Source organism: Bos taurus, chromosome 10 (genome assembly GCF_002263795.3).
Source record: "Bos taurus isolate L1 Dominette 01449 registration number 42190680 breed Hereford chromosome 10, ARS-UCD2.0, whole genome shotgun sequence".
Taxonomy (NCBI): domain Eukaryota; kingdom Metazoa; phylum Chordata; class Mammalia; order Artiodactyla; family Bovidae; genus Bos; species Bos taurus.
The window spans coordinates 76,797,616-77,075,766 of record NC_037337.1 but is presented as its reverse complement, the minus strand read 5'-3'; the positions used below and the strand labels follow the sequence as shown (position 1 = coordinate 77,075,766).

The window sequence follows — 278,151 nt, the reverse complement described above, 5'->3', positions numbered from 1 at the left end:
AAAGGCATGAGGCAGGATTAAGTAATCTTTCAGAAGTTCATCTTAGCCCTATGCTTGGATGGGCTTCCCTGATAGCTCAGTTGGTAAAGAATCCACCTGCAATGCAGGAGACCCTGGTTCAATTCCTGGGTGGGGAAGATGCCCTGGGAGAAGCAACAGGCTACCCACTCCAGTATTCTTGGGCTTCCCTTGTGGCTCAACTGGTAAAGAATCCACCTGCAATACAAGAGACCTGGGTCCAATCCCTGGGTTGGGAAAATCTCCTGGAGAAGGGAAAGGCTACCACTCCAGTATTCTGGGCTGGAGAATTCCATGGACTGTATAGTCCATGGGGTCGCAAAGAGTCAGACATGACTGAGCGACTTTCACTTCACTTCTTTACTATGCTTGGATACCCCCAGAGAACGAGACAGTCTTGAGTCTAGGGGTCTGGAGGCTGTTGAATACTATACTCTGGGGTCTGGAGTTGATGGAAGAGGCAGAGAATGTTTGGAGGTAAAGCTAAAATAAGAAGGAAGGAGTAAAACAAGGCAGGGCCAATAGCAACCTAAAATCATAAATCTGTATTTTCCAACTTGCAGATAACTCATAAACCTTTATCCCATCTATTGGAACAATCACTTCTCTGTGAGATAAGGAAGGTGATTATCCAGGTTCAAGGGAAAAGGGAACGGGTGCTTAAGGGCCCCAAGGAACAATGGTAGTCAAGCTGAAAAGGACCAGCCGGAACTGAAATCTCTGGAGGGGAAGCTTGGGATTTCTATTGAGAAAAATCTCTACTAGCAATTCTCATTTGCAGCCAGAGTTGGGAGCCGCTGACAGAGGCTTTCTGCCTATTAAGCCAGTGCCGTTTCCAGAACAACTGTCCTTGTAGAAAGCTGCGTTAGTGCACGTCCAAAATTACAAGCTTCTGAAAAATGGGACAGTTTGAGGGAAAGTTGGAAACAAAGAGCTACCTTAGCAGAGCTTCATCAATTTTATTCAATCATGTAAGGTGAGAGAGAGCCCGGGTGACTCAAAGTGTCCTGGAGAAAAGGGATGGCGTGTACCTAAGGAAGAGAGCACCCCTACCTCTCATCTCAAGATTTGCATGGTCTTCCTGGAGAAGGTCCCAGAAGGGCAGTCAGTAAGAGGCGTCTGGAAGCCTGAGAGTACTTGGGGAGTGCCAGGCGTGCAGGTGAATCTGGCAATTTCATGTTAAAGTTTAGCCCACTGTCAGGGCCAAGTTCTGACTCAGTGGCTTCGGGGGGATGTTTATTGGTTTTTCCCAGGAATTCCACCCAGCCTCAGCAGGGAACATACTTCCCTCTGTGTTTCCTGCCGCCTCTTCTAGTGGCAAAGGATTCCCTCCCCACTTAGGTAATGGAGACTTGTTTGTGGGGAGCAGCCCGTGGAGATATATGGGCTTCCTTGTTGCCAAGAACAGCCATGAATAGGCTACAAAACATAGAAAAGCCAGGCACTTCCTGGAGAGTTGCTCCATCCTCCCAGCAAATCAGATTCTCAAGACCAGCTGCTCCCCAGCCTGGTTTCTTCTTGTTCTTGGAGATGGTTCCCAAGGGACACATACCTGTGAACACACTCTCTAGTAAACAACTGCACTGTTATTGAAATTTCACTCTAAAATCCCCAAACCAGGTAAAGCCTAATTGCCAGCTTTACTGATGGAAAAATCCAGGCATTAAAAAATAAATAAGAAACAAAACAAACCCCTGATTTGTTGCATCCATGGGCGTTTGGAAGAATAAAGTATTAGGCCTTTATAGTTTCTGTGGGCTTCCGGAGCTCTGCTCCCCTGAGAGCCCTTAGGAGGTCCCCAGATGTGTTGAAAAACTGAGTGGCTTAGCTGGGTCTAGAACCACAGCAGCTTCGACTCCTTGCACACTTTCTTCTGTGGAGAATGACCAGCACAACTGCCTCTGGAAAGTCTTCAGGACCTGAGCCTTTGTCTGAAAAAAGGTAAACCCCCTCCCCGAGTTTACCCACCTGCTCTGTGACTCCTCTCTGTTATCCCAGCCACAATCGACTGCATCCTCCTGACCCTTTGGGAGCAGGGTGAGGGGTATTAGAGGAGATGGCTCAGAGCAGGGGCAAGGGCAGATGTACCCTCTGGGACAAGTACCATCATTCACTGAAAGACTTTTCAAGACAAACACAGCCTCACCTCTTCAGACTGGGTGCAAGCTGAAGCACCAAAAGCCATTATTTTAGAAAATCACACAGCATCCTCCCAAGGGTCCCTTTGATTTTATGCTTGTGGAAGGTAATGGCCAAAGAGAGAAATGGAAATGGTAACGTGTATTTCGATGGTAGTCTTAGTCAAGGGGACATGCACCCAATTCCCTTCCTTATCGTTCAGCCCGAGGCAGACCCTGGCCTCTCGACTGCACAGTTCACAGCTCAGCACTCAGCAGGCATGCAATAAACGTCTGTGCCAAGTGAAAACCACTTGCTGGGGCAAACAGGAGTCAGTCTTGCTTCCCTCCCTCCCTTTTTTCCTCCTCTCCGACCACTGGGGCTCTGGTTTCCCGCAAGCAGTGAATTATTGATGTCTACTCAGAGATAACACATTGGCCCTTCCCAGGTTGCCAATGGGGTGGGGCAGGGAGGTGGCTTTGTTCAGAGTCTGTAAATAGGAGGAGCAAGTTTCTTGTTCAAACAGCACTTACAGGTAGGTGACTATTTTTGCTAAGTCATCCTGGGGATGCTCAAAGCCCCATTGTGAGATCCTTCCTGGCTCCTCCTTCCTCCCCACCCCTTTAATCAACCCTTAAGTGGGCTCACAAGGCTCTGCCACTCACTCTGCACGTCCATCATGGCTTACATTGCCAAGTCCTTCTACGACCTCAGTGCTATCAGCCTGGATGGGGAGAAGGTAGATTTCAATACATTCCGAGGCAGGGCAGTGCTGATTGAGAACGTGGCCTCGCTTTGAGGCACAACCACCCGGGACTTCACCCAACTCAACGAGCTGCAATGCCGCTTCCCCAGGCGTCTGGTGGTTCTTGGCTTCCCTTGCAATCAATTTGGACATCAGGTGAGAGGTCCCTGGACTTGGACTGCTGAAGCTCTAGAGGACTAAGGAGAGGGGGAGAATGACTGTGTGCTGGAGTGTCTGGAATTATGGGGTATGTTTTGTTAAGCAAGGTCTATAGGTACAGGTGAGTACCAGGGGAAGTCAGTATGAGTCTGTCTGTGACAGCACACCAAAGATGTGGATTTCATGGTTTCTTGTCTTCCCACTACACTCACTCCATGAGGGTTGGTACCAGGTCTGGTTTTCTCTGCACTGTGTCCTTGGTGCCTAGGGTATAGAAGACATTCATTAAATATTTGTTGAATGAATGATGGAGGAAACAGAAGATAAAGAATCAAATTAGGATTGAACTGACTCAGGAGACCGTTGTTCTCACTAGACTTGATTCTGCTATTTAATGGGTCAGTGCCCACTCAATTTTTCTGTTTTGGTTTCCTCATCCATAAACTAGGGATAATACCACTTGTCTCATATAGGAGGGCTTCCCTGGTGGCTCGGCAGTAAAGAATCTGCCTGAGTGTAGGAGACAAGGATTTGATCCCTGCGTCGGGAAGACCCCCTGGAAAAGGAAATGGCAACTCGTTCCAGTATTCTTGCCTGGGAAATCCCACGGACAGAGAAGCCTGGTGGGCTACAGTCCATGGGGTCAGAAGAGCTGGGCACGAAGGATTATTGTGAGGTTGATAGTGTAAGAGCTACAAAAGTAACTTGGAAAATATAAATATGAAAAAGCAAGCAACTTTATTATTTAGATTGAAAGGTTTTGTTTGTTTGTTTGAAAGCAGCCAAGTGGACAGTGAATTTGGGGGAAGGCAAAGGGTTTATAAAGTGCGTGTGTTGCCTCTGGGTATCATATGCTCCTCAATGTCCCTGATTAGTGGGTCAAGTTGTTACACATCTTTAGCCCACACACCTCAAGTTATCTTTTAGGGATTCTTCTATTTTCACTTAGGATTTTAATAGCACAAGCAGGCAGAATGTCCCTAAGTGAACCCTCCAATTATAATCTCTTTGGTTCAATTCACAGAGGCCTGAAGGCAAGGAAGAGACTGGCAGAGATACAGGCAGGAAGGCTGAAATGTCACTGGTTGTGACAGACCTGAGCCCAAACCATGACTGCTCTACTGTACCGTCCCCGTCTCAACTCCGTTTCTAGACGTGGCCAGGACGAGAGAGATACAAGAGGCAAAACCTCCTCACAGGTGCCTCCAGCCACCACTTCAGGCCAGCCAGTTGCTGAGGGAATTCATAATGTACCAGTAGCCAGCCAGCCATGTGCATTAGGAGATAAGACTTTAATAGCCATCAACTCTGGGCTCAAGATGTCATGACGGCCTGGAACTGACTGTACTAATCGGTTCTAGTAGGTCAGAGGCGGGAACTTTTTCCCAGAGGGAGATACCGGACTCTTAGACTTGGGGGTGGGGGTGGAAAATAAGGGTTTCCATGGGCCTTTGAGGGTTGTCAGGGGTGGAGAATCCTAAGCAGGGATAAGACAGGGCTGGCAGCAGGGAGAGAAGACAGGTAATGGGTTGAGAGCTAAAGCATTCTAGCTGAGGGTGAGGTCTAAGAGGAAGGAACCATAATTACACATGCACAACTTTTGCCCTTCTTGCACTTATTTCCGTAACTTCCCCTTCCCCTGGCCTATTCCAGAAGCCTAAACCCTTTATCCTATTTAATTCATGCCTGGTGGCCATGAAGTAATTTCATATACAGTACATTCATTGTTGGTGCTAATCTATCTTATCTTTATATGGCACCTGAAAGCTAGTCTTCCTTGGATGGGGTTCTCCTTCATCAAAGTTTTCTCCTACTTGTACTTCAGATCTAGGACGAGGCAAGATGAAAGGAAGAAGCTATAAATCCCATTCTTCTAGACTTCAATTTCACCTTTAGTTTGAGGAGCTGAGTAGGGCAGAGGCCGAGGCTATATTCAACACTCACAGGTAATTAGAAGAGAGGCACAATCAGGGCAGAAGGAAAGGGAAGGTGGTGGCAGGCATGTGAGTGTGTGTGCATGCAGATGTGAGTGTGTGCAGGCTCTGTGTATGTGTGTGTGTGCCTGCAGCTACATAAGTGGAAGAAGGGTTCTAGGCAGTGTGACCTGAGCCCCCTTTCCTTTTCTACTTCCCTGAGCTGAAGGTTCCTTGAAGATTCAGACATACCCTAAGAACTGCTCAGGGTAGATCGAGAGAGAAGCAACAGCTCAAAAGCGCTAAATCTTCAGTACAAGAACAGCCAAACTAGGATCTTTGAGAACTTTCAGAAACAACAGCAAACCATCAGGACAATAGCTCTGAGAGGGAAAACTCTGAGTCAATAGTAGGGCAAAACGAACGAAGAAGAGACAGAATAGGAAGGGGGATAGACTGCAGCCTACCAGGCTCCTCCACCCATGGGATTTTCCAGGCATGAGTACTGAAGTGGGGTGCCACTGCCTTCTTCAGGAAGGGGGAAGATACCTAGAAAGAATGACCCTGTGGAGTACAGAAGAGTGAAAGGCTGTGTAGATTCTCCATCTTCCCCTTGCCTTTTCCAAGCTTTGTCTCTTTGCTCCCCCAGGAGAACTGTCAGAATGAAGAGATCTTGAACAGCCTCAAGTACGTCCGCCCCGGGGGTGGGTTCCAGCCCACCTTCACCCTTGTCCAGAAGTGTGATGTGAATGGTCAGAATGAGCATCCTGTCTTTGCCTACCTGAAGGATAAGCTCCCCTACCCTTATGATGACCCGTTTTCCCTCATGACCGATCCCAAGTTCATCATTTGGAGCCCCGTGCGCCGCTCAGATGTGTCCTGGAACTTTGAGAAGTTCCTCATTGGGCCGGAAGGGGAGCCCTTCCGCCGCTACAGCCGCACCTTCCAAACCATCAACATCGAGCCTGACATCAAGCGCCTCCTCAAAGTTGCCATATAGACACTAGCAGGTCTATCTCCTCCCGCCCTGAGAGTCTTTCCTGAGCATTCACTGTGCCCTCAGAAGACTGCTGGGCCCAGGCTTTCCCTTCAGAACATCCCCTTCACTGAAGAGCCTTGCCTTTCTGGTCTGCCTGTTTCCTTCCCCTACCCGCAACCTTCTGGTTGGTGATTCAACCTGAGGCTCCAAGACATGGGTGGGCTCTGTGTCTTCACAGAATGATGGCACCTTCCTAAATCTGTATGGGCGGTGTTTGAGAAGAGTGAAGGCCTGGAGCCAGCCTGTGGGCTGAGTCCAATAAAGGGTGGGTGTGGAAACGGCCAGGCTCTGTGTGTCTTTTTCCTTGACCAAGTGGGGAGGGGTGGCAGGGCTGCAGGCAGAACTGGGGGTGGGCAGCACGCAAAAGCTGAGGAGGGGGCCTCTGATCAAGGGGACGCCCCAATTCCTGTCCGGAAAGCAAGCTCTGGTAAAGGTCAACAGTGGCAGGTGGTTTCGGGAAATGTGAACTGTCTTATTCCTTTATGGCTCTTCTTCCGGACTGAGGAAAGAAGGTGATAATGAGAAGAAAGGGGAAGTGGCAGAAGCACTGGGAAGGTGGTCAGAGGATTCCAGTTAGGAAGATGTCAGTTCCTCTGTGGGTACTGGGCTGACCAAACGTTATCTGCATCTTGAGACAGTGAATTTGGTCCACTTACTGACAGAAAGGGTGTGGCAGGGACAGTTACAGGGAACACAAAGAGCTCTTTGCCCATCTCCTGAGCACCTAGTGGAGTAATGTTTGTTTTGGATGCATTGTTAGATGGACTCGCCCTTCTTTTTAAAGTTCGCATTACACCCCTATCGTTCTCACACGCCCACATTCACAAAAGGGATAAGTTTAGGCGTGGACGGTTGGTTTCACTTCCTGTGAGGGCAGGGAAGGGAGAGGGCCTCCCTTCAGACAGTCAGACTGTTTATAACCCGACATGATAGCTGTTCTCTGTGAGGACAGAGTTCTGCCGAATGGCTTGGAAGGATGGTGCCCTCGATTCCTCACCTAGTGCAGGTGCTCTCAAAAGCACCACCGAGGCCAGGCTCTGTCATACTCTAGAAAAGAAGAGTCACCGCCCCCCACTCTGTCCCACAAACCTCTTCCTGGAAACCTCATTTTGCCTCTCCTTCTTCGATCACTATATGGAATATTTTACTTCTCAGGGACAATTCTCCCAGCTGGACACATCAGTTTGAGAACCCCACGCGGAGGGGAAAATTCTTTTTCTAGGATGTTCCCCATAACTGTTTTCCAAGCACTCACATCATCTGAAAAGTAAATGTGGGATAGAGGTTAAGGATCCCCACTGTCTGACCTTCTACTAAAGCTGTCATCGATGGTGCTTTATTTCAAAACGGTAACCTGAGTGGTACAGTGGGAATCCCCTGGCATGTTTCTGAAGGCCTCCTGCTAAATTAAGGTCGCCCTTAACTTGACTCTTGAGAACTCAAGCCTTTTAAGATTTCTACTGTCAGAGCCAACAGCTAGGGTATGGGTTCTATTTTTTTCGTAGGGGGCAAGATTAAGCACTGATTCTAGAGTAAAAACTGCTTCCCTGCAGAAATAAAATGGGACTTCCTGTGGAATGCCGGCATGATTTGTTCATCATCTTCACAGTGCCATTGCCTGCTCTGACGTCCAACAGCAGAGCCAGCTTTCCTGGGCACGGACACTATGCCATAGGCAACTGGGGACCTCATATGCCAGAACAATGTCTTGGGTCTTCCCCAGGAGGCTCAAGTTTAGAGAATTATTTAGAGAGTCCCAAAGGAATGTGAATTACACTATAAGTGATTTTGCAGAGTCAGAATGGGCCATGGTGCTAGAAGAGGGCTCCTCATTTGGGCAGGGAAATGTTGTTTGCTTCAGAAATGAGGAATTATTTCCTTTATTCCTCATCTTGTTTGTCCCCTTTACATCCTCAGATGTATCAGTTTATGGTCATAAACAGCCATGGCAAACCTTAATGTAATCACCCACTTTTCTAGATCAACATGATGTTTTAATCAAATTTCCCCAGGGGCACTCAGGAAGCAAGAAGTCCTATAAATAGGCTTTCCCAGAAGTGCTGAAATAATGCTACTTTAGAGGAGGGACAGAGAGAATCATTCCTCTAGGGCTCTTACAAAAAATACAGTTTAGAATAAGTGATTTTAGGGGCCCAGATACATAGACTGAAACTGATGGTTATTTCCATAACTATGTTCCCATAACTAAATCTCCTCACTTTAAGATTAAGAAAGTCCAAGCCAAATGTTTACAGGTGATTTCAAATCTAGTGATTTCTTATAATCACCATCACAACCATCATCCAAATTACCATATACCATACCCCTACACTGCCCTAAGTACTTTCTATACTCTAGGTTATTTAATCCTCATACTGATCCTGAGTAATATTTATCTCTATTTAAAGAGTTGGTAATGGAGAAAGAAACTTTTCAAGGACAAAGGTCTAGTGAGGGGCAGGGTTGAAAGTTAAACCCAGCTCAGTCTGACTCCAAAGCTTCTACAATTAACCATGACACAACCGTGCTTTCTTCTATCTCAGAGTTCCTGCAGACCCCTGACAGCTGCCTGTACACAGACTGTATGACCTAATGATGCTTTCACTTAACATTATATCATGATTTTAAAACTCTGTGAAGGAGGCATGATTGTGTCTACTTTTCCACTATAGAAGTCAAGGTACAGAGAGAATGACTTGCCCAACATCCCACAATGAGCAGGTGGCAGAGCAAGTTTCAAACCCAGGTCTCTTGATTTCCCTTCTACCCAACCACAGCATATCTCACAATAGAGACTTGTACTATAGTCAAGAAACATACATTTTAAAACTGACAGCCTCAAATTCTGTCAAGTTTAACTTAGCTTTGCTTACAAAAAAGAATGAAACTGAAAAGGATTCTTGTTACATTGAAATAAACGACAGTGAATGTATACTTCTTAGTGATGACTTACAAGCTAACAAACCATATCTGCCTCTGTCTAGACTATATCACATGTCAATTAATTAGCATTTGGAGAACTCAAGACCATTTGAGTAAGATAGAGCAAATTAAAACTATAGCAAACATGCTGAGCTTTGAGTTTCAGGAGCCTGACTAGGTCGACCCCAGCCTGTACATCATGAAGCAGGGAGAGAAAGAATGAGATGCCAGCACAAGTTCATGTTTCCCACTACACTCCCACGAAGGTCCTTTCTTCTTCTTACATCTCAGAGAAAGACGTAAAGAAGACAAATGCTTTTGCCTGGTTCCCCTTTACTTAAACAGAGAAATACAGAAGTAGAACTGCATTTAAGAGGTCTTTGTTCTATTAGATCCACCAAAAAATGCTATAAGATATACAAGGAAGATCGCCAAACACAGTACAATGCTGGTTTAATAATAATGAAATATATAAGTAGGATCTTACGTTTAAATTTTTTGTAATATATTGTCCAAAAACAGATAATTATAGACATGAGGATATTGGGAAGGGCATATAAATTCATACTCTTGAACTCCAAAAGACTTAAGTTGGAAGTAATAGCAAACTCCAAGAAGGGACAATTCAGAAACTATAATGGGCTTAGTGCTGCTATTTAAAGTAATGAAACATTTTCTCTGCTTTCTGGATTCAATTCACTAAATGATTTCCTCAGCAGGTCAGATATAGATTTGCAGAAAGTGGAAAACATTTTCCAGGAATAAAACAACTGATCCCTAAGAACAGCTGCGTTACTTTTCTGAATAATAAATCTTAGTCTGACATGCCCAGATTCCTCAGAGTGCTGTCACTGATATTCTCGACCTCTTCCTAACCTTGCCAGACTCTCACACTTCATGTGTACTGAACACTATGACTGTGAGAGCATCACTGTACTACGTGACCTGGACTCAGTTGCTTAACTTCTTTTTGCCTTAGTTTATCTGGCTCTAAAACTGGGTAACAATAGTACCTACCCTCATGGAATGGTTAATGAGGACGAAACAAGTGCTTAAAATGGCCTTGGCACATAGTAAGTATTCAGTAAACCTCAGCTATTATCATTATTCCTGTTACATAACAAAGCTTTCTCCTGATATCAACAACTTGGCTCACTCCGTTCGGAGGGTCTGAGATAAGAACAAGAAACAATTCTGCTTTAATGCCTGACGCTTAAGTTTTGATTTCAGAATGAGAACTAACTAAAACAATCTCATCCTATCTAGTACTTTATATGCCTTCCAAAGCATTTTACATTTACATGATTTTTGAATCTTCTAACAATACCATGAAGTATAATATCAATTTATACTACAGCGATTCTATAGAGACAATAAAGTCTAGCATGACGCTTTGCTTAATGGTTATACTGCTACCAAATGGCAGAGGCCTAAATGCCAGGTTTTACAACACCCAAGCCAGTGTTCTTTCAACTATGCAAGGTAAGATCTCTTTAGAGCAACTGAAACCATTCTACTTTATTAACTAAAGTCTGTTCTTTATTCAGATTTCCTTAGTTTTACCAAATGTCCTTTTTCTGGTGCAGGATCTCATTCAGGATACCAGATTACATTTAATAGTCATGTGTCTTTAGGCTCTTTATGGCTATGAGAGCTCCTCAGATTTCCTTTCTTTGACGACCTTGACAGTTTTGAGGAGTACTGGTCAGGTATTTTCCTCAATTGGGATTTCTCTCTCAACGGATTTATCTGAAGTTTTTCTCATGATTAGACTGAAGTTTTGGGTTTGGGGGAGGAAGACCCCAAAGGTAACATGTCATTCTTATCACATATCAAGAGTAATGCTATCAACATGGCTTATCATCAGTGATGTTAATCTTGATCACCAGGCTAATGTCTGTCAGATCTCTCATTGAAATAAAAGTTAAAATTACTTTTCCCCCTTTCCATACTCTACTCTTTGGAAGGAAGTCATGTAAACCCATAGTTAAGGAGTTAGGAGTATCTACATACATTATTTGAAATTTTCCTATGTGGGGGACTTAACTATTCTCTCCAATATATGTATTTATTCAGTCATTCACATAGGGACTCATGAATATTTATTTTATAGTTTGGGTTATAATCCCATACTACTTTATTTTGTTGCTCAGATTGTTCCAGCCTTGGTCACTGGGAGGTTCTTTGGGGGGTTCTTCTGTCCCTTTGACATACTCCCAGTCACTGTGATTTCCCTTCAAGCACTTCCTTTTTTTATGGCTCAAGATACTCCAAGCTCACCTTGTACATTTACTGCCCCAGTCCTAGACTCAGTCACTTCTCCAGGGAGTCCTAGATTCCTGTTGTTGGAACCGAGATGTGGGCACTAGTTGTGCTTTCCATCCTAGTTCTTTTTCAGCCACTTACAGCTAACAAAGATGCCTCATCCTGGCTGCACTGATACACACTGGGAACTTTAGCAGAAGAGCTCAGCAATCTCCTAAATTATTTCTGTTGTGGGGGCAGTGGGGCCTGCACTACACAGCTTGTGGGGTCTTAGTTTCCCAGCCAGGGACTGAATGCTGGCCACAGCAGTGAAAGTGCCAAGTTCTAACAACTGGACTGCCAGGGAACTCTTTTTCTTTCAAAGAACAGGTGAGTCTAAGCAGCAAAAAATAATATGCAAATAATTTCCATTATAAACTAAGCAAATCATCAGGCTTGCTGTATTGTAAACCAACACAACAGTGTTATTACAGAACTGCAGAAGGATGCTTAGAATAACAGAGTCATTTGTCGGGGGTCGTCCGGGAGAATACTGATAGTATCTTCGGCTTTACCACATAACAGACACAGCATGGTATATTCCTGGAACAAGAGAAAATGCACAATTACCTTGAGGAACCAGCAGAAACAGCCTTCATAACTTTCTCTGGTGAACCTGTCCTCTGTAAACTGTCATGGATATACTATCTGTACAGTAGATCAATTTCTTCAACTTTCTTCCTATAAGTGAAGTCTTAGGTTTAGTCTGTGTAACCCACAACATTTTGTTTATATAAATTTAATACATGCTGATGCTCTATGCTGTATTTACTATGTTTACAAGAATGTCATCTTGGAAAGGCATGGCTACTTCCTGGATTTGGAAAACACATATACTGGGCTTACTCAGTGCTGCTATTTAAAGTAATGAAACAATTTGAGTGTGCGCCCCTGAGGACAAATTTCTGTTCTTAGAGCTGTTCCTTTCTAAGATATTCAACACTAATACGCAACAGAAACAATTTTTAAAATAAACAATTATGTTAAATCCACTAGTATCTCATGTCTCATATTTAGATAGCTAGTTTTCTAGAATTTGATCTTTTTAAGGAGTTTTATGTTTCCTGGGCTTAACAAATGTCCAGACTGGCGACAGAAGGTATTTTGTTTTAAGCAAAAATCCTCAGGGCAAAGTTCTGTTTTTATAGCTGTTCATTTCTAGAATTTGTAATATGGTCATAAACTATAGAAACATATTTCTTTCAAATCTTTTACTTAAAAACCTTTTATCTTCTTTAGGAAAACAAGCATCTATACTAAATCTATTAGTATTTCCACACCTGACATTGAGATTGCTGGCTGCTGGAAATTGATCAGTCAAGGCAGTTTGAGTTTCATGGGTCTGAACAGTCACTAGAGAGGGTCAGAGAGGTAAACAGTGACCACAGTACGAAGACTCAGAACCAGCAACTGCTACCATTTCTTGCTAGAGAGTTCAGCAGGAGGACTTAGTTATAGCAGTAGAAAGACTGTTTCCTGAAAGACCACATTTAATTTTAAAGTCTATTCCACTCACACAGTAGAAATAGAGGCTAGAGCTCAGCAAACAAATAAGAGTCTCATGAATCAAAAATAGTTAAAACCCACTCTCTCCAAGGTTTTACTGCTTTCAAATTCTGCTTTCACGCACTAGACATTACTAGTAGAATGTCAACCTCTCACTGGAAAAGAAGAAGAAAATAATAATAAACCCAATATGGGAAAATATGTGAAGCTAGACAACTATTTGAATTTTCAACCAACCTACCCAATGACAAGTTTTCATTAAGTGCCTAAAGGCTCTGTAATATGCCAGGCACACTGGCAGACATGGGAAAAGGTGAGGACAAGGTCTGACCTTGCAAAATTTACAGTGCAACTTGACAGAAAGAAAAAACCTAACATATGGTATAATCTGGAAAAACTGTTAAATCAGTAAGACTGATTATACCTATAATCTTTAATTTATAGGCAGTCTGGAATCCAAATTTCATTGCAGGTCAATTATTTGGAATGCAGAAGCAGTTTCCCACAGAAGTAACATTACACAATGCAGTTAGGTTCCCAGGGAAATCCAGGGAGTCTTTTAAATTTATACTGCACAACTCCTATAGAATCTAACCACACAGAGAAGTGTTTCTGTGGGAAAATATGTCTAGAATTCTCACTTGGGATGCCAGGAACATATCTTCTTGTGCTGCCAAGAATATGGTGGGATCAGGACACTTTTCACCCAAATTGACCAAGTTAGGAGAATCAGAATTCCTCCTAGTCATTCACGGAGATCTTCAAAGGCTCCACCTGGGCAAAGCCTGAGGGGAGTGATCTGGAAGAAATGGTGGGGTGGGTGGAATTCCCTTTGGGTAAGATCAGATCCTGTGTTTTACACTGAGGGTCCCACGGGGCTCTTCCCTCTATTACTACCTGCTAATTCTGACCCTCGGTCCTCTCCTTCCCTGGTCCACAGACAAAGAAAAAGCAGTCTCAGTTTCCCTCTTCTTTACTGAGGCAAATATATAGCCCTTTTAATGGATTTTAGGGTGATATAAAAAATACAGGATGCCTGTAATCACTTACAACTTATTTTCCATTTAAACTCTGTACTTATGTCTCTACTTTCCCCTCAACACTTGCCATAAGAAAATCTTATTTTAACAACATTGTTTGTTAAAAATGAATCTACTTAAAAACAGAATCTTTATCTTTTAGAGCTTCATATTGAAATATTTACAGAAGTAGTAAATGTTTGGGATTTGCTTCAAAGTAATCCTGAGAGGTACAAATAAAGCAAACTGAAGCTGGGAACTGAAGATTAACACACTATTCTGCCTTTTTCTCTTTTGACCACACCCCGTGGCATGCAGAACTTCGGGGTGTACCTGAGGGAGTATACCTGAGGCCCCTGCAGTGGAAGCATGGAGTCTTAACCACGGGACCTCTGGAAGTCCTAGTCTGCCTACTTCTGATTTAAATTTCTCGTAAGACATTTCAAACAAAGCAAAACATTACCAACAGTGGGAATCCCACCCTGAACCTGAACTACTGTTGGAATAAGATGGGGGCTGGAGTGGGAGGCTGAGGAAAGTAAGTCACAGCAGCTGAGAATGAGGACTCCTTGGGGTCATCAGGCTGAGATAGAAGTTACCAATTGACTAGTTACGAATCGGGGGCTGCAATAGATACAAGAAGAGTTCAAAAAAGGGCTAGATTACTAAGAAGCAGAAGGAGACACAATTTAAGTACAGCTTAAAAGAGGTAAGATTTAGTTAGCTTGAACACAGTGAAAGGGACAAGTTAAGTAAAGGAAACAGCACAGATAAAGACAGTGATATGGAACAGGGCAAGTACACCGCGTAAGGAGCAGCAGAGGAGTGTCAGGATGGGGTGTTTCCAGAAGATTAACTTGAGGGCAGTGTGCATGACTACAGTGTGGAGACTGCTGCAGTATTTTAGGTTTGAGCGGTATGGTCCTTCACATGAAGCGTGACAGTGGAGCCAAACAAAAGAAAGAGAAACAAAGGGAGAAAGGAGGGCAGAGGGAACATTAGGGTTAGAGGAGATCCAGGACATACCCTAGGTTTCATCAGAGACTGAGTCTATGTGTGCTCAGTATCTGAGAGAGTAAAGAGTAGGTTCCTAGACCAGAGGCCAAAGCTCAGGAGAAAAGATGTCAGGGAGAAATAGGAAAGGAAACCACAGAGAAAGCAAGGCAACTGTCAAAATGATTTAAAAAGAAAAAAGTCTAGCACTATGGACCCCAGAAGATAAAATGCTCCAAAAAGACAATGGTTAAAAAAACCAGATCCAGAAAGACATTAAGAGAGATAAGAAGGCAAGGTCATAGGATTTGGCTACATTATAGGGAATCTATGAGAGAATAATTTCAGTAAAGTGAAAATGAAATTTGAAAGTAAAGTGAAATTTGAAATTCGAAAGTAAAGGGAAAACCAATTTGTAGATTGTTAGGAGGAGCAAAGGGAAATAAGGAAAATAGGGTAAAGAGCTATTCAAGTAAAGAAGCAAAAGGAAGGAGAGAGATGATCAGAGGATGAATCAAAGAAGTAACTGAGTGAAACAAAAGAATTTTAATTTACTTTTAACAAATACAGAAGAACTAAATACATTTAATGTAAAAATGCTTTAAATCTCATTGAGAAAAAGCTAGGAGGAGAGAAGGTAACATGAAGTTCCTGAGGAAATGCATTGTGGGGATAACAGAGAGGAGGAAATAACACTTTTTACAACAGGAGGGAAAGAGGAGAGACTAAAGCTGGGACAATGCTATGAATGGTGTGCAAAAGGAGAGCAGTGAGAAATGAGAGAAAGGAAGGCTGCCAACCCAGTGAGAACCTTGGGATGGGAGGCTTGGGCAGTATACTGGAGCTAAAGATAGCTATTCTAGAAAAGCCAAAGAGGTAGTCTGAAAGCATCATTTTAAGACAAATATGCTGATAGCAAAATAAAGAACACGGGGGTGGCAGGGAGTGGATGTTGGGAAAGAGAGAACTGGAGGTAGAGTGCAGTTTAAAAACGAGTTTATTCCCAAGAGAATTCCACACTATCTAGGCATTGTGACTACAGCCATCTTCCTTTCCCTTCTTCCTACCCCAAAGAACTTCTGGGACAGCTTTGAAAGTGGCTGTGCTCAGTCATAAAGGAAAATCTGCTAGGCCTTGGTCTCGTGGTGGTGACACACTATGGCTCAATTAGGGCATAAACAGGCAATCTCAAGATTCACTTAGGGACTCTAAAAACCTCACAGGAGCTTCAGGAACCGCTGGAAAATAGCTATAAGCACACCTGTCCTCCCATGAATGGAGAGAGATGCTCCTTTAAGTCCTTGACATGTTCACTCCCCTATTTGGCCACTACTCATTCACTGAGATCTTGATTTTGCCCAAAGAGACACCTATTATATAAGAATCTTTGAGGCATAATTTTTGGATGCTGGGGAGATGCGGTCAGGATGTTATTTAGATGGACCACAAGATATTAGACCAGATTCTGACAGGTGACTAAGTGCCTTCTTCCACACTGAAGTAAAAATGAAAGTGGTTCTCTTGTACTATTTTATAAGATTCTACTGTAGAAGATTTTTTCCCTAATCATAGTAGTACCAAAAAAACAAAATTCCCTTGACAGTAAAAAGCTCTTACCTGACATTTATATCCTATGACATGTAGTTCACAGGAAATAAGTAACTCAATCTGAAGCCTTGAAAGTGGAGGCAGTGAGGGGCGGACACAGGGGAGTGTGTCCTTGGGTTCCCAGTTTGTCCGTGGCTCTCCCCACTGTCCAGCTCTTCTCCCTCACTGTTAGATCTGTGAATCTTCAGCAACTGCAGGCCTATACCAGCCTGTAGGATTTTGTAGAATTCTTCACATGCTCTCACAGTTGTATAAGGACTAATCTTTTAATAGATCCCTATTCTCTACCCTTACAGTGGTTCAGCTTCTCTCCTCCAACCATGATACACCTATCGTGTTATTTTACTTATCAAATAATATTCAAATATCCTATCAAAATTGAGACCACAGAGTTGCTGACTACAGTCCTACAACAGAAACAAAGATAATCTCATGGTCACGATTTCCATGCTCTACAAGAATGGTGGCAGTGGGCAGACCAACACTTAAAGCCAACAACTGTGCAATCAAATAACTGGGTAGAGAAAAAAGAGGCCCAATGGTAACCTTACAAGAAGCCATAAGGTGCTACTCTTTATAAGCAAAAATGACAGGGCAGCGATATCATCTGTAAGGCGTGCATTTTGCTTTGTGACTCTTGTGAAGACAGGTTTGAACAGATCCACCCACATCTAAAGTGTCTGTCTCACCTTACACAAGTGGAAGAGAGGGATGGTCTCCTCTAACATCTGGGAGCACTTCATTTACGAAGATTATACCCAGATTTGTCAAGTGTACTCTTCTTATCCCCCTTCCCCTCAATAACACACCCACATATATACATTTACCTGAAATTCATCCATGATACTGAACGTATACTCATGCCTGGCTATTACATGATGACAATTCTTACAAAGATCTGCTGAAACAGAGAGAGACTTAAATAATTAAATCTTAGATGGTGTCTGAAGACAGTAAAATTTCTATTCTTAGCATGGTATTGCTTTAAAAAAATCTTAACTCTGCCAAATTTAACACAAAGGAAACCCATTGTAATATCCCCCTTGATAAAAAAAATTCAGACTCTATTACACAGCAACACTATATAATTAAGGGCCTGAACTCAGAGACTTAATGTGCAATTCCCACTGGAAGCTAAGGTAATCAATTAACAGATTTGTGTATTTTTTAAACTAGCTGGACCTACCTAATTATATAGGAGCTTTTATTCTCAGGAATGATAGAAACTGTGCTACTACCCAAACATAAACAAAAAGCTAACACAAGACATTAAAGTGAATTTAGCAGTAATAAGACTCTAGTAAAAACAATATTATAATAGCTATGATGTATTGAGTGCTTATTGTGTGCCAGATACTACACACTTTTTATCTGTTTATTCACTTAATCTTCTCAAAACCCAACAAGGTAGATACTATTCTTATCACCTTTGTGAAATGAAGTGAAGTTAAAAGTTGCTCAGTCATGTCCAACTCTTTGCAATCCCATGGACTATACATGGAATTCTCCAGGCCAGAATACTGAAGTTCGTGGCCATTCCCTTTTCCAGGGGATCTTCCTAACCCAGGGATCAGGTCTCCCACATTGCAGGCAGATTCCCTACCAGCTGAGCCACCAGGGAAGCCGTTTGTAAGGATAAGGAAAAAAAGGCACACTGTGTGTAAGTAACTAGGAAGACCACGCTGAGTTAGGAAGTGTTGGAACCAGAATTCAAACCCAAGCTTTCTCACTCCAGAGCCCTTGCTTTTGACCACTATCCTCTATCTAGAAAAATAAAAATTAAATATGCTGAAAGAAAGAAGATTCTTCTAATGTAGAACATTTTTCTATTTTCTGACTCTATTCTAAAGGCTTAGTGTCTTTTTCATCCTTCTTTAAAAATATCATTATTTACACATTTATTTCATATAGTCAGAATACCAAAAAATCAGGAGACAATCAAAAAGGAAATGTGAATAGTTAAAATAGCTTCCACAATATCTGAGCACTAAAGTCTGCTGCTGCTAAGTCGCTTCAGTCGTGTCCAACTCTATGCGACCCCATAGATGGCAGCCCACCAGGCTCCCCGGTCCCTGGGATTTCTCCAGGCAAGAACACTGGAGTGGGTTGCCATTTCCTTCTCCAATGCATGAAAGTGAAAAGTGAAAGTGAAGTCGCTCAGTCGTGTCCGACTCTTCGCGACCCCATGGACTGCAGCCCACCAGGCTCCTCCGTCCATGGGATTTTCCAGGCAAGAGTACTGGAGTGGGGTGCCACTGCCTTCTCCGCACTAAAGTCTACGTGTATGTAAATTTACTCAGAGATTCTTAGTGCCAACCTCAGAACTGATTTTTTATTACACAGTTATTTATTTCATTTCCCAGTATCAAGGATGAGGAACAGCACATCAAGATGGCATCCATCCTTACAGCAGCAAAAGAAATGATAGACTGACAATAACAAAAAGAGACAAAAACTATAAAAGCAGAAATAAGACTTAAAAAAATTGTTTCTCAGAGCCATTTAGTGTAAGGACAAACAGCCCTAAACACTTAAGAGCTGCTGAAGCACATCATTGCATTATACTATAGTAGAAGGTGAAAATTCACATGGATGAGCCTAAGTTTAAAAAAAAGTCCCTATATCTTGTTTCAGAAGACATAGTCTTTAAAGATAAACAAAAGAAAACTGGTGCCTAAATCATAAACTTCAGCTATCTGCAAGTCATTTATGTGGAATATATGATGTTGCTAGATACATGAGATGTTACCTATATTCTCCTCTTAAAAACCTAGTGATTATGTGTTGCAATATGATAGTAATATAGACCTCATAATACTGTGCACAACCTAGTTCCCAAAAGATGACATCTACTAACAGACTTAGATGTTAAAAAGAGAGTCCACTTACGATCATAGGTAACTATTTCTTCTCCGTCTTCCTCTTTCAAAGATTTGTTTGTGATCAGCATAAAATCTCGCTTATTGCACACTGCACAGCCTGTAAAGTTCAGCAAGAAAGATCCACTTTCCAGGCAGATGTTACCCTAAAATAAGAAAAACAGGGATTTAATTTTCTTTTTGGGGGGAGATTTAATTTTCTTATATTTCAAAATCCTTGGAGAAAATGATTAATAGACTTAAAGTCTCTAAAGGCAAAAAACATGACCACAATTTACTTGCTTGAAGTTTATGCCAAGTAATTTTTGAAATTACTAGCTTTCCTCTAGAAGTATTATTCATAGTAAATAAACCTGAGGCAGTGTTAGGGCTATAAGTCTCTGAAGTCTGTAACTGTGTTTAAGAGAGAAGACTAAATGCAATTGGACATTTAGAAACAACTTAATGAAGTCTTTTTTTTTTTTTTTTAATGAAGTCTTAATATAACACATGAAAAGGAAAAGTTAGAAAATCTAATAGTCAACACCACTAAATGAGGTATCATAAAACTAGAATGAAAATTTAATCAAAATGGAAACTCTGAGCCAATAATAAAAATGATCTTATGCAATGTGATGTTCAGTTGACTGTCGAAAAAGCATTTTCTCAAGCCTTAAAAATATCAGAAAATAAATAAAGAGAAATAAACTTTCAGGTCTTATAGATATCAGTCCTTAGGATATGTGTGATTCAGGCAGAGAAGGTAATTTCTGTAATTCATCAGATTGACACCATGACATTTAAAAGAGAAAGAAACTGTAACTAAGAAACTGTAAATAACATGTTCCTGGCTCAAGTGAGGTCTTTGCTAAAGCCTTACTAGTAATTGTTCAGAACTTAATTTATTCATAAGCAACCTAATTAACCTTATTTATTTTATATTGAAGTATAGTTGATTTAACAATGTTGTGTTAGCTCCAGGTGTACAGCAAAGTGATTCAGTTTTATATATACATATATCTATTCTTTTTCAAGTTCTTTTCCTAGTTAGATGATTGTTGTTGCTGTTCAGTTGCTAAGTCATGTCCAATTCTTTGTGACCCCATGGACTGCAGCATGCCAGGCTTCCCCTTCCTTCACAATCTCCCGGAGTTTGCTCAAACTCATGACCATTAAGTCGGTGATGCTATCCAACCATCTCATCCTCTGTTGCCCGATTCTCCTCCTGCCCTCAATCTTTTCCAGCATCAGGGTCTTTTCCAATGAGTTGGCTCTTTGCATCAGGTGGCCAAAGAATTGGACCTTTAGCTTCAGTATCAGTCCTTCCAATGAATATTCAGGGTTGATTTCCTTTAGGATTGACTGGTTTGATCTCCTTGCTGTCCAAGGGACTCTCAAGGTTTTCTTCCAGCACAATTCAAAAGCATCAATTCTTCAGCGCTCAGCCTTCTTTTACAGTCCAACTCTCACATCCATACATGACTACTGGAAAAACCCAGTTTTAACTATACAGACCTTTGTTGGCAAAGTAAGGTCTCTGCTTTTTAATATGTTGTCTGGGTTTGTCATAGCTTTTCTTCCAAGGAGCAAGCATCTTTTAATATGGTGGCTGCAGTCACTGTCCACAGTAATTTTGGAGCCCAAGAAAATAAATCTGCCTCTGTTTCCACTTTTTCCCCAACTATTTGCCATGAAGTAATAGGACCAGATGCCATGATCTTAGGTTTTTTAAGGTTGAGTTTTAAGCCAGTTTTTTCACTCTCTTCTTTCACCTTCATCAAGAGGCTCTTTAGTTCCTCTTCACCTTCTACCAGCAGAGTGGTATCATGTGCATACCTGAGGTTGTTGATATTTCTCCTGGCGACACTGTTCCAGCTTTTGAGTCACCCAGCCTGACATTTCACATGATGTACTCTGCATAAAAATTAAATAAGCAGGGTGACAATATACAGCCTTGACGAACTAGTTTCCCAATTATGAACCAGTCCACTGCTCCATGTCCGATGCTAACTATTGCTTCTTGACCTTCATACAGGTTTCTCAGGAGGCAGGTAAAGTGGTCTGGTATTCCCATCTCTATGAATTTTCCACAGTTTGTTGTGATCTACACAGTCAAAGGCTTTAGTTTAGTCAATGAAATAGATGTTTTTCAATGAAACAGATGTTTAGTGTAGTCAATGAAATAGAAATTCCTTTGCTTTTTCTACAATCCAACAAAAGTTGGCAATTTGATCTCTGGTTCCTCTGCTTTTTCTAAATCCAACTTATATATCTGTAAGTTCTTGGTTTATGTACTGTTGAAGCCTAGCTTGAAGGATTTTGAGCATTACTTTGCTAGCATGGGAAATGAGGGCAACTCTATGGTAGTTTGAACATTCTTTGGCATTGCCTTTCTGCTGCTGCTTCTGTCACTTCAGTCGTGTCCGACTCTGTGCAACCCCATAAACGGCAGCCCATCAGGCTCCCCTGTCCCTGGGATTCTCCAGGCAAGAACACTGGAGTGGGTTGCCATTGCCTTTCTGAGACTGGAATAAAAACTGACCTTTTCCAGTCCTGTGGTCACTGTTGAGTTTTCCAAATTTTCTGGCATATTGAGTGCAGCACTTTAACAGCATTATCTTTTAGGATTTTAAATAGCTCAGCTAGAATTAATAAACTTTGACAAAAAGCCTGTTGCGGTCTGAACTGGTACTGCCTTGAATCCAGAAAAGTTGACTGTCAAAGACTTCAAGAAATTAAGGAATTTTTTAAAAACTCTTAAAAGAATAAACATCTAAATACCATGTTCAAATAAATTATTAACAGAACTCTGAGCACAAGTGCACACATAAACACAGGCACTTTATATAATATGGTCTAACCTCTGTAATCTGACCATATAAGCAGGCCAAATGTAAACTCTAAATACTGAAGGAAGAGAAAAGATACCTATGTACATGTTGTGAGGTAAGGAAATAAATTCTTGAAATGGGAAAATGCAAGTAAAGTACCCAAGAAACTGATGGGGCTTTCTCTAAGGGCCCTGGTCATTTGAAAGTGAGGGTAACCTTCATCAGTGAGGCATGATTATTTTATTAGATGAAGCAAGATTATTAATGTTCAAATTTGGGAAAGAAAATTAAAGAATACAGTATTCAGAGAAGTGTTTGAGGTTTTCACAGCAGGAGGAAAGAGAAGAATAAAATCTAAATCAACTCAGCAGTAATAATAGTAAGCTATAACAGTTTGAAGAAGACAGGAAAAAAAGTCAAAAGGTAACAATCTTTAGAAAATGTGATTCAGCCAAATCCTGGTTGAAGATCTATAAAGGTATACAAATACGTAGCAAGAAATGGTTAAACACTATGATGATAATTAGGATGAAAGTATATTATGATAAAATCTTACAAATTTGAGAAATCTGCAAATATATTGACAAGGATTGGGCCAGTTTGTTTCTTTCAAAAACACTATTATTTCAGATGGAATAAGTTATCAGTGTATATGTTTTGACAGGGAGTACTTAAAACTGGAAAATACAGTTTTTAAAGAACCAAATTTTAATTTTGCTGATTTTCTCCATTTTCTATTATCTCCTATTTCATTCATTGCCACTCTAATCTGTATCATTTCTAGTGCTTGCTTTGGGTTGTCTGCTCTTGCTTTTTCAGTGTCTTAGAGTGGAAAGTTAAGTTACTGATTCCAGATTGTTTTTAAAATATTTATTTGGTTGCTCCAGGTCTTCAGTTCAGTTCAGTCGCTCAGTCGTGTCCAACTCTTTGCGACCCCATGAATCGCAGCACGCCAGGCCTCCCTGTCCATCACCAACTCCCGGAGTTCACTCACACTCACGTCCTTCGAGTCGGTGATGCCATCCAGCCATCTCATCCTCTGTCATCCCCTTCTCCTCCTGCCCCCAATCCCTCTCAGCATCAGAGTCTTTTCCAATGAGTCAACTCTTTGCATGAGGTGGCCAAAGTATTGGAGTTTCAGCTTTAGCATCAGTCCTTCCAATGAACACCCAGACTGATTTACTTTAGAATGGACTGGTTGGATCTCCTTGCAGTCCAAGGGACCCTCAAGAGTCTTCTCCAACACCACAGTTCAAAAGCATCAATTCTTTGGCGCTCAGCTTTCTTCACAGTCCAACTCTCACATCCATACATGACTACTGGAAAAACCATAGCCTTGACTAGATGGACCTTTGTTGGCAAAGTAATGTCTCTGCTTTTGAATATGCTATCTAGGTTGGTCATAACTTTCCTTCCAAGGAGTAAGCGTCTTTTAATTTCATGGCTGCAATCACAATGTGGCATATAGAATTTAGTCCCCTGACCATGGTTCAAACCCGACACCCCTGCACTGGGAGCGAGGAGTCTTAGCTGCTGGACCACCAGAACAGTCCCCTGTGTGTTTGTTTTTTTTTAATATAGACATTTTAAAATGCAGCATCCATTTCCATACAACTGTTTTACAAATTATATATCAGACTCAGCATTTAATTAAATATGATTTGATGCTAAACAACAATTTGGGCTTCCTAGGTGGTGCAGTGGTACAGAATCTGCCTGCCAATACAGGAGATGACATGAGTTCGAGCCCTGGGTCAGGGAAAATTCCCTGGAGTAAGCTATGGCAACCCACTGCAGTATTCTTGCCTGGAGAGACCCATGGACAGAGGAGCCTAGTAGGCTATACTCCATAGGGTCACAAGGAGTCAGACATGACTGAGCAAACATGCACATGCAAACAACAATCTGAGTACAGGAACTTTCATAGTTTAATTTTAAAGTAAAGTATATAAAACATAATTTCTAATTTAAATATGTAACAAATTTACACTGATTACTTCCCTCTGATTAATCTAAATTTATGCTCTATTTCTGTATTGCTGGTACATTACTAAGAATGTTAAAGCCGAAACTTGAACTATATGAAGTATAGGTTTCATTTCTAATTTGATATAGAAATGTTTTATTACAATTTTGTGCCTAATCAGTTATTTTAGAAAATGCAGTAGAGTTCTAGTTCTAACTGGTTTGCTAAATGCTTTTCTAAATGAAAAAAAGTAATCTGGTTCATAGTTGAGTAAAAAAAGTTGAGTTCAAAAAATTAGTATGGTTCATTTCCAATTCGATTCAAGTCTGACTTCAAGTTCTTGGTGTAACATTACAAACAAGAGGGCCAGAGCTCTGTAAGAAATCTTCTAGGCTGTGAAAAACATTCACCACCGAAGTCCAGCCATTTTAGGAAACCAAGTGAAATGAAAGTCCCTCAGTTGTGTCCGACTCTTTTCGACCCCATGGACTATACGGTTCATGGAATTCTCCAGGCCAGAATACCATAGTGGGTAGCTTTTCCTTTCTCTAGGGGATCTTCCCAACCCAGGGATCGAACTCAGGTCTCCTGCATTGCAGGTGGATTCTTTACCAGCTGAGCCACAAGGGAAGCCTAAACAATTAACTATTTATTACCTGCTCATTCTGCATTTAGACCTACCCAACATGTTAACCCATCATTTTTCTCTGCCAAATTTTTTGAATAAGTGGACTATACTTGCTACTACCACCTTAGTACCTTTTTCTTTGCTAGGTTCAAGCAGAATGGCTTCTGCTGTTACTGTCCTTAAAAGTATCTCATGACTTCAAAAAAAATCCCAGAGTTGGAGGGATCCCTGAGACTTCGAGACATCATTTAGTCTCTACTGAATGAAAAGCAGAGTTCAATTTCTTTAAGGTTACCCATTCCATTAAAAAAAAAAAAAATCTGTTAGAAAGTTCTTTATTCTGATTTAAAGCCTATAGCCCCCTAACATCCATCCACTAATTATTTCTGAATCTGCCTTCTGGAATTTCAAATAAAAGTCCAATTCTTCCTCATGACAGTTTTTAATAACTTTAGAACAGAATAAAAATCAGAGAAAACTGCTTCAGGCACTTTCCTGGTTTTCCAATCACCTCAAAGCTTTACTTTTATTTTCTTCCTCTACTTTTATTTTCACTTTCTAAATTCATTTAATCCTTGAAGCTCAGTTCTTGACACTGGTTGATTCTCTACATTCTTTTCCTAAGTGAACAAATTCTTCCTGACTCCTTTATTTGGTTGACTCATCTGTTTGAATCTCTTACCCAAACGGTCTTCCTATATTTTTACTCTATTCCTGGAGTGTTACAGTTTCAACCTCACATGAAACATGATTTTAAAAAAAAAAGCAATCTGATCATTTGCTCCCCCAATTTTGGTTCTCCTTCCCATATGGCTCAAACTTCTGTAATACTTCCAAAGTTCCCAGCTGCCTAGATAGAAAACTCTTGAGATTATGAATGCTCTTCCCTTCTTCCCTCCTACATTAAATTGCTTTAGTCCTGTTAATTCTTTCTTTGATATGACGTCTTCATCATCTCATGCCTATAACTACAGCTGCCATTTGGTTTCCCCAAATGCTCTGTACGGCTGTCCTTTTACATTTTCCCCCATCCCATCATCTCAACATACAACCATACGATCCACTTTCCTATATAGCAGGTTTCAGAGTCGTTTCCTTATTCTTTTTTTTTTTGGATGGCTGTCCAAAGCCTAAAGTGTATAGTCTAAACTTCAATATAATTTTTGTCTTTTGATAAGCTCAACTCTTAAAAATCTAACTATATATATATATATACTTTTTTTTTTTCTCCTGGCCTCACCTCGGCATATGAGATCTTAGTTCCCGGACCAGGGATTGAACCTGTTTCCCCTGCAGTGGAAGCCGAGGCAGGGAATTCCCCAATTTAATATATTATCCACAGCAAACATCTTCCTCATGGTGCTTATAATGTGCAGTTTTCATTACTGGATTCACAAAAATCTCTCTTTAAACTTAAAAAAAAAAAAAAGTATGAAATAGACCATAATACAGAAAAGTATGTGAAATGTAAAGGCATAAGGCCTCTACCTATTAAGTGTCTGTAGGACCGCAGTCTTGATAACCAAAAATATCTCCCGCTATTGTCCAATTCCCTCAGGAGGCAGAACTGCTCCCAGTTGAGAGCCACTGCTCCATTCACTCACGGCTTTCTGTTCTATGACCACACCACATTTTTCCAGCCTGGCAACCCACTCCAGTGTTCTTGCCTGGAGAATCCCATAGACAGAGGGGCCTGGCAGGCTACAGTCCATGGGGTCTCAAGAGTTGGACACGACTTAGTGGCTAAACCACCACCACCACAAACAATGCCGTTATGAACATTCTCCAGGAACATGCATTTATTTCTCTAGAATCGGAATTGCCAGGTCATTCAGGATACATCTTTTTACTTTTTTTTATATAATGCTAGACCTTTACTTTCAAAGAGGTTATACGATATAAGTGTTCATGATGTACTATAAAAGCCTCCCAAAAGACTACTGCTGCTGCTGCTAAGTCGCTTTAGTCGTGTCCGACTCTGTGCGACCCCATAGATGGCAGCCCATCAGGCTCCACCATCCCTGGGATTCTCCAGGCAAGAACACTGGAGTGGGTTGCCATTTCCTTCTCCCCCAAAAGACTAAGTATTACTCAAATTATTAAAGAGACAGAAGCAGCCTATATGAGAATCCTTGTTATTTCTCCCAGCCTTCAGTTCTTCCTTTCCTTTTCCACCCAAGTCTCAAATGAACGCCACCTTTCTTTGGGGAGAACACCACTATTTCCTATTGCTCTCCCCCTTCTCTACACCTGAATAGTATTTAGGTACTAGTCATTTTTTGCTAGCCACGTGATCCTGTAAACGTACGCTCTTCGACGGCTCGCAAGTTAACACGCATACAAATGTTCAGTAACTATACGTTGAACGAAACGAGAGTAAACAAGCTTCGCGATTTCCTGAGCCTGAAAGGAACCGAGATTTAAAAGAAGGTTAACAGCAAGGAAACCAGAATTCCAGTCTTGCCTTTCATACTAACTAGAATGTGAACTTTCTAACATACTAACTAGAATGTGAAAGAGATTTGCCGCCTCCAGGCATTAATTTCATCAGCAAAATTGGGTTAGAACAGATGACTTCAGAGGTCCCTTCTAGCGCTCGAATTCGGGAGGAGCACTGAATGCCATCAAATCAAGCTTGAGGATAAGACCAGGGTAGGGGTAGGGGCGAACTCTGTTCTCGGCTGGGTTGGTGGTGGTGGTAGGATTTTTTTCCCCTCCCCTGGAGCTCAAGAGAAATGAAGCGACGGCTGCTCCCAGTCTCCAGGGTGGGGATCTGCAGGAAACGACGGCTGAAGGCTGTCCCCACTGTCAGGTACCTAGATACAGCTACCGGGTCACTGGATGGGGTGGAGCGGCTGAGTCCGCCCCACGCCAGACCTCCCAGGGGTACGAGAAGCCTCAGGGGCGGCCATGGCCCAAGGGAGCGGGCAGTTCTCGGCGCCCACTCGCTCACCCGGTTGGGATATTCCTTCTCCACACAGTCCACACACATCGCGACGCCGTTATCAGCGAAGATCCTTCGGTGCTTCCGGGAAGACGAAACCTCGCGAGAGTTCAAAGAAGGTCGCCGCATGCGCCCACAGTATTAGATCCTGGAGTATTTGGTCTCAGGAACCAATTCCAAGTCTCCGCCCCTTAGCAACGGTTGTTAGGGCAGGATCTGTTTTCTCAGACAACAAGAACTGAGAGCCAAGAGGACTTAGGAAACCTTCCTAATAGAGCGGAAGGGACCATGGACCTTGTGGCGGGAAGGGGAAAGGGCTCTTGGACCAAGCAAAATTCTAACAGGTGCCTTCCTGAGGCTAGGCTGACAGAAAGGCAAGCCACAATACTCACGAGAGGGAATTCTTTCTCACTTCCTCGACTTACTCCATATATATAAAGCTGAAATTATAATTTGGATACATTTTTATACCATTTCTTGGGCTTCCCTGGTGGCTCAGAGGTTGAAGCGTCTGCCTGGAATGCGGGAGACCTGGGTTCGATCCCTGGGTCAGGAAGATCCCCTGGAGAATGAAATGGCAACCCACTCCAATACTCTTGCCTGGAGAATCCCATGAAGGGAGGAGCCTGGTAGGCTACAGTCCATGGGGTCGCAAAGAGTCGGACACAACTGAGCGACTTCACTTTCACTTTATACCATTTCTTAGGGCAGTGAGAGTGATAGTTCAGATCTTGGCAGGTGAATAAGCAATAAATGAAGTGTTTGGGAAGAGCCACTTACGTATAGCTCTGCAGAGAATCTCTTAAAAAGAACACAAAGCGTTAATAAGAAATGACCATCCCAGAGCCCTCTGGAAGGAAACCAAGGAAATGAGTGGTTAAAGGTCTTATCTAGGATAACAAAGCTACTCAGCCAACCAAGATAGGACTTGGTTCCTACCCTGGGCTCTGCACCTTTTTAATATAATAGCCAGTAGCCACATGTGGCTATAAAAGCACTTTTAATGTGGCAAATTTGAACTGAAATGTGTTGTAAGTACATCCTACACACTAGCTTTGGAAGACTTAGTATGGAAAAAATGTGAAATATTTCATGAGTAATTTTTATATTGATTACCTGTTGAAATAATGGGGCTAAATAAAAAATTATTAAAATGAATTTAACCTGTTTTTTTAAATTTGGCTACTATAAAATTGAAAATTACACATGTAACTTGCATCATATTTCTACTACTTGGGGCTGGCCTATACAGTTCTCTCGATCCATGTTTAAATGTGGCGTCTGTTTTTAAAGCCTAATGCCAACAATTTTACTAACTACTGTATCTATTTTATTCAGTTCTATAGACATTTGTTGAATGCCTTCACTATGCAAAGAATTGTGGGGACAACAGGAAGTTGAAAAATACATTGTTCTTTCCTACTATCCAGATATTCACAAGAGAGTCTGAGAGATAAAATGAGCACAAATATGTATAATTAACCGGTAGCTGTGGTGTCAGTTCAGTTCAGTCGCTCAGTCGTGTCCGACTCTTTGCGACCCCATGAATTGCAGCACGCCAGGCCTCCCTGTCCATCACCAACTCCCGGAGTTCACCCAAACTCACGTGCATCAAGTCGGTGATGCCATCCAGCCATCTCATCCTGTGTCGTCCCCTTCTCCTCCTGCCCTCAATCCCTCCCGGCATCATGGTCTTTGCCAGTGAGTCAACTCTTCGCATGAGGTAGCCAAAGTATTGGAGTTTCAGCTTTAGCATCAATCTTTCCAATGAACACCCAGGACTGTTCTCCTTTAGGATGGACTGGTAGGATCTCCTTGCAGTCCAAGGGACTCTCAAGAGTCTTCTCCAGCACCATAGTTCAAAAGCATCAATTCTTCAGCACTCAGCTTTCTTCACAGTTCAACTCTCACATCCATACATGACCACTGGAAAAACCATAGACTTGACTAGACGGACCTTTGTTGGCAAAGTAATATCTCAGCTTTTCAATATGCTATCTAGGTTGGTCATAACTTTCCTTCCAAGGAGTAAGCATCTTTTAATTTCATGGCTCCAATCACCATCTGCAGTGATTTTGGAGCCCCCCAAAATAAAGTCTGACACTGTTTCCACTGTTTCCCCATCTATTTCCCATGAAGTGATGGGACCAGATGCCACGATCTTAGTTTTCTGAATGTTGAGCTTTAAGCCAACTTTTTCACTCTCCTCTTTCACTTTCATCAAGAGGCTTTTTAGTTCCTCTTCACTTTCTGCCATAAGGGTGGTGTCATCTGCATATCTGAGGTGATTGATATTTCTCCCAGCAATCTTGATCCCAGCTTGTGCTTCTTCCAGCCCAGCGTTTCTCATGATGTACTCTGCATATAAGTTAAATAAGCAGGGTGACAATATACAGCCTTGATGTACTCCTTTTCCTATTTGGAACCAATCTGTTGTTCCATGTCCAGTTCTAACTGTTGCTTCCTGACCTGCATAGAGGTTTCTCAAGAGATTGTGGTGTAGGCGCATAAAATAGAGAGACTACTTCCAGGTGGATTGGGAAAGAGGGATTTAGATCCTGAAGAATGTGTAAGATTTCAAAATGCAGAGAGTTTTAGTATATTAATTTCAGGTGGACCATGCCAAGGCGTTTGGATTTTATCCTGCAGGAAATAAGGAGCCACTGAAAGTTTGAGCATGAGAGGGATAACAGAATGTGATTTAGAAAGATTATTTTAGCAGCTTAAAATAATAGCAAAAAAAGATTATTTTGGGGTTGATTAGGACTGGAAGAAATTGTACATGGAAAGGCAGACACCAACAGGAACCACAAGGGGGAGGTATATAGCTTTCTGTCTCATCAATAATAGAAAACATGCATGATTAAAAAAAAAAACTTAACAAATAGAAAATTACACTGCAGTCAAAGATCTCAAAGATTCAGTTTTTAGCATGAACTGATTTAATTTTCTGAGGCATGAAAGACAATCTTCATATTTACCAGCATCTTTTTTACCTTCCCAGAGTGAGATAGTATCTTGTTACTAAAATGAGCAAGTGAGTAAAAGGCCATCTTATTCACAGGCATAAAAATTTGAGAGCTGATGGCTATCCACCTGACCTTGGGTGGCCTCAGCCTGCAGCGCTTGAAGCAGGCTTTCAGTTCCCCAACCAGAGACTGAAGTCAGACTGCGGCAGTGAAAGTATAACAAGACCCAGGTCTGAACAGCAGAAAATTAACTTCCACAAAGAAATGGAAAGTAGTGAAACAAGTAAAGTGTTTATCAGGAGAAAGAAGAGTAAATGTGAATAGACACACAGGCGAGCTCAGAGAGAGAGTCATGCCCTCACATGCTGTGCTTAGTTGCTCAGTCGTGTCTGACTTTTTCCGACCCCATGGACTGTAGCCCACCAGGCTCCTCTGTCCATGGGGATTCTCCAGACAAGAATACTGGAGTGGGTTGCCATGCCCTCCTCCAGGGCATCTTCCCAACCCAGGGATCAAACCCAGGTCTCCCACATTGCAGGTGGATTCTTTACTACCTGAGCCACCAGGGAAGCCCAGTTCTGCATCCACATGTGATTTATCTCAGGGCTTGCCTGTGTGTGCACGCATCTCTTAACCAAGATGGATTCTAACTTAGAGGACTGTGGATAGGTTGACATCACTCCTTTTTTGATCTCCCTGGAGCCTGTCTACACATGCATAGTTAGGAAGGTCTTCTTGACTTCAAGAATGAGAAATATGTTGTCTCTATTTGGGCAGGGCTTAGCTCCTCCTTTGCTTCATCTTGGAGTATCTGTCCACAGGGGCAGACTCCAGCTGCTCAGCCTGAGGCCCATCTATCTCCTGCTTTACACCCAGTGACATTTTCCATCCAAATCTGACTATGTCCACGGGAGAGAGGCAGCAAATGAGACTGGTGGGAGGAGGTGAGCAGACCAGAAACTGAAGTGTGATTATGGTAATAGAAACTTGAAACTTGAAAGTCTCTGAGATTGACAGGTGGAAGAAAAGAAAATAGAGACTGCAAAACAGAAGCAGATTAGCACCTGAAAGGAATGGACCAAGTAGTGGTATAAAATTAGCAAAAAAAAAAAGTGCAAAAAAATATATTTTCTTTTCTTTTATATTAACTATATAAAATAAAGTTTGCAATAACAATTTAAGGGGTACCTTCTAATAGCATTTTCACTGACACAATACCCACAGGAATCTTTAATAAATATGTGATGTCAATAATGTATATCATACATGCCCATGTGTTGCAGTTTATGCATGATATTATCTCTTGATAAAAGGAATCCATAGGAAACTAAATGTTAAAAATGGTTCAATTTCATATGCTAAACTACATTTCTGGGGCAAGATTTAAGTTTTCCCTTAAGACGGCAAATTGAATCTCTTTTTAACACCCTTCTTTTCTAGTACCTTTTTTCTTTTGCCTTTTATGATGCTAGAAGCCCAGAGGCTGCAAGGATGCAGTGCTGAGCATGCCTGTCCTCTTCATCCTTTGTTGAAAGGGATAAGGAAGCACCCCAGAGCCTTAATTTCACAGGTGGAGGGAAGCTCATCTTCAAGCAGAAGCTCATTTGCTGGGTGAAGTTATATGTCATTCTTTCCATTGTCTCTGAGGGAAGTCATGAAATAGGAGCAGTGTCTTTACCTGACTTCACCTTCCTGGGATGAATGAATTAGCAGCAATCCTGGGTTAACCCTGTAAGCCCAGGTGAACCTGGCTGAAGGCAGGTACAACAGAGCTTCTGAAAGTTCAGGGCTGGCCTCTGTTTTTTTAATCTCAGTAGCCAAGTTGGACTTTCTTCCTTTTATGGTTCTCATAGCTATTCAGGCTATAAACCCAGCTTTTAAATACATGGAATTAAAAAGCATGGGACTAGCTACTGTTTCTTTTTACACTGTTTTCCTCAGTTCTCCTCTCTTTTCATGAAGAGATGATCATTTCCATATGCAATTTTCATGTTTTATGTCAGAATCTAAGATGTAGTAGCCTTCGGGAAAATATTATCACTCAAATCTTACATGGATTTAATAATCAAAATGTATGTAACTGGGTTTTAGATCTGCTTTTACTTTATTTTAATCTATTTCTAATGTATGCCCCAAGGATATAGTAAGTCTCAGAGCAGACTTTTATTCACTACTACCTATATCAGATCTGAGATGCCAATGAGTTGGAATTTTCAGAAAAGTCAAGGAAAAGGAAAACATTTTTACTTTCAGAAAAGTAAGGAAAGGGAAGCCAAGAGGCTCCTGTTTTGCCCTGGACAATGGCCAGCAGAGGGAGGGTTTGCATCAAGGAAATGGAGACACAAAAGCCATAGGAATCAAGAAGCTTGGGTAAGTTTTTTTTTGGCCACCCTACTGAACAACTTTCACTTCACTTCACAAGGCTTGTGGGATCTTAGTTCCTCTATCAGGGATTAAACTCAGGTCCACAGCAGTGAAAGCCTGAGTCTTAACCACTAGACCACCAGAGAATTCCATGAAAAGGGTAGTTTTGACTTGGAATGGAGAAGGAGTACATAAACGCTATATGATATACTTGGGAAATAACTTAGTGATATAAAGTTAAAAGTTTAGATTCCAGTCCTAATCTTATCTTAATAAAAGTAGGGCCATAAGCAAGTCTCTTACTAGCTGGGCTTCAGTGTTTTTATCTGTAAAATAATGACAACAGTGAATATAACTACTGTGCAGGATTGCTTTATAAAATGATACACAAATGTTTTAGATATATGAGTAAATACACATGATTCAAGCATCCTAAGAAAAAGAACTCTGGCCATAAGCACAAGGTGGTAGAAGAGAGGATATTAAATTAGGAAAAGGGGATGGGTAATGACATAGCCTGTTCAACTTCTCTTGTGGCTCAGCTGGTAAAGAATCAGCCTACAATGCAGGAGACTTGGGTTCGATCCCTGGGTTGGGAAGATCCCCTGGAGAAGGGAAAGGCTACCCACTCCAGTGTTCTGGCCTGGAGAATTCCATGGACTGTACCCATGGGGTCACAAAGAGTCAGACATGGCGGAGCGACTTTCACTTTCAACAGCCTGCCCAATGTGTGAATCTATAGCTAGCTGAATTGTATGAGACTCTGTACTTTAATTTGTGCAAGGTGGTTTGCGTGCACTTGGAAAGACTGAGTGAGCATGTTGCTTTGAAGAGGACGCTGTGGGGGAAGAATTGTGCTGGGGAGGGAAACCACAGGAAATAGCAAAAATGCTACTCCAGAAAGCGGTCTTAGAAAGTTACCTAAAGGTCCAAGGAGACAGGCACTTCCCTGGTGACTCAGATGTCAAGGAATCTGCCTGCAATGCAGAAGACCCAGGTTCAATCTCTGGTTCAGCAAGACCCCCCTGGAGAAGAGAACGGCTAGTATTCTTGCCTGGAGAATACTGTGAACAGAGGAGCCTGGTGGGGTCGCAAAGAGTCGGACATGACTGAGTGACTGACATACACACGCAAAGAGGCAGGAGCTTTCTGTGTAAGTGCTACTTTGGGTTCACACCTAATCAATTCCCAGCCCTATTGCTGGTTCCTTGTACTTTTTTCTCTTGAAAAAATCATCTTTGAGAATTAATGAGGAAGTGTATATCAAGGTCTGAGAGAACTAAGGCATATTATTAAACAACTATGCAAGTCAGTGGGCTTCACTTGTGGCTCAGCTGGTAAAGAATCCACCTGCAACGTGGGAGACCTGGGTTCGATCCCTGGATTGGGAGGTTCCCCTGGAGAAGGGAAAGGCTGCCCACTCCAGTATTCTGGCCTGGAGAATTCCATGGACTGTATAGTCATGGGGTTGCAAAGAGTCGGACACGACTGAGTGATGATTTTCATGCAAGTCAATGCTGAAACTGTAATAGAATCAGTCTCATCATGTCACTTAAAAAGCTCCATGATTCCCTATTGCCTTCAGGATAAAGACCAAGTTGCTTACTTCAATATTCAAAGCCTTTTAAAAAATTTGGTCCCAGTCTGCTTTTCTCACTGCATGTCCTGCCACCTCTCCTTTTGTTGTCCTTTCTTCATCATACACATTTCCTATTTGTAGTCTCCTCAAACTCCTCATGGCCCTACCACACTAACTTCTTCCAGGTCTTCTTTCAAGCTTTTTGTGTTTTGCTCCCTCTGCCTAGAATGGCCCTTTCTCTGCCTGTTGGATTTATATTCGGTATCTCAGATGCAGTTCAAACATAACCTTTTCCAAGAAGACTGAATATTAGTTTCTTACTTAATTCATTCTTCAATATGGAAGCCACAGTCATCACTTGATTCTGAACTTCTTGAGAACGATGCCTGTTTCCCAACTTTTAGCATTATGCCTGACACATAGTGGGTGCTCAGTAATGTTTTTTGATTGGTTGTAAAACCTGAACACAGAGTTTCATCCCACCTACCAACTTATACCAAATTCCACGGCCAAAAGCAGTCACCATTCCACCTGTCTCATTTAGACTTCACTGTGTTCACTCCAGGTCATTTGCTTTAAATGATTTTAAAAAGTGAAAAGGAAAACATTTTTTAGGAGAATAAGTTTTGGTTTAAAACATTTTTTTTAAGTCCAATATCCTTTATTGCTAAATCATATCGTCATGCTGTGCCCACCAAAAGGAAGATTCTGCTTAAGGAACAGATGACTCAACAAGGAAAAGAAAAAAGTGCCCCAATATCATTCAATTTAACACCTCATTGCTACTCTCTAGGAAATGATCTGTAAACTTAGAGTTCAGTTTGTCACCTCATTCCTGGAAATTTAACAATGTCTTTCTGACTTAAATTGATTCTATACACTGCTTTTCCTTTTATAGTTAATTAGATCCATAATGGTTTGTTGATTTGGGTTGAAGGGAGTAGGTGACTTCTACCAGCATGATTCGTTAGTCCTCTCTCACCAATTCAGTTAATACTTAAGATGTTGACATCAAAGAACCTTTCATCACAAAATTTTAAATGGTGTTCAAAATGTAAATATATCTGGAAGAAGTAATGTTATAACATTAAAGCTCAGGGATTCAACTTGGTTCCATTCATATAATGTTTGGAGTACCTATTCAATGCCTGCCTTCATTGTGTGTTAGTCACTCAGTCGTGTCCGACTCTTGGCGACCCCATGCACTGTAGCCCACCAGGCTCTTCTGTCCATGGAGTTCTCCAGGCAAGAATACTGGAGTGGATTGCCATTTTCTTCTCCAGAGGATCTCCCCGGCCCAGGGATTGAACCTGGGTCTCCCCCATCGCAGGCAGATTCTTTACCGTCTGAACCACCAGCAGCTTGCGATCTGGGGGGAAATAAAACCCAATTATCACAATATAATGTAATAATTGCTCTTAGGGATATTACTGGGGCCCAGAGAAAGGGCAAGCATTTCAGCCTGGGAGAGGCTGGAGAGAGAAGGAACACAGTATCAGTAAAGATTATCCAGAAGGCTTGATATTTCATTATTGGGAGAGAATTTGTAGTTGTTGTGCTCAGTCATGTGTGAATCTTTGCAGCCCCATGGGCTGTAGCCCACCAGGCTCCTCTACTATGGAATTCTCCAGGCAAGAATACTGGAGAGGGGTGCCATTTCCTCCTCCAAGGGATCTTCCTGACCCGGGGATCAAACTGTGTCTCTTGTGTCTCCTGCACTGGCAGGCAGATTCTTTACCACTAGCACCACCTGGGAGAATGAATACATGTACATGGACAGCTGAGTCCCTTTGCTGTTTACCTGAAACTATGACAATGTTGTTAATCAGCTATATCCCAATACAGAATAAAAAGTTCAAAAAAAGAAAGAATTGGTGGACATTAGGGGTTTTTGGACAGGATGTTCTCTAGAGGGGGGAACAACATGTTCAAAGATACAGAGGCATGTGGAAACAAGTTTGTAAGGCTGGTGTATAAAGTAGGTAGCAATCAAGTGAAGGATTAAGTTTTGACCATAATGTCAGGGAAGACTAACTTCATAATTATGCATAATATAGCCCTGGTAGAAGTTAACATGTGATAAATTTTTTAATTGCTCACCTTTCTTCCTGGTATATATATCAGCATCACATTTTTCACCCAACTTGTTGTGTGGAGACGTACAGATATGGATTCATGTCCTGGCTGTGGCCCTTATTAGCTGTGACATAAATTTAAGGTATTTAACTTCTCTGTGCCTTTTCCCTCATTTGCAAACTGGGAAAACATCTACCTCAACAAGTTGTTGAAAGAATTAAAAGAGATAATCTACTTAGCATAAGGTCTGATATACATACTAAGTTGGCTATATTGATGAAAATGAGTCCAGAGAACCTAATAAGGATATAAGAACAAGTGGGCGGTAGTCAAGGTATTGTAGTTAACAGCAGCCCAGAGTACGCCAGAGGAAAAAGGACTGTCAAGAAGCTGTTTAACATAGAATTCTGCCTCTAAGAAGATCAATGCTCAAATCAACAGTATTTGACCCTGCTTGCTATCAAAGGCCCTAAGTATATCTGAGGAAAGATGAGGTAGGGAATAGAACAAAATAAAATCTCAAGCAGAAAAAAAGGAAATGAGAGAGAAAGGGAAAAGGAAGAAGAATGATCGGACAAAGGGGATAGGAGACACATTTCAGAGGCACATCTGCCATTAGTTGCCTATTTCTGGCTTAAACTTTCTGAACGAGATGGTGACTTTGAGATAATGAAATGAAAGGTTTGGGAACAACAAGAGGTTATGTATTCAGTAGTACTAGAGAGGGCTAGATATAAAAATATCCTAAGTAGAAGGAAGAGGGGCATCTCTGGGAATATTTGAGAGTCATCTTTTCCAAGGAGCTCTTCCTCAAACTTTAGAGAACACTTAGAGACTCGCTAGGTAGATTATTATGTTTTTAAGACCACTGATGTCAGGAAGGGCTGAGAGATTGCTACTCAGTAGAAGGGAAAATGTTAGGACAAAGGTTTACGGATGAAATCTCTCTGAGAACCAAATTTTAGAAAAGCAATCCAGAGTAAACTTGCTTGCGTTATTCCATTTGAAAATGGATGACTGCTGCCTGATGATAGTCCCCTAGTTGGCAAGGGGCATTTTAGTAAGATCCGAGCCATCAGTAGTTTGAATGAATTGGTTTTCCTTTCAGGAGCTTTCCAGTAGCCCCTAACACCATCACGTGCACCTTCATGTGATTTTAAAAAATATATATATATATATTTATTTATTTGGCTGCGCCGGGTCTTAGTCGCAGCATGCCGGATCCAGTTCCCTGACCAGGGATTGAATCTGGGCCCCCTGCACGGGCCACATGGAGTCTTAGTCACTGAACCACCAGGGAAATGCCTCCATGTGAATTTTGACTTGATGCTCTTTTGTAACATGAGTCTCTGTCCTGTGTTTACTCCTGAGAGATGATTCTGTCCTAATTATTTCTTTTCCACTTGTCTTTCAGTTTTCAGTTTGTATTCTGGTTTATTTTTGGAACCTAAGCTATCATGACTGCCTGCTGCCTTTTTCTGTTCTTAGGCCTTAGTCTTTTCCTCTTTTGATTATTGCTAGTTTAGCAGGAATGATGCTAAAAAAAGGGGGCAGATGTTAATTAAGCAAAACAAGTCAAGCAAGTCAAAACTTCCAAATATTTGGTTTCAGGTTAGTTAGAGACAGCAGCATTTTCTTAGATGTGGTTTTATTTTGATGTGAGTTACATAAGGCCTCTGGTTGAGACTGTCAGCTTTCTTCTGGGTGGCATCATGACAGAGCAATGGAAAGGAGATTCTGTCAAGATAGAGAGCAAGGACATTGCTAAGTAACAAGGCCACGAGGCAGAATCATGTGCCAGAGGCCATGACCCAGGCCTCAGCATAATCTTGAAGACATTTTTTGATGTTTGATCTCTTTCTAGGGACAAAGAGAATTTTGTCTCCCTGCCAGAATGATAATTGAGTGAATTTACAGCTTTTGTAAATTCACTTGTACCCCAAGTTTCACTGCTAAATAACAGTGAAAACATCATCATGATGAACAGACAATTCTTTGTATATTGTGTATAAGACACTGGCCAGGCAGCAGGTGAACAAAGAAGGAGAATAATGTGATTTGTACTCATAGGATTGTCTGTTTTGAAATAAAGCACATACGCTTAAATACATCCATTCATTTTAACAAACAAACAAAACCTGCCAGACAACACAGACTGAGTGCTAAATGAGTAACATGTAAGCAGGTGATCATACGCCTCAGTTCGCCCCAGCTTATGCCTGTTGTTGCAGAGTAATTGTACCCTCTGTAACTCTCAAACATCACAGTTTAGATAGTAAATTACATGGTCACCCTGTGTATAGACCAGTGGTCTAGGAATTAAGGGGAGGGAGTCCTTATCGGTGGGTAAGGCAGTTGGTGGGGAGTTCATGGAGCTGGCAAAACTTGAGTTGGGTCTTGACAGACGCAAGAGGAGAGCATTCTACAAGAGAATATCTAGAGCAAAGGCACCACCATGGATGTGGGAATAAAGATAGCCATGGCCCAGTTCCAGGGGACCCTGTTCACATTATGTCTCTGTGCCTGAAGCCCTCTGGATTGTGCAAGTGTTGGCTCTAAGGATGTGTCTTATTTGGGGAACAATTAGAAGATCCCTGTAGCTGGAGAAGAGAATTTGTGTAGAGGATGTGTGTGAGGTAAGAATAGAAGCAAGCAAAGAACAGAGAGTGGTGGATATTAAATGCCAGATTAAGAAATTTAAATTTTTATCCTGTGGTGGGTTGGAATTTAGCTGAAGAGTTTTGAGCAGGAAATGATACTTTCAACAAAAAGGTTTTGGAAGATTAGTATCCCCAACTAAAGTGTGTAGTGTACTGAAAGAAGAAGAACTTGCTTCAAAAGTGTTGGAGGGACTTCCCTGGTGATCCAGTGGTTAAGAATCAGCCTTCCTAGGCAGAGGATGGTGGTTCGATCACTGGTCCAGGAGGATCCCACTCGGCTCGGGGCAACTAAGCCCAAAAAGAGAAGCCCTCACACTGGAACTAAAGAAAGCCCATGCACTGCAATAAAGAGCCCACATGGCACAAAACAGTGTTGAAAATACCTATGAGAGAAGTGTTAAGTGTCTACAGTAATGGCAGTAGAGAGAAATATGAGGAGACAGACTTGAGAGAATTTGCAAAGACAGGATTGATAGTATGTTGGTAACTGGGCCAGTGATGTGAGGAGAGGAGACAATCGAGAAGGACTCAAAATTTAGATCCATAGAACTGAGAAAATGATAGGATCAGTGATAAATATGGCAGAGTTGAGAGAAGTTAGCTTTTAGGGGGCATAGAGGAGCTCTCTTCCAGACACGAGGAGTTTGAGAGGTCCATTTGGAAGTGTCCGACAGGAAGTACTGGAGCTGAGAGAGGTAGTGACCCCTAGAGATATGGATTTAGGAATTCTGTAGATCATTGAATAATTGAATGAAAAAGTTTTCTCCTGGACTTCCCTGGTAGTCCAATGGCTAAAACTCTGGGTTCCCAATGCAGGGGGCCCAGGTTTGATCCCTGGTCAGGGAACTAGATCCCACATGCCTCAACTAAGACTCAACCCAACCAAATAGATAAATATATTTTTTAAAAAAGAAAAGAAAAAGTTTTCTCCTTCAATATCAGAAGTAGTACGCAGCCCAAATTATCATTTGAATTACAATTATATTTTGTAGAGTAGGAAGGAATACAACTTGCCAAGATTGCAGAAGAGAGATCCCTGGGGTGGAAGGAAACAGAACAGCATGTAGTCAAGAGGAACAAAGGAAAAGAAAGTTTCAGGCTTGAGAGGATGATTGACAGAACCAAACGCTGGTCAAGGAGGACTAAGCTGAGAAAATTCATAGTTTTGGGTGGTGAGGATGACATGATTCTTTATTATAATTGTGGAAGTGGGCTCCATGTTATAAGGGTTAAAGGAAGAGAGATGAGGATTTAAGGGACGTAATAAATGAAGGCTGATCTTATGAGAAACTTGGCAGTAAAGGGAAGAAAAAAATATGATGAAAGTTCAAGGATTAGCCAGGATTAAGGAAGGACTTTTTTAAAGAATATGATAAGGAATTTATGTTCTATATTAGACTGTAGATAGCACTTTATTTGCTTGGAATAAATTCTGATTTTTAAAATTGCTCATAGTACCTTTCTTCTTTTGAATTCCAAGAAAGAAGCTTACTAGAGCAAGGAAGGAAAAAAATACAGATAGGAGAAGAACTGATAAGAATTCAACAGTTAGTCATCAACAGGTGATGAAAATAGACCCAATCTCTTCCACATAGTCAGGGCCCCTTTCTGTTCAAGTGGAAAGTGTATGTATCTGTAGCTGGGGCTACAGATTTAAGTTAGGAGAGGACCACTCTAAAATACCGAGAAGACCTTTTTTTTTTTTTTTTGAGGGTTCTCTAAACCCCGAAATCAACCCTCAGTTAAGAACCTTCAGTTTAGTTCAGTTCAGTTGCTCAGTCGTGTCTGACTCTTTGAGACCCCATGAACTGCAGCACACCAGGCCTCCCTGTCCATCACCAACTCCCAGAGTCCACCCAAACCCATGTCCATTGAGTCGGTGATGCCATCCAGCCATCACAGTGGCCTATCAATTTCACAGCCTGACATCCGTCCTGCTTGCCATTTCCTCGGCCACCACCCTAGTTCAGGCCCCCGGTGTTTCTCACTTTGACTGCTATAATAGCCTGTCTCCTATCTCCCACTCCAGCTCTCCTGAGCACTGCTGGCAGATTAACTTCCTAAAGCACAGCTCTGATCCTATCTATGCCTTACTTAAAAGCCTTCAACAAATTCCTATTGTCAAATGAAATATGTACAGGCCCCTCACCCTGGCTTTTAAAGCCAGCTACAGTAGGGCTTTGACTTAGCTTTTCTGTCTTAATCTCCACAATTTTCTTATATTCAAACTGATTTATAGCCATGAAAAAGAGAGAGTCAGTTGGTCTTTCTACCAGGATTGGTCATGTGAAATTTCTCCATGAAAAACAATAGGGGCTTCCCACAGAAAGGAAGGTAGAAAGTGTGGGGTCATTTTCCATGTCTTGTTAAATGTGATCTTGCTATCTGAACTCTTCTCCAAAATTTTTTGTTTGCAAGTTGTATAGGGCGTTTACCAGAGTCTGCATTATAGTAGAGTCATTTGTGTGCTTCTCCTCTCTCCATCTTATGGGAGTGAATGCAGTCTGAGGACAAAAACTATATCCTCATCTTTGATCGCCTCCATAGCTTAGTACTATGCCTTACACGAGGGGCATTCAATACATTAAAAAAAAAAAATTCCCTGACTATATTGAAAAGAGATTGTGGAGCCTTAAAAAACCTTGTCTTGGCCCAGTGCCTCTCAATATGTCCTTACTCGATCCTATGAAGATGCAAATGTTTTTATTTTTCATGTAGCAACTGTATGTCCTTTACATGGATATCATGATGTTGTATGTGTGCTGTGCTTAGATGCTCAGTTGTGTCCAACTCTTTGCAACCCCATGGACTGTTGCCCACCAGGCTCCTCTGTCCATGGAATTTTCCAGGGAAGAATACTGGAGTGGGTTGCCATTTCCTTCGCCAGGGGATCTTCCTGACCCAAGGATCTAACCCGTGTCTTTTGCATTTCCTGCATTGGCAGGCGGATTCTTTACCACTGAGCCACCTAGGAAGTAAATTATAAAGCTAGAAGACAGGAACTTTTTATTGTTTAACCTAGTGTGCCTATCATGTTCAACTTAATGATTTATGTACATAGCTCTCAATAAATGGTTTTATAATAATAATTTTAATGACAAATCCATTCACAGTGGGTTATTTAATAAATCAAAAAAAAATTTTTTTTTATATGGGACTTCCCTGGCAGTCTGGTGGCTAAAATTCCATGCTTCCACTACAGGGGGCATAGGTTCGATCCCTGGTCAGAGAATTAAGATCCAGGATGCTGCATGGCCAAAAATAAAAGCAAAACAAAGTTGCGGTATAATTGACTTATCTATTTCAGTTGTATAATGTAATGATTTGATATTTGCAATCACATACACATATATACAAATACCATATATACTGACATATATTTGTATAACAGTATTTGTATTGCTGTGAAACGATCTCCGCAATAAGCCTAGTTAACATCTATTACCACATATATTAATAGTTACAAAATTTTTTTCTTATGTTGAGAACTTTTACATCTACTCTCTTAGCAACTTTCAAAAATTCAATACAGTATTATTAACTATAGTCACTATGCTGTGCATTGAAACCTTACCCATGACTTACTTATTTTATAACTGTAAGTTTGTACCTTTTGATCTTCTTTGCCCATCTGGTCCACCCCCCCACCCCACCTCCACCTCTGGCAACCAATCTGTTATCTGTATCTATGAGTTTGTTTTTTCTTTCTTTTTTTGTTTTAAGATCCCACAAATGAGATCATATAGTATTTATCTTTTTTGTCTGACTTATTTCACTTAGCATAGAGATCCCCTGGAGGAAAGCATGGCAACCCAGTATTCTTGCCTGGAGAATCTCCATGGACAGAGGAGCCTGGCAGCCTATAGTCCATGGCATCACAAAGTGTCAGACACAATTGAGCAACTAAGCACAATATCCTCAAGGCGTTGTAGCCACATGTTCCAGGAAACAAACTCACTCAGAAGGACAATGCAAATAGTGGAGTGCAGTTTATTATACCGGCTAGCCCAAGGCAGAGTCTCCTCTTCGCCAAGGACCCCGACCAGCTTTTGTGAAAACCTTATATACCCTAAGTGTATGTGCCCAAACCCACCTCCCCAAATTCCCTGAAACTAGTCTGAACAAAGGAAAAGAAAGATACAGTCAAAGAAAACCCGTGATGCATATGCCTTAGGCCTAGGTAGTTAACAGTGGACAATTATCAATAGGCCTGTGGTCATACCCCAATAAGCATAATAGAATTTATGATTCTATTCGGTTACACAGATAATTAGGGTATTCTTTTAGGTGAGGAGAGTCTAGGTACGAGCCCTGGGGCTCTTCTATCCAGGGGGTCTGGTTTTCCTGTTGATATGCCGTTTGCATAGATACTGGGCATATAGATCAAAGTCCATAGTCCAGCCCAAGATGGAGTCCTGCTTTCTAGACGGAGCCTGTTCTGTCTGTTTCCTCCTTCAAAGGTCCATCCATATTGTCACCAGTGGCAAGATTTCATTATTCTTTATGGCTGAAAAATATTCCATGTGTGTGTATATAAGTACACACATTTCTTCTTCTATTCATCCACTGATGGACATTCTTACATTGGTTCCATATCTTGGCTATTGTGCATGGGAGTGCAAATACCTTTTTGAGTTAGTGTTTTCATTTTTTGGGTAAATATTCAGTGGTACTAAAAAGCAAAGTTGCTGGATCATATGGTAGTTCTATTTTTAACTTTTTGAGGAAACTTCTTACTGTTTTCCGTAGTGACTGCACCAATTTACATTCCCACCAACAGAGCACAGGTGTTCCTTTTCTCTATATCCTCACAACTCTTATTTCTTATCTTTTTGCTAATAACCATTTTAATGGATGTGAGTGATATCTCGTTGTTTTGATTTGCATTTTGCTAATATTTTATTATGTTGAGCATCTTTTCATGTACCTGTTGGCCATCTTTAAGTCTAGAGTCTTAAACTAGGATGGAAGAGTATGTAGAATTATGTATAAAAATCATCGATTTTCTCTGGGGAGAGGGTCCATAGCTTCCATCAGATACTCACAGGTGTCTATCAAAGAGAAAAGAGTGAGAGCTGTTTTTATGAATTACTATATCTATGGAAATGTTTTTACTTTGTCCCTATCGTTTCTTGCAAAAGAATTTTTTAAAGTATCAGCAGTTGTCCCACAGACAATAGAACTAGCACTGATAGAATCATTTAGAATTAATTCCTGATGCTTCTTCCAAACCTCTATGCTCTTCTCACTTTTGCTAAGTGTCTTGCTTTGACTAGACTGAAGTACTGAATAATGCAGTCCCAGACATGTTGTATAAGTGTCACGCGAGTGTACGTTCCTCGGTTCTTTGTCTCATCACAACAAAGATTTGGTGACGGACATTAAAGCCCCCTCGGCGGTCACAGCTCTCAGGTCTTGGATAGACCGTGTTATACCTCTTAGACAAATCAGTGTTACAGCTCAGTGTTACAGCTCTATTTTATTTAGAAGATAGCAGGAAAATCCATCTTCGAGGCGTGAGGGCACGTTGATCCAAAGACACGGGAAGAGCGCCCCAGCCCGCGGCGGGTGGTGGGGTGGGGGGGTGGGGGGGGTGGGGAGAGAGGGAGGGGGAGGGAGAGAGAGACAGAGAGAGAGAGAGAGAGAGAGAGAGAGAGAGAGAGAGAGAGTGTGAGAGAGAGAGAGAGCTAGCTTTGGCTCCTCTTTTTATATGTTTATCTCTCCGTGGGCCTGTCCTATGTAAATTGGGCCAGCCAGGAGTGTAGTTTGTTTTATCTGAGGTCCTCACTCCGGTCCTTGGACCTTCTTGTGTTCTATTTCGCCGGCTTTTCGCTTCCTTGTCTTTTAGCCACCGCCGTTTTGGACTCCTTTTCCCTATTGTACCTACCTAACCTAAGGATCTCACCATTTGTTACATGCGTCTTCCTTTTCTCTCCTTTTAATATTAAGAGGGTTTTGCTATTTTCACAAGAAATTTTTACTCTATGCTCACTATTGAAATCCCCAAGTAATCCCATCTTTTTCATGCCAACAATTTTGACTGGTCCCACAGTTTTGGTTAAAAGTTTAAGAGAAAAAAACTCTTCTAACAGGGCCAGTCTCAACATTAGATCATTAACTTTTCCTGATAAACTTTAGAAAAAGGAAGTGGAAAGTAAGCATTGATCTTATTATTAAAAACTTGGGTCTTGTTTAATTTTCTTTTTTACAAAAGTGATCTCTTCCCTCTGATTATTAATGATTTTTTTCTGTATCTTTCTTTCTCCCTCATTCCCTTTGTGATTCACTTCCCTCCAGTGGTTTAATTTAGTTAATGTTCTCATTAGTGCCACTTTTACTCCAGCAGATTTCCTGGGCTTTCACATCAGTGCATTTCCGTATGATAAACTCCATTAACAAGTCTGAACATTCAGGGAAAAGAAAGCAGGCATTCAAAGCAATGGGCTCTACCTCCTTTGCTCTCATCTTCTGATCCAACTCTCTTGGCTATTTTGGAGCTTCTTCAGCAGATAACTCCATCCGAAGAAAAGAAGCACTGAGCTGTGGCATCAAAGCTGATGGCTGAACAGACTTATTTCCTAATAGATACTGTCCATATATGTCATCACCATCAGTGAAAAATATATGTATATTTTTAGATTCAAGAAAGACACAATCCCTCAGAATGTTTTTTAAGCCATTTTTTCAAATAGTGATGTAGATTTGTCCTGATACACTCATCTTTTTCTTCCAATCTCCAAGGCTTCTGCAGACAAGGTTAGGAGAATTGTACCATCTGGGTTATGGAATCAAAAACCTAAATGAACCACAACAGACTATTTGATCTGACATTCTAAGTGATGTTTCTCAACCTATACTGTCAGATGGTAAAGAATCTGCCTGCAATGAGGGAGACTTGGGTTAGATCCCTGGGTTGATCCTCTGGAGAAGGGAATGGCTACCAACTCTTTATTCAGGCCTGGAGAATTCCATGGACAGAGGAGCCTGGTGGGCTACAATCCATGGAGTTTCAAAGAGTCAGACATGACTGAGTGACTACCATTTTCACTTTACTTTCACTGTGTGTTGGTAGTGACTGGAGAGTCTTAAAAAATGGATACTTGGGTCTCATCCCTAAAAGTTCTGATTTAACTGGTGAGGGGGGGTGTAGGAGTGGGGATCTTTAACAGCTATGTGTGTGTGCTCAGTCACGTCCAACTCTTCAACCCCATGGACTGTAGCCTGCCTGGGTCCTCTGTCCATGGGATTTTCCAGGCAAGAATACTGGAGCGGGTTGCCATTTCTTACTCCAGGGCATCTTCCCCACCCAAGGATTGAACCCGTGTTTCCTGAGTTGTCAGGTGGATTCTTTACCACTGCACCACCTGGTCCCCAAAAGTCCCCAAAAGCTAATACAGTGACAGGCAAAGATGAGGGCCAGCCCTCTAAAGTAAAACAGGACTAATACAATCAGCTTCAATCAATGAAGCCAAAATAATGCTATCCACATGATGTCATAATACTGTTGTAAGACAGTAGAGGGCAGAGTTGACAAATTTATATAAACTGTCTTAGGAAATAGCAATTAGTAATATAATCTTCAGGTAATCTAACATAATCTAATGTAAACATTATACTCTGTAGTCATCTTTTGTCACAAAGCTTTCATTTACTGCTAAAGACAAATTACTTTTTGTATGTTGGAATTTACTGGGAAGCCCCTTAGTGATGCCTGATCAATAGTGTTATTACATAATTTGTATATTTTTGAGAGAGCAAAGGGACCCTTGATTCTGCCGGGACAATAAGTGTAAGCCACGATTGTCTTAGGTAAGGGACATGTTACCTTATGGTCACTATGTCTTCTGTGGGGTCTAGTAAAAGAGCCAGAATTTGTAACATGGCTTAGGAAGTAAAGTAACCAGTGGTAACTATGTACTTATGCTGATTATTACAGTTTTCAGTATTACATTTATGTATGTTCATCTATTACTGTTTAAGCATCTCGGGCAATTGTAAAGAAAGTAAAGATGTGCTTTTTTAAATATCAAGTATTATATAGTCTGCTTGAGAAAAGAAAATTAATACATGAGGCTGCATGTTTTTCAAAGTTGAGTGATAATTGATAAGTATCAAGATTGATTAGGCAACCTTAGGAAAATCAAACAGTTAAGGCAGAAGTGGTAAAGAATACAAAGTTACGGAGATGATTAGCCTTGGATTGAATCCAATGGCTGATCTGAAGGCTTGACAAGTCTTCCCACTGTGCATAAGATGTGTGAGGGAGTGAGCATGTATCAGGCAAATCCAGCATGTGATGACTGAGAGGATGGTGAAAAACACATCAGCTGTGCACAATTTGTGTAACAACTGTTTTTTACCTTCAAGGCACATATTTATTTCATTATCTGAATTACTGATGAAACTATTGACTCATCGTTTTCCTTTACTTCACTGCTGTTTTGTCCTTACCCTAACCCTCTTCTCTATCAAAACTTGCTCACAGGAAAGGATATAATATTTGCTACTTATATTTAATGATGTTTTCCTCAAATTAAAAATAATTTTGTCATTTGTTATGAAAATGTTCTATATGCACAAATAACCAAATATTATAGAAGAATAGAGAAGGAAGTAAGAATTAGTGTTAATTCTATTAACTAAAAATAATTTAAGATTTTTTAGAGTATCCTTCCTGAGTCAACTTAGGATTATTTGATGGCTACTTAAACAGTATGTCATGATGTCTTTCCCTATAAATAAATATAAAACCACATCATCACTTAACTGGTTACATAGAATGTGTGTGTGTGTGTGTGTGTGTGTATACCCACTATACTTGGTTTAATCAATTATATTGTGATGAACACTGAATTCCCAATTTTTCCCTTTAAAAACATTATTATAATGAACATCTAGTATGTTTTTACTACAAGTGTAAAATATAGAAAGCCAGAGTTGAAAGAGTCCTTGGAGACTAGCTAGTTCAATGCCATCATTTTGTGGAAGAAAAACGAAGACAGAGAAAGGGTAACAGGGAGTAGAAGCCAGGTCTTTTGACTCTATCTACTGATCTTTTCAGACAAGCCTATTACTATCTTTTAAAAATTTGCTTGGCTATTAAAATGCCACTAAATGGCATTGACTTTTCCTTACTGCAGTAGCTGAAAGCCTGTACCTTAAAAGCTGACTCTTCCCAAGGTCATTTGCATTTTAATATTGGTTGTTAGTTATGAAATAAGTTAAAAGATTCATATGTAGGTGATATTAGATATTTGGAATGAGGGTAGGGAATGCCTTAAGCGCTTGAAATAGTATGGGGCAAGCTCCGACTTCAATTTCTGGCCATATTTGGTAGAAGGGAGGAGTGGGAGTTGAGAAATAGGTTTAAGCAGTAGTTGAGGTCAGTAATGGAACACTGATGTTCACTCACAGCTTTGAAACACTTCCAAAAGAAGGGTCAAAAGCTTTCACTTATTTTGGTTTCTGCTACGGAAGGTCCAGAGCTAGATGCTTAATTAAGTGAATTTTGATATTTAAGATGATGATGCAATAGAACAAGCAACACCGAGTTGTTACTTGCACATACTCAGCATAATTGGAGGCTAAATTGTTAATCTGATTATTGACTTAAAAAATTAGTCTATAATATAGATCATTTACATTAACTATCATGGGATCTGTTAATTAAAAAACCCATGAGATACTGCTTTCTAGATAAATAACTGTTTCGTTAGAAAGGGATTTAGAGTTCTGTGTGAGTTTTGGAGAATTACTTGAACTCTGAGTTTCTTGGTTTCTTTGGCAATAAGGATAATGATTGCAATTTACTTCATGAAATTGAATACAAATGATTGTATGGCATTTGGCAAAAAGAAAATGATAAATCTTTTAAAAATATAATTTGCCATACACAAAGGAAAATGAAGAAAAATGATGTTTTTGATAAGAACTAGTTATTTTACAAAATATATCATGTTTGAGTTTCTTGTAGACTTTAAAGCGTTCAAGAAATATTTAAGCAGAAGTTGAGCAGCTGCAGAAATATCCCAGTGAATAGAAAATGAGATGAATTTGCAGAGGTAATGAAATCTTTCATTGCAATATCTTTCCAAATTTTATTCAAAATTTCCCAAAGGTTTTGGTTAATATTATGAAAAAAAAATGTGTAAACTTGGAAACTGCTCACTTACAAATTAAAGCAATTAACAAGATCATTTATGCTGGCAATAATTATCACATAAGCACAAAATGGTTTAATGGTTGAATTGTTAGCACTCTAGCTGTCATTCTTTGTTAACAAACTCAAGTTTTAAATTATATTTTCTCCCCTTGATTTGAGTTCCTGGCCTGATAAATATTTATAAAAAGAAGAGAACAAAGGTTTCAGGTTTAGGTACTTCTGATTATCCACATACAGATTATTCTCTTTGTGGATACCCAAGATAGAGCGTTAATGTCAAAACAAGATCAACCCACTGCTTAGAATGCTTTTTGATCCATCTTCCTGTATTTTTAATCTTTTGGCATATTGGACCATGGGGATTGAAGAGGGGCCACTGCCCAAGGATGAAGTCTGAAAAGAGCACTGAGATGGTGGAATAAACAGAGACAAAGTTCACATATCTGAACCATCACTATGGTATTTGCTGTATCTCATTATTGGAGAAGCAAATGGCAACACACACCAGTACTCTTGCCTGGAGAATTCCATGGGCAGAGGAGCCAGGCAGGCTACAGTCCACGGGGTCGCAGAGTTGGACACAACTGAGCGACTCACACTTTATGAATGGAACATCAGAAGATGGCAGGTGAACTTGGTAGAGCATGTGAACGGAAAGCCTGCTTTATTGATTCCATTTCTCATCCACAGGCAGCAAGTCCAGGTGTGAATGTGTCAAGGTGACCGAGGAGTTGGTGAAATTCAGACATAGATACTACCAATTATGTTTTAGGGATGTGAATTTATTTAGATAACTACCTAAACATAAATAGGGAAATGATCCTCCTTAGAAAAATCACAAATATATATTCTTAGATCAAATAGAAATAACCTTGAATTACCTACTTCTTTGGTTGACCTCCAGAATTGCAACTCTCTTTCAGTTTCCATGATTTGTTTATTCATTAATTTATTCATTCATTCGTCAGGCCTTTATTAAGTATATCTTGTGCGTCAGGAACTGTGCTAAGTCCTAGGAAACTCAAAACGGTATTCCAAAAGCAACAGGGAGCCACTGGGTGATTTAAAATAGTGGGATGACATGATCAGATTTCCTTTTCTGAAAGTGTATTTTGGCTACTCTGTGGGGGAAGAATTGAAAGAAAGTGAAACTGGAGAACGGTACAACAATTGGGAGGCTTATAAGAAGCAATTCATGTGGGAAGAGATGAGGTCTGGGTTATGGACTAAAATTATGGCCCACCCCGCAAATTCATATGTTAAAATGCTAGCCCCCCCAGTACCTCAGAAAGTGACCAGATTTGGAGACAGAGCCTTTAAAGAGGTAGTTAAGGTAAAATAAGGTCAGGTGGCTAGCCCTAATCCCGTATGGCTAGTGTCCTCACAAGAGGAGATTAGGATACACACACAAAGGAAAGAGCATGTGAACACAGAGGGAAAAGAGGGCCACCATCTTTGACTTGTAAACCAAAAAGGGTCAGAAGAAACAATCCCGCCAGTATCTTGATCTCAGACCTCTAATCTCCAGCATTGTGAGAAAACAAATTTTGCTATTTAAGCCACCCAGTCTATGGTATTCATCATGGAAGCCTGAGCAAACTACTAACAGTACAGCCTGAAGAAGGCAATTGCAGAACAGAAGTGCCTTCAGACATCAGTTTATCAGCACACCCCAATATAAGCCTGGTATTACACGGGCACAAACTCACATCCTTTAGGTAACAGAAAATCTAATCCTGAAAAGGAAGGAAAGCTCAGGCTCAGCTATGGAAGGAAAGATGCTCAGCGCCTGGTTAGTTCTTCCATGCACTGGTGCATAACAGGATGTAAGCCTGGCTCTTCCACTTCTTTCCATTATTGGAGGGAAATTTGAATCAGTTTCACTTGCTGCTTTAAAGAATGGTCAGTTTGGTATTTAGCTTCAGGTTCCTTCCAGGGACTGATCTGTTTGAGGCATTGGAAGGGAACTTTGGTCCTTTGTCCTCGGGGCCCCTACAGTGTAAATGGTTTTCCAACCGGTCCTGCGGCTGCTTTATTTTTGGAATTTGTGGAGAGTGTGGTTCCCCTAGATGTTTCCAGAAATGGAATGGAAATTTCAGCCAAATTTTATGAAATGCATCTCTTGGTGACAAGGTAAATAAGGAGGGAACGTTAGTTTTTTAAGCCCTAAGCACTATTTTAAAGTTTTCTCTTCATTATCATGAGTTCTTGATTTTTCCACTATTAGCAAGAATTTGAATGAAGGGAATATTGGATAGGGTTGGGTTTATTTGGTTTGGTAGGTCTGTTTTTAAGTAGCTTTCTGATACATGTTCATTTCTAAGTCACAGTAGTTTTAAATTTCAAACAATTTAAAATTGGTTTTGTGATTCAGTAAAAAATAACTTTAGGATTAATTTCATTCAAGGCACAGGAAGTTCGTCTAGCCTATATTCTTGGTTTATGGTTTAATTTTTTTTCAAGTTCTTGGGTCTTAATTAAATCAAATTAAATCACAATTTTAAACTATACATAAAATTTGTAAACTGTTTAAAAATCTCCATCTTGCTTTAAGCTGCTTTTACTGAATCTGAAAATTCAGAGTTTTCCTCAACTCTGAGAAATTTTATTCTACTTTCTCCTTATAATCATCTCATCTATGGTCTCTTTTCTCTTCTTTTGTAACTTCTATTGAACAGATACTGGAGTTGAGGCTCTTGCCTCCATGGCTTTCAACCATTGTCCCAAACTTCCCATCACCCTGTTTTTCACCCTGTGCTTGACGAGAATTTGTTTCCACTAATCTGCTCTTTGACTTGATCAGTTCTTCTGATCAGCTAATGGATTTTAAATTTCAGGAACCACTTTTTAAATTTCTATGTTTTCTCACTGATTATCTTTCATGGATACAATATCCTTTCAAATCTTGCTGAATAAAATTTTAAATCATTTAAAATTTATCTTCTGTTTCCTTTTCTTAGTTTCCTCTGATAACACTTCTCTGTTAGTTGAGTTTGGTGCTTTTCTTTCATGGTATTGGCTCCCCTCCCCTGACAGAATCTTTGGTGATTTTGATTGTCTGATCATCTTTTATTTGAGAATCAGTTTGCTTGCCTGTTCGGTTAATCATAGCCTCTCTTCAGGAACTGTGAAGGAAGGGTACAACATGCTATCCAGAGAGAGTGAAAGTTCCCTCTCACTTCCAGGGGTCAGTGGATCCTTGGACTCTGCCCCTCTGGTCCCAATAGCCCCACTAACTTCATCCCACAGGCAAACATTTGATATCTAATGCCAGCAGGGGAGGAGGCTCTTCAGCGAATTATTCTATCCTAGGTTCCCCTCCACCTCTTGTATCCTTTGATTCCTGCTTGGAATCCCCCTAAATGATTCCTTCTCCTGAAGCTGTTTTGATTTCCTCTCATTTTGTTTTTCTCTAGATCAGATCCTGTCTCTTTTATATTTCAGTATTTCCTAAGAATTTCTGGAAAATTGATCACATTTTTTCTTATTTCCTTGTGCTGTTAGATTTCTATTCTCTTTAAGACATATATATATATATGGGAGAAGGCAATGGCAACCCACACCAGTACTCTTGCCTGGAAAATCCCATGGGAGGAGCTTCGTAGGCTGCAGTCCATGGGGTCGTTAAGAGTCGTACATGACTGAGCAGCTTCACTTTCACTTTTCACTTTCATGCATTGGAGAAGGAAATGGGAACCCACTCCAGTGTTCCTGCCTGGAGAATCCCAGAGATGGGGGAGCCTGGTGGGCCGCTGTCTGTGGGGTCGCACAGAGTCGGACACGACTGAAGGGACTTAGCAGCATATATATATATTTTTAATGAGATTTGGGATGGAAGAGAAGATAGATGTGTGGGCTCAATCCACCATCTTGATCCAATCTCTACGTATTATTTTCTTCATTATCTCCAACTGTTCATCAAATAATACAAGCTCAATGTAAAAAATTCAGAGAATACAGAAATAGAAGACTCCTTCTTGTGTCAGATTCCTCTAACATCTCAACTTATATCCTCTTTCCTCCTACTGATTTTAGCTGGAGCTGGGTGGACATTTCTGTGAGAGCTTACCCTCTCTTCCTGTATAAGTAGAAGTCCCAGTTCTTGGTTGACAACTTCTGTCTCAAATGCACACCTTCTCTCTGGAACCATAGATTGCCTGTTAGGAGTCTGCTTGGTAGCTCGGAAGTGTGGGGTGTCAATATGGAATAGGGGGTTAGGGTGGCAGCCCCTTGACCAACCAGGATGAGGGCCAATCTCCCACCTTTCCTTTTCTTTAAAAAAATTAATTAATTTATTGATTTTTGGCTCTTCTGGGTTTTCACTGCTGCACCAGGTGTTTCTCCAGTTGTGGTGAGCAGGGGCTATTATTGTCCAGCTGCAGTGCGTGGACTTCTCATTGCAGTGGCGTCCCTTGTTGCGGAGCATGCGCTCTAAGGGCATGAGAACTTCAGTAGTTGCAGCACCAGGGTTCAGAATTGCCGCTCGAGGGCTCTAGAGCACAGGCTCAATAGTTGTGACTCATGGGCTTACTTGGGGCTTACCAGGTGGTTCAGTGGTAGAGAATCCGCCTGCCAATGCAGGAAACTTGAGTTCGATCCCTGGGTCGGGAAGATCCCCTGGAGGAAGAAATGGCAACACACTCCAGTATGGACAGAGGAGCCTGCAGGGCTCCATGGGGTCACAAAGAGTCAAACACAACTGAGCACAGGTGCATGGGTTTAGTTGCTCTGTGGCATGTTGGATCTTTCCAGATTAGGGGCTGAACCCGTGTCTCTGGCACTGGCAGGCAGACTCTCTACTTCTGAGCCACAAAGGAAGCCCCCCATCTCCCTGATGGACGATTCCAGGAGGCTTTAGGTACTCTTCTCAGAAAGTCCCTACAAAATTAATCCCTGCTGCCCACAACAATGACTTCAGTTATGAACACTTATATGAGCTTGTCCTTCTTGCCTATTTCACTCTGCCCAATTTCTTATTCCCATTCCCTGGGATCTGCCATTTCCCTCCCTCATTTGACAATATCCTTTTCCTCTGTACTTCTAAACTTCTTCTCTCCCTCAGTCCTAATTTATCATTTCACTGTAACTCTATTAGCTGTAAAGCATTTGGAGATGCTGTCAGGATAACAGGCTCTGGAGCAAATGAGGTTGTATTGAATTATTTAGCTTTCAGCTGAAGTGGAGATAACTAAAGCAGCTGGGCTGGTTTGTAAAATCCTGGGGTAATCTGTCCACTGAATTGGTGCTTTTATTATATTAATTTTTTCCTCATGGTTGAAAATTATAAATTTTAGGGCTATAAAGAAATATATGTGGGCAACTTCAGTTTAGAGCCACAAACCTAAAGCTAAGGAATTATCTGTTTTTGTAGTATATAATTATGTAGCTGCAGAGCTGCAATTCTAGGGAATCATGAATTTATTTAATAAGTTTATTCACACAAGGCTTTTTAAAAACATAAATACATAATTTACTCCATTTTTTTTCTTTCAAAAATAGATCAAGGATTTCTACTTGAGATATATGATAGTCTCAGCCTTTGAAGCTGGCCTGTTTTTCTTGAGTGCTCCTTGCCAGAATTTGGTTTTTAATTTTTAAATGAAAGAGACCTTTTTGTTTCTAACTCAGTTAAAAAAAAAATGAACTCTTAAATGTTATCAGAAAGGGAAAACGGTGGATCATTGCTAATCTAATGCATGACCACAAATATTCTTCTATTATTTTCCCTATATTACTAGAGTGTCTTGGGAAATTGAGCTTAATAAGGGCCCAGAAAACAAGATGGGGGTGTGGAGAGTTGTGTGGCTTTGTGACATCTGTGGGGTTTGCCCCACTTAGCACAAACCAGGGTCTAAATACTCACTCTCAAGACGTGTGACTGCAGCAGGAAGTGAAGTATCTTTGCATACGTTCAGTATATAGACTAAGAACTCACATCTGGCACTTAAACACCGTTTTCCTGGTGAATCCTGGAAAACAGCATAATTATACTCCCAAGCAAATAACTCAGGAGCAAGACTGTTCCGTTGTGAAGAACACCAGGCATCATCAAAGTTAAAACTCTTTTCTACATCTTTGCACTTCACATCGCCACTGCCATCTCCAAAACACCTGAGATTCCCTGGGTTGTTGTCTGGGTAGAAACCGTCCCAGCACGGCTGATGGAGAAAAGAGATGAAAACTGCGGCAAGGTGTATCACCAAGGCTTACTGAACAATGACCTTGTATAGTAAGAAAGTCAAAAAAGTGGACAGCTTTTCAAGCTGCCACTTCTGTGTCTCTCCCGAGGTGAGCGGAGGTGCTGTTGTCTTTCCTCTTTGGCACCAGCGTTTCTAGTGTTTTCTCGGGCCTACAGCATCCCACCCCACCCAGGCTTGCGGCGAGGAAGCCTCGGCTCCCTGGAAACCAGGGCCGGCCAGGAGATGTCGGTGGGCTGGGGTGGCAGCTTGCCTGTTGATTACAGTCCCTGTAACATGCAAGCCGTGGGACTTCGCGCTGTGCCCCTCCGGCTTTGCGGGGTCCGCCCAGACCACACCAGGTTTGCAAACAGAGACACCGAGCTCTCGGGCTGAGGGCGAGGGTCTCCCGCCCAGTGCCCACGCCAGCCCTCCCAGCGTCTGCTCTTACTGCCAGCCCCGAGAAGCCTGCCCCACAGTGCGCTTTCTAACACACCAGCCCCCGGGAACAATCTGTCTCTCCCAAACACGCCGCAGCGAGGGCGCGCTGCCCGGGCGCCCGCCTCTCCTAACCTACGGCCTCAGCGGGTCTTTTAACATATTTGAAAAGCCTGACTGTATACAGTGGGGACGCGGGGTGGGAAAGGTTGGAGGGCTCATTTTCCTGGCCAGGCTTGCCGCTCTGGGTGCACGAATTAGGCCGGAGCTGCAGCCAAATCTTTTCCCCGCTGCAGGGGGCTCGGGGTAGCGCGCGGTGAGGGGAGGTGAGCGGCGATGGGGGCGCTGCGGACCGCTCCGGCTTCGGGTGGCTCGGACTCGGGCGGTCCTCCGGGAGGCGGAGGCTGGCCGGGGGAGCCGGGCGGAGGCCGGGCAGGTGGCCCGGGGCTCGGAGGCTGATTGGCAGGTGCGGGAGTGGGTGGGGAAGGCGGGGGCTGGGCCTGGCGCTGCGGGAGGCTGCGGCCCCGCCTCTCCGCCCCCGCCGCGGGACTATCTGGTCCCGGCAGCAGCGATGTCCCCCGGCAGGAATGTCCCTCCTCAGATAATGTTATTTATATCTCTGGGCGGGTCCGCGGCTCGGCAGCACCAGGCGCCCGGCGGCCGCTGTGCCAGGAGCCCCGCGCTGCCCTCCTCCCCCTGCGCCGCCGCCACTGCCGCCCCCGGGCTCGGGGTGGCCGCCGCTACAGCCCCAGCGCAGGTGAGTCCCGGGAGGGCCCCGCGGCCGGAGGAAGCTGGGTGCGGGTGCGGATGCGCGAGGCTGGGGCGCGCGGCGCGAGCGCTGAGGAGGCGCTGGGCCCAGGGGGCGCGTGACGCACGGCGCCCAGGGGACCGGGTGGGGGCCCAGCCCTGGGTGCCGGGCGTAGAGCCCGCGGGAGGCCCTGGCGGCTGCGGCAGAGATCGCCCCGGGGCGCGGGAATCCGCGTGGGTTTCGGAGGCGCTTAGCTAGCTGGGCGCTTGCTTTGGAGATCCAGATCCTGGAGCATCGCCCGGGGGCGCTGGGAGGGCGGTGAGCGGGATGCGTGTTCTGGTCCCGGGGCTGCCTCCCCCAGAACCTTGGCATGGGGACGAAGAGGGTTCTGCCTTTAGCCTGTCCGACCTCCCCACTCCCTTCTCTGCTGGGTGTCTCAGCCTGGGGCTGCTCAGATTCCCTTCTGGGGAACTTGTCTGCGCGCTGCTGGTAGCTCCGCGCTCAGGCTGGGAGAGAAGGGCAGCGGAAGGGCCCGGGAAACGAAGCGGAGTGGCCGGGTGCAGCCCCAAGGAGAGGAGCTCAGCGTGCCCCAAGCCATCCTCCAAGGACCCTTACCCTTCCACTCCTAAAGAGTTTCACTCCTCCAAGCTGCTACATACTACAGTCACTCGCCTCACCAGTTTCTCTTTCTCCAACAACTTGGCCCTGAGAAACAGCAGAAAGTGGGAGAAATTAACAGCGTTAAAACAATCCCCAACTTCCACCAACTCGCCCAGACTTCCAAGGGTGGGGAAGTAGCGACGGGCTTGAGTACCGTTTCCGTGACAACGAGCCCCAGGTAGGGTTCTTGATTTTCAGCCTATTAATATCCAAACCACTGTTTTCAGTGAGCAATTAGAGGCGCCAGGAGTTAATAATAACACGCTGAAGGAAAATGAAAAGAAGCCATAGTTTAGTTTCTTAGATGCTTCAGATGGGAGTGGTAGTGGTGGATGTCTAGTGACAGTATTTTTGCACCCAGAACTCCTGTGCCGAGAGTCTAGGCTGTCACTTCTAGGTAGGAGGCAGCCGTGCGAGACCCACAGCGGTGAGTTAGTCACGATCTATATACTTCAGTTCCTAAGGGAAGTGATTCAGGTGGCTCTTGAATGAGAGGAGTCTGCAAATCAGAAATTTTAGGCACCTGTATACTATCTGCTACCAGATTCTTAGTTTCACAGATGGTACCAAATTTTATTCTAGAATTCCCTCTTTAATCACCCTCTGATCCTATGACCTAGAGCAGGTCATTTCCTATTCCAGTGTCAGACTTTAACTCTTTTGCTAGGAGACCTGGATTCCAGAATGTCTTGGGCAACTCTTTTTTTTTTTTTTTTGTAAATGCAAAATATTTAAGAGTGCTGAATGCTCAGTACCCAGCACAGCTAGGCTTGTACTTGCCCAAAGGCTGTGGGCTGATTAGAAAAAGGAATATTAAGCTCACACTGAAGAAAAGCCCACCAGCCTTGAGACCACCACTTCTCAGCAGTGGGTCATTTACACAGAACTTTATCACACCCTGAAGTTAAGTATAGCTGAAAGACATCAGCCCTACACTAAAAAAAGGTGGCCTTTAGACACCCCCACCCCTTAGCTCTTGCCCTTGCTTTATAGGTGGTCCAGTCACAATGACTGGGGATGAGCCAGCCCTGTTAATCCCAATTCTCGGAAGACTCAGTCCGCTTGTGGAATTGAAAGCACCCCAGACCTTCCAGGCATCCAGGACGGGCCTGGGTGTACAGGCGTATCAAGTTTTCCTGAGTGGCTTGCTCTGCTGAGAGCTGGAATACCACCTTTTGCTCTGGTCATCGCTTCTTCCAAGTGAAGGCGTCTTTTAGCAGAACGCCTGCTAGATGGTTAGCTTCAGGGTAGGTAAAGGTTGGCCGGAGGCAGACTCCCACCTGGGATCCTATATGACAAACTAAAAATGACTGTTTTAGGCAAACTAGCTGTGAATGAAAGTGTTGAACTAAATTAAAAATCTGACGAATCTGCCACAGTTCTGGACATAGGCTGTTTTTAGTAAATAAAAGTAATGGACTTTTTTTTTTTCTTCTTCTATTTTTTTACATACCAAACCAATGCCTAACCCAGTACCTGGCTGTGGTGGACACTCAGTTAATCTTTGCTGAATGAATGAGAGAATGAGTAAATGAACGCTCAGACTTTTCTTTATATTATCCTACTCAGTTGTCACTCTGCGAGGTAGCTCTTATTATCAGCATTTTACAAGTGAGGAAATAGGTTCAAGGAGATTAAATAGTTTGCCTCACATCACACAGCTGATGGGTGGTGGGGCTGGGATTCAGACTCAGCTGGTCAACCTTCTTTTTGAGGTTTGGCAGTCAGCAGTGGATATAGAAGTACAAGGTGGAAAGAGCTGGTTGTAGGGTTGTCTCTTAGCTTCATAGTCTTTCACTCTCCCCTTGGGTGATAATTCTGCATATATCAGAGAAGCTTTAAAAATATTGCTGAAGGGCCGGGCCACCTCCCGGACTGTTCCCGCCAGTGCCCCCTTCCCGTGGCAAGCCACCACTGACTTGTCCTCCACAGGAGATCCTCCAACCCTAGCAGGATGAAGCTTGCTATTCTGAACCAAACCTGCAAAGCCCCCAAGGTTCACTTTCAAATCACATGGGTTATTTCTCTCACACGGTGGCCACTTTCCAGAAGATCTGTTTTGCAGGAACAAAATAATCATGAATGTCAGTCAATACTTTGAGGAAGAGCAGGTATCAATGTTAAAATAAGCTATTTACGTTTTGTTGTAAAAATATATATATTGCTGAAGGTATTGGAGACTCACTTGCTCAGAGGTATTTAGCCATGCCCATTATGTGCCCGTCATTGTTTCAAGGACAGAACTGTAAATTTTGGCAGTAGTCAAAGCATGGATTTTTTTTGAAAACAGATTTTCCTTTCAGTCGTGGACGTGGCCAGGAGGGCTTGATGATGCATGGGGACAGGGTGATAGGACAGAAGATAATTATAAAAAATTCATGAGGCAACGCTGTTGGACTGGGAAGGGACCTTGGAGGTCACTGAGTCTAGCCTTCTATTTGTGTAGCTGTTTGCTTAAAGGTGAGACCCAACGGTGATGTACCTGATGATTTATGTGCAGTGGTGGTACGGACCTTTCCTGCTTCTTATCATTTTAGCCTGTTTCTTTGCTTTCTCCCTCTCAAGGCCAGTATTGGGTTTATTTCCTGAAGTTCTGCCTAATATTAAACCACTGCCATTTTCTTTCCTTTGAGAGAGATTGTGAGAGGGTATATTTTCATGTCCAGTACTTCCATCCTAGTAAAATCTTTAAAAGGTATTGGAGATAGGATAGAAAACATGAAGGGGCATTCAACTCTAAACTGCTCCATAACCTTCCCATTGCCTGTTAGGTGTACAGATGTATGCGTTTTGGCACAATAGGTGTTAATATCTTGATACAGATTTTAAGACAAATAATTATGTAGCATTTCTAGAGCAGTGGAGAAGGAAAAGACTTTAGAGAGTTATTGGGACTGTCAAATACCTGTTTTAATCTAAACCCAGTCACTAAATTGCTCTTGAAGTATGTTGTTCCAAATTTCAAAATCAAACACAAAATTATACTCTCTGTCCAAGACCTGAAATGGTAGGAAATGTGACCAGCGGGAAGTTTAGAATGATATAAAGTACATTTCTTCATAATTTTTAAAATAACCTTGACCTGCAGATTAACATTTATCAATTGACTTGGGAGGATCAAGAATGAAAGTAACTCTGCTGTGTGGGCTGATGAGAAATTTAGTTTTAGAATGAGGACTGGCAGGGAAGTTCATGGATACTGGGTGCTGAAATCATATGGATATGACTAGTTAAAAATTACCATGGAAAGAAATATTTTATCTTAAAAGTAGTTTATATCGACTTAGTTTTTTTTTTTTTACAGACAGCTGTTCAGTTACTCCTCTGCTTTAGATAAGAAATCTGGAGAGAAAGAGTAAATGCGGTGATCTGTGTGCCAGAATCATCATGTAGCATTTGCTGGGTTTATCACAGAGAGGCAGTTTTCCCTCTAACACCCCCAGAGGTGAAGGTTACCTGGTTTTCAGAGATGGAGATGGTGATTGAGCGAAGGTGTAGGAGGCAGTCAGGAGAATTCACTGTCAGGTCTGGCTGCACTCACTGAATTGTCAACTCCCCTTGGTAAATATTTAGAAAATGTCATAGTGTGTTTCCCTTTGTTGCTGTGCTTATTTCTTAACTCACAAGCCAGGCACTCCACCTTCTTCCATTTTCATCCAGCCTTAGCTGACTATCAAACCACCAGGGGATTCCGAGCCTTCCAGCTCACAGTCTTAGAGAGGGTCATAGACAGAAATGCCTGCTCAGTGGATTGTTATCTAGCTAGCTTATGACATTCCCAGGCCTCCTTTTCATTTTTCTTTTGCCTTTTCCTGGTAACTAGAGATATTACGAAGCTGTCGTGTCTTCCTATCTCAGCGAGGCCTTTTCAGGCTTTGCCATAATGTTTAATTTCTACATTATACCTGTGCAGACCTGGCCAAGGGTATAATTACAAGGGCAATTAAAACCCAGGCACATATCATGTTAGCAGTGGGGGCAAAAGTGGGGCTTCCTTTCTTCTTTTCATTTGAATGCTATAAATTTAGCAACTGAAAAGGTACAGGGCTAAAAAAAAAAAAGACTTTGTGATGAACTAGGCTCAGATCATCCAGGATATTTATGAAAAGAATAACAGGGCATCTTGACAGCTAAAGAACAATAATTGCTTTGAATTATGTTCAGCTCAAGACTTTCCTCCATCAAGAAAAGGAGAAACTTGGATAATCCTGAAAATAGGTTGAAAATCATTTCCATTTATACCAGATGTAAATATGAGTATGGCTCACTTGAGAATTCAAGGCACCTCAAAATGAAGCATACCTTGAAGACATAACTTACGAGGACCAGAAAGAGACTTCTAGCCTCATTCTGTCCCTCTGCTCACTTCCGGCCTGTTTCCAGCAGCCCCTTTGTTGTTGTTGTTAAGTTGCTCAGTCATGTCCAACTCTTTTTCGACCCCATGGACTGCAGCACACCAGGCTTCCCTGTCCTTTACCATCTCCTGGAGCTTGCTCGAGCTCATGTCCATTGATTTGGTGACCCCATCCGACTGTATCATCCTCTGTCCTCCTCTTCTTTTCCAGCCATCAGTCTTTCCCAGCATCAGGGTCTTTTTTTTATTAATTGAAGGATAATTGCTTTACAGAATTTTGTGGTTTTCGGTCAGACATCAACATGAATCAGCCATAGGTACACCCATGTCCCCTCCCTCCCAAACCTCCCTCCCCTTCATCAGGGTCTTTTTTTAATGAGTTGGTGCTTCGCATCAGGTTGCCAAAGTTTTGGAGCTTCAGTTTCAGCATCAGTCCTTCTGATGAATATTCAGGACGGATTTCCTTTAGGACTGACTGATTTGATCTCCTTGCTGTCCATAGGACTCTCAAGAATCTTCTCCAACACCACAGTTCAAAAGCATCAATTCTGTGCTCAGTGTTCTTTATGGTCCAACTCTCACATCCATACATGACTACTGGAATATCATAACTTTGACTAGATGGACCTTTGTTGACAAAGTAATGTCTCTGCTTTTTAATATGCTGTCTAGGTTGGTCATAGCTTTTCTTCCAAGGAGCAAGTGTCTTTTAATTTCATGGCTGCAGTCACCATCTGCAGGGATTTTGGAGCCCAAGAAAATAAAGTCTCTCACTGTTTCCATTGTTTCCCCATCTATTTGCCATCAAGTGATGGAATTGGATGCCATGATCTTAGTTTTTTGAATGTTGAGTTTTAACCCAGCTTTTTCACTCTCCTCTTTCACTTTCATCAAGAGGCTCTTTAATTCCTCTTTGCTTTCTGCCATAAGGGTGGTATCATCTGCATATCTGAGGGTATTGATACTTCTCACAGCAATTTTGATTCCAGCTTGTGCTTCATCCAGTCCAGCATTTTTCATGATGTACTCTGCATATAAGTTAAATAAGCAGGGTGACAACATACAGGATTGACCTACTCCTTTCCCAATTTGGAACCAGTTCATTGTTCCATGTCCGATTCTAACTGTTGCTTCTTGACATACATACAGATTTCTCAGGAGGCAGGTAAGGTGGTCGGAGAAGGCAATGGCACCCCACTCCAGTACTCTTGCCTGGAAAATCCATGGACAGAGGAGCCTGGTAGACTGCAGTCCATGGGGTCGCTAAGTGTCGGGAACGACTGAGCGACTTCACTTTCACTTTTCACATTCATGCATTGGAGAAGGAAATGGCAACCCACTCCAGTGTTCTTGCCTGGAGAATCCCAGGGACGGGGAAGCCTGGTGGGCTGCCATCTCTGGGGTCGCACAGAGTCGGACATGACTGAAGCGACTTAGCAGCAGCAACAGCAGGTAAGGTGGTCTGGTATTCCCATCTCTTGAAAGTTTTCCACAGTTTGTTGTGATCCACACAGTCAAAGGCTTTAGTATAGTCAATGAAGCAGAAGTAGATGCTTTTCTGGAATTCTTCTGCCTTTTCTATGATCCAACAGGTGTTGGCAATTTGATCTCTGGTTCCTTTGCCTTTCTAAATCCAGCTTGAACATTTGGGAGTTCTTGGTTCTGTTGAAGCCCCTTAGAAGTGTTCAGTCAGTTTCACCTTCATGACTATTTCCTTCAGGGTGAAAGAGTTAGAAAAGGCCTTTCATAATACTGACTCCAAGCCTTAGAGCTGGAAAGGCCTGAGAGAGCCACCTGAGAAATATTTAGAAAGAGCAGATGTTGGATACCTACTGTATGCATTACCCTGTCATATCCTGAGGACATAAAAAGGTGTCCAGTGGAGACTCACTGGTCTGGTGGGGAAAGGACTTGCAAACAGTGATTCTACAGGATGCCTGAGAAATAGCCCCACTGGGGAAGAGTCTGATTCAGGCTGGAGAGTGTCTGGGGTTTTCCTGATGGAAGAAGGGAGAATGGGCACGGGTGGGACCCTAGCACATAGCCTATCAGAGACGTGTAATAGAGTGTGATTAGCTTAGAAGAGGAGTAGTTCTCTGTGTCTGGAGTAGAGACCACAGTCCACGAATGGGCTAGATATATGACCCTAAAGATGGTATAAGTTTAGTGTGTGAAGAAGTTGAACCATTGAAGGTTCAAGTTGAAATCAATAAACGTTTTGAGCAGAGGAGAGACCTGATCAGATCCTTGTTTAGACAGAGCTCACTGGCGGCAGCAAAGGGAATGTGAACTAAGATCAGCCAGTACAAGATGATGACCACACATAATATACAGTTCACTTAGTTTTCAGGAGACCTTTGTTAAGTGTGTTGCTTCATTTTATTCTACAATGACCATGTGACAAAACAGGGAACAAACAGTCAAGGAAACAGGATCAGAAACATACAAGGGCTTGTCCAAAATCCCTAAATTTGTGGTAGAACTTGACTTCAGTCAGTTTCCTTATTTCAAGGCTAGGACTTTGTCCAGATCTTCTCAGTGGAATAGTTGAATATTCTGGGCCTTCTGGTTGAGATAATAATTGCTTTCTTTCTCCTGCAGAACTTTTAGTCTAAGTTCTTTGTTCCTGGAGAAAAGGAGAAGAAAAGTTGTTACCGTATTTACTCTTTAGCCACAAAACCTTAAGAGTAGCCCTTTAGCTTCTACACAGATGATGTTACAAAGTAGTGTCAAGCATACATGTGGATTCCCAGCATGCTATAGCTAAGTGATGGATTTATATGTCTAATAATTGATGTTTTGGCTTCTTCAGTCTCTTACCCCAAATTTACTGGGTGTTATTATGCATATGTCTCATTTTGGGCTTCAGGAACCTCTTTTTGTCCAGTGATCCTGTGTGCCTTGATTTGTGCTTACTTCAGTCTTCAACAAATACTTAATGAGCTCTCATTTACTTGCCAGTGATATTTTAGGCCCAGGGGATACAGCAGTGAAGATGGTAAAAATAGTCTGACATCATGGAGCACCTTCTAGTTAGGTGAGACAGGTACTAAACAACAACAAACCACAGATGAACGTCTATCATAATTTAGGTGATAAAAAAGGAAAAATAGTGTGAAGAGAAAGAGAGGGAGGTGATTCTACTAGTTGATGTAGGATGGCTGGGAAGGGCCTCTCTGAATTTTCCATCAAGTTGAGACCCAAGTGGAACAAAGAAGAGGAATGAGGATGTTTGGGGGGGAAGAGATTCAGGTCGAGCGGGAAGGTCCAGAGATGGGTGTCACTGCGATGTCCATGGAGTGGCAGGAAGCCGGTATGACTGGAGTGGAGGGAGCCAGAGGGGAGCACAGGATGTAATGCTGGGGAGGAAATGGGTCTGGATCATGCAGGCTTTGTAGCCAGGTGACAACTTTGGGTTTCAGCCCTACAATTGGAAGTCACAGGAAGTTGTGGGCAGGGAGTGACTCGTTCATATTGGTGTTTTAGGAGAATTTTTCTGGCTGTCCTGTGGAAGATTGATTGTAGGGGAGTGAAATGAAGGCTACTGCAAGTGGTCCAGGGTAGAGATGTAGACCCAGTGTGATGGTGGAGGGGGTGGAGAGATGCAGCTGGCTTCTGGATGAATCAGTTAGGTAGAGTTGATGGAACTTGGATACAGAAGATGGGAGAAAAAGAATAAGTCAAGGATGATTCAACTGGTTTTGATCTGAGCTACTAGAAGAATGACACCACCCTTATGGCAGAAAGTGAAAGGAACTAAAAAGCCTCTTGATGAAAGTGAAACAGGAGAGTGAAAAAGTTGGCTTAAAGCTCAACATTCAGAAAATGAAGATCATGAGATCTGGTCCCATCACTTAATGGGAAATAGATGGGGAAACAGTGGAAACAGTGTCAGACTTTATTTTTGGGGGCTCCAAAATCACTGCAGATGGTGACTGCAGCCATGAAATTAAAAGATGCTTACTCCTTGGAAGGAAAGTTATGACCAACCTAGATAGCATATTCAAAAGCAGAGACATTACTTTGCCAACAAAGGTCCGTCTAGTCAAGTCTATGGTTTATCCAGTGGTCATGTATGGATGTGAGAGTTGGATTGTGAAGAAAGCTGAGCGCCGAAGAATTGATGCTTTTGAACTGTGGTGTTGGAGAAGATTCTTGAGAGTCCCTTGGACTGCAAGGAGATCCAACCAGTCCATTCTGAAGGAGATCAGCCCTGGGATTTCTTTGGAGGGAATGATGCTGAAGCTGAAACTCCAGTACTTTGGCCACCTCATGCAAAGAGTTGACTCATTGGAAAAGACTGTGATGCTGGGAGGGATTGGGGGCAGGAGGAGAAGGGGACGACAGAGGATGAGATGGCTGGATGGCATCACCAACTCAATGGACATGAGTTTGGGTGAACTCCAGGAGCTGGTGATGGACAGGGAGGCCTGGTGTGCTGCGATTCATGGGGTTGTAAAGAGTCAGACACAACTGAGGGACTGAACTGAACTGAACTGAACTAGAAGAATGAAAAAGCCATATAGTGAGATGGGGATATGTCTTATCAAAAGTACTGTGGGCTGCTGTTTTTAATTTTTGTTTTCATTGAGGAGTTGATTTGGAATAGACTCAGGTAGGTAATACCAGAAAGGCGTTTTATTATGAGTGACTCATCTGTTTGTTTTGAGGTAAAGCCTCAAATGTGCAGTTAGTTCTCTGTGCTTTGTACCTTTATTTTAGGTCATTCTCACAATATCTCCATTATGTGATAGAAATTAAGACACAATACAGACAAGATTGAGATACATTTCACTTTCTGTAATTAGAAATGTTTTCAATTTGCTGATTAAAGCATACTTTTTAACACTCTTTGGTTATCATTTTTAAAAAGAACTTTTAAAATTATGAAGTGAATGGTTGAAAAGTGTATCCACTCTGTACAAGGGAACGCAGTGAAAAGTAAAAGTCTTTCTTCCCCTCCCTTCAGTCCTACTCCTAAAAAGTTAACCAGTGTCAACCGTATCCTGTGTATCCTTTAAGAAAAATTCAGTGCACCTATAAGCATATGACTTGAGACATACTTCCTGAGTCCTGAACATTTCTCCCAGAGTCCTTTCCATCAGTCTTCCTGGAGCATTCCTGGCCCAAGTAATCTCTCCATTACCCAAGTTTGTTAAAGGGCTAGTTACATATACTACTTAATTTGAACATAATTATATACTTCTTCTATTGCTATTTAGCTGTTCTTGAAAAGTGTTAGTTGCTCATTTGTGTCCAACTCTTTGCGACCCCATGGACTGTCCATGGGATTCTCCAGGCAAGAATACTGGAGTGGGTTGCCATTTCCTTGTGTCCATCTATTATTCAACAAGACATATCTTAAGAGCAAGAACTGATTTGAATTGTATTTTATCAGATTTAATTTGATATGAATTATAGTCACAGGTCTTACATAAAGCTCTGCCTAATGATTTTACACATAGAAATTCAGTTAGTAATTTTTGGAATGTGCGCTTTGACAGTCGATCCCTAGTGGGGCGATGCTGGTACACTGGGATTATTTTAATTAAAACTTGTCAAATGATAGCTGCCAACAAAGCCACCTTCTTAGTGGGTCACAAAGGTGTCCATCCCCAGGGAATGGTAACTGGATACTGCTCCTTTGGATGAAGAGCTTTCTAATATGCTCGGGCTCAGTTTCTCATCCCCTTTTCAGATGGCATCGCATCTAAATGTCAGAAACAAGATATTTTTATTTGCCGTGAAATGATAAAGAACAGGTATTTAATGAGCATACATGTGTGTATGCTCAGTCGCTTCAGGCATGTCTGACTCTTTGTGACCCTATAGACAGTAGCCCGCCAGGGGATTACTGTGGGATCTGTGGGATTCTCCAGGCAAGAATACTGGAGTAGGTTGCCATGCTCTCCTCCAGGGAATCTTCCTGACCCAGGGATCAAACCTGCATCTACTGCATTGCAGGTAGATTCTCTACCTCTGAGCCACCAGGGAAGCCCTTAATGAGCATGACAGCCATTCAGTTTTTTAAATTACGAAAAGCATATATAACATAAAAGTTACCACTTTAACTATTTTAAGTGCTCAGTTCAGTGACATAGGGCTTCCCTTTTGCCTCAGCTGATAAAGAATCTGCCTGCAATGTGAGAGACCTGGGTTTGATCCCTGGGTTGGGAAGATCCCCTGGAGAAGAGAAAGGCTACCCATTCCAGTATTCTGGCCTGGAGAATCCCATGGACTGTACAGTCCATGGGGTTGCAAAGAGCCGGACACAACTGAGCGACTTCCACTTTCGCTTTCAGTGACATAAGCACATGCTCATCGTTGTGTAACCATCATCACCATACATGTCCAGAATGTTTCTCATTTTCCGAAACTCAAACTCTGTACCCACTGAACACTAACGCCCATGAATCACCTAGCAACCACCACTTTACTTTCTGTCTGTATGTATTTAAGCACTCTACATGCCGCATGTAAATATCAATAGAATCAAATAATGCTGTATTTGTTCTTTTGTGACTGGCTTATTTCACTTAGTATGTTTTCAAAGTTCACTCATGTTGTCATATGGGTCAGAATTCCCTTCCTGAGTATATTCCATTGTATGTATTTTTTTTACATCTTTATCTGTTCATCCATTGATGGGCACCTGAGTTGCTTCCATTCTTGGCTGTTGTGATTAATGCTGCTGTGAACATGGATATATGAACATCTCTTCCAGAGTCTGCTTTCCCTTCTTTTGGGTATATACTCAGAAGTTACCCTAGTATATTGCTGGATAGTCTGTTTTTAGCTTTTTAAGAACCAAACCATGCAGTTTTAATATTTCTCCCCGATATTTGTTGTTTTCAAAGGGAAGGACAAAATCTGTTAACATCCTCACCTTTGGGACTGAACTGATCTTGAAAATTGTTCCTTTGAGAACTCTACCTTAAGCAGGTAGTTTGTCCTCAAAGTTCTTCAATTTGTCCGTTTATTAGTTACCTATTTTTAAACTGTAGACTTTTAGAGGACAGGCAAGAGATGTTTAATTTGCTTTGTAGAACATGGAGCCCAAGCTCAAGGGGTAAGGGTGTAAATATTACATGATGATTGTTTCAGCCAAAATATATCCTTGAGCTGAATGACAAGAGTTTGGGTTGCTTCCAGCTCTTTTTCTCTTCCTGTTTGCCCTTGGGCAAAGAACCTTCTTTTCTGACATATTTTTTCAGTGGTGTGTGTGTGTATGTGTGTGTGATGGCACCTTAATATTTATTACTATCCTTTAAATTGCTTCAGATTTTCTTGTAGTGATTGAATGCTACCTCGTCTGACAGCCCCTTTTCTTCCCCAGGACCTGGGATAGCGCCGAGTGCTTCCTCCTGCATATTTTTGAGCACCTTTTTCATTCTTTTGTTACAGGAAGGATCATCTTGTTTTTTAATTGACCACTTGCCTTCTACAGGTTTAGGCCATGCTTCTTGTGACGGGGAACAGGATTGCACTCTTTTTTCTAAGTTAATATTCCCAGCACCTAGAGTCATGCTTGGTACATGGAGGGGAGTGACTCAAAAATAGTTATTGATTAAAAAAGTAAAGACTAATGAAATATTATTATAATATATAATATAATAATGAAACATTACTATAATTGCATAATTAGAATAATGAGTTTTTCTAATTCAACATTTATTATGTGCTGGCACTATGCTGAGAGTTTTTATATGTATTTGTTATTTCTATTATCATCCTAATTAGATGAAAAAATCAGTCTTAGAGAAGTTTAATTATCCTAAATTACATACCTAGAGGATCAAAGCTGAACCCTGGTATATTTTTCTAGAGTGCTCGCCTGGAGTCACCACACCCATCATATTTGGATATACATCAATGTTCCACAGGTCTTAATTCTAAGACTCTTTTTCTTTTATCCTGCATCTTTAATGATCTGAATTTGGAAAGATAATTAGTTGTATACCTTTATGTGTTTCTATATATTTTCAATGATTTACCTTATAGGCTTGAATCCCCTGATTAGCTGTTAATAAATAATCAATGTTCTGAATCCTATTTCTGAAATAGTTCTTTGACATCTGAGGATGAAGATGCTAATTAGTATTATACAATATACCCTCTGTCATAAGGCAGCTCTCCCTATCGCTGTTCCAAGGGGTCTGATATGTCTGACACAGTGGCCTCCTTCCAGACCCAAGTCCCAGGTTCTCTGCAATATTTGACCAGTAACCACTCTTGCTTTGAAACTATGCCCTCTCTTGGCATCCTTTCCTCTCCTCCCAGGTTGCTTACCATTGCGTCTTTCTGGTTTTTCTGTTCCTTCCTCTCTGTACTGTGCTAAGTCGCTTCAGTCACATCTGACTCTTGGCGACCCTATGGACTTAGCCCATCAGACTCTTCTGTCCGTGGGATTCTCCAGGCAAGAATACTGGAGTGGGTTGCCATCCCTCCAGGGTATCTTCCCAACCCAGGGATCAAACCCACATCTCCTTCCTCTCTACCAGTTTGTAACTATTGGGGTGGCCAGTGCATACAAATCTGTATCTCTAGCCCCAGTCTCCTCTCTCAGTTCCAGGTCTGCCTTCAAGCTGTCTACTAGCTGTCTCCATTTGGCTGTAACAAGAGGTCCAAACTCCCCATGTAGCAATAGGACTTCTCAGTCCCCTTCTTTGCCTCCAGACCTGCTCTTCTGCCCTTTTTCATAGCTGGGTTCATATTGTCACCATCCTCCCAAGTAAGAACCTCAGCAACTTTGTAGTTTTTCTTCTTTTCACGCTTCTACATCCTGTTGGCTGCCAGCTCCTATTCATTTTTTCTCTAACAATTTCAAGTTAGTTTCTTTCTTTCAATTTCCACTGTCCCTATTCTTATCTCATGTTTGAATAATTGGCCTCCAGTCTCTGTCTTCCTAACCTGATCTCAGAATTATTTTTAAAAACATGAGACTCACTGAGTCATTCATCTGCTTGAAAAATCCTTAATTGTTCCCTGTTGCCCCCAAATAAAGTTTAAACAGGCAGACAGGGACCTTTGCAACTTGTCCTAACCTTCTTTCCAAGCTTCATTCCCTCTCCATTAACCCCACATTGGGATGCAATTTTTTTTTTTCTGGCCACACTGAATGGCATGCAGAATCTTACTTCCCTGACCGGGGATTGAACCGTGTGCCCTGTGTTGGGAGCTCAGAGTCTTAACCACTGAACCACCAGGGAAGTTCCCATTTATCCCACATTGGATGCTTGTGACTGTTTAAACTTGGGGTGCATTTTCATGCCTCCATGACTTTTCTTCTGTTGTTTTCTAGGCCTGGAATATCGTTTTCCCTTTCCTCAGCCTTGAACTTTCACACAAATACTGCTAAAGGCCCTGATCAAACATAACTACTTTGATTCTTTCCCTCTTTCCTAACCCAGAAAGACACCTCACTCTCCTCTGAGTTCTTACGTTGTCACTTTTCACATGGTACCCTGGCTGCTTGTACACAGGTGTGGCTTTCCTCTAGATTATGAGTTCCTTAAAGAAGAGATATTTGTTTGGTGCCCATGGGTGCTTAACTCAGGCTCTGGCTGGTTGAGGGGACTTCCCTGGTGGTCCAGTGGTTATGATTTTGCCTTTCAGTGCAGGGGGCACAGGTTTGATCCCTTGTTGGGGAACTAAGATCCCACATGGTTGGGTTGGGTGATAGAGGAAGTTTTAAGAATATCTAATACAGAAAATAATCCCCCACATTTTGACCTATAGAAGATTGTGAAGAAGGGTTAATGGGAGGCACCGGCTGTTGACGGGGGTGGATGAGGGCGCGTGCTTTAGACCTGAGGAGGCTGTCTTCCCACCTTTGTATGCCCTGATTACTTTTTGCTTAGTGGAGAGAAAAGTAACCTCTGACTTTTAACATACATCATCGGAATATGTGTATTGCTAGAAAAATTTAGTTACTCATCAAGAATATAGTCACTCCTACCTCATTTTTCAGTGAATGTTTGAGGCTGACCCTCAGAATGTAGCTATGTAAAGCTCTTTCAGTGGGTGTTTTAGGCCAATATACACAAGATTTGCTTTATAATGGTGAAGAGTTAAGAAAGGCATTTCAGGAAAAAAAAAAGACCCCAAAGTTCCTGCATAGAGGTTTTGTGTTTTTTTCTGGGTGCATTTAACCTTTGTTTGTCCTTAAGGCATGTCAAAGCAGAAACAATCTTGTAAAGTATTACAGCACTTATTTCTTGGTATGTTCTGCCCTCCTTTTTGCCTTACCCAGACAAAAAGTGAGTTTCACCAGGGGCTGGACTCCCAGCATACTGCTTGCTCAGGCCTTTGACAGTGTTTTGTTTCTTTCAACAAAATTCTTTGTCATGGACACACTCCCACTGCAATCCAGCCACTCTCTTCTTTTGCTCTGTTCTGTGCCCAGTTGATAGGAGTTGGTTTTTAGCTTCCAAAGGCTATGAGTGGGGCTGCTAGGCCTTTATAAACATGTGCAGAGGTTCTGAGGGGAACCAATAAATGAAAGGTCCTCATAATGCCTTGGAAAGGGACCTCCCTGGTGGTCCAGTGGTTAAAACTCCCCGCTTCCACTGCAGGGGCAATGGCTTCGACCCCTGGTAGGGAAACCAAGATCCTGAGTGGAACAGCCAAAAAGATTTTATTAAAATGCCTTGGAAAGATGTGTCTGGCATAAAGAGGGCCATAGAGGGACCCGGAGGTAAAGAGACGAAGAAGGGACTTGACCAAGACAACCAAAGGCCCCAGGGAGCCCTGAGGGGCATAATTAGGTCTGTGGTGAGCAGACAACAGCCAACAAATCTGATGCAGAGATGACAGTGAGCATAGGATCAACTCATAGCTACCTCTAGAAGGTCTAGATAGAGTGGCATGGAGGTCAGTGGTCACTATCCATCTCAAGGATTACTAGGTGCCATCGTAAAGGCTACCAGCAGGCCGACTACTGGTTAGTGGCCTGGCTGCATGCTTTTTGAGTGGACAAGCCTTTTTCTTTTATTTTCAGGGATGACTTTGTAGTACGTTAGCTGTGCTCTCGTCTCGGTTTTCCCATTTAAAATCTAGGCTATTGCTGACGGCTCAGGCTGTACCTTTCTCTGCAAGGTGGATGTGTGCACTCTGTTCATGCTTTCTGCAACTGCTGGGAAATCTCGATGCCCAGACACTTCAAGTCTGAAGCAGGAGGGTCCCTCATGGTAGAAAGTTATCAGAAGAACAGAGGTGTTTACAGGCACAGAGAGTGAGGTGCTGTGTTAGAACTGAAGCAGACTGCTCTGGGGCAGGAAGTAGATACCCTCTGCAAGGCAGGGACCCGCACCTGTGAGGACAAACGAGGTCACTTGCATTCAAAGCCGTGTACAGTCACTTTGTCCAGGAGACTGGAAAAATACTGGGACCAGCAGCAGGTCGTTGGGTGAGCTGGTAGGTGCGTAGAAGAGCAGGTAACTCAGTACTGTGCCCTCAATGTGCGACTCCATCGGCAGCCTCGGTTTAGCTGCTCTCACTGCTTCTGACCCAGAAAACACTCAGAGAATGACTGCAGTGAGACACATCTGCAAGGTGAAGCTTTCAGTCCAGGTAGGGGGAGGGATGCGGAGCTGATCCCCAGGGTTCAATACTTACTTCCTAAATGTGCTGGGAGTGAGCTTGGTTTATGCTCCGACCCAGGGGAAGTCACTTTACATCTCGCCCTGTTTCCACCGGCGAACAGCGCCTTCTGCTTGTTTTGCATAAGCCTTGTGCCTCCTCTGCGGAAGAGGCAGGGAATGAACTGGGAGCTATAAAACTCCTGGCGTCATAAATCTTTGCAAACAGCAGTCTAGTGAGCAGTGTATTTGGTTGGCAAGTAATCATCACAGTCTATACTTGGTTTCTCTGCCTGTGAAACGGTGGGAAAGCTTTCTCATTGAAATGTGAAAGAGGTCAAAATGAAATAGTGTATTTTCCTTTTTAAAAACCTGATGCTTAAAGCATCAAGACAGCTCAAAAAGAGATGTTCTACAGATAAAATGTACTCTCTGAGCACCTTGCAGACATCCCCTAATAACCTAGAAATTTTCTCCAAAGATCATCTGGTTAAGCTCCTCAGCTCCCTTTTTTATAATACCAGTAAGGGAGATCTGCAGAGGGAAGGTGGTTTGCCTGAGGTTGCAAAGTTAGCTGGTTGCAGGGCTACAAGTGGAACCCAGTTTTCTTAATCCATGGCATAGTTCTACCTCTCTCCCTGTTTCTCCTCCTCCCTTTCCTCCTCCTCTTCCTACAGCTCTTAAAAACTGGCTTTAAAAAATTGCAACATGAACACATACCCATGATAAAAATAATTCAAACAGTACAGAAGAGTGTGAATGGCACTCCTAGACCTATTACTGGAGGCAACCACCATTAACTATTTCTCTTGTATCCCTCTAGAGATTTTCTAGGCATGTATAGACATATACACATAGATATAGGTATGTGGTTGTGTTTGTGTATGTACGTGCATATGTAAGTGTATATAACATACATAGGTTTATATATGTACATATGTTATGTGTGTAACATATATACATGCACATCTGTGTATATGTGTGTTGTGGTTATTTTTTGTACTATTCTGCACCTTGCTCTTTTAATGATGAGACGCTTTGGATGTCTTCTGTATCAGATTATTAGATTGCCTGCTTTCATTCTTTTTTTAAAAAAAATTTATTTGTTTGGCTGCACCGGGTCTTAGTTGTGGCATGCAGGATCCAGTTCCCTGACCAGGGATCGAACCCAGGCCCCCCACATTGTCGGGGAGGGGGGGGCCAGTGGCCAGAATCCCAGCCACTGGATCATCAGGGATGTCCCACCTTCTTGCATTCTTAAAAGCAGTATGGTATCTTATACTCCTATCTCTTCACGATGACTTTAATACATACAAGAAGCACCATGGAGTTTATCATGTTACCGCTGTAATAATATTTTATATTAGCATCCAGGGAGGGGAAGAACTTCTGTCAAGGTCAGATGGTTTGAGAAATCTGAGACCTTGCTTCTGTTTCCTGTTGCTAGTTAACTTGTGGGCCCCTGTCATATGTCAGGTATCATGCTTGGGACTTTAAGTGCCTTAACTCATTTAATTTCTCACAACAGTCCATTGAGTTAGATATAATTCCTCTTTTACTGGTGAGGAGGTTGAAGCTGGTCAAGCCAACTTCGCTTAAGGGTCACACAGTCAATCAAGTGCCAGACTCCAGGTTTGAACCCAGATCTGCTTCACTTCAGAGCCTTTTTCATTGTCTGAAATCTGGGACACTAGGAAGAATGGTTATAGTGGGTTTGAAGTTCAGTTTTCATAGCTTCCAAGTTTTGCTGGTATAGACCTAGCTAAGGGTCTACTTAGGAGGCACTAGTGGTAAAGAACCCATCTGCCAGTGCAGGAGACATACGAGTCGAGGGTTTGATCCTGGGTTGGGAAGATCCCCTGGAAGAGGGTGTGGAAACCCATTTCAGTATTCTTGCCTGGAGAATCCCATGGACAGAGGAGCCTGGGGAACTACAGTCCATAGGGTCACAAATAGTTGTACATGAGGAAAGTGACAGCATAGCACAAGGATCCACTGCACACTCTAGCGATGATGCAGAGGACCAAGTAGCAGTGGAGCAGAGAGAGAACCATGGCGGGAGAAAGGACAAGAGGTGGCTGCATTTAAGGGCACGGTGCTGTCTGTTATGAGCTAGACTGTGAGGGAAACACAGAGGTGATTGACACACAGCTCTCTGCTCTGCCTTGGGAAGTTTCTGATTTGGCAGTGGGGGACTCGTGTGGGACTGAGTATATCACAAACTGCTCCAGGGTCTCTAGGAAGCTAATATTGGTCTGGACCAGGGATCCTGGGAAGGCAGCCCTCACTGAGGAGCAGCCATCTGAACTGATCCTGGAGACAAGTGCCAGCTGCCCTCTGGCCACAGAGGGGAGAGGGCATTCCACAGGGCAGATGAGGGCACGTGGGACATAGGAGTCTGGTATGGCTGCAGCAGAGGATGAGGTAGTGATGAGGGGCCTAAGAGGTGGGGTGGGGTTGGACTGTAGCAGCCTTGAATGCTGTGAAAAGAGCTTGTAGTTTAGATCCCAGGTCCTGGAGCACTATCCAGATATTTGAACATGGGAGTGATATGCTGTCCCTTGTGTTTTAAGACATCCTGAAGAAATATAGAACTTCCCTTGTGGCACAGAAATATAACAAAGGGCTCAAGTGGGTCCAAGCCAGGGCGATGGAAATGGAAGGGAGGGGATGAATTCATGAGATTCTGAGAAGTCAAAATGAGAAGTCTGATCTTCCTGTGTGAGATCAGACCCCTTGTTTCTCTTTGTGAGCCCTGACACATAAAGGGTCAAACATGTTAAAATTTGCCAGTACCCTATATTAAATACAATGTTTTTGCTGCCAAAAATATTTGAAGGGATTTTGGAATTATTTTTTAGTGAGTATATTAGTTTTTTTAATTGAAATATAGTTGATTTACAATGTGTTAGTTTCAGGTTTATAGCACAGTGATTCCTGTATATGTATATATAAATAACACACACATATGTATACATTATATATATACACATATATATACAATATATATATACACATATATATACAATACTATATATATATATATATATATATTGCTGCTGTTGTTTAGTCGCTAAGTCACTTCCAACTCTTTGCAACCCCATGGACTGTAGCCTGCCAGGCTCTTCTGTCCATGGGATTTCCCAGGCAAGAATACTGGAGTGAGTTGTCTTTTCCTCCTCCAGGAGATCTTCCCAACCCAGAGATCGAATCTGTATCTCCTGCATTGACAGGCAGATTCTTTACCATTGAGCAACCAGGGAAGCCCATATATATGTATATATATTATTTTTCAAATTCTTTTTTTCTTATGGTTATCACAAAATATTGAGTATAGTTCCCTGTACTATACAGTGGGTCCTTACTGGTTATCTATTTTATATATAGAGTGTAAATATGTGAAGGACAGGGAAGCCTGGTGTGCTGCAATCCATGGGGTCGCAGAGAGTCAGACCCAACTGAGCGACTGAAAACAGCAATATGTCAGTCCCAAACTCCTAGTTCACCCCTGCCTCCATTGGTATTATTCTTAATTTTGATTTTACAGTCTTAATTTTATACTCTAGCACAAGTCAGTTTTTTTTCAAGTCTTAGAGTATTTTTGCCAGTCCTTAAAACTCAGTGGCACTGAAGTAGAGGGGAAGGGGAGCTAATGAATGTGACAGCGTTCTCTAGCTCAGGTGTCTGGCATATTGGTATTCCTGATTTACTGAGATTTACATCTTAGAAGAAGGAGAGGCTCTGAGAGTGGGGAGGAGGCACAAGGAAAGAGTTCAGGTGACACTGTGGAGTGGGGAGTGTCAGTGGCATGTTTCAGTGGGGCTGCTGCAGTGATTTTGGAGGCCAGAAGCCGCTGGGGCTGGGGGTGTTGATCTGACAGCCCTCAGTCAGCCCAGAAAGAAGAGAGGGTCACATGAGGAAAGAGAGCAGACTTTAATTTGGGTAATACCCACATTTAAGGGATGGGTGGAGGATCTAGAGAACATGATTGTGATGTAGCAACACTGAGGATGAAGGAACCAAGGGACTCTAAAGCCATGCAAATCCAGTTTCAAGAAAAGGATGGTTAATAGTGTCTGATGCAGGAGGACGCTGAGAGGAAAGGCTGGGAGGATGCTGTTAGCCTTATAAGAGGCTCAAGTGACCCTCAAAGTTTTAGTGGAAGGTCTCAATTATCAGGAATAAGAGTGAAGCCATGGTGAGGAGCAGAAGGTGGTGACTGCAGACCACAAAGAAAGTTTGGAGGGATATGATTTTGCACTGAGAGGTTGAGGAATCTTTGGAAAGGAAGTTGGACTGAGAAAGAATTGGTGGCTGGCGGAAGTCTGGGGTGCTGAGAAAGCACTGAGTGGTAAGGCTGACCAGCCTGGTCTCACCTGTGCCCTGACATTGATGAAGTGTGATCTTTATTTTTTTTCGGCTCCAAAATAACTGCAGATGGTGACTGCAGCCATGAAATTAAAAGACACTTGCTCCTTGGAAGAAAAGCTATGACCAACCTAGACAGCATATTAAAAAACAGAGATATTATTTTGCTGACAAAAGTCCATGTAGTCAAAGCTATGGTTTTTCCAATAGTCGTGTATGGATGTGAGAGTTGGACTATAAAGAAAGCTGAGCGCCAAAGAATTGACGCTTTTGAACTGTGGCATTGGAGAAGACTCTTAAGAGTCCCATGGACTGCAAGGAGATCGAAATAGTTAATCCTAAAGGAAATCAGTCCTGAATATTCATTGGAAGGACTGATGTTGAAGTTGAAATTCCAGTACTTTGGCTACCTGATGAGAAGAACTGACTCCTTGGAAAAGACTCTGATGCTGGGAAAGATTGAAGGCAGGAGAAGAAGGGGACGACAGAGGATGGGATTGTTGGATGGCATCACCTACTCAATGGACTTGAGTTTGAGTAGGCTCCGGGAGTTGGTGATGAACAGGGAAGCCTGGCATGCCACAGTCAATGGGGTTGCAGAGAGTTGGACACGACCGAGCAACTGAACAGAACTGAACTAAACTGATCTTGTGAAGGTTATCAAGTATTTCCACATACGAGGCCCCGTGATGGGATCCCAGTGCATCCCACAGTGCTGTGAGGCTGTGAGGTGACTCTGCTCCTCAAGAACAGGGGCTTTATGTTGACGGCTTATTCTCCATGCCTTGAGTAGTGCCTAGCATGGGATAATGGATGCATCATTGTGTATTTGTCAGAGCGCTGGTGGACTCAGGCCGCGCGTGTCCCACAACATACCGAGGCAGGCTCCGTCCCTTCTCTTTTTTCATGTTCTACTGTGGGGCATATGATGTAGGTGCTGCTCATGCAAGCTGGGAAGCAAACATTCTTGCAGGCACACCTTGCACCTACCTGCAATTCCCTCCCCTTTTCTCAGTGGCCCACCATCTCAGGTCCTGGCTCTCTTAAAAATGTGGACAAGTAAGTTTGCACTGGGACTCCTCCTCGGCCTCTCCGTGCCGAATTCTGGGGCATCTCTGGACTTTCTCTAGAAGCAGGGAAAGAATATATGATGATCCTTAAGGAGAAACAAAGGGGCTCATTCAATGAGTTGGTGAAAAATGAGTCTCCTTTGTTGATGGAGATAAGAGAGGATCTGGTTTCCTGAGAGCTCTCTGGGTGTTAATGCACTTTCTTTGCTTGGTTCATGTCACTAGGGGATTTCCTTGATGCCCAATGAATAAGAGGGATCTTTGCTAGGAAGTCCAGCTCCTACCACCTCAAGCTGTATTTTGGGGAAAGGCAGAAAGCCAAGGATCAGGCTGTATTTGGTGTGGGTCTCTTAGATTCTAAGAGTATGACGCATTTTATTCAATGGGAAGAATCTGACTTGTGTCTTGGCAGTTTTACCTTTCCTGATTGTGATGAGGTGGGAGACAACTTTATTTATAGCCTTTTCAGGGATACTTATTTTCCTTTCTATTTTCAAATACTGTAAAAAGTTTTACTAATGTTAAATATTGCAGAAATACAGACCATAGAAAATGATAGTTCCTCATTATCCACCTTTCTTATCTGCTAGATAATCATTCACTAAAATTTGATGCATATTCTGCTAATATTTTTTACATATATGCTAATAAAATATATGGTTGCCATTTATTTTTACAGAAAAGGATTTCTATTATGTATACTATACTGTTTGTCAGTTTACATTATTTTGCTCATGATACACAAGGTCATCTTACCCATATGCATACTTATATATTTTTCTCATTCAACATGGTTTCAATGTATGAAGAAACCGCACTACTTAACCATTTCTTTTTGTCCATGCAGCACAGCTTGACAGGATCTCAGTTCCCCAACCAGGGACTGAACACAGGCCATGACAGTGAAAGCCTGAAATCCTTAACCATAGGCCACCAGGGAACTCACTTAATCAGTTTTTTTTTTTAATTACTTGTGTACATTAAGTGATATGTTAGCATCCAGCATGTAATGTCTCTTTTTAGTTACAGCATGTGAACTCTTAGTTGTGGCACATGGGATCTAGTTCCCTGACCAGGGATCACACCCGGGTCTCCTGCATTGGGAGCACGACCTATTAGCCCCTGGACCACTAGGAAAGTCCCTGACCAACTTTTTTTTTAACCAATTTTTAATGATGCCAAATTAGATTATTTTTATTCTTGTGTGTTTTGGCTTTAATCCATAGTATGGAGCTAGTTTTAAACTCCTGGAAGCAGATAAGCTGTTTAAGCTCAAGTGTGCATGCATGCTCAGTCGTGTCTGAGTCTCTGCAACCCCATAAACTGTAGCCTGCCAGGCTCCTCTGTCCATGGGATTTTCCAGGCAGGAATATGGGAGTGGGTTGCCGTTTCTTCCTCCAGGGGACCTTGCTGACCCAGGGACTGAAGCCACGTCTCTTATGTTTCCTGCGTTGAGCAGGCAGATTCCTTGCCAATGAGCCACCTGGGAAGCCCCGTTTAAGCTAAAGGAGCTAGAAAATGAGGCCGAGTTTGTTGGGAAAGTGGAAGGCTGTCTCCGTGATTCTCTCCATTCTCCCCTGATAGGCAGGATAGGGAAAGACCTCTCCTACAGCCCAGGGCGGTCGCCTGCCCCTTCTCCCCAGCAGGACCCTGGCACAGACATGTTGTTATGAAGCGACTTGGGCCAGGTTACACTGCCATTTTGTTTTGCTTCTCCTGCTTCCTTCCTTCCTGTCTTCCTCCCATCTTCCTTCCTCTTTTTTACTCAGTGTCCAGCTGCAGCTTCCCTCCCCTTCTCCTCTCTTCGGTCCCCCATGAGTGTCCAGGCTCCGCTGCCTTTCTCTCCCACAGCCGGCCTCCCACCACTCCTGACTGGGATCTCATTTTATCCCCTGCTCATGTTTCTCTAGGTGGTGCCCTTGGTGGTATCCTCTGGCTTCCCCTGTGGTCTCATCTGCAAAATATTTTAAATCTACTGCTCTCCCAAGTCACTTGCCCTACCCTTCAAAGGATTTAATATCAATACAAACCAAGCTTAACACAGCTGCCCCTTTGCCCACGTGCCTGGTACTTACTCTCACCCTCTGTTCACTGTACTCTGAATAGTAAATTTCCATTCCTCATGAGGCCACTTCATTTCTAGTGGAAACTCCTGCTCTGTGTTGTGGCAAAGAGAGTACATGCTTTGGCTATGGCCTGACCTGGCTTCGAATCTAGGTTTCAACACTTACTAGCTCTGTGGCTTTGGCTGGTAATTTAATCTTTTTGATCTTCATTTTCCTCTTTGGTAAAATGGAGAATAAAGATACCTACCTTGCAGATAGGATTGCTCTATGGACTGGATAAAAATGTGTGTCAGATGGCAAATGGGAGGTGAGCAAAAATGATAGTTGCTATTGTCATATAACTTGGTTTCTCTTTAGCAAATTTGTGAATTTTTTGTTAATCTCATTACATGGTATAAGGGGTCAAAGAAAATGTATCCAAGGTTCTACTAGAAATAGATCCTATAATGATGTGTAAAAATTTGAACATAAATATTTGGCCAATATTTTTGGCAATAGTAAACAACATATTAATAATTAATAAAATGAAAATTTGGGGCAAGAATTTAGATGTCTTTTTGAAGAAAACCAATGCCATTTTAATCTATGACAAACTCCCAAATGAACTGGGAAAGTCTTTGCTGAGAAACTCTTTATGCACATTTGTAGCAAGGATTAAACCACAAAGAGCATTCTTCAACTCACTTGCTGGACTCAGAGGGAGAAAAAAAATCCAGATTCTAGAAACCATTTGGGATAAATGGAAACCGCCATTCTCTGGAAAATACAAATGCTTTCTTGCCCAAGGGAACTTCAAAAACCAGCGTGCTTTGGTTCCTTGCAGAAGGCCTGCTGGATTTTGCGGTTTCACGCACAGCGTTCTGGAGTCACTTGGTTTGGAGTTCATTCTTCATCTACTGATTTCTAGTGCTAATCCCCCAAAGTGATACGCTGGACAGAATGGGCAAATGATGAGATTAAAACACAGGCAAATTTGCTTCAAGTCCCAAAGGAAAACCAAGCTCTTTGTTCCTTACACACAGAGGTCGTGATCTGGTCCAAGGCCTCCAGCAGATCAACAGCAGGTAGAACTCGCTTTGTCTTGGCCAGCGAGGCTATGACCTCTTCCACACTTGGGGTGAGTTGTCCTCCTTCTCATGCCCACTAAGGAACAGATTTTGAGGACTTCTGTTCTCTAGGCAGAGCCCATCTTTTCTGAGGTGTTTTGAATTCTCGTATAGACAGGCATTCCATGAAGCCTGGGAATCTTTCATTGCCTTGGATGGAGGGGTTAGAAAACTCAAGCCATTGTCTTTGTAAAGTTTGCTTCTGCTGATCCTTTGGGGGCAGGTTGGATAGTACAGTCTCTTCCTTTTCAAGTGGAAGAAGGCTTTGTGAGTAAGAGAAATGACTCACCAAGAGCATCCCAAAGTTACCATCAGCAGGACTGAATTTTCCCATCAAAGCTTGGCGATTCTTACTCCCTGGCTGAACTTGGCTGAGCCTTGAGGGGCGTCGTGCTGAGCTCACTGAGCAGATGGCTCTGAGGCAGGTCTGTGGAGCTGACGAAGATGGTTGGTCTGATGCAGAGGGGAAGAACTTGGCGGTGGGCTCCTCCCACCTCCGCCTCCGGATCTTCCCTCTCAGGTGGCCGTTGTGCAGAGTCCTGGGGAAGAGGCTCAGGGAGGGATCTTGGCCTGACCTTGTAACCTGTGCTTCTGGAAGCTTGTGTCTGTGGAGGTGAGCTGCCTTGTAGAACAACAGCAGGCCTGTCTGCTCCTGAAGCCGGGTGCCTGAAGAGACAGCCACCCTGGCTTCACTGCTTTTTGCCCGCTGAGCCAGTAGAAGCCATAGACCCAGCATTAGCCCGTGGCTTTCTCTTCCCTCCCCCGAACCAGGCAAGGAGGCTCCGAGGCCCGCTGGGCGCGGTGTGTCCTTGCCATCTGCCAGGCCTCACTCCTCGGGCCAGAGCCTGGGCTTCCGCGGCTCTGCCCAGCGTCCAGCCCTGCAGGGCTCTTGGTGACACCAGCCAGGGTCCCACCGGGGTCCTGCTCCAGTCCTGTGGGGCGGTGTGGCTGAGAGAAGGTGGGAGGGGTTCGGAACTTCCTGCCCTGCTGGTGTTCAGACACTCACCACAGTCCCTTGGTTGCTTGCTCTGTTTTGAGTGTGTGTTTCGACTTTTGTGGTCCCAGTGGCTGCAAGATGAATTGTATCGAAGATCCAAGTTTGGAGGCCACTTACTTAAGAGCCTACCTTTCTCTTCAGCCAGGTACATTGTCTTAGGATACAGGGGCGATGATGTCTTGTGATAGAAATACTTTATCTAACACAATCTCTCTCTATCAACTCGAACTATAAAGAATAATTGTTTAAGGGGTTGTTTTCATATTTCAAAAAGAATAGTGTGTAGGGGGTGTGTCAGGGTCCCCGTGTCGGTGTACTCATTGAATCACCTAGACTTTTCTTCTTCTCCTGGGCATCTCCTTGAAGGTTGGTCTGTCCGTCTCGCACGTTTTCGCCTTCTCTTGTTACTTTTTCCAAGCTGCTGCTTGCTTGTTCTATTTATCACCCCTCCCAATTTTCTGTTGGTTGGGAAGCCCTTTGCTTGGTTAGTGGCACATGGGGGTCACCCTTCTCTTCCACGGAGCCTGCTACTCTCAGGAGGCCCTGCTCTCACTCGGCCAGCGTGGTGGTGAGAGGTGCCTACTTTCTGGCGAGTTGCCGTCAGTCAGTGAAGGGCCAGGGTCCCCAGGGTGATTTCACGGGGCGCCACTTCCTGAAAGCGGTGAGCACGGAGCCAGGCCCATCTAAGGACGTCAGCCGCCCTTCTCAGCCAGCCTCTCTGAGCACAGAGAACTCATTTGTAGGCAAGTTTCTGGGGTGTGGTAGTGCTTTTGTTTTGTTCACCAGGAAATAATACCAGGTTTCTCCGTGTTCCACTTAGCGAAGGGCAGAGCCTTGGCCTGGAGCAGTGATTGTCTCCCAGATTCCCAGAGAGTTGAGTGGGCAGGGGGTGATTTGAAGAGCGTCCCTCTTACCCACGTGGCTTTCCGGCTGGCCTAGTGAGTGGGAATTCTACAAAATCAGCTGAGACCTAAGTGATATAGCAAGTCCGGAATTAGACCCTGTCATGGAGGGAGAAAGAATAGTATCCAGTCACGAGTATGGAAGGTTTTGGCCCAATGATAAGTGCTGACATGTGCACCGTAGGAGACCCCAAGCTCTTCTGAATTCATCATCCTTCCCTCTCTCCTGCTGTTTTCCTAGAGCCTCTAGACATGCCTGGGTTTCTCTCATTGGTTAACTGTCCTCTGGCCCTGAATCTCTATCTTGTTATTGTTGTTGCTTTAGTCACTAAGTTGTGTCCAACACTTTGGTGACCCTATGGTCTGTAGCCCCCCAGACCCCTCTGTCCATGGGATTTCCCAGGCAAGAATACTGGCATGGGTTGCCATTTCTGTCTCTAGGGGATCTTCCCAACCCAGGGATTGAACCCCTGTCTCCTGCATTGGCAGACACATTCTTTCCCACTGAGCCACTTGGGAAGCCCCACATCTCTGTCTACCCACCCTCAAAGCTTCATACCCTCCCTCAGCAGACACTGTGAATGAAGGGCCTATACTTATGATTTTACTGTCATTTATTCCAATCCCCACATCCCTGGGCTTCCATCCCCACAACTTTTCAGAAACTCTTCTCACTGTGGTCACCGGTTTTGGATTACTAAGGCTCCCTGGGTACCTGATGCTGCTCTTTGCTCCCTGCTTCCAGAAATCCTTTCCCCCAAGACTTCTAGGTATGCTCATCTCCTGCCTTCCCTTGTTCTTTGCTGGCTTCTCCTCCTCCTCAGTGTACCCCCAGGAAGGAGTTCCCCAGGGTTCCTCCTCAGCTTCCACTCTGAACACTTATAGCCTCTTTTGGGATAGTCTTGCCCACTTTTGGTGGTTCTGATGCCACCTATTTATCTCTGATGATTCTAAAATACCTCCAACCCAGATGATTTCCTCAGGACTTGAACACTCAGCCTCCAGCTAAGCATTTCCCTTGGAGGTCTCACGGGTGTCTAGAAACTCTATTGCTGGCCTCGTACAAGCTCTTGCCCCATTTGTTGCCTACTGATTATTCTTCCATAGGTATCAATGTAAGGGCCACTTGCTCAGGGAAGCTGTCCCATGTCCCCCGGGCTAGGTGAAGCTTCCTTGTTAACCTTTAGCCTAGTACTCTACACCTTCCTCTGCAGCATTATACAATTTGTAAATTATAAATTATTTGTAAATATTCATTGGCAATTTGCCTCCGCCACCGCACTAAAAGCTACCATAAGAGCAAAAAGCCTCTCTCTTTTGCTTCATTATCACATCTCCAGCACCTAACACCATGGCTAACACAGCTTTAGGGCTTCATATGTATTTATAATGCATTGAAATCTTCATTCCTTTGCCCAAACTTCTTCCTTCTCTTGTAATCACCCTCTTGGTTAATAGAGACCCACCATCCACTTAGTCACTCAAGGTGAAGTCATTCTTGACTTCTCCCCTCTTCTAACCTGCCATTTCCACTAAAACCATCAGTATCCTGAATAGTTTTGTGACCTGATCTCTCTTCGCCACCTTGACTACCAGAACCCTAGTTTGTGGCCCACAGCATCTCTTGTCTCTGAGACTATTCCTACTATAACATCCTAACCATCTTCTCTGCCTGTTATCTTCTCCCTCCCCCTTTAAATCGATCCCTCCACACACCTACCAGAGGGATCTTTCTAGAAGGCAAACCTAGCCACTCTATCCATTTAGAACCCTTCACTGACTCCCCGTTACTCAATTTCCTTAGCATGGAATAGAAAGGCCAACTGTGATAGGGTGCTTGTCCATTTCTCATCCTTCACCAGGCTCCTGGTAGTTTCCCATTGACTCCAGGCTGTTTCTTCCTTCCTTCATGCCTAGGGTATGTTTTCCTCTTACTGGGAATACCTTTGCCTGCCAGACCTGCCTCCTCTTCTCCATCTCCCACAACTGTACCTGGATAACTCCTGACTCTGAGCCCTACTCCTGGTTTCCCTGGTGGCTCAGATGGTAAAGAATCTGCCTGCAGTGCAGGAGACCTGGGTTTGATCCCTGGTTTGGGAAGATCCCCTGGAGAAGGGAATGGCTACCCACTCCAGTATTCTGGCCTGCAGAATTCCATGGACAGAGGAGCCTGGCAGGCTACAGTCCATAGGGTCTCAAAGAGTCGGACACGACTAGGTGACTTTCACTTCACTGATTTCCTACCCACCCACACTTGCAGAGGCCTCCTATATGCTTCTGCTGTGCTCCCATAAAGCATTGGGTTTTTCTCTCTCTCCACTTTGGGGTTATTGTCCAATGTAACCCCTAAACAGGGTTTTTATCACTGTCTCACATACTCATCCACCAGCGCCTAAGAACAAAGACCAGGTTTTAATCATCTTTGAAACTCCCGTGCCTAGCAGAGTATCTGGTGCATAACATGCCTTTTAAAGAAAAGAACAGATGAGCTCAGAACAATGGGATTGAGGAGCAAACTACTACTATTGATATTAATAGGTGTTTTTTACATTCTTTCTAGGTGCCAAGAATTTCTCTGGGTATTTTACATATTTGAAGTCCTTATTTTTTTATAACCATCTCATGTAGTAGGTCATCTTCATTTATAGATGAAGGAACCAAGGCACAAAGAGCTTAGGTTATTTTGACCTAGGTGGCACAGCAAATAAGTGGCAGAGCTGGGATTTGCATTCTGGTGGCCTGCTCCAGAGCCCTGGCTCTGAATCCTGTCATTGTACTGCCTTTCCATTAGCAGAGATAACATCCATGGACTTTTAAAAAACCATACATCTAACTTGTTGTGCTGTTCAGAGAGTCTGATATGGATCTGTTTCCTTGGAGGGTTAAAAGAATCCAAAAAGGGCTAAGTGAGCAGGGAATGGGTCTCTCTAGACATTTCTCCCATCCAAGTACTAACCAGGCCTGACTCTGCTTAACTTCCGAGATCAGACGAGATCAGGCATGTTCAGGGTGGTATGGCCATAGACTCTCTAGGTATTTCTATAAGAAGTGAGTTATTACCAGGGAAGTAGTGACTTCACTTTCCACTTTCCACTTTCATGCTTTGGAGGAGGAAATGGCAACCCACTCCAGTATTCTTGCCTGGAGAATCCCAGGGATGGGGGAGCCTGGTGGGCTGCCGTCTACGGGGTCGCACAGAGTCGGACACGACTGAAGCGACTTAGCAGCAGCAGCAGCAGTGTTAGGTTTATGAGGAATATGACCACTAGGTGGACAGAAAGCAGACCATATCGGGCCAGTCCCACATTTAGCACTTCTGTGTCTAATGCCTCAAAGACCACCTTCAACCATCTGGTCCTTTGACTATCACTCGATTGGACAAAGGTGGGAACACATTTAAACTCTGGCATCTTTGGTCTCTCAGAGCAGAGTTTGATGGGAAGAAAGGGAAGGGGGAGAGAGAGAAAGAATGATGGCATCACTGGGAGAAGAGGCTGTGGAGAATAGGGAAACTGAGGTCCCCATAAAATAATTTAACAGGCAACCTAAAGTTCAGGTTCATGGTCAACTTATTTTGAAGCCAATAGGAGGTATGTGTTTGTAATTCAGAATTTCTTTCTTTTCTCTTCTTCTTCTTTAGTAAACTACGACCAAGGAGTCAATGACTAAGTGATATACTGACAAGATTGCAAAAAACATGATACAGCGTTTAAGGGGATGGGTTTAGAATTAGCCTGGAATTCAGGATTTCTTAGATTTAGAAAAATTATACTGTTTGGGGTGGCATCCTATAATTGGGCATGATGTTTTGGCAGCAAAACTTATATTCACATGAAGGTGGAGAAATGAAGAATATAAATTAGCCTAACTTCAGTTCAGGGCAGACTCTACCACCAAATGAGTTACAGATTTTTCTGTGCTTTCAAAGCTTTTTGAATTTCAGAATTGTTACAGATAAGGGATTATGATCTGTATGATGTCTAACTGGGTCTGAAAACTGCGAGTATAGATGTGTCCAGGTATGGTGCATGTACATAGTAGGTGCTCATTAAAAGGCAATTGTATTTTTTTAATTAACATAAGCATGATGTAAGTCAAGAGTGTTATGCTTCTGTTAAACAACCAGATCTTATTTATTTTTCCATTTTTTAAACATTTCAAAGTGTATTTTCAAAAATGTTGAGTCTCCCTTATAAGCTGTAACTAAAACAAAAACCGCCTTGATGGATCGTAGGTTGAAGGTAGTAAATAAAGTAAAAGCACCTGGACTCTGAGTGTAGGTGGGTGAAGGACCGCCTAGTTTTGTAATCCAGTAATGTAATATGCACAAGAATTGACTTATCAACAGTCAGTTGATGAAAACAATGTCAGAGGAGGCTTGTTGGGCTATATACCCTTAACTACTTATCTAAACCATGAATTGAAAATGACTAAGTGATGTACTGACAATGTTGCAAAGTTATCAACAGGAGAGGTCTTGCCTGGAGAATCCCAGAGACAGGGGAGCCTGGTGGGCTGCCGTCTATGGGGTTGCACAGTTGGACATGACTGAAGCAACTTAGCAGCAGCAGCAGCCACAACAGGAGAGGAACCGTGAGGTCATACTTTCAAAGCATCTGGCTGGCCCTTCACAGGGATAAGTCTCTCTGAGGAGGTCCCAGTTAGAGAGAAATGAGGGAAATTGGAGTGGGTATTAATGAGACCAGGAAAAAAAAAAAAGGAATGTGATTTTTAAGGATCCTCAATAAAAGCCAAAAGGATTTGGATCATGATATTAGAAAACAAGTAGAGTAAGAATGATTTTCTTAAGTATGTGTTTATAATCAGACCTCTATCTTTATATTGAAGATAAACTAGGAGGAACCATCATTTGGTTGTTATTTTTTTAAGGTAGATTTAAATGGCAGTAAAAGAATTAAAGTAAAACATAAAACTTATAAATGTGACAGTTGTGAGTCATCAGAGGGGTCATGAAAAAGTATCACAGACGCCTCTATTCTCAGAGCATGTTTAAGTGTGGCCTTCGCTGTCTTGAAGGGTATCAAAGTGAGGGTACAGATGAGAGGGCTGAGAGCATTTTACAGGGAAGGTAAGAGGGTCACCTGGGCAGAAGCTGGAGTGGAAGTGGAGGTGTGTTCATGTGGAATGCCTCCCTTTGCCTACTCAGCCATAGGGTGGCACTGAAGAAAACAGGAAGCTTGTTTCCTCTTTTTTCCACTATTTTTTATTCATATTTATTCATATTTGCTTTTATTTCAAACTGAAGTATAGTTGATTTACAATGTTGCATTAGTTTCTGGTGTACAACAAAGTGAGTCAATTACACATATACATATATATTCTCTTTCATATTCTTTTCCATTCTAGTTTATTACAGATTATTGAATATAGTTCCCTGTGCTATACAGTAAGACCCTTGTGCTTTATTTTGTATATTGTAGTTTCTATTTGCTAATCCAGAACTCCTAATTTATCCCTCCCCCACCCCCTTCCTGCTTTGATAACCATAAGTTTGTTTTCTGTGTCAGTGTTTCTGTTTCATAGGTAAGTTCATTTGTATCATATTTTAGACTCCACGTATAAGTGATATCATATGGTATTTGTCATTCCCTGTCTGGCTGATTTCACTTAGTATAATAATCTCCAGGTCCATCCATGTTGCTGCAAATGACATTATTTCATTCTTTTTATGGCTAAATAGTATTCCACTGTGTGTGTGTGTGTGTGTGTGTATGCACATATATATATATATATATATATATATATCACATCTTCTTTATTCATTCATCTGTAGATGGACATTAAGGTTATTACTGTGTCTCGGCTATTGTGAATAGTAGAAGGCAGCTTCTTTTCAAGAGCTGGCCTGCTCTGTCCAACGTAACGGCAAAGGGTGGCTTCCCTGTTAGGCATGGATTCCACAATGAGTTTCAAGTAGTTTATTTAGATTATAGCTGAAAAAGGAAGGGACTATAACAGGTCAGCATTTCCCAACAGCTGGCACTGTGTCTCATGGTAGTAAATGCTCTCACTTCAGGCTCTGAGTCCAGCTTGCTGTTTTAACTTAGGAGTTTGGTGGTTCCTCCCATTCTGGGATTTACATTCCTGAACTGATGTTCTGATTCAAGGCCAGTGTGTCTTGAAGGAGCCACAGTCGATCTTCAAGGTACCTGAAGGCTAGATGAATAGGCTTTTCTCTACTCATCCACTTATTCCCCAATGCTCACTGGATCCAGCTTGGAAAAGTCTTCCTAGAAGCCCACATGAGGGTCCTCTTAGCCTGAGCTCTGGTCTATAGTTGAAGAGTGCTATCTGCAGATATGTTCTGCCCATTCTCCTTTATATGGCTAGACCACACCTTCAAATGGGGCCAGGATTTTGGTATTTGATGTTTCTTTGGGAGAAGACCAGCAGTCAAGTTGGTTTAAACTGGCCTGTTGAATCATTGTTTTCTAGTGAAATTCTATTTCAATTACCTGAGGCTTTTTGAACTAAATGTGCTAAAAAGTGGTTAGGCTTGATGCTGCAAAACTTATGGAAAACCTGGAGATGATTTGACATATAGACAAGTGGCTCTTATGGCTGTTAAGACATATGGGGGCACTTTTCCAGCAGTCCAGTGGTTAAGGCTTCTCTTTCCAGTGTAGGGGGTACAAGTTCAATCCCTAGTTGGGGATCTAAGATCCCACATTCCTCAGGGCCAAAAAAACAAAATATAAAACAGAAGCTATATTATAACAAATTCAATAAAGACTTAAAAATGGTCCCCATCAAAAAATCTAAAAAAAAAAAAAAGGACATATGGGGATGTGGAGCTACTGGTGGATGGTGAGTTCTGATAGCTTAATGGGCTGCCTGCAGACCACCCTAGACCTTGATATCCATGCTTTCAACAAATGCTTCTATACACACACACACACACATGCACACAGATGTGCACACACATACACACAGCTCCTCTGCCCTGAGGTTGTGGCTAGGGCTCCTGATGTCCTCTTTCACCTTATCAAGCAGAACTAGAGCAGATTGGAATTTGATTGTTGAGTTGACTTCTTTCTTGCTGTCAGCCTTCAAGAATTTGAAGGATCAGTGAGACAAAGGCCCAATTTAAACAAGCCGTGCATGTATATGGTTCATGCAGTCCCTGACTACACTCAGTTACAACATTTCCTTGTCATCGTCTTATTGTAAGGCAATCATGAGTTCCTTGAAGGCAGGAGATACTGTCTGTCTTTCCCCACAGTAAGCAGCCATAAGCCCTGCAGGTGCTCAGTAACTATTAATTGAATTAATCAACTGCCACAACACAGGTGCACACATTTATCTGCCTTGTGCTTTCATCCAGCTAGAGATACAACTTGTGCATTCAGCTGCCCCAGGAGCATGGCTTCCCCACCCCCACCCCCAGTATCTGCAGGGCTTTCTGCAGCTGCCCATCATCTAGACCCCTGTAGCTACACATGTTCTGAGGCCCCACCAGTCCTCTTACACACAGCTCATGTGATACATACACCAACTTTGAGGGTCTCTACAACCCCTGCTCTCTCTCCCTCCCTCAGTGTTTCCTGAACCTTCGAAGGCTTTTAAGGAGAATGAGGTCCACCTCCCACTCCACTTCTGGGGCAGGGTTTTTAATTACCGTGTGGGCTTTTGTTCTGTTGTTGAGATCAGGCTTCTCAGTGCAGGGAGAAGGGAATTCCAGTCATCCTGACGCATTATAATCAAGTTACTTACCACAAGTCAGGAGTAACAGTTCTCTGCTTTCATTCTGATCACAGCAGGTGATACAGGGAAGAAGCAGCTCGAATTTCACTAGGTGCTTTAAGCCATGGCTGCAACAGTGCTTTACGGTGGTGGTTTTCCATCTTTTAAGAACTATTCAGCCAGTAAACATTTTATCTCGACTCCACGATCTACTGACTTTATGCATAAAACGTAGTTCTGTGTTTTTAAAAACCAGCCAACATTGGCCCCAAATGTCTGACCATAAAATATATTGAACAAATGACAAGCACATATTAAAAACCAAAATGCTAAACTTTAAAGAGTCAACAATAATTTGACTCAGAAATGAAGGGAGTAGATGAGGCTGTTGCTGAGTCTTCGTTTCCCAATGTTGGAGATGCACATGGTACCACCTGAGCCCGAAAAGCAATAACTTCACATTGTCAACGGCTGTTGTGCTGAGTTGCTTCAGTCATGTCCGACTCTTTGAGACCTTATAGTTTTATGGATTACTTTGGATCTTTCATTTTCCAGTATTTTTGCGTGTCTGTGCATCCCTCTGATCCTATGGACTGTAGCCCGCTAGGCTCCTCTGTCCATGGGGATTCTCCAGGCAAGAATACTGGAGTGGGTTGCCATGCCCTCCTCCAGGGGATCTTCCCAACCCAGGGATCAAACTCGTGTCTCTTACGTCTCTTGCATTGGCAGGAAGGTTCTTTACCACTAGCACCACCTAGGAAGCCTGTCAAAGGCTCTTACCTTGTGGCAAGTCTGATGCTGGATGATCCCTTTGCTTCCTGATACCAGTGTCATAAAAAGAACTAGGGGACAACTTTCTTCTCTAGAATCCTACAGTTTGGTAAAACTTTAAGAGCACACAGGGCTCAGAAAATATTTGTAGAATGAATGAATGATTCAGAGATGGCAAGTTTTGTTCTCCTGGTTGCTGGGAAAGAGGAGAGTGGCAGGTATTTTGGAATAGGTTGACAGTTTCCAAAGACACATAGCCCACTTGTGCCCTGCAGTGTCTGTTCTGTGGTCATGAGCTTTCTGTACGTGTTCACAATATATGTATCAATAGTTATGCAAAGTTATTGATGTTTGGCGGGCTAAACAGCTACTTCTGTTCAAAGGCAAACGCATGTTGTTTGTGGGTATTTTCTGATAAGGATGTCCACACGCAGTGGGTGTAGCAAGCTGTGTAGGTACAAAGAGAGATAAGTTGGGGAGTGGGCTAATTCTGCCAAGCCTAGATAATGGGCCGGGGCTTAGAGGAGTTCACTTCATATGGGGAGCCCCCGCCCATCTATCATTTTCCAGTGTTTCTGTGTGTCTTTGTGTCCCTCTGTCTTTCTCTTTTACAAGGGAGTGTTATATGTAGACAGAACAACAGCTCGAGGTCTCTGGACGTCCAGGTCTTATATCTGGTGGGTCAGTGACCTGAAATGGTCAGGCCTTTAGGAGGAGCCATGTGCTTGCCTCTTCTAAAGTGGCTTGCTGTGGTCACGAAGGGAACAAGATGCAGACAGACTTCTAAACACCAAGCAAAAACCTTAGAGCAGGTAGGATCCCCTGAATGTGTTTTAAATGTTATTTTGGGTAGAGATGGGATGCGGTGCCGGGGAGAATAGTAAACCTGACTTTTATACATAGGAGGTGTTTCTATAATGGGACCTCTAGCATCATCTTCACCTTTCTTTTTGACTGAGGCCCTGCTAGGTGTCAACATGGATTGCTGGACTGTTAACAAAGTTAAAATTTACCATGAGTGGCAGTTCATCCTAAAGTTATGCTGTTAGACCAGGGTCAGACCAGTTGTGGGTTGCACCTCACCCCTTGCTTCTACAGTTGTGTGACCTGGGGAAGTTCCTGAACTCCAGTAAGCTTCACTTTCTTCCTTTATAAAATTGAGAAAGTAGAAATTACTCACAGCTGGTTTCATTATCAATACGCTCCTCTGTAGGCCTGGCACTTAGCATAATGCATCTCATGTACTGAGTCATCGCTGAATACGTGTGTTACTGTTTTTGTTATTGTTATTATCATTGCTGTTCTGTGATGGTGTTCTACAAGCATTTGTTGTTGGAGATACAAATTCCTATCCTGCGTTGGGACCTGATCTTATCCCATGAATAGCCAGAGGTCTGGCTGCATAAAATGCAAGGAGAGGGTTTAGATGGGGAGAGCTGTGGACAGTTCGCAACTGAGGGCATTCACAACTGGTAATCAAGGGTAACTGTGAAAATAAAGGAAGGCTGGGTTTTCTAGCCCTCACTTTTACGCAGGAACTCCTGCTAAGCAACTCTTGGCAGGACCACTGTCACTTACTCATGTGAGGACAGTCTACTCAGCGTGGGGGCACCAGTTTGAGGATGCGTAGACTGCTATTGTCAGATCTCCGCTGCAGCCTGTTTTGTTGGATTTTCTAAAGGCCTGGCATATAACACTTCTATACTTAAAAAAATGATCTAGGGACTTCCTGGCAGCCCAGTGGCTAAGACTTTGCCTTCCAATGTAGGTGGTCTTTGATCCCTGGTTGGGGAACTAAGATCCCACATGCCTCAGGGCCAAAAAACCCAAGATGTAAAAACAGAAGCAATACTGTGATAAATTCAGTAAAGACTTTCAACATGGTCCACATCAAAAAATCTTCTAAAAAATCTAATAAAACATATTAGGTTGGCTAAAAGGAAATACAGAAAATCAATAATGGTCCTGTCCTAGGCAGTTCTGGGATGGGAGGTTGGCTGGCGGTGGTGATGGTGATGGAATGGTTCAGGTCAAGGCATGGCAGCTAATGCTAGGAGAAGATGGTTAGTGTCAGTGTTCGCCATGCCTGCCAAGTGGCACAGGGTGGGGAAGCTGCCCAGGTGAGGCAGGCAGCATCCCCCTCTACGCAAAGCCACTCTTGTCTCACAGCCCAGCTCCTCAGGTTAGTTTGACAGCTGATGGCCTTTATCCAGAGAAGGCAGCTTGAGCAAGCCAGAAACCTGTCCTAACTCTCAACAAAATGTCACTCCCATCCCTTTTTTCTAGCCTGAGAAGTAAGGATTGTGATGGAATAAGGGCATTGTGATGGGCTGTGACCAAGTGGAAAAGAGAAAGTCATGAAGTTACTGTTGTGTTTGTTGAGAAGAATTGTGATGAATATTCAAACACCGATTTTATCCCCACCCCCACCCCATGGAATAAAGACATCTTTCCCTTCTTTGGGAGGAAAGAGGGGGCATCAGATGACAAATCTGGAGTGGGATCAGCATGACTGCTCCGTGTCCCTCCCCGAGTCTTTGACACGCGGGAGATGGCTGCTTCCCCGTGTCTGCTCCCGGCAGCATCAAAACCTGAGAAGTGCCAAAGTGTAGCCTGCTTGTTTTCACCAGAAGTCTGTCACCCAGCATTTGGGGGATCTGCACAGATACCAGAAAGGGCGAGATGGCCAGTCCCTGAGTAGGTGCCACGTAAACACTGGATAACATTTCTGATGATTAAAGAAACCCTTTACTTCTGCATATCCCTGGCTTTGAAGTGCCATCAGTAGAGGCGGGGGAAGAGCAGTTGCTGTTTTCTTGCTGGAGAAACTGAGGTACAAAGAGGGGCAACAGTTCATTCTTCTCAATTGTGAGGCCAGCCACAGACCTGGTACAGCACACACGTATTCAGGGCTGCACCCCCAGCCAGGCATTCTGTTACAGACTCTTAAACACATCATCTCATTTGAGCCAAACAGCAGTGCTGTGAGGTGATGATTGTCAACTCCACTTTGTTTTTATTGGTATATAATTGCGTTAGGATGTTGTGTTAGTGAATCATCTATGTGTACACATATATCTCCTTGGTCTTGAACCTCCCTCCCACCCCCCGGATCCCACCAATCTAGGTTGTCACAGAACACTGAGCTGAGTTCCCTGTGCTGTACAGCTGCTTCCCACTAGCTGTCTATTTCACACATGGTAGTGTATATATGTTAGTGCTACTTTCTCAATTGTTTCACCCTCCTCTCCTCTCCCTGTGTCCACAAGTCCATTCACTGCATCAGTCTGTCTATTCCTGCCCTGCCAACAGGCTCATTAGTCCCATCTTCCTAGATTCCTTATATATGCATTAATATACAATACTTGTTTTTCTCTTTCTGACTTACTTCACTCTGTATGACAGACTCCAGGTCCATCCATATCCACAGGTCCATGCAAATGACCCAGTTTTTTTCCTTTTTATGGCTGAGTAATATTCCATTGTAAATATGTACCAATCTTTATCCATTCATCTGTCAACAGACATTTAGGTTGCTTCCATGTCCTGGCTATTGTAAGTAGTGCTGCACTGAACATTGGGATACACATGTCTTTAACTCCATTTTATATATAGATGAAGAAACAGAAGCTTAAAGAGTTTAAAGAAATGGCCTAAGGCCACACAGCTAGTGAGTGGCTAAATCCGGGGTCATCCCATGGCTGCCTAACTCCAAATGTCCCCAACCACTGGCATGGCACTGCCTGGTTCACTTTCCCAAGTCAAAGTCACCTTAGTCTACTGTTTCTGAACTAAATCTCCCATGTGCTACCCTGTGGTTCTCTCTGGAAGCTAGCTCAAGCCCTTGGAATGGTCGAGTATTGCTACCACGTACTTGAGAATGTTGAGGCATAGCGAGCTTTTGGGAGCTACTTGCAGACTATTTTAGCAATGACCGCTCATTTCTCCACACCGTTCAGATGACCTCCCCTGGCTTATGTGTCCACCACCCTGGCCGCACACACACGCCTCCCTGGGAACGGCAGGCACTTGGCACATCTCGCTGCCCTGGCCCCAGCCAAGCTATTTGGAGTCAGGCCTCTTTAAGAGAGGAATGTGGTAGCGGTTCCTTTTCAAGCAGCTCAGCCTGATTATGGGGTGAAGCACTGACTTACTGTCCAGTTGCTGTCCAGTTCCAGGTAGCCCACTTCCAGTGCTCAGAACCGGAGGTATACTGGCCTCAGCTGCGTTCAGCTGATAATATTTGCCGCACTCTTTAACAGATGGGCGGAGAGTGTTATCAAGCTGCGGCACCTTGGAAAACCTGCAGAAACCCTCTTCTGCCTCCACACATTGGGTTTCCCTTCTTCTGAAAATAGATGGATGTGTGTGGTGTTAAGGAGGGACCCTAAAATTAGACTGCATCTTCAGAGAAGAGCTGGGGGTTAAACAGACATTTCCCTTCCGATGCCGCCACTAGTCTGTCCTGAGAAAGTTACCCCACCTTGCTTTCCTGTCGTCTCTGCGTCCGTGAGGATTTGGGGGAGAAAGGTGCTTGGAGATCCTCAGAGGAAATGTGGATCTGATGCCCACTAGAGGCCTGGTGTATTTGTGTTCTGAAATCAGGGTTGGATTAACTGTGACCCTAAAAGGCCTCGTGGCCTCCCAACATAGATCATCTTTCTTTCCTGTTGCCTTCCTTGATGTTCTTGTTGCCTGGTGTTGCCTGGGTGTGGAAAAATCTGTCCCAGATGATTTAAAAACTGTTTACAGGCACCCTGCTCCCTTGATGTCTCTCATTCCTTCCTGCAGAGGGCTCAGGTCAGGCAGGGCAGTGATCACAGTGGTTAAGGGCAGGGGCTTTGAGCCCGATTGCCTGAGTTTGAATCCTGGCTCCATCACTTGCTGGCTAATGGACAGGGGCAAATTGCCAAACTCTCTAAGCCTCAGTTTCCTCACCCATAAAATGGGGATAATAAGGGTTATAAGCAAATGAGACCTAAGTAAACTTAAAAAATTTTGACACAATGGAAAGGCAACCTACTGAATGGGAGGAAATATTTACAAATGGTGTGACTGGTAAGGGATTAATATCCAACATATATAAACAGCTCATACAATTCAACATGAAAACAAAACCCAAACAGCTTGATTAGAAATATGCAAAAGACTTGAATAGATATTTTACCAAAGAGCACAGGCCCATGGCCAACAGGCACATGAAAAGATTCTCAACATCTCATCAGGGAAATGCAAATCAAAGACACAGTGAGATATCACCTCATATCTGTCAGAATGGCTGTCATCAAAAAAACAAAAATAACATGTTGACAAGAATGTGGAGAAAAGGTAACCCTCTTACGCTGTTGGTGGGAATGTAAATTGTGGCAGCAATTGTGGAAAACAGTATGGAGGTTTCTCAAAAAACTAAAGATAGAACTATCAAACTATCATATGACCTAGCAATTCCACTCCTGGGTATATAGCCAAAAGGAACAAAAATACTAATTTGAAAAGATACACGTTCCCTGATGTTTGTAGAAACATTAGGTACAATTGCCAAAGTATGGAGGCAACCTCAGCATCCATCAACAGACGAGTGGCTAAAGAAGATGTGGTAGATATATATACACAAGAGAATGCCACTCAGCCATAAAAAAGAATGATTTGCCATTTGCAACAATATAGATGGATTTGGAGGGTATTGAGCGAAATGAAATAAGTCTGACAGAGAAAGAAATATATTGTATGATATCACATGAGTTTTACAAGTATTTTCTCCCAGTCTGTGGCTTATATTTTCATTTTCTTAACAATATCTTTCAAAGAGCGGACATTTTTATTTCTGATGTCAAATTAACGAGTTCTTTTCTAATACTCGATCTTGTATGGATCATACTTTTGGTGTTGTACCTAAAATATTTTGCTTAACCCAGCATTACAAAGATTTTTCTCCTGTTTTTTTTTCCCTAGAGGTTTCAGGTTTTACATTTAGGTCTATAATCTATATTGAGTTACCCTCAATATGTGTTGTGAGGTAGAGTTTCATTTTATTTTTCATTTGATGTCCAGTTGTTCAACACCATTTGTTGAAAAAGACTGCCCTTTCTCCATTACATTGTTTTGACACCTTTGACAATGATCATTTGCTTATTGATCCTGGACATGTTTTGTTCTGTTTATACTTAAGTATTTCATGGCTTTTGGGGAGTACTTTATTCAATTAAAAAATGTTGAATTAATAAACAGTACCAACCTACCTGTGAATGCTTATCTTGATTCTATAGTCATATGCAAGATGCTAGAATAGCATTGGAAAATTCATGAAAGTCCTTGGTTATGGTCAGGCCAGCAGTGAAGCTGAAAGGTCTGAGTATAACTCTGCTGCTGCTGCTGCTGCTAGGTCGCTTCAGTCGTGTCCGACTCTGTGCGACCCCACAGACGGCAGCCCACCAGGCTCCCCCATCCCTGGGATTCTCCAGGCAGGAACACTGGAGTGGGTTGCCATTTCCTTCTCCAGTGCATGAAAATGAAAAGTGAAAGTGAAGTTGCTCAGTTGTGTCCAACTCTTAGCGACCCCATGGACTGCAGCCCACCAGGCTCCTCCGTCCATGGGATTTTCCAGGCAAGAGTACTGGAGTGGGGTGCCATTGCCTTCTCTGGAGTATAACTCTATAAGGTAGGAAATAGGGCCTCATTCTGCATTTCTCTTGCTAAATTCTTTAACTCTGAATGGTTCCTTTTCCCACCCAGGGTCTGCCTCCTAGCGCAGGTCATACATTGAGTTAAGGCTACACCTCTCAGGGGCTCTCTAGGCAAAGATGGCTTTCCCTGTAGGTATAATGCATAGTTGCCTCCCTCACACAATTTGAATGTGCTGAGTGGCCTGTCCAACCAACCAGTTATCACCTATTTGTCTGGTTTGGCTCTAACATTGTATCTTTTATATCCATCCTTTGAATAAGGTAATCTATTTTCATAAGGTACTTATTAAGATGAGTTTCCTGGGAGAGATACTCTGCCCTTTGGGAAGGTAGATACATCAGTTTCATTCAATTAACATGTACCAATTGAGTCCCTGGGATATGCAAGGCAAAAGTCCCTACCATACTGAAAGCAAAAGGAGAAGAGGGGAGCAGAGGATAGGATGGTTAGACAGCATCACCAACTCAATGAACATAACTTGATCAAACTCCGGGAAATAGTGGAGGACAGGGAGACCTGGCGTGCTGCAGTCCATGGGGTTGCAAAGAGTCAGACACAACTTAGCAACTGAACAACAGCAACAACCATAGGCACAGACTTTCAAGGTGGAAATGGCATCCTTCTGTTTGCGGAGTTTACTGTGATAAGAAATCAGGCTGTCAGAGTCAATTTCGTTTTGAAGTAGGGATGGAAGTAGGTCTAAAGGAGGAATTAGACTTGAGTCATTAGACTCAGTAGAGGAACCTGGTATTAAGGGAGGTTGGGAAAGCTTAGATGCTTGGAGCAGAGTTGAAAGGGAAGGACAGTTACAGAAGGGGCAGAGGGGTAGTGACAGTAGACTCCATCGACTATGAGCTTTTGTTTTTGCTGTGAGAGTGTGTGTATTGAGCAGACTCAAAACTTGATACCGAGAGATACTGCATTTTTTTTTTTTTGTAAATAAGAATACCATGGGGTTATAGGGTACTTTGTAGTTTATACATCATTTTCATATAACTTTATAGTATCTGTACAATAGCTTTATATGGTAAATGATGAGTGTATTGATTAGGGCGTTGTAACTGCTCTAATAAAAAACTGTAAAAGAGAATGTTACTTCTGGCTCACATCATAGATGAGTAAATGAGTATAACTTGTGGGGGAGACTTTGTTCCCCATAGTCATCCAGGAAAGCAGGTTCTTCTCATCTCGGCCCTTTAGTCTAGACCTTGAAGTGGTGTCTCTTGTGCTCATTCGATCACACAGCCACACCTACCCATAGGGATGGCTGGAAGAGGCCTCCAAGCCGCACGTAGAAAGAGCCATTCCGCCATTGTTAGGCCTGATCCTGTGCATGGAAGCACAAGGTATTCCCGTTTTACAGATGGGGAAGCCAAGGTACAGCATGGGTGAGTGACGTTAAGTATAGGAGTTAGGATCTCAACCCGGGTCTGCTGTTTTGATAGAGCAGGCACAGTAATACTAACAGCACCAATAACAGTAATAATATCTAATAATTTGTGAATGTGGGCACATATAAAATGGGGCAGTATATATTGGGTTGGACAAAAAGTTCATTTAGGTTTCTCTATGCTAGTTCATGGAAAACCCGAAGGAACTTTTCAGCCAACCCAATATAATGGTCTTAGTAAATTCCATATTCCCTTCCTCGCCTTGGGCTTTGCTACATAGTCCTACAGACAGCCAAGTCCTTTTCCTGAGGACCGTGGGCAGCAGAGTGACTGCATGAGCCAGCAGTGGGGGCTTCCCCATCAGCAGCACCCAGACAAGAAGGCTGAGTGGATGGATTCCAGGAGCCGAGAGGTGCTCTCCCTGGAGGGTGGGGATCGTGCACAGGAGGGGCAGGCCCTACAGGGCCAGAAGAGGCTGCCCGTGGCTTTGCGGGGAGACAGGAGCCTTGCCAGCAACTTCCTGTTTGTCTCCAGGGGACGGCCCAACTGCGTCAGGCTTGTGCCCTGGGCAAGGATGGGGAGTTCTTCCAGCCAGCTCCCGTTCCCTCGGGAGTCCTTGTGGGCCTGAGCAACATCTAAAAGATTAATTTTAATTGAATTATTTGAAAAGCTCTAATGTGAATGAATACCAAATTGGCACCCATAACTTATATATTATTTATAGGGTCAACTCTTAAAGTAGCTCTCTTTGTTTGGGTAGAAGAGCTGTATGATAGAAACCATTCTGTGACTGACATTTCTGTGACACAAGAAAGAATATCTAAAAGACTTCTCAGCTGAGTGGGGCATGGCATCCCTGTCTAGATGAGTTCTGGGTGAGAGGAGGCTGCTTTCATCAGTGTTTTGGGTGAGGAGATTGAGGTGTGGGTTGAGTCAGAGCTGCTCTGAAAGGTTTCAAGATGGGATCATGGGAGCTGGGCCCTGTTGCCGCTGCCTGCTCTTCTGCCAGCACAGTCCAGCAAAAGAGGAGGTGATGGCAGGATTGTGATGTTGAAACAGCAGGGGCAACAGCGAGAATGTCAGGACCAGCCCGCACCCACAGCAGTCCTGTATGTGCCACGTCCCCAGCCTCTTCACCACCTTGCCCTCCAGATTGGCCGTCCAACAGTATGTCCTCAGCAGTAGCTGTTCTTAGCTCTTTAGGAGCCCTTCTTGGCATTTCTCCCTTCTCACCCATTTGTTCAGCATCTTCTAGCCTCATTTTATGTTCCTGGAGTTACCCTGGGTAGTTGGGATGAAAAGAATGAATAAGACTGTCCCTGGCTTCAAGCCACTTATTTTCTATTGGGAAAGACAGAAAAACAGATTATTCTCCTAGGTCATGGGAAGTGTTCTGATGACAGTGAGGGGAGCCTGGAAGACGTCCCCCCACCTACTGCCACTGCAGGGGACATGCGTGGAGATGGGGAGCTTTCTCAAAAGAAGTGAGGCTGAGATGAGTTCGAACGGATAAGAAATTACTATGAAAAAGAGAGCGTGTGTTTCAGGCTTATGTGTATACATGGGTGCGTGGTCAGCATGTCCAGCTATTTGTGACCCTATGGACGGTAGCCCTCCAGGCTCCTCCCTCCATGGGATTTCCCAGGCAAGAATACTGGAGTGGGTTGCTGTTCCCTTCTCTAGGGGACCTTCGCAACCTAGGGATTGAACCTCCGTCTCCTGAGTCTCCTGCAATGGCAGGCAGATCCTTTACCACTGAGCCACTGTTTCAGGCTTAGGGAAAAGTATATGCAACAAGATATATACATATATATATAGAGAGAGAGAGAGAGAGCGAGAGCGAGAGCGCGCGTGCTGAGGACCTGAATCGAGTTTGTTGTGACTGAACAGTAGGATTGCCGAAGTAGGGAGGGTTGGATAGAATAGTGTTCAGGTAGAGGATAAATCACGAAGGGCTTTGACTATGACTTACTATGAGTTTTAAACTTCCTTCTGAGAGAGAGAGAAACTATTAAAGTATGGAAATGACATCATATTTATATTCCAAGAAGATCTTTCTGACCACAAGGTAGAAGATGGGTCGGGATGGTAGGCAAAGGAGCAAACATGGGTACAGAGAACTCAGCAGGAAACCACTAGACTTGAGATGGCGGTGGTGAGAAGTGGGGGGGCGCGGTGGAGACAGAAGAATGGAGATTTGAGAGACACTGAGGGCCTTGGTTGATAAGATGCTGGGTCCTATCACCCCAGGTTTGAGTTTGGGCCACTGGGATATCGATGGACTGGGACCATGGCTATAAGGACTAATGGTGACAGATTCAACTGGGGATAATGTTGAGTATGAGTGGCCTGTGGTCCTTCAGGTGGATGTTCAGAAGTCAGTTGAAGGTGATAGACGGGAGTTGAGACAGACTGGGAAGCCATTTGCGTGAGATCATTTAGGTCACAGAGGTGCCGGAGATGGTCTAAGAAGAGTGTATAGACAGACGAAGAGTGGAGGGGCCCAGGATAGAGCTCTGGGGAACGTCACCATTCAAGGGACAGTAGGGGAGAAGAAGCCCACAGAGCAGACCAAGGGCAGAGGTTCAGACAGTTAAGAGAGAATGAGGAGCAAGTCCTGGAAGACAGAGGAGGTGATCTCAGGAGACTTGGGGACCACCAAAAGAGCCTAAGCCTCCTGAGGAGTCGAGATAAAGGCCTGAAAAGCATCTGTTGTTTAAAGGTACTAGGAAGGGAGGTGTCCATGAATAGCTTCAAGAACTGATGGGGGAAGCCAGCTTTCAGCGCAATAAGGAGTGAGTTAGGTATGGCATGAGGAGGTTCTCATGAATATATTATAGATAAATACACTGTATCTATTTTTACTTTAGAAGCAGAGGCTTCGTCATACTTCTCAGTTCATCGTCCTCATTTTCTAGTCAGGGTGCCTCTCCTGGTTGGTTGGTTGGTTTCCTTTCATCTCCATTTCCCTAACTCCATCTAGAGACAACTATTTTCACGTATTTAAGAGTTTTCCTTTTGTTTGAATGGCTTCCCTGGTGGCTCAGCTGGTAAAGAATCCACCAGGAATACAGGAGACCTGGGTTTGATGCTTGGGTCGGGAAGAGCCCCTGCAGAAGGGAATGGCTACCCACTCCAGTATTCTTGCCTAGAGAATTCCATGGACTGGTGGGCTACAGTCCATGGGCTTGCAAAGAGTCAGACACGACTGAACGACTAACAGTTTGAAATTATGTCAGTGGTGTGCTATAAATCTCATTCTGTTTATTTTATCCACTATTTTTTAGGATCCTCCATGTGTATATTCATTGCATTTTACTGTCCATCCCCAAGTGATGGACACACAGTTCGTCTTCACCTCCCTGCCACACAGTCAATGCTGTGGTGAACTTCTCTTCATATCTACTCTTTCTTGACCTGTGTGACGATTTCTTCAGTCTGTATGCCCAGGAACAGGGTTGTAGATATGTAAACTGACTGAGAACTACAGAATGGCTGGGCCAGTCCACACTCCCACCAGCAAGCAGTGTGCAAGGTGCCTGCTCTGCACATCACCACCTTGTGTTATCCAGTTTGATAATGTTTGCTTCTGGTGTCTCCTTATTTTAATCAGCATTTCTTGTTAGCTAATGAACTCGAGTATCTCTTTTTAGGGTCTTAGCCTCTTGGATTTCCTCTCCTATAAATCACCTGTTCTTATTCTTGGCAACTTTGTCAAGAAATTTGACTTTGAAAGGGAGAAATGAAAGGATGACAAGGAGGAGTTTTATTTAAGATGAGAAAGACTTGAACGTGTTAAAATGAAGATGGAAGGAAGAAAAAACTAAAGACTCATCTTCCTCCCAGGATGGGAAGGATGGCTACAAGAAAAGATGATGAGGATCTGGCCTCACGAGGGATTAAAAATGAGACTGGGGGAGGGGGTAGAACTGAGGAGGAGGAGTCAGCACACAGATCCGCAGCAGCTTTCCCTGAGCCCACCTGACTGCCCCCTGCACTTGGTGGTCATAGAAGCAGTGTGTGATCCATGGAGCTGAATAGAAGGGGAAAGGTGACCTCCCACAGCCTCTAGGAAAATGCTACATTGTGATTCTAAATGTGTGAAAATAGTATTTGTTTTAAATTGCCAGAAAAGAGGAAAGATGCCTGAATTTCAGCATATGGGTTGCTGGGACAAATAAAGTTGTAGAAACACATGACACAAAGGTGGGAGTACAGGACATGTGGACCCTCTTCTTTGGAGCAGAGTTAGCATAAGAGAGTGTATGCGCTCAACACCAAATGGCATAGAACTCCGGGTTAGAGTGTACGTCAGAGAGTTGCTGAAAACTAGGGAACGGAGGCAAGTCATTGTGAGGAAGGCTGTGCAGGATGGATCAAAGAGGTTGAGTGCAAGCAAATTTGGACCGTTACCCATCTCCTGGTGGGTAACAGTAAAGGCCTGGAGTGAAATGGAAGTTTTAGAACATAAAGGTTTGAGGAATAGGAGACACTTTTACAGAGGCTTAATGACTGGCTGTGATGATGAATCAATATTGTATAAGTGCTCAATCCACGCAAGTGGGCTGTGTGAATGCGCAGTGAATGGATCGGGAATAAGGTGGGATAATGGATCCAGAGTTTGAGTTTAGGTCTTGAGGAGGAGGAGAATATTCACTGAGCACCTCTATGTGCCGAGCACAGTGCTAGGGACTGCAATAGAATAATGGATGAGACAGGCTTGGTTGCTGCCTGCAAGGAACCTATATTCTAGGTGCTGCTGCTGCTGCTGCTAAGTCGCTTCAGTCATGTCTGACTCTGTGCGACCCCATAGATGGCAGCCCACCAGGCTCCCCGTCCCTGGGATTCTCCAGGCAAGAACACTGGAGTGGGTTGCCATTTCCTTTTCCAATGCATGAAAGTGAAAAGTGAAAGTGAAGTCGCTCAGTCGTGTCCGACTCCTAGCGACCCCATGGACTGCAGCCTACCAGGCCCCTCCATCCATGGGATTTTAGAGGCAAAAACAAAGGTAAACTGACAAATACATGAGTGGTTACAGTTATGGTAAGGGCTGTGAAGGGGTCAAGCACAGTGCCCAGACGGGATGACAAAGGACTTAAGTCTGTATGGCGTGCTTGGGGAGGACTCCCACATGGGAATATTCCCCAAGAGGAGGCCTGAGGAGAGAGGAAGAGCCAGACATGCACAATGCTCCAGAAAACGTCCCAAGCCGAGGACATGGTGTGCACAAGAGCCAGAGCTGGGGGAGTGACGATTGAGAAGAGCTGAAAGGAGACTTGCAGGGTGCAGGAAGTGGTGGGGGACTGGGTTGGGGAGTGAGCTTGGAGCAGGAGGAAGAACCCAGACTGTGCTGGGCGCTAGGGCTATAGTAACATAACCTTAGTGTCATGATCACACCTAACATAATTGACTATAATTCCTGGTTATCATCCACAATTCAGATACCCCTGTTTGTCTAAAAATGTGTTTGGGTGTGTTTTGGTGTTGATTCAAGTTCCAAAGTGTGTGATCCATTCACTGTTGCATCTCCTGAGTCCCTTTTGATCCACAGCAGTCCCTACCCTCTGCCTCTTTTTCAGTCTATTTGCTTTAATGCCATTGACTTGTTGAAGAAGTGGAGCCAGTTGTCTGCAAAATGACCCACCTCCTGGTTCTGTCTCTTTGTTTCCTCATGTTGTCATTTAACTTGTCTCTTCAACGTATAATTCCTGTAAATGGAAAACTAGTTCTACAGACTTGATCAGATTGAGATTCAACTTTTTTGGTAAGAATGTCATAGGCCATGATACTCTTCATAATTGCCTCATATCTGGAGACACAGTATCTTATTGTCTTATTCTTAATGATACTAAAACTCATCGCTGAATTCAGGTGTTGGAAACTTGATCTTGTATAATTCTCCATCAACCTGTTATCTAATAGTTTCATTTTTCCTTATCTTTTCCAAATCAGTTGTTTTATGAGAAATATCTCAACTATTGTTGTTCAGTCACTAAGTCATGTCCAACTCTTTGCGACCCCATGGACTGCAACACACCAGGCTTCCCTGTCCTTCACTATCTCCCTGAGTTTCTCAAACTCAAGTCCATTGAGTTAGTGATGCCATCCAACCATCTCATCTTCTGCTGCCCCCTTCTCTTGGCCTCAGTCTTTTCCAGCATCAGGGTCTTTTCCAGTGAGTCAGCTCTTCGCAATTATTTCAACCTATTCTTTTAAAAATTTATATTATTGAAGTATAGTTGATTTCAGTTCAGTTCAGTTCAGTCGCTCGGTCGTGTCCGACTCTTTGCGACCCCACGAATCGCAGCACGCCAGGCCTCCCTGTCCATCACCAACTCCCGGAGTTCACTCAAACTCACGTCCATCGAGTCGGTGATGCCATCCAGCCATCTTATCCTCTGTCGTCCCCTTTTCCTCCTGCCCCCAATCCCTCTCAGCATCAGTCTTTTCAAATAAGTCAGCTCTTCGCATGAGGTGGCCAAAGTATTGGAGTTTCAGCTTTAGCATCATTCCTTCCAAAGAAATCCCAGGGCTGATCTCCTTTAGAATGGACTGGTTGGATCTCCTTGCAGTCCAAGGGACTCTCAAGAGTCTTACAATGTGTTAATTTCTGTTGTACAGCAAAGTGATCCTGTCTTACACGTGTATACATTCTTTTTCATATTCTTTTCCATTGTAGTTTATCACAGGATATTGAATATAGTTCCCTGTGCTAAATCAGTAGGACCTTGTTGTTTATCCATTTTATATATAACAGTTTCCACTGATAATCCCAAACTCACAGTCCATCCCTCCCTCAGCCCCTTAGAAACCACAGTCTGTTCTTCATGTCTGTGAGTCTGTGTCTTTTTTGTAGATAAGTTCATTTGTATCATATTTTAGATTCCATGTGTAAGTGATAGCATATTGTGTTTGTCTTTCTCTTTCTGACTTATTTCACCTGGTATGATAATCTCTAGGTTTATCCATGTTGCTGTTAATACAAGTGGCATTATTTCATTCTTCTTGGTAGCTCAGTAGTATTCCATTGGATATATGTACCACATCGTCTTTATCCATTTAACTATCAATGGACATTTAGGTTATTTCCATGTCTTAGCTGTCGTGAACAGTGCTGCTGTGAACACAGGAGTGCCTGTGTCTTTTTGAATAGTTTTGTCAGGATATATGCCCAGGAGTGGGATTGCTGGATCATATAGCAACTCTATTTTTAGTTTTCTAAGAAACCTCCTTACTGTTTTCCAGTATGAAAATTTACATTCCCAACAGCAGGGTAAGAGGCCTCGCTTTTCTCCACAGCCTCTCTAACATTGACAATATGCAGACTGTTTAATGATGGCCATTCTGGCTGGTGTGAGGGGGTACCTCACTGTAGTTTGATTTGCATTTCTCTAATAATTAGCAAGGTTGAGCATCTTTTCATGTGCCTGTTTGCCATCTGAATGTCTTCTTTGGAGAAATGTCTATTTAGATCTTTTGCCCATTTTTTGATTGGGTGCTTGTTTTTATTGTTGAATTGTATGAGCTTTTTATGTATTTTGAAAATTAAGCCCTTGTTGGTTGCATCATTTGCAAATATTTTCTCCCAGTCTCTAGGCATTTTGATCTATTCTTGACTACTTCAAATATTGAGACCATAGTACCTCCCTGTGCAGTTTTCCTCAGAGAAGAGAGAGGTAACTAGAAAAGTCTTCATGGAAGAACAGAAACTGGTCATTCAGGTTTTTAATTTGATGACTAGAGACTTTGCTTATTTGTGGGGAGGAGGCCAGTGACTATCTTGAAAGAAGTGAGTTGGGAGAGATAAGAAGTAGGACGGGTTATAATAGCTTTCTGTAAATGTAGATATTAAGCCCAAGAATCAGAATAGAAGATAATCTTTAAAAACCATTTAGGGACTTCCCTGGTGGCCCAGTGGTAAAGACTCTGCATTCCCAATGCAGAGGGCCCTAGTTCGATCCCTGGTGGTGGAACTAGATCCCACATGCCACAACTAAAGGTTTTTTTTTGTTGTTTTTTTTTTAATGTGTATTAAGATCACCTCTCCCCTTGCCTTTAATCATTCCCAGTAGACCTTTGCCTCTGTGTTGGATGTGAGGTGCTGATAGGTGGTGTTAAGATAGAGGGTTGATGGGCCAATCCCTGCATCAGAGCTGGGCAGCACCTGTTCCCCAATCAAATCCCTGTAAGAACTGTTGGGGCCAGGATCCCACCCCTCATCCCCCATCCAAGCAGCTGCAGCATGACTGAAGCCAGTTCTTAGTAGGAGATTTTTCCATGATGAAGACGGGCAAGTTGTGACATGTAGGCCTGAAGTCCCTGCCTGTTGATAGAAACTGGAGCAGAAGGGTCTGGGCAAAGCCTTACCAAACAGTAGTGAACCAGAATGGCCAGGATGTTGCAGATGGATGGATATCCTTGATGGTGGCCACCATGGAGAGAAATTTTGAGACTTTAAGAACCCCCAAACCATACCCTGCTAACGATGAACTGGTAGCCAGGCTGGGTTGGGATGGGATCTGTGGAATGTGGGAAAGCAGAGCAAGCTCTAAGGAGAGGCAGCGGCTTGGCCCAGGCACAGATGGTGATGTCCAGATGCAGAAATGGTCACCCACATGTGGTACGCTTGTCTGGGCCTCACTGTCACCCCATGGTCCCAAAACTCCCCTGCTCTGCTGTGCTGGGAGCCGTGGGCTCAGCCTCAGCCATACTGAGACTGAGCCGTAATTTCTAGGTGGAGACGTCTGCTAGACAGATGGAGGTGCCAGACTGGAGCTGGGGGATGGGGAGGCGGCTGGGGGTGGAGATAGATTTAGAGTACTCTGCACTGGGTGTCTCACTGGTTCTCCTGCTGTTTTAGTGAGTGTTTATGTATTTATTCTTTAAGGTATCTGTGAATATGCAGTGAGATTACGATCAAAGGGAATAGAGGAATGTTCTGTTTTGGTAAAAAGCATTGGCAGGAAGGTTCCAGGGAAACTTTAGGATTTAATCTTCTGACCTGGGTTGGCATGGTACCAAAACACATTAAAAGCAGGCTAGAGGTAGCATTAAGGAGCAGGACAAAATAGGAAGCAAGTAAGGGGTCAAATCTTATAGCTAAAGACAAAGAGAGAGAGAATCTAAGATCTCTGCTTTTGGAAGACTGTATTTAAGCTATTGCAATAGCCTGTACCCATGACCCTGCTAAGGAAACACAGCATCAGCCTGTATTTCTTCCATTTCTCATTCCTGGGCTTTGTTACTGCTCACATCTGTGTGGTCCAGGGAAGAAGAGATGGGGTACAGAGAGGAAGAAAAAAGCATCCGTCCTCTTCTGCTCAGATACCATGACAGCCACTTCCTGGGTTCCTACCCACCCCGGGATTAACAGGACATAGCACATGGGGTTGAAATTCCAAGGCCTAACACCTGATCTCAAAAAGCAGATGGTCCCTAGGCACACCAGAAAAGGGTGGAGCTGTGGGTTGCATCAGTGATATTGTGAAATCCATTTCCCAGGCAGGCGCTCGTTATGCAAGCGAGTGTGCTGTGTAATTGCATGAGCTTTTCAGTACAGAGCTGTGGGCAAGTTTTCTAGTGACCCAACCCATCCCACTCAAAGTGTATCCTGGAGTCATGGGGTGACAGAAGCCTACCAGGTGAAGCTGAGCCTCAGACTGTGGTTTTGGAGACAGACTTGCTCAGCTACTTGTCAGGCCGGTAGATGGACAGGGAAAGCGGGTTCTCCTGGACACATACCAGAGAAGACCCTGATGAGGCCCTGGTGGTGGGTCATGAGAAGGACTTCTAGGGGGCTTCAGAGTAAACTAGGGAGTAGATGGACATGGAACTACTTCTTATTTTTTTTTTTCCTGGATTTGCTGGCAGGGAAGTGAGGTGCAGTTTGGGGCCTCTTTTTAGCCATTTAATTGCTGTCTGCCATACTTAGGGCTCAGATGGTAAAGAATCTGCCTGAAGTGTGGGAGACCCAGGTTCAGTCCCTGAGTCAGGAAGATCCCCTGGAGAAGGGAATGACTATCCGCTCCATTATTCTTGTCTGGAGAATTCCATGGACAGAGAAGCCTGGTGAGCCACAGTCCATGGGGTCACAAACAGCTGGACACAACTGAGTAACTAACATATTCATGGAGGGCCAGTCTGGCTGCAGAAATTACCTATATCCTTAAAAACATGACTAAATCGCCTCAGCTCCAACTTCCTCTCCAGTACCAACTTAAATGTCGTTTTCATGGCTCCACATTTGGTTAGGTGTTCCCACCATGTGACCCCAGCATATGCTATTCTTTTCCATCATGGTGGTTTCTTTATTGCCAGGCCTTGCAAGGAAGATTGTAGCGGTTATGGGTGACCCTGGGTTCAATCTGTTTTTAGGCGAGTTTTGCTTTGTTTTCCTGGAATCACCATCTGTAGCTTTCCTTTTTTCTTATTTTCTTCTCCTGCCTCTCACACCCGATTCTCCCCTTGCCACTGAGCACACCAGCCCACCCCTACCTCCTTGGCCCTGGTGGGATGCCATCTGGGCAGGCCACTGGGGTGGGCAAGGCTGGGGAGCCAGAGGAAGAGGGCCTTTCTTTAGTTTCCGAGTCTCTTTGGAGACCTGACCCTCCTAAAGAAAAAAGAAAAAACACCTTGAGTTGTGTATTTAGACACGCACATGTGTTTTTTTACATTCCCGGCAGAGCCGCTGCCTGGCTGCTACCTCCTCTGAGCTCCGGTCGCAGGAGGCAGGGCGGGTTTAAGCAGAATGAATGGCTGTCGAGTGGCTGCTCCTCTGCACCCAGGGCCATCAATCTTGTCATGAATGCCCAGCCTGCTGGTCTGCCCGCTAAGGCTCATCTTTCTGGGGCAGACTTATTTACGGAGCCGCGGCAAAGGTAATCTCACTCCCCAGGCCCCATGGCCGGCCTGGGCCTTGCTCAGCTCAGCCACTCTTAAAAATAGCCAGAGATGAGAAAGAGAGCCAGGGTCCGGTTACCTCCTGCGCGCAGGATCTGATCTCATCTCCCCGCGTGCGTCTGGCAGCTCAGCCCAGCTCAGACGATCAGCCTCTTGGTCCCGCCCCGCTCACAGCTCCGAGCTGCTGGTGATGTCCCGTAAGGGGTCCCTTCTAGCCACCCCTGCCAGGCCAGCTGAGTGGGACATCTCAGCCCTGGAAGCAGCACACTTGACCGTGGAAGATGCCAGGTTTCAGAAGGGACGAGGGTGTTCTGGGTCCCAGGTCTGGAATCACAGGGTGGACCTGGTGGGGTGATGGCTGACTCCCCCATCTTTACCCTCCCCTCCCCCAGCAGCAAACACCTTGGCAAGCTCTGGAAGCTGAGGCATGCCCTCTGGCCCCCTGGGCCATGTTCTTTCCTCACCTGCATCTCTAAAATCCACCTGCCTGCTTGAAGGGGGTACAGCGGCCCCTTCCCAGCCCGGCCTCCTTCCCAGCCAACAGCCGTCATTCCCTAGATGACCTTGGGGAGGCCTCCTCCTAGCAGGCCCTGGTTTCCTCCCTTGCGCAATTAGGGTGGATAACTCTGGCTCCAGTCTTACCTCGAAGGGATGTGGTGGGATTGATTAGTCAGGTGAGGGAAAAAGAGCCTGAAGGGATTCTGTCTGAAAAACTAGGGCCTTGGTGCTGCAGTGATGCTTGGGCTCATTCAGTTCAGTTCAGTTCAGTCGCTCAGTCGTGTCTGACTCTTTTCGACCCCATGAATCGCAGCACACCAGCTTGCTTCATTTCTTCCTCAGGCACGCGTCTGCTTGGGTGGCTGAGCGTGTGTGTGTTGGATGACTGTGTGTGTGCACGCACGCTCCTGGAGGGAGTGGCTTACCTCACAGCTCACTAGTTGTCAACACTTGTCATCTGTCTGCCTCACAGCCTCCCCACCCCCGCCCCCTTTTGTCCTCTTGGATAGGAAGGCTCTGGGCTCCCTGTTCTCTTTTACAGACTTGATCTTGGAGTCTCTTAAGCTCCCTGGGGGGGATGACTGAAGGACAGGTACAGTTTAGGCAGTTAAGACTGAAGGGAAGCCCGTCTTGCTTCAAAAGCCCAGGACATCAGGTCCCAGCCTGGCTGCTCTAGCCTCCCTCTCCCTGACCTTTTCTCCCTGACCTTGCCCTCATCCTCCAGCTACATCATAAGATTGCTAAATTTTGCCATACCCTTTCTCACCATCAGAACTTTGCACCTGCTCTTCATTCCTTTTTTCTGGACTCGTTCCTTTCCATCTTCCCTTTACAGGATGCCTCCAAGCTCCCTCTAGGAATCCGCTTAAACTCTCTTTCCCCTGACACCCAGCGTCCAGCATGTGTCCCTCACGCTACCCTTCTTTCCCAGTTGTGGCACAGCATCACACCGTATTGTATGTGCTTCTTTAATCATCCCGCTTGCTGCCGGGATATAAGCTCCATGAGGACAGGGCCCTTCTGTCTCATTCATAAGGTGCTATGCCTGGCATAGTACCCGCCACCTCGTAGGGAATTGGCGCATATGTGAATTAATCATGAATGAGAGCATAAACGTGATACATGACAGGCGAGTAAGGACCCAGTGCTCCTGCCGCCTGTGTTCACAGCACGGATGAACACACACAGCTCTGTTGTCTGTGGGATCCCCTCGCCACCCCACCCCACCATCATGCTGATGGCCTCAAAGGGACAACAGGCTGGTCTGGCTCCACGGTCTGTCCTGAGATGCAACCAGAGAGCTTGTCGAAGCACCTGGGCACACTTCAGAGAAGGCAAAAGCAAGAGCCAGCTTTCTGACTGCTGGCTGCAGGCCAAGAACTCAGAGGGCTCTCGGGAGCCTCTGGGAGGAGTTAACGTTCCCCAGTGCAGCTTCCGGGCTGGCGCACCAGTGGCATCTCAAAGCTCATGCTTGCCTCTCTCCCCACTGATTCACGTTTGAGTCAGACTCCACCAGCTCCCAGCTTCTCCCTCTCCTGCCCTGTCCCCACCCCCCCTCCAGGTTGGGTCCCCAGGTCATAGGGTAGCGCTGCTCTGCCCAGTTCGTCCCTGCCAGCCTCTGGCTCCCAGGAGAGCCACCCGCCTCTGTGGCCGTAGCAGCGGGTTTGGAGGAAGCAGGCTTGCGTCCGACATCTCCACCTGCTGGCCGTCCTGACCCTTGCTGCCTGCAACCTTCTGTCCCCGCTGGCACTGTCCCTGTTACTGCTCTGCAATATTTTCTACTGGGTGACCCAGTGACCCCTGGTCAGCTGTGGCCGGGCACAGGGCACCATGTGCTGCTCCCACAAGGATCTGCTTCTATTGGCCGCTCCAAATAAGTTTCCCCTGAGACAAAGTCCGAGGGGCTGGGCGCTAACCCTCTGACTGTGTTACTGTCCCCCCACCAGGGACCCTTCCATGAAGACTGAGGCAGGCGTAGCTGCGGACAGCCTGCTGACATGACATCAGCCACGGAGTTTGAAAACGTGGGCAACCAGCCACCGTACAGCCGGATCAATGCCCGCTGGGACGGCCCGGATGATGAGCTGGATAATGACAACAGCTCAGCCAGGCTCTTTGAGAGGTCCCGGATCAAGGCCTTGGCAGGTACTCTTTGGGGCCATGGGGGTTAGGACAGCCTCTCTCCTAATCCCAAGGTTCACTGCCCTTCCGCCTGTGATGAATCCCCTGGGTGTGTTTGGCGTGAGCCCTGGCAGGGAGGCGATGGAGACGTGGCCACGTGGCTCAGAGGTCAGGGCCCCTTGGGACTGAGCACAGGGTAGGCAGCCTCTCGTCCCACGTGCCCTCAACTTTCTTCCAGGCGGGAAGTGGTGCCAGGTGGGCCCTGTCCTCTGCCTCTGCCCTGAATGACCTGTGGCTACAGTCAGAAGTAGAAGAGGTCTGGGCGAAAGAGCCTGTGAGGGGTGGGTCAGCCGGGCAGAGGGGCATGGGCCTCATTCTCTACCTCGATCTCCTGCCTGGTCCTGGATAGGGGAATTCTCATCATCTCCTCTGTGGCCCCAAAAGGAAAAAGGGTGATTTGATAGGAAATGGAGAACAGATAAGATCTTCCCCACACTGCCTCAGAGAGGAGGATTTTCTGGACTAAACCTCTTATACTTAAACTGGAATTAGATTTTTACTTAGCAGGTTCATAATAGATGTGTGTGTGTATGTGAGAGAGAGAGAGAGAGAGGGAGGGACGGAGAGGGAGAGAGAGATCTTCAAATCTCTAGTAGAAATGGCTTCTCTTTCCCCTGCTGGCTGAGAGCTGATTCTTGAGATTTTTTTTTCCCCCACCAATCACTATGACCATTGCCTCTCTGGAGCCTGTCCCAGGGTAGCTGTGTTCTGACCCTAAGTCCTCAACCAATAAAGAAAGCTTAGGTCCTGTGGTGATGGGTGTGTGTGGCTTTATCCCAGGAAAGGGGTGGATTTCTTCACCTGCTCCATCAGGGACTGGCCCAGATCAGAGTTGTTTACCCGTCGTTGGTTGTTCCATCTTCCGCCTGGTACGAAGGGCACAGCCTTTCCCGTAAGCACTCTCTGGGGTGATTCTCCCTCTGCCAGTGCCCATGGCCCTCTCTAAGGTTCCTGGTGGTTCTCTTCCACCTTCTCTCCCCGCATTCAGCTCCCTGGTGCCCAGTTCTCCAGCATCTTGAGGCATGAGCAGGGCCTCTCTGAGACCATGACGACCCCTCATCACAGGAGTGTCCGGGCCTCCCATCCCTGTAAAAGGGATGGTATGTCTCACTCCTTGTGGTGGGGGGGGATCTTTTCAGGTCTCAGCCATCACCCATTTGGTCTTTGCTCTTTGCAGGAAACTCCCTTTCTTCTTCCCTCATTTCCTCCTCGCCACCCCTGACCCCACAAAATCCTTCCTTGGTTTTCCTTGGGAATGTATAACAGCACCAGTCCCTTGCTTTTGCTTATGTAATTTTAACCTCTTTAAATAACCAGGCTTGAAGCCCTTGCCTTTGCCAGTCTGGTTTGACTTTCTCTGTGTCTTGTGCTGGCCAGGTCTGGCTGCAGTGACCCTGAGATACACCTAGGGGGAGAGGGTACCATACTCCATAAAGTTTGTCAAAGGGCAGCTTGAGGGGTGAGGCTGTCTTTTGTGTTTTACAGATAGCCTGTTTTTGAAGAAACCAGGGTAAATTCCATTTTAACAATTATCAGTCATATGCCTACTATATGCAAAGCCGAACCTCTACCCAGACATGAATGTGGATAAGGGGGAGCACAGAACTGGACTCAACATAGTATCTGTCTCTGAGGAGTTTATGATCTATTAGGGAAATAAATGATGTTCATAATTAATTAGCAAGAATAGAATTAGAGAAGAACTATGGGAAAGACACATAATTAAATAGCAATGAGAGAACAAAGCAGAAGACACAGGGAGAATCAAGGACTTGTTTGTGGAAGAGGTGGTCCTTGGGCTGGGGACTGAAGGGTGTGTGTGTGGCTCACAGGACAATGGTCTTAGAGTTGGCTGATATGCATGGCAGCCTGGTCTGATTGATGCGCAGCCTGGGAAACTGGTGGAAGTAAGTTGAGCCAGTTGATCGGGAAAGGGCATCCTTCAGCCTGTGTATTCCTCACTACAAGTGTGCATCTCCTCTATCATAGCATCTGAAAGCCCCCCAGGAGGAGCAGAACCACAGAGTATAGAGTTACATGCCTGGATCTTAGCCATTTAGAACATCTGGATAGCAAGTAAACATGCAAGTTTGGGGTCTATTCAGGGTTTTTTTTTTTTAAACAAATAAAACCCTAACCAGTTAACTGACTTTCCTCTCCTGAGTGTCCACTCTGAGTGATCTGTGGGAGAAGCTAAAGCTTTGAGAAGGTCCAAGGTAGAGTGGCCGAATTGACCATTCTGGTGGGTGGGCGGAGCAGAAGCAAGGAGCAATAGCCTCCCACACCCAGATCCCCACTAGTTTTAACTTCTTAATGTTTTTCTCTTCAGTGCCATCTTTGGGGCTCCCCTGGCAGTCTAGGCAGCTGTCAGCCTCTCCAAAGAGGCTGAGGGAGCTGAAGCTACCTTTGGTCTGCACCATTTCTGCACTCTCCACGGCCACTCCCCCACTCCTAGGTATATTACTGCAAGGAAGGCATGCAGCCCTGTTTTTCTTTTAAGATGGTGGTGATCTGCTTCATAGGTACATGTGGCAGGACTGGAGAGGTTGGCCTGGCCTTTTCCACCTGAGATTGAAGGTCCTGGAGTGAGGAGGAAAATGTCACAAGACCCAGATTCAGGTTCTGGTTCCACCGTTAAGGCTACCACCTTGCAGGACAGTTCAATCAGTCTCCTGTTTTACAAAATGAAGACCGTAGTGTTTTGCCAAGGTTGTTGTGAAGGTCAAGTAAGATAAGGTTTATGAAAGTTTTGTATTAATTAAATCCTTTGATGAATGTTAGTATTTACAGGAAATCTATTTGGGAACAGTATTTTTTTTCCAGCCCAGCGGCTTGTGGGATCTTAGTTTCCCGACCGAGGACTGAACCCAGGCCCTCGACAGTGAAAGTGCAGAGTCCTAACCACCAGGCTGCCAGGGAACTCCCAGGAATAGTAATAGTATCTTTCTGTCCCTTGTCTTCTCCCAACTTCAAATATATGTGATCATCAGTCCAGACAATGTCCCAGTTACCTTGGCCATTCCGGGGCCATTTTCTTCCCTCCTAACCACCACCCTGCTTTGTCTTAGAAGGGTTGGGTCTGAAAAGGAGCCAGGAACCAGTAAAATTAGGCTAATGCTTGTGCCTGGAGCTCTTGGCTTGGTCTCCAGGGACCCAGGGGCCGTGGGGATGAAGCCCCCTGCTGTGCAGCACCTTCTTCCTAGGCATCCAGTCTGGATCCCAGGTGTGTCTCTGCCATTAGCTGGGTGATTAGATGGGTGATGGGAAGACCCGAGAAACCAACAATGACGGGACCTTGTTAGATGCCCTTCTTAGTGTGGCAGTGCCTCCTGATCCCTCTCTACTTAGTGACCCGTGGTTAGAAGACTTGCATTTGGTTAAGTGGACTCTGTCTATTCTGCCTCCTAAGTCATCTTCCTCTGAGCTCCAGAGGAGACAGTCTCTCTCCTGCCTTTCAAATCATTCCCAGCTCTTCTCCTGGAGTCAAAATAAACAAGCCATCTGGTTATTCTGCCTGGAAACCTCCACCTTGGTATACAGATACCTGACTTCTCTCCAGAATGAATTACTCTGCATTTGAAACTGGATCAGCCTGACTAAAGCAAAGGGGGAGGTGGGTAAGAAGATGCTGCAGGAGGCTGCTGGATAGGGATGGATTTGACCTTGGCAATGCAAGGGGAGGATTGGAAGCCTGGTAGGTCCCCGGGCAAATGCTGCTGTCAGCGTTGGCCTCTAAAGCTGGCAGCGCTTCTTGAGGTTCGGTGGCGGGTGAGTCCTGAGGCTTCTTCCCGAACAGGAGGCCATCCTCTGCTTTGATGCCTGCCTCGGGCACCTGCCTACTTGTGGGACTTGCCTTGAAAGACTGGAGGAAGGAAGGCAGCTGGAGAGCCCTAGTTCCCATCCCTCCAAGAGGTTCCAGCCTTTGTGTCTTCCCCTTTGTGTCTCACCTCATCTCCTGTCCTTCATCCTGGGCGCCACCGAGTAAGCACTTGCTGGTCTGGATGAGGGACTGCAGGCTGTGGGGAATTTCTGGCCCGAACGCCCGCCCTCTGTGCCCCCTCTCCTCATCCCAGAGGAGGCCTCTGTGCTGCACACAGCCTTGCACTCGATTGTGTACCCCCGAGATTTGGGTGAGGGCTCTGCCTCGGGGCAGATGTGACCCAGCTAGGGGGGTAGGAGTGGAGGAAAGCAACAGAAAGGTGCCCTGAGAAAAGAAACCCTGTGCCTTATCCTCGCCACATCCCCTGCCTGTCTTGCGCACGCACACTGCTCAGCTTCCCCGCCTCTCAAGTGCCGCCTGCTGTGTAACTTCCAGCTCCTCGGTGTAGAGACATCTGGACGGCGGTGATGCAGACAGCAGACTGGGGCCTCCTGAGGAGGCTGTGGGGAGGGGAGAACCGACGTGGCCTTCCTCCCCTTCTTTGGCCCATTGAACACTTACTAAGGGACAGACTACACAGAGCCTCCCTTTTAAGACCAAGCTCACGAAACTGTGTAGCCCACTCTGCTTTTGCCTCTAAATCAGAATGCAAGTGATGTTGCGAACTAGAGACGGGCCTCCTTCCCGTGTTCTCTCTTTGTTGCCTTCTTGCTAGAAATGAGGTGAGGCCAATGGTGAGGTTGGTCAGGGATGATTCAGAAAACGCCACGGCGCACTGCAGGCTGTGTCCCTGTGCTCTGAAGCATACAGTTGCTCCGCTGGGAACCTGGAACGTCTTTCAGACCCACTGAACCCAGGCCCCCAGGTTAAGGTCTGTGGCCAGCAGGTTTTCCATCGGAGCCTTAGGGGAGTGGTCCTCGGACACAGCAGGCAGTGCTGCTCCCCACCCGCTGGCCTTGACACCCCAGACACTCCCCGGAGATGGTGCTGTGGATTCCTGCCTGATCTTGGTGGCAAAAAGTGATGCTTGGCCTCCCCCCACCTTCCCCTTTCCCCACCTGCCCCAGGATGATGCTGAGCCCAGGTGCCCCAGTTGCCTGAGAAGGGCTTTGTGTCCAGAGGGTGAATGATTTCTTTCAGAAAGCAGGGTTTCACCACGGTTGTGCCAGGAGGGTTCAGCAACTTCTTGGCAGCCTGGTAAGATGACAATTTCAAAAGCAGCTGCTGGAGGCCAAAAGGCATCCATCAGGTGTGCATAGCCCAAGTGTCTCTCTTAAGCTACCTGTGAGAACAAAGATGGTGTCATTAGTGAGAGCTTTTTAAGATGTTTTCTTCTCTGATTTAAAAACGTGGAATGGAGTTCTATTTAGAGACCACACATTGGGAAAATGTTCTATTCACGGAAATATCTTTAATCATCAGCCATCATTTTAATGTACTGTCAGAAGAAAAAAAAAATAATTGGCTCAGCAGCTTTCTCTTGGAGGTCAGCCATTGTGAGTCCCCCTCCTTCCCCTAAGACAAGCCACTGCACAGAGAAGCCTGCCGGTTACCTGTGCAGCCCAACCTACGAGAGAGGCCATCGTGCTGACTGCGCTGTGTGGTCAGGGCAGTTTTCTCCTGCCCAGGGCATACACTTTCTCCCATCATGCCCTCTCAATAAAAGCTGTTCTTCCTCTCTGAGAATGCTTTGCAGAACTGCAGCTCTTCCCCTTCTCTGGGTGACTGCTATCTATCATCATGAAGATGCTTTATCAAATATTAATACACCGAGGTTAATAATGAGACACTGTTCCCTCCCCGTGGGGTGCAGTCTGAGTGAGCCATGTTAATAGCTTCCTCCATCGTTAGGCCATTCCTGTGGACTGTCAGCTTTGTTCCCAAAGGCAGGTCCTGACACCAGGCCTTGCCTGTGCTTCTGGCTCCTGGGAGCAGCCGACACCCCCGCCCCTCTACCCCCACGGGGGCCCCCTGCCTGCTGCTTGGCTGAAGAGGTACCAAGAGTGTCATTTTCAGAGCAACTGAAGCAATTGTTCATTTTCCCTTTATATCTTGTCACAGAGAAAGAATGACAGGGAGGCCGGTAGCTGAGTCTCTGGCAGCATTTTGTCTCTAAACCCTTTGGCCTTCAGACTCTGAAAACTGGATCAACCAGGAAGTCTCATTCTACAGTCTAGTGAGAAAGAAATCGATCAAATAGTCACACATGAGAGAGTAGCCTTGAAACATACACATTACCATAGGTAGAATAGATAGCTCAGTGGGAATTTTCTGTATGGCACAGGGAGCTCAACCCAGTGCTCTGTGACAGCCTGGAGGGGTTGGATGGGAGTGGGAGGTGGGAGGGAGGTTCAGGAGGGAGGGGACACATGTATTATGGCTGATTCATGTTCATGTATGACAGAGACCAACACAACATTGTAAAGCAATTATCTCCCAATTAAAAATTTTAAAAAAAATAGCCACACATGTGTCTTTGTACATGTATACATGTATGTCATGACAAATTAGGATAAATGCTATGAAGACTTACTAGGAATTGTGCATTTATAACATAACCCACAGCTTATAATTTGTCCAAGGATGAGTGGGGGCTTGTTTGAGTAAGAGTGTGGGATGAGTGAGTGGAGATAGGAGGGGTGGGTAAGAACCAAGTCACCAGGGGCCTTCAAAGGCCCTGAGTATCCTCAGGGTCCTGGCAGGAAGCAGCAGGTAACTCATAGTGGTGATGTTTGATGAGGGGATTGCTTGCAAAGGACCGGCAGAATTGAAGCATCAAAGGGTGGGAATTTTCAACAGGAAGAGCTATAGGCTTTCAGGACAGAGACTGTGGCCTTCAGGAAAGGGCCTGACAGACGGACGGTGCTGCTCCCGACCCATCAGCATGCATCCCAACCCAGGGATCTAACCCAGGTCTCCCACATGGCAGGCGTATTCTTTACCTGCTGAGCCACAAGGGAAGCCCAAGAATACTGGAGTGGGTAGCCTATCCCTTCTCAAGCAGATCTTCCCAACCCAGAAACTGAACCAGGGTCTCCTGCATCACAGGTGGATTCTTTACCAACTGAGCTATGAACAAAGTTAGCATGCATCCCAACCCACCACAAATAAGTGATGTGGTTACGTTTAGCTTTGAAAGATCACTCTAACCTCAATGGGGAGAACAGATTGCGGAGAGGCTCCACAAATGTCCAGGAAAGAGAAGGTGGCAGGAAGAGTCAGCTTGGGGGCCACCAGGAGCAGAAAAGCGGTTCGTCCCCTGCCGGGGTCCAGCCTCGGCTGATCCAGGGAGTTCGAAGCGGGGACGGCGTCGGCGAGGGTCAGGATACAGTAGCTTCAATTAGATATTAATTAAAGATATAAAGAGTAATAGAATAAGGATAGCTCAGTAGGAAAATTCAGTGGAGAAAAGAGGCTGAGTAGCTTGGTTTACGCGGGAGACCAATAAAACTGCAAGACAAAAAGCTTGCACCACTTACATAGGCCGCAGGTGTCCTTCCGTTCTCCCGAAGGAGAGGAGACACTGAGGCCTCCCCGGTCAGATCTTAGAAGCCCAGGCATAGTTAGTAAGCTTGGTGGGTTCTGCGCTCCAGATGGAGACTCAGCCAGAGTGAGAGAGAGACATGGGGAGACCAGTATTTCGAGAAACTGATCCCAATTCTTTATTTTCCATGGTCTACTTTTATACACTGAGATGTTATGCAAAAGTCACGCAGGGTCAGCAGTCCTGACTTTTATCAAAGTCAGGTGCTTCATACAAATGTATACAGAGGTCTTAGGGGTGTTACATCATCTTCTGGCCAGGGGGGGCCCGCTGACAATTTACGACCCTCTCCTTGTGACAGCGGTCAGTCAACCAGGACACTTATTTCTCCAGGGGTGATTATTCTTAAAACAGACGCCACCCAAATAAAGTTACATTCCTATAGGGTGAGGGTATAGTGGGTTTTAGTTAAGGAAAGAATTTACTTAGCCTAAGGTCTAACGTGATTTATATCAAAGGTTAATACTTATTTCTTCTATATATTCATTAATGTGTGTAAGGGCAGGGGATGTGGAGACTTAGCAACAAACATTGGTTCAACAAATGAAAAACCCTTCACCAATACAATTTCTAATCAGCCCACTATACTTATAGTTTTCTAACTTCTCTAAAGAACCTGTTTTTAGAGGGTTTAAAGCATCTCGTGCCTCTCACGGTTGGGAGGCTGTGAGCAATCACATGTGGCTGGACGAGCCTGTCAGGCAGGCTAGAGAACCTTCAGAGGAGTTTGTAGGTTAAAACACTCTTGTCACGCCCAAGAGTTTTTATTAACTGGAGCTCTAGGTTAACTCCTTCTCCGAAAGAGGTGGTGGGGGACAGCCCCCCGTAAAGTCAGAGGTGTAGGTGAGAGCACAAAGTAGTAAAGTAGGCAGGCTCTGGTTACGGGGGTAGATGCTCGAGGATTTCCAGGGGGACTCCTGAGGCTCGATCCCGCCTTTGCGTATGTCGAGGCTCCTTCCTCATAACCTTTGCCACGGGTGGAGTACCTCACTCTGGCCCCCAACAGTCCCCACCACATAATTCTGTCCTCCTGTTGCCATCACACTTTCCCCAGTGTGGTGACCTTGGCCAACTTACTTTCCTTCTCCTCTGGGCCTCGGGTTCCTCACCTGTAACATAAGGGGCTTGAACCAGATGTTGTAGGAGGACTTTCCAGCTCAGAACCTGGGGAGAAGCTCCCTGAGGCAGGGCTGACCATGTGTCTTTACCCTGAACCTCGGAGCTTTGACTCCTGGCTTGGGGGAAGGGAATCGACCCTTTTCAGTAAATCATTGGGTTCTCCAGAAATTCTCTCTGTTCATTAAGAGCTAGGCTGAGGCTGAACCCTGGGCCGTCTTTGACTTCTGCGGCCTCGTGTTCTCAGCAAGCGTCCTCTCTCCATGCAGCCACCACCTGCGTGCATGACAGCAGTGCTTGGTGTTTGTACAGCTGCTTCGTGTTCTAGGTGCTTTTTATCCAGATCTCACTGGCCCTTCAACCACTCTGAAGTTGGCAAGGTGTAACTATTGCCCTCTCCTTTCTAGACGAGGGAAGTCCCACAGCAGGAAGGGCCAGGACAAGCCTAGAATCCCAGGCTATTAAGATCAGCCCTCTGCTGTTGAGGCGACAGCACTTGAATGTCCTTCAGGTCTGCATTATCTCCTCCTTGGCACTCCATCTAAGACATCTCTTCCCATGTTTCCTTTCACCACCAGCCTCTTGAGCCTCTTTAATCAAAACCCTGAACTCATTTTTACTTCTGTCTTATAGCCTCCAAATGCTGTCACCTGCCAGGGCCAGCTGCCCCTTGTCCTGTGATGTTGTCCAGATCATCTCCTGTCATTTCATTCCCATAGTTCACATGTCAATGAGGCCTTGGCACATCAGACAGACTTTTGCTGCTGCCTCTGAGCGAGTTTCCTGGGCTCCAGCCTCTCCCTTGTCCAATCCCATTTATGTAGGGTGGTTAGAATCTTGCTCCTCCAGTAAATTTTTAGTGAGGTATCACTTTATCTGGCTCTTCTTTTCCTGGAGGATAAAGTTCAGTTTCTGTAGACTGTCCTTTGACTTCTTTGCTCCGGTAAACTCTTCTCACCCTCATCCCCAAAGCATGCATGCATACACCTTCATGCACATATGCACACACACATATGGGTTTGCAAGTTTTCACCAGAGACCCCTCCTTCCTTCCCTGCCATTCTAGAAGTATTATCATCTTCAAGCCCTGGATCAAAACTAGCCTTCTTCACATGCTGTGTTGTGCTTAGTTGCTCAGTCGTGTCCAATTCTTTGCGATGCCATGGGCTGTAGCCTGCCAGGCTCCTCTGTTCATGGGGATTCTCCAGGCAAAAATACTGGAGTGGGTTACCATGCCCTAATCCAGGGGATCTTCCCGACCCAGATTTCAAACCCAAGTCTCCCACATTGCAGGCAGATTCTTTACCGCCTGAGCCACCAGGGAAGACTGGTGGCTTCATTTCTTCATTTGTTCGCATGAAATATTTTAAATTTAAACTTTTCCTATAATATATAAAAACCCTATTTTATTAAGAAATACGTAAAAATCCTCTTTTATATTTTAAAAATAGAGTGATTTACATCTTTAAACATTTTTATTACATAAGAATATATATTTAGTGTAGAAAAGATTAGAAAAACTGATTAAAAAGAAAGTATAGACATTTGTGAATACCCCATATAGATATTGTAATGTCTTTGGATACATTTTTGTATTTATACATACACATAGACTATGTATATGTATAAATATAAACATCATCTATAATCTTAGACTGTTTTTCACTGAGATATATATTATGAATATCTTTTTATGCCTGTAAATATGCATATTATCATTTTCATGGCTTTATAGCCTTCCTTTGTGTTAATGTACCCAGATCTAGTTAACCAGCATCTTAGTGTTTAACTTTGCTTACTTTTAGAGTCAGTCTTGTGTGCTTTATTCTTGCATTTAAAGGAATCTGTATATATTCAAATATGCATTGGCATATGTAGTAAGCATCTTTAAGTTTTCTCTTAGGATCAACCCTAGTTGGCTTTGAAATCCTTATGGGCAGAAGCACTGTGCCCAAGCTGTTCACAATGCCAGTATGATGAAAGTTGGTTAGCAGAAAGAACAATTCCTCCCCAGACTAAACAGAAGGAGTAGAATTTGTGCAGGATCATTTTTGATGTGTCCCTGAGAGTCTGCCCCATGCTAGGCTTTATAGTGGGTTGGTATCTCTACCACTGGGGTTTGTCACAAGTTCAGATATCCCTCTCTCAGGTTATCTAAGCTCTTGGCTTCCTGGCATGACATGGAGGGAAATCCCTTTGTAAACCTGTGAAAGAAGTAAATGCTTATTTCCAGGCCAGGCTGTTGATCCAAGGCCTCCCTTGGTGCCTTTCCTCCCACTTGCCTTGCTGACCACCTAGCTTTACCCAGAGCTTAAAGCCATGCTCTGGTGAAAATTCAGACTTCCTTAAGAAGGATACATTTTGACTTTTAATCAGTCATTTGTTCTTTGGGATTTGAGTTCTATGTCCCATTTTTCTTTATGACATCTGTTGTTTCTTGTTATAAAAGTTATGTATGTACATTGCAGACATTTTAGTAAACATGGATAAGCAAAACAAAATGTCACCCACAGTCTTAACACCCTGCTATAATATAGCACATCATTAGCTTTTTTCTATGAATCTATGTATATAGGTCTACAATATTATATTGTAGTTTTATATTGTACAGGTAGTTTTATAATCTGAATTTTCCCTTAAAATATATAATAATATCTTTTCTTGCTATTGGAAGTTCTTCCACCTTATTCATGTATATAAATGTGCCAAAATCATTAAATAATCCCCTGTTGAATATTTAGGCTGCTATTCTCTATTTAAAATTTTTTTATTTATTTTCTACTTTTGAGAGCAGATTTCTAACAGAGGTAAGAGAGATACAAGAAACAGTCAAGGAATTTTATAGGAAGCCATAGCAGGAATAAATAGATGGACCATCTTACCTGCCTCCTAAGAAATCTGTTTGCAGGTCAGAAAGCAACAGTTAGAACTGGACATGGAACAACAGACTGGTTCCAAATCGGGAAAGGAGTACGTCAAGGCTGTATATTATCACCCTGCTTATTTAACTTCTATGCAGAGTACCTCATGTGAAAAGCCAAGCTGGATGAAGCACAAGCTGGAATCAAGATTGCCGGGAAAAATATTAATGACCTCAGATACACAGATGACACCACCCTTATGGCAGAAAGCGAAGGACTAAAGAGCCTCTTGATGCAAGTAAAAGAGGAGATTGAAAAACTTGGCTTAAAGCTCAACATTCAGAAAACTAAGATCATGGCATCTGGTCTCATCATTTCATGGCAAATAGATGGGGAAACAATGGAAACAGTGACAGATGTTTTTTTTGGGGGGGCTCCAAAATCACTGCAGATGGTGACTGCAGCCATGAAATGAAAAGACGCTTACTCCTTGGAAGAAAAGCTGTGACCAACCTAGACAGCATATTAAAAAGCAGAGACATTACTCTGTCAACAAAGATCAGTCTAGTCAAAGCTATGGTTTTTCCAGTAGTCAAGTATAGATGTGAGAGTTGGACTATAAAGAAAGCTGAGTGCCAAAAAACTGATGCTTTTGAATTGTGGTGTTGGAAAAGATTCTTGAGAGTCCCTTGGACTGCAAAGAGATCCAACCAGTCCATCCTAAAGCAGATCAGTCCTGAATATTCATTGGAAGGACTGATGCTGAAGGTGAAACTCCAATCCTTTGGATGCAAAGAGCAGACTCATTGGAAAAGACCTTGATGCTGGGAAAGATTGAAGGCAGGAGGAGAAGGCAACAGAGGATGAAATGGTTGGATGGCATCGTTGACACACTGGATGTGAATTTGAGCAAACTCTGGGAGATGGTGAAGGACAGGGAAGCCTGGTGTGCTGCAGTCCATGGGGTCACAAAAAGTCAGACACAACTGAACAACAACATTTCCCATCTCAGTTCTCCAGGCTCAGTTCCTTTCCCATAACCAGTGTTACCAGCTTTTCATGTATCTTTCCAGGAATGTTTTTTGCATATATTAGCAAATAGTCTGTATTGTTTTTCTCAGATTTTCCCCACCATATATTGTCCCTTATTGTCCTTTTTTCCCCACCCAGTGTATCTTGAAGATCATTTTCTATTAGTACACAAATGGGCTTCTCATTCTTTTTGCAGATATAGTATTCCATGATCTAGACATAATTTTAATTTAACCAGTCCTCTACTGGTAGACATTTAGAGTGTTTCCAATCTTCTGCTATTTCCAAAAATGCAGTGAATAAACTGATATGTGTTATTTTGCAAATGTATATCTATCTGAAGGATAAATCCCTAGAAATGGAATTACTGGGTCCCAAAGTAAGTACAGTTATAATTCTGATCCATCTTGCCAAATTGCCTTTTACACCCTCTCCAAAAACATATGAATGTTTTCTCCCCCACTTCCTTGCCAACATGGTATTTTATCACACTTTTGGATCTTTGTGAATCTGATAAGTAAAACATAGTGTCTTGATGTACTTTCATTTTACTTTTGTACTTTTAGTATGAAAATTTTCAAACATGCGAGAAAGTAGAGATAAAAGTAAAATGAATTATCACCTAGATTTAAGAACTGTTAATATTTGGCCATATTTGCTTGTTCATGTTGGGGCTGAAATATTTTTAAAGTAAAGTGAATAATTATCATGACATTCTACTCTTACTTTATCATAATAGGTTAGCATGAATATCTGAATAACAAGAGCATTTCCCACTTAGCTATAATACTGTCACTACACCTAACAACGGAGAAGGCAATGGCACCCCACTCCAGTACTCTTGCCTGGAAAATCCCATGGATGGAGGAGCCTGGAAGGCTGTAGTCCATGGGTCGCTGAGGGTCGGACACAACTGAGCGACTTCCCTTTCACTTTTCACTTTCGTGCATTGGAGAAGGAAATGGCAACCCACTCCAGTGTTCTTGCCTGGAGAATCCCAGGGACGGGGGAGCCTGTTGGGCTGCCGTCTATGGGGTCGCACAGAGTCGGACACGACTGAAGTGACTTAGCATAGCACACCTAATAAAATGAATAATTCCCTTATACAATCTAATACCCACTTAATATTCAAATTTTCCTGTTGTCTCAAAGATGTCTTTTATCATTAGTTTGTTTGAACTAATTAAGGACTGTGTATTAGGTTTGTGTGTGTATGTATGTTTTTAATTTGTATTTCTATTATGAATAGCTTGGATAATTTTTTATACATCTAAGAGACTTTTATAATTTTTCTCTGTTAACTCTTTGTTCACATTCTTATTTCATTATGCTATTGGATTATTGGTCTTTTTTCTTATTAGTTTATAGATTTTCTTTACCTACAAGGTAAGTTAGCCCTTTGTGATGTGAGTTGCAAATACTTTGCCTCATTTGTTTGACTTTGCTTATGGTATTTTATCCCACACAAACATTTTTTAATGCAGTTGAACTTTTAGTCTTTCATTTTACGACTTTGGATTTTGTGTTGGAATTATAAAACCCTTCCCTACACTAACATAAAAAAATTTTCTACTATAATTGATTTTGGTATTTTTATGGTTTTGTTTTTTACATTTCAATTTTTGACCCAAATGAAATTTGTCTTAGAGTATGAGATGTGAATTTAACTTAATTTTTCCTGGATGGTCACCGAGTCTTATCAGTTCAGTTCAGTTCAGTTGCTCAGTCGTGTCCGGCTTTTTGCGAACCCATGGAACGCAGCACACCAGGCCTCCCTGTCCATCACTAACTCCTGGAGTTTACCCAAACTCACATCCATTGAGTTGGTGATGCCATCCAACCATCTCACCCTCTGTCATCCCCTTCTCCTCCTGCCTTTAATCTTTCCCAGCATCAGGGTCTTTTCAAATGAGTCAGCTGTTTGCATCAGGTGGCCAAAGGATTGGAGTTTCAGTTTCAACATCAGTCCTTCCAATGAACACTCAGGACTGATCTCCTTTAGGATGGACTGGTTGGATCTCCTTGCAGTCCAAGGGACTCTCAAGAGTCTTCTCCAACACCACAGTTCAAAAGCATTGATTCTTCTGCACTCAGCTTTCTTTATAGTCCAACTCTCACATCCATACATGACTACTGGAAAAACCATAGCCTTGACTAGACAGACCTTTGTTGGCAAAGTAATGTCTCTGCTTTTGAATATGCTATCTAGGTTGGTCATAAGTTTCATGCCAAGGAGTAAGCGTCTTTTAATTTCATGGCTGCAGTCACCATCTGCAGTGATTTTGGAGCCCAGAAAAATAAAGTCTGACACTGTTTCCACTGTTTCCCCATCTATTTGCCATGAAGTGATGGGACCGGATGCCATGATCTTCGTTTTCTGAATGTTGAGCTTTAAGCTAACTTTTTCACTCTCCTCTTTCACTTTCATCAAGAGGCTCTTTAGTTCTTCTTCACTTTCTGCCATAAGGGTGGTGTCATCTGCATATCTGAGGTTGTTGATATTTCTCCCGGCAATCTTGATTCCAGCTTGTACTTCTTCCAGCCCAGCATTTCTCATGATGTACTCTGCATATAAGTTAAATAAGCAGGGTAACAATATACAGCCTTGACGTATTCCTTTTCCTATTTGGAACCAGTCTGTTGTTCCATGTCCAGTTCTAACTGTTGCTTCCTGACCTGCATACAGATTTCTCAGATGTAGGTCAGGTTGTCTGGTATTCCCATCCCTTTCAGAATTTCCCACAGTTTATTGTGATCCACACAGTCAAAGGCTTTGGCATAGTCAATAAAGCAGAAATAGATGTTTTTTCTGGAACTCTCTTGCTTTTTCCATTATCCAATAGATGTTGGCAATTTGATCTCTGGTTCCCATGCCTTTTCTAAAACCAGCTTGAACATCAGGAAGTTCATGGTTCACATATTGCTGAAGCCTGGCTTGGAGAATTTTGAGCATTACTTTACTAGTGTGTGAGATGAGTGCAATTGTGCAGTAGTTTGAGCATTCTTTGGCATTGCCTTTCTTTGGAATTGGAGTGAAAACTGACCTTTTCCAGTCCTGTGGCCACTGCTGAATTTTCCAAATTTGCTGGCATATTAAGTGCAGCACTTTCACAGCATCGTCTTTTAGGATTTGAAATAGCTCAACTGGAATTCCATCACCTCCACTAGCTTTGTTTGTAGTGAAGCTTCCTAAGGCCCACTTGACTTCACATTCTAGGATGTCTGGCTCTAGGTCAGTGATCACACCATCGTGATTACCTGGGTCATGAAGATCTTTTTTGTATAGTTCTTCTGTGTATTTTTTCCACCTCTTCTTAATATCTTCTGCTTCTGTTAGGTCCATACCATTTCTGTCCTTTATCGAGCCCATCTTTGCATGAAATGTTCCCTTGGTATCTCTAATTTTCTTGAAGAGATCTTATCATCAACACCCTATACCAAATAATCCATTTTTCCTCTTCATATTTGAAGTGCCAACTTTATCAGATGTTAAATGCCTATATATACTTGGGACTATTTGTGTTCCATTAATGTGTCTATCCATATGATAGTATCACACAGTTTCATTTGTTAGAAAAAACACCTGGGAAGATTGGTTACCCTTTATTACTCTTCTGAAATTTTCTTAGCTATTTTTATAATCAGCTTTCTAGTTGTTTTTCTAGTTTCCCCTCAAACTTAAATTATATATTTTTAAAAATAATATTAAATATATAAATTTAGGATAAGTTGACATCTTTATGATATTGAGTTTTCCTATTCAAGAATTTTGTGTGATTTTTCCATTTGTTCAAGTCTTTGGTGAGCCTTTGGAGACTTTCTAGATTTATATAGAATTTGCACAATTTTTAAAAAATTTAAGGTAAAAGGTTTTGTCATTTTATTATCATTGGGAGTTTTCCAAATTCCTTTTTCAGGAAATGATCTTGCCATCACTTCAGTGGGTCCTTTAGCGTCTAGGAATTAAATCTAAACTTCTTAGCTTTGCCTTCAAGGCTTTCCACATCTGATTTAAAACCTGTTTTCCACATATTTTCTTGTTACCTGTAGCTAGTCAGCAACTCTTGAACAAGCACCACCCTTTTATGTATCCTGTGTCACGGGTCCCCTCCTTCCTCCTCTGCCTGTGCAAAATGGTTTTCTTCACAAGCTCCTTCTTAAATGATCCAGTTAGAAATGACCTCTCTCCACTTTGATCCTTGACCATTTATTCTGTGTGCTTCTTATCTGATAATAATCCAATATTACCTTGTGACAGCTTTTGTATTATTAAAATGAACTGCCCTTTATCTCTTCAGTTCAGTTCATTAGCTCAGTCATGTCCGACTCTTTGCGACCCCATGAACCGCAGGACGCCAGGCCTCCCTGTCCATCACCAACTCCTGGAGTTCACCCAAACCCATGTGCATCAAGTTGGTGATGCCATCCAGCCATCTCATCCTCTGTCATCCCCTTCTCCTCCTGCCCCCAATCCCTCCCAGCATCAGGGTCTTTTATCTCTTGCTGCTGCTGCTAAGTCACTTCAGTTGTGTCCGACTCTGTGCGACCCCATAGACGGCAGCCCACCAGGCTCCCCCGTCCCTGGGATTCTCCAGGCAAGAACACTGGAGTGGGTTGCCATTTCCTTCTCCAATGCATGAAAGTGAAAAGTGAAAGTGAAGTCGCTCAGTCATGTCCGACTCTTAGCGACCCCATGGACTGCAGCCCACCAGGCTCCTCCATCCATGGGATTTTCCAGGCAAGAGTACTGGAGTGGGGTGCCATTGTCTTCTCCACTTTTATCTCTTTTTTATCTCTATAAAACTATCAGTGGGTCTTTGCCTTGTTTCCTCAACGAGACTGCGAGGCCTTTGGGGAGAGTGAGGCTGTCTCCTGCTTCTTGCAGCGTCTGGGCCCTGCAGCCAGTGATGGTAGTAACATCAGTGATAGCAATGATAGTTCACGTTTACGCAGACTTTCTGTGTGCCAGGTACATTTTAAGCACTTTCCATGTATGAACTGATTAGCGGGTAAATACTTGAGTTGTGTTGGGTTTATTTGACCTCAAACTAAACCTTTGAAGGGGAATGTAAAAAAAAAGATCAGCTGGGCACAATACCCAGACAGTGATTCTAGCTCGCTAATCAGAGAGGAAGGGGAATTTTCTGAGGAGGATGGCCAGAGTCAAGGAAGGGAGGGGAGAGGAACAGGCAGGAATGGAGAGGCCCTGAGCTTGATGGTTGTGGAGACGAGTATTTTCTGAGGTTCTGGTGGTTTCAAGTCAGTCCGTGCTGGTAGTTGCCCCTTGCCCTACACTGGCAGAGTTAGAGCCCGGGAAATAAGGCCTAGCCCATGCCAGGGCCTTGCTGAGGCCTCTTTTCCACAGTGGTTCCCTGCAGGATGGGCCGGGTCCCCTGGGGACAGCCGTCCCAATGCTTGGCTGTCTCCCTGGTCTGTCCGCACCCCAGGGTTCCCAGCCCAGCTTGCTCTGCACCACTCCCCTCCCTCTCCTGCACTCAGACAGCTTTGTTGAGCACCTGATGGGAGTGAGCGTGAAGCATGTTGATGAGAAGCGGCCAGGGCTATGAGCTGATGGAAATCATCCCCACCTCGGGGCCTGCCTCTCCTTAACAGTCGTGAGCCTCTTGGAATATTTCCCCCATCTCAACACTACAGACTGTTTCAGGGTGCCCGGTGTCCTAGGCAATTGCACCCCAGCCTTCATGTAAAAGGCAGCCAGGAGCCTACCTGCCTGAGCTCTAAACCTGCAGTTCCAGCATTTAGAGGCCTCATACACATCATTTGTTGAGAACTGGAGAGCTCTAAGCGTGATTTACATCTGTACTGATCCATGTACCAGGCAGGCAGCCTAGAATCAAATTCCACGTCCCAGTTAGAAGCTCTTCCTTACACTTTGCTGAGCACAAGTAAACAGGTCTCAGCACCCACATAATGAACTCTTTAGATTTTTAAAGACAAGAAAAGATGAAGGAAAGAAAGGACTTTGACTTTTTGAGACAGTTACCTCCTAAAGGGCAAAAATTCCAGCCCCTTGGACAAACCCTCCACAACTGACTAGAAAGGTTAGCTTCTTACGGAGCCGGTCTGATCTCTAGGGAATGCATTGTGGCATGGGGCTGAGGCTGGCTCTGTTGAATCTAAACATGTTCCAGCTTAAATTCAATTGCTTTCCTTCCAATGTATCATCAAAAGTTTACTTACATTTTGCTGAAGCAAACCTAGAAATCAGGGAAGGGTCCAGTAGAATAAGCGTTTTTTTCCCCTTGGAACTTTGCCCAGAGGCCCAGAATGAATAAGCCACATTTTAATTTTATATTTGTTATGGTGGATTTGTATAGTCAGTTGTAGCATTTTTCCTCTTCTTAGAAGTCTTATTTAGATGGCTTCCAGAGAATTCTTTACACATGACTCCAGAACTCATCATATTTATAATCAAGTTTGTCTGCAACGAGGAGGGGACTCTTTCCTGTCCTTGAATGCCCCACCTCCACTCAGGGCCTGGCACCTAATGACTGTACAGTGAGCAATTGCTGAATGAATGAATAAGCGAATAAAGGGTCTGAGTTGCTAACACCAAAATAGCCACGAAGTGGGAAGGAACTGGATGCTGTGAGCCTCGGGAACCGCCAGGAGTATCCCCTCGAGGCCATGCTGGCCGGGCTCCTCTTGTTGTTAAGTCAGATATTTAATAATTGAAGAAGCCAGCCCTTCCACAGTTTGGGCTCAGTTGAGCCGACATTTATCCTGCTTTCACGGCGCTGACATTCCCTCCTGGCTGGACTGCTCGGAGTCTGCCCTGACTGTAACCAATCTGAGCACACTCTCCCCAGGGACCCTCCATGGCCCAGCCATACTGCCAGGTCAGCTCCCACCTGGAACCCTCGGCCACAATGCCCAGAAGCAGTTTGCCACAGGCTGTTCACTAAACTGCTCTCCTTGTTTCTATCTTTTCTGCTCCTCTTCTCTCTCTCTTTTACCCTGTCCTCCATTCTTTTTGAAGTCCCAGTCCCTGTCTTCTCTCCAGCATCTCAATCAAGCTTCCCAGCCCTAACCAAACAGATACCAGCATTTATTTTACAGTAGCTATTTTAACGGAAGTACTAAGAGGTAGCCCACCTGAACTGGCAAAGCCTGGGCCAGCAGCCTGGTTTGGACTGAGGCTCATTCAGGCCAAGGGTGTCAGCTTCCAAGGTCTGAAGATGGAAAATCCTGCCTGCCATTCTGGAGGCAAGAAAGAAAACTTAGTGCACAGCCTCCAGCCCAAGCCCCAACTACCCTTCACCCAAAGTGGATCGCATTTTCCACGTGGTCTCATTGTCTCCATGTTCTTCCTTCTCCTCTACGTACCAGCAGCTCCTTGAGGGCAGGCAGTGTGTTTTGTTTTTATGTATCAGGAGACTTGACGTAGGAGCTGGATAACCCTCCACACAGCCAGCTACAGTACAGCTCCGGAGACCTACTGTGTGCCAGGCTCCAGGCTTTGGGGATATAGAGATGCACAAGACAGACAACTTTGCTGGACTCTAGGAGCCTGCAATCTTGCAGGAAAGACAGACTTTCAACGAATCCAAGTACAAGGAGAGAGAAATGAGCAATGCAGATGTAGGGGGTCAGGGCACACCATGTGAGACCCAACTTAGGGGTCACAAAAGCTTCCCGGAGAAGCACTGTTTCCGCTAACTCTTAAAGTATGACTAGGAGTTAGGTGAAAGGGATGGGATGAGATAGAGGGGCAGAGAGAAAGCCTTCTAGACAGAGGGAGTATTTGTTGGGTGAGTGGACAGGTGAACCTGACATTGAAATCTGAGCTCGCTGACCCAGGGGTACAGAGCATTCTGATGGGCACAGGCAAGCAGGTGACTAGGTTCGGGGCGCCTTGATTCCATGGTGCTGGAAGTTAACAGAAGGCTGCTCTCTGGTCACCAATGCTCCCCAGAGGGGAATAGGATAGATGGGATAGAATAAATATACCCACCTCCTCTGCCAGGGATGGGGCAATTCTGGGTTAAGGTGAAAAACCCTCTGGCCCCGTATCACATGGCAAGTGGACTCTGCCAGTCTCAGGCACCTCACCCAAGGTTCTTCTCCCCACCCAGATGAGCGGGAAGTTGTTCAGAAGAAGACCTTCACGAAATGGGCAAACTCGCACCTGGTGCACGTGTCCTGCCGCATCACCGACCTCTACAAGGACCTGCGGGACGGGCGGATGCTCATCAAGCTGCTGGAGGTGCTCTCCGGAGAGATGCTGGTAAAGCCCCTCCCCTGGGCCCTGTGGCTGGTCCTGGGTCCCCTCTGTAGGAAAGACATGGCCTGGGACCTCTCCACTTCTCACAACCTGCAATAGTAACGATGCAGTGTGTCCATGTGACTGATTGGTTCTCTGAACTTACTCATCTAAACATGTGCTGTGCTTAGTCACTTAGTCATGTCCACCTCTTTGCAGCCCAAAGACTGTAGCCCGCCAGGCTCCTCTGTCCATGGAATTTCCCAGGCAAGAATACTGGAGTGGGTTGCCATTTCCTTCTCCGGGGGATCTTCCCAACCCAGGGATCAAACCCACATCTCTTGTGTCCCTTGGATTGGCAGGCAGATTCTTTACCACTAGCCCCACCTGTATGTCCCAGCATAAATGCAATGACTTTCCATCTAATATATCGATCAAAACTTTAGTTAATTTTGCTGAAGTGTCTCAGAATTTCTTCCTTTTTTCTGGCCACTCCCACCTCCTTGACTTTCTTCTCTTGGGATCTGGTTATCTTTGGCCTGCAATGAACTTACCCTCAGGCTCCTTGCAAAGGCTAAGACAGATCCCATTACCCAGCTGGAGAATTTGCATCCTTTGTGGAACCAGGAGGAAAGAGTGGAAGATATTTTCCTGTGTGTCCATCACTCTTACAAGTGGAGATTTATTTCAGGCCCTCTCAGTTGTAACTCACCCAGCAGCAGTGCTGCCTCTGCAGGAGAACCAGGTCAAGGCTCATGTTTTGTTCCGTCACTTCCACTGTGACCTTGGAGCTACCAGGCAGGACCTTATTTGTCTCATTTCTCCCACGTGTAAAATGATACCTGTACCTTGATGGCATAGGCTAAGAGCCTTGGGGTTTGAATGAAAGATTCCACATTCTTCTGTTGCCTTTTCAACTCCAGGCTGAAGTTAAAGAATGCCTCTTACCCTTCACTGAAGGCCCACTAGAGAGACTTACCACTAAGAACCCTTCAGATAATGCAGTTACTCAGCAATGGTGGTCCCTTGAGCTTTGGTTGGGGCCATGCAAGGGTGAGGAGGGAGGAGGTCAGATGGCAGGATGGACCTATTTTAATCGCCAAACTGAAAGCCACTCTTATTGCCAATCAGCAGTAAATAGTTCTAGAGGTGTGCCTGGCGCATAGTAGATGCTCAGTTAACTCCCTGTTGTGTTACTTATCTGAATGTCATCTATTACCACTCACAAGGCTCTGTTTAGACCGAGGAACAGTATTGGTACAGCCCACTTGCAGAGCTCTGGGTGCTCAAGGGAGGGAACCCCTGAATTTTGCTGAAAGTGGTGGGGTTGAAACGTTGTCGAGGAGTGAGCTGGGAGGTGGAGTTTGGCATGGAGGGTGGATGCTGATGACAGGCGCTGGTCCAGGCGTGACCGTGAGGTTCTTCCTTGCCCACGGGGGCAATGGCGTCCCTCAGCCAAAGCCCACGAAGGGGAAGATGCGCATCCACTGCCTGGAGAACGTGGACAAGGCCCTGCAGTTCCTGAGGGAGCAGCGAGTGCACTTGGAGAACATGGGCTCCCACGACATCGTGGACGGCAACCACCGCCTAGTCCTCGGCCTCATCTGGACCATCATCCTGCGCTTCCAGGTGGGTCCCTGGGCCTGAGAAGACGGTGAGTGAGTGTGAGTGCCCACGTGCGTGTCCCCAGCGACGGCGCTTGTAGGAAGGAGAGACCATCCTGAGCATCACCAACTTGCTGAAGCTGAGCGCGAGCAGCCCAGTCAGTGTCGTGGTCTTTTGAGAGAGAAGCTAGAAACTGGGAGCTGGACTCAGATCTGGCTGCTTTCGCCAGATCTGCTTTTGCCCCCGTCCCCCGACATGGGTAACTCTTTGGTTTTCTAAATAGTTTGATTCAAAATTTGCAAAGACAGTGCAGAAAATCTGCTGCTGTGTTTTCCAGTCAGAAGCTTTTCTCTTCCCACTGAAAGTCCAGGTCTCATTGTGTAAGGAAATTTAGGAAGCCCAGGGGAAGGAAAGCAGGGTCTTCCACCTGCTGGTTTGGGGCAGAAAGAACCCAAGTTGGAGGAGGGAAGGGCCGGGAGAAGAAAAATAACACTCAACTCCCATCCTGAGGATCTCCTGTAAGTGGTCTCGGGGGTCCAGTCTCACTCACTGCGGGTGTGTATGATGAAATGGTAATAACAGCAGAACCAGGGAGGATGAAAAGGCAAGAGGAGCCACTAATCCAAATGCGACACCTTCCAACAGTCATGCCATCCCACGGCCCTCACAGCGTCGTGCCTCCTGAGGAGGAATGAGGCCAACGTGCATTTATTCTTGGCCTCCCCTTCAAGTTTCTGATTGGAGCCGTCTCCTCTGACCTGGGGAGTACAGCAGGGTAGCAGGCCTCTGGGACCCGAGGCCCCAGCCTGTGGTGTGGCTGCAGGGCTGGTAACCAGAGGAGGGAAGAGGAAGGGGGTTCTTCCAGGGAGAACTCTGGGCCAGATGCAAATCTCAGTCTCCCCTCTCTTGTTCCCGTGCCCCCAGATTCAGGACATCGTTGTCCAAACTCAAGAAGGCCGTGAGACGCGCTCAGCCAAGGACGCGTTGCTCCTGTGGTGTCAGATGAAGACGGCAGGGTATGCCCTGGGGACCAGCCGCTAACATGTCCCCACCACCCTCTTCACCCCCCACCCACATATTACCAGAACTATAGCAGCTTGGGCATATTCAATGCAAAGTCTATCCCGACCTGATTCTTAGAGGCCCGGAATGTAGGATTCTATCCCAGAGTTGCCTGGGTCAGACCGTGGGGTCTGTGGGGGTGAGTGTCTCTGGGCCCATCTGATGGGGGAGCCTCTCTGTGGGGCTTAACAGCCGCTGTCTTGTTGACCGTTCGAGAAGGGTCAGGTCCACCCCTCTCCTTCACACACTTGTAGGGACCTCAAAAGAATCTGTTTCTTAGGTCTTAATGTTTCTCTTGGATGCAGCTACCCCCACGTCAATGTCACCAACTTCACCTCCAGCTGGAAGGATGGCCTGGCCTTTAACGCCCTGATCCACAAGCACCGGTAAGAAGGGGGAGCGGGCTGCGGGAGCTGGGGATCCCATGCGGGGAAGGGGGTTTGGATACTTTGCACTTAGCATGTAGGTTACTAGCCAAGCTCCACAGGAACATTAAACCCCCTGTGCCTGCTCCTCTCACCCTCAGCATCCTGCCTCCCTTAAATCCTCCTTCCCCACATGCTGGTGCTCACGGCTCCCTCCTCCATCCCATGTCCTCTTCTCACTCCTCCTGTTCAGCCCCTTCCTTGCATCTGCCCAGGGTCTTTGCCCTGTTGATGGGGGACACCATGCCCCCTGCCCTCTAACAGTCTAGCTTCATCCCCAGGCCTGACCTGATCGACTTCGATAAGCTGAAGGACTCCAACGCCCGGCACAACCTGGAACACGCCTTCGAAGTGGCCGAGCGTGAGCTGGGCATCATCCCGCTCCTTGACCCTGAAGGTGAGCTGGCACCCACCAGATGGGCAGGGCACCTGGAGGCATGTGGCGGTGTTGGGCAAGCCAGGGGCACAATGTGGGCCTGGGGGCCGGACCAGGGCCCTGTTCCGTCTGCTCTTCAGCTCCAGACTGGCTCCAATGCCTCCCCTGCCCACTTGGGAGCCATTGTAGTCTTGCCCTCCTTTTCCCTTCTTCCTTGCTTTGTGGTCCTAATATGGATTTCATCCTCTGGCTTAAACCGCAGCCCCATTCCTCTTCCACTCTTGCCTGTCACTCGGTACGTGTAGTTGAACTTCGTGCTGGAGACACAGGGAGATGAACCCCTTGAGCCTGACATTTCCAGCTTCTAACTGGTCCTGAGAGCCCACACTTTCCCCTTGCAGATGTCTTTACAGAAAACCCTGACGAGAAATCCATCATTACCTACGTGGTGGCATTTTACCACTACTTTTCCAAGATGAAGGTGCTGGCGGTGGAGGGCAAGCGAGTCGGTAAGGTACGGAGCTGCTGTGAAACCAGGGCCCCCAGCTCCCTGCTCTCCATGTGCAGGCCTTGACAGACACTCCCTTTCTCTCCTAAGAGCTTTATATCTGGACCCCAGCCATAGGAAAGGGCTCACATCACTCCCACCAGCCTCCTCTGAAGCCAAGCATTGCCACGTTAATGGCTCCCAAGCTGAATTCCAGCGCAGGTTGATAATCTGTCCTCAACAAGGTCATAGATCTGAATCCACCTTCCTCCTTCAGACCTATGTCTCATGAACATTCCCTCAGGAACAAAACAGGCTTTTACTTATTAGTCTATTGTGGTGTCAGATCTCTCAGGCTTCCATAGCCAACCCGGGAGCCACCCCATTCTACAGACCCTCACGCTGGGTCCTCAGCTCCTCCAGGGTAGGAACCTTTTCTCATTCATCTTTGTGCACTGGTGTTGAGCAAAGGCAGTGCCTGGAAGCCTTCCATCTTTGTTGTTCAGTTGCTCAGTCATACCCAACTCTGCGACCCCATGGACTGCAGCATGCCAGGCCTCCTCTGTCCCTCACCATCTCCTGGAGCTTGCTCAAACTCCTGTCCATTGAGTCAGTGATGCCATCCAACCATCTCATCCTCTGTTGCCTCCTTCTCCTCATGCCCTCAATCTTTCCCAGCATCAGGGTCATTTCCAATGATCTCGATCCTTAATACCCATTTTTAAATAAACAGGACTTTGGCTCCTCTGGTGACTGATGTCCTGGGACAGTGGGCTTTCCAGTCTTTTACAGGGTGAGAGAGGGCGGGGAGCTGTTCCTGATCGCAAACACAGCTGGGTCCCTCCTGCACCACCTATCCAGCCCTCTGTTCAGCAGTGGTCTTGGGCTCTGGGGACAAAGCCAACATAAACACTCTAGGGCTTGCGAGGAGGAGGACCACCTCAACTGTGGTCCCCGTTGGCATCTTCACTGATGTCCTCACTCTTCTCATGAGAATGAGTTACAAGGTGATTCCCTAGGTAATCGACCACGCCATTGAGACTGAGAAGATGATTGAGAAGTACAGTGGGCTGGCCTCGGACCTGCTCACCTGGATCGAGCAGACCATCACCATCCTGAACAGCCGCAAGTTTGCCAACTCCCTGGCCGGTGTCCAGCAGCAGCTGCAGGCCTTCAGCACCTACCGCACCGTCGAGAAGCCACCCAAGTAAGGGCCCGGGCACCTGGGAGGGTGGGCATCGACTGCTGAGAAACCACCTCCCAAAGGTGAGAGGGCCTGGAGAAGGGGTCTGAGAGGCATGTCTTGGATGTCAGGGAGCTGCCTGTCTGTCACCTGCTTCATCCTGTCTTGTCTCCCTGCTCCCAAGCTGTCAGCCTGCATTGGGTAACCCCTGACTCAGCCAAGGGAAGTACTTTCTCAGATCCAGATCCCTGAGTGGGGAGCGGGAGTGAAATCTCAGGCTTCAGAATCTCTTCAAAGAACCTGTGCTGGAGACTTCCTCTTTCCTGCGCACCGAGCTGTGGGTTTGTTCTCTAGTAACGACCTCTGCATCCGCAGCCCCAGAGCTCGCCACGTGCGGCCTCCTTGATCATCAAACACATCCTTCTTCTCTCCCGTCTGTCACTGCTCATCCATCAGCAGAGCACTTAGCCTGCCTCTTGGGACTCTACTCCACTGCAGTGTGTGCAGGGCCTGCGTGCACATATGCACACGCAAATACAGGCACGCGTGTGCACACACACGCACACGTACATACACGGCATTCTAGCTCGCCTGCCCTCAGCTTGTCCAGCTCCCCTGAAACAGATTTCTAGCTCATTGGTGGTACCTGTGCTTTATTCCTCCCCTGCTCGTTCATTCATGACTCGCAAACAGGGAAAGGCCAGACGCAGAGTCTAAAATGTACTATAAATGAATATCTGATTTCTGGCCTGATACTAACCATATTTAAAGTCCTAAGCCCAATCCAGGTAATACCTCCCGTGAGTCTACCAGGCACTGCACACAGGGGTGGTAGCTCTTGGCTGCATAAGACAGTGCTCGAGGTCACAGCCTCCTTGACGTGCCTATGAGCAGCAGGTATATGGGCTGGCCTCGGGCACCTGGGAACCTTGCTTACCAGCTGATCTGCGACTGCCACAAGGATGAGGGAAAAGTGGGTAGATACTTGGCCACGTGCAGAAATGGGAAAATACTCAGTTACCTGGAGCTCATCTGGACATTGGGTTCTCGACATCCATCCAGCTGCCATCATCCCCTCCCCCTGAGATCCTCCCCGAGCCCAGCCTTTCCTCCCCCCTCAGAAGCATCTGGACTTTTGGACAGTTGTCAGGACAGCCAACTCATTAGTACTCAGGTGAAAGTTGCTTTCTGTGCAATATGTTCTTACATGGATAATGCTGCTTCAAAGGCTTATTGACTCACTCCATAAAAAACTGAGTAAAGAGCTAGTGGGGAGCCTTTAGCATTTGTAGAACAGGGAAGAATTTCTTTGTATTGATTGGTAACACTTGATACCTACAGGAATTTCCAGAACACTTAGCCATTCCCCCATGGAAACAAATGATAAGCAAACACTGCAGTAGTTGTGTTTTCTTTGATTTATGTTGCAAAGACTCAACCCCTATTAGGTCTCAGGTGGTGAGTATGATAGACTAATGTTGTAACAGGTAAAACATATAGATCCTCTATCCTTTTTTACTTTTAAAAAATTTTACTGAAGTATAGTTGATTTACAATGCTGTGTTTCTTTTTACTTTTTAAAGAGAAATATGCTTTGCTATCCATGCTCCAAGATGCCAGGGTTCCATGTCTACTTAAGAAAGAAACATTGGCTGTGGGAGTCTCAACATTCATCACCCAACCTCTGTTTTTTCCACAGGTTTCAGGAGAAGGGGAATCTGGAAGTCCTACTTTTTACCATCCAGTCCCGGATGAGAGCCAACAATCAGAAAGTGTACACGCCCCACGATGGGAAACTGGTGTCCGACATCAACCGGGTACAGCCGCGTTTTCCATTTCACGTTGCTAGTGGGTTGATTCAACTCCTGATAGAAGCACAGGGAATGGTCCCTGGAAAGGGTTAAGTCAAGCCACTCTCTGTGCTGTTGTTAATGACACAGCTGGCTATTGAGGGAGCTGTCTGAGCCTAGCCCTGAGAGGTCAGACTCTACCCACCATCCTTCCATTCAGAGGTGGGGAGAGGGGCAAGATAGGAGACAGGGATGAAGAGGTACAAACTGCTACCTATCAAATAAATAAGATACAAGGATTTAATATACAGTATAAGGAATATAGCCCATATTTTATGATAACTTTATATGGAGTATAATCTATAAAAATATTGAATCACTATGCTACACCCCTGAAACTAATACAATACTGTGAGTCAACTATACTTCAATTTCAAAAAAATAAAAAAGAAAAAGAGGCAGTGGCTACACAGTTCCAGCTCAAATGCCATGAGAATGGGGATTCAGCAGGCTTGCCAGTGGGTTAACTGAGCTTCTCCTAATGAGGGCATAGGGAATGGTTCCTGGGCAGGGTTAAGCCAAGCCACTCTCTGTGCTGTCAATAATGACCAGCTGGCTGTTGAGGGTACTATCCAAGCCTGGCACTGAGAGGTCTGGCTCTACCCACTGTCCACCTGTGCAGTCCCCTCTTCAGATGCCCAGAGTCCAGTTTATAGCCTATTCTCTATAGAACCTGGAGGGCTTTTAGGGAATATCGACTACTTTTAATGAAGGCGAATGCCTTGTGACACTTTGGAGATTTGGAGGCCTACCACTGCCTGGAAATTCCAGTGGAATGGTGGTGGCCATTTACTCAATAGGAATTTACTGAGCACCCACAGAGGCAATAACACTATATGAAACCAACACTGACTTACGGGAAGGCCAGTTTAGGGGAAGAGGGGACTGGGAGGTCGTGATCAGTGCTCCCTGAATCTTCAGTTGGCTTAAACAGGAAAACCTGAAGGCTGGGTTCTGTCTAGATTCCTCAAATCACTCAGTACTGGTGAAAGAGTCGGGATGGGACCCCCAAATCCCAAGAGCTCTCATCTGCCCCTCCCCGCACAGGCCTGGGAAAGCCTGGAGGAAGCTGAGTACCGGCGGGAGCTGGCCCTGAGGGATGAGCTCATCCGGCAGGAGAAGCTGGAGCAGCTGGCCCGGCGCTTTGACAGAAAAGCTGCCATGAGAGAGACGTGGCTCAATGAAAACCAGCGCCTCGTGGCCCAGGTAGTGGGGTGCACGTGGGGCTGCAGACGGTGGGGCGGGCAGAGCGGGACAAGCCTCTCCACAGGCCTTGCAGCCCTGCTCCCTGTGATTGGGTGGGTCGGGATTGATATCTGAAAAGGAACTCTCCCAGATCGACTAAGTCTCACTTTTTAATTATTTATTTTTTGGCTGCACTGGGTCTTCATTGCAGTGCATGGGCTTAGTGGCAGCATGTGGGATCTTAGTTCCCCTCCAGGGATCGAACCTGGGCCCCCTGCATTAGAAGCGTGGAGTCTTATCCGCTGGACCTCCAGGGAATTCCCTATTAAGTCTCATTTTAAGAAAGAGCCACACAATCCAAAAATGGCCCCAAAAGTTATCCCCCATGAGCCAGGAGCATCACCCAGAGCCAGAGTTCAAGTTGATATTTCAGGGGTCCTCTGGGGATGCGATGGAAGCTGTGCACCTTGTGAGTGTCAGACACCCCTTGGACTCTGGCCTTGAGGACTGTGTCACATTTCACTAGCTAAAAACTGACCCCAGGACTGATTCTCCATGAGAGCATCTGTCCCTTCCCACCTGGATCTTGGCATCAAATTAAATTCCATCTAGAAGGGGGAAGCAAGCATTCTGAAAGAACTGGAGAGTGTGCAGGCGCCCCAGAGAGCATAGGGCAAGCCCTCTGTGTGCAGCTGCAGGGTTTCCAGTAAGAAGCCCCTTCCTGCCCAGAACAGGTCCTCTCCAGGCAGGGTGGTGAGTGCCAGCAGGTGGGAAAGAGCTCTGTTAGTGATAGTCATCACATGGAGGCCCAGTGAGTAAAATCACGAGCTTTTTGCCAAGGTTCTCGTGAGACCTTTAGTCTTTGGAACTTGTCTCTGATAAGGTAGGCTGAAAAAGATGGCAGAAGGGCTTTCTCCTGCAGAAGTTGCTCCTAAAAGACCTGCCATTTCTCTGTGCTTGGGGACCAACCAAGGGGACCCTAACCAAACTGCCTGTTTTTCTCCCTGGGGGACAGGATAACTTCGGGTACGACCTGGCAGCAGTGGAGGCTGCCAAGAAGAAGCACGAGGCCATCGAGACAGACACGGCCGCCTATGAGGAGCGGGTGCGGGCCCTGGAGGACTTGGCCCAGGAGCTGGAGCGGGAGAACTACCATGACCAGAAGCGCATCATGGCCCGCAAGGACAACATCCTGCGCCTGTGGGACTACCTGCAGGAGCTGCTGCAGGCCCGGCGCCAGAGGCTGGAGAAGACGCTGGACCTGCAGAAGCTCTTCCAGGACATGCTGCACAGCATTGACTGGATGGACGGGATCAAGGTGGGCCTGGGCACCCCCACCCCCTCCACCTGGGGCTTCAGCGAGCTGTGCTTCCTAGGCACCTCCCAGCCCCACGCCCGAGTCAGAGCAGAGCATCTAAGGCAGCAGAGTGTCTGATGGCATCTGTCTCTCAGCAGCTTGGCTCGCTCTGCTCCTGTCTGCTGTATCCCCGGTGATCAAGAAATCTGGGGTTCATAGTTACACAGGTGCCGGCCTGCAGGGCCTGGATGAGACAGACCTCCCTCAGGAGCCTGGAGAATCGGGCTCTGAGTAATCACGATCTGACTCTAGTTGGCATCCAGACCTTGGCATCCAGGGCCACTGGGAAGTCTGAGTCTCCTCTCCTGCTATCACAGTGGCTCTCAACTGAAGACTCACAGCAGACTGACTGGGGCTTTCTTTCCTTTTTTTTTTTTTTTTTAAGATTTTTCTGATATAGGCCTTTTTTTATATCTTTTTTTTTTCTTTTTTTTAATTTTAATTGGAGGCTAATTACTTTACAATATTGTGGTGGTTTTTGCCATACATTCACATGAATCAGCCATGGGTGTACATGTGTTCCCCATCCTGAAGATATAGGCCATTTTTAAAGTCTGTATTGAATTTGTTGCAGTGTTCTGTTTTTTTTGGCCCTGAGGCATGTAGGATCTTAGCTCCCCGACAGGGAACAAACCCATATCCCCTGCACGAAAGGTGAAGTCTTAACCTCTGGACCGTGAGGAAAGTCCCCCGTGGAACTTTCTTAAAATATGTACACCCAGGTCCCACCCCTGGGGCACACGTGGGCAGACTGAGTATAGGACTTGATCTCTTGAAAGATGCTCCCTGGATGATTCTGATGGGCACCCCCAGTGGGAACTCCCGCTCTGTAGCCTCTTTCCCATTGAGCAGCTGCATTTTCCAGCTGCATCTGACATCCTGGTCCCCAGTGCCACGGACCCTCTCTTAGGAAGGTTATTCTCCCAGCATGAGGGTCTCTTCACCTTTCCTTACTCCCTCTGCCCTGTCTGTCCTCTTCGCCAGGCTCACCTCTTGTCTGCTGAGTTTGGGAAACACTTGTTGGAGGTCGAGGACTTGCTACAGAAACACAAGCTGATGGAGGCTGACATTGCCATCCAAGGGGACAAAGTGAAGGCCATCACCACAGCCACCCTGCAGTTCACTGAGGGGCCAGGTAAGGCTGCGGGTTGAGGTTTTTCTGTTGAGGCCTCTGGCCCAGCACTCCAGCACCCCAGGGTGGATAAATCTAGCCGTAGAATTCTGCCTCTTTCACCAACACGTGGTACCAGAAAGAAGTTTGAGGGAGAGCAAAATTCTCCAGAGAGTAGGTGACTGCTTCAGTCATCTATTATCAGAAAGGTGTGTAAGCACCAAGAAGGCATCCTTCGTCTTTCATCCTTTTGGCTAGCTCAGGTCTTAAATAGGTGACCCCTGCTGCCTCTCAGAAGAATCATCTAGAAATTAATGCCTGGGTCTTTTTAAAAATAATTTCACATTTTGCATTTCTACTGAGAGCTGATCCAACTTTTAACCTCTCTTATTCCTGGAGTTTTAGTGGAAACTCATTATTAAGAACCAATTAAAAGCCTATCCTCTGAGCACCTGAGACCCCATGCATCCGGTCCCAAAGCCCCAGTGAGATGGCAGGTTCTAGGTGGTGTGGTTCTAGATCTGAAGCTTGCCCAGAGATGATGAAGCCCTTGTCCCCTTTGTCCTTCCTCTTCCCATGCCATCCAGGGTACCAGCCTTGTGACCCCCAGGTCATCCAGGATCGTGTCAGCCACCTGGAACAGTGCTTCGAGGAGCTGAGCAACACGGCAGCTGGGCGCAAGGCCCAGCTGGAGCAGTCCAAGCAGCTCTGTAAGTTCTTCTGGGAGATGGATGAGGCCGAGAGCTGGATCAAGGAGAAGGAGCAGATTTACTCCTCCCTGGACTATGGCAAGGACCTGACCAGCGTGCTCATCCTGCAGCGTAAGCACAAAGCCTTTGAGGATGAGCTGCGTGGGCTGGATGCCCACCTGGACCAGATCTTCCGGGAGGCTGAGGGCATGGTGGCACGCAAGCAGTTTGGGCACGAGCGGATTGAGGTCCGGATCAAGAAGGTGTCTGACCAGTGGAACGAGCTGAAGGACCTGGCTGCCTTTTGCAAGAAAAACCTCCAGGACACTGAGAACTTCTTCCAGTTCCAGGGTGATGCAGATGATCTGAAGGCCTGGCTACAGGATGCCCACCGGCTGCTCTCAGGGGAAGACGTGGGGCACGATGAAGGGGCCACACGGGCCCTGGGGAAAAAGCACAAGGACTTCCTGGAGGAGCTGGAGGAGAGCCGTGGAGTGATGGAGCACCTGGAACAGCAGGCGCAGGCCTTCCCCCAAGGGTTCCAGGATTCCCCAGATGTGACCAACCGGCTGCAGGCCCTCCGGGATCTCTACCAGCAGGTGGTGGCCCAGGCGGACATGCGGCAGCAGAGGCTGCAGGATGCCCTGGACCTGTACACGGTGTTTGGGGAGACAGATGCCTGTGAGCTGTGGATGGGCGAGAAGGGGAAGTGGCTGGCCCAGATGGAGATCCCGGACACGCTGGAGGACCTGGAGGTCGTGCAGCACAGGTCAGAGCTGGCCCTCCCCTCTCACCACCCCCTACAGTCTGCACTCCTAGTCCCCAAACAGCCTCCAGATCGGCAAGGCCCTCTCTGAGAAGCTATCGGATGCCCTTGGTCCCAGAGGCCAGGCACCAGGAGTCACGAGTTCTCATCTGGCTCTGTGGCTTTGGGTACTTCACACCAGCCCCCCCCGGGGCCTTTCCCAAAGGGGCTCTTTCTAGTCCAAGTGTTCAATGACTTTTCAGTGACAACAGCCTTTGTTCAAATGAATTGTATATGGAACCCCTGATATGTAACACAGAGGAAAGCGGAGGGGACATGATTAAGGGGGAGGTGAGAGGCTAGAGCCCATAAGCTCTGTCTTTTGGTGGCAGTCCCTAAACCACATGAACCCACAGGGGCCTCAGAGACCAGTTTGTAAACTGTCAGTCCAAGGCCACTCTCATTTGCAGTATTTGAGTTCCATCAGCACTCCAGCATGGCAAGGCTTGTCCCCAGCATCCTGAGTACAGAATCCAAGGAGCTGAGAGAAAGAGGCCACTCCTTGATCCTGTCCCGGTGGTCCCATGCTGATGCTGGATGGACCTGGGCTCTTATCTCAGCGGGGTCAGCTTTCATAACACAGGATGCCCACAGCCTCAGCAGCGCGCCCTTCTCCTCCCCAGGGACGGAGCACCTGACTGGGGAGGTATCCTTCGGGTGGAAGCAGTGGAACCGTGTTCATGAGCAGCAGCTGGGCCAGTGGAGGTGTGGCAGGTGCTTTCTGTGGCCATCAACACCGCCCACACCTCATTTTTCCTCCATCTCTGTTGAGGCACTGGCCTGTAGAAGTAACCAGGTCTCTCCTAGCCTCATCCAGGAAATGCTAAACCATGAAACTGGACCCATGAACCAGAAAAGAGGGAGTGTCAGCACACCTTTCTCCTTTCTCCCCTCTTACCTGGTGGAAGGAGGTGGAAGGAGAAAGCAAGAGCGTGGCAGAAAGCAAAAGCCACCGCTGCCTTAGCAATCCTCATTTTCTCTGTCCACATCAGGTTTGACATCTTGGACCAGGAAATGAAGACGTTGATGACTCAGATTGATGGCGTGAACCTTGCTGCCAACAGCCTGGTAGAGAGTAACCACCCACGCAGTGCAGAAGTGAAGAAGTACCAGGACCGCCTGAACACCAGGTGGGATGTGGGGAGGGCTTGGAGACGGGGGCTTCTTTTCTGGCACATCTGTGGGGTGTGGCCCGGAAGTCAGGAGGCCTGCTATGCATGCCAAGTTTGTACCCTCAGAGTTCCTGCCTCCATCTGCCTTGGTCTCCTTCTGACCCTGGAGCTATAGCCTCAGGGAGGAGGGACCTGGGTGGTGACCAGCCCAGGGAGAGAGATGTGTTCACAGAGCTGCAGTGCTGTGCCTGGAATGGGTGTGTGCTGAGCAATGGAGGAATGCCCTGAGTGCATCCACAGTTAGAATCAGGCCATGTGGTTCTTAGGCCACATTTCCCCGGACGTTCTTAAGCAGGGAAGATTGCTTTCTGAGAGCTCTTAAGTACTGTCCATAAAAGAAAGCTCCTGCTTGTGCCAGAATGCGGCATTGATAATGAGGCTGGCTTGAATGAAGAGGAGAATTAGCAAGAAGTCTTGAGCACACGTCATGGCCAGAAGGAAAGACAGGCCCTAAGGAGCCTTTGGAGAGGGACTGCTTAGGATGTAATTGCCACACCAGGACAACGCATGCACCTGTGTTCCGTTCGGTGCCCTGGGCTTTACATGCACAGCTCCATGCTCACTGCCTCGCCACTGCCCCAATCCATTGCCCCACACTTGTGCCTGAGCCCTGCTCTGCCTGAGGCAACCCGGGAAGTGGGGTTAGGGAAGACTTGGCTGTAAAGAAAAGGAGCAGCACAGGGGGCTTAAGAGGAGGCAAGGGGTAACCTCCTGATACTTGGGAGCCACCAGATTGTCTCAGCATCCAAAGAAGGGGGCTGTAGTTCAGGAGGGTCCTCTGCCAGCTGAGGTTTATGCCAAGGAGGGGGATACCTCCAGTTCTTCTTTAGGCTTGGAGGTAACACTGATGCGCGTGTGTGTGTGTGTGTGTGTGTGCGTGCGAGACAGACAGGAGGAACTTGTCAGCCAGTAATCTGCTGCTTTGAGGAGCTATAGTCAGAGAATGCTGTTACAGACCCCTAAGCCATTCACTGTCCTAAGTGGAATACACCAAGGTACTTGCCATCCTTAGAGGCCTGAAAAGGTAAAATGGCTTTCCATTACGTCTGAGAATTGGAAGCTTCCTGAGCCACATTTCCCAGGCAGCCCGCATCCTGCACAAACGCTTCCTCCCCATGTAGCCCACCCCACTTGGGGTCAGTCCCTTTTGTTAAAAGTCGGTTCTCATCGTGAGTGGAAATCTGCCTCCTTGAAATTTATATACATCGGTTCTGGCTCTGCCTGTTAGAGATATTGAAACTTACTCGAATTCTTCTTCCACGTGATAGCTCTTCAACTGTTTCTAAAGACAGCTGTCCTCCTTCACCTGCACCCACCGTCCTGCCTCCTTGTGGGTGCTGTTCTCCATACAGGGTCCATCCTCCTCCAACAATATGGTCTAAACCGTGCTTGTTTTCAGGCCAGTACAGGTTTTTCTCCTTCACAGTTTCCAGGATGAAAAAGTATCTTTCCTTGACTGATTTAGAGTTTCACACTCTACCTTTTATTATAATTACTTTCATCTTTGAAGAACTTTTCTACTAGACTGTAAGTGAATAAAGAGCAGTATCTTATAGCGGCCACAGTATCTTGTACAATGCCCACGGTATCTTATATAGTGTCCACAGCATTGTATATAGCGTCCACAGCTCTGAGCACCAAGATTTTATTGTCTGAGGCTCCCTCTGTTGGGAATATTCTTTTCGCAGGTATCCTCACTCCCACACGTTACTCAGACCTCAGGTCACATGTCCTCTTCTTGGTGCAGTTTACACTGACCACCCCATTCACAGTATCATCTCCTCCTTCCCATCCAGTTCCTCTGCCTCAATCCCATTTTCTTGCTTCCTTTTAAAGATTTTTAAAAATTGTTTATTCATTTATTTTTGGCTGTGCTGGGTCTTCATTGCTGCATGCAGGCTTTCTGTAGTTGCAACGACTGGGATCTACTCCCTAGTTGCAGCGAGCAGGGGTTACTCTCCAATTGCACTGTGCAGGCTTCTCATTGCAGTGGCTTCTCTTGTGGAGCCCAGGCTTTAGGCATGTGGGCTTCAGTAGTTGCCACCCACAGGCCTTAGAAGTTACAGAAAAAGGGCTTAGATGCCCCACAGCATGTGCAATCTTCCTGGACTAGAAAGTGAGCCCATGTCCCCTGCATTGGCAGGCAGATTCTCAATCACTAGATCACCAGGGAAGTCCCCCCTTTTTTCCCCCTTTAAATTGGATTTTTTAAAACTGTTTATTTGGGGGTTTTTGGTCCTGCATTACAAGTGCAGAGTCTTAACCACTGGACCACCAGGGACTGGTGCTTAACTTTTCTCCATTGTACTTGTCACCACTTGATGGAGTAAGCACTCACTTGCCTCTGCCCATTTGAATGGGAGCACTTTACTTCATTCGTGGTTCTACCCCCGGAGCCTAGAACAGTGGCACAAGACACGTACGTGATGTTTGTGTGATGTAACACCGAGCGTAACCAAGGACAGAACGGAAATGTGCCAGGCTCAGCACACCTGGGAGAAGGCAGTGGCAACCCACTCCAGTGTTCTTGCCTGGAGAATCCCAGGGACAGAGGAGCCTAGTGGGCTGCCGTCTATGGGGTCGCACCGAGTCGGACACGACTGAAGTGACTTAGCAGCAGCACACCTGAGTCATTCAAGCACTTACCAAATATGTGATTACCTCCCACCATACACATTCTGGTTGACCAATATTATCTTGTAATATCTTGGGCCCAGGACCATACCTGGACTCCTGAATGGCCTGGCCAGTGCTGCCTAGAGCAGCTCTAACAACGTCCCCCCTTTTGGAGACGGTGCAGGGGAGGGGAAGGTGGGTTTGGGAAGCAGACGAGACCCGAACGTCACCCTGTCCCCTCTGTGGCCCCTGCCTGGTGGCTGCAGTGAGGCCAAACCAAGAAAAGCCTGGAAAGTCACCATGGAGCCTCCTTCCTAGGGGCACTGCCAGATGGTCTCCTGTGGCTTCTGGACGGGGCTGAGAGGGCTCCCAGCCCGGGGGCACCTCGCTTTCCTTTCACAGTAGTTTCAGACCACCTTGGGGGGAACCTCCAGCCCCTTTCCCTTAACATCCAGCCTCAGCAGCATCCGTGTTACAGGCACAAAACTCCCCAGAGGTCAGGGGCCTTACCTCTGGGCTCCTCTTCCCTCTTTCCTGGAATTTCCCATCCTTTCTCTGGGCTCGTCCTCCTCTCTCTCTTGGAACTCCCGATCCTTCCCAGCCCTCTTCCCACTGCTTTGCAGACCTGTCTTCCACCCCGAGACTGAGGTCACCCTGGGAATGCCCACAGTGCACTCTACCCATTCCATCTGCCTCCTCCCTCTACCTCCATCCCCAGGTGCCTGGGCTTCAAAGATGAGTGACTCAGGGCCCCATCCTTAAATAGCTCACTGCTGGTGATGTGTTCACTGAAGCACAGCTCAGATGACCACCGTGAGACCTCCTCTTACCACCCCTCCTGCTCCTCACAGCTCCCTTAGTCCTTTCTGCCTGGTGTGTGCTATGTACGTCGTACTTTATATTATTGTTGTTTGATGAGTTTATCGTACTTTCTTTCTAACGCATACACTCCATGGAGCAAAGTCTGGCTATGACTATTATTCCCTAAGGCCCAAAGCCAGAACAAAGTCTGGCTATGACTGTATGTTCCCAAAGCTCTTCATAATGCTTATACATTGTGGGTAATCAAGAGAGATGAACTCAGTTAGTGACTGCACGTACAGCGTACTCTCGTGTGCTTCCGGGTCACAGTGATGCAGGATGAGCAAACCCAGGTCCGGGGGAGGTGTCCGTGGTGGTGTGCCCAGACTACTGAGCGGCTCTTTAGAAGAGGTTTACTGTGGGCTGCACACCAGTTGCAGGACATCTGGCCATCTTTTGCACACTCCCCAGGTTCATTCCACACAGCACATGAAGGTTAAGATGTTTTCATTTCAATCCCAACTTCTCCTTCCCCCTTCCTCCTCTTCTTCCTTCTCTTCACTACGACTCTTTTCTTTGACAGCCATGCTGGCTTTCCTTAGGCCCTGGGCACTTGGAACATGATCTTAGACATTTGTGTGGTTCCTCTGGGGCAGCTGGGATCCTGTGTCATAAAGCTTTCTTATGTTGATAATGGGGTGTTTCCAATTATTTTCAGTATAGGCATACCTCAGAAATAATGTGGGTTCAGTTGCAGACCAGCCCAATAATCAAATATCAAAATATCAATATCAAAATAAAATGAGCCACACACAAATGTGGGGAGTTCCCAGTGCATATAAAAGTTGTTTACAAAAAGTACTGTAGGCTACTAAGTGTGCAACATCATTATGCCTAGGAAAACAATGTACGAACATTAATTTAAAAATACTTTATTGCTAAAAAATGCCCATCCTCTGAGCCTTCAGTGAGTCATAACCTTTTTGCAATAGTAACGTCAAAGTTCACTGCCCACAGAGCACCGTACAAGTATAATAATGAGAGAGTTTGAAATATTGCAGTAATTACCAAACTATGAGAGACATGAAGTGAGCAGAGGTTGCAAAAATGGCACTGATAGATGTTTCAACAAAGGATTGCTACAGATCCTCGAATCATAAAAGAAAAGAAAAACAAAAGCCCCATAGTATCTGTGAAGTACAGGAAAGCAAAGCTGAATAAAACGAGATATGCTTGCATTTCAAAAACTCTGGGAAATTGTATGTTTGCCGGAATTTCAACTACATATAGAGCTTACATGCAGAGCATCATGTTGCTTTATTGATGGTTGTAATAACATCACAGCTCACCTCCTGCTAATGGAAAGCTCTGGCAGTTCTGTTGTCTTGAGTAAAACTGGATGAACTGACGCATCACAGTTGGTTGGAGAGATGACTCTTTTTTCACTGTGCAGGTTCTATCAGGGGAGACTCTGGTGGGAAATCTGGAAGGGACACCCTGTGGGAAAGGTGAAGGAAGAGGCTGTCTGACTCCCGTCTCCCTCGGCAGGTGGCAGGACTTCCAGACCATGGTGTCCGAACGGCGGGAGGCCGTGGACTCGGCCCTCCGGGTCCACAACTACTGTGTGGACTGCGAGGAGACTGGCAAGTGGATCGCGGACAAGACGAAGGTGGTGGAGTCCACAAAGGACCTGGGTCGGGACCTGGCGGGGGTCATTGCCATCCAGCGCAAGTTGTCGGGGCTGGAGCGTGACGTGGCTGCCATCCAGGCCCGTCTGGGCACGCTGGAGCGGGAGTCACAGCAGTTGATGGCGTCACACCCTGAGCTGAAGGAGGACATTGAGCAGAGGCAGGCATACGTGGAGGAGCTGTGGCAGGGCCTAATGCAGGCCTTGAAGAGCCAGGAGGCCTCCCTGGGGGAAGCCAGCCAGCTGCAGGCCTTCCTGCAGGATCTGGATGCCTTCCAGGCCTGGCTATCCACGACCCAGAAGGATGTGGCCTCCAAGGACATGCCCGAGTCCCTCCCGGAGGCCGAGCAGCTCCTGCAGCAGCACGCGGCCATCAAGGACGACATCGACAGGCACCAGGAAAGCTACCAGAAAGTCAGGGTGTCCGGGGAGAAGGTGACCCATGGCCAGACGGACCCAGAGTACCTGCTCCTGGGCCAGCGGCTAGACGGCCTAGAAAAGGGCTGGGATGCCCTGAGCCGGATGTGGGAGAGCCGCAGCCAGGCCCTCACCCAGTGCCTCGGCTTCCAGGAGTTCCAGAAAGATGCCAAGCAGGCTGAGGCCATCCTCAGCAACCAGGTAGGGAGAGGCACTGGGAGCTGGGGGCATCTCTCAAGGCAAGAGAATTTGTAGGTTATAAGCCTGCGGACGTGCTATGGGGCTCAGGGATCACACTGTGCTTTTCTTAGTTTCTCTCTAGTTCAGGGGACAGTCCTCTTTGTTCCTTATCACATGCCCTTTCCAGTCCCGTGTCCCAAACTGTGTCTTATTCTTGGGCCAGTTAGAGGCTTGTTGTTGCTGTTCAGTCGCTCAGTCACATCTGAATCTTGGTGACCCCATGGACTGCAGCATACAAGGCTTCCCTGTCCTTCACCGTCTCCTGGAGTTTGCTCAGACTCATGTGCATTGAGTTAGCAGTGCCATCCAACCATCTCATCTTCTGTTATCCCCTTCTCTTCTTGCCTTCAGAGAAGAATTTTTCCCTGGATGGCTATCCTTCCATCTGGTTTGGGTACCCTACTCATCAGGTGCCCTGGGCAGGGGCAGGGAACAGGACTCAGGGACCTTCCTCCTTCCACAACTGCAGGGGGCGCCATTCACGCTGTAACCTGCATGGCTGCACATGGTGCTCCTGCCTGGCAAGGGCCCTCTCCTCCACCTCCTCACCTCCATGCCTTGTCTGGAAACTTGCTTCGACAGGAATATACCCTGGCTCACTTGGAGCCCCCAGACTCCCTAGAAGCTGCAGAGGCCGGGATCCGGAAGTTTGAGGATTTCTTGCTGTCTATGGAGAACAACCGGGATAAGGTTTTGAGTCCTGTGGACTCTGGAAACAAGCTGGTAGCTGAGGGGAACCTCTACTCAGACAAGATCAAGGAGAAGGTGCAGCTGATTGAGGACAGGTACTCTCTGCCCCGAGGGTCAGGGGGCCGGAGCCAGGTAGGGTAGTGGTGCAGTACACAGCACCCTCGTGACTTGTGGTTCCGGCTTTCCTTGTAGGCACAGGAAGAACAACGAGAAGGCCCAAGAGGCCTCGGACCTTCTGAAAGACAACCTGGAGCTCCAGAACTTCCTGCAGAACTGCCAGGAGGTAAGGCTCCAGCCAGGCTGGCCACTTTGCAGGAGATTCCCTCTAGAAGCATGGTGCCCTGGAGGTGGGAAGTCCTTTCTAACTCAGGAGTCTGGATTCCACAAGCAGAGAGCTCTGGGCTCATAACGGCTTAAGTCTTTCATCTTCTAGAATCTGGTTTCACGATTTTTTTTTCAAATCTGTAAAGATATCTTTTAATTTGTCAAGTCTGGGACAAGATTTCTCAAAAAGTGCCCCGAGGACTATCTGTATTAGAATCACCTAGGGCCCTGGTCAGGGTTGGCCTGAAAATCATGCGACCTTTGCATGATTGTACACACAGGGCCCGGTATGTACAAGGGCCTCCTGTTTGGTTTAATACTCTGCTGTTGCCGGCTTGCAATTCTTAATGACTTTGAATATTTCCATTTTACACCAGGCCCTGCAAATTATGGAGCTGGTCCTGGCTCTAGTTAAACTCAGACTTCTGGGCCCCAGTTGGGCCCAGATGAATCAGAACTTAGGGGGTAAGATAGAGAGCAGCATTCTCAACAAGCTTTTCGGTTGGAGAACCGCTGAATCAGAAGTTCTTCACTCAGCCTGGGGTGAGCTGTCCAGGAAAATCTTTACCCTACACTCCTAGGTCTCTCCATGAACAGTGCTTCCAAGTGGAATGGGGCTTCCCCTGACATTTTTGTTGCTTTCATCCTCATACCCCTTTGCTCTCAACTCAAATGACTTTGTACTCACCCACCTCTGCCCTTGGTACAAGCCAAGCTTGGTGTAATGCCAGGACATCTTGGAAACATGAGAGACTCAAAAGTTCTTCCTTCACTGTTATTATAGGATCCGCCCTTGGCTTTGTCCTCAAATAATATTTTTTTCACCCTACTGCCAAAGGGTGGGTTTAACCCACCATTCAGTAAACTCATGTTGAGCTACTGCTATAGGCCAGGCCCTGTCCTTGGTCCTGGAAATGTGGAGAGAAGTGTGAATATCCTGGTGTCGTACTGCACGTGCTCTAGAGGGGAAGACACGGTGGAGCCTGTGTTTCAGCCCTGAGACTATGCAGGTTAAGTCTCCTGTCCTGGGAGTTAGGGATCCTGAGTCAGAGGGGAGTACTCTGTTGTGTTCATACTTCCTCCCCTTGGCCTTCTTCTTCTGCAGCCAGAGGTGGGCAGCAGGTTCATCCATGAGCCCCTGGCCAAAGAGGGACACTCAGGGACCATGGATCCCATTCTTTCTGCCCACAGCTCACTCTCTGGATCAATGACAAGCTGCTAACATCTCAGGATGTCTCCTATGATGAAGCTCGAAACCTTCATAACAAATGGCTAAAGCACCAGGCATTCGTGGCAGAGCTGGCTTCCCACCAGGGGTGGCTGGAGAACATTGACGCGGTGAGCAGAGCAAGTTATGGGGTCTCTGCTTGGGGATGCTTCCTTGAGTGGAGCTGAGCATGGGGCACAGGCACTGGCCCGGAGCTTGCTGAGCAGTATAGAACCTGGATGTGAAAAACTCCTCCAAGTAGTGGTTAAACCTTGGAACGCCTGATAATCCGATGTTGTTAAGCCTGCACAGAATGGGTGCCTCCTGTGGGTCACTTGAGTCTTGGGACAGTCCAGTACACTAAGAACATGAGCCTGTGCATCCAGTACCAGGAGGGCAGTAATCTCTTGTCTGCCATCCATCATCCTCACCAGGATGTCCTGCCCAGAGGCAGGGGGATCTGTAAGATGAGCACAGTGGGCCAGGGACTACTGACCCTCATTGTTTGGATGAGCAGAACCACCAGGAAGTTGTCATTCATAGCAGAGGTCCTGTCTGTGACAAGCTTGTCCAGGGGCCCAAGTCAAAAATATGGCTGGAGTCAGGCCTGGGAAGAGAAAGAGAGGAGAAAGAGGAGCCTCTTGCTCCTGTTGCTATCCGGAAAAAGCAGGCCTGGGAGCCACACTAGTTTGTGTCCATCGTAGTTAAGTGTACAGGCTCCAAGCCAGGCTGCCTGACTCCTTAACCTCCACATGCCTCAGTTTCTGGTGCAAATAACTCTGGAGGTACAGAGTTTTTCAGCTAAGCCTCACCCAAGTTCTAGACAGATCCATTGCCTCACCGACCTCCCCTCAGTTAGCCCTTGGCAACCACCTGGAGCAAGGTGACTCTCCAAGGGTCCTCTCCAACACCGTAGGGTGAACATTTCTCCTTCCCCACACAGGAAGGAAAGCAGCTGATGGAAGAGAAGCCCCAGTTTGCGGTCCTGGTCTCGCAGAAGCTGGAAGCCCTGCACCAGCTCTGGGACGAGCTTCAGGCCAACACACAAGAGATGGCACAGCACCTGTCAGCTGCCAGGAGCTCCGACCTGCGCTCGCAAACCCAGGCCGACCTCAACAAGTGGATCCGGGCCATGGAGGACCAGCTGCAGTCAGACGACCTGGGCAAGGACCTGACCAGTGTCAACAGGATGCTGGCTAAGCTGAAGGCGAGTGAACGGGTTGCAGACTGGGGCCGTTGGCATGGAGGGAGTCTTGGCAGCAAATCTGCAACCTGAAAGGGAGTACCATCCTGTTCCCTTAGCTAGGCTGGCTTTTATCGTGTCTCCCAGTTTATAACCCTGCTCCTACCCTCTGTGGCGGGTAAGACAGGGACGGATCCAGCCAGGGTGACAAAAGTGTGCATAAGAAGTGTGGCATAGGTGCTCAGAGAAGCAAAAGGTGAGGTGGGGGCAATCCAAGAAGACTCCCTGGGGAAGGCTGAGTGCAAGCCAGGCCTTGGAGGATTGGTGGGACGTGGACGATGAGGAGGAGGGGGGCTTGCCAGGTGCCAGGCCCGGTGCCGACACCATCCTCTCATGTCCCAGCGCGTGGAGGACCAAGTGAATGTGCGCAAGGAGGAGCTGCAGGAGCTGTTTGCCCAGATGCCCTCGCTGGGAGAGGAGGCGGGGGATGAAGCCCTGAGCATTGAGAAGCGGTTCCTGGACCTTCTGGAGCCCTTGGGGAGGAGGAAGAAGCAGCTGGAATCATCCAGAGCCAAGCTGCAGATCAGCCGGGACTTAGAGGATGAGACGGTGAGTGGGCACAGCGGCCCCCCTTCCCCAGCTGTCATTGGAGTGGCTGGCTGCTGCCCAGGGCAGTTCTTGGCAGGAGTCGCCTGGTCATCTCACCACCTCAATTCATAGGGTGCTTGTAATGATTACATTAAACATAAAAGTAAGCCAGTGCCCTTTGAAGGGTGGCTCTCTCGTGGACCTTAGGGGCCAGACAGACTTGGGCTCGAGATCCAGCAATGTTGCCACCCGCCTTGAAGTGACCAGGAGCAAGTTACTTGGAACCTCGGTTCAGAGTATCAGAATGCCCCCCTTTTACAAAACACTGATGGGGTGTTGGGAGGAACAGGAGGGACACAGTAGGCAGAGCTGTGTCTGACCCGTGGTGAGTGATGGAAGGGTGGCTGTGCTTGTCATCAGCTCTCTCCTGCCCTCTGGTCTCCGCAGCTCTGGGTGGAGGAGAGGCTGCCTCTGGCCCAGTCGACCGACTATGGCACTAACCTGCAAACCGTGCAGCTCTTCATGAAGAAGAATCAGGTGAGTCCTGCTACCTGTTCAGTCCCTCTTGCCCCTGCCACTCCTCAGGCAAGAAGGCCCAGCTCTGACGACACAAAGCCCCAGCAGCAGATTACAGACTACTATTCTTGTTGACAGTTTCAGGGTTCCCAGTCTGTATTCTCCTGCAGCTTTGGTGATAGCAGAGAGAATTCTAGGGGAACCATGGGGGTTGGTGAACAGGAATGAGGAGTCCAGGTGCTTTGGACTTTGGGGCCATGCAGGGCACAGGTGAGTATAGGACCTGGAGGCCCTGGCCTGGGGTTTCACGTGCTTTGCAGCTTCTGTATTCCGTTGCCTCCCTGAGAGGAGTCTCATAGCTCCTGGTGTCTCTCCTGTCGCTGCTTTGTCCCTTTTTCAGGGCTAAGCTTGGCCTGTTAGGTCTCCTCAGGGCAAGTAGGCTTCTACTCTCTGAAACACATGAGGATGCTTGTGGGGCTCTAACCCCCGCTTCCTTTAGAGGAAGCCACTAAACTTGGACTCTGAGCCATAGGAACAAACATCCATTGGCTGTTCTGCTGTTTTAGGCCTGATTGGGAACTTCTGTGACCTTGGTCAGAAGCCTGGAAGCAAGCGGATGCTCATCCTGTCAGGGCTGCAGGGAAGCCTGCGTCCTCTGGGAAGGCCAGTGGTATGGGTTTGTGGTCTGACCATGCAGTCTGGCCAGGGGCTGACTGTACCCCTGCTCTTGGTTGGAGTCCCTCCTGCCTGGTTTGCTCTCTGGCTCAGGAAGCGGGGGGCAGCTGCAGTGTCGATCAGGGAGAATCTGGGAACTTAGAGAAGAGAAGAATGTCCCAGAGTGACAGTTGGTACTGCAGCAACTTGGGAAAGGAAGGTCATGGCAGACAGTACTTACTTCTTCCAAAAATGTCAGCAGCCAACATCTGCCCACAGAACCCAGCAACTGTGCAAGGGCATGAATTAATTATACTAAAAGTGGTTTCTTGAAACCTCCCTCTAACTCTTTGCTTCCAGTTGGCATGATCATGGCACTGAGGCTCCAGTGGCAGCATGTAGGTACCCAAACTAGAAAGTGGTGGAGATAGGGGTTCCACTAACACATCAGCCTCCAGTTAAAGGGGGAAGGCTGGCAGAAGACAGTATCCTTGAGGCTTCAGTTTCCTCTACTATAAAATGAGCCACCTCTGGTCCTTTCAACACTCAATACTTTAGCCTCAGAGTTATTGCCAAATGATTTTCACCTCCCTGGGCTGAATATGGCTATTTCAGGAGAAGGGCAAGAATAATATGGATGGGGTTCCCCTTAACATGAAGGGAAAGACAATCTCTTGGGTGAGCGTGGCTGCTCCAGTAAAGATGATTTTAGGCTAGCCCCACTAAAGCTGAAATTCCATTTTATCATTCCTTCTATTGCAGTAGTCCGTGTGCATCAGACTCACCCAGAGGGCCTGTTAAAACACACTTGACCGGGCTCCACCCTATATCCTCTGCAGCATACTCTGGGAGCAGAGCCTGATAACTTGCGTTTCTATTAAGATCCTAGGTGATGCTGATGCTGTTGGCCTGGAACCCCACTTTGAGAACCACTGCTCTAATGGCCATCACTGTGACTAGAACCCAACCTGCAAGGTGCCTCATGAAGGGTTCTCAACTCTAGCTGCACATTAGAATCACCCAAGGGAAACCTTTAGACATACGAGTGCCTGGGTCCCATCTCAGATCAACTCATTAGGATCTCTGGGGATGGGGTGGCCCTATCTATGTCTAGTTTCCCCCAGTAATTCAATGTTCAACCAGGGTTAAGAAGCACTGTCCAGCCTGGCCTGGCTCCCACCTCCCCCTGAATCTTCTGTCCTATTCCTTTCACCCTCCCTCATAGTATTCTAGCTTGCCTGGCCCTTTGGACCATACAGGTTTCCTTCCAGGGACTTCCTTGACACTGGCTCTGTCCCCCTGCCAGCAATACTCATCCTCCAGATCTCTCTGGAGTTTCTTTCTCTCATCTGTCACGTCTCACTCAGATGTTATCTGTACAGAAAACCCTTCCTGGACCGCCAGCTAGAGTGGCCACTGCCACGCTTCAGAGAACAATCTTCATCGCATTGGTGTCTGTTCCTTGTATCACCTGTTATCTACGTTCATTTATTTATTTACATGTTTACCCTTCCTCTACTAGAGTGTACACTTTATGAGGGCAGGGGTTTTGTTTATCTTGTCCCCATATTGTCCCTAGAACTGGGCCTGTTACCTTGGAAATAATTTAATAACTAGGTATTAAATGGATGGAGTCAAGGAACAAGATGTCCTAAGTAAGCACACTGAGCAGAAGCCTAGGAAGGAATTTGCTTCAAAGGAGAGAGACAGAAATAGCTTTCTAGTATACCTGAAGAGTTCATAGATCTCAGGGAAAGTAAACAGGTGAGTGGAAGCTGACACCCTGGGTTGTTTGCATACAATTGCAGAGACCACAGGAAATTGTCTGACTCGAGATTCCAAGCATCAGGTGTAAAGGTGCCTTTCAACAAGTTAGGTGACTTACAGGTATTGATAGTTCCGTGTATTTTGAATGCTGACGGTCACAGCACTGGCCATGTATCCTGTTCTTGCCCATCACCAAAGTGGGAAGAAAATACCATTTTGGTAACCGAAGTCTCAAGCAGGAAATAATACAAAGCTCAGAAAAGATTTAAGAAATAGAAACAGGAGAAAACAAAACAAAATCCTACCCGGAATAAGGAACAACTGCTGACTATTGTTTTATACAGAGTAAAAGTTGCTAAAAATCAGATCCCAGAAGGCTATTTAAGAGTCATTTTCCAAAAACAAACAAACAAACAAAAGTCATTTTCCTCTCCTCCACCACGCACAGCAAATCGAGCTGTGCTGAAATCGAGCTCTACTGAAACAGGAGTAGGGAGCCGTCAGGAGCTCCGGCTCTGGGATCCAAGAGAGCCGTGTTCAAATCCCACCCTGTCACTCAAAGCCCACAGGGACTTTAACCGCTCTGTGTTGGCCTCCAGTGTTTATCTCAGAAGCTCACGGGAGGGTGAGAGGAGGGTGGGTGGACCCAGCACTGCACTGGGCACACGGTCACAGGCCGTTTTTATGGCCACCCGCTCTGTTCAAGCTTCCCTAAGTGGTTCGGGGCAAGAGGTGCCCGGGAGGGGCCCTGCACTGCCCTGCATGGTGGGAAGGCCAGCCCCTGAGCCTTCAGCCCCTGAGCCCTTCCCCTCTGGCCACAGACGCTGCAGAACGAGATCTTGGGCCACACGCCCCGGGTGGAGGACGTGCTGCACAGAGGGCAGCAGCTGGTGGCGGCGGCCGAGATTGACTGCCAGGACGTGGAGGAGCGCCTGGGGAAGCTGCAAGGCTCATGGGACACACTGCAGGAGGCAGCGGCCAGCCGGCTGCAGCACCTGCGGGAGGCCAGCGAGGCCCAGCAGTACTACCTGGACGCGGGCGAGGCTGAGGCCTGGATCGGCGAACAGGAGTTCTACGTCTTCTCCGACGAGAACCCCCAGGTCGGCTCGGGCAGGGTCCAGGGTTGGGAACCAAAACCAGCTGAGAAGAAGAGCCAGGGGGGAGGTAGGCTGTCAGGGGGGCACCTGGAAGGCCAGGTGTGTGAGGAGTGAGGGCAGCAGGCAGGGGTCCAGGTGCCTTCAGGATACCCCTCCTCTTGAGAATGTATGATGCATGTACTCCATCCGGGTGCCCTGTTCAGTCGCTCAGTCGTGTCCAACTGTTTGCAACCCCATGAACCACAGCACGCCAGGTCTCCCTGTCCATCACCAACTCCCAGAGTCCACCCAAACTCATGTCCATTGAGTTGGTGATGCCATCCAACCATCTCATCCTCTGTCATCCCCTTCTCCTCCTGCCCTCAATCTTTCCCAGCATCAGGGTCTTTTCAAATGAGTCAGCTCTCCGCATCAGGTGGCCAAAGCATTGGAGTTTCAGCTTCAACATCAGTCCCTCCAGTGAACACCCAGGACTGATCTCCTTTAGGATGGACTGGTTGGATCTCCTTGCAGTCCAAGGGACTCTCAAGAGTCTTCTCCAACACCACAGTTCAAAAGCATCAATTTTTTAGCGCTCAGGTTTCTTTATAGTCTAACTCTCACATCCATACATGACTACTGGAAAAACCATAGCCTTGACTAGATGGACCTTCTGAAGTTGGCTGTGAATTTTAGTGTGTGTATCTATATCAAATCACTTTCACATTATACATTTAACCGTGTAGCATTTCTTACTAATTCCTCTATCTACTCCTATATTGCTTCTAGTTTCTCAGATGTTCAGTTCCGTTCAGTTCAGTCACTCAGTTGTGTCCAACTCTTTGCAACCCCATGAATCGCAGCATGCAGCACGCCAGGCCTCCCTGTCCATCACCATCTCCTGGAGTTCACTCAAACTCACATCCTTCGAGTCAGTGATGCCATCCAGCCATCTCATCCTCTGTTGTCCCCTTCTCTTCCTGCCCCCAGTCCCTCCCAGCATCAGAGTCTTTTCCAATGAGTCAACTCTTTGCATGAGGTGGCCAAAGTACTGGAGTTTCAGCTTTAGCATCATCCCTTCCAAAGAACACCCAGGGCTGATCTCCTTCAGAATGGACTGGTTGGATCTCCTTGCAGTCCAAGGGACTCTCAAGAGTCTTCTCCAACACCACAGTTCAAAAGCATCAATTCTTAGGCGCTCAGCTTTCTAGTTAGATTTGCTCTAACCCAAGAGTTCTTCACGTCTTTTTGTGTGTCAGGGGTTCTATGCAGATGTACTGTGGTGGGAGGGTGTGAGAGGTGAGGTTAGGGGATCTCTAAAAGCTGGGGTGATACAGGAAGTTTTCATGAGGAGAGAGGTGGACCAGGGCCTGGGAGGGTGGATGTCAGGTAAGAATTGAGGGCGTCGAAAGGAAGGTAGGATGCGGGCATTGCCGGGCACCGGGAGTAGCAGGAAGAGACCGCGCAGAGCTCCTGGGGTGTCCCGCAAGCCTGGCCCTCCCACATCTCGGGCACCTCCTGGAGCTGGGCTGTGACCTAGATGAAATGAGCTTGTGCCCTGACAGTCCACTTCCTCCCAGGATGAAGAGAGTGCCATCGTGATGCTGAAGCGGCACTTGCGGCAGCAGCGGGCGGTGGACGAATATGGGAGGAACATCAAGCAGCTGGCTGGCCGGGCCCAGGGCCTGCTATCCGCAGGCCACCCCGAGGGGTGCGTGTGCCTCCGGAGGTGACCTGGCCAGGTCCTGGTCACGCCCCCACCCCTGCCAAGCAGGATCCCTTCAGGTCCACGAGTTTGAGAAGTCTACCTTCTGGACTGCTGGTTGGCCCCAGTTCCCTCTTGCATCGTGGTTTAGTGTGAATTCAAACAGGGCTGATGGAAGGAGGCCTGGTTGGCAAAGAGATTAGGGAACAGAGTAGCAAAACTGCCTGCGTGGTGAACTGAGAGCTCCCATCTTTGGAGGAGTTAGTCTTCTGCATCTTTTAGCCTAGTCTAACTTTGCTTTTTGTGTGTGGTCCAGAAGGTAGGTCAGGATCTCGCAGTGTCTCGGCAAAATCATTATATGCCGTCTAAACTGTTGAGTGGTATGGGTGCAGCGTCAGTGGAGCCCACTGGGTCAGGCACCTCAGGCTGCCCCCAAGCCTGGCCCTGTCCTCAGGGCACCCACAGCAGCCACTTCAGCATCTCCTAAGGACCCCCAGGGACTGAAGAGCCCCTGGTACTGCACATCCCTCCCTAAGGAGCCAAGCAGGCCTGCTGCTGGTGGAGCCAGGCTCAGACTGCCCACTCCCCTGCCAGCCTCCTTGGAAGAACAGTGGAAGAGTTCTCCATCCAGACCAGTCTCTCTGAGCTTCCCAGAGTCGGGGGCAGGGACAGGAGGCAACTCCTGGCAGAGGACACATTTCCTCATCCCCTGAAGCATCATGGTCTAAGGGATGGTTCCTTTTCTCCCAGCTCTTCCCCATGAAAAGTCACTGCCATATCTTCGAAGCTGTGCTCCCCCATGCATCCAGGCCTCAGGGCTGGGAAGGAGGAAGTGGGCTCCTTGAAGCTGGCTGCCCTGGCTTCTTGGCTGCCCCCTCTGAGGACTTTTCTTGTTTTGAATCCCAGAGAACAAATCATCAGACTTCAGGGGCAGGTGGACAAGCAGTATGCAGGGCTGAAGGATATGGCAGAGGAGCGCAGGCGGAAGCTGGAGAACATGTACCACCTGTTCCAGCTTAAGAGGGAGGTGGATGACCTGGAGCAGTGGATTACAGAGAAGGACACGGTGGCCTCCTCCTCGGAAATGGGGCAAGACTTTGACCACGTGACTGTGAGTATCCTCGGCCCCTGCTTGCTTAGTCTCCCTCTGATGCAGCAGACCTGGGAGCTGTCTCTCCCCTTCCACGCTCACACACACACACACATACCTGCCAGGTGCAATGTGCCGCAGTGATGAGGGCTCCCCCGTGTGAGCTCAGGCACCCTGGGGAAGGTGTCAGAGCCCAGCTCCAGGCGGTGGCAGGTGCCATTGGGAGTCTCTGTGAACCCTGAGCCCTGATAACCGATAACCACGTTTCCATCTACCCTTGTCCAGGTGCTCCGGGACAAGTTCCGGGACTTTGCCCGGGAGACCGGGGCGATTGGGCAGGAGCGGGTGGACAACGTGAATGCCATCATTGAGCGGCTCATCGACGCGGGCCACTCCGAGGCAGCCACCATCGCCGAGTGGAAGGACGGGCTGAACGAGATGTGGGCGGACCTGCTAGAGCTCATCGACACGCGCATGCAGTTGCTGGCCGCCTCCTATGACCTGCAGCGCTACTTCTACACCAGTTCCGAGATCCTGGGCCTCATTGGCGAGAAGCACCGCGAGCTGCCCGAGGATGTGGGGCTGGACGCCAGCACCGCGGAGTCCTTCCACCGCACGCACACTGCCTTTGAGCGGGAGCTCCACCTGCTGGGGGAGCAGGTGCCTCTGGTCCCCAGCTGTCCCTCCACCTTGCCCCTGACTAGCATCCCTGGGACCCTGTAGTGTCAGGTCCGCTCCTGGCTTCTAGAGAGGAAATCTCTGGAACAGGCACTCCTTAGAGAGGCAACAGCTCCAGGCAGGAAGGCAGGGAGCAGAGGCTTTCAAATGTTCTTTAGCTTTAGAACTACTTCCCTGGTGGCTCAGATGGTGAAGAGTCTGCCTGCAACGTGGGAGACCTGGGCTTGATCCCTGGGTCAGGAAGATCTCCTAGAGAAGGGAATGGTTACCCACTCTAGTATTCTTGCCTGGAGAACCCCATGGACAGAGAGCCTGGCGGGCTACAGTCCATGGGGTTGCAATGAGTCGGACATTACTGAGCGGCTAACACTTTCACTTTAAATGGAGCCTTTCCCAAAACCCAATGTGAAGTACCTTAAAATGCAATTTATCTGGTTGTCAGAGTGTTACAGAATCATTAGTGAGTCCACATGTAGCACTTTTCTAGCACCAGGTACTGTTCTAAGCAATACACTCAGCCACACTCTGAGGAAGGGAGTAATGTCTTCTGCCTTTTCTAGATAAGGAAAGCAAGGCATAGAAGGGTAATTAAGTTGCCTGGAAACATGCAGCTAAGCATTGGAGCCAGGATTCAGATCCTGGCAGTCTGGCTGTAGACTTTGAACCCTTAGCCATGGGGCTGTTCAGCCTTTCCAAGTGGGAGCTAGAGGGGGGCCCAAGATCAGCCTAGAGCCCCCTCCCATCATGGGGTGCCCCCTAAGGCACTACTATAGGCCCATAAGGTTCTGCAGAGTCCAGAGTGGTGAAAAGGTTGATGGGGGGGGCTAGGTCACTTTGGGGGTGGTCACCGGGCTTCCAGAGGAACAAGGAGAGCTGGGCTCACTTGCAGTCTTGCACTGATGCAGTGGGATTTCAGGAAAAGCACCAAAGTATTAATAGGTGGGACCCCTGGGTCACCAAGAAGGGGACAGCCTAGGGATTTGTCATCCAGCTGGAGGTGCCTTGGGGATGCCAGAGCCCTTGAGGCAGGTACTGCCCCACCAGGGTCTCGGGAGTGAGGCTTCACTGCCCTGGGGCCCGCCTCGAACAGGGAATGGCATCATGAAGAACGATCTGGAACAGGGAGTTGAGAGACGCCTCCAGTCCCAGCTGTGCCCTCTCCAAGCATGCATGACCTCAGCAGTCATGAGCCTCCCTGAAGCTGTTTCCTTGTTTCAGAAACAGGGATAAGGACAGTACCTCTTTGATGAGATTGTTATAGACAGAGAGAGTCATAACAGGTGCTTAGAGCAGTGCCCGGTATATAATTACTCTCATAATCACACATCAAAGGGCACAGAGCCCCTCTCACTCCCAAATCCTCATCAGAACCCAAGGGGCGCTTTGGGTCAGCAGAGGTGCCAAAGCAGGGAGCCTTCCCTCCAGCACCCGAGAAGTGGGGAGCCTCCAGCACCGTCCTCAGGAGGGAGATCCAGAGGAAGCAGACACTCTCATCCATCCTAGGCCCAAGACGTGTCGACCCGGGGAACAACAGTCAGTTTTGCCCCATCACAGGTACAGCAGTTCCAGGATGTGGCCGCCCGCCTGCAGACAGCGTATGCTGGGGAGAAGGCAGACATCATCCAGAACAAGGAGCAGGAAGTGTCTGCCGCGTGGCAGGCGCTGCTCGACGCCTGTGCCGGGCGCCGCACCCAGCTGGTGGACACCGCAGACAAATTCCGCTTCTTCAGCATGGCCCGAGACCTCCTCTCCTGGATGGAGAGCATCGTCCGGCAGATCGAGACCCAGGAGAAGCCCCGGTGAGAGCAGCATCCCCACCCCTGGACGAGGACCGGGATGCCAGCCCGTCCTGGAGGGGTCTCCCAGACTGTGGGCACGCAGGAATCCCCAAGGGGCACCTGAGGCTGGGTCCAGGCAGAATCTTAGTGGCTCAGCTGCTACTGGGAGGACTGACCATTGCAGAGTAAAGAGAATCCTGAGAGTGCTGAGAAACACATCTGTCATTCAGATTCTATCATGGGGCACAAGTGGCCACGGTTGTCAGTAAAAATAAATAGTTTATGCATCAAAAGCTGGGCAGGTCCAGAAGTGGTCACTCTCCTCCTAGCATTGGCTTTTGGGGACCTTTTCCCTAAAACTCGGGAAAGGAGCTCATTGCCTATGAGAGATAGAGGCAGGTATGTGGGCAGTTGGCCAGGATCGGAACTCACTACACACTTTGTGCCCATCTCTGGCCCTCTGCCTCTAGGGCGCCTGTCCTGGTGGTCAAATTTTTATATTTAACGTCTTGACTGAGCTTATAATTCACATGCCACGGCCTCCAGCCGCTTGGAGCGCGCCGTTCGCTGCTTGTTTCACACGGTCACAACTGGACGACCAGCGCCCCTGTATAAGTTTAGGACATTTCCATCACCTGAAAAAGAAGCCTGGTACCCCTTAGCAGTCATCACCCCACTCCTATCTCTTCGCAGCCCTTGGCACCCTCTAATCAGCTTTGTGTATCTAAATTTACCTATTGTACACTTTGCACGTGAGTGCGATCATAGAATGTGTCGTCCTCTGGGACTGGCTTCTTTCACTGTCCAGTCTTTCCAAGGTCCATCTACGTAGCATATATCAGTACTTCATTCCTCTTTATTGCCAAGTGTAACATTTCTGTGTGTGTGTGTGTGTGTGTGTGGTTGCTGCACCCCTGCCCGGGTCCTGACCACTGGCCGAGGGAGGCCACTAGGGCATCAGTGTTCCTGCTGGACCGGGCAGCTGGCAGGACTTCCTGGCTGTCCAGAGAGAGAGGAGGGAGTGGGGTCAGACTCCCAGGTGGATGGGGGGCCCCCCTCTGATTGGGACTTGATGTCAAGTGGCCAGAGTCACCCCAAGTCTCCCTTTTCACCAAACTCCCAACCCTGCCCCTCAGGGACGTCTCCTCGGTGGAACTCCTCATGAAGTATCACCAGGGCATCCAGGCGGAGATAGAGACCCGCAGCAAGAACTTCAGCACCTGCCTGGAGCTCGGCGAGTCCCTCCTGCAGAGGCAGCACCAGGCCTCAGAGGAGGTGGGCCAGCGGGACGGACACGCGTCCTCTCCTGTTCTCGCCTCCACTCCTGCCAGGCCAGACAGCTTCCTGGGAGGGAGCCTGTGGGCCATGGAGGCTCATCTTTCTTTCATCCCAGGAGCACTGGGGCTCTGTGCCGACCCAGGGATTTACAGCCTCACCAAACCCATTCAAGGAGCTGGCTGCTTCAAAGGGCTAGTGGGCTCATAACCCTCCTAAACCCTCTCGTGTGCATGCGTTGGGCTTGGCAATCCCTGCTTCCTGGGTGAGACACATTTAACCCCAGAGAGGTTAAGTAACCTGGCCAAGGCTGCTCAGCTGGCAGGGCCAAGACTTGACACCAGGGCTGTGTGACCAAGGCCAGCCGGCTTTGCAGGGCCCTTCCGCACACCGCCTCCCACAGCGGGGGGAAGGGTTGCCAAAGCCTGAGCTGCCTTCCCTTTCTTCCCGCAGATCAGGGAGAAGCGGGAGCAGGTGGTGTCCAGGAGGGAGGAGATGCAGGAGAAGTGGGAGGCCCGCTGGGAGCGGCTCCGCATGTGTGAGTGAAGCCTGGGAGCCAGGCAATTGGGGAGGGGCGGGTATGGGTGCGGGGAGGGGTGACGACACAAGGCGGTGGAGGAGACGAGGCCCCCAACACACACAACACCACTCACCAGCAGAACTCAGGGCCGGGAGCCTCAGGGGTTGCAGGGAGGAGGTTCATGGAGAGGACCCAGCAGACACGGTGCTGGAAGCCCACCTCTGACAGCCAGCACCCACTCCCTGTCTACCCTCTGCCCCCACCCCCGCCTCCTGCTGGACTGGTGTCCCCATAGAGCTGTGGCCTCTCCCGGGGTCAGGCTAAGGCTCTAGTGCATCCCAGCTGTTTGACCTGTGGTGTGTGCTGCACAGAAGGGGTTCTGTCCTCCGCGGCTGGAGACCGGAGGGGTGGGGAGAGCCCACCACTCGGGTGGAGGCTGCACAAAGACCTGGACCCTCCCATGGCTGCTTGTGCGCGTCTGTGAGTGAGTGAGACAGCCTGGGAAGACAGCCCGGTCCGCCCGCCCACCGGCTGCACGTCTGTCTGTGAGCGGACCTCCCCTAGGCCCCCTAGGTCCGGGGGGCGCTCACAGACCCCAGGCCTTGTTGTCTCGGCAGTGCTGGAAGTGTGTCAGTTCTTCCGGGACGCCTCCGTGGCTGAAGCATGGCTGATCGCCCAGGAGCCCTACCTGGCCAGCCGGGACTATGGACACACGGTGGACAGTGTGGAAAAGCTCATCAAGAGGCATGAGGCTTTTGAGAAATCTGCAGCCAGCTGGGAAGGCCGCTTCGCTGCCCTAGAAAAGCCCACCACGGTGAGCTGGCAAGGGGTGGCCCAGAGCAGTGGACAGCCTTGGGGGTCCCTCCAGTCAAGAGTTCTTAGGCGGTTTTGGGGGACCTGTGGGCAATGTAAAAGGCTGACCAAGTGGGGAGAGCGGGAAGGAAACAGGAGTGGGAGGAAGGATGGACTTTTGAAGGCAAGAGACAAGGGGAGCTGATTCTGGAAGGAACGAACATCAGATATGTTAGGTACAGGGAGCCTCTTTCGGGGAAGGCTGTCAGAGCAGGCTCCCCTCGTGGCTGCTCTGACTCCTTGGCCTTTCCCTTCCCTAGCTTGAGCTCAAAGAGCGCCAGACCCCAGAGAGAACCGAGGAGGAGCCTGGGTGAGTATGGGGAGGACTGGCTGGAGCACTCTGCTGAGGGGGGGCGAGGGGGAGGGGAAGGACGATGCTTCTACTCGAAACAGGCCCCTGACATTTTGACACACCATATGTGACCTCTCACACCTGGGCCACTGGTCAGAGAAATCCAGAGTGTCTGGAGCTTAAAGGTGGAAAAGAGACTTCATTTCCCCCCAGTCCTGGGTGTCCTGGAGTCCTCATGGGGAAGGATGGGAGGCGGGCCATGGCTGCTGCACCGTCGCCCCCTGTTCTGGGAACCAGCTGAACATGTGTCCCAGAGGCCGGGCTGCCTGGAACCAGCCTTTTCTGAAGCATCTGCCTTCACTTTGCAGATTGTGGAGCTGCAGACTTGGCTTTTTTGGGGAGGAGGTTGAAAGCCAGGCCTTGGAGATGGGCTCCGGCCTCCAGCCTCGTTTCTGAAGTGGGACATTGTTTTCCATAGGCTTCAAGAGGAGGAAGGCGAGACAGCAGGGGAGGCTCCCCGAGGTCCCCACCAAGCCACCACTGAGAGAACATCCCCGGTCAGTTCCCTGTCCCGTTTGTCTAGTTCCTGGGATTCACTGCTGCCAGAGACCCATCGTCCCGACTAGGCTCTGCGGGGGCAGAAGGCCAGGATGGGTACACCCCCACCCCCACCCCCAGAATCCTTCCACCACTTTTCCTTTTTTACTTAGCTTAATTTCTAGAATAATTCCCCTCCTCCCCTCAATCAAGAAGAAACTGACATGCCAGCCCACTGACATGACTCTCTTAGTTTGGTTTTATGTGGTCTAATAAATTTTGTTATATAAACACATCCCCATCTCCATCAGGGGGAACAGTTTATACAGCAGGGATGATCCCCTTTTATACACTGTCCTTTCCCCCCTGACATTGTCCCTAACTCAGTACCCCCTGCACACGCACACATCCACATACACACATACTCACAAATGGGCCGTGTGGTTTCCCTGCCCCAACCATGGCATTTAGGGGAGTGAAGTGGACACATTCACCTTCTAGTAGACTCCTTTCACTGAAACAGAGGCCCCTCCCCACTTTGCATCTTCCTGGCCTGATGCCCATGGGTCAGTGAGCTGGAGACAGAGATGATTCTGAGGCAAGAATAGACTTGAGGGAGCCCTTCAGGAGGAAAAGAGAGCCCCGGGGATTCTGCCTCAGAGGTCTCCCACTTGTAGAAGGGAGGATGGAGAGGAGGGGGGTACCCAAGGCCCAGATGTCTCCAGGGCCTTGCCTGGCAGATCCTTTAGCTGAAAGGACCCGGGAAGTCTATGCAGGAAGTCTGGGAGGCTCTGACCCCGGTTTTGGGGAAATGTCCTGGGAGCCACTGACTGAGAAGAAAGCAAGAACCCAGCATGTGCCTTGCATGGCTTTGCCACTGCGCGTCCACCACCTGTGCAGGTACCCAGTTAAGCTTGCCTGAACTTTTAGGAGTTCTTGGTGGAAATTTCTGGTATGACATCAACCCCAGAAAAATGCATTTCCTGTGCAGAATCCCTGTCAGATCTAGATTTCGGCCCTTCCCACACTTCTGAGACACACACACACACGCACACACACACACACAACACAGACACATACTCTGAGCTGCCTCCAGCCCCACCAGAGGCCTCCCTTTCTGAGCTGCACCAGCCCATCATGTCCAGCAGAGGGCACTCCTGAACGCCCTCTGGAGGGTCTCTCCCAGGAGTTCCCTCTGAAGATCCCCTTGTGGCAGTGTGGGGGTCTCCGGTGAACTTCGCCCTGGCCCCTCCTTTCCCAGAGACAGCCTCACTGGAAGGAGAGAGAACTCTGGTGGGGGCTGGCACGGACTGCGGACCCTGGGGCTGTGACTTCCTGCCACCCGCGCTTCAGCTGTGCGTCCCTGTGTGTCTGCGTGCGGTGGTGTCCCAGGTCTGCGGGTTCCTTTGTGACTGCCTGAGCGATCCATCCATTGTCTGTGTCGTGTACGTCTGTGCAAATGTAATTACATGTGCATCAGAGCCACCTCCATCCAACACCTGAATGCCGCTGGATTTGGGGGGAATAAAACCTGCTTGGACCTCAGTGTCTCTCTGGAAGGAGGAGTGAGCCCACTTGAGACCCTTCCCAGAGAGCCAGCCGCCCTGCCAGGTGGGGCAAGTGGCCTGTGCGCGGTACCAGAAGGAGACCAGATGGCAAGTCAATGAACACCAGGCCCAAGGCCTCATGCAAACAGATTTCCTGCCGCCCCTCCTTTCTGAGCCCTTTGTTGAGTTTTCATGAGGATCCACAGAACTCCAAGGGGCAGAGTGGGATACCCCTTTGTTCTTTGATATGAGAAGAGTGGAGAAAGAGTCCCATGCAGGTTGGAAAACCTTTCCAGAAGCTGCAGGCCTCTCCCAGGAAGGCTGGCAGCAGGAAGGTCTGCTGAGCCTTCTCTTGGGCTAGGCTGGGTGCTCGTGCTGTCCTGTGTCTGCAGTCTGGTGTCAGTGCCCCGTGGGACAGATCCCTGCTGTGTGTGGTCTGGTGTCGGTGCCCCATGGGACAGATCCCTGCTCTGTGTGGTCTGGTGTCAGTGCCCCGTGGGATAGATGTGTGCACTGTGGCTCCCCGGAAACCCATCACTAGTGCATGCCAGCTTCCTGCTTGGGGGAGCAGACCAGGCGCCTGAACCCCTGTCCGGACTGCTGCACAGCCCACAGTGACCACCCTGCCAGCCCTACCTGCTCCTCCTTTCCCGGGTGTGTGCACACACACATACGCACAGGCAGGGGCTGGAACGCTATTCCACGCATTCGGTTTTTTCCTCAAGCATATCATTATCATACAATCCATCGCCTCCATCACCTCCTAGCTTTCCATGTTAGAGCATGTTCCGATTTAAAAAAAAAAATCCATTCTACAGGTAAGTATGCAGGAGTGCGTGAGATTAAGAAGAAACAAGTTTTCACAAATGGCAAAATTCCTGGAGTGAAATTTTGGAAGTCTAGATGTTGGGTTCCAGTCCTTCATGTAGAAATGTCGTGAGAGATTTTAGACAAACATCCTAATCCTCCGGGGTCTCCTTGCCCTTTATAGATCTCTCTCTGCAGGATTACAGAAAGTCCAGAACGTTCCTGAATGTGAACCATGTACCTAAATAAAGGGAGGGTTGGGAGAGAAGGGTTTCTCCATTTTCGTGGTGTTCTCAGCTCTGAGGAACCTGGTTCAGTGGTCAGGTGCCAGCTGGCGTGAGGCTGGAGATGGGAAGAGATGGCAAAGGGCTAGGGTGATTTCCTTGGTTGCCTAGGGAAGAGAGGAAGGCAGGGTTGAACTTCTGCTTCTGCCAAGGCCAGGAGGTGGACTGAAAGGCTACCCTGAAGGTGGCCCTGGGGTAGCAGAGGGGGTCCTGGCAGCAGGCTGAGCCTCCCCCCTCCACACCCTCCACCTTATGTGTCTCCCCTTCACCCTGGGTGCGGCTCTGGGGAGGGCTTGGAGGTCCCGCTAAGCACCCTCATCTGCTCGGCTCTGGCTGCCTTGGAATCCTCAGTGTAACATTTGTGGTGAGATGCAGAGGTTGATTTATGGAGAAGAAATGGTATTGCAGAGGATCCGAGCCAACCCAGGCTTGGGGGCCCCCAGCCCCGGGGGCCTCTTCTGTGCCCTGTGCCTGCTCTAGGAACTCTCCCAGTGGAGCTGCTGTAACGATGAGCGAGAACCCTGAAAAGGGTTGGTGCTTCTAGTGGGCTGCCACAGCAAGAAAGAATCTGCCTTCGGGGTTCACTGTTTTGGGGCAAATGTGCCCTGTCTTACTCTGAGCCCCAAGGATGGATTCCTCTGTGGTGCAGGGACTCTGGGGCCAGGCATCTCAAAAAGCAACTGCCTGGATGCGTTTCATTCTCAGGCCTTCATCAGGTTGTCAGGGAAAACTCTCTTAGCCAAGCACAGCTCACAGACATCACTCTTCCCCATGACCTTCCAAGTCTGCCTGCAGCTGGCTTCCCTGAGGGAAGACTTGCCAACTCATCTGGGATGAATAGGAGGGTCCAGACCCCCAGGTCCCTTGTCTGTCCCTTCCAGAGCCTTGGAGGTTGATGTGGCTTCAGGCAAGTTACCAGCACTTTCGAACATGAGGGATGGTGTCCCGGGACTGAGTGGGCACTGGATTGCAGCTGCTCACCTTTCAGCCAGTGCCTGGTGGCTCCAGCTGCTGTCCACACCTTAGCAATACCCACCCACCGCACCCCCCACCCCCAATCCCCAGCTCCAGCCTCCGCAGCAGGCAGCCTAGAGCTTTAATCAGCTGCCAGAGGCCAGACTCTGACGTCCTTGGAGGGAAGGGATGTGGGTGTGGACGCAGCAGCTGTGCTGCTTCTTGCCTGAGCAAGCTCTCTCCATCCTTTCTACCGGATTGTTTCTCCCCTCCCACTCCGAGGCCGAGCTGAGCTGCTGGTTCAGGCGTTTTTGCAGCGAAGGTAAATGGTGTGTTTGTCCATAATGAGCAGACCCGGTCGGGAAAGAACATCAGTTTTCCCATGAACCTGGGTGTGTCTGTCTCCCCAGAATGCCTGAATCAGCGCGGCAGGGCTGTGTCTGCCTACAGCCTGGCACCACGCCCTGGCACTCTGGGGAAACTGGCTCTAGGCTCTTTCTGGACATCTGTCCGAGGCTGGGTGTGCCCCACTCTCTATGCTGAGGTTGGGCGTGATCTTCCCAACCCTGCTGCTCAAAGGCAACCAACCCCTAGGTTTGTCTGCCAGTCCATGTTTCAGAGCATCCCAGATCTCGATAGACCCAGCATGGGACTCAGTTAACACTGAAGGCATCTCAGAAATGGGGTTGGAAGTTGCCAACTAGACCGCTGGGTGTCAGATCCAGATGGGGGAGTCAGTGTCTTCCTTTTGGTTTGAATGCCTGGCTCAGAGACATCAAGCAGCTTCCAGTTCCTCGTGGCAGGGACCTGAAGAGCCCACACTGGTGATAGAAATGGTGAAGACAGCCCCTGAGGAAGCCTCATTCTTTCCCCTAGGATGGTCATGGGGGAGACCTTCCCTGTCCAAGGGGACCCTGCACACTGCCCTCCCTCCCCCTCACTTCACCTGGTGGCCTTCTGCTCTGCATCCCTCCCTTGTCTTCCCTGGTTTCCAGTGACTGGACTCTCACCACAGTCCTTCATCTCTTAGTTCAGTTCAGTTGCTCAGTCGTGTCCGACTCTTTGCGACCCCATGGACTGCAGCACGCCAGGCCTCCCTGTCCATCACCAACTCCCAGAGTTCACTCAGACTCCTGTCCATGGAGTCGGTGATGCCATCCAACCATCTCATTCATCTCTTAAACATCCTCCAGAAGAATTCTAACAGTCGGCCCCCAGGGCACAGGGCTGAGCCACTCTGCTGCCCTTCCCACTCTTCATGAGAGCTTCTCCCCTCGGCCCCCAACCTGGAGGACTCCCCACCTGGCCGGCCTCAGCTCTTCCCGCGTGTTTCCCTCGTTTAGAAACAACTCTGTTCTCTCTTCCGGCATTTGTCTCTGCTCACCCTCTGTTCCCATCTCTCTGGCTGCCCTCAACTCTTCTCTTGCAAACAAGTGTCTTTTGAACAGTCTTCCCAGCCTGTCTGCTGAGAGCCTTCTCACCCAGACAATGAAAGCCCAGACCACAGACATTTAGGGAAGGAAGAAGTTCTCGGCTGCAGAAGTGGCCAACTTCCCCTCCCTGTCGTCTCGCGGGGCTATTTGGTTGCCTGAGGTATTCAAGCCTAGGTCTTGTGTGGCCCCCAGCCCCTCTTCTGGTCCTTTTCGGCATGGCTGTGACACAGTTCCGCTGCCTCAGCTCGTCAGCCACGCATCTTCTGTAAGCCAGACTCCCCTTTAGACCATGAACCCCGTTGGATAGCCCCTTTTTCCCAAGCAGTAGTGCCTCCCGGTCTCTTGCAGCAGGACTTAGTGGGAAGAGCTCAGGGTTTGGGACCAGACCACTGCATCCTCAGCTTTCACTCAGTAGTCGTGTGACTCTGGGCCCGTTACTCATTCTCCCTGGCCCTCAGTTTCCCTCGTCTATGAAACAGGCGTACTGACGCCCACCTCTCAGAAAGGGTGAGGACAGCAAAAGAGAATATAGGTAGAATGCCCAGCAGGCGACTGTCTTCATTTTCCCTTCACTCTTTTCTCCATCTCTCACCACAGTCCTTCATCTCCTAAACATCCCCCATAAGAATTTTAACATTCGTTGCCAAAACCCTCCCAAACCAGCCTTCCTGCAGCGCCCCTCCCCGGAGACCCCCTACACACACTCAAGGCGCAGTTCTTGCTGTGAGGTAGGTGGGCAAGACCTCTCACAACTAAGGTCCAATAGTATTTGTTTGGGATGCATCCCCATACCCCGTTTCTCATTTACCAGCATTTCCTTCAGAGAGAAGTTCACATGCATTTCCTTGCTTGTTCATATATCTGGTATCACCGAGCATCTTCTAGAACGTCTCAGAGACCCTGTGGCCACACCCCAGGTGGTTTTTCTCCCTGGCTGGAGAGTTGGTTGTCTGTGTGCGGGTCCCTTATGCCACCTGCTGGCTAGGTCTGGAACTACACCTTCAGCCCCTTTATTCCGCGTAAGAAATGGACCCATCCTGTCCCCCTCCTTTTCACCTTCTTGAAAGTCCTCTGGGGAGGAGACATCTGCCTGCTTTCCCCTGCCCAAGTCAGCTTCCTAGCAAGGCAGGACCCTACAAAGTCAAGCGTACAAGACTCTGCAAAGACTCTGAGGTGGCCACGCCCTGCCCGTCAGGAGCTCAGGCCTCTCCTTGTCTGATTACAGTTCTGTGAGGTCCTAAAAGGCTCTCCTGTCTGTGCCCTTTCCTCCCCTGATGGTCCCACAGCAGCCAATACTGCCTGTCCCCTACCCTACTCCAGCAGCCAGCACACACACCTAGCTCAGATGAGCCCTACCCACCCACCTCAGATGCACCCCACACACCCATCCACCAGTCCCCTGGGCCCCCAAACCAGGGAACAGAGGCTCCAGGCTTATTCCAGGCGCCATCTCAGGCCCTTCTCTCTCCTGCTCTTACTCCCACTCATGGTCTAAACTCCCCATCCATTCTGACCCGACACCCAGAGTTTCTCCCAAGTGGCTGGATCCTCCTTTTTTCAGAGTGTCCCCAGCTCCTCTGGGCAAGGGCTCTAGGCTGGGCTACCCCTCAGGTGGAATCTATGCATCCTCCTGCTGACCGAAGGGCTGGAGCAGCACGCCTGCCTTCTGCCACGTATCACGGAGGATAGAAGGGAGTCAGATTGTCTCAGCTATCCAGGGCCTTGGAATAGAGCCTGCCTGTCCCTACAGCACACAAGTAGCCGACCCCCTCCTGGTGTCTGCTGTCCTCTGCCTGCAGAATCCGTATCAGAGTGCAATATGGTTCCTGGGACAGCAGAAGTGCCTGCCCTGCTCTCTTAGAAGCCGGCACAGAACATATTCACCCCTGGAGACTATAAAAGGAGGACCCTTTTGCCCAAGCTATGCCCCTGTCTTTCTCCTGTGTCCCTTCCCCCAGCCCAGGAGGGAGAGAAGCCCCGGGTCTGAAAGGAGCAGCTGCCACCAGACCCCTCCGCCTCCACCCTCATTCTTGGCTCTTTCCTCCTCAGGCCTTAGCCTTCAGGGTAGAGAGGCGAGGATGTGTTTTAAATTGTCTCCATGTGAACAGTCAAGGAAACAGAAGAAATCTTTGCGTACATCGGAAAACCCCTATTTTCCAAAGCCCACCCACGACCTGGCTGCTTAACTTTTGATCACACTGGCCATGGGCTCTGACTGTCCCTGCCAGGGAATGTGGATCAGGCACCCATCAGGAGGAAATACACGAAAGGTGAAATTAAGTCGGGAGGCAGTCCTGGAAAAATGTGTGTTTTCAGAGGAGACTTCCCAAAAGGAAAGGAGCGTGGAAATGAAAGTATAGGAAGAGAATGTGGACACAGAAGCCTGTAGTAAAACCAGTCCCAGGAGGGCAGAGGCTGAGTGAGGGGGTGAACAAGGCCGAGAGGTTCTGCTGGGTTTCCCTCCCAACATCTGCCAGGGCATCTTCCATGACCCACCAGGGAGTCCGGAGACCCTGGCCCATTGCCAGGAGGAGCAGAAGGGCCAGCTGGGGAGAGAGGATGAAGGGCTTCACTACCTCCCCAACCTCTATGCCTGAGTCAGAGGGTTGGCCTGACTGGGTGCACAGAACCCAGGCTCCCAGACTCAACCTGCCACTCCTGCCCTTCCTCCCTGCTGGAGGATGGTCCAGGCAAGGCCTTAGGGCCTCCAGATCCTTGTGGTCAATTCTGACTCATTGCCAACACTCAAACATATAAATCCTGCAAGATGCATAAAGATGGGTGTGGCCCAGCCACAACTCTCCAGAGGCTCTAAGACAAGGAAAAGATAAGAACCCTAAGGACGTGATAAAAAGTCAGGCCTGCCCAATTCTTCAGTGCATACTCTTAACTGGAAATGAAAGCTGTATGACCCTGGGTAAGTCACTTAACCTCTGAGCTCAGACTGTCTCATAGATTGAAGGTTTTAGACTAGAGTAGTGATTTTCAACCTTTTCCAGCCATATTATTCCTGTCTTTAAATGGGATCTTAGGGAACCCCAGATTAGTTTGTTGACTAGTCCTAATTTAGAAAAAGTTTAGTCGCTCAGTCGTGTCCGGCTCTTTGCAACCCCATGGACTGCAGCCTACCAGGCTCCTCTGTCCACGGGATTTTCCAGGCAAGAGTACTGGAGTGGGTTGCCATTTCCCTCTCCAGAGAATCTTCCCGACCCAGGGATCGAACCCGGGTCTCCCACATTGTAGGCAGACGCTTTACCGTCTGAGCCACAAGGGAAGTCATTTAGTCCTAATCTAGGGGATGCAAACATGACCAGCTTTACCTTTCTTCCAACCACTGCCGTCAAACATCTCCACTGAACCTCCGCTTCCCATTCCTTAGTGCCAGCTCTGGCAGACATTGATCGTTTTTAACTGTTAAAAAGTCCAATCAGTCTCTTTCAGTTTGAAGCTTTGATCTGATGTCCAGAATGGTACCCAACTCCTCTCATTCTCCATTTCTCTATTTTGGATTTGATCCAAGGTCTGAAGGACCCACAGTGGGAAACATAGTGTCTGCTCTTTCCTGGCTCCTCCCCAGCACTCTCCTGGGCCTCCATCTTCAGCTGGGACAGAGTAGAAAAGAGGGCAGTGTCTCCTTACTGCCTGAGGTGGTTCTAGTCCTCCTGGGCTTTCAATGGCCTTGGTCCCCACCTGCTTGGGGACTACAAGACCCTTCCCACCTGGTGCTGTAAGGTCCTCAGCAATCAGACCTTTGAGGCAGAGTTCTGGACAGATGTCTCCAGCTAGGCTGCCTTCCTGGGTGCTTATTTGGCACATAGGAGACCCACCCATTCCTGTCCCAGCTGGCATTCTTGCGCTGCACTCGAAAACAGACTGCCCCTTGTTCTCTCAGTCTGTCCTCTTCTCTCTCCTGCTGCAGTGGCACAAAAGTGGGTCAGCAAGGCTCTGCATAAGGAGGTACCCAGCCAGGGGACAAGAGTCTGCTTCCCCTTCTCACAGGCACCTGAATACAGCCCATGGTTCCACTAGAGGCCCCTCACTTGGCTTGGGTGGGAGCTGGGAGGATCCTGTCTTCCATTCAGTTCAGTTCAGTTCCTCAGTCGTGTCTGACTCTTTGCAACACCATGGACTGCAGTACACCAGGCCTCCCTGTCCATCTCCAACTCCCAGAGTTCATTCAAACTCATGTCCATAGAGTCAGTGATGCCATCCAATCATCTCATCCTCTGTTGTCCCTTCTCCTCCTGCCTTCAATCTTTCCCAGCATCAGGGTCTTTTCAAATGAGTCAGTTCTTCCCATCAGGTGGCCAAAGTATTGGAGTTTCCACTTCAGCATTAGTCCTTCCAATGAATATTCAGGACTGATTTATTTTAGGATGGACTGATTGAATCTCCTTGCTGTCCAAGGGACTCTCAAGAGTCTTCTCCAACACCATAGTTCTAGAGCATCAATTCTTCAGCGCTAAGCTTTCTTTATAGTCCAACTCTCACATCCATACATGACTACTGGAAAAACCATAGCTTTGACTAGACAGACATTTGTTGGCAAAGTAATGTCTCTGCTTTTTAATATGCTATCTAGGTTGGTCATAGCTTTTCTTCCAAGGAACAAGCGTCTTTTAATTTCATAGCTGCAGTCACCATCTGCAGTGATTTTGGAGCCCCCCCCAAATAAAGTCTGTCACTGTTTCCCCATCTATTTGCCATGAAGTGATTGGACCAGATGCCATAATCTTAGTTTTATGCCTTCCATGGAGAGGTGCAAGGAGGCAAAAGCCACAGCCTTTCCCTGGGGCATTGACTCCTTAGGTGGTGATTCTTCATCAGCACACTTGAGCGCATGAAAAGCTTGTTAAGAAATACCAATGCGCAGACCCCACTCCAAGCTAGTTAATTCAGCATCCTGAGGATGGGTCCTGCGCATATTTTGTTAAAGCTCTAGAGGTGATTGTAAAAGGCAGCCAGGGTTAGGAACCACTGCCCTCCTCCGGCAAAGCCCTGCCAAATGAAGGGGGCAGGACCAGTTATTCCCCCCATGAGTTGGGAGGGTCTGGGTTTCCCTGGTGGCTCAGTGTAAAAGAACCCACCTGCCAATGCAGGAGACATGGGTTCAAATCCTGGGTCGGGAAGATCCCCTGGAGATGGAAATGGCAACCCACTCCAGTATTCTTGCCTGGGAAACCCCATGGACAGAGGAGCTTGGTGGGCTGCAGTCCACGGGGTCGCAAGAGTCAGACACGACTTAGTGACAAAACACTAACCTGTAGACTTAGGGCCTGGTGCCCAGACACAAGTTGAAGGTAACAAACAAGTTCTCATCAACTTCCCTGGTGGCTCAGATGGTAAAGAATCTGCCTGCAATGTGAGAGACCCGGGTTCTACCCATGGGTTGGGAAGATCTCCTGGAGAAGGAAATGGCAATTCCTTCAATATTCTTGCCTGGATTCTCCAGTATTCTTGCCTGAGAGAATTCCATGGACAGAGGAGCCTGGCAGGCTACGGTCGCAAAGAGTCAGACACGATTGAGCGACTAATACTTGAGAGTCGTACAACATCCTAGTACAAATGTTTTTTTCTTCTATCTTAGCAGCAGAGCCCTTTCGTCATTTGAAATCTGACTTTGAAATCTTGTCAGAGCTCAGGTCTAACTCAGTCAGAGTTGGAGCCTCTGACAGGAAGCCAGGGTGGGCACCTGCAGTTGGGCAACAAGCAGGGTCAGAAATCCCCTGGCCCAGCCCCTTCAGCTCACTCTAAGGACCTTCTGCTCCTATTGAGGTTGGAGAAAGAGGGAGTTTGGGGAAGCAGGCCAGGTGGACACCCACAGCAGGTTGGGGAAGGGCCAGGGTGGGTCAGGGAGGGCAAAGAGAGAGGAACCAGACTCGGGTGAGGCCTGCTGACCTCCCCTGTTCAGCCGAGAGTGGCCGCCCGGGTCTGGGCCCTCAGCAAGGTGCGCTCTTCCCATATGCCCTGGAGCAGGGGGAAGAAGAGAGGCCATGGCCCCAGGACTTGCAGCCGCCACCCCCACCAGGGCCCCACGAGGACGGGCAGGAGGAGAAATCCAGCACAGATGAGAGGCCCGCCACAGAGCCCCTCTTCAAGGTCCTGGACACACCGCTGAGCGAGGGCGATGAGCCTACAACGCTGCCGGCCCAGCGGGACCGCGGGCACAGCGTGCAGATGGAAGGCTTCCTGGGCCGGAAGCACGACTTGGAGGGGCCCAACAAGAAGGCCTCCAACAGGTGTGTCGGGGAGGGGCCATGGGGCCACAGGATGCGCAGGGCTATCCGAGCAGTCTGTGGGTGAGGAGGCCCTCTGCCTCTACTCTGAGAGTTCCTGGGTGCCTTCTGAGCCAACTCTGGGGGGCTACTTGGCATGGTGGGAAAGCCTGTCTTCAGCTGTGGGCTTGAGTTCAAATCCTATGACCTCATACTAGTTACTCAGCCTCTCATTTGTAACATGGGGATGGTGGGGGCAGCCTGGTGCAGAGCAGGAGAACACTAGCTGGTACTATGCCAGGGCAGGGTAACAGGTAGGTCTTGGCACTAACAAGACCTACCTGTCCTTGATCCAGTCCCCCTTTTTACCCAGTCTGGGCCTCAGTTTCCCCAGCCATAAAATAGGGAAGGAGAAAGAGCTGACCTATATGCCATCTGGAGGGCCCTCCTAGGAATGATATGACCCTGAGGAACTCATTCAGAGGCAGTCGTGTCCTTGAGTGTGGTCTACTCGGGGGATGCCGCGACTCAGAGTCTCTAGAGGCCTCTGCCTTCAGGCAGCGGTCCAGGGTCTCAGAGAAACAGGGCAGTGTCAAGAGGTTGAAGCCAGCTCTATTCCCAGGGCCAGCTGGCAACATACAGAGAGCCTGGCTTGGAGGACACACCAAAGTTATTTCAAATTCCAAAAATGAATTTGGGGCCCGACCACCCTGAAGAGGTTTATTGCTTTATATGGAGGGGCTGCAGGAGAGGGGAAACTAACATGTATAAAGTACCTACTATGCGGCAGGCATTATGTCAGGACTGACAAAGTTTTCACAACCACCCTGTGATATTGAGGTTTCATTTTCCAGATGGGGGAAACCATCTCAAAGAGGTTGTCCTTTGTCCAAGGCAGGATTTTACTCCTCCTTAGCAACTGCCTTACTTGGGCTACCAGCTCAGAGAAGTTGATGAGGGCCAGGTCTGAGCAGAGGATCCCTGAGCTGGTATCGGAAATCTGGGATTTGTGGAATGGCTCTGCAGCTAGCTTTGAACGGGTCGAGTTCTCTCTTTGACCTTCCAGTCCTTCTTCCCTATGTGCTCTGCTAGTGCTCCACCTTTCTGCCCTCAAAAAGGAGTGGGGGAGGGGGTGGTGAGGAAGAGGAGGAAGACGCGCTTAACGCTTCTCATTGCCCAAGGACAACGTGCTCTGTATTTGTCAAAGAAGGAGCTCAGGTGAACTCCTTTATGAGCTCACTTGTTGGTTGTTCTCACCAAGCCTCCCATTTGAGTTGAGCATTGATTTGCGCAAATACGTTCCTTTCAAAAAGAGCTAGCACAGTATACCAGGCATTTATCATCAATAAAACAAAATACTCCTACCACCAAAACAAAACCCTGCTCTGTTCATGTTACAGTTCTGTGGTGAGACTCATGGGCTGTAGTGAGACTCAAACCCACTCCAGTATTCTTGCCTGGAGAATCCCATGAACAGAGGAGCCTGGTGGGCTATACAGTTCATGGGGTCACAAGGAGTGACACGACTGAATGAGCACAAGCGCGAGTGAAACTCAGATATGCTGGTGGCTAGGAACGTGCTTTGGAAAGTTCTTTACACTGTTGGTCTGACACTCAATAATTCTAGAAATATATCTCAAGGTAAGATCAGAGTTACAGGAAAGATTAAGGCATCAGGATGTGTTGTTGCTGTTGTTCTTTACAGTTGTGTCCGACTCTTTCTGTGACCCCATAGACTGGTATTTCCCAGGCGAGAATACTAGAGTGGGTTGCCATTTCCTTCTCTAGAGGATCTTCCCAACCCAGGGATTGAACCTGCATCTCTTTCATTGGCAGGCAGATTCTTCACCACTGAGCCATCAGTGGGAAGCCCCATAAGGATGTTTATCACATTGCTATTTCAATTGTGGATAAATTTTCCAGTATTAAAAGGTCCACCAATATAGGGATTATTTTTATTTGTGATAAAATACCATTAGATCAGATCTGATCAGTCGCTCAGTCGTGTCTGACTCTTTGCGACCCCATGAATCACAGCACGCCAGGCCTCCCTGTCCATCACCAACTCCCGGAGTTCACCCAGACTCATGTCCATCGAGTCAGTGATGCCATCCAGCCATCTCATCCTCTGTCGTCCCCTTCTCCTCCTGCCCCCAATCCCTCCCAGCATCAGAGTCTTTTCCAGTGAGTCAACTCTTCGCATGAGGTGGCCAAAGTACTGGAGTTTCAGCTTTAGCATCATTCCTTCCAAAGAAATCCCAGGGCTGATCTCCTTCAGAATGGACTGGTTGGATCTCTTTGCAGTCCAAGGGACTCTCAAGAGTCTTCTCCAACACCACAGTTCAAAAGCATCAATTCTTTGGCGTTCAGCCTTCACAGTCCAACTCTCACATCCATACATGACCACAGGGAAAACCATAGCCTTGACTAGACGAACCTTTGTTGGCAAAGTAATGTCTTTGCTTTTGAATATGCTATCTAGGTTGGTCATAACTTTCCTTCCAAGATATCATATAGCTATTAAAATTATTTTCAAGAAACATTTGAGGATTCAAATATTTGAGGATGGGGAAATACTCATGACATAGTGTTAAACTTAAAAGTACAAAATAAAATTGAATATACAGTATAATCCAATTTTAGTTATATATGTGAATAGAAAATAAACCAGAAGGAAATACATAAAATGTTAACAATAGTAGACTTTGGTAGTAGAATTACATGCAGATGATTGGTTTTTTTTTTTTTGGCCATGCCACATGGCATGTGGGATCTTAGTTCCCCCACCAGGGATCGAACCTGCACCCCTTGCATTGGAAGTGCCAAGTTTTAACCACTGGGCTGCTAGGGAAATCCCACATGCAGATTATTTTTAATTGCAATTTTTTTAGCCGTAAAAGGTATTACTATGGATCATGGTAAAGTTGGTGTAGTTAAAAATGGTAAAGCTGTGGGAACTGATTATAGAGATGCTGTATCAGGACTGTGGCAACCCTCTCCAGTATTCTTGCCTGGACAAACCTGTGGGCAGAGGAGCCTGGCGGGCTACCATCCATGTGATTGCAAAGAATCAGACGCGACTGAGCAACTGAGCATGCAAGTGAGGACTGTAGGTGAGCTGCCTGTGTGTACCTTCACAGGTCCTGGAACAACCTGTACTGTGTGCTCAGGAATAGTGAGCTGGCCTTCTATAAGGATGCCAAGAATCTGGCCCTGGGGGTGCCCTACCACGGGGAGGAGCCCCTGGCCCTGAGACATGCCATCTGTGAGATTGCTGCCAACTACAAGAAGAAGAAGCATGTCTTCAAGCTGAGGTGAGGCCCTGCCTGTTCACCGCTCCTTCCCTAGTGGCTCGATCTGGCCTAAGTGGCCAATCCACTGTATGTGACCAGCTGCAGGCCTGAGGTGCCCCTCAGGGATTTTTCAAATAAGAGAGGCTGGTGGTCCTGATTTCCGCCTCTCTCAGAAAGCACTGTGCTGCCTGATAGGGTCCTGGTCATGGGAAAGCTCGGGGAGCTGGGGGGTCAGATCCGGAGGTGGCCACGGGGGAATCCCTTTGTCCTCCTAGGCTGAGCAACGGCAGCGAGTGGCTCTTCCACGGCAAGGATGAGGTAAGTGCAGGGCTGCCTGGCCCTGACCCCCGCCAAGGGGCAGTTGGGAGGGACCCGTGCCCCTTGGCCTCAAGGCTCCCTCAGAAGGGGTTGTCCTAGAGGCAGCCCGTCCTTTGGGGGTCCTGACCTTCCCGCCCTGCAGGAGGAGATGCTGTCCTGGCTGCAGGGCGTGAGCACGGCCATCAACGAGTCCCAGAGCATCCGCGTCAAGGCACAGAGCCTGCCCCTTCCCCCCATCACCGGCCCCGAGGCCAGCCTCGGCAAGAAGGACAAGGAGAAGAGATTCAGCTTCTTCCCCAAAAAGAAATAGCCTCTCGGGGGCCTGGCGAGTGAAGCCGGTGCGTCGTTGGGACGTGCGGGGACTAGTGCCTCCCTCCTCGGCCGGGCCTTCCTCCCACCCACTGCCCGGCTGCTGCCGCTGCCTGCCGCCTGCCTGCTCTGAGCTGCCGGCCGGCCGGCCGGGCGCGGGCCCAGCTGCACTGCGATCGCTGCCTTCGCCCGCCAGCCTGGCCCGGCCCGGCCCACGCCTGCCTCCGCGCCCGCCGCCCTGGGGCCCCGCACACAGCGAGCGTAGGCTCCAGGGACAGGCCCCCAGCTCCGCGGGCCCTCGGGGCTTCTGACTCTGGGGGCAGGAAACGATTTTTGAGGCCCACACCCTCCTCTCCCGACCCTCCTTACGGGGCCGAGGGGAGCCAGTCCCCACCCCGCTATTCCCACACAAGCTGGAGAAGAAGGCTTGATGGGGGTTCTTCAGATGCTGAAAAGCGAAAGTGAAGTCGCTCAGTTGTACCCGACTCTTAGAAGCCTTCTCCGTCCATGGGATTTTCCAGGCAAGGGTACCGGAGTGGGTTGCCATTTCCTTCTCCAATGGATCTTCCTGCCCCAGGGATCGAACCTGGGTCTCCCGCATTGCGGGCAGGCGCTTTACCCTCTGAGCCAGCAGGGAAGATTCCTGAGATGCTGCCCACTCCCAAAGCAAGTGTTGCTTGGGGTCCGTCCCACACAGTCATAGCCAGGGGAAGAAAAAAGGTTCCTGGGAAGGCCCGACCTGCCCGCTAGGGGCATGAGGAGGGAGTCTCTGGGCCAGGGGCCAGGGGCCGCTGCCTCCCCACCTCAGGAGTCACTGCAGCCCCTCCTCCCACAAAAAGAGGGGGTACTGTCCAAAATCGATAGGTCCTAAGTGCGAAGGGCCTCCCGCCGCCTCCAGCACCCCCTTGCTGCCACTGGGCCAGGCGGTGGTTGGACCCTAAGCTCTCAAGCTGGCCCTCTTTTTTAAAACTACAGCTAGAGTTTAGGGCTCAGGCCAGAAGGAGGCAGATAAGACTTCCACACTGCCCCAGGCGCCACCTCTCCACCCTGGGGTCTGCCGCACTCCCAGTAGCTGCTAGACCAGCAGTACCCCACTCAGACCCCAGGTCCCGGAGGGAGACAGGGCAGGTCCCCATACGAGATGGACACTGCAGCACCTGCATTAGAGCATCCCAAAGCCAAATACTCCATGAGTCCTGGCTGCAGCTGGCACCACCTGAGGGTGCTGGCTGAACCGACAGCAAAGTTCACGACCTGTCACCCTGAGGTGGCAGATGCAGCCACACCTGGGTATTACAACCCATGTAACAACCCCAGGAGAGCTGGGACAAATGTTGGGGCCGGAGCCATTAAGATGTGGCAAGTACCCTCACACAGGTCCTCCTGAAGGGCCTGGCCAGAGTCAAGGGGCTACATGGGTATCTACCCCCCAATCCTGGGTACAGCCAAAAGGGGCCCTGCAACCTCTCTCCCCAGGGATAACCGTCCCTATGCTGCCAAAGTCAGACATCTGGAGGGAACAGACCACTGGTTCCACAGGATTCTTTCCACCACCCTCTGAAAGCAATACAGCTCCAGCCCAGCATCTTAACTTGGGTTAGGTCCAAGAGTTGAGTTGCAGGCAGCAGACACTCCCCTGGGCAGAGCAGAAAGGACCCTGGGACCTGCAGTTGCTGTTTCCATCACCTTCCCCATGGGAAGGAGCCTTAGACACGCTGAGACGACCCCCCAGAACTGGGTGAAGCTAAGACAGAAACCACAGGCATAAGCATCTGGAGTTATTAGGCCCTCCCAGGAGCCCTTAGTGCTCGAGATCAATTACTACTATGTCAAGGGAAGGCAACTTCAGCGGACAAGAACCACAGGAGGGAAGTTCTCTGACGGGGCCTGACACATGATCCCACCTTGGGAGCCAGGGTCTTCATGTGTCCTCTGTCCACCTATCCCTGTGGCCCTCTGTGCATCCACAGGGAACCTAATCTATACCACTCGCCAACCTCTCTACACATAGGGGAAACCAAGGCAGGAGGCAATGAGGTAGTGATGCTCACCTGGCAATAACAAAGGCCTCAAGCGCACCTGAAGGCATGTCCTGCTCCAGGATAGCCTGTTCCTTGCTGAAGAGCAGGTGGTGGCAAGTCTCTATCAGCTGCCCCCATGGGCCAATCTGTGGGAGCCAAGACACTAGGGGCCACCCTCTGCCCTCCACATGTGCTTCTGAAGTGAGGAATTTCAGCAAGCAACTCCACAGTCCCAGGAATGAAGGGGCCTCAAGGAAAAGCTAGGATTTTGCCACCCCTGAGCCCCTGGACTGGGCAAGGGCAGCAACCAGCTGCATGTGACCCACCATCTACCACCAACTTCCCATGCACCCTTCTCCCACATCACACAGGCCCCAAGACCCTTGACCAACTGGAATGAAACTGCAGGCACCCAGCTTTGGGACTCTGAGCCACATGGGGGGGGTTAAGCTCCTGGCACCCTGGCAAGTTTTTTTTTCCTCCTTTTATTTTCTACTTTGCAGTCTTTTAACAGTATCCCCAAACAGCTCCAGTCCACACCAGCATATCAGGCTTCCTCCCCAGGGCAGTTTAGAGGAAGCTCCTTCTGGGCATGGTCAGGTGGTCCTCCCACCCTCTCTTCTTCCCCTTTGTCCCCCTGGCCTCAGTGGACTGTGGCTGAGGGAGGTCAGGAGGGTCCTCGGGAGGCTCGGCTTCCCTGCCACCCCACCCCTCCTTCCTGCCTATCGGAGGGCACGTAGAGTCCCCAAGGGTGGCCCTGGATCTCCTTCCTCCCCTCAGTGGGAGGGGGCAGAGATCCAGAAGACCCCATGGCTCGGTCCCTTGGACAAGCAAGCTCAGGGAGGATGCAACGGAGGAGGCGGCGGCAGACGACTGCAACCCTGTTGGGCACAGACCTTGCAATCTGGGGCTGGCCCTGGGGCCGACCGGGTCTTGTCCTCCACCTGCTCAAATGTGCTTCCACGAACCACAGGAAACCCATTTACTAGTTTTTCTAATAAATCAATAATGCTCCATAATTCTATTTGGCCTATATCCCTTTGAACTGGACCAAAGAGGGCTGGTTGAGTAAGCAAGGTGGGATCTGTGAACCCAGGACCACCATGGAGACAGAGGTACAGCCAGGCCATTGACTTGTCCCTGGAGTCTCATAGAAACAACTCCTGCCAGGACCCAAGTCCTGTGCTTCACTTGTGACCCTGAGAAAACACTTATTCATGCATTCAGCCATCTTGTGGGCCTGCTACAGGCCTTTCTGCATGGAGCACGGGACAGAGATCTGAGTATCAGAACCCACACGCCTGGGGTTCATTTCCAGGGTGAGTGTGCTTTAAGTCCCTTCAGTCATGTCTGACTTTTTGCGACCCTATGGACTATAGCCTGCCAGGCTCCTGTCCATGGGATTCTCCAGGCAAGAATACTGAAGTGGGTTGCCATGTCCTCCTCCAGGGGATCTTCCCGACCCAGGGATCAAACTTGCATCTCTTCTGTCTCCTGTATTAACAGGCGGGTTCTTTACCTCTTGCGCCACCTGGGAAGACCATCATCTCTGGAGAGGCAGTTTCAATTGGTCTGGGTGAATGAAACCTAGGCATTGGCATTTTCCAAAAAGTTCCCTCTCCAGTGATTCTAATGGGCAGCCAATAAGAAACACTGAGCTGGTTCAGGGTTCCCACATAACAACCTAGAGGGCTGTGTATGGATCTGCTGGGGAAAGTGTTCATTACTACCACCTCCCCCAAGCCTTACCCCTTGAAGAGTCTGAGTCAGAGTTTGAGAAGCAACAACTCATCCACCCCCTTCAATTTATAGAGGAGGGAAAAGCAAGAGTTTAGGTGACCCAGCCAGTTAAGTGCAGGGCTGGGTCTCCTAACTCTCACTCCAGTGTGTGACTTCTCTTTATAATCTGACTTGCCTGGTAGGAACCAGCACGCTCCTCGGCAACTGTGCAAGTGGCCACACACCATTCCAGGCAGCTGGTAGAACGTGGGCCAGACCGGCTCGGCTTCTGCCCAGGGAAGGCCTCCTCTTGCCTCTGATACTTGACCTCATTAGACTCAGCAGACTCATCTTTAGGCTGAGTCTATCCTCCTAGGTCAGAAGACCTGCAAGACAGCTCTCCCACCTGGCCCTACAGACCCAGTCCTCCCAGGCAGACAGGGTGAAACAAGGCTGGTCCACCAAGGGAAAGGGGCAGAACACCCAGTTAGAAATAGGGAGGCATTCTTACCCGTTGGGAATCAAAGACACTTTTGCAAATGAGATGAAAAATGAGGCTCCATCTCAGAAAACACACACTTGTACCCCTCACCTGACACTGCAAGCCACCTAAGATATTCCTAGGTCCTAAGTTTAGAATCCTCACCCCCCAGGATGCCTCTTGGGAACCTGAGAGGGAGAGAATAAAAGGCACCAGTCATGGAAACATCTGTCTGTTAGAAAAACATCCCACCCTCCACCTCACCCCTTTCAATCCAACTTTGGCTCTTGGGGAAAAGAGCTAAAGGCCGGCACGGTCACCACTAGACAGGACGCCAGGCTGTGGGTAGACAGAAGCCCGTGGGAGTAGAAATAACAGAGAACAAGCCCCCTCCTGCACATTATGCTGCCCCAGCCTCCTCTACCAGGACCTGGGCCTTGTGGTTTGAGAGCATGGCTGCATACTAAGTACACGTGGAAGCAAAAAGCCCAAGTCCCACCTTCCCCTAAGACAGCCCTGGGCACAATCGACCCTTCCCAACCCAGCCAGACCCCAGGAAGGAGACCACACACAGGTTGGTTGGTCAGCAGTGGTTATTACACCATTGGCAAATAATGAAATGTGTACATTAGCAACAACCACAGGGCCAGCAAGACAACCCACAAAAGTACCTGAATAGAGGCCACGAGACTTTTCCTGGGAGGGGAGAAGCAACACACACACACACACACACACGCATACACGCACGTGTGCACGAGAACACTAACATACCACAGAATGGGAAGCAATAAATTATGGGCCTCGTGCCTGCCTGGATCCTAAGAAAAGGCACAGTTAAAGAGCAAAGCCTCCCCAGGCCAGCTTCCTGTGTGTCCCCTGGGTGGGCCCTGGGTCTGGCAGTGGCCAGGCAACGCTGGAGGCCTGAGCAGGGCTTGCTCTCCCTGGGAACAGATGAGCTTAAATATCTGGCGTCTTATCAGAACTATATACAAGAAAAGTGGCCACCCTGGCCTCACAGGGGAAAGGGGCTCATATGGGCCTGTGTCAAGTCGCCGGCAAGTCCCGGTCCATGGCAGGTGCTCTCCCAGGGGCGGCCTTTCTGAGGGCAGGGGAAGGGGGTCAAGTGAGGAAGGTGAGCCCAGCTGCGAGCATGAGGATGCCGTGGTTCCTCCCTCCCCCAGGACTCAGAGTCAACCTGTGGAGTTCAAGGCCTGGAATTTCTCCCTCAGGTCCCGCACTCTGCCCTGCTGGCTTCGGTCCGCTGGGTCCCTGGGACCCTCTTCCTTAGGCCGATACTCCGCAGACTCCTGCAACTCCTGGTCCTTCCCCATCTGGGCAGCTGCAGAGCCCAGTCCCTGCCCGCTGGCCGCCTCCAGCCCTGCGGCAGGGCCAGGCAGGGGCCCCTTCTCCATGACAATCATCCGCCGGTTGTCCTCCAGCATGAGGTCTGCGGTGACATGCAGGGCCTCCCCTCTGTCGGGCTCACTTGGGGGCGACTCCCCCAGAGGCTGGGGCTGGGCCGCCTCTGGGCTCACCGGGGCCCGCCTAGCCTTGAGGCTGCCGCAACGGCCCAACCTGCCGGAGGGAGCCAGCTGTGGCTCCCTCATGTTCTCCGGCAGCGAGCGGCTCCGGTTGACTGGCACTTTGCTGGGCCAGCCGCCCTTGGTCTGGAGCACCTCGTCCAGGGAGGCGTACTTGGAGCAGAGCTCTCGGACGTCAGGCCAGTTGAAGGTCTCAGTGTCAAAGGGGCTTCGAGGGCCATGCCAGGCTCCCGGTGGGGTGGTCCTTGGGCTGGTGGCCGAGGAGCTGAAGGAGACACGCTGTGGCGACATCTCCCTGGAAGAGCCAGGCCTGGGCAGTCTGCGCTCCTGGACCGCGGACTGCTTGTGGTTGGAGAGAGGTGGCCCCAGCTTGCTCACACCTGTGGGAAGAGAGCAAGCCGCCTGAATCCCAGAGCAAGAGGACGTGAGGGCTCTCTGAACTGGCTACAGCAGCTCCCCTTCTGGGCAAGGGTGGTTGCTGGGGTTTGGGGTGTGATGAGAGAGAAATCCCTTTTACCATCTGCAGCCCCGTATCAAAGGGAAAATGAGAAGAAAGAAGAAAAGGCGGGGAAGAGGAGTCAGGAATCAAAAGGAGGAGACAACTCTCTCTTTTTTGCTCTCCTGGAAAAGAGACCCTGTGCCCTTGGGCTTTAAAGCAGCTCCAGGGCTCACCTCAGCCCTCTTTCTGGTATAGGTTCTGTAGGGGGTCACTTCCCCAGAAGCCAACTGGCTCCTAAAAGGTGCTCCTGACTCAGGCTTGCGGGAAAGGCCCCCTCCCCACCCCGTCGTACCTGTGCCGCCGGATGGTGCGCCAACCTCCTCCTGCACCATGGGGACGGTGGAAGCCACCTTCTCCCAGTGCAGCGGAGGCCTGGCTGTCACTGATCTGCTCTTGATCCGGAGACTGTACTGGCGAGCCAGCTGGTAGACCTTGTTCTTGACTCGCTCGCTCACGTGGCTATCCATCACGTGGGAGAGCTGCAGGATGTGGGGGTGCAGCGGGGTCACCAGCTTCCCCTGGGCATCACTGCTCAGTTCCCTCACCAGCTCCTTCAGCTCCCGGGCCAGGTGGGTGGGGCTGCGGGGCTCGGTGGGGGAGGCGCTATCTGGGGAGGCAGCCGCTGACTCCTCAGTGATGGCTGCCAGCTCATGCTCCTCCAGGATAAACAGGGGCTCGTGCAGGTCAAAGCCGTTGGCCTGGCCTTGGCCCGGCCCCTTCGGAGGGCTCCCCTTGGGAGCCTCCATTCCCTCCCAGATCTTTACCATTTCCGAGGATGGGCGGAACTCAGCATCTGTGATAGGAGCTGGGTCCCCAGCGCCAGCCTGGCCTGGTCCTGGGCAGTCAAAGAGGGCCACCCGTGAGCCCACCTGTCTCTTGCGCCCCAGTGGAGCCTGTGGCTCCGGGTCTGGCTTGCGAAGGCTGTTTATTCTGGAGACCGAGTTTCTCACAAGCCCTTTGGGGATGAAGGAGAGGCTCTCCCGGCGCCGGACACTAAAGCCTGCATCTTGGTGCTCTGCATTTTCGTAGTACCTCTTGATTCTGTCCAGCAACTGCCGGTCTTGAGAGGAAAGCTTCGATTCCTTTGGGCAAGAAGACCTGTCTGGCTCCGCTGGGCAGCCTGGGCCCGGGGCCTCTGTCCCATTGACAGAAGGTTCGCTCTCTGCGGCCATCCCAATGCTGAGGTCCACTTCTGGAAGGAGCTGAGAGCCCAGGGAGTCTGTGGTGCCACCACGTGGGGCTGGGCCCTTCTCACCATCGTCTAGGCTGACCATACTGCTGCTCCGGCTGGTCAGCCTTGGGGTCCCGAAGCCACTGGACTTGCCGTCCTCCAGGGCCAGGCTGCTCCGCCGAGAGACGCTGCTGACGAACAGCTCGGCAATGACGCTGGCCTGGTCCAGCACAGAGGGAGGCAGGAGGCTCTCAGGCTCCTGGGAGGCCCCCACCTCCTCCTCGTCGTCCTCGCTGCTCAGGGCCTTCGGGTCCTCGGTGCTCTCGGCCACCATGAACTCTGCCATGTCATCGGGGGGCTCCAGCCCCAGCAGCAGCTGGTGGGGGTCAAGTTGCATTTCGAGGACCTCCGGGGCCTCTGTGTCTGAGGGTATCTCTTCGGCGCTAGGACCTTCCACGGAAGCAAACACCTCCTGCTCGGTCCCAGACTCGGTGTCTGGCTCAACCTAGGATAGCACAAAGGGCTCGCATGAGACAAAACCCCCCCTCAGGGGACCTGTGGAATGTGTGGACAGTGCGGCCTGCTCAGTGCCTAGTGGGAAGGGGCTGCAGTTTAAGAAGCAGGCAATCAGATGGAACAGCACTCAAAAGTGCGGCAGCAAGGAGAGGATGGCCCTCAGTCACCCTGAAGCTGGGGTGCTGGGCCCATGTCCTCAAAGCCAAGGAAAATTCTAGGAATACAGAGTGGTAGCACCTCTCAGTGGTAGTCTCCCCGAGTGGTACAGGGACAGGGTGAGAACATGCAATACTGAATCAGATCCACAGCCCTAGGACGCCCCTTCCTCAAGCCCTAGTAGTGGGGAGTCTGTTCTGGGTTGAAACTTGGGCCTGAATGACTCCCATGAAGGGCCAGGGTCTCCTGTGTGGGTCAAGATCCAGAGGGCAATAGGACCATGTGCTGAAATCCCATCAGAGGATGAAGATGGAGATGCAGTTCCTACTAGGCAGCCTCCACCTTTGTGCCTGACTCTGCCTTTGCCCAGCAGATGGCAAAGGAGGAAGCAAGGTCGGCAACTCCCTTCTGACCACATCACAGGTCATTTGAATCGTAAAATCAGCCAGTATAGGCGGCTTTCCAGAAGATTCATTAGGGAGAAGACAAGACAGCACTCTAAAATCTGAGGAACCAGAGCTGATTCCAACCGTTCTAGTCTAGCATCTGCACAGCGGGACCCAGGAGCGAGGCCCTGGGTTGGACACTGTCCAACACAATGACTGCCAGCCACTCGTGACTCCCGAGCATCTGAAATGCGGCTAGTCCACGCTGCAAAAACTTCACACCGAAAAGTACAAAGTACCTCATGAGTAGCTTTGATACCATGTGTTGAAATGATAATAGTCTGGATATACTGGTTAAATAATCCTTTACTGAGACTGCTAGAATATTCAAAATTACACGAGGCTCACATTCTATTATCATCAACCAGCACTACTCTAAACCCTTTTCCAGTGTCACACAGGCTATATAAGTCTTGTCCTGGCTGTGAGGATCACCTTGGGAGTCTAGATTTCTTGAAATTTTCCTTGTATCTCTGGGAAAGCAAAGGATTCTGTTGCATATAACCCACAGATAGCGATGGGCTGGTGGTGGGGGTGGGGAGGAAAGAGTGCAGGCTTCTGGGTCACAGACCCAAGTCTAACCTGAGCTCTGCCCCTTAGAAGCTGTGCAATGTCAGGCACGTCACCTAACCTCTCTGAGTCTCATTCTCCCTGGTAGAGCTGGTTCAGAAAACAGAAGGAAGAAACAGAACACCAGGCATATAGAAGGTGTCCAGTAGATATCAACACCTTATTCCTTTGCCAGGTGGGACAGGCATGATTTAAATGTCTGGCATGCTGGCAGGGCAGGGCCTTATGCTCTATGCAAGGAGGCCTGGACAAGAGGACCTCAACTCTGGTCACTTCCAATAACTGTGTCCCTTGGCAAGAGACTGCATCTGCCCAAAGGAAGGGGTGCTGCTGCCACTTAGTAGCTTCAGTCGTTCCCGACTCTGCGACCCTGTGGGCTGCAGCCTGCCAGGCTCCTCTGTCCATGGGATTCTCCAGGCAAGAGTAGGTTGCCATGCCCTTTCCTCCAGGGGATCTTCCTGATCCAAGAATCGAACCTGGATCTCCTGAACTGCAGGCAGGTTCTTTACCATGGAGCCACCAATGAAGCCCCAGAGGGAGGGGTACTGTTTTCTAATTCAGAGTAAGAAGCTGTCTGTCACCAAGCCACATGCCCATAGGCCAGACAGGTTTCCTGAAGGCATGAGAGTCCTGGGAAGCAAGATTCCCTGTCCCCATGGGCCTAACAGGAGAGCCATGTCTGAAAGCCCCGCCTACAAAGCTGGAGATCTGAGCTCAGGAGGGTATGCACAATCCCTATTCCACCTGCTGGCCACTCACCTCTGGCAGGGAAGTCACAGACTCAAAGTTCAGGCACTTTTCCTCAGGAGTTGGAGACAGGCTCCTGGTCCTCCCGCAGCTCTTGGGTTCTTCAGACTCCCTGCGTTCCTTCCCCTGCAGCAAGCAGAGGGCAGTCATCAGCTTCCAGAACAATAGGGAGCTGGTCCCTTCTGCATCCCAACCCTGACAGCACCTCTTGAGCCCCAAGGGGGTTGGGCTACACTGAGATCCAGCGTTGGACCTGCGCCATCCAGAGTCGGCCTGAACTGCCAAGTCTGGGAGACTCAGAAATCCCCACCAGGCATGCATCCCCAGTGTGCTGACCTCCCCGCCACCCCCCAGCCTGCCCCATTAATCATGCCCACTGAGTAGCATGCTGGTTAGCTCCAGTACTGGAACAATGAATGCCAGGGGCTCACCAGGGCGTGACAGCGAGCCAGGGGTTAAGAAACGCCATTGGCAGGAATGAAGGAACAAGGACGGAGGGGTGAGGACAGCAGGGAAGGGGACTCACAGATGGGCATGCACATGCCAGGAAGCATGCAAGGAGGAGGGGAGATCAAAGAGACACCTCACCATAGCGCCCCGGGAGAAAAGTAAAGCGTTGGCCCGATAGTGCCAGCAGTGGAGGGCGGCCAGCAGGGAGCTGGCAAAGTCGGCTACCTGCTCCGCCACTGCCAGGCTCTCCTCCTCCTCCTCCTCCTCCTCCTCCGAGCCTGAGGGCTCTGGCCTGGCCCCCTTCTCGCTGCCTTTGTGCCCAGCCAGGTCCTCCAGAGAGACCTGAAAGGCCTGCTCCTCCTCCTCCTCCTCCATCACCTCCTCCTTCTCTTCCTGGGCAGCCCCTTCGGCCTCCAACTGCAGGCCCCGAGCACAGGGGGGCTGTCCAAAGTCCAGGAGCGTGCCAACACTGCCCGCGTGCTGTGCAGAGCACAAGGCCCCCTCGTGACCAGGCTCTGGGCAACCCCCCTCCTCCTGCAGCTGCTGGGGCTGGGGAGGCTTCGCATCTATAGACACCCAACCTCTGGGCTCCTGAGTGGTGAGGGGGACTCTAGAGGTGGGAAGCTGGGCCTGGGGCCTGGGCAGGAACTCAGGACCCAGACAGGCCCGCCTGCCCCAGGGAGAGAGAGCAATATGAGAGGATCCAGGCTTGGGCCAGCCACTGGCAGGCTGCCACCCCAGGAAAAAGGTACAGAAGGGTACTCTGGGCTTATTCATCTCCAGGACCCTCAAGACAGAGCCTGGTGCCCAGTAGGTGCTTGACAGGTGTCTGCTGAGTAAGTGACGATGATGAGGGCTGAGCCGGGCAGTTCCCCCCAACCTGTCCACAGTCCCCTCGCCCCTGGCCTTACCTTCACTCTTGTGGCTCTGGCTGCTCCACCACCGCCAGATTCCGGCACACGGGCGAGGGGGGAGGGAGAGGGGAGATCAGTGAGCAGGAGAAAGAGCCCCCTTACACAGGCCCGAGGCCCAGGACCCCCTGGGAAAGCCCTCATCAGGGGCTCCTGCTCCCAGAATCTTCACAGGACTTCCAAAGGAATGACTGATGGCACAGGAGCCCGGGGTGGGGGTCACTCGCTCCTGCTATCAACCAAGGACAGGGAGACAGGGTGCGAGGCGTGTAGGGGGAGAGCCCCCCTTCCAGGGAGAAACAGAGGCCCCTCTTCACCGTCCATGTCGCCCCCACACTGCTGGTCGCCCACTCCTCCCGCTCACCCTCGCCCTAGGGCTCAAGGGGATAGCTGACCACCATTCCCTCACTCACCTTTCTCACTGAGTTGCCTGAACAGACGTCTGGTCGGCTCTGAGGAGGAGAGCAACGGGCAGAGTCAGTGCAGGCTGCAAACTGCCTGGCCTGGCCCAGGCCCCATACTCATAGCGCCACTGGCCCATCACCAGCTCAAAGTCCACTCCAGCAGGGCCCCTGTGGCCCCGGGGCATGACAAAGGCTGCCCTCACGCCCAGTCCACAGGGAGCCACTGCCCACCCCGGCTTGGGGTGCTCTGCTGTGACTGACAGCCCCCAGAACGAGGCCTGCCCACTAGCCCTGCTGGGGCCCTCAGTTCTGGTGCCACTGCCCCACACTGTCCTCTTGAGAATGATGAGCCTCTCTTGAGGGCCCTGGCCCCCACCTCAAGCCCCACCTCTCTGCACAGAGCACATCAGGGCCTTAGTGACACCCAAGCCCCTTCACAGAGCCCCCACAGGAAAGCAGAGGTTGCATCCAACTTGCTATGGCCTTTAAGGCCTGGCACCACGAAGCCCTGCTGCTCAGCTGGACAAGGGCTGCCCAGGCCCTAAGGACAGAATACACCCGTTAGGCCGATGGTGTCAGCACCTTATCCCCAGCCTTTCTGGGGACAGACCTGAGATAGAGAGGCCAGGATGAGAGGACAGGTCTAAGGAACCTCTCTACAGAGCCGTGCCCTTAGCCCCTACTGCCCTCGACCGCCTGGCATCAAGTGGCAGCCCCACTATAAACTGGGAGTCAGAAGGGAGCTCTCCTGAGGTGCCTCAGCTGTTCCTGGACAGGAAAGCGTATTGAAGAACTGTTTTTTCTAAATGCGCACAGGCACACACACCTACCTTCCACCTGCATGGAGGTAACCAGACACCTAGTCGTTTTTAAAGTGAGAAATACAAAAGGCTCTACTCTTTCAGTTTAAACTGTGTAATCAGGAATATGTAACAAGAATACTTAAGATGATGACAACAGCACCTTATTTACCCAGAGAGTGTACTTATCTGCCCATCCCAACTCTCTGCACATATGAAGCAGAAATAGGCCTGGAGGCAGTCACAACAGATGACTGAGAACAAGTACTCACACTCTCCCACTGGCCCGGATCCTCCCTCTCATTGACGTCCTGACTGATGTTACACACATTTCTTACACATTCAATCGATTAATTTGTAACAGAAGAGGGAAGAAGGAAGGGCTACTACAGAAAAGCATGCGGACTAATAAGAAGGAACACTGTTCAGTGTAAAGGCGGAACTGCTTAACTGCTCTGTTGTGTCTGGCTCTTTGTGGCCTCATGGACTGTAGCCCGCCAGGCTCCTCCTCTGTCCATGAGTTTTTCCAGGCAAGAATACTGGAGCGGGTTGCCATTTCTTCCTCCAAGGGTTCTTCCCAACCAAGGGATCGATTGAACTCGTGTCTCCTGCTGCGTCTCCTGCATTGGCAAGTGAATTCTTTCCCTGATGGCTCAGTGGAAAGGAATCCATCTGCAATTCAGGAGACTCAGGCTCAATCCCTGTGTTGGGAAGATCCCCTGGAGGAAGAAATGGCAACCCGCTCCAACATTCTTCCCTGGGAAATCCCATGGATAGCCTATGGAGTTCACAAGAATCAGACATAACTTAGCAACTCAACAAAAACAACAAAACTAAAACACAAAAACAAAACCCAACTGTTCTAGTGTTTACAGGCTAAAACCTCAGCCTGGGGGAAACGTCAGCTCTGAAACGGCTCATTTCCCGAGTGCCTCGCTTGCTGCAGCTGATGTTATGACAGGTAGTACTGTTATTACCACTGCCGCCACTTACTAAATACCTCCACATATTGGAAGCTTCCAAGTCAAAGCTATGGCAAGTTAAGAGGTAATGTTAGAGGGATGAGAGAATTACAGAAGAAGGGACAGAGAAGCAACAGGGGCCAGAGACTTAGGAAGTAACACTCCCAATTTGAGGCTTTTAACACATGGCATCAAAGACCTTTTGCAACCATGGCAAGTTTGCCTAAGGTCTGAGATCCAATAGGAACACCACCAGACAAAACACACAAGAGCTTTCCAGACACTGCTCAGCTTCATCCTCCAGAAAAACCGAAGGTTCTATGTCAATCCACACAGGTGTTCAGGGGACCTGTGGGTCTTGCCAATCAAACCCCACGCACTGTGGGGATCCCAGCCAGGAACCAGCTCCCATCACTACTTAGTCTTTCTCTTTAGGGGTCTCTGAAATGGTTCTCACCCCAATTCCCACCTCAGGTGGTAGTTTGGCAAGTGCCTGGCCAAAACCAGATCGATCCCTGGGCCTCAGACCGAATGAAGAGTGTGAAAATTGACACAGAAAACACACACACTCATCACTACAAGGGCAGAGAATAAAAGCAAGGTTTTCTCTTTTCAATAAATGGTTCATTTCAATACCTCCAAGTACACAGCAGCAAGCCCAGTCATGGAAGAAAACCCAGGAAAGGAGAACAGAACTCTTCCCTGAGACCCAAAGTAAATATTTCCTGTCTGGATCTGGTGCCACTTGAAATCCAACTCATTTTCCCCACGTCCTGCCTCTGCTCTGTTCCATAACTGGGCTGTGGACCATCCGTGACGTCCGAGCATTACTCTGGCTGACTCCCAGTATTCCAAGTGGCAAAGGAGGAAGGAGTCAATTGTGGGGGCGCTAAGAAGGGGTGCCTGGAACAAGCGTTCCTAGGGCCTTGTAAAAGGAAAGCTGTCCAGCCCTGGGTAGGCAGGAAGGTGCCAGAGGTGCCTGGTGGAAGGCAGGAGGCTCCAGACATACCCATCCACACCACACTTACCCCCACCCCCCCATCCCTTCCTGGGATTTCCAGAGAGGTGAGAGCCAGCCCCAAATGCTGCTGTAGAAGGTTGGTTCCCCACTTGGTTAAAGGTCCTGAAAAGAAGCCTCTGTGCCCACCAAGTCCCTGCCTTACCAGACTGCCGGCGCCCCTGGTGCACGTGGGCGGACACGTCATCCTGGGAGCCCTTCTTCAGGCGCTCTGGGCTGTGGCGGTACCGATTGGGATCTGCACCCAAGAGAGACGACCAGACCTTTAGGATACCATCAGCCTTGGTGTGGACTCTGCCCACCCCCGACCACAACTCTGCTGCCCAGCCCAGCTCCAGGGCCATAAGCCTGCAGAGCTCTTCCAACCTCTCCGCGCACCAGGAGTGCGAGGCACACAGCGTCCCGCCTGTCATCAGCACCAAGCCCTGGTCTTGCAGCAGACCCCCAGCCTTACAGAAGGAACCTCCCTCATCCTCCCTACTCTCTAGACTAAGTATCCAGCAAAGCGCCCCCAGGATACAGTCCGACCAAGAGACAAGCACCATTAGGGACGAAGCAGGCAGGAAGGGTGAACTTACAATAGGAATCCATTTCCAAGATGGCTTCTTTGGCCTGGAAGGAAAGGAAACCCACCTTGTGGCTACCTTGCTATGAGCCATTTCTCCCTCGGCCTTGCGGTACCAGGGCCCCCCACAGGGCTGGTACAGAGGACTGTAGCATCCGCTGAACTGACCCCATTGTCCAGTGGGGTCAGTGTCCAAAGGTGAGGCCCAGGGTTCCCCGGAGCTGGCTCTGAGGGACAGCCACTCCCGGCCCCCCATCAGGCGCCCCGGGAACTCACCTTCTGGGGGATGGTGGTATGGTGGTTGTCCAGAATGAGCCTCTTGATGTGGTGAGTCCACCTTCGTTTCTCCTCCACCGTTTTGGCCTGGGTGGGCCCAACAGAGAAGGAGGGGGTCACCATGACAGGCCTGAAGCCATCTGGCGTGGGCTGGGCTTCCGCCGAGGGGGGCAGAGGCAGAAAGAAGGCTGGGGGTGCTGAGGCTCCCTCAACTCCTCAGCACAAGCCCGAGAGATACCCCCAAGGACCTCTGCCTTCCAGGGGGAGACTCCAAGGCTCCCGCCACTGAGGGAGGGGTGGGTCTTTTCCCAGCCTGCACCCCGCAGACCCGTGGGGGTCTTGTCCTGGCCTGCCCCTCACCTGGATGTTGTATTGCTGCTTGCCGTGCTTGTAATGCGTGACGGTGAAGCACAGGGACTCTCGGGTGCTTTCGATCAGCATCAGGGAGGAACACTGGGAGGGCAGGGGGAGATGGCAGTCAAGCCCGCGGCGGGGAGCCAACCGGGGACCCCACCCCTCAAGGCCGTTGGGGGAGGCAGGGAGAGTATTCTTCTAAGGCTGGAGCTGTGTCCACCCCAACCTGAGGCCCAGCCAAGTCTGGCGCAGAGCTGGAAAGTGGAACTGGCCCGTCAGGAAGGCGGGAAGCAGGGGAGGAGGAGGTGTGGCCTGGTTACCGGGATGTGGCTCTTGTAGACAAAGTGGCCGCCCCGCTTCTTGGTGACGAGCAGCGCTTTGTCGAAGAGGAAGAAGGTCTTCTCGCTGCGCACACGGTGCACGCGGAACGTGCCCTCCAGGACGAGCTCCCCGTAGGTGGTCAGGTCTGGCCCCGTCCAGTTGAGGAGCAGAGACTGAATCTCCTGCAACAGAGAAGCCCCAAGCCCCAGGGTCAGGCTGCTGGAGACCCTGCTGGGACCACGCAGGGCCCCCTGGAGTCACCGCCTGGGTTTCACAGAGACACGCCGCACCAAGGGCTCCCCCCAGAGAAGCCCATCTTCAAGGACACCACCCCTCAGCTCGCATTTCCTCTTCTAAGCCTCTTCCTGCCCGAGCACCCCTGCCTGCCCACCCCTCCAGCTCTCAGCTCCAGAGCACCTGGAGCCGGACCGCATGTTCGTGCCTCCTCTTCATGTCGTTGATGTACCAGGCCACGCATGTCATGGTGTCAATGGCATCCTCCACCACCTCAAAGCCATCCTCTTCCTCATCAAAATGCTTGGCGATCTCCTGTGCGGGGAGCGGGAGCTTAGGCTCAAGGGCCCTTCCCCTCCCTCAGGCCCCCAGGTCCTCGGGAGGAGCCCCGGCTTACCTGGAGCAGCAGGTGGTACTTGAGGATGCGCTGGACCGGCTTGAGGAGATAGGAGCCCAAGGGCAGCGAATGCTGCAGCAAGTCCTGCTGGTCTCGGAAGAACTTGGCCTGCTGCTTGTCTTGCATGCACTCGGTCAGGGCGGCCACCGAGCTGCCAGTGGGAAAGGGGCCATCACCAGAGGGGGTCTGGAGGGGGAGGTGGGGTGCTCTGGACTCGCCAGATGGCTCTGCCTCCCCTCTCCATCCTAATTACTCACTTGGGGTAGTTGTTGCAATACTGAGTGTAGATATCAAACTCTTGGCTCTAAAGAAAGACCAAAAACAGTTATTTCAGGGAGACTCGCATTTGCCTGTAAGCCTGGGTGTATCAAAGGCATGGCCCTGGGTCCCGGAGCACACTCTCCCCAAGCATCTGCAGATTCATCTCTGTACCCATCCGTCTCAGACATTCCATCCACCCAGCAGCCCCCAGCGCCACCCTAAATGCCCTTGATATTCAAGGCAAGGCACCCAGCACTTCCCCTGGAGAGAGGTCCCTAGCAAGGCAGAATGGTGCCAGGACCCAGCCGTGCTTACCCTTTCCACAAAGCAGCTGGCCACGGCCACGGGGTCACTGTTGCAGCTGTCCAGGTCTCTGAGTAGCTGGCTAGGTGAAGGGAAGGTGGTCATCAGACCGTGGACCACTCACAGCCTCCATGGTCACCAACACACCCCCTCCCCAACCTCCTGGTGCCCAGACACACATCAGCCCTGGTGTCAGTGAGCTCCACCAGGGGCAGCAACTATGGAAAGGAGCCAGCACCGCAGCAAAGATGGGGGCAAAACAGCCATGCGCTCCACCAGCAGGAGAGGGAGAAAGCACACCAGTACCCACCTCGGAAGGGGACACAGCTCCTCTGCAGGCAGGAGTCAAACACACAGAACCAGACATTAAAAGGGGAAGGAGATAGGGAGAACTAGCAAAGGGACCGAGGCCCCCAGTTCAGAAGGGTGCAGAAAATGGGAGAGACAGGGTGAGTCCCACCACTGCTTGTTCTGAGACGGGGGCACGTGAGGAACACCCGGCCTCCCTTCCTGTGCTACTCCTCACCCAAGCCCACACCCTCCGGTCCAAGTCTCCCCTGCATCGGGCCTCCCAGCTTGTCCAGCAGTAAGTCCCTCTGCCCATCTTCAGGGGCCTGGGGCAAGGTTCCTCCTATCCCGTCAATGCTGCCCCCATAAGCTCTGCTCCTCCCAGTCAGTGCCCTCTCCCTGGGGAGTCTGGGGGCCCTGGCAGCCACTCATGTGTGATCTTCGTGGAGCCCTTTTGTCCCTGAAGCAGCCCCTCGCCAGGCCTTGCTCAGCCTTCCTCTTCACTCCTTGCCGGGCTTGTATGTTCCCCTACCTAACGGGTCAGATCACCTCCAGGGAGCCCCATCTTCCCACGGAATCAGGGGGAAGGTGGAGAAGAACGAAGAGATCTGCATGTGGGGGACCAAGATGAGAGGGACAGGGGAAGAGCTTCAGGTGCAAGGGTGCAGTAGTCCCTGAAGGGGCGCTGGCCCAGCCTGGACCCAACATGAACACCGCCTCACACGAGCCCCTCTGCCCATCAGGTAGCACACTGGGCCCAGGGCACACAGGCCCAAAGGCCCTCTCTCCTCAAGAGAGCTAACTGTACAGGGAGGGACCACTCTTCCCCACTTCAGCGATCAGACCCTGGGCGTGCATCACAGCCCCCGAGTAAGATCAGGGACATCGGGGCCCCTCTCCAGGCCCTGAGATGGGGCTCACAGTAAGAACATGGGGTGTGTCAAGCTCACTCCATACCTGTTCAGTGCATAGATGCTTTCTATGTTCCCAAAGAGGGCGCTGACTTGCTCTGGGTTCAGCAGCCCTGGCGTGTCAATGATCTTCAAGAGGTAGTCCTGCGTGGAGAGAGGCGTCAGAGCCCAGCAGCGCCCCCGGCACAATCCGGTCCTGTCCCATCGCCCCACTCGCCAGCCACACCTCATTCCTGGGCTGTATTTTCCTGCTGTGACCATTTCACAGATGTCACCTACTGCCCTGGGACGGCTGGTTCCTCCTCACAAATAATAATACCCACTTGGAATCGCAGAATGTGACCTTCTTTGAAATAGGGTCTTTGCAGATATAATGATTAAGGATCATCAGATGCTACCACACTGGATGTAGAGTGGGCTCTGAATCAAGTGACTGGTGTCCTTGTAAGAGGAGAGGACACAGACAAACTCAGAAAAGGCCATGTGAAGACAGAGGCAGATAATGGGGGGACACAGCTACAGGGCAAGGAACAGCGAGGGTTGCCAGCAGCACCCAGGAGCTAGGGGAGAGCCCTGGAACGCACTCTCCCTCAGAGTTTCCAGAAGAAACCAACCCGGCCAGCAGTCTTGAGTTTTGACCTCTGGCCTCCTCAACCAGGACAAGATAAACGTATGCATCTTCAGCTTCCCCTGTGTGTGGCTGCCTGTTAGGCAGGCCTAGGAAACGAGCACATGTCCCTCCAAAGGGCAGAGAGCTTCCTCAGCAGCAGCCACACAGTCACCTCCTCCCTTGCCCCTCCCAGTATGAAACGCTCGCGTTGGCCCTGCAAGGCCCTGCCTCTTCAATTTACAGAGGAGGAGTCTGAGGCAGGGGTTACGCAGGTGCCTAAGACCCCACAGGCAGGAAACAAGAGGAATCTGGGCGCTGTGCAGGGAGGGTCCCAGAGCCAGTTTCTTCATTGTGGCTCCCTCTTGGCTAAGCACAGGAATCCTCACTCTCCATGAAGGGTGCCTACACCCCAACCATCCACAGAAGTTCTGCTGGCCCAACTACTGACGGGACCCCCAAGTCACAAGGTGGCATGAGCGGCCAGCAGCATCCCCAGCAGGCGCCGTGAGAGAAGCAGGTTCTGGAAGCAATATGTCAGGGAGAACTTTCCTCCTCCCACGGATGGAAGTAGGGTTTTGCCCAAGAGCTGGGCCACAGGAAGCCAGAGGCCAGCCCCAGCCCCGGAAGAGAGGGCTGTTCCTCCGGAACTCAGCTCCCCGAAGCCTCACCTCCACGATGCTACGCAGGTCCCGCACGTACGTGCGCTCCGTTTCCACGATTTCCCGCACCACCCGGCCCAGGTAGCCGAACTTGTCCCCAGGCGCCACCGGCCGCGTGCGTTTGCTGAAGGGCGACAGGGACCCCCGCATGTTCCGCCAGCCGCTGGAGTTGTTGTTGCTGTTGGGGAGATGCTGGCCACACGGGGAGCCCTCCCCATTCTCAGCCAAAGCCTCGGAGCCACTGGGCTCCTCCATGGCCCCGCGACTGTCGCGAGAGGAGCCCGACGAGGAGGTCGTGGAGGTCAGGCTCGCCGGCCGCTCCTGGCTGCCGTTCTGGTGGAGGGAGGCAGAGACGGGCATCCTGGCATCGCTGCCTGGCGAGGGCGTTCCAGGGAGGTTCTGGGCAGGACAGACAAAGGGTCAAACCTCTGGAATCCTCGCAGAAACAGAAAGTAAAAGGGTGGCTGCCAGGGGCTGGGGGAGGAGGGAATGCGGAGTTACCGTTTAATGGATACAGTTTCAGTTGTGCAAGATAATGGGAAGTTCTATGGATGGAAGATAGTGATGGATGCACAACAATATGAATGTACTCACTCAATGCCACTGAACATTTTAAAATGTGGATTTTATGTTACATGCATTTTACCACAATTTTTAAAGCAACAATTCTGAATCTCAAGGAGGTCCCTTCCTTCCAATTGTATGAGCATCTACAAGGATGCCCAAGTGACATTCCTGCTTGTCTCCAACAGTGTCACCTCCATCCTTCCCAGAGTGGAAGAAAGGTGGACCACATCCCGGATCAACCAAGGGCTCATAGAGCTGAGGCCCCAGAACAGCTGGCAGCGGTCAGGGGTGCCTTCTGATGGAATCTGCAGCCCAGCCCCCCTGCTCCTGCAAATCACCCAGCCTCCCAGAGCCTCTGCTCCTCACCACCTCCCCTGAGGCTGTCCCCCCGCAGTAGGCAGTGAACTGCTGGATGTACAGCTTGGTGCCCAGCACAGAGCGACGGCTCCATAAACCATCAGAACAGTGATAGTACTGGCAGTTGTCAAAAAGCACTCCCCAAGTGTCCGCTGGTCAAGGATCTGGCTCTTAAGAACCTATATGCCAGAGTATGTGGGACTGCAAAATCTCTGGGGCACCAGTGGCTTAACCACGAACCTGAAACCTTCTGGATACTGACGGGGAAGACAGAGGAGATGATGCAAAGGCTGAGCCCACGTCACCTCCTTGCCCCAGTCCCTGGTGCTTGCTTCTGACTCAGCCAGGCTCCAGGGGCACAGGAAATTCCCCAGGGCTGAGGCACGGGTACGTCTCCCAAACTCCCTTCAGCACAGCAGGTCAGGGCAGCATAGCACGCAGGAAACTGCTCCCAGGTGAGGCAAACATAGCCTCAGGCGGACTTTACTCCCTAAACAGATGGGGTGGCTCACAGATAGGCCAGCCTGAAGCAGCAAGCTGGGGAGGCAGGGTGGTAGCTGTGGCCTTTGGGAAAGTCAAGGACACTCCACCCCCACCCCAGAGCACCAAAGCCCATCAACATCACTTTCCAGAATGTTCATTTGACTGCTGTTTCCCCAGGAAAAATGTTTTAAAGCATCTGTTCCACCCCTACTGTCCCAATGCCTTCCACCCCTAGCGCTAGGACTCACAAGTGACTAGACCACAAGTTAGAGCTATGAGAAGGGTCGAGACGGTGCTATCACTCTGGCAATCTTGAATTTGCCCCCCTGGTTTTCTGTGCCTCTACCCCAACTTGGAACCAGTGTCCCCACCTGGGCTCTGGCTTTTGCAAGTGTTCTCGCTACCTGGCCATTACTTCCTCCCCAACACCCACGCCATACCCACGTCACTTATACCAACCCTTGGGTCTCAGTGAGAAGCCGCATACGCCCAGAAACCAAAACTGGGGGCCCCTTCTGTGTACTCTTACAGCACCCCAGGGTTATCCCTTTTGTAGCACTCACTGTGTAAGACTCCCAGCCGCAGGCAGTGACCTAAGGGCGGGGGCCTTAAAACGTGATCCGCAAATGGCAAATGGATAATGATGGTAGATGAACCAGTATGACTACCAAGCTAAAGTCAGGAGCATGGAGACTTGTTTGCCATGCATGCTAGCCCAGCGAGGACCCTCCCAAGCACAGCAACTTCCCACTGCATGTCTCAGCTAAGGAGGGGATTCCCTCCACGTTGAGTCTCTCATCTTGCAGATGAGGACACCGTGGCAGCACTGGAGCCAGTCCTGACTGCTCCCTCCTTCCAGATGCAGTCAAAGGATTAACTAACAGGATCACCTTGGTGAAACCGAGCATCTCAGGAGAGCCCCTGGGAAACAGCACTGCTGCTTTCTCCTGTCTCCTCAGAAGAGCCTTTAAGATGAACCAGCTAGTCATTTCTACCCACCGGTGGCCTGTTGTTTCAGACAAAGAAAGAGACCCGAACTCCGCCCCAGCCCTTAACCCCAGGTGCGGTGGGACTCGCTGAATAGACTCTGTGAAGTGATTGACCCTCTTGTGACTTAAAAATCTGTATATCTCAGCAGTGATTATTCATCTGTCCATGCACCATTTTATATAACAGTTTTGTGTTTGATTTAATTCAGCAAACCTATATTGAATATATGCTGTGCATCAGGAAATGTGTCCTTCAAAGCAAGTGCACCATCAGGCACACCCCACCCCCCTACCCCGTCTCCCCTCCAGCCCCCGAGGCCTGTCAATCCCAGCTGGAACAAAGGGGTAGGGACTTGTGACCTAAGACCTTTCCCAGATGAAACCTGGGGTCAGTCAGCCCCTGTGGGGATGCTAAGCGGAAAAGGCCCAGGTCTCTAATGGACTTCACAGCTGGCCAGGTCATGGCCTCAAAGTGAAGGATTAGTCACAGCCCCCGACCTCCACCCCACACACAGTCTCTCAAGAGATTTCTCTCTAAAGGGTATCTTCGAGGTCACTCATTAGGGACTCCATCACCATAGGGTCCCCATGCACACTTCAAAAGCCCAGGAACTAATGCATCTTTTCTACTTGGAGAAATTTTCTCTGACTTCACACAGCCACCTGCCTGCAAACCAAGCTCATATTTTCATAGCACCCATGCCCAAATCCTCCTGGGTTTAAAAGAAAGCATAATGGCTAACAGCTAAAAATGGTCCAAGTGCTGTAAACATAACGACGCTTTTATCTCATAACAACTCTATGAGGTCAGTATTATTATTATCTCCATTTTACAGATGCAGAAACTGAGGCCATAGAAAGAGCATGCGGTAGAGCCTGGATCTGGACTCAGGCACTCAGGCTTCAGTGTGAGTGCTCATCTGCCCCTACCCACTGATGGCTGCCTCCCTGATGGATTTCACACCAGCTAGAACCACAGCAAAGGATTAGACACAGCCCTAGATGCCATGGCTTTGCCTCAGCATAAACCATGGGGAACATATTAAGACATAAAGGTTATGGTTTTTAGTATTTTACTTCCCTCACAAAGGCCAATGGAGGTGGAAAAAAAAAAAAAGAATTAAGATTCCTTAAGGCTATTTCTGAGTTAAATTCACCCATTCCAGTCCATTTCAGTTCGCTGATTCCTAGAATGTCGACATTCACTCTTGCCATCTCTTGTTTGACCACTTCCAATTTGCCTTGATTCATGGACCTGACATTCCAGGTTCCTATGCAATATTGTTCTTTACAGCATCAGACCTTGCTTCTATCACCAGTCACATCCACAGCTGGGTATTGTTTTTACTTTGGCTCCATCCCTTCATTCTTTCTGGAGTTATTTCTCCCCTGATCTCCAGTAGCATATTGGGCACCTACTGACCTGGGGAGTTTCTCTTTCAGTATCCTATCATTTTGCCTTTTCATACTGTTCATGGGGTTCTCAAGGCAAGAATACTGAAGTGGTTTGCCATTCCCTTCTCCAGTGGACCACATTCTGTCAAATCTCTCCACAATGACCCGCCCGTCTTGGGTTGCCCCATGGGCATGGCTTAGTTTCATTGAGTTAGACAAGGCTGTGGTCCTAGTGTGATCAGATTGACTAGTTTGAAGAAATGGAGTGGCCATCATGGTCAACAAGAGTCCGAAATGCACTACTTGGATGCAATCTCAAAAACGACAGAATGATCTCTGTTTGTTTCCAAGGCAAACCACTCAATATCACAGTAATCCAAGTCTATGCCCCAACCAGTAACGCTGAAGAAGCTGAAGTTGAACGGTTCTATGAAGACCTACAAGACCTTTTAGAACTCACACCCAATAAAGATGTCCTTTTCATTATAGGGGACTGGAATGCAAAAGTAGGAAGTCAAGAAACACCTGGAGTAACAGGCAAATTTGGCCTTGGAATACGGAATGAAGCAGGGCAAAGACTAATAGAGTTTTGCCAAGAAAATGCACTGGTCATAACAAACACACTCTTCCAACACCGAAATCAGATTGATTATATTCTTTGCAGCCAAAGATGGAGAAGCTCTATACAGTCAGCAAAAACAAGACCAGGAGCTGACTGTGGCTCAGACCATGAACTCCTTATTGCCAAATTCAGACTTAAATTGAAGAAAGTAGGGAAAACCACTAGACTACTCAGGTATGACCTAAATCAAATCCCTTATGATTATACAGTGGAAGTGAGAAATAGATTTAAGGGCCTAGATCTGATAGATAGAGTGCCTGATGAACTATGGAATGAGGTTCGTGACATTGTACAGGAGACAGGGATCAAGACCATCCCCATGGAAAAGAAATGCAAAAAAGCAAAATGGCTGTCTGGGGAGGCCTTACAAATAGCTGTGAAAAGAAGAGAAGCGAAAAGCAAAGGAGAAAAGGAAAGATATAAACATCTGAATGCAGAGTTCCAAAGAATAGCAAGAAGAGATAAGAAAGCCTTCTTCAGCGATCAGTGCAAAGAAATAGAGGAAAACAACAGAATGGGAAAGACTAGAGATCTCTTCAAGAAAATCAGAGATACCAAAGGAACATTTCATGCAAAGACGGGCTCGATAAAGGACAGAAATGGTATGGACCTAACAGAAACAGAAGATATTAAGAAGAGATGGCAAGAATACACAGAAGAACTGTACAAAAAAGATCTTCACGACCCAGATAATCACAATGGTGTGATCACTCACCTAGAGCCAGACATCCTGGAATGTGAAGTCAAGTGGGCCTTAGAAAGCATCACTACAAACAAAGCTAGTGGAGGTGATGGAATTCCAGTTGAGCTATTTCAAATCCTGAAAGATGATGCTGTGAAAGTGCTGCACTCAATATACCAGCAAATTTGGAAAACTCAGCAGTGGCCACAGGACTGGAAAAGGTCAGTTTTCATTCCAATCCCAAAGAAAGGCAATGCCAAAGAATGCTCAAACTACCGCACAATTGCACTCATCTCCCACGCTAGTAAAGTAATGCTCAAAATTCTCCAAGCCAGGCTTCAGCAATACGTGAACCGTGAACTTCCTGATGTTCAAGCTGGTTTTAGAAAAGGCAGAGGAACCAGAGATCAAATTGCCAACAGCCGCTGGATCATGGAAAAAGCAAGAGAGTTCCAGAAACACATCTATTTCTGCTTTATTGACTATGCCAAAGCCTTTGACTGTGTGGATCACAATCAACTGTGGGAAATTCTGAAAGAGATGGGAATACCAGACCACCTGATCTGCCTCTTGAGAAATGTGTATGCAGGTCAGGAAGCAACAGTTAGAACTGGACATGGAACAACAGACTGGTTCCAAATAGGAAAAGGAGTTCGTCTAGGCTGTATATTGTCACCCTGTTTATTTAACTTATATGCTGAGTACATCATGACAAACGCTGGGCTGGAAGAAACACAAGCTGGAATCAAGATTGCCGGGAGAAATATCAATAACCTCAGATATGCAGATGACACCACCCGTATGGCAGAAAGTGAAGAGGAACTAAAAACCCTCTTGATGAAAGTGAAAGTGGAGAGTAAAAAGTTGGCTTAAAGCTCAACATTCAGAAAACGAAGATCATGGCATCCGGTCCCACCACTTCATGGGAAATAGATGGGGAAACAGTGGAAACAGTGTCAGACTTTATTTTTCTGGGCTCCAAAATCACTAGAGATGGTGACTGCAGCCATGAAATTAAAAGACGCTTACTCCTTGGAAGGAAAGTTATGACCAACCTAGATAGCATATTGAAAAGCAGAGACATTTCTTTGCCAACAAAGGTTCGTCTAGTCAAGGCTATGGTTTTTCCTGTGGTCATGTATGGATGTGAGAGTTGGACTGTGAAGAAGGCTGAGCACTGAAGAATTGATGCTTTTGAACTGTGGTGTTGGAGAAGACTCTTGAGAGTCCCTTGGACTGCAAGGAGATCCAACCAGTCCATTCTGAAGGAGATCAGCCCTGGGATTTCTTTGGAAGGAATGATGCTAAAGCTGAAACTCCAGTACTTTGGCCACCTCATGCGAAGAGTTGACTCATTGGAAAAGACTCTGATGCTGGGAGGGATTGGAGGCAGGAGGAGAAGGGGGCGACAGAGGATGAGATGGCTGGATGGCATCACTGACTCGATGGATGTGGGTTTGAGTGAACTCCGGGAGTTGGTGATGGACAGGGAGGCCTTGCGTGCTGCGATTCATGGGGTTGCAAAGAGTCGGACACGACTGAGCGACTGATCTGATCTGATCTGATCTGAAGGCTATTTCTAGACCTCCTACTACGTGACCTTTGCGCATTTACCTTTTCCTTGGAACGACACAGAAAAACACAGATTCCTGGTCAAAGGACTGAAGATGCTAGAGAAGGGAAGCGGCAGGAGGGCACCAGGATCAGATTATAACTCCTCGGATGACGAGAGAAGCCCTGCAGTGACCAGGAGACCTAGGTTCACAAGGCTCTCGTTCTCTCCCCTGGGCAAGAGGACTTGCTGGAAAAGAATACAGAGACCCAGAAAGGAAGGGTAAAGAGCAAATGAGCAGTCAGAGAAGACCAGGCAGAGTCCAGGTGGGACTGTTAGCAGACACCATCAGATAGTGAGGGAAAAGAGACATCACACCCAGTGTGAGTGCCCTCTGGTTCTAAAAACCCAATCTCCATCCTTCTGCAGTGTTCCTGCCTGGAAAATTCCACGGACAGAGGAGCCTGGCAGGCTATGGTCCATGAGATCGCAGAGTTGGGCACGAGTGAGCAAGTGAGCACACACACACCTTTCTGTAGTGGTGTTCAGGCCCCCCAGAGACAGTGGAAGACCTGCCTATGGAAGGGCTCCCGGGTAGAGGCAGCCTTTCCTTCCTCTCCATGGACTATCACATCACCCCATATGGTAAGATTCACCCCAAGGCCAAGATTGGAACTCAGGGGTCTTTAAACTCATCTTGGAAGACACTGTCTGCTGGGACAGTGGGCGCCTAGAGGAGGTGACAGACAGCAGCCAAACCCCAAGCCACAGCCCACCGCATCACCAGGGTCTCCAGCTCCCTAAATATCCCTCCTCACTGACCTCTTCCATCTTTTAACAGGAATCAGTCCAATCAATCACCAGTCAGTAAGTCAGTCTTCTAGAAAACTTTGTATCTCCCACACCTGAGAAACCCTCTGTGACAGGGTCCCTGAGACCTTTCTGATCTGCCCCATAAGCTGCTCAGACATGCACCTTTAAGAGTTTGGGTGCAGGAAAGAAAGGGAGATGAGTTTCTTTTCTTCTTAACTTTCTCTAAATTTAAACCCAATCCACACCCTCCCTCCACTCACACCTCCTGGGGACCTTTCCTGAACATCCCCAGGCAGGGAGGCAGGGAGGCAGGCAGGCAGGCAGGCAGGCAGCAGCAGGCCTCTGAGTTTCCCAGGACGGCTGACTGGGGCCAGGTTCCACATCCTTCTCCTCCCTGCGAGGCCTCAGCACCGTGCCCCCGATCTGACCCGGCCTCCTGCCTCCAACAGAAAAAAACAACCAGCCAAACCCACCAGAGCCCCCATGTTCTGTCCTCAGGCCTCTTGTCAATAAGGCAGTAGGACCCTGCTCCCCAACTCCACCCCAGCTTCAGAAAGAAGGTCCCACGGGGGCGCTCACATGGATGGAATCTTCTGGACAACCTCTGCTTCTCTAGTCCTGGGAGTCCCCAGGTCTCACTAACACTCCCTTCCAGCCCTCCTTCAGGGGCCGGCAGGCCAAGAAGGCAGTAAGTAGTCTGTGCAGGAGGAGCTGTGCAGGCCAGCGCTCGGAGATACTCCAGAAAACATTTTGCTTCAGAGAGGCTGGGTCCAGGTGTGGAGGCGGCTGACGTCATCCTTTCACCTACTACCCTTCGCCCCACACCCAGGAGACGGAAGGCCGACATGCCACACCTGCTCTGGAGGCAGATGGAGCGACAGAGGAGCTCCCCCAAAGGCAACTGCTCCAAAGTCCAGGGGCCCCAGGAGGGAAGGGGAGTGGTCATCTGGTACCTGCCAAGTGGGCCAAGTCCTTCCCTCCCTGGGGAGCGCAGGCGGCACAGCCCTCCTTCTCCACCTTCTCTCATCTCCCAGCTCCCAACACCTGCTAAGTATTCCAAAGGTTCTTCAACCCGGGCAGCCACAGCCTTTGATCTTCCCCTCATTGCACTGTCAGGATCTGCTCATCCATAAGGTAGCAGAAGGGAGATACAGAGAAATGCTCCAGCTCTTCCAGACAGACAGGGCGGGAGCAATGTGAACTTCCAGAGGTCTCACCTCAAGATCCTGAGCCCAGGTGTGCTATACGTGGGGGCATGCACATGCGCACACACACACACACACACACACACACACACACACAGCTCAGTATCACGAGGGTCTACACATACACACACACAGCTCAGTATCATGAGGGTCTACACACACACACACACACACACACACACTGAACTTCCAGAGATCTCACCTCGAGATCCTGAGCCCAGGTGTGCTGCTACACACACACATACACAGAGCTCAGTATCACGAGGGTCTACGCACACACACACACAATTTAACTTCCAGAGGAGCCCAGGTATGCTACACACACACACACACACACACACACACACACACACACACACACACACACACACACACACACACACGCTGCTGCCCAGCACTGTCCCCACAGAAGCCCAGCTCCTGAGGATCTATTCCTATGGTTCTCTGGGCCAGCAGAGGGTGGGCAGAGGTGGGTGAGGTCACACCAGCAGAGGTCACCTCTTGACACACCCTCGAGGCTTTCCTGAGGACAAGGAGGATCCCTGAGAGGGGCTGGCTCTTTCCTCTCTCCCTCTGACCCGCCTGTCCCTCCCTGGGGACTCAGGGGCCCCAAGCACCTAAGGACAAGGGAAGCTCTCCAGGGACTGTGTTCCTTGTGAGCAACGTGACTATCACAGAGGCTGTGCGAACTGTGTGACCAGGGTTTCTGGGCCACCCAAACCCAGGCCAGCTGGCTCAAATTCCTGTTCCCTCATGAATTCATTTTCCCTCCTGAATTCCTTTTCCCACCACCCAGGAATAGCAGGGGGCCACCAAGTGTGCCTGGGTCAGCTGCTAGGAAGGACTCTGGTTGCCAGTGGAGCCCTCCCACCTGAATTCTGGGACAGAGTCTGGGCCTACAGACTAAAGTCCAGAAAACTCCCTCGGCCTGGCCTTGGAAGGGAAGGAAAGCCCCTGGCATCTCATGTCAGTGGGAGTACTGCTCACCCACATCTCCCTGTCGCCACCACGCACAAGCCCAACATCTGCTCATGTTACTTCTCAAACCTGCAAGGTGTCCCAGACATTCTCTCCCTCCCCAAATGTGGTCCAATCATCATCCTCGGAAAGGCCTCCCCAACCATCACCAACCCATCCAACACACACAATGATGCAGGCCGAAAATGCTTCCCCACCCAGGAATATCTACATCTTAATCCCTGGATACAAAGAGCCTCTCTATGTAGCTAACCTTATATGGCAAAAGAAATTTTGCGGGTATGATCAAGTTAAGGATCTTGAGATGGGGAAGACTGTTCTAGATTACGTGGGTAGGCTCACGGTAATCACGAGGGGCCTCACAAAAGGGAAGTAGCAGGAGTCAGAAGCTGATGTGACAGCAGAGGCAGAGGGACAGAGCGAGAAACTGGTCAATGCTAGGCTGCTGGCTTCGTCGACGGAGGAAAGAGACCACAAGTCAAAGCATCTAAGCAGCTTCAGGAAGCTGGAAAGGACAAGCAAACAAAATTTTCCCTGGAGATTCCAGAAGGAAAAGAACCCTGTAGGCCCAGACTGACATCTGACCTCCAGAACTATAAGATAATAAATGTCTGCTGCTTCATTTATTTTTCACTGTGCTGGGTCTCTGTCGCCGTGTGAGCTTTTCTCTAGTTGCAGCGAGCAGGGGCTACTTCCTAGTTGTGTAGTGGGCTTCTCATCGCAGAGGCCTCTCGTTGCAGGGCAGGGGCCCTAGCACGCTCAGGCTTCAGTAGCTGCGGCTCCCAGGCTCTAGAGCACACAGGCTCAGTAGCGGTGGCGCAGGGTCTTAGATGATCCGTGGAATGTGGGTCATCTTGGACCAGGGATCGAACCCGTATCCCCTGCATTGGCAGGTGGATTCTTTCCCACTGAGCCACCAGGGAAGTCTGCACGGGTGCTGTTCTAAGGCACGAAGATGGTAGCGTTTGTTAACAGCAGCCATGGGACACTAACACACAGACACTTCTCTGAACTCCACTGAGCCTGAGTGTCGCATAAAGCACAGGTCCTTGGGGTTCTCATGTGCAAGCTCTCCTTCCAGACTAGACAGTAAAAACCTAGTGGGCTGGGCCTTCTTTCACCCCCAGAAGGCAATGCACGCACTAGGTGTTCAATAAATTTCTGCACCTCTCCACTCCCACAGTAGTCAGACGAAAGACAAACAGTGGCCTCAGTCAAGACCTGAGACAGTTCCTCCTTGTCTAATGAGTTTCCAATTAGTCACTGCCAGCAAGTTTCCGATTCACCAAGAGGCATGCAGGAGCAGTGACTGCCCATTCACCCCAGCAGCCCCACACTCTAGGCCCCAGAAGAGGGACTGGAGCAGGGGCATAGCTGCCCTGCCATGCCACATATTAAATGACCAGCCACAAAAACTGGAAGAAGAGACCACTCTGGAGTTTGAAGAGGGACTACAGCAAAAGGGCCCTACAGATATCCCAGGAAAAGCAGTCCACTTTCATCGAAACTGAAGGCAAAGGAGAGCAATTACTGTGGATGAGAAATTGCTATTGCTCATAGCCAGGGTAGGTCACAGCTTGTCACTAAGCAGGAAAATGACACAGACACAATGTCCCCAGAAGATGGAGGGGATGAAGACCATGCTAGAAATCACAGACACCTCCAGTGTTCTCAGAGGCTTCACCTCTCCCATCTCTAGAGGCTCACAGGACCACCCCTCCTTATCAGCAAAATTAAGAGACCCAGCCCCACAAATTAACTATCTAGTTGCTCCCCGTACACCCACTATAGGGGGTGCTTATTTTGAGGCCACCAACCTTGAACCACACCTTTAAGAGTTGCAGCATTTACTATTGCATCAGATTCAAAGGCATTGGAGAATCCAAGGAGAAAAAGTGGGAACAGAGGGGCCCACTGGATCTGAGTTCTCAGATGAGGAGGAGAGAATGAGCAAGTATCTCAGTGCATGAGAGTCCAGAGAGCAGAGATTAAATGCAGTACATGGATTCACAGGCTTTGGAGTCAGGCAGACGTGGTTTGAAACCCAGTTACTCTGTCTTACTAGCTATGGGTGGCCTTGGGCAAGTCACTGGATCTAACCAAACTTCAAGTTCCTTTACCTGTAAAATAAGCACAGCAATACTACCCATTTCACTGGTCTCCAAGAACGAGAGGACATGCAGTATACCTTCCATAAATGGTAGCAATGAGAAGGATGGATGAGTTACTATTTGTCCATAAGCATCAGGATAAGAGATTTTTCTGATGAGTGTCTAAAACAGTAGACCCATATCTCAAGTCAATAATAGAGATACAAGTTTAATCATGTACCACCATGACCTAACCCTCCCCTCCCCACTTCACCCTGATCCTGCCAATCATCCATCATCTATGATCCCAACACAGATTTGGACCATGATCTTTTAAGGGCAAATATAAAGCAATTCAGCTGGAAACGGAAATGAGTCTGATATCCAGGCCCCACAGAAGGTCAAACCAGAAGACGAAGTTTGAATGAGTCAGTCCTATGCTGTAGCAGGCAGGGCGCATTCCTCTGGGTTCCGCAGGGAGAGAGCTGGAGAGGAACAGGCCATGCGGAACAACAGGCCTGAGCAGGAACAGAATTTAAGGTACCGTGAGGTAGGGAAGCGATTGGTGGAAACCATCCTTGACACCCGTCCTTGGATTTTAAAGAAAACATGTAATGCAACTCCAGGGTAGCCAAATGAGAGAGCCAGGACTTAGAGGGAAAAGCCCCAGTGTTTGCCCATTTCCTAAATCACAGGGAATATCCAAGAGGGGAAGGCAGCAGAATGGACCTGAAGGGCCCTGGGACTCCAGCCAGCACGGCTCAAAACCAGCGTTAGTTCTACTCCTAACTTGCTGGACGACGGGGAGCGGGGCAGTGAGCCATCTGTACCGCAAGGTCTACCCACTCATTTAGGGATAAGACAAACGGCCCTTCCCGAGTCATGAGCTTCAGAATTCACTGCTCAAGTATATTCAAGCACTCACTTTGCACAAAGGCACTGTGGCAGCCTTGTGGGCTAACACAAAGATGAGTCACACAGAACCCGCTCTGGAGAACAAATACTGCATCAGGAGAAACCGGACAAGCACATCAATGACAAAGGGAAGCAAGGACTGCCCTGGCAGTCCCATGGTTAAAGTTCGGTGCTTCCACTGCAGGAGGCACAGGTTCGATCCCTGCTGGGGCAACTAAAATCCCACAAGTCATGCTATGTGGCCAAAAAAGAATACTACTACTAATAATCGTTTTTAAAAAATAGACATATCAACAGATTATCCACAAAGCAGTGCCTCAAGTACCAGCACAGAAATGCACATAAACTCTGCTGACGGAAGAAGGAGAAAGTGTCACCTGGGGGACCCAGGCAGCTTTAAAGGAGTGACATTTTCGCTGTGTCTTGAATGATGACAACGCTTCTGCCAGGTGAGGAAGAGCCCTAAGGACATCTGGTACAAGCGTAGCAGCAAGGGACAGTGGAGTCCCCAGAGGACCTGGACCACACAAGGACCCTGGGCGTCCGCAGCAAGGGGTGGGCACACCCGGGCCCGGCCTGGAGCCCACCACGGAGACTCGGGACACCAAGTGAGAAACTACCCTTAAAATATACAAACTGCTAGGTGGTGCTGTGGCCGCAGGGGTCTACACAGCCAGAATGTTCATGAAGCATCGAGAAGCCAAAGAAGATGCTGGCTGTTTACAGAGAGCTTCAAGGACAGAAAGAGATGGGGAGAACGTGCTAGGAAGAAGGATGACACCTATCCCAACCCCTGAGAAGGGGGAAGAAACAAGGCCCCCAATAAATGTGGAGATAACTACCCGGATACGAAATGTTTCTAAAAGCAGAGGGGTGAATGCCAAGTCTAGAAACTGAGATGCCAGGGCTTAACTAGAAGGGAATCTTCCCCTGAGATTCCAGAACAGCAGCTCCCAGCTGGGGGCATTGTGTGGGGGCAGGGGGAGTCAGTGTTACCACCTGAGGGTTTTTCCCTTCCCCAAATTCCCTCCCCAAGGAAATCAGAATTAGGGAGGCTCCCCCAAACACAAGTTGGTTTTCAATTCCAAGCAACAGCAGCCTCCCTTTATGAACTGCTGCCATCAGGCACACACCCTGATTCTCCTGGCCCTCAGGAACAAGAGCAAGAGCTTCAACCAAACCCCCTTGTTGCCCTGGACGCCGACCCTGAGCCTGGCACCTAACCCAGACAACCTAGGAAAGTAGATTTTCCAAGGCATAGCTTACAGTCTCACATAACAAGTGTGAGTCTCTAATTCTCAAAGCAGCTGGCCTTTCAGAGAGCAGGGCCTCCTGCATGACCCTGTCCCTCAGGGATCCCTAACCCAGAGCCCAGGGGGGCCCCTCTGCACCCCCACCCCACCCCAGATCCCTGCCTTCCCTTCTAAGGAGCCTCCACCAGGGAGGCCTGAGAAACTCATCCAACCAGTTTACAGGTGGGAGGAGAGCAGCTTTGTCCCTCAGCTAAGCAGTTACACACACGCAGAGGGGGCAGCTGTCACCAAACCCTAGATTCTGGGGCAGGTGGGTCCACATGGGCATGGCCCAGGTAGCAGTCCTGTTCCTGGAAAAGCCAGGCCTTGATTCAGGGCTGAAACTCAAGGCAGGGCAGGGCAGCAACCTGCCCCTGACCTCCCGGCTTCTGCAGCCCGGAGCTCTGGGAGGGGTGGACAAGGCCCCGGCCTGGCGGTGTCCACCAGGGGAAGAGTCCAGGTCAGGGACAACATCCTTCCACCTGCCCAACCTGCCACCACCCCTAGATTTTATCTAAAATAACCACCCTCTGTGGATTCTGGGAAAAGGAAACTTCCGGAAAAAGTGGGAGATTAACTCTGCTTTTCCCAGGGTGCGCTGGGTCCCTCTACAAAGAGCCCCTTCCCTAATCGCCCAACTCCGAGTGTTCAGACATCACAAGACCCTCCGAAGCCCCTCGCAGGACCACGTGCAGTAACTCAAAGAGGAACACAGGATTCTCGCTCTCGCCCGGACTCAATGGACACATCCCCCGGAAGAAGCCTGGGCAAGATTTTAAAAAGGGACCAACTCAACCTGTCCTCAGTTTCTGAAGGCCCAAGGGAGAAATTTACCTTTCGCCCCAAAGCCTGTGGCCAGCCGGGTTTCATGGCAGAGTCTGGCAAGACTCAGAGGCCTTTGACAGTGCTGCTTCTGCCCCATTCGCACCCCCTGGCCTGGCCAGCCGGGTACCTACCGCTTTCCTCAAAAGCGCTCCCATCTGAGCACCAGGAAGGCTGCGTGGGGCCTGGGAGCCGCATTCGGCCCTGGCAGCCGAGCAGTTAACAGGCTTGGGGCGAGCAGAGAGCTGCCACCAACAGCCTCGGGAATTAAAGCGCCCGCCGCCTCCTGCAAAACCTCTTCAATAAACGTCCTATTCAGAATCAGTTGCGCGTGTGGGTCATACTTTCTGCATTTCTTTCATTCCTGATGCCCGGGGGGCCTCCTAACAGAGGAAATGGAGCTTCCCACCCCAACTCAGCCAGGCCAGGTGAGCGCCACCAACCGCTGAGGACGCGCAAGTATCTCCAGCAATTCAAGACTGGGGACGCTAACTGCAGGAAGTCAAATAGTGAAGACACTTGAACAAAGCCGGAGCATTCACCAGCACAACAATAACCCATTTATGTGGCTCCTCCCCCACCTCAGGCCCTCAAAGCCTAAGGACATTAACCCTTACAACAGCCAGAGACAGAGGGGAGAGACGGCTGCAGCGGTTGGGAGTTATTTCCCTGTTTTACAGATCAGGAAACTGAGGCACAAGTGGCTCCCAAGATGCCGGGCTGGAATAACCTCAATAGCAGGCAATGTGGTAATAAACACATTCTCTCTGAGCTCTCCCTACCACGACCGTTTGTGTGCTAAGTCGCTTCAGTTGTGTCTGACTCTGCGAGTCCATGGACTGTAGCCTGCCAGGTTCCTCTGTCCACGGGATTCTTCAGGCAAGAATATTGGAGGGGGTTGCCATTCCCTTCTCCAGGGGATCGAACCTGAGTCTCCTGCGTTGCAGGCGGATTCTTTACCACTAAGCCACCGGGGAAGCCAGTGAGGCGGAGCTATTTACTCGCCAAAAGCCGTGCAGCAGGAAAGCCAGGGTTTGCCGGAATTCCGGTGCTCGTCACTATTCCTCACCCCCAACATCAGTGGGGCCAACAGATACAGCCAAAGACGGATGGAAAGGTGCCAACGCTGCCCACCTCGTGGGAACGCCTTCTGGCACTTTCTGCCCTTTTACAAGTAACACTATGCTCAGAACAAGTTCCTACAGCGTGGAGCAAACCTCAGAAGGAGGCCAACATGGAGTCGGCTGGGAATTCATAACCTGCCCATTGATGCCTCCAGAAACCACTTCTGTGTCAACATGTGACCCAGGGGCCAGCACACAGGTTGCCCTCTCTACCTCAAGCTCACAGCAGGAGTTCTAATCCACACAGCTGACTCAGGGAATGGGCACGTGTCCTAACTTGTTTTCTGTGTGTGCTGCCTTCTTTACTCAGTCACAGCCTCCTGAAGGTTAAGGAGCAGATCTTCCCAGGGTTTTGTGCATTTTCTTCCCCCAGGGCTTCTGATGCTCCAGTCCCTACTACTGATTTTAGCAGCTGTAAGACTCATGCCAGAAGAAAGCTGAAGCACACAGGAAGGATGGTATTTTCTGGACTCTTGTAACGGGAGAAAGAGATATCTCCAGTGGAGATACAGAAAAAGGTTTGGGGATGGAGAGGCAAACCTCTTCTCTGCTGCCTGGTCAGGCTCAGCCCAGCGGAAGGTTGCATCATCAGGGCTCAGATAACTTCCATCTAAAAACAGGACTACTCACAAATATTTGTTGACAGTATAAACCACACGCCAGGTTCTGGGAACACAGCAGTGAATAAGACAAATCCTTACTATCATGGAACTTACACTCCAATATGGAAGACGGCCACAAAAGGTAGACAAATATCTAATATATTCCTGGACAGTGTTAAGTGTTATGAAAAAGATGAAAAAGAGAAAAGGCAGTATGGGGGTGGACAGTGTTAGTTAGGGAGGCCTGGGAAGGCTCTGTAAAGGTGACTCTTGGCAGACACCTGTATGACAGGAAGCAGCCAGACATACAAAGTTCCTCTGCCAATCTTTTCCTCTGCCCCACCTGAGCGACTGAACTGAACTGAGACCTCATCATCATAGTAAAGTAAAAGTGAAAGTCGCTCAGTCGTGTCCGACTCTTTGCAACCCCATGGACTATACAGTCCATGGAATTCTCCAGGCCAGAATACTGGAGTGGGCAGCCTTTCCCTTCTCCGGGGGATCTTCCCAATCCAGGGATCAAGCCCAGGTTACCCACATTGCAGACAGATTCTTTACCAGCTGAGCCACAAGGGAAGCCCATCATCATAGTAAGTGCAGACTTATGATGCTTTTAAGCATTCCACTATTTCTCAGTATAAAAATTACTAACCACACAATAAAACAAACCATGACAAGCAAGTCAGAAGATGAAAGAAATTGATACTACAAAAACTAGGAATAAAAGAAAAATCTGAAAAAGACTTTGAAAAAGTACTCAGTTCAGTTCAGTCGCTCAGTCGTGTCCAACTCTTTGCGACCCCATGAATCGCAGCACACCAGGCCTCCCTGTCCATCACCATCTCCCAGAGTTCACTCAAACCCACATCCATCGTGTCGGTGATGCCATCCAGCCATCTCATCCTCTGTTGTCCCCTTCTCCTCCTGCCCTCAATCCCTCCCAGCATCAGAGTCTTTTCCAATGAGTCAACACTTCGCATGAGGTGGCCAAAGTACTGGAGTTTCAGCTTTAGCATCATTCCTTCCAAAGAACTAAATGGAAATAAAATAGTTGACCTTTGAACAATACGGGGCTTCGGGGCAGTAGAAATCCATGTATAACTTTACACCAGCCCTCTGTATCCATGATTTCTCATCTACAGGATCAACAAGCTGCAGATTGTGTGCTAATGCTGTTACCATTTACTCGCTGTATCCGACTCTTTTGAGACTCCCTGAGCCCGCCAGGTTTCTCTGTCCATGGGATTTCCCAGACCAGAATACTAGAATAGATTGCCATTTTCTTCTCCAGGGGATCTTCCCAAATCAGCAATCAAATACGCACCTCCCGCACTGGCAGGCAGATTCTTTGCTACTGAGCCCCGTGTAGTACTATAGTACATATTTATTGAAAAAAATCCACATATAACTGAACCCACACATTTCATATCCAGATTTTTCAAGGGTTAATTGTATACAATATTGACATGTTAAACCCAATAGTTAAGTTAAGAAAATTATCACCGACTCAATGGACGTGAGTCTGAGTGAACTCCGGGAGTTGGTGATGGACAGGGAGGCCTGGCGTGCTGTGATTCATGGGGTCGCAAAGAGTCAGACACGACTGACAGACTGAACTGAACTGAAAGAAAGAATTAGTGAAATGGGAGAAAAAAAAAACTGAGGAAATTATCCTGAAATAGATGTAAAGAGTAAGATAGAAAATATGAACATTAAGAGACAAGATCCAGGGCTTCTCTGGTGGTCTAGTGGTTAAGAATCTGCCTGCCAATGCAGGGGACGTGGGTTCGATCCCTGGTCTAGGAGGACCCCACATGCCATGGAGCAACTAAACCCATGTGCCTACTGAGCCCGCACTGTAGAGCCCATGAGCCCCAGCTACTGAAGCCCACACACCTAGAGCCCATGCTTCGAAGCAAGAGAAGCCCCTGCTCTCCGCAACTAGAGAAAGCCTGTGTGCAGCAATGAAGACTCAGGACAAACAAAAATTTTTTAAAAAGTAAATAAATAAATCTTTAAAAAAAAGAGAGAGAGAGAGACAAGATCCAAAGAGTTCCAGAGGAAGAAAAGGAAAAGAATTAAGGGAGAGGCAATTTTCAAAGACAGAATATATATGAATTTTCCAGAACTGAACATATCGACATCTGTCCTCATATTGAAAGCACAACTAAGTTAAATTTTTTAAAAGTCCACATTTAGACCTATCATACATAGTATAAATGCAGATCATCAAAGACAAAAAAGAACATCTTAAAGGATTATAAGGAAATACTATGAACAAACATATGCTAATGAATTAGATAACTTTGATGCCATTCCTAGACAAATTCCTAGAATGACATAAACCAATGAGGATTTGGGAAGGAACAGAAAATCTGAAGAGATCTGTTAACAAGCAAAGAGCCTGAATTAATAATTTTTAAACTTCCAATAAAGAAAAGCCCAGGACTCTGTGGCTTCACTGGTGAATTTACCAAACATTTAAAGAATTAACAGCAATTCTTCACAAACTCTTCCAAAAATCAGAAGAGGAAAGAACACTTCCTACACATTCTATGAGGCCTGATAAAAGACCAAACAGAATATCACAAGGGGGAAAAAAAGCTACAGGCCAGCATCCCTTATAAATGTGGCTATAAAAATCCTCAATAATACACTAACAAACTGAATCCAGCAACATATAAAAAGAAATATACACTATGACCATGTGAATTTATCCCAGAAATACAGGATTGGGTTAACATCCAAAACCAAAAATAAATTAATATAATTTTAGATATTAATAGAATAAAATACAAAAACCATCTGGTCACCTTAATAGACCCAGAAAAAAACATTTGACAAAATCTGACACCCTTCAATGATAAAAACACCACACAAGCTAGGAATAGAAGGGAACATCATCAGTCTTATAAAGAACGTACAAAAAACCCCACAGATACTTCATCTCAATGGAGAAAGAAGAAATGTTTTCCCCCTAAGATCAGGAATAAGACAAGAATTTCCCCTCATGACACTTCTATTCAACATCGTACTGGAGTTCTAGCCAGGAAAATTAGGCAAGAAAAAGATATAAAAGACATTCAGATTGAAAAGGAAGAAGTAAAAATATTTCTAGTTGGCTTAAAACTCAACATTCAGAAAACTAAGATCATGGCATCCGGGCCATCACTTCATGGGAAATAGATGGGGAAACAATGGCAACAGAGAGAGACTTTATTTGGGGGGGCTCTAAAATCACTACATATGGTGACTGCAGTCATGAAATTAAAAGACACTTGCTTCTTGGAAGAAAAGTTATGACCAACCTAGACAGCATGTTAAAAACAGAGACATTACTTTGCCAACAAAGACCCATCTAGTCAAAGCTATGGTTTTTTCCAGTGGTCATGTATGGATGCGAGAGTTGGACTATAAAGAAAGCTGAGTGCTGAAGAATTGATGCTTTTGAACTGTGGTGTTGGAAAAGACTCTTGAGAGTTCCTTGGACTGCAAGGAGATCCAACCAGTCCATCCTAAAGGAAATCAGTCCTGATAATTCATTGGAAGGACTGATGCTGAAGCTGAAACTCCAATATTCTGGCCACCTGATGCAAAGAACTGACTCATTGGAAAAGACCCTGCTGCTGGGAAAGATTGAAGGCAGGAGAAGAAGGGGACATCAGAGGATGAGATGGTTGGATGGCATCACCAACTCTACGGACATAAGTTTGAGTAAGCTCCAGGAGTTGGTGATGGACAGGGAGGCCTGGTGTGCTGCAGTCCATGGGGTCACAAAGAGTCGGAGACGACTGAGCAACTGAACTGAACTAAATTCATAGATGACATGATCTTATATATATAGAAAATCTTAAGAAATTCACTAATGAAACAATTAATGGACTCCACTAATGAAAGAGTCTAGTAAGATGGAAGGATATAAGAACAATACACAAAAATCAATTGTGGTCCTATATACTGCTGCTGCTGCTGCTAAGTCACTTCAGTCGTGTCCAACTCTGTGCGACCCCAGAGACGGCAGCCCACCAGACTCCCCCGTCCCTGGGAATCTCCAGGCAAGAAGACTGGAGTGGGCTGCCATTTCCTTCTCCAATGCATGAAAGTGAAAAGTGAAAGTGAAGTCGCTCAGTCCTGTCCGACTCTTAGTGACCCCATGGACTGCAATCCACCAGGGTCCTCCACCCATGGGATTTTCCAGGCAAGAGTACTGGAGTGGGGTGCCATCGCCTTCTCCGTCCTATATACTAGTAGCACACAATCCAAAATGCAATGAAGGGAAATGCCCTGGTGGTCCAGTGATTGGTACTCTACACTTTCACTGCCAAGGGAAGGGGTTTAACTCCTGATGGGAGAACTAGGATCCTGCAAATTGAGTGGCTTACCCTCTCCCCCCAAGAAACAAAACAATCCCATTTATAACAGCTTCACAAAGCATTGAAAATTTTGGAATATATTTAACAAAAGGAATCTAAGAATTGTATATGGGAAGCTACAAAACACTTGAAAGAAACTAAAGACCTGAATAAATGGAAGGACATCGCATGTTCATAGATCAGAACACTTAACACTCTTAAAGTTAGAGATACTCAGTAAATTGATCTACAGACTCAATGCGATCTATTTCAAAATTCAAGCTGGCATTTTTGTAGAAATTGACAAGACGATCATAAAATTTGCATGGAAAAGCAAAGGAGCCAGAATAGCTAAAACAATCTTGAAAAAGAACAAAGTTGGAAGACTCACAGTTCCCAACTTCAAAACTGATTACAAAGCTATAGTTACCAAGACTGTACTGACATATAGATAGACATATAGATTAATGCAACAGAACTGAGAGTACAGAAATAAAACTTCACATTTATAGTCAACTGATTTTCATTAAGGGTACCAAAACCATTCAATAGGGAAAGAATAGTCTTTTCAACAATGTTAGCACAGCATAAGAATGAATCTGCATATCTAGTTCATATCATGCACAAAAATTAAGTCAAAATGGATCACAGACCTAAATATAAAAGCTAAAACTATAAAACTCCTAAAAGGAAATATAGAGGTAAATTTTGTGAGCTTGGGCAAGCAGTGGTTTCTTAGATACAATGGGAAAAGCACAAGCAACAAAAAAATAGATAAATTGGACTTCATCCAGATTTAAAACTTATGTTTCAAAGACACTATAAAGAAAATGAGACTAGATCATGTTACAATGTATACAAATATTGAATCATTAAGTTGTACATTTGAAACTAATAATAATATATCAATTACACATCATTTTTGAAAAATTTTTAAAAGAGAGACAGTGAAAAGATAAATCACAGAATGGGAGCAAATATTTGTAAACCTGATAATAGACTTGTATCCAGACTATATAAAGAACCCTTACAATAACAATAAAATAACCCAATTTTAACATAGGCAACAATTTGAATAGATATTTCTCCAAAAAAATATACAAATGGCCAATAAGCACAAGAAAAAATGCTCAACATCATTAGTCATTAGGAAAATGCAAATCAAAATCACAATTAAATCTATTTCATACTCACTCTAAGATGGCTAAAATCAAAACCATGTTCAATAACAAGTGTTGGAGAAGATAAAGAGAAATTAGAACTCATATATTGCTGGTAAGAAATAGTGTAGCCTATTTAGAAAACAATTTAACAATTCCACAAAAAGTTAACTTATAAATAATAATCTCCCAGTAGGTCATATAGAAGCTAGGAGATCTATATGCTGCGCACAATAAGTTGTACACAATTGTTCATAGCAGTTTTATAATACAAAAAAAGTGGAAACAGCTCAAATGTCTATCAACTGATAAATGGATAAACAAAACGTAGTAAACCCATATAATGGAATGAAAAATGAAGAACTGATAACCTGCCACAACATTGATGAAAACATTATGTTAAATGAAAAGGCTAGTCAACAGAACGATACATTGTATGAACTCATTTATGTAAAAGGTCCAGAACAGGCAAATCTAGAAAGATAAAAGCAGACTAGTGATTGCCTGGGGCTAGTGGATAGGGGAAATGGCTGCAAAAAGTAGTTTCTTTTAATAAACCGTGATAATAAAAATGGTTTAGATAGCAGGCTTTCCAGTTGGCACCAGTGGTAAAGAACCTGCCTGCTAATGCAAGAGATTTAAGAGACTTGAGTTTGATCCCTGGGTCAGGAAGATTCCCTGGAGAAGGGCATGGCAACCCACTGCAGAATTCTTGCCTGGAAAATCTCATGGACAGAAGATCCTGGTGGGCTATAGTCCATAGTGTCTCAAAAGAGGTGGACATGACTGAGGCCACTAAGCACACACGATTAGACAGCAGAGGGAACTCCCTGGTGGTCCAGTGGTTAGGACTCTGCACTCTCACTGCCGAGGGCCTGTATTTGATCCCTGGTTGAGAACTAAGATCCCACAAGCTGAGCAGCAGGGCCAAAAGAGAAAAAAAAAGATTACATAGCAGGGATAGTTATACAATTCTGTGCTTATATATTAAAAAATGGGTAAATTTTAAGATATGGGAAATATATCTCATAAAGCTATCGAATCAACTCTTGAAAAGTAAAAAGTCAAAAAAAAAAAAAAAGTAAGAAGTCAGCAGGAAAAGTATAGACTGCTTAATAACTAGCACTGGGAAAACTGGCTATTTCTCTGGAAAAAATAAAATCAGTTCCATCTTACAAGGCTGAGCGGTTCTCAACCTTGGCTGAACATAAAAGTTACCTGGCCCATTTCATGACCATGCCTGGGCCCTACCCCAAGATATTTTCATTTTATTGGGCTGATCTGAAATGAAGCTCAGACATTTTAAAAAGCAAATAGTACTATTTTAAAACGCTCCTCATGAGGCTTTAATATGTAGCCAGAGAGAAGAACCATGGTCACATACAGAAAATACACTCCAGATGAATTTAAAATGTTAAGAGTAGAAGCAAAACTTAAAAAAAAAAAAAGTATAAAATCAGAATATGAAGGGGCTTCCCTGGTGGTCCAGTGGTTAAGAATCCACCTTCCAATGCAGGCCTTCGAGGGCTTTCCTGGTGGCTCAGTGGTAAAGAATCTTCCTGCCAATGCAGGAGACACGGGTTCAATCTCTGATCCAGGAAGATCCCACATACCGAGGAGCAACAAAGCCTGAGGGCGACAACTACTGAGCCTGTGCTCTAGAGCCAGGGAGCCACAACTGCTGAGCCCACGTGCTTGCACTGCTGAAGCCTGCGTGCTCAAGACACACCACGGTGAGAAGCTTACACACTGCAGCTGCAGAGCAGCCCCTACTCACCACTGCTAGAGAAAAGCCCGCGCAGCATGAAGACACAGCAAGGCCAAAAATACATAAATAAAATTATATATTAAAAGAGCGAGAAGACCTCCAGCTACAACAAAGAGCACACATACTACAACAAAGACTCAGTGCAGTAAAAAAAAAAAAACTTTAAATAAAAAAAGATTTTTTAAGAACCCATTTAATAAAAACCAGGGTAGGAAAAGATTTCTCGATATGAACAAAAGACCGGCCAATGTGACAACATTAAAATTTAAATTTCCCTATGAAAAATAACTTTAGTAAAGTTAAAACAATCCAGAGCTATACGTAATGAATAAAACCCACAAAAGATTATGAATCTGCCTGCAATGCAGGAAATCCAGGTTCAATACCTGAGTCAGAAAGATCCCCTAGAGGAGGAAATGGAAACCCCCTCCAGTATTCTTGACTGAAGAATCCCATGGACAGAGGAAACTGATGGGCTACAGTTCATAGGGTCACGAAGAGTCGGACAACACTGAGCAACTAATTCTTTCACTTTGTTTCATTTAACACATATACATAGACTTTTTTTTAAATTCCTAAAAATCAGCAAGAAAACGGCAACTAAAACTCTGAAAAAGTACTGAGAACCTGTAACTTGTCAAAGTGTGGGGAACTAGGAGCAAGAAAACAAAGGGTAGAGACTTTTCACTACATTACATTCTGGGGCTTGAATCACGTGGATGTATTACTTGGTTTAATTTTTTTTTTTTTTAATGCAAAAGGCAAAAACCTCACAGAATTATAAACATGGACAGGCAATAAACATAAAAAATGCTCATCCCTATCTTCAATCAAAAGTGCTAACTTTAAGGGGCAGTTTATAAAATAATTTTAAAATTACATCTACTAGATTACAAGACACAATCCAAATGTTAGTGAAATAGGGGCTCTTGTGTTTCTGGAAAGAATGTATACTGATGTATACTGATATACAGTATACAGAATGTATACTGATTCACAAATCATGCAGCGACATTATTTGGCAGTATCTTGAAAAGCACAATTTATAACCCCATAATCCTACCACTGACATACATGGTAGAAAAGATTGACACATGGATGATAAACACAGGATACTGGTGAGAAAAATGGAAACAATCTAAGTCTGTCCATAAGGAAGCTATACTATAATTATATGACAGACTCCATGTAACAGTTCAGGGAATAAACTAGATTTAAATATTTCAACATGGATAAATCTAGACAACAATGTGTATTCAATACGATGCTATACATGTCAAAATCAAAACAACAGGAAACTATAAATCACTTACAGACAACAGTAAAAAGTATGAAGACATGCACAGACATGATAAACACCATATTCAAGAGAATGTTACTTCTGGGGAGGGAGGAAAGAGAAAGCAATTAGAAAAGAAAGCATTGACTGCATCTGTTTAACATTCTATCTCTATAATAAATGACAGAAATAAATTGGAGAAAATTACCATTTGCCAGATCTGGATGGTGAGAAGACAGGAGTAGGTGCTCCTCCGCAGGGGCGGGCCGCACCATCCTGGACACGACTGGAACAACCAGCGTGGAGGCTGAGCAGCACAGCACAGCACCCTTCAGCAGCATCCAGAACCCAAACAAAGGAGCAAAGGCTCCTGATGGAAAGAGGTCTGGGATTTTTGAAATTGCAGCCCCTCCCTAACAGTTTCTGGCCTCGGAAATGTTGTGCGGCATTCAGGTAGAAGCTTAAAAAATGTAAATGTATTAAAGGCATTCTTGTTTCCACTGAGGCAAGCGCTCTCTGGGATAACTGGCAGTCTGCTATGGGTGGAGCTGAATTAAGTTTGGGCCCATCCTAACTCCACAGTAACACAGTAAAACCTTGACCAGCTGGAACCCCTGCAGAGAGAGCTATCCAAAAGGCACGTTTTTTAAGAGTGTGCCCAGTTTCCAAAGAGTCTGGGGTAGAGCTCAGAGCATGTGCTCTAGAGTCATCTAGAAGTTCAGACCTCATCTCTGCTAAGTCTTAGCTGAGATCCCAGAAAAGTGACCTACCTTGTGTGAGTGGATTCAGTTTCCTCATCTGTAGTTGAGGGTACCACCACCTACTATGCCTTGTTGAGAAGATTAGCGATATTACCTAAGAGTCAACACTTAAAAAATTGTAGTCAATCTGACTGGGACATCTTTCAAAAACACGTTACACTCTTCCTTCCCTCCCCTCCTAAATAGCCAAGGAAATATCATTTAACCTCCGCTTGATGACTCAGGGTCACAATTACCAGCAAAGCATCAATTATCAAAATGATGATGCCCCCAAAGGCCAAGGTGTGCCAAGCCACTCCCCCTACATAAATACTGACCCCTGGCTCTTACACTCACGCCTGTTTTCCATAGTGTCTTGTTCTCCACCCTCTCCATCAATTGTCAATTGCACTGTGGTCATTTTTCTTCTCTACATTGGTCTCTTTACACTCTTTCCTTTGCTGCTGCCTTTCAGTTGTGGGCTTAGAAATCAGATGACACAACTCCTACATAAAAGTTAAACAGGGTCTGAGGGAGCTGGTGTGAAAGAGAATGCAGGAACTTGAGTCCTGGTCGACCTGGAGACCTTCCTGGCTACTTGCAAATAAGCAAGGCCACTGGGTGGCCATGTTGTAAATACGGTAGAAAAGGGATTACAGGACATATTATGGGATGAACTATTTTCAAGACTGAAAGCATACTCTACTTTGGACACAACATGCAAGGGGCAAACTCTCAGCAGGCCTGGGAGGACTGGTCCCAGTGACCCGAGGCACCCTTTCACTGGTCCAGGCTGGAGGAATACAGAGCTGCCTGCCCCTGTACCACAGCTTCAACTTCTTAGAATCTTCTACTCTACTAGGACAGAGTAGAACGTTTGTGAAGAGTGTGAAAATTTCTCTAATCCCTAAAGTTTCATTCACAGTAGGGTTTTATTTATTCAACAAATGTTTACTGGACTCCTACTATGCAGCAAGCACTGGAGATGCAGCGATGCACAGGACAGACAGAGCCTGCAAGAATACTGGTTCCCTTTTCCTGTCAATAAATACTTGCCATCTATTGCTCAAGAATCTCTGACTTATACACATATGTGCACACACTCCTATATATATATAGACCAACATACACACACATAGTCTTGTGGCCTGGGGAGCAAAGTTTTTTAGAGCTTCCAGTACCTCCTGAGATCCCGTTACCATAGTGAAATAGACTTCACTCATCTAGCATCCCTCCCTCCATTCTCAGCCAAATTCCAGCAACAACTAGAGCAACCCTTAGTACCCTCAAAGTCTGTTTCCCAAAAGGCAACATGCGCAGTCGCCACCGTGCCCACTGGAACTTCATTCAAGTCCTATGGCCGGCCCCAGAGTCTGCTCAGCATGAAACAGAGTCTGAGAGTCCTTAAAAATCCGTTCCTTGAGCTTAAGCCAGGAGGCTTCCCTCCCCAGAGGCTAGCAAGAGAACTGTAAAAAGTCCCATTCTCTCTTGGGTGGCATTCCCAGATGGCAACAGTCCACCCAGGGCTAGGCTTGACCCCCACCACTGCCTTCTTCCTCTAACTCCATGGAACAAAAGCTGGAGCAGGTGAGATCGAGGAGCCCAGACTGTTCTCAGGATGAGACCCCAGCACAAGCTCAGAACACCCTGTGGATTACACTGTTCTCCATGCTATATGGGAACAAAGAGGGCTCCAGCAGAGACCCTGCCTTCAGAGAACTGCTAATCAAAATAAGAACAGAGCAGAGACCCTGTCCACAAGGCCAGTCTATCCCAAACAGCCAACACCCAGAGGGGTGGCCATCAACTCTGGATGTACCTCCTCTGGATCACAAACTAGTTAACCCTGCCCAGTTTTCATTCTCCTGACTTGAGGTCACCCAACATCACAAAATTGCTTGAGGCTGTTTAGGGCCCTCCCTGGAACTTCCTCTGAAGCCAGATTACACCTAGTTTTACCCGGTCTTCAGGCACCCACTGGTAGGCTCAGAAAGCTCCTTCACCTCAAGGGCCTCCCTGGCTGTCCTGTGCCTGAAACTGGGCTCTCAGAGGGCGCGGTCTGGCTGATGACCACTTCCCCAGCCCCCGCCCTCCACCGCCCATCGCTGCTTCCTGAGCCAGGCTCGGCCCCCAGGAAACCGCTCCCCACCGCTTTTGACAGCAGCTATCTTTGAGCTCAGGCACCTCCCTTTGAGGTCCTGATTCAGCTGAGAGGGGAAAAGACTCTTCAGATTGGCTGAGTGGAAGCAGAGCTGAGCGGAGTCCAGCCAGACTCAGCACTCAGTGTCTGTCTGTCTCTTCGTGTTACTTGAAATTCTGGTCCATGGTGGACCCTTCTTGAAACTTTTTCTGGGGCTGCCTGAGCCTCTGTGAGCACCCTCTGGCACCTCTGCAGGCTCTCCTCAAACAGCTCCACCCACCATCTGCCCAGCCTTCCCTGCCCCTCCCTCGATTTCACCAGCCTTTTCTCTCCCTCTCCCAGCGGAATTCATCTACAGACGTTGGGGGAGAGACAGTTAGCCTTTCCAGCTGTGAGGCAGGGTAGAGAGGCCAGGGATGAAGGTGTGATTTCATCAGGGCTGGTTGGAAGCAAGGGAGATTCCAGAGCAAGGGAGGGTCAGGGCTGCCCCCAGTTACCCCCTAGAAGCAGCACACACACCTGGGAAGCCCACAGCCTCAACAATCCCCCAGCCTTGATTCTAGGAGACGGTTGAAGAGTTTCACCAACTACAGAAGTCTGCACTAAGTAGGGTTTCCATTTTCACCTGCCTCCAATTCCCCACTTGCTTCAAGCTTTTCATTTAGCAATGGTAATAAAGAGCCTGGGCTACCCTTGCAGAATTTGGTTGGAGAAATAACAAAATAGAAGACTCTCACTTACTGAAGACCTCTATAGACTCTGCTAAGCATCAAACAGACGTTAGCTCATTGTTCAGTCTCACAAAACCGTACATGGTAGGTATGATGACTAACTCCACTTTACAGGTGAGAAACACAGGCTCAAAGGAGGTTAGCACCGCAGGGCTAGGAAGCTGTCAAGCCCCACAGTGAGTTCCTTGAACTGGGTTTCAAGAAAAGGAAACCAGAGACAAGGAAAATTCCTCCTTCAGGCATTATGGAAGAGCCCTTCCTCGGGATGTCTCCCGGGCCACCCCATCTCAAACACCATCCCACCCACTCCATGACCCTACCCACTCCATGACAGTTCACATCCACCTTTCCCATCACATTACTCTGCTCATCATTAACTTGCTTTCCATTATTTATCTTGCTTGTTGTCAGCTTCCCCCACTAGAAGTCAGCTCCATGAGGTCAATGACTAATATATTTTGTTCACTACCATGTCGCCTGCGTCCAGCATTCTATATAGCAGATGCAAAAAAAAACTCTTGAATGAATGAAAGAACCCTTTAAAACAGAACGAAGGGGTGTGAGTGTAGGAAGAAAAAGAGGATGATCCATCCATTCACGGTGGATCTGGTGAGAGAAATCTGGCCAGGGTGAGCTGGGGGCTCCAGATGGGACCTACAAGAGGAAATGAAGGTCTGCCTGGTCCCTGGTGGACTCCAGTAAAGCCTTCCTGCTGGCAGAAGTGACTTCCAGATGCCAGGGCCCCAGCCTGAGGGCTTCTGCTGGGGAGGGCCGGCTTGCAACTCTGAAACAAAGGCCTATGGACACGCAGCTGGCCAGCCGCTGGGTCCAGAGGGGCAGCCTGGGGTGGGGAGGGGGGTACAAATGAGGAGCTGAAGACAGCCCTCAGAGCAGCTGCAAAGGCAGCACCTCCCAGTGCCCAGAGTCCCCTCAACCTCTCAATACAACCAGGAAGAGCTAGATGGCTTCCCAATTAACCCTTCAAAGTCAGTGCTCAGCCTGGGCTCAAGGCAACCCACGGGCTTGGAAGCAGAGCCTTCATAAGGTTCCGAGAAGACAGCAGAGGTGAAGGGGCAAGCCGTACATGTGGAACACAGTTCCTTTTCCCCTCCTGCCCTGGACAGCCCTCAGGCCATGGCCTTTGACCGCCTCCAGCGTAAACACAGTGACCCTGGGATGGCTGTCAATTTGGTAGGGCAAATGTTTACCCTAGAGCTGAGCTATTACAGGCCGGGGAAGTGTCCACCGTTGGCTCCTGGTATCTATTGTCTCCTTGTGGCACACATGGGACATTTCCAATAAACTGTAAAACTCTCGGGGGCTCCTCCTAGCCACACTGAGCCTTCATTTTGTATAGGAGTTTATGCAGCAATTTCCACATACCTGGCTTCCTCTGATCCTTACCAGGCCCCTCTAGGAGGAAAAGTAGGCAAACCTCCAACTCTACTCAAGAGGAAACTGAGTCAGAAAAAAACTTTGTGACTTAGGTCACGTTGGGAAAAGCACGGATTAGACCACGAGGAAACCTGAGTTCTGGTGCCCGTTTGCCCAGTAGGAACCCGGCTCCAATCACCTCACATCTCTGGGCTCTGCTGCCTTCATGTGTAAATGGCACATCCGAGGTGCCTTCCAGCCCAAATGACTCAGTCTTTGATGCTACACAGTAGAGCCAGTGCTGGGCTCCCAGGCCAGGGCTCTTCCCACTCTCCCCCTATCCCACTTCCAATAAAAATCAGTAAAAACAAAACAAAAACAAAGCCCAAGGCAGCTCTTCAGCAAATCACTCTCTGTTTCTAGGACTTGGCTTACCCCAAGCCTACTCCCTGCCCCAGCCCCAGAGCAAAGTATCCTGCGTTTAGATATCCAAGGGGCTGGGAGTGGGGGCAGCAGAGACAGAAGCCTATTAAAAGAGGGAAGATGAGGCTTCCCAGAACCACAGGGAAGAGGATAAGAGAGAAGGGGTTCAACTTTTCTGGGTTCTTACTCCCTAGGTTTTCTGCTGGAAATGATTGGGGTGAAGTCACTCCCAGTTAGGCCATTCACTCCATCCCTAGTCGAGCAAAAGAGAGGATGGAATGGCACTTGCTTGAAGGGAGGCAAGCAGCGTGCTCAGCGCGGAGCCCGGGGGGCTGTCATTACTCTGCTTATTATTTCTTGAGCAAGGTCGGTGTGACTGAGCTGCGCAGAGGTGGGGCTGAGGAGACTCTGGGAACCCCAGTTAGGGTTCCCTGGAGGGTGATGCGGTCTGCATCGCCTCCTGGGGGGCCCACGACGGGAGACAGGCAAGTGACTTTGAGGATGAACTCTTATAATGGCCACAATAACACCAGCCGCCCCCACCCCGCCCAGGCCACACCCCTCCCGCCTCCCTCTATTACACTTCCCACTCCGTTCTTCCTTTTGTTTTTCAAAAGTAGCTCCAAAGAGTAAAAGTAGCTACCGAAACGTCTTGAAATTGGCACGACTTCTCCTAGCTTTCCAAACCAAACGGCTGAGAATAGGAAGAAAATGAACCAAACCAATTTCGGGAGTGGGCGAGGTCGAGGTAGACAGTGGCAGGCAGTGGCTTCTGTGCTTTCGGCTCCCCGGCACCCCACTTCTGGCACTCACTCTAATCCCTCCGGGACGTGAGCTGAGATTCCCAGAGCGAGTACCGTGTGACACCAACCCGGAACAGGCTGCTGGCGCCTTCGGGCTCCCGGGTCAGAGGCGCGGGTCCTTCCTCAAAAGGGTCCACCCCGCCCGGGCCCACAGTCCGAGGCAAGGACCAGCCCTCCGGCAACCTAGCGCGCAGTGGGCACGGGTGGGCGCAGCCTCGCGGGCTTCCCGGGTTTCAAACTGAGCCCCTTGGAGCCACCCGGCCCATTCGCTCCTCTCGTTTCCGGGGTGGGGGCTAAAGCACAATATCTCCTGGCACGAGCCTCCCGCGCTCCAGCCCTTGGCTAGGAGGGTCGCCCTGGAAGCAGCCCACGCGGCCCCGGGCCCCCTTCTGCCTCCCCCGAGTCCTCACCCCTCAGGGCGCTGGGGCGGGTGCCTGGGAGGGTGCGGGTTTCAAAACCACCCCGGGCACTGCCGCTGGGCCGGCGGCGCTGGCGGAGGGCTCGGAGAGAACCGAGGAACACTCACCGAGCAGCGGCTGCCCCACCGGGTCCGGAACGCAAGGCGCGCGAAGCCACCCAGGTGCCGCCGCAACGCAGGCGCAAGTTTGAAAGTCGCTCCGGGAAGGGGCCGAGACTGCCGGCCGCTCCCGCCCACCGCCAACCTCTTGGCGGCCGGGGCGCGGCCAGCTGCGAGCGCGGCCCCCGGGGACCCCAGCCCGCGCGCGCCTTCCCAGTGCCCAGCAGGAAGTCGGGGCCGAGCCGAGCTGGAGCAGCCACGGGAGGGGGCAGGGAGACCGGGAGGGCGGACCAGGAATTTTTCCAGTGGGTGGAGACTCGGGCCGGCGGCTGGAATCCCGCGATTGGCGGCTTGGCGGGGGCCGGGGGAAACCTCGCGGCACTGCGAGCTGGAAACCGGGGTAAAAGCTGTGACGGGGGCGACGGGGCTCGCGCGCTGCTAATGATTAACTCCGCAGGTGGGGAGAGCGCGCGGCCCCGGCGCTGTGCGCCGGGAGGAACGCTACCCGCCCGGGAGCCACCTAGACGTGCTAAGACACAAAGACGCACGTGGGGTGGGGGCCGAGGGGGTCACCCTGGTGTCACAGACCTGATATCACCGCCTCCCAAGAGGGCACCGGGGGGCCTAAACGGCCCCGATTTTACGAACAGGAAAGGTCCTTTAGTGGGGATCGAATCTGGGAGCCCTGACCCTTCCAAAGCCGGGCACCTCGGCTTTTCTGAGTCAGAAAGGCACGTCTTGAATTCCTCACCGAAATTCGGTTCCCGTGACCCTTTACAGATGTAAGTCCAAACCTCTGAGAAACGAGCAAGAAAGAGATGAAGAAGCCGATAACCTGGGGACTCCCCCAAGATACTGTTAGATGAGAAAAGCAAGAGGCAGAAACCCGTGTAATAAAAGACCCATTTTGGTACAACGAAGAGAAACTGTCCCCTGTTAGGATACCTGTATGTAATCACTTCGGCATGGAAAAGTGCACACCTGGAAAAGAGGGGCTGAGGGCGGGACGGAGGCATTCATTAAGGACCGGCTGGCTTTTGAGCAAGAGCATAAACTTTAAATAAACCGGAAATAATTCGTCAATAAAGGTGTTAAAAAAGAAAAAAAAAAAAAGATGCTGTCCCAGCACAAGACAGGGAGAGACGCCCGGGATGGGAGGAGGGATGGGAGGAGGAATGGATGGGACATGGACATCAAAACCTCTGGGTACATTTGACATTAGTGTGTAGACATTATGTGTGTCTAGTAAAGGACGAATATTCCTGTTTAAAAACAAAACAAGCCCAAAAGAAAAGAAAAATAAGCTACTCCCGGGAAATGCAAGCCCCAGGTGACTTACAGGGAGGGGAGGGGCCGGCGCGGAAGGAAATGGCTTTCAGGTGACTTTGAAACTGGATCCAGGCCGAGGGTAAGGTGAAGACAGCGGGGCTCCCGGCTACCCACGGCGGGGGAAAGAGGTAGGCGCTGGGCCTGATCCGCGCGGGAAGCCGGGCGCACATTCCTCTGAGAGGGAGGGTCGCACATTCCTGCGGGAGGGAGAGCCTGCTCCAGCCTAGCAGAGCCCTGCCCGCCCCGAAGGGGAAGGTGAAAGAGATTGCGGAGGGTGGGGGCGGGGGCAGGATCGGAGGTAAACAGCCACCGCGGCTCAGCCAGAAACGGCCGGCCAGGCTCCGAGCTCCGGGGAGAAAGAGAAGCCCCAGTCTTCTCCTGCGTTCCAGAGTGTAGTTCAGCCTCAGGCTTCTGCTTTTTCTTTGATCCTGCTTTCTTCTCTGATCACCCAAATCCTATCAGTCCTGCCCATCTCAGATTCCGGCTTCCAAAGAAGGCTTCTGGCTTAACTAAGGCCACAGGTGGTGCAGTGGCAAAGAATCCGCCTGCCATTGCAGGAGGTGCAAGAGACAGAGGGTTCCATCCCTGGGTAGGGAAGTTCCCCTGGGGGAGGAAGGAAAACCCACTCCAGTATTCTTGCCTGGAGAATTCCAAGGACAGAGGAGGCTGGTGGGCTAGAGTCCATAGAGTAGCAAAGAGTCCCGCTGGACTGAGTTACTGATAGCTCATTGGTGAGCAGTACCCCTCACCCCCAGCCAGGACAGGTAATCGAGGTTGTAGTGGTGGTTGTTCAGTCACTCGGTTGGGTCTGACTCTTTGCCACCCCATGGACTGCAGCAGGCAGTTACTGATAGTAATAGTAACTCATTTAGTGAATGTTTACCATTTGCAGGGTTCCTGCTATGCTGCAGTGTTTACAAACGCTGTCTCCATCCTCACAGCCGCCTTGTGAGCTAGTGTTGGATATCGGGTTCATCTGCTTCCTTCTTGGAAAGGAAACCTTGCTTTATTTGGGAGGCCAGCCACCTGGGGAGATGACCGACTCCTAGCCAAAAGCCAACTGTGGAGTCTCTGCTCCCCATGGAAAATTTTTAAAAGGAGAATCATTTGGGGAACAGGTCAGAGTCTTTCTTACATTCCACTGTGTGCAGACATTCTCCTGATTGGTTGGTGGTAAGGTAACAGGTCATGCCTGAATGGTCTAGTGGTTTACCCTACTTCCTTCAATTTAAGTCTGAATTTGGCAATAAGGAGTTCATGATCTGAGCCACAGTCAGCTCCCAGTCTTGTTTTTGCTGACTGTATAGAGCTTCTCCATCTTTGGCTGCAAAGAATATAATCAATCTGATTTCAGTGTTGACCATCTGGTGATGTCCATGTGTAGAGTCTTCTCTTGTGTTGTTGGAAGAGGGTGTTTGCTATGACCAGTGCATTCTCTTGGCAAAACTCTATTAGCCTTTGCCCTGCTTCATTCCATATTCCAAGGCCAAATTTGCCTGTTACCCCAGGTGTTTCTTGACTTCCTACTTTTGCATTCCCGTCCCCTATAATGAAAAGGACATCTTTTTTGGGTGTTAGTTCTAAAAGGTCTTGTAGGTCTTCATAGAACCATTCAACTTCAGCTTCTTCAGCGTTACTGGTTGGGGCATAGACTTGGAATACTGTGATAATGAATGGTTTGCCTTGGAAACGAACAGAGATCATTCTGTCATTTTTGAGATTGCATCCAAGTAGTGCATTTTGGACTCGTTTGTTGACCATGATGGCTATTCCATTTCTTCTAAGGGATTCCTGCCCACAGTAGTAGATATAATGGTCATCTGAGTTAAATTCACCCATTCCAGTTCATTTTAGTTCCCTAGATTTTCTAGGGACATTCCCTAGGAACATTCCCTAGATTTCTAGAATGTCAACGTTCACTCTTGCCATCTCCTGTTTGACCACTTCCAATTTGCCTTGATTCATGGACCTAACATTCCAGGTTCTATGCAATATTGCTCTTTACAGCATCAGACCTTGCTTCTATCACCAGTCACATCCACAACTGGGTATTGCTTTTGCTTTGGCTCCATCCCTTCATTCTTCTTGGAGTTATTTCTCCACTGATCTCCAGTAGCATATTAGGCACCTACTGACCTGGGGAGTTCCTCTTTCAGTGTCCTATCTTTTTGCCTTTTCATACTGTTCATGGGGTTCTCAAGACAAGAATACTGAAGTGGTTTGCCATTCCCTTCTCCAGTGGACCACATTCTGTCCCTTATGACTATAAAGTGGAAGTGAGAAATAGATTTAAGGGACTAGATCTGATAGAATGCCTGATGAACTATGGACGGAGGTTCGTGATATTGTACAGGAGACAGGGATCAAGACCATCCCCATGGAAAAGAAATGCAAAAAAGCAAAATGGCTGTCTGGGGAGGCCTTACAAATAGCTATGAAAAGAAGTGTAGTGAAAAGCAAAGGAGAAAAGAAAAGATATAAGCGTCTGAATGCAGAGTTCCAAAGAATAGCAAGGAGAGATAAGAAAGCCTTCCTCAGCAATCAATGCAAAGAAATAGAGGAAAACAACAGAATGGAAAAGACTAGAGATCTCTTCAAGAGAATTGACATACCAAGGGAACATTTCATGCAAAGATGGGCTCAATAAAGGACAGAAATGGTATGGACCTAACAGAAGCAAAAGCTATTAAGAAGAGGTGGCAAGAATACACAGAAGAACTGTACAAAAAAGATCACAACCAAGATAATCACAATGGTGTGATCACTCACCTAGAGCCAGACATCCTGGAATGTGAAGTCAAGTGGGCCTTAGAAAGCATCACTACAAACAAAGCTAGTGGAGGTGATGGAATTCCAGTTGAGCTATTTCAAATCCTGAAAGAAGATGCTGTGAACGTGCTACACTCAACATGCCAGCAAATTTGGAAAACTCAGCAGTGGCCACAGGACTGGAAAAGGTCAGTTTTCATTCCAGTCCCAAAGAAAGGCAATGCCAAAGAATGCTCAAACTACCGCACAATTGCACTCATCTCACATGCTAGTAAAGTAATGCTCAAAATTCTCCAAGCCAGGCTTCAGCAATACATGAAGCGTGAACTTCCAGATATTCAAGCTGGTTTTAGAAAAGGCAGAGGAACCAGAGATCAAATTTCCAACAGCCGCTGGATCATGGAAAAAGCAAGAGAGTTCCAGAAAAACATCTATTTCTGCTTTATTGACTATGCCAAAGCCTTTGACTGTGTGGATCACAATAAACTGTGGGAAATTCTGAAAGAGATGGGAATACCAGACCACCTGACCTGCCTCTTGAGAAACCTGTATGCAGGTCAGGAAGCAACAGTTAGAACTGGACATGGAACAACAGACTGGTTCCAAATAGGAAAGGGAAAGGGAAAGGGAAAGTGAAGGAGCTCAGTCATGTCCGACTCTTAGTGACCCCATGGACTGCAGCCTACCAGGCTCCCTGTCCCTGGGATTCTCCAGGCAAGAACACCGGAGTGGGTTGCCATTGCCTTCTCCATTGTGTGAAAGTGAAAAGTGAAAGTGATATATTTTCCTTATACAAGGCTGTATATTGTCACCCTGCTTATTTAACTTATATGCAGAGTACATCATGAGAAACGCTGGGCTGGAAGAAGCACAGGCTGGAATTAAGATTGCCAGGAGAAATATCAATAACCTCAGATATGCAGATGATACCACCCTTATGGCAGAAAATGAAGAGGAACTAAAAAGCCTCTTGATGCAAGTGAAAGTGGAGAGTGAAAAAGTTGGCTTAAAGCTCAACATTCAGAAAACGAAGATCATGGCATCTGGCCCCATCACTTCATGGGAAATAGATGGGGAAACAGTGAAAACAGTGGCTGATTTTATTTTTTGGGGCTCCAAAATCACTGCAGATGGTGATTGCAGCCATGAAATTAAAAGATGCTTACTCCTTGGAAGGAAAGTTATGACCAACCTAGACAGCATATTCAAAAGCAGAGACATTACTTTGCCAACAAAGGTCCGTCTAGTCAAGGCTATGGTTTTTCCAGTGGTCATGTATGGATGTGAGAGTTGGACTGTGAAGAAAGCTGAGCCCCCAAGAATTGATGCTTTTGAACTGTGGTGTTGGAGAAGACTCTTGAGAGTCCCTTGGACTGCAAGGAGATCCAACGAGTCCATTCTAAAGGAGATCAGTCGTGGGTGTTCTTTGGAAGGAATGATGCGGAAGCTGAAACTCCAATACTTTGGCCACCTCATGAGAAGAGTTGACTCATTGGAAAAGACCCTGATGCTGGGAGGGATTGGGGGCAGGAGGAGAAGGGACGACAGAAGATGAGATGGCTGGATGGTATCACCGACCTAATGGACACAAGTTTGAGTGAACTCTGGGAGTTGGCGATGGACAGGGAGGCCTGGCGTGCTGCAGTTCATTGGGCTGCAAAGAGTTGGACACAACTGAGTGACTGAACTGAACTGAAGGTGACAGGGCCCTATCCCAGGAATCTTGCCTGATGCTCCACCTTGATGAGGGGGTGGGTGGGGGGCAGGGCACGTGGCCTTAGTTTCTGCAGAAGAACTCAAAGATGTTGTGTGTGTTCCTTGATTTGTACCAACTTGCCTAGTGACTCAGTGGTAAAGAACCCACCTGCACTGCAGGAGACATGGGTTTGATCACTGACCTTTGTCAGGAAGATCTCCTGGAGAAGGAAATGGCAACCCATTCCAGTATTCTTGGCTGGGAAATCCCATGGACAGAGGCGCCTGGCAGGCTACAGTCCATGGGGTTGCAGAAGAGTCGACGACAACTTAGTGACTAAACAATAAATGTTTTGGAACCTGGGCCCTGCCCATTTCTGCACCATCGTTTCTTAACTTTTCCTCCTTTGTTTCTGCATAACCTCCCTTCCCTGATTAGTAGCTGTTTGAATCTGCCCCTTAGAACTCTAGGAGGCTGAACGAAGTCTGTTTTCTACAAATGAGAAATGGGGAATACGGAAAGGACTTGTACCTGGGAGGGTCCCACAGGGTCTTTTTCCATTTCGCTAGTAAGTATACTTATCCCCATTTTACAGATGGGACAACAGGAGGTCCCAGGGATCTAACCACTTGGTCAATATTATATAACCAGCAAAACCCAAGCCTGACAAGATAGGTACAATATTTGAGGGCTTACTATGTGCCAGCCAGTATTCCAAGTCCTTTATACGAACAATTGTAGTCAGAGAAGAAGAACCTGAGGCAAAGTCACGTAGCTAGTGTGTGGGAGACCTTGGGTTCATAATAAGGGAACATGGCTCTTCAGCATTTCTGCTTTATTTTTGACACTTGCTATTCAGTTCACGCCTTGATTATAATGTCTTGTGCTGCTTCTACTTGTTTTAATGTATAGCTTATTTCCTAAAAAGAGTGTAATCTTGCCTTGTGGCAGAAGTCATATAGAAGATATTCAGTAGCATTTGTTCCTCGATTGTGTCCAACTCTGTGACCGCATGGACTATAGCCTGCCAGGTTCTCTGTCCATGGGATTCTCCAGGCAAGAATACTGGAGTGGGTTGGCATTCCCTTCTCCAGGGGATCTTCCCGACCCAGGGATTGAACCTAGGTCTCCTGCATTGCAGGAAGACTCTTTACCATCGTAGAGCAGTGCTGAACTCAGATGAAATAACACAATCTCAAACCAGTTAGTCCTAAAGGAAATCAGCTCTGAATATTCATTGGAAGGACTGACACTGAAGATCCCAGAGTTTGGCCACCTGATGCAAAGAGCTGACTCATTGGAAAAGACCCTGATGCTGAAGGCAGAAGGAGAAGGGGGCAAGGGGATGAGATGGTTGGATGGCATCACTGACTCAATGGACATGAATCTGAGCAAACTCCTGGAGATAGTGAAGGACAGGGAAGCCTGGCATGCTGCAGTTCATGGAGTTGCAGAGAGTTGGACATGACTTAGGGACTGAACAATAATAATAATAAAGAATTAAACTCTGTGTCTGGCCCAGCAGCTCTAGACTGAAGCCACTCCGCAGCACAGAGCCTCTCCTTCAGCCTTTTGCTTTAGCGACCTCACCCTTTCTGCTATTAAGTCATTTATTATTATAATAACACCTTGTGTCTCAGTAATGCCTTTAATCCAAGATCTCAAAGTATTCTAACTCATCTTCAAAGTACCCCCACTGAAATGGGGAGTTGGACTATTTTTCCCCATTTTATGGGTGAGAAAACCAAGACAACACAGAGTTGAAATGACTCACTATGGAAATCAATGGCAGGGTTTCTTCTCCCAGCCCTTCCCCTCCTCCTTCCTGACTCTTGGCTGCCAACATTTGCATCTAAATTTCAAATCCCAGAGACAAAGGCCATTGAGTTTTCACAATAAAGGACATTTCCAAACTGTCATCTCAGCTGCTCTATTGTGGTAGACCTCAGGAGAGGGAGGGGATGTAAACACAATGAAGGTTCCCTGGGGCTCTGTGCTTCCAGCCCGGAGAAGGAGCTGGAGCTGGTTGGCTGGGTGGGGAGTGAAATCCTAAACTGGGAGGAAATCTCTGTCGTAGGGAATCCCTGCAACCTATAAAGCACCACCAAACTCTGAGGCCTCAAAGCTTTGAGTTTCAAGCTACATTTTAGCCATGTTTCTCAAAATCTGAATCACAAGCCATAACAACAACAGATACAATGGACCTCATCAAAATATAAAACTTCTGTGCCTCAAAGGACATCAAGAAAGTGAAAAAATGCAAAGAATGGGAGAAGGATTTTGCAATCATATATCTGATGAAAGACTGTATCTAGAATATGAAGAACTCCTTCAACTTTATAATAAAAAGGCAAATAACCCAAATTGTAAAATGGGCTAAGGATCTAAATAAGACATTTCTCCAAAGAAGATGTGCAAATGGAAAATAAGCACATGAAAAGATACTCAGAGTCATTAGCCATCATGGAAATGCAAATTAAAAAAAAAAAGAAATATCACTTCATACTTTTTTTTTTTTTTGCCAGCGCTGGCTCTTAGTTGCAGCACACAGGAACCTTCGTTGCAGCAAGCAGGCAGGATCTAGTACCCTGACCCCTGCATTGGGATCAAACCCAGGCCCCCTAAATTGGGAGCTTGGAGTCTTAACCACTGGACCACCAGGAAAGTCCTCACTTCATACCTTTTAGAAAAGCTAAAATCAAAAGAACATAATAGGGGCGGGGGGAGAAAGACACATAATAATAAGTGTTAAGGAAGAAATGGAGAAATTAGAACTCTCAAAGTTAATGAATGTAAAATGGTGTAGCCACTTTGGAAAACAGTCTAGCAGTTCCTCAAAAGGTAAAACATGGAGTTACCATATGACCCAACAATTCTACTTCTAGGTATATACCCAAGAGGAATGAAAACATCTATCCACACAAACCCTTGTACACAAATGTTCATAGCAGCATTATTCATAATAACCAAAATGTAGAAACAATCCAAATATCCATCAACTGATGAATGGATATACAAAATGTATATCCATATAATGGACTATTATCCAGTCATAAAAAGGAATGAAGTACTGATTTATGCTACAACATGGATGAACTTGAAAAGATTATGCTAAGTGAAAGTAGCTGGTCACTAGGACACATATATATATGTAATATGTGTGTGTATACATATATATACACACACAGATATATGTGTGTATATATGTACATACATATATATGTATGTATATGTGATACCATTTACATGAACTGTCCAGAATAGGCAAATATGCACAAAGTAGATGAATGGGTACCTAGAGCTGGAGTAGGGTGAAGGGAGATTGGATGGGGGAAGGGTGATGTGACTGCTGACAGGATCGGAGTTTCTTTTAGTAGTGATAAAATACTAAAAATATTTAATATACTAAAAATCATTGAATTGTATATTATAAATGGGCAAGTTGTGTGATATGTGAAATACATCTCAATAAATCTGTTTTTTGTTTTTTTTTTTAAAGCATGCCATTATCACATGTTCCAGAGTTACCCAGGCTACCTATATTCAGAATCCTATCAGAATCGTCAGCAGTCAGGGACCCAACTCTTCATGTCCTCAGAGCACACTGAATGAAGTTCACTATGCCTGACAAGACAGTGATTCAAAGCCATGTAGCCCCCAGGCTTCCTGAAATGAGTAGAATGGAAGGTCTGTAACTAACTCTCCATTAGAGGAGAAAGGGCAGTGACCTGGGCAAGGGGCAGTGGGTGCACGGGAGCTGCTTCCTGAAGTTCTTTGTCAGTAACTTCTTTCCCTCAGTCTGGACTCCTTATAGAAGCTCAGTCACGTCAGACTCTGCAACCCCATGGACTATACAGTCCATGGAATTCTCCAGGCCAGAATACTGGAGTGGGCAGCCTTTCCCTTCTCCAGGGGATCTTCCCAACCCAGGGATCGAGCCCAGGTCACCCACATTGCAGGCAGATTCTTTACCAGTTGAGCCACAAGGGAAACCCCTGGATTCCCTAAGTGTCAGAAAAATCTTACATCAGAAAGGGGAAGAAAGTGTGGGGTGAAGGAGAGGAAGACAGCTCCTCTCCTTACTACATTCAGGCTCATGGCTGCTGCTGTGGAGAGCTCTTGAGGGAAATGGGCTGTTTATTAGACTTTGTGTCTACAACAGAAACATTTGCCAATCACTTGTGGTTTTTCAAGAACCTGGAAGCACATGTGAACCATTTGTGGAGATCACTTTTATTATCAGTAGATAAAAGAGCTGTAAACCAGCATTTACAACACCTGAGACCTGGGAGTTGGCACTAAGACGTCAGCCTTTGATGACCTAGGGGTGATTTATACATAAACATGCTATTCCTTCTCTAACTTCTGGCCTCCTCTAGCTGAGATTTTTCAGACCTGAGTGTTCATAAAAATTGCCTGGAAAGTTTCTGACTCCGGACAGAAACAGACCCCAGGAATCTGTGACTTTTTAATAAGGAAGTAAGTCAGAAAGACTTCTGGCCTTTGGGCCAGCGGTTTTGCTATTTGCATCACGTCACTACCTGTCGATAAATGAAGTGTAAACGTGGAATAGTCAAGCTTTACCCAGCCTAATGTTAAAGTGAAAAATTTTCTGAGGTGGGTTAAGAAACTATTAGATGAGATGGTGTTTTGGGTTGTCTGTTGTACAGTTGCTCAATCATGTTCAACTCTTTGAGACCCCATGGACTGCAGCACACCAGGCTTCCCTGTCCTTCAGTATCTCCTGAAGTTTGCTTAAACTCATATCCATTAAGTCGATGATGCCATCCAACCGTCTCATCTGCTATTGCCCCCTTCTCCTCCTGCCCTCGATCTTTTCCAGCATCAGGGTCTTTTCCAATGAGTCAGTTCTTCCTATCAGGTGGCCAAAGTATTGGAGCTTCAGCTTCAGCATCAGTCCTTCCAATGAATATTCAGGGTTGATTTCCTTTAGGATTGACTGGATTGAACTCCTTGATGTCCAAGGGACTCTCAAGAATCTTCTCCAGCACCACAGTTAGAAAGCATCGATTCTTTAGTGCTCAGCCTTCTTTATGGTCTAGCTCTCACATCCACACATGACTACTGGAAAAACCATAGCTTTAACTATATGGACCTTTGTTGGCAAAGTGATGTCCCTGCTTTTTAATATGCTGTCTAGGTTTGTCATAGCTTTTCTTCCAAGGATAAAGCATCTTTTAATTTCATGGCTGAGGTCATGGACCATAGTGATTTTGTCTGAGTACTTCATATATCTATGCGATTGATATCCTAGAAGACTTGCCACTTCTACATGAGAATTTTTCAGACCTGGGTGTTCATAAAAACTGCCTGGCAAGTTTCTGACTCAGAAACAGACCCCAGGAATCTGCATTTTTTTAAATAGCCAAGTGAGTCAGATATGAGATTCATTAGACCACACTTTAAAAAACATGAGTCTGAATTCTGTTTTGTGTCTTTTTCCCTCCTGGTGCTTCTTCTCCCTCCCCTGAAACACAGAACTCAAGATAAAAACCCCCGGAAATCCCTCCCAGTGCTCCAAAGATAAAAGGGTATGGCTTTTAAGAGCTCAGATGTTGGAATTAATCAGGCTATTATATTTAATCAGATGAAAGAGTTCCACCTTGATTCCATGTGTAGTGCTTAATCAACACCTTAGAGAGAAGCAGGGTGGGGTGCACCTACCAAGTGCTATACTGTAACTTTCAGAAAGCAAATTAATAAGAGCTTAATTAGGAGGTAATTGCCCAGTTACTTGCAGATGGAGGCAGTTCTTCCTGACTGTAATTTTGGTTGTTGATGCTTTCCTGTCAAACAGGGGCCTCTGGGTTCCCTGGCTTCTCTGTCTTATCCAAAGAGGATGCAGCAGCAGTGCCAAGGCGACAATGGGGCCCAGACCTGCCTAACCCTTCCTTTGGTTTCTGTGCCAGACCACACAGGAAACATGGGTTGGTTACAACTGGATTAGGGCAACTGGGACCAGGTCCATCTCGTTTCCTAAACCACCGGCATCTTCTCCACGGAGAATGAAGCATCAACAGAAGGGTGGATGGAATAACTTTGTTTGTCCACCTGAACAGTGACCAGGCTCCCCGTCAGTCCCCACTTGGCCCTATCCTGTTCTTGAAGGCACTCCCTTCAAAATCTCCAATCCCTTCAGAAGCAGGGCCTTGCCTGCTCTCTCACTCTCCTGCTATGTAACTGCCTTCCTATAGGTCTTAGAGGATTGCCAGGGTTTCTTCCAATCCTGAAAATCATGGATTCTACCATCTGAAGGAACCCCACGCTGGATCTTTCAGCTACAACAAGCTCTTTCCCCTTCACCTCTAAGCTTGTCTAGGGGTGATTCTCTGATCCAAACACCCTTATCTCAGGCCTGTGGTTGTCCTCAGCTTGTGCTGTGATGGGGACAACACAGTACCAGGCTAGTCAACCATCCTTTGAGGATTGCCCAACAACCCTTGGAGACAGGTAGTATTCTCTCATTTTACTGATGAGAATATTGAGTCTCAGGTCAAGTACCAGGTCCCAGGTCCTGTGGTCCTTAATGGCAAACCCAGGACAATGTTCCCAGGCCCCTCTCAGGCAACCAAAGTACCCGACCTCAGCTCCCAAGGAGCCCTACACCCAAGCAGAGAAGGTAGAAGCAACTTAAGCAAATTAAACCCAAGATAAGAAATGCCCCATCATGTTTGGCCCAATAAAACCAATTGAAAATATAAACTCCCTTTCAAGTCACCAGAAAGCCTCTAGGCTCACTAGTGAGATACAGCCTTCTTCCAGGGGCTGGAAAATTGAACCAATGGGAAGAAAAGGAAGAATGTGTTCAGGGTCATAAAGCAGATGGGGTGGCGGGGTGCGGGGGGTGGGGGGGTTGTGGGAAGCAAAAGTCTCTAAATACTTGTGACATGATGTCTCAAGCTAGCCGGCTATAAAAGGTGAGGCAAAGCCTTTGCCTGGCAACAGTAGACTTTTAAGCCCTAATCATAGCTCTGCTGCCTGTTCCCAAGGAGTGGTCCCCTTGCTAGAACTCCAGAACATCCTGTCCTCTCTGCCTCAGGGAGATACAGACGAGCAAAGCGGGGGTTTGCCAAGTGCTGCTGAAGGGAGCGGAGAGTTAGTCTCCTTCCTGCTGGGCTCAGAGGCTCCTGTAGCATCAACTCCAGAACCTTCCTCAGCCCCAGATGTCCTCCATGCCACTCCTCCTCACTGAGCCTCACAGGTCCCACGGGGTTCTCCCTCCCCCAGATCACCTGCCTCCTTGTGGCCCCAGGGAAAGGCACTTTCTCAGGCATCCAGGCCAAGGTGGAGGGCCTTACAGTCCCCCTGGAAGCAGGATGGTTAAGAGCACAGACTTGGGGGTCAACAGACCTGCATGCTAGCTCTGCTTCTTAGGCAAGCCATTTAATCTCTCTCTGCCTTGATTTCCTCATCTAAAAATGGAGTGAATAGTCGTAGTTCCTATCTCAGGAATAAGGGAGAAAATATCTGTGAGGTACTTGGCACAGTTCCTAGTCCACAGAAAGGAATAGCTAATAATATTATTTGTATTTCTGCTTCTAGGTGTTAGGTATCCAAGCCCCACACCTCAATATCCTAGTTTTCCTATTGCCATGTCAAGTTAAAGAATCTTATAACTGGAAGAGACCCTAGAAGTCACTTAATATAAAGAATCTATGGAATGCTCACACATATATATCCCTAAGAATGAGATAATATCAGTAAAGTACTTAGCATGTGCCTGGGATATAATAAGTGCTTGGTCAATGTTAGGGTTTGTGAGAGTTAATTTTATGTGTCAGCTTGACTGGATCACAGGATGTCCAGACACCTGGTTCAATGTTGTTTTTGGTTGTCTGTGAGGATGTTTCCAGAAGAGATTAGCATTTGAACTGGTAGACTCTGACTGGTGGAATTCAATCTCTGTCTGATGGCTGAGCTAGGACATAGGTCTTCTCCTGTCCTCAGCACTCTTGGTTCTCAGGCCTTCAGACTTGGCCTGGAACCTACAGCATTGGTGATCTGGTTCTCAGGCCTTCCAAACCACACCACCAGCTTTCCTGGGTCTCCAGCTTAGAGATGGTGAATCAGGGGACTTCTCAGCCTCTATAAGCACATCAGCCAACACCTGATAGTGAAACTTTTCGTGTATATATCCATCTCCATCCTATTGGTTCTATTTCTGTGGAGAACCCTGACTCATACAGATTGTGTTGTTCATTTGTTTATGTAGGAAGGTAATATTTACTAAGTTACCCCCATCTATCCATCCATCCAAGTGTGTTCTGGTTGCTGGGAGATACACACTTTAGAATAAGATGTAGCATTGCCCCAGGAGAGAAATGTGTAATCAAATCAAAAAAGAGAAGAGTCAGAAAACAATTAGGGAACAGCTGAGGGCCTAATTGTGTAGTATTTTCTGTGCTCTCAGATGTGACAATGATCACACCTGAAGGGAGGAAAGAGATTCCCTCCCCTTTTAGGAATGACTCAGAATGCATATGCTCACATACTGTTAGCTTTCAAAGAATGCGGACATACTTTTATGTCAAAGATCTCATGACTCAAAAGACCTTTAGGAACTTCCCTTGTGGTTCAGTAGTTAAGAATCGGCCTTCCAATGCGGGGAGTGCGGGTTTGATCCCTGGTCGAGGAACTAAGATCCCACATGCCATGGGGCAACTAAGCCTGTGCACCACAACCAGAGAGCCTGCATGCCACAACGAAGCCCTGAAGCAATCAAAAATAGATCCAGAAGGAGGAGTGACCATGGAGTAGGGACCCTAGTTTCTCCCACGTGGCTCCTGCCCCAGCTCTGAAGATGTTTCCAAAGAGGAGCCAATTCTGACCTGCGCCTTTCCTCCCCCTATGCCCAGCCCCCTGGCCTGCACTCCTCCCCGAGGGAGCTCAGAGGAAGTCTGAGACACATAGACATTTCTCTTCCCCACTGTCCCAGGAGACCTAGGAGACGTTCCCTGGAAGGTCTCAGCGATCAGCAAAGATCTACTTTCTCACCTCTTCTCCAGTCTCTTCCTCTGCTCCTCCTGCCCCTTTATCCCCATTCCCTCTGGCTTTGCTAGAGGAATGTCACCTACTGTCATCGTGGACACTTAAGTGGAGTTCATTTCCCCTGAGCAGAGCTGCATACAGACTGGACTCCTGTGGCTCTCACACTTGTATCCACAAGTTTCTAGTCCACAAATATTCACTGAGGTGCTATTATGTGCCAGGCCTTATGCTGGATCCTGTCAGAGACACAAAAGTGTCAGGCCCCATCTCTGACTTTGACCAAGTGAGACAGAGTGACAAGCTGTGAACATGTAACCGTAAAATCTTTAGAGTGCCATTCTTGACAATGAAAGCAGACATTGGTAAAAGACAGTTCTCAGTTCTTTGATGATTATAATTGATATTAGAGGGTAGAGGATATTAGAAGCCAGAGGGTAGAGGCTGGGATGGTCAGGGAAGGTTTCTTCAAAGAGGTGGGCTCTCTTTTTTTTTTAATAATTAAAAATATATATATTTATCTTATTTGTTTACTTGTTTGGCTGTGCCAGGTCTTAGTTGCAGCATATGGGATCTAGTTCCCTGACCAGGGATTGAACCCGGACTACCTGCATGGGGAGCACGGAGTCTTAGCCCCTGGACCACCAGGGAAGGCCCCAGTCTGACCATTCCTTGCTGGTATCTTAGCAAGGACCTGAACTTGATCTTCCAGTAGAGACTTCCTCCTACCAAATATCTCAACCTAAAAGGAACGGCTACCCACTCCAGTATTCTGGCCTGAATAATTCCATGGACTATAATCCATGGGGTCACAAAGAGTTGGACATGACTGAGCAACTTTCACTTCAATGACTTTGTATTAGTTTTTTGGTCGCAAGTGGCAGAGACTCAACATAAGCTAACTCTAGTAGAAAATTGTCTTTGATACTGTCTTCAGCTTTAATTGCCTCTTATAACTGGAAAGTCCGTGGAAGTCCATTAGTTTGCAAAATATTGAGGTACAGCTGGCTCTAATAATATTCCAGGGCTCTGTTTTCTCCCCTTTTCCCTCTCTACTGAGTTCCACTTTCCAGGCCGGCTCTCACTGGGAGGCAGGAAAGCTGGCTGCTAGCAGCCCTAGATTCATCATCTCCGAACTTATCCACCCCACTGAAAAGAGACAAAGTATCCCTCCTAACCGTCTTCTCGGCCTCTTGTCAGGGATCCTGACAAAGCAGGTAAAAAAGATTCACTGACAGCTTCTAGGTCCATCCACATCTCCACAAAATACCCAATTTCATTCCTTTTTACAGCCGAGAGTCTGTCATACAGAGTGAAGTAAGTCAGAAACAGAAAAACAAATATTGCGTATTAACGCATACATGTGCAATCTAGAAAAGTGGTGAGTGCAGAGCAGGAATAGAGATACAATGAGGTAGAGAATCAACATGTGGACCCAGGGTGGGGAAGGGGAGGGTGGGATAGACTGGGAGAGTAACACTGACATATAGACACTACTGTGTGTAAACTAGTGAGTGGGAACCTGCTGTATAGTACAGGGAGCTCAGTGTGCTGCTCCGTGATGACCTAGAGGGTGGGGTGAGGGGTTGGGGGGAGGGAGGTCCACGAGGGAGGGGATATATGTATGTGTGTGTGTGTGTGTGCACACTGTCATGTCCGACTCTTTGCAACTCCATGGACTGTAGCTTGCCAGGCTCCTCTGTCCATGGGATTTCCCAGGCAAGAATACTGGAGTGGGTTGGCATTTCCTTCTCTAGGGGATCTTCCTGACCCAGGAATCCAGCCCGCATCTCCTGCATCTCCTGCATAGGCATGTGGATTCTTTACCACTAGTGCCACCGATATATGTATACATATAGCTGATTCACTTTGTTGTACAGCAGAAACTAACACAACATTGTAATGCAATTATATTCCAATAAAAAATATATTAACTTAAAAAAAAAAGGGTTCATTGATGGAGCCCCAAAGTTGGCTGTCATGTGGGGAATACTCGGTGCTGAGGGGTGGATCTGAAAGACAAAAAAGACAATCTTGGACAGGTATGGGGAAGAAAGCAAGGCTGTGTTGCATTGTTCTGGAAAACCTCATCTCCTGTTACAGACATCCCAGACAGACACATGTCCCCACTTCCTTCCAAACTCTAATGACCAGTCTTTTCACAGGGAAGCAAATGGTTAATTGCCAGGAGCGATGGCCTACAGACAACAACTGTCTATCAGAGGAGGGTTACTGACTGGATGGTCACTGAGGTGTGGTGTTTTAGGACAGGGATCTAGATCAGAAGACCAGGTTAGGTGGGAGCACCCTCACACCCTGGAACATTCATGAAATGGATTTGGTGGCAAGCAGAACCAAGTCCCTGCTGCAAGCCAGAACTCACTTATATAGTTTGCAGGTGTCCTCTGTCACTTCAGGGGCTTCCCTGGTGGCTCAGAGGTTAAAACGTCTGATCGCGATGTGGGAGACCTGGGTTCAATCCCTGGGTCGGGAAGATTCCCTGGAGAAGGAAATGGCAACCCACTCCAGTATTCTTGCCTGGAGAATCCCATGGATAGAGGAACCTGGTAGGCTACAGTCCACGGGGTCGCAAAGAGTCGGACACTACTGAGCGACTTCACTTTCACTTTCTGTCACTTCAGTCATGTCTGACTCTGTGACCCCCTGGGCTGTAGCCTGCCAGGCTCTTCTGTTCATGAGGATTTTCCAGGCAAGAATACTGGAGTGGGTTGCCATTTCCTCCTCCAGGGGATCTTTTCGATGCAGGGATTGAAAATGCAGCTCCTGCAGCTCCTGCATTGGCAGGCGGATTCCTTACCACTTGAGCCACCTGGGAAGCTAGAGGGCTTGGGTGGTAGCTTCAGGTGGTGCCACCCTCAGGAAGAGCAAGATTTCAGAGCTCAAGGCTGCCCTGGACTCAGTCCTGAGTGGGGGACTGAGGGCATTTCCACACTACTCATTCTCTGCTTTTAGATTCTCAATAGGCAGCACTCTCTGGATGTCCCCAGCCTAAGGAAGCAGTAGCTTCAGTCACTTCAGATCACAATCATAGAGAAGAAAAGACCGGAGGCTTAGGGCAGCCTGTCAACAGAGCTTTCTTTGATGATGGAAATGTTTTATGTCCACAATGTGCAGTGTCCATTACGGTAGCCTCTGGCAATGTGGCTAAAGGCAATCAAGGGGCTGAATTTTTAATTTTATTTAATTGCAGTGAATGTAAATCTCAATGGCCACATGTGGCTACAGGCTATGCATTAGACACAAAGCCTTGGAGAATATCCTTCCTTCACCCACCTCCAGGGCATGGGAGAGAAAAGGCAGGATAAATTGGAACGGAACATCCCAATCAAGGATCTACGTCAGAAAAGGCAGATGGTGTAGAATGGGAAATGGGGAAGACCCCTGGTGTCAACTTCCTTCCTAGACACAGACATCAGCTGCCTGAACTCTGACAACTGTCACCCAGCCCCACCCCGCAGAGCCATTGGCTCAGAAAAGGACCTCACAAAGGGTCATCCGAGGCTACCAGGTGGCCCCGACACCACAGTTCAGTGAGGAAGGAAATCACTTCCACGCCTCCCAGTAGCCCCGTGGGGAGCTCACGGCCCCCACCCCAGGCTTCAGAATTCCCATACCCCACAGTCTTCCCCCGCTTTGGGATGCGTCTCATGCCCTGCCTGAGGACCCAGTTCACATGTCCATTAATGGCCAGGTCCCTGTGGGGTTTCAGCTCCACATGTGTTGACCAAGTGCCTCCCAGATCATCAGAGGAAAAGCTGAATGTAAATAATTTCCTTTCCAAGAACAATCTGTCACCTAACACTGTGGGAAACCATCCAAGCTAGCCAGCGCTGGTGACCCGGCTCCACCCTCAGCCTCCAGCCCAGAAAGGGATCTGCTCTACCAGGACAGTCAGAGACTAGGTGAATGGATCCTGACAACCCAGCAGAGCCCTCCACCAACCTGTAAATCAACACAAGGCACAGGCCTAAGACAAAAGAAAAGAGTGAACTTGCGGGAAAGTGAGATGATTAATCAAATGCCTTTGCACTGAACTCAGATCACAGCTGCTCACAAGCATCAGAAGCCATAGTAGGGCACGGGGTTAGGTATGGGCAGGGCTGGGAGAATGCCAACAATGGAAAGTACCATGAAGGTGGATGGATGGGAGGAGGACTGTGTGTCAGGCTGGTGTCAACTTGGCTTCTTTCCATGTACCTTCCATGCAATTCATGCTTCTTCCAGCTTCCAGACCATCTCAAGAAATCGGGCTTTAACTAACTCTCTTGCTGTCAGGAGAATGAAGGCAGGAGCCCAAAAGTGCATGCCCTGAGCTTGCTGTAGTCTAAGAGGGACTTAAACAAGTTATGGGTCTTCTCTAGTTTCTATATGTATTGGGGGTATCCTTTTTATTTTGTTTATTTATTTGGTTGCATTGGGCCTCAGCTGCAGCACACGGGATCTTTGGCTGCAGCACACAGGCTGTCTAGCTGTGACACGCGGGCTCCAGAGCACACAGGCTCAGTAGTTGTGGTACGCGGTATGTAGGATCTTAGTTTCCTGACCAGGGTTCAAACCCGAGTCCCCTGCATTGCAAGGCAATTCTTAACCACTGGACCATCAGGAAAGTCTCCGGGGTATCTATTTTTAGAAATACCCATCCAGGTTCATTGCAGCATTACTTACAACAGCAAAAAAGGTGAAAGCAACTCAAGGGTCTATCCACAGATGATGAATAAAGAAAATGTGATACATACATACAATGGAATATTATTAAGCCCTAAAAATGAGAGAAACCCTGTCACATACTACAACCTGGATGAAACTTGAGGACATCATGCTAAGTGAAGTAAGCCAAGTATTGTATGATTTCATTTATATGAGATACTTAACGTAGTCAAATTCATAAAGACGGAAAATAACAAGGTAGTTGCCAGGGGCTGGAGGGAGGAGAAAGGAGGAGCTATTGTTCAATAGGTTTAGAGTTTCAGTTTTACAAGAGGAAAGTGTTCTAGTCTCTTACACAACAGTGAATACAGTTAACACTATTGAGCTGTAGACTTAATTTTTTTGTCACGATTTTATAATATGTTCTTAACACAATAGAAATTTACAATTAATTATTTTCTCCTATATTCTCTTATCATTCATTATCATAATCCCAAATGCCCATTACAGAAAATGTGGAAAATTGAAAAAAAAATTTTTCATAAGTTTCATGAAAGTAAAACCAGTCTATCATTTCAATGTAGTACCATGGGGTTTATAGGGAATAACTAACACTTCCCTGCCTGACTCTGTTATTCCTTTCCAGAGACAACTGGCTTGACAGGTCTCAGCCCTTAGATGGTCATCACGCTCCCACAAAGGAATTGGCTCCTCAACATTGGTTTATCAACCTCAGATGCCTCTGACTCCTGCCTCAGAAAGATGAGAATTTAACCCACTAACCAATGCCCACCCTTCACCCTAATCCTCTTTATTTTTAGTCATGACAATTATCAGTTATTCTACTGGTTATCTTTTTTTCTAAAATATTTTTAAAATTTAAATTTATTTATTTTTTAAGTGAAGGATAATTGCTTTACTGAATTTTGTTGTTTTCTGTCAAACCTCAACATGAATCAGCCATAGGTATACATATATCCCCTCCCTTTTGAACCTCCCTCCCATCTCCCTCCCCATCCCATGCCTCTAGGTTGATACAGAGCCCCTGTTTGAATTTTCTGAGCCATACAGCAAATTCCAGTTGGCTGTCTATTTTACATATGGTAATGTATATTTCCATGTTACTCTTCCAATACATCTCACCCTTTCCCCTCTCCTCATGTCCGTAAGTCTATTCTTGGTCTGTTTCTCCATTATTGCCCTGTAAATAAATTCTTCAGTACCATTTTTCTAGATTCCGTATATGTGTGTTAGAATACAATATTTATCTTTCTGTTTCTGACTTATTTCACTCTGTATAATAGGTTCTAGGTTCATCCACTTCATTAGAACTGACTCAAATGCGTTTTCTTTTTTTTAATACTTTTTAATTATATTTTTTATTTTTGGCTGAGCTGAGTCTTTGTCACCCTGCAAGGGCTTTCTCTAGTTGCAGCCAATGGTGGCTGCTCTCTAGTTGCAGTGCACAAGTGTCTTACTGCGGTGGCTTCTCTTGTTGCAGAACACAGCCTCTAGAGTGTGGGCTCAGTAGTTGTGGCTTAATTGCCCCTCAGTAAGTGAAATCTTCTAAGACCAGGGATCAAACCCATGTCCCCTGCATTGGCAGGTGGATTCTTAACCACTGGACCACCAGGAAAGTCCCTTAATACTTAGTTGTCTGTGCTGGGTTTAGTTACAACACGCAGGATCTTCAATCTTCCTTCCAGCATGGGAAGTCAGTTGCGGCCTGTGAAATCTGTTTCCTGACCAGGGATTAAACCCGGGCCCCCCTCACTGGGAGTTCAGAGTCTTAGCCACTGGACCACCAGGGAAGTCCCTCTGTTGGTTATCTTGGTAACTTTAAGCAATGTACTTAAAACTCACTTGATTACTGGCTGGGTCAATTTTTGATAGTCTCCTAGCTCTGTAAAATGAGTTTACTAGGGCCTTTTACCTATCTTTCCATCAAGATGCCCCTTCCAGCCCCAACTTCTGTCAGTTGTATGCCTATATTTATATTGTTATGTTGATAATATTCATTCCATTTTTCTCTTTCACAATAGATTGTTTCTAGGAGCTAAACATCAGCCCGCTGTGCTAACACCATTGAGACTTTGCCAGTGCGTTTCCTCCATGTGGCGGTACTGCATTCACCATGCCGTGGGTCCACGGATGCAAGAGTTGACCTTTCAGGAGGTGAGTTTGGTGGACATGAGGAGCTCCCGTTCTTGGGCAAATGCTTGGTTTCTACAGACTCCTCACAGTTAAAATCAGCAATGCAATAGCACAGAGATACGTTGTTAAATATAAGCCAGTCCCTTGTGTGTCTCCTAAAGAAAATCTTCCCAGGAGCCTGGATGGCCCCTAATTAGCAACTCACTCCTTTTCATTGTGTCATCAAATATGCAAATATTCCAGGGAGTGGCCAACACCAGGGTACAACCCAGTTTATCAGATGGCTGCCTTCCTGTGTGTCAGGAAGGGTGTGCTGGCCCTGATAAGCAAGTTTTGACACCAGGAAGGGGAATGGGTGGCAGATCAGCCCTTCTTACTTTCTAGCTCCAGAGCAGCTCTCCAAGGCTGGGGAGGTGGGTGGTGGGCAGCAGCAGGAGAGCTTGAGGTGCCACCATGGCTCCAGGTATTCCCAGGGGCAGCATCCACCTCTCCACAGCAGTGTGCGGGCCCCCAGCTGCCCAGAGCCAGGGCAAGAAAGACAGTGAGGGGGTAGAAGGAACCAGGGGAGAAGGCTGAGCCTCTGAGCACACTCTAAGGAAAACCAGAAGGGGCTTCAGAAAAGAAAAGTTAAAGGGGCTTCAGAAAAGAAGAGTCAAGGGATGTCCCAGCCTGTCTCTGAATTCTGGTCTAAGCTGAAGCAGGCTTTTCTCGGCTGCACTGGGTCTTCATGCGGCACACAGGCTTTCTCTAGTTGAGGAGCACAGGTTCTAGAGCGCGTGGGCTCAGTAGTTGCAATTTTCTGGCTTCTCCAGTGCCGCGTATGGGCTTAGTTCAGTACCAGGGATTGAACCCAAGTCCCCCACATTGGAAGGGGCTTCCCTGGTGGCTCAGGTGGTGACGAATCTGCCTGCAATGCAGCAGACCCAGATTTGATCCCTGGGTTGGGAAGATCCCTGGAAAAGGCAATGGCAACCCACTCCAGTATTCCATGAACAGAGGAGCCTAGAGGGCTACAGACCATGGGGTTGCAAAGAGTTGGACACCACTGAGCGACTAACATGCCATGCCATGCCCCTGCACTCAAAGGGGGATTCTTAATCCCTGGACCACCAGGGAAGTTCTTGCTCCCTGCTTTTTTGCCACAGCTCATATTGTTTGTGAATTGCTTGCTTTGTGTTTGTCTCCACCATATGACTGCAGGCTCTGTGAGGGTAGGGTCTGCCCTGTCTTCCCTTGACCACTCCTCATCCCCAGCACAGTGCATGGCAGGTCCTATGTGTCCGAGTTCTATCCGCTGATTGAATCCAGTAGGCAAATCTTGAGCACTGGGCTCTTTGGTTTGCAAATTCTCTTCTTCTCAGCAGATCTATAACATAACTCGTCTCTGTCCTTCCACATCCTGGCAGTGTTTGCTCCTTCCAGGTGGGCTGAATCCTTTGAAATGCTAAGAATCAAAAGGTTATAGAGTTGTCTCTTCAGCCAAAGCAAGGGTCTTAGGATTTGGTTTAAGGCGCTGGGAAAATCCAGGGCTGGAGTATTGCCCATCAGATTTCTCGGTTGTAGAGTGAGTACCTGTGAAAGAAGAGTGACCCATGTGTCAGGAAAAGTGGCTTTGGGGGTCTTAATGGATATTTGACAATATTTTCTGTATTACTGGATACACTCACACCTGTTGGAATTGATGTCCATACAAGATTCCTCACTTTAGCTTTGTTCAAAATAGCACAAGATCAGAAACAACCTAAATGTCTCATCCCCTGAGAACTAGTTGAATAAATGATGGTACCTCCACATAATGGAACTCAATGGAGCCATGAAACAATGAGGAAGACATTTATGTACTGATATGGAACAGTCTCCAAGCTATATTTATTGTTAAGTGAGAAAAAGAGGCACAGAACAATGATTCTGTGGTTGCAGGAAGGAGGCTAGGTGGTTTGGGGATAGGACGAGAAGGGGACTTTGCTTTATACCCATTCCTGCCTTTTGAATTTTGAATTATGTGACTTATCTTTTAAATATAAACACAATTGAATTTTTAAATAAATAACAACAAATGCTTCTTTTATGCCAGGCTATATCTTTCAAATTCATGTTTTAGTTCGAGCACAGCTCTGTAAAATGGAGAACATTATTCCCATTTTCCAAATAAAAAGACTGAGACAGAGAAACAAGGCATGCGCCTCCATCCACATAGCCACAGAGTGGTGTAGCTGGGATCCAAGCGGAAGTCAGGAGGACTTCTAGGTTTGATCTGAGGGCTGAACCTCTCTTTCTGCCTCAGTTTTCCTTCTCCCAGTAAGAGCAATGGGTGCCTCATCCCCAGGAGATCTGCTTATAAGCGGCCACTAAGGACCCAACTCAAGGAAGCCCGTGCCCAGGACACAGCAGAGCTCTTAGCAGGGAGGTCTGGGAGTGAATCTAAGGCGCGTGTGTATGTGAGTGTATGAGTGTGTGAGAGAGAAGGTATAGCTGTGTGTGAGTGTCTGGGCAGATGGGAATGTGTGCACATGTGTGAGTGTGTGAGCCTTGTGAGAGGGTGTGTGCAGGTGTGTAAGTGTTTCTGGGTGTATGTGAACATGTGTGGGCTTGTGAGGGTGGGTGTGAGCACGGGTAACTGTGTAAAGCATGTATGAGTGTGTGCACTGCGGCCTGGCAGAAGGAAACCAGTCACGGAGATGAGTGAGTGACACGGGAGACAGAAAGTAGAGCAGGAACCTCCATGGGGAATGGGAGGAGGAGCAGGGCGTGGAGGCTAGGGCAGGCCCAGGAGGAGCTTGGGGGAAGGTGGGGGGAAGGCCTGTGGGCTAGGTGAGCCCCTGGGTGCCTGGGGCCAGATGTCTGCAGGGCCTGTACGCCTCAGGTCAAGGGCCCAGGAAGCACCATTCCTACCCCAGGCTGGGGCCTCCCCAGACCCCATCTACACCTGATGAGGGGGCTTATCACCTGAGACCCAGCAGAAGTAACAACCAGGTAAGGAAACCTGTGTGTAGCTGGAGGTGCAGATGGAAGGATCCACATATAGCGGTTCACAAGCTGGAGGCTGCCTCCCTCTGCCCTCAGTGCTCCCTAAACAACAGTCCTGGGCCACGCGCTGGAGCTCAGAGATGACACACTGCCTCTGACCCTCTGCTCCTGCGCGCCTGGAGGTGGAGGGAAGGGGTCTGAGTCCGGAGGATAGAGGGTGGGGAAGGGGATGTTTTCAGAGCAGCTTGGCCAGGCTCAGAGGGTCGAGCGTCTGCACCGCAGGCGGTCTCCAGTCCATGCAGATGTGGCCCTGGTGCCCTCTACACCTCATCCTGGCTGGATGCAGCCATCTCTCCACAGAGTCCAGGGGTTCGTGTGGTTAATGTGGCAGTCCAGCCTCTGTTCCGTCAACTGAAAAAAATAGATACAATTCTAAACTTCTAGGCTGTGCATTTTCTTTTCAGTCAACATGACTGAATTTCCGTGTGTGTGTGTGCACTATGTGAGCCAGTGAAAGAGGTCCTGGAATGAAGATTGTCTTGCCTTGGAACTGAGGGAAGCATCACGTCCACTTAAGAAAGCCTGAGGGTCTTCCCTGGTGGTCCAGTGGCTAAGACTCTGTGCTCCCAATACAGGGGGCCTGGTTTCTATCCCCGGTCAGGGAACTAGATCCCACATGCCACAACTAAGACCCAGCAAAGTCAAACAAATACATACGTATCTTTTTTAAAAATAGAAAAATAAATAGAGAGAGAGAGAAAGCCTGAGCCACCAGGATACTGAGCAGGGAAAGGCACTATTATGGGTTGAATTGTGTCCTCCCAAAAAGATTTTAAGGTCCCAGTCCACAGTACCTGTGAATGCAACTTTATTTGGAAATAAGGTTTTTGCAGATATTCAAATAAAAATGAGGCCATCAGGGTTGCCGCTAGTCTAACACAACGGGTGTCCTAACAACAAGAGAAAATGACGGACACGCACACAGAGAGGATACAGGTGAAGATGAAGGTAGCCATTGCGGGGATGCATCCAGAGACCAGGGAGCACCAGGAATTGCCAGCGAGCCCCCAGGAACTGGGGGAGAGGCAGGAGCAGAGCCTCCGCACACCCCTCAGAAAGAACCAGCCCTCTCAGGGCCTTGACCTCGGACTCCTAGGCTCCACACCCGTGAGACAATAGTGTCTGTTGTTCTAGGCCACCTAGCTTTTGGAGCCCTGGGAGACGAATCCAGGCGCTGTGACAATGGTCAATCGCTGGTGCTTGAAGTCAGAGCTGAGCTCCACTCCCAGGGGCACCACTTACTAGTTTTGCTGCCTCAGGCAAGTCACTCCAAGCCTCTGAGCATCCTCTTCTCATACTTCACGTGGGACTAGAAAAGAGGACAGCCTTGGATTTCCCCCATGGTTCAGTGGATAAGAATCCACTTAACTCAGTGGTAAAGAATCCGCTGCTAATGCAGGCGACCCAGGTTCAATTCCTGAGTCAGGAAGATCCCCTGCAGGAGGAAATGGCAACCCGCTGTAGTATTCTGGCCTGGAAAATCCCAGTTCATGGGGTCCCAAAGAGTTGGATGTGACTTAGCAACTGAGCATGCAAGTATGCCGATGCAGGACACTGGTTTGATCCCTGGTTCAGGAAGATTCCACATGCCTTGGAGCAACTAAGCCTGTGCACAGCAACTACTGAAGCCCTTGCGTCTAGAGCCTGTGCTCCTACTCAACAAGAGAAACCATTCCAATGAGAAGCCGGAGCACCAGAAACAAAGAGTAGCCCCTGCTGGCCACAACTAGAGAAAGCCTGGATGCAGCAACCCCACTGCAAGGGTTGAAGAAGACCCAGCACAGCCATAAATAAATAAATAAATAGAGCCCAGTCTCCTAGGACTGTCTTGAGGATATGGGTTTTGCCCCATGCCGGGCATATGGCCAATGGCTTAGAAAACTGTGGCTGCTATTGCTATTAAGAACACACTTGTTTCCAAGGTCTCTTTCAAAATTCCTGATAACAAAATAATCTCCAACATGCCTGACATCCAAGCATGAGAAGCCAGAAAGCAGAAGAGAAAGTCCTATTTGTGGGGGCCTGTTGTACCAGGCACAAGGCTGTGTGCTTTCCCAGAAGTAACTGAAATTAGAGCATCACAGACTTGGGAGTGTGAGATGTGAGTCTGGGGGAGGATCAGCAGGAGGGGATGGAAGGGGAGAGGTAAGTCTGATCTGGGAGCCAAGGCAGGGGCCTTAAGAGGAAGGGACTCCCAGGCCCGAGTGCCCTGGGCCTGCCTCTGGCCAGTGGGGAGGTGCCGGGTGGGAGAGGCGCAGACCACAAACATCACCCCAGTGGAGCCCGAGTCACCCGACTGCAATAATGCTCCTTTCTGCCCTGGTGGAGACAGAGGGCATTGTGTGTGCGGGCTGTGGCTGAGACCCGAGGCCAGCAAGCCCCTCAGAAAGGCAGGATTGTCTTGGGCAACCTCCGTGGCCCAGGGCAGCCGGCCCGCACGTCACAACAAACCCAGAGCAAGTGAAGGGACAGCCGCTATCCAAGGACAGGGAGCCTTTGAGATGCCAGGCTTCCAGACTCCAAGGAGCCAGGAGAGAGGAGGAAAACAGGAGCTTTGGGAAAAGCTGGGTAATTCGGAGCTGAGGGATCATTTTGAAGACCCTGGGCTAGAGCCTCAGGAAATCCATGTTACACCCAGAACAGCTGTCAGGAAAATCAGTGGTTTAAGAGCAGGCGTGTGAGGTCAGCGTCTGGATTCAAATTTCAATTGGAACATTTTCTGACTGAGCAACTTGGGGTAAAATTGTAAATGAGAAATAGTTTCCTTCCCTCTAAAGACAAGGGAGTCGTAAGGATTAAATGGATTGATGTCTGGTCCGTTTGTAGGCACTCAATAAATATTAGCTATTATAATGATTTTTTTGTTTGTTTGTTTCTATTTTTTGGCCACCAGCAAGTGGGATCTTAGTTCCCTGACCAGGGGTCAAACCCATACCCCATGCAGTGGAAGCCCAGCTTCTTCTTCTTCTTTTTTTAAAAATTAATTAATTTTTTTAATTGAAGGATAATTGCTTTACAGAATTTTGTTTTCTGTCAAATGAAGCCCAGCTTCTTAAACACTGGACTGCCAAGAAAGTCCCTTATAATGATTTTATTAATCTATATTGTTTCAAATGAGATCAGAAGTTCAGAACGCTTAGCACAGAGCCCTGTACCCAGTACAGAGATACTTATTAATGCTAGCCTTTGCTCTGCATCCCTAACATCTCTGCATCTCCAGTTCTCGAGGGCTGGGAGGGAGGCCTCTTTTATTTACAGATATCCTTTCTCCGGCAGCCATTGAAAGTGTTCAGGGAATCTGCCTGGACTCACACTGGGGAAATAATCCTGCTTGCTTCCTCCCCAGGGCTGGGCCCCAGCCAGCCTGCTGGCAGCTTCTGTTCTGCAGGTGGGAGAAGGCAGCCAAGTGCAAAGACCCTCGTTCACCTCTCCTGGGCTTTGCCTCCCTGAGAATCCATCTCCCGTGCTCTGCCTGAGCCTCCACCTGGCCTAGTTCTCCGGATGGTGTCTTTCCTCTGTCGCACATCCAGGCATCAGGAAGAGCCAACCTCCTTACCCCAGTCAGCAACCAAGCAAGCTTCCAAAGGCTCTGGCCAGCCTGGCGCGGCCCTCCCTGCCTCTCGGTTCAGGACCCTGCAGAAATCGGGAGGGAATGCGTCTCCTGGGCTGGTGCCCAGTTCTGACTGAGGCTGGGCTGAGGGCCCCTCTGCATCCCTCCCCCACGGACACACAGGGCTTTCTAGTCAGATTATGCCATGGAAACTATGCACACGGCCTGCCCCGTTCACATGGCCTTGGAAGAAAAAAATAACAATCTTCTCCGTCTGCCAGTACCCACAGTCCTAGCAGGCTTCAGCTACCAAAGGAGGCCTCTCATGTGAAACAGGTCCCTGCAAAAATCTCAGAAGGACTTGTCTGGGGGTGCCCTCGAGTCTCTCCCCTCCCCCAGCACATAGCCTCCTGCCCCTCTCCTCAGATCTGGACAGCTCACTGGCCAGGGATAAGCAGCCTTATATGGCCATTTCCTTCTGAGAACAAATCTCATCTCCAGTATCTTCCTGAGACCTGAAAGCCCTATTCTGGTGCTCCTCCAGCCCCTACCTACCCCTCCCACCCCCCACCCCCACCCCACCGCCCCCGTAGGATGGAATCAACAGGATGTGTCCATTCAGAGTCCCCCTCGCCCTACTTTCTAGGTCTATGGTAGCCAGAAGCCACATGTGGCAACTTAAAAGTTCCTTAATGACAATGTTTCGGTTAAGAAATTCCATTCCTTGTGTGCACTAGCCACATTTAAAATGCTCAATTGCCACCCGAGGCTAGCGATGGCACAGTACAGATATAGAGCCTCTCCAACATGGAAGAATGTTCAGTGGTGTACCACTGCTCCAGACCAGGCTCTGGAACCCCCTGGTCCAAAAGCCCCCTGCCCCAATTTACCCCTCCCCCTCCCTTTCCCCTTTCCCTTCCAGTGACCATACGTTTGTTTTCTACATCTATTTCTGTTCTGCAAATTATATTAACATGAAACCGCTTTAAAAATGATTTATTTATTCACTTATTTTTTGGCTGTACGGGGTCTTTGTTGCTGTGCAGGTTTTTCTCTAGTTACGGTGCTCGAGCTTCTCATTGCAGTGGCTTCTCTTGTTGCTGAGCACGGGCTCTAGGGCTTCAGACTTCAGTAGTTGTGGTTCCCGGACTCTAGAGCAGAGGCGCCATAGTTGTGGCCCCTGAGCTTGGTTGTTACACTGCATGTGGGATCCTCCCATACCAGGGATCAAACCCGTGTCTCCTGCATTGGCAGGTGGATTCTTTGCCACTGAGCCACCAGGGAAGCCCTGGAGCACTTTTTTTAAATTCCACATATAAGTGATGGACTTCCCTGGTGGCTCAGTCGGTTAAGAATTCACCTGCAATGCAGGATATGCCAATTTGATCCTTGGATCAGGATGATCCCCTGGAAAAGAAAATGGGAACCCATTCCAGTATTCTTGCCTGGGAAATCCCTTGGACAGAGGAGCTTGGTGGACTATAGTCCATGGGGTCTGTTTGACTTACTTTACTCAGTATGACAATCTCTAGATCCACACTACAATAGACAACTGTTAATAATAAGGACCTATTGTATAGCACCGGAGAAGGCAATGGCAACCCACTCCAGTACTCTTGCCTGGAAAATCCCATGGATGGAGGAGCCTGTTAGGCTGTAGTCCATGGGGTTGCTAAGAGTCGGACACAACTGAGCGATTTCACTTTCACTTTTCACTTTCATGCATTGGAGAAGGAAATGGCAACCCACTCCAGTGTTCTTGCCTGGAGAATCCCAGGGATGGTGGAGCCTGGTGGGCTGCCGTCTGTGGGGTCGCACAGAGTCAGACACGACTGACGCAACTTAGCAGCAGCAGCAGCATTGTATAGTACAGTATTACTCGATACTCTGTAATGTAATGGCTGTATGGGAAAAGAATCTAAAAGAGTAGGTGTATGTATATGTAGAGCTGATTCACTTTGCTGTGCACCTGAAAATAAAAACACAACACTGCAAATCAACTCTACTCCTATAAAAATTCGGGAAAAAAAAAAAAAAGGCTACCAGTCAACTTGGGCCTGTGATGGTGTCTTCCTGGGTCTGGCCTCCCTAGAGCAGACCTCATCACCAGTGTGCACATCACTAGCAGTAAAGGTAGCTGACAGGGGCTGTGGAACTGGAACCTGTGAGCTGAAGAGTCCCCTGCATGCTCACGAAGCCTCTCAAGGTGCGGGGAGATCTGGGGTGGGAAGGAGGGGTGGGAAGGAGGAGGGGGGTGTTTAGGGGCTGACCGGCTCTCCCTGTGCAGCCCCATTCCCACGCAGAATCCAAGGATGCCAGGAACACTAACTACCAATCTGGCCTTCTGGGTCTGGTCCTTATGAAGGAATACTTTTCCAGGTAGAAAGATAGAACACATTTTATTTAACTGTAAAACTTTTAAAATCTTGAGTTTATTAAGACGAAATTTCCATACCAAGACTTCCCTGGTGGCTCAACGGTAAAGAATCTGCCTGCCAATGCAGATGAGGGTTCGATCCCTGGATTGGGAAGATCCCCTGAAGAAGGAAATGCAACCCACTCCAGTATTCTTGCCTGGGAAATCCCATGGACAGAGGACCCTGGTGGGCTACAGTCCATGGGGTTGCAAAGTCAAACATGACTTAGTGACTGAACAACACAACAAGAGCAACAATTCCCATACCATGCCAATCAGTCAACGAAAGCGAACAATTCGATGGTTTTCAGCATCTTCACAGATGCGTGCAACCTTCGTCACCATCGTTATTAGACCTTTTCATTACCTTGAAAAAAAACTCTGTATCTTTTAGCTAACCCCCTCAACTGTTAAGCATTTCATCTGTAGGCATGTTGGCAGGTGATCTTCACTGGTCTGCAAACTTGAATGGAAGTTATCTCCTTCTCACATCTATGGTTAGCTCCCTGAGGCCAGAGGCCAGCTGTGGTACTCCTGTGCTCCTCACCTGCACCATTCCTACCACACAGTAGGACCCAGAATACTTGCTGGCATCCCTGTTATTATTTTATTATTATTATTATTTGTGGCTGTGCTGGGCCTTCATTTTGCAGTACTCGGACTTTCCCTAGTTGTGGTGAGTGGGAACTACTCTTCGGTTTGGTGCTAGGGTTTCTCATTGGGTGGCTTCTCTTGTGGAGCATGGGTTTCAGTAGTTGTGGTACACAGGCTTAGCTGCCCATGGCATGCAGAATCTTCCCCAGCTGGGACTGGACCCATGTCCCTGCATTGGCAGGCAGATTCTTAACCACTGGACTATCAGGGATTCATTCCTTGTTATGATTACGATGCCTTTCTGTGGGCATGAGAGAAGTCCAGTGACCACAGGCAGGATGGGGAGGGGTCTGGACATCATGTTATGTGAGGAACCATGGACGTGCTAAGCCTGGAGAAGCTGGGGGATGGAGTGGATAGAATAATTGCTCAAATCAACCATCACACAGAAAAGGGACTGGGGGCCCTGGGTCAGAATTCCAGAAGCCAGGGTTCCAGCCAGAGGCAGGCTGAGCTGGGCATGTGCAGGTGGAAAGGGAGTGAGCTCTCAGGACAGGCTCGTTCACACAGAGCCTGAAGGACCTCCTGCGTGGGGTGCCACAATGTGGCTTCCTGCTTCAAGTAGGTCAAGAGTGGGCCCGAAAGAGTCCTACGAGTCCTGAGCGTTCTCTTCTGTTTCTGGGATCCTGGGCCTAGAACTCTCACAGGGCACAGGGATTTCTAAGGAGACACAGAAACTTTGCTGTCTTTGTTTTCAATTTCCCACCAGCAGCAGGATTCAGGCTTCTTCTCTTCTGAATTCAGGTTCTAGCCCCTGCCCTTCCTCACCTGCCTCCACCAGCTGCAGGGCTGCGACTCGGGGCTGGTGCTGAGTGTCCCCCTGAGGGCCCAGGGGTGTATCCGCATGGGAAAGGTGACCGGGTTGGCATGCAGAGTTGAGAGTCTAGCAAGTGAGCTGAGACTAATAAACCCAAGAGACGACAGGTCCAAACAGGTCTCAGGGAGGTTTCGGGAGCTGGGGCCCAGGTTGCAGAACTGAACAAAGCGCCCTGTGTCAAGCTGGGCAGGAGACCACGCTGCCCTGACCTGGGAACAGGGGCCTCGCCCAAGACGGGGCTTGCACCTCTTGGGGTGGGGGTAGGGGAGAGAGGCTCTAGGTATCTGGGCCAGGGGTCGACGTGTGGTGACTCCAGTGACCAAGACCTGTCACTGGCTCAGCAGAGAAAAGGGAGGGCGTGGTTCCTCCAGATTTCTCATGATTGATACAGGTTGAGCTGAAGAGCGCAACCAAGGTCCTGGACACCCCCAAACGGATGCACAGATGGGGCTCCCTCTGGCTGAGGAAGAAGGAAAGGGCTCGCCTGTATTAAGTACCTGGCACTAGACCCAGCATTTCCACCAGCTCACACTTACCTGGTGTGCACTATGTGCCAGCCTCTGTTGAGCACCACATGGGTCCTAGCGACCCCCTCAAAGAAGACACTGAGTCACAGAGAGGGCAGTCACCTGTCTGAGGTCACACACCTTGCCAGGGTGGAGCCAGAGTTCCGACCCTGGTGCCCCGGCTCCAGGGCCAGGCTTCACCCACTCTGCTGGCTGCTGCCCTGGCGCCTTTTTTTCATTCCCAGGACAACCATGGGGGAGAACTCGCATGACCTCTATTTTCCACAAACATACAAGCTGAGGCGCAGAACAGTGAAGTGTCTTGTCCTCAGTCATGCCCTAAATAAGCCTCGAATTTCTGCTTCCATCTGGGTTGGGAAAGCCCACCCTCTGTCTCCCCCACTGTCTCCAGGAGAAACAAGGTGAAGGTTATATGGCTGGGTTTGGTTTTGTTTTGTTTTGTTTTTTAAAGTAAATGTTACTAAATTCTGTTAAGGGTTACCAATGATCCAAAAAATTGTATTTATTTATTGTCTGTGCTGGGTCTTTGCTGCTGCTCGTGCTTTCCTCTAGATGTGGTGAGACTTGGCTACTCCCTATTTGTGGTCTCAGGCTTCTCATTGTTGCGGTTTCTCTTATTGAGGAGCACAGGCTCAATAGTTGGGGTGCACAGGCTTAGTTGCTTGGAGGGATGCAGGATCTTCCTGGATCAGGGATCGAACCCTTGTCTCCTGCACTGGCAAGCGGATTCCTTACCACTGAACCACCTGGGAAGCCCATGGATGGGTTTTTTTAAACCTAAAATTTAGACTCTGTTTTTAAAGAAATAAATTTTAAAAAATTATGATGGTCGTATAGTTGGGCTAGATAAACTGACTGAACCTCAAACAAATCAGTAGCAAGCAAGTGAGGCTTTGATTTAAATTTCTTCCGCAGCATTGTTATCGTAACCTCAGGTGCCAGCTGCTCATGCTGACGTCGTGTACTCTCTCCAGTTGCACAGGCGAGAGTAACACGGGTTTTACAAAAACCCTTTGTGGGATTGACCTGTTTCCTGCTCAAGAATAAGTTATACCAGGCCCTGAATTAAAATTTTGCTTCTATTGTCTGCTCACCAACCCCAACCCACAGCCTGCCCCCCAACCTCTACTCCCCTCTGCTGTGTCTAGAATGGTGAGAAAATGCTCTGTTCTCAGATTCAAAGACCACGTCTGGTTCTGTTATCAATTATCTGCGTGAGGTCAACCTGTAGACTTAATCTCTCTGAGAAGCATCTGGAAAATGCAAACACTGAACCTAGTGACCTTCAGGGTCTCTTCCCACTCCAGAGCTGATGCTCAGTGTTATTCATTCATTCAATTAGCTTGAGACAGACACCCATGCTACGTCCTGGAGACACCAAGATTACTATACCTGATCACTGGCCTCAAGGAGCCCACAGCCTAGTGCCATGATATAAATTCTGTGTGGCAAGTGACCTAAGAGAGGCAAGTTGGTACCATGATGGTAGAAAGCCTAGAGTTCTTTTACTTACAAAACAGAGAGAGACTCACAGAATAAATTTATGATTGCTGGGAGAAGGATGAGGGGAAGGGATAGCTAGGGAGTTTCGGATGGACATGTACACAGTGCTATATTTAAAATGGTTAACCAACAAGGACCTACTGTACAGCACATGGAACTTTGCTCAATGCTATGTGGTAACTTGGATGGGAGAGGAGTTTAGGGGAGAATGGATACATGTACATGTATGGCTGAATCCCTTCTCTGTTTACCTAAAACTATCACAACATTGTTAATTGGCTATAACCCCACTACAAAATAAAAAGTTTTAAAAACAGAAAAAGCATAGAGTTCTTGCTTGGAGGTCCAAAAAGGCTTCAAGGAGAAGGTCATCTCTGAGCTGAATGTTGCGTGATAAGAAGGTGGGAAGGGACATTCCAGCCAGAGAAACAGCATGTGCAAAGTCACACAGCTGCACAGCGCAGCATCGCCAGTCCACTGCAAGCTGTTTGGCTGGACTAGAGGTTGTGTACATAGCAGAAGGACATGAGTCTGGAGAGATGGGCAAGTGCCATGCGATATAGGCACGGGCAACTACAGTCTTAGGTGGAGACATGACATGGTGTGATATGTACTGGGAAAGTTCACATCAGTGGCAAGAAGGATGAAAGCAAGTAAGCAAGTCTGGGTGTAGAAAGATTGATCATAATCCTTCCAACAATCCAGGTGAGAACCAAAAGGGCCTGAATGTAGGCAGTAGTGATGGGGATGAGAGAGAGGAGAGAGACAGCCATTCTTGCAGGTGAAGGAGGAAGAAGATTCAGTGATAGACTGAATATGAAACAAGCAGTCTAGCAGGCTTCTTAATCTCTGACTTAGGTGTCTGGGTAGATTAGAGACACAGAGGAGGGGGACTTTCCTGTGGCCCGGTGGTTAAAGAATCCAACTTACAATGCAAGGGACATGGGTTCAATTTCTGATCAGGGAAACAAGATCCCACATGCCTCAGAGTGACTAAGCCTGGGTGCTAAATACTGAGCCTGTGTGCCCTGGATTTTGCATGCCACTAGAGAGCCCGTGTGCCACAACTACTGAGTCCATGCGCCACAACCAAAGATCCTGCATGACGCAATGAAGATCCTGTGTGCTGCAACTAAGACCCAACACAGCCACATAAATAAATAAAGAACAGGAGTGGGTAATACATTAAAAAAAAGGAAACAGAAGGAAGAGCAGGCTTGGGGGAAAACTGAGGAGATGACTTTGGGAGAGTTAATGAAGTGGTTATTGTTTACCTGAGTGGATGAGAATTCCCCCATTTTTGAAAAACTTGTATCATTTAAAACATTGACCCTTATTAGTATGCCAGCAAAAACACTCCCTTGATGGGAATTCCCTGGCAGTCCAGTGGTTAGGACGTCACACTTGCACTGCCATGAGTTCAATCCCTGGTCAGGAAACTAAGATCCTGGGCCAAAACCCTGAGCATCAGGGCCAAAACAAACAAGCAAACAAACAAACAACACTTCCTTCGAAATGACTCCTTGTTCCTACAGTTTTACAGTAAGGGAGGTAGTGTTTTGAAACACTTTCCCAACCAGTGAGTGACACTCTCACTGTACCATGGGACTCATTGCCTAGGGAAAGAGAAAGGTGGATATTGTCTCGAACGAATGGGGCAGGGAAGAAGGAACATATACAAGAAACAGGAAGTCCCTGAGAAACAGAAAGAGGAAGTGCAAAGTCCTGTGCTGCTTGGAGGGGGAGCAGGAGGGGTGGGAGGCCAGAAGCTGGTGCCCTTCCACCCACGTCAAACCTTGCTGCCAGCATGGAGGGTAGTAGAAAACCTCCACAGAGGCTGAGAGCAGACCAGAAACACAAAATATGCATGCCCTGCTCCTCCCCTGGAGCCCTGGGGGGGTCGCCCACACGGCGTGTCCCCACATCTACCTGAGGAGCTCAGGAAAGCAGAGATGACTGCACGGTATGTTTAGTCTGGGACAGGGACTGGCGATGTCCCCTACCCCCTGCCTTGTTGTTGTTCAATCGCTAAGTCATGTCCGATTCTGTGACTCTAAGAACTGCAGCACGCCAGGCTTCCTGCCCTTCACCATTTCCCAGGGTTTGCTCAAGCTCATGTCTACTGAGTCAGTGATATCATTCAACCATCTCATCTTCTGTCACCCACTTCTCCTCCTGCCCTCAATCTTTCCCAACATTAAGGTCTTTTCCAATGAGTCAGCTCTTTGCATCAGGTGACCACAGTACTGAGCTACCCTGGTAGCTTAGATGGTAAAGAATCTACCTTCAGTGTAGGAGACCCTGGTTTGATCCCTGTGTCGGGAGGATCTCCTAGAGAAGGGAATGGCAACCCACTCCAGTATTCTTGCCTAGAGAATTCCATGGACAGACTATGGGGTTGCAAAGAGTTGGACACAACTGAGCAACTAACACACACACACACACAAAGTACTGGATCTTCAGCTTCAGTGTCAGTCCTTCCAATGAATATTCAGGGTTGATTGTCTTTGTATTGACTGGTTTGATCTCATTGCTGTCCAAGGAATTCTCGAGTCTTCTCCAGCACCACAGTTCAGAACAATCAATTATTTGGCACTCAGTCTTCTTTACAGTCCAGCTTTCACATCCATATGTGACTACTGGAAAAACCATAGCTTTGACTATTTGGCGTATGGCCTGGGAGAAACCCGGGCATGTCCAAGGGTGCTAGGGAACGCTGAGTTGCTTTGAAAATTGAGATCTCGTGGGCCTGTCTTGGGAAGTGGAAAACAAGCAGATACATGAAACAGGTGCAGGTGTGTATGTACAGAACCGGCAGACAGGACCGATGAGCCAGGTAAACCAGCAGGCCCCACCAGCCAGGACCTCAACCATGGATGCCTGCAGACCTGGTGGGTGAAGGGCATCTCTACAGAGGTCACTGAGGACCAGAGGACAACACAGGGTCATCCAGACCAGCCACCCTGTCCATTGTCCCAGAGTTATACACAGTGTGGGGGCAGAGGGGGGAAGGGGCAAGAAGGGTACACCTGGGGAGCCAGTAATAGTCCAGGCAGGGACTGAACTGAATATTTATCCAAAAGCAGCTGAACTTATCTAATAAAATGATTTTAAAGTGAAAGAGATTTGTTTTCCTTTAACTGGCAGGTTTAAATTCTCCCACCTAAGATTAATGGGAATAAGAATTTGTGAAGAAGTTTATGTTGGTTCTAAGAAATAAAAGCCTAAATTATCCTCTTTTTTTTTTAAAGTAGCTGAGCTGTAGTATGTAATTGCTGACACCTTTCCCAGCTTGTTTTTAAGTCAGATTCATGAGGCACAACTTATATACAGTACAGCTCTGTCTGCAGGTCTGGATATTTAAAGTCCTAATCCTGTTGGTTCTCTGGCATGGCTGCTTTTCTTTGCAAGCTCTTCCCTTTTGCCCTCTTTTCAGATCCCTCCCCACCCACCAGGCTTCTCTCCTCCTCACTGGCTGGCCCTACCTCACTGGGTAGCTGGGGAACCTAGGCACACTGGCCTCACTCACTTTTCACTCCAAGCACCCCCCTTCACAAGCTTTTCCTCTTCTTTTCATCCTCTGTCTTTCATGATCTTGGTTTTTGAGCCCAGGCCATTTCATGATCTTGTCTGCCATAGATGCAGCCTGCTGGCCAGCAACCTCCCAGCATCACTTGGTTGGTTGGTTGGTTTGGGGTTTGTTGACAGTTGGGTTTTTCTGTCTCAGTGAGGAAGAAGCAAGAAACCTCAGTACTGCAATTTCCTTCTCACCTCATAGCGATGGTGACAGATTCTGAATCTCCAGGGCAGGGACGGTGTCTTGATGGCCCTGTTGAGTGTTGCCTTCACAGTGGTGAAGAAATAAGAAGGTGAAAAGGTTAAGACAGGAGGGAACAGCATTTATGCTCCTGCCCAGGGCTCAGCTGTCTGACAAGGGAAGACCTCTGAGGTGTTTCTCTTCCTGCCTGTGTCAGACTTTTGTGAGCTGACTGCGCCTCGGAGAAGCCACACCCCTCTTCTTCACCCTCGGTGGGTCTTTGCAAAGGGTCATGCAACTGAGTGTTTCTGGGGGTCTCAAGCAGGGAGGGAAATTGCTGTTGGGGGCGGGTGGAGGCAAGCATATGGGAAAGGGCCCAGCTGTTGGATGCTGGCTGTCTCCTGGCAGGATAGCATTTCCCTGGTGTCACTGATGCCTGGATCTGACTCAGGGGCCAGCCAAAGGGAGCACAGGCTGCACTGGACGTTTTGATGAAACTGGTATCGGTATCATCAAAGACCTTAGGCTTTATCAGTGCTCCAAGTGTAGGAGGGGTAGGGATGCAGTGTCTGTGTTCATTCAATTCATGATCAAGTGACTTGGAATTCAGCTCTGCAGTCAGACTACCCAAGAGGCTTTGGGGTGGGCAGAAGACCTAAATAGACAATTCTCCAAAGAAGACATACAAATGGCTAATAGACACATGAAAAGATGCTCAACATAGCTAATTATTGGAAAATTGCAAATCAAAATTACAATGAGGTATCACCTCACACCAGTCAGAACGGCCATCATCAAAAAATCTACAAATAATAAATACTGGAGAAGGTGTGTAGAAAAAAGAACCCTCCTACATTGTTGGTGGCGATGTAAACTGGCGCAGCCACTATGGAAAGCAGTATGGAGGGTCCTTAAAAAACTAAAAATAGAGTCACCATGTGATCCAGCAATCCCACCCCTGGGCATACATCCAGAGAAAATTCTAATTCAAAAAATACATGCCATGTTCATAGCAGCACTATTTACAGTAACCAAGACATGGAGGCAACTTAAATGCCATTGAGAGATGAATGGACAAAGATGTGGTGTATATATACACATATATTTATATGTATATGCAATAGAAGGGCTTCCCTCATAGCTCAGTGGGTAAAGAATCTGCCTGCAATGCAGGAGACCTGGGTTCACTCCCCGGGTCAGGAAGATCCCCTGGAGAAGGAAATGGCAACCCACTCCAGTATTCTTGCCTGGAGAATCCAATGGACAGAGGAGCCTATCGGGCTACAGTCCATGGGGTCACAAGAGTCAGACCCCACTTAGTGACTAAACCAGCATCACCACCATATGCAATAGAATATTACTCAGCCATGAAAAGAATGAAATAAAGCCATTTGCAGCAATATGGATAGACGTAGAGATTACCATACTAAGTGAAATAAGTCAGACAGAGAAAGACAAATATCACATGGTATTCCTTACCTGTGGAATTTTTTAAAAATGATACAAATGGATTTATTTAAAAAACAAATAGAAAGACGTAGAGAAAGTTACGGTACCAAAGAGGAAAGAAGTGGGAGAGAGAGAAATTAGTAGCTTTGGATTAACAATTATACACTACTACATACATTAAAAAAAAAAAACCAACCTGCTGTATAGCACAGGGGACTATATTCAATATCTTATAATAACCTATAATGGAAAAGAATCTGAAAAATATATATATATAAAACTGACTAACTTTGCTATATACCTGAACCTAACACAACATTGTAAATCAACTACACTCCAATTAAAAAAGAGGCTTTGAGGAAGTCACCTAATGCCTCAGTGGCTCCATCTGTAAAAGGAGGTGGTCATAGGAATTAACCCACTGGATTGCAGCAGAGATGGAATGAGGGAATCCATAGGCACTTGGCACATAAAATGGTAGCTGCTATAGTGATGATTATTTCCATCTGGGTACTAAACATGCTAAAATCTCAGGATGAAGCTAAAAAGCAGAAAACCCCCAAGTCTCAGGGTAAGGAAACTTACTGACACCCTCAATAAAAGCAAACCCACATCTACTAAGGTGGGCGGCAGAAGCAAGATTCTCATGGGGTGGGGGAGAGGTGCAACTTTCCTTGCCAGTGGTGACATCAGGGAGATAAGGGAGAAACCTCCAGGGGAAGGTGAATCTTGGGGACAGAAACAAAAGATCCAGCCACCCTTCCCGTGCAGACAGCATCCGCGCAGCTGGGGTTGACCTTGGAGGAAGTGGGTTTGATTTTATTGAGGAAGCCAACATGTAACATGTTTCCTTGTGTCCAGTGTGGCCTCTGTGTTGTTCATATTATTGGTTTCCAGGATGTGAAATGTCATCCTAGGACAGAGCCTGGAAAAGAATGGGCTGAATGCCTCCTTAGAGAGCTTTAGCCAATATTGAAGAAAGTGGGTTCACCTTCCCTTCAGACTTGAAATTCATTGCTATTTATAGAGCAGCAGTAACAGTTAAGGTAATAATGAAAGCAAACTTTTTTTTAGCAATTGCCATATAAAGCTCACAACAATCCTGTTAAGCAGGTATTATTACTATTCCTATTTTACAAAACAGGAAATTGAGGCTTGATGAACTTAAATAGCCTGCTATGGTCATAAAGATGGCTGATGGTGAATGTAAGCTTTTCTGTTTTGGGGGGTTTTGATTTCTTTTTCTTTCTTTTCTTTTTTTTTTAATGCTTCATTGAGATAAAATTGACAACACTGTGGAAATATAGAGTATACAATGATCTACTTGATATTTGTATATATTGTGAAAGAATTACCATAATAAGGTTAGTTAATGCATCTATGAACTCACATGGTTACCACATGTGTGTGTGTGTGTGTGTGTGTGTGTGTGTTGAGAGTATTTAAGGTCTATTTTTGGGCAAATTTCAAATATACGATATAGTATCGAGAACTATACTTTCAGGTGGCTGAGTAGTAAAGAATCCACCTGCCAAGCAAGAGACCTGGGATGGATCCTTGGGTCAGGAAGATGCCCTGGGTTGGGAAGATGCCCTGGAGAAGGGAATGGCAACCCACTCCAGAATTCTTGCCTGGGAAATCCCATGGACAGAGGAGCCCAACGGGCTACAGTCCACAGGGTCACAAAAGAGTTGGACAAGAACCACTATGAGGTACCATCTCACGCTGGTCAGAATGACTGCTATCAAAAAGTCTACAAACAATAAATCCTGGAGAGGGTGTGGAGAAAAAGGAACCCTCTTACACTGTTGGTGGGAATGCAAACTAGTACAGCCACTATGGAGAACAGTGTGGAGATTCCTTAAAAAACTGG

The 278,151-nt window shown here is 47.4% G+C and overlaps 4 protein-coding genes across 15 annotated transcripts; 2 read left to right on the top strand and 2 right to left on the bottom strand.

Moving 5' to 3' along the window:
• Positions 1 to 2,649: 2,649 nt before the first annotated feature.
• Positions 2,650 to 6,274, top strand: GPX2 (glutathione peroxidase 2). Its single transcript, NM_001163139.2, has 2 exons — positions 2,650 to 3,037; positions 5,603 to 6,274. Exons 1-2 carry the CDS (start codon positions 2,816 to 2,818, stop codon positions 5,951 to 5,953), a joined length of 573 nt encoding a protein of 190 aa, NP_001156611.1. The 5' UTR covers positions 2,650 to 2,815; the 3' UTR covers positions 5,954 to 6,274.
• Positions 6,275 to 9,278: 3,004 nt separating this feature from the next.
• Positions 9,279 to 27,657, bottom strand: CHURC1 (churchill domain containing 1). 5 transcript variants are annotated; one of them, XM_024997830.2, is made up of 5 exons: positions 27,581 to 27,657; positions 19,234 to 19,369; positions 17,172 to 17,245; positions 16,354 to 16,553; positions 11,584 to 11,761 (listed from the first exon to the last, which is right to left on the bottom strand). In XM_024997830.2, the coding sequence occupies exons 1-4, from the start codon at positions 27,617 to 27,619 to the stop codon at positions 16,368 to 16,370; spliced, it is 435 nt and encodes a 144-aa protein (XP_024853598.2). In that variant the 5' UTR covers positions 27,620 to 27,657; the 3' UTR covers positions 11,584 to 11,761; positions 16,354 to 16,367. The 5 variants fall into 5 exon arrangements, with proteins under 5 accessions (NP_001040046.1, XP_005212102.2, XP_059746636.1 ...); XM_024997831.2 differs by having other exon boundaries at positions 17,172 to 17,242; NM_001046581.2 differs by lacking the exon at positions 16,354 to 16,553 and having other exon boundaries at positions 9,279 to 11,761; positions 17,172 to 17,242; positions 27,581 to 27,648.
• Positions 27,658 to 56,636: 28,979 nt separating this feature from the next.
• On the top strand, positions 56,637 to 188,630 carry SPTB (spectrin beta, erythrocytic). Its single transcript, XM_003586589.6, has 36 exons — positions 56,637 to 56,752; positions 113,739 to 113,937; positions 134,503 to 134,654; positions 136,086 to 136,259; positions 137,160 to 137,251; positions 137,603 to 137,683; positions 138,004 to 138,119; positions 138,500 to 138,612; positions 139,605 to 139,792; positions 141,468 to 141,585; positions 142,666 to 142,824; positions 143,819 to 144,121; positions 145,145 to 145,295; positions 145,859 to 146,729; positions 147,758 to 147,895; positions 152,903 to 153,659; positions 154,281 to 154,483; positions 154,581 to 154,671; positions 155,904 to 156,050; positions 156,863 to 157,126; positions 157,505 to 157,711; positions 158,138 to 158,227; positions 161,449 to 161,727; positions 163,284 to 163,414; positions 164,315 to 164,519; positions 164,784 to 165,158; positions 166,731 to 166,975; positions 168,091 to 168,229; positions 168,683 to 168,767; positions 169,367 to 169,563; positions 169,862 to 169,911; positions 170,372 to 170,450; positions 181,432 to 181,694; positions 184,811 to 184,984; positions 185,239 to 185,281; positions 185,424 to 188,630. Exons 2-36 carry the CDS (start codon positions 113,790 to 113,792, stop codon positions 185,589 to 185,591), a joined length of 6,996 nt encoding a protein of 2,331 aa, XP_003586637.2. The 5' UTR covers positions 56,637 to 56,752; positions 113,739 to 113,789; the 3' UTR covers positions 185,592 to 188,630.
• Positions 183,596 to 238,399, bottom strand: PLEKHG3 (pleckstrin homology and RhoGEF domain containing G3). Of its 8 annotated transcripts, none has more exons than XM_059890417.1 (18): positions 238,296 to 238,399; positions 205,191 to 205,580; positions 203,959 to 204,056; positions 202,726 to 202,795; positions 202,407 to 202,453; positions 202,150 to 202,300; positions 201,936 to 202,067; positions 201,518 to 201,700; positions 201,204 to 201,296; positions 200,844 to 200,930; positions 200,581 to 200,614; positions 200,148 to 200,240; positions 197,232 to 197,270; positions 196,819 to 196,838; positions 196,046 to 196,387; positions 195,470 to 195,583; positions 192,144 to 193,527; positions 183,596 to 191,732 (listed from the first exon to the last, which is right to left on the bottom strand). In XM_059890417.1, exons 2-18 carry the CDS (start codon positions 205,539 to 205,541, stop codon positions 191,002 to 191,004), a joined length of 3,969 nt encoding a protein of 1,322 aa, XP_059746400.1. In that variant the 5' UTR covers positions 205,542 to 205,580; positions 238,296 to 238,399; the 3' UTR covers positions 183,596 to 191,001. The 8 variants fall into 8 exon arrangements, with proteins under 8 accessions (XP_059746400.1, XP_005212031.1, XP_024853315.1 ...); XM_005211974.5 differs by lacking the exon at positions 238,296 to 238,399 and adding an exon at positions 236,966 to 237,181; XM_024997547.2 differs by lacking the exon at positions 238,296 to 238,399 and adding an exon at positions 230,437 to 237,046.
• Between the last annotated feature and the right edge of the window lie 39,752 nt (positions 238,400 to 278,151).

Coding starts and splice junctions, on each gene's coding strand:
- CHURC1 (XM_024997830.2), bottom strand. CDS start 27,619: ATGTGTGTGGACTGTGTGGAGAAGGAATATCCCAACCGG. Junction 19,370..27,580: donor AGAAGGAATATCCCAACCGG/GTGAGCGAGTGG, acceptor TTCTTATTTTAG/GGTAACATCTGCCTGGAAAG. Junction 16,554..17,171: donor GTATCATGGATGAATTTCAG/GTAAATGTATAT, acceptor AAAATCCTACAG/GCTGGTATAGGCCTGCAGTT.
- SPTB (XM_003586589.6), top strand. CDS start 113,790: ATGACATCAGCCACGGAGTTTGAAAACGTGGGCAACCAGCCACCGTAC. Junction 136,260..137,159: donor CCATCATCCTGCGCTTCCAG/GTGGGTCCCTGG, acceptor CCGTGCCCCCAG/ATTCAGGACATCGTTGTCCA. Junction 161,728..163,283: donor TCTCCGACGAGAACCCCCAG/GTCGGCTCGGGC, acceptor ACTTCCTCCCAG/GATGAAGAGAGTGCCATCGT.
- PLEKHG3 (XM_059890416.1), bottom strand. CDS start 220,101: ATGGGAGCGCTTTTGAGGAAAGCG. Junction 205,581..220,077: donor GAGCGCTTTTGAGGAAAGCG/GTAGGTACCCGG, acceptor TGTCCTGCCCAG/AACCTCCCTGGAACGCCCTC. Junction 202,301..202,406: donor TATTGCAACAACTACCCCAA/GTGAGTAATTAG, acceptor TCCCACTGGCAG/CTCGGTGGCCGCCCTGACCG.